This window comes from Podarcis melisellensis (genome assembly GCF_964234715.1).
Source record: "Podarcis melisellensis genome assembly, chromosome: 8".
In the NCBI taxonomy this organism is placed as follows: Eukaryota; Metazoa; Chordata; class Lepidosauria; order Squamata; family Lacertidae; genus Podarcis; species Podarcis melisellensis.
This window is the reverse complement of record NC_138540.1, coordinates 70,726,118-70,956,498: the sequence shown is the minus strand read 5'-3', so window position 1 is coordinate 70,956,498 and position 230,381 is coordinate 70,726,118. Positions and strand designations below refer to the sequence as shown.

General features: G+C 45.1%; 3 protein-coding genes and 4 long non-coding RNA genes across 11 annotated transcripts; 3 read left to right on the top strand and 4 right to left on the bottom strand.

Annotated features, from left to right (window-relative positions):
• Nucleotides 1-4,458: 4,458 nt before the first annotated feature.
• PPP1R8 (protein phosphatase 1 regulatory subunit 8) lies at nt 4,459-19,998 on the bottom strand. 3 transcript variants are annotated; one of them, XR_014170973.1, is made up of 8 exons: nt 19,860-19,998; nt 15,296-15,356; nt 13,908-14,061; nt 9,582-9,802; nt 8,944-9,088; nt 8,680-8,744; nt 6,327-6,953; nt 4,459-6,266 (listed from the first exon to the last, which is right to left on the bottom strand). XR_014170973.1 is itself a non-coding variant. In XM_081921420.1 (7 exons), exons 1-7 carry the CDS (start codon nt 19,946-19,948, stop codon nt 6,600-6,602), a joined length of 1,089 nt encoding a protein of 362 aa, XP_081777546.1. In that variant the 5' UTR covers nt 19,949-19,998; the 3' UTR covers nt 4,459-6,599. The 3 variants fall into 3 exon arrangements, 2 of the variants coding, with proteins under 2 accessions (XP_081777546.1, XP_081777547.1); XM_081921420.1 differs by having other exon boundaries at nt 4,459-6,953; XM_081921421.1 differs by lacking the exon at nt 19,860-19,998 and adding an exon at nt 17,684-19,827 and having other exon boundaries at nt 4,459-6,953.
• An 835-nt stretch (nt 19,999-20,833) lies between these two features.
• On the bottom strand, nt 20,834-35,669 carry STX12 (syntaxin 12). Its single transcript, XM_081920907.1, has 9 exons — nt 35,423-35,669; nt 31,026-31,095; nt 30,231-30,330; nt 27,976-28,113; nt 26,767-26,810; nt 25,664-25,769; nt 24,363-24,435; nt 23,277-23,359; nt 20,834-22,299 (listed from the first exon to the last, which is right to left on the bottom strand). Exons 1-9 carry the CDS (start codon nt 35,529-35,531, stop codon nt 22,207-22,209), a joined length of 816 nt encoding a protein of 271 aa, XP_081777033.1. The 5' UTR covers nt 35,532-35,669; the 3' UTR covers nt 20,834-22,206.
• On the top strand, nt 22,262-32,142 carry LOC309375398. 2 transcript variants are annotated; one of them, XR_014170905.1, is made up of 3 exons: nt 22,262-22,348; nt 26,702-26,846; nt 31,379-32,142. It is a non-coding gene; the product is annotated as an uncharacterized lncRNA (long non-coding RNA). The 2 variants fall into 2 exon arrangements; XR_014170906.1 differs by lacking the exon at nt 31,379-32,142 and adding an exon at nt 30,900-31,010.
• A 130-nt stretch (nt 35,670-35,799) lies between the features above and the next one.
• LOC309375385 lies at nt 35,800-46,610 on the top strand. Its single transcript, XR_014170891.1, has 3 exons — nt 35,800-36,288; nt 45,026-45,112; nt 46,301-46,610. It is a non-coding gene; the product is annotated as an uncharacterized lncRNA (long non-coding RNA).
• On the bottom strand, nt 44,344-56,123 carry LOC309375381. The gene is made up of 3 exons (XR_014170883.1): nt 55,617-56,123; nt 49,339-49,483; nt 44,344-44,450 (listed from the first exon to the last, which is right to left on the bottom strand). It is a non-coding gene; the product is annotated as an uncharacterized lncRNA (long non-coding RNA).
• Nucleotides 56,124-64,931: 8,808 nt separating this feature from the next.
• On the bottom strand, nt 64,932-70,515 carry CITED4 (Cbp/p300 interacting transactivator with Glu/Asp rich carboxy-terminal domain 4). The gene is made up of 2 exons (XM_081922742.1): nt 70,182-70,515; nt 64,932-67,058 (listed from the first exon to the last, which is right to left on the bottom strand). Exon 2 carries the CDS (start codon nt 67,043-67,045, stop codon nt 66,368-66,370), a length of 678 nt encoding a protein of 225 aa, XP_081778868.1. The 5' UTR covers nt 67,046-67,058; nt 70,182-70,515; the 3' UTR covers nt 64,932-66,367.
• Nucleotides 70,516-78,131: 7,616 nt separating this feature from the next.
• On the top strand, nt 78,132-171,862 carry LOC309375402. Of its 2 annotated transcripts, none has more exons than XR_014170909.1 (3): nt 78,132-78,175; nt 113,937-114,056; nt 171,589-171,862. It is a non-coding gene; the product is annotated as an uncharacterized lncRNA (long non-coding RNA). The 2 variants fall into 2 exon arrangements; XR_014170910.1 differs by lacking the exon at nt 78,132-78,175 and adding an exon at nt 102,121-102,203.
• Nucleotides 171,863-230,381: the final 58,519 nt, after the last annotated feature.

Here is a 230,381-nt window from a genome sequence, read left to right as displayed (position 1 = left end):
ACCTGAAGGAAATACAGTATTAAGGAAAAACCATCTTCCGCAGAAACAGCTGCTTGCCTTCTATCACTGTGCCATTGAGAGCGTGCTCACTTATGGCTTATGTGTGTGGTACGGAAGCTGTACTACCCAGGACAGGATGGGGTTGTGCAGTTGTTAAGGCAGCAGAGAGCATTGTTGGCTGCCCACTCTCCACCTTAGAGCAGATTTATGCCACAAGGTGCCATAGGAAGGCACTGGACATAGTAAAAGATCCATCGCATCCTGGTCACTGTCTCTCTGAGCTCCTGCCGTCGGGACGGAGATACAGGACGATGAAGACAAGAACGAGCCGTCTTAAGAACAGCTTCTTCTCCAGAGCGATCTCAGCCCTGAATGGGAAGCCTGGACTTTGAAAGTCATCTAATCTTCCTTGCTGTATTATACTGTATTGTTTTAATTAGTGTTTCTATAGTTGTTTTGATTTTGTGTGGAGTGCCCTACCTGGGTGGATGGAGCAGCCAAGTAATTTCGTGGTCCCCGAGAGGGGGCAATGACAATAAATATATTATTATTATTATTAATCAGTTGGAATCTTTAACTTTAAAATCAAAACACAATACTGATACAATATGCAGTCAAGCAAGTAGCATCTCATAGATACACCCACTGAAGTTGGATAGAGAAACGATAAACAGAGGTGGTTTTTTTAATGGAAAAAAATGATGAGTTGATTTAAAAACCCCCACTGATGTGCAATTTTTAAAGTTTCAGCTTCAGTTTCTCTTTCAAAGAATAGCCTGGTTGAAAATGAAAGCTAAATTTGATGCAAATGCATAATTTGTTGGAATTTCTCTATGAACCTCTTATGAAGTGATGAAGCTTTTGCTTCCATTCTTTTATTCATTTATTTTTTAAAGAGAACTTTGTGGAAAATGCTATTCCGACAATGCCTTGGCCCCCAACATCAATTATCTGCTGAAAATTCAGCAGGATCCTAGCTTTAAATGTTTGTTTAAAGAAGGTATTCCCTGAAGTGCGGCCTACTCGTTTATTAATTTATTAATTGTACATCTATAGAATTGGTTTTATTGCTTTTAGAGTTTGTATGAATGGTTTCAATTGTTTCTAGAACTTTTCCGGGGGTATTTTATCTCGTTTTTATCTTGCTGGGCACAGCTTTGATGGCTTCTGGCTGCGAGTCAGTTTCTAAATTTCTAAGTAACTAGAAGAATACATTACATACGGGAAGCCTGTTCTTCTCCAGAGTCCAGTCACTGATGACTATTGACATCTATTTCCTGGAAGTCTCACTTTACACATGTACGCATTTCAGATCTTCTTTTTGAAACTCGTTTTCCCCTCCCCCCCCCAACACACCTATTTTCATGCATCACCAGGCAGAATCACACACATTCATGACCAACCTTTGTAAACTCAATATTGGCTTTAAAACAAACAAAAAAAGTTAGTCTGTTTTGGTCACCATAGTTACAAGATAGAGGTTCAGTGGTATGACTGGCTATCCATGGTACTTGGGGCTATAATTTTGCTGTGGTCTAAACCACAGAGCCTAGGACATGCCCATCAGAAGGTCGGCGGTTCGAATCCCCGCAAAGGGGTGAGCTCCCATTGCTCGGTCCATGCTCCTGCCAACCTAGCAGTTCGAAAGCCCATCAAAGTGCATGTAGATAAATAGGTACCACTCTGGCGGGAAGGTAAACGGCATTTCTGTGTGCTGCTCTGGTTTGCCAGAAGTGGCTTAGTCATGCTGGCCACATGACCCGGAGGCTGTCTGCAGACAAACACCAGCTCCCTCGGCCAGTAAAGCGAGATGAACACCACAACCCCAGAGTATTCTGCGACTGGACCTAACGGTCAGGGGTCCCTTTACCTAAAGCAGTGATATAGGGTAGTTTGCTGGCGTCCACAAGGTGGGGGCTAGTATTCCCCCCCCAGTGGACTGGGCAGCCCACATGGAGGGTGAACAGAGTAGTGGCCTAACACATTTATTTGCAACCACCAAAGGGGTTAATTAGGAAGCTTATTGCACTTATTCACAACACCAGCTCAATGTGCTTTATGCCACGGCCAGAGTTCTAAAGACCCCGCAAAACTCAGAATACAGTGGTACCTCGGGCTACAGACGCTTCAGGTTACAGACTCCGCTAAGCCAGAAATAGTACCTCGGGTTAAGAACTTTACCTCAGGATGAGAACAGAAATCGTGCTCTGGCGGCCCCATTAGCTAAAGTGGTGCTTCAGGTTAAGAACAGTTTCAGGTTAAGAATGGACCTCCAGAACGAATAAAATTATTAACCCGAGGTACCACTGTAATAGAATTGTGCAGTTGGAAGGGACCCCAAGGATAGTCTTAGTTCAATCCCCTGCAATTCAGGGAATTCTTAACATACTTGGCTTTACAAATGTGCTAGCAGTTTTCTTTCACTATGTATCAAGAGCCAGTGTACTATAGTGGCTAGAGTGCTGGACACCCCCCCCCCAACTTGACCACAAAGCTCGCTGGGTGACCTTGGGCCACTCACTATCTCTCAGCCTAACCTATTTCACAAGGTTGTTGTGAGGATAAAATGGGGAGAACCATGTTCACCATCTTGAGCTCTTTGGAGAAGATGTGGTATAAAATGTATAATAATAATAATAATAATAATAATAATAATAATAATAATAATAATAAAAACAACTTGGAAGTCCCAATTAATACAGGAGCATACATATACAGTGCAGGATGTAAAATTAAGGTTTCTTTCTGAAATGCTATAGTTTGTATACAAAGTGTGTGTTGGTTTTTTCCTTTAATTTCCTGTAAGATTCTCAATTTACCAATCAGGAGGTAGTACCTTTTCAGTTCCTGATAAAAGATCAGGAATCATTTCTTTTGCAGGGGTAGGGAGTAGAAATCTATTAAAAACTTGCACAACAAAATATAGTACAAAAATAAATAGCCCTCAGCCACCCTTTAAATCAGGTTTAGCCACAATCACAAATCCCCTCCCAAAAAAACCCACCCCAATTTGTTTTCAGCATCACCCTATGCATCAAGTTCAGTGGTGCTTACTCCCAGGTAAAAAGGAGATTGCAGCCCCATTTGGCTTTATAATGAAATATGCAACCTGACTATGCGCCTTTATTTTCAGAGATGGAAAACTCTACATTTGAGTAAGGCTTCTGAGGGGAAGCAAGCAAGGAGGACCAGGGGCTGGAAAATTTCAAAAGATAGGTGGTTTTCAGACCTTTATCCATAGGGGCTGAAGCTCTGGCTCTCTCCTTCAGCAGGGTGTGATGGAGCCGCAAAACCTGAGCACCCCTTCTTTACTTGTGAAACAAAATGTACTAGATTTGCCCCCTGCATCATCAACAGCCTTATAACAGGCTGAAATTCTACAGATGAAGAGTTCCTACCATTGCACCTCCATAGTGGGAAAGGCTGCACACACCTGTTTAATTTCATCCTGCCACCCAGTTTTTAACGCACCAACATCCTGCAGTTTCCTGCACTTTGGTGGTCATAGAGTATAGTCTTCCAAGGCATGTAGAGTGGCCTTGGTGCAAGCATGGTGGCCAAAAACACAGCAAACCAAGAGTCAGGTTTCAAGGAATGAGTGGGAATTAAAGCAGCCTGCTTCTAGAGGCCCACTCTCATAAAAGAAAAAACAGGGTTTCCTGGTTCTCCTTTCCATTGAAGCTACACAGCCCCAGCAGGAACCCGGACCATCTGATACATCAGTCATGCAAGCCCAGCAATATGGCAGTTCACCATTCTAACTGGAATTTGTCAGAATGAACATGCTCTGCTTGTGCGGAAAGAGCTATACAGGTTTTCAGTATGTTTCTGGATGCACTTTAAAGTGCTGGGTTTGATCCATGAAGTGTTGAAACAGCCTGGGTCCACTGTATTCATATATTGTATTCTATGAACCTGCCTGCTTACTTAGATCAGGAGAAGGGAAACTGTTGTCCTCCAGATGCGTCTGGGCTCCCAACTTCCATCATTCCTGACCACTGGTTATGCTGGCTGGACCTGATGGGAGCTCGACATCTGGGTGGCCCCAGCTTGCTTGCTTCCAATTTTGATCCTGGCTGGTGGACCTGATCTGGGTACCCCTCCCCTTCCAAGGTCAGATGGATGACAACATGAGAAAGGACTTCTTCTGCAAGCACATGTTTAGAACACCATGCTTTGTGCCAAAGCTTCTGTCATTTAGGTGCCATTTTATATTCCTAGGCTTTTTAAAAATTTCTTTATTGGACTCTTGCTTATTGCTGTTTTTATTATTTTCTGTTAGCTTGTTCACGGATTGATGTTCTTCCTGATTTTCTAAATACACGATAAGCTGCTTCAGAAAATACTGTATGCTGGTTTGGGAAAAGAAATATTTAAAACAAATAGACCAGAAATGGCAAAGGATCATTTCCTGGCCGACTGCGCTGTTAAGATTTGGGACACACATTGAACTCTCAATTTGGCAAAACAGTCATTTAATTTACAGTGTAGTAAAGGTTACAGGTAAAAAGCTCAACAGAGTGTGAAAAGGCCTATTACACAAATGTACAAACTTCTGTACAGAGCCCCACACCTTTCACTCATCCTCCCCCATGCTCAACGTTGGCCAGAACTGGCTTCCAAGAAATTTAAATTTTGAAATTAAAAGTCTGCACCATCCCATGGAGGTGAGGGGCCAAGACCAGCAATCAGTAAAATCCCAAGGGACACATCTTGCAAAACAAGTCACTTTAAAAAAAAATCATTTAAAATCCAGCAAGGGAAACCTTAACTGCTTTAAACTGGTCACATATCCTGAAGAGCTGCCTTCCATACCAGAAGACTGCTTACTAGCCGGGTAAAAGTTAACTAAAAATATCCCAGAGATGAGAGGTTGCAAGTGAGGCTACAGAAGATTTGGAGTATGGAATCCTACAGCTCACAAGCCATTTCATCACAACCTAGATTATGATGTTATATAACTACACAATATAGACACAACTTCATCTTCACAAAAGGGTCCTATGTACACCGTCAGATGAAACAGAGAAAAGCAGATTGTGTAGAAGTGAAGTGACTTCAAGACATTCCATTCAGACTCCCCCCATGATAGAATACGTTGTCTCATTTTTTAAAGCAGCAGCAGATATTCTGAATTATTTGGCCCCAAATCTCTGTCCTGCTCAATACTTTAGGTGGTAAATGGAACCTTGGATAGTTGTAATGTTTCTGCAATAACAGACACTATCTAGCTTTTTAAAATCTCACTTGGTTCACTTGGAGGACTTAAGAATGTGGTTAACTCCCCACCCCTCTGGGGAAAAACAAAACCAAACAGGATGTGCCTGACTCTGGCTGAGCTTTGACCACTGTTCTGCCATGTTGTACTACAGGGAACAGTAAACCCCTGGAGATGCTAACCATCTAAGTACACAGAACCAAGAAGAGACCCATCAAGCAGTGTGATTAAGAGCCTGCCCAGTGCCAAGAGCCTGGATAATAAGACTCTCAAACAAAGACAATACAACTCTGCTTCCATAGTTACTTTAGTGTGTAGAATATACACATCTCAATCATGTCTTTTGATTCCAAACATCTGGAACTAGAGCCTTAGAGCTACTTTTGGTTCAACGAAAAACTGAAGTCAATAGGTCAAACTGCACAATGGTGGAGCTGAGATCTGGAAACTATTTTAGCTCACGCAATATCCCCATTTGACAGAACTGCAGTCATTATGCACTTAAGAAACTGGATAACCTTTCATGGGCTTTGGAATTAGTTAAAAAAAAAAGAGAACTGTGTGACAAATTCTGCTTGTGTATAGGAAACCAACCCACACGGAGTGTTATGCAAGTACACTGCGTTTTCTCTGGAAGGGCCGCTGTTAAAAGTACCTTAAGAGCTCTCATTTGATATTCCTTTCCTTCTTGGTGCATTCAATCTAGAATGCTAAGCAGCAAACAATCTGCTTGATTTTTATTTCTTACCATTTCCCTGTGCTTCCAGCCTTCAAGATGATATTCACTTACAAGGCAAGCACAACGGGGTGTACCTAGACTAAAGCACTTCATGATCCGCATGTTTAAAAGCAAGCTATGGTTATCTGACTTACATGAGTACTACTTATACCCAAAGCAGGTGCTTCTTTAGAAAACTGATCAGGTCCACGAACACTTCTGAGGATGAATATTCACCTGAGACCAGCTGGTTAAGCTGAACTCTGCAAGACAGAGTTGTTAATTTTGACTCTGCATTACCTGACAGTGCCCCTTAAATTCATGAATAACCTTAGGATAAAAATAACCATTGTGCCCCTTAAATTTGTGCCCCTTAAATTCATGAATAACCTTAGGATAAAAATAACCAGGGTTGAGTAAAAGAAGAAAAGGCTGTTAGGCAGTGTGGTTCCGCAGATGGGGGGGGGAGAACACCTCTCTTTTCTAGATGCCTGTAGAGTTCTTCCAGAGGTTGGTTTTGTAGGGGAGCTTACCCCTGTAACCTGGCTATGACACACAGTTAGGACCCGATTCTGAAAGCTGTGGGTGCTGCACTTGGAAGAGTTTTTTGTCCACTCTGGCTGGTTGTGCTCCTGTCTCCCAGGACAGATCAAGCTCTGCTCCTCAGATCAAGAGAGAAGGGGTAGGCTTCTTGCCCGGCCAAGCTTCTTTTGCATACTTCTTCTTCTTGGGCTCATTCACAACTTCGGGATTAAAGACAGCAGGGTTTGGAGCTGGGTTCATGGTGACCGTTGAGGGTGCAACCGGAGTCAAGTCCACATCCGGGGCAAGATTAGGATAGGGCATTGGCAGGCCTCCAATGAGCGCAGTGCCGTGAATGCTATGGGCCTGGGCGCCTGTCTCGTTGTGAGTGGGAGGCAAGCCGCCGTACAATCCTCCGCTATAGGGAAAGTTCTGCATGCGCCGCGTGGCTGACTCATCCGCGCTCAGGGAACCGGAGTTGTCCATCCGCTTTTTCTGCAGTAGAAAAGACAACTATTTAATTTTTGAAACAACCTCCCAATGCAAACCACTGCAGAGGAATCTGTGCTTCCCTCTTTCCAAATATTCATCGGTATATATTAAATCTTCATAATTTATATGGTGTATGAAGAATTAAGTGTTTGAACCGGCTTGGTTTTCATGTTCGATGTGGCCCTCAGGTGGATGCAATGAGTTGCTTAATGCAACTACTTTGTAGCATCAAGCCCATTCCTGTCAGTTCCAGGCTGGAGGCCCAGCCAAATGGGCGGGGTATAAATAATAAATTATTATTATTATTATTATTATTATTATTATTATTATTATTATCATCATCATCATCATCATCATCATCATCACTTTCATTAAGTACTTGCTGGAATGAACCTGGCAAGGAGTAATACCCTCAGGGAATTGGTTGCTTAGTCACAGCACAGTAAGAGGTTCCAAGGATGTTATCTGTTTTATCTGGTTTAACCTAACAAATCTCCTTCCTACCAAAACATAATGTCACTTGGCATGGACAAAAAGCAGAGAACAGTGGGAAACATATTATAGCCACCTAGGAAGCTGCACAGAATACAACTGCATTATAGAGCAGCAGGAAGTGGTATTAACAACATATTACTTTTTTGACAATCCAAATCTTTCCTGAGTTCATGAATTCCAAGGCACAAGCCTAGGTATACCTGAAGGAGCGTCTCCACCCCATCATTCTGCCCGGACGCTGAGGTCCAGTGCCGAGGGCCTTCTGGTGGTTCCCTCATTGTGAGAAGAAAAGCTACAGGGAACCAGGCAGAGGGCCTTCTTGGTAGTGGAGCCTGCCCTGTGGAACGCCCTCCCATCAGATGTCAAAGTGAGAAACAACTACCTGACATTCAGAGGACATCTTAAGGCAGCCCTGTTCAGGGAAGTTTTTAATGTGTGACATTTTAGTGTATTTTTGGTCTCTGTGGAAGCCGCCCAGAATGGCTGGGGAAACCCAGCCAGATGGGTGGGGTACAAATAATAAATTATTATTATTATTATTATTATTATTATTATTATTATTATTATTATTATTAAGTAAGGCTGTCACTTGCAACTGTGACTGGCTTGAGGTGGCTGCCTTTTGTGTTTTCTTTTTAAGTACAGTGGTCCCTTGGGTTATACACGGGTCAGGTTACAGACTCTACTAACCCAGAAATTAGTACCTCAGGTTAAAAACTTTGCTTCAGGATGAGAACAGAAATTGTGCAGCGGTGGCGCAGCAGCAGCAGGAGGCCCCATTAGCTAAAGTGGTGCTTCAGGTTAAGAACAGTTTCAGATTAAGAACGGACCTCTGGAACGAATTAAGTACTTAACCCGAGGTACCACTGTAATGGAAACAACTCATTGATCGAGGAAGGAGCACTGCACGAGCTTGCCATAAGCCTTTTCGTTGCATTAAAAAAAATGACTACTTATAACTTAATCATGTCTTTCCAAATAAAAATTAAATAAAAAAGGTTAAACGGCAATCCACAGTACAATGCAAAGGTACTTAACTTAAGTGTAAAATGTCATTAGGACACGGCTGCAAGTCTTATTTACACGTCTTACCTATAAACATATTTCTACTGGTCTAGCAATAAAAACAACCGAACATCTGGATCTAATATCATCCTGGCTACAACTATCCCTATCTAAGACAGCAGTTTTCACAGGCTATGTTAACAGGCTGTTTTCTGATTTAGAAGCATACCTTCACTGGGACAACTGCAGTCTGTACCATGTTTCTGAAGCGTCCAACAGAAGGGTCCACATCCTCTGTATGGGTGAATCAGATTGAAATACCGTGGTTAGTTTTAAAATGGATTTTGAAGAGTGTATTCAGCACCAAAGGGGGTTTAATGCCAGCTTTTGCAAAGTGAAAGGTTATCACCAGCAAAACCTCTATACACTAATGCTCACGGAACAGACAGCAATATGCAGCGAGGCCTACATAGAACACATCCACAGTGCTCACCTGGATTGATGATTTCGTCGTCATCACTGAATGTTACTCTGGAATTCTTTCGTTTTCTTTTTGGTCTCTGGATATCCAAATTTCCTTCTTCTATAGTTAACGTGGAGATCCTCTTATTATGGGCTGTGTTGAATTCTGTCAGGTTCTAAAAAACCAACAAAGAATAAAGATTAAACTCCCCATCTCCTGCCCCCATGAGCATTTAGGACTGGACAGGCTTCAAGGTGCCCACAATATTATAGGAGCAAGCCAACAGCAAGTCAGCTGGTAGCCTGCCTGAACAGTCACCTGTTTTAGCTGGGGGAGAATGGGAATTTGGTCTAATGGTCTGAAATAGCACAAGACTCACGGTTGTGGGTTGGAGCCCCACTTTGTGCAAAATGTTCCTGCCTTGCAAGGGGTTGGACTAGATGACATTCACAGACCCTCCAACTCTACAATTCTACGAAAAGGTTTGGCCATACTTGACAGACCATGGGGGGCTGCAAAAGTAGGTATGTCACACACAAGCACAGACTAACATTTGCAAGGTCAGAAGACTTTTGTTCTGGTCCTGTTGCTTATGCCATGCTTCCAGCCAAGGAACCCCGTGCTCCCTCCACAAGGAAAAAAGGGTGTCATGCTGTGGGTGAACTCACATCTAATTCTGTCTCCTCTTCTGGAAGTCCAAGCAAACCCTTGAGCTCGTCGTCCTCACTGGTCATCTTCTCATCTCCTTTTACTGCAGAGGGCAACGTCTGAGGTTTTTCCCTCAGAGTATAGGCCCTTGTGGAGGCACCAAAGGAAACCGTAGAGTCAATGGGAATCTGCTGTGGCTTATGAGGCTCCAAACGAATATGACCCAAAAACGTGCCATGTGCTGGGAATATTGGAATAAAAAAAGAAGAAACTGTCCATTAGCTGTCAGTTTATTCAAAGCTAGATGTGGGGCCCCACTGAAAGTATATGAAATTATTTCACTGGAAAATTATTTCCAGGAAAATCTGAATTAGTTGATTAAATGAAACATTTGCAACCCAATTCTCCAAGGCTTTTGAAACAGCTTCCAAGAGACAAGCAGCACTAAACAGCCAGTGTTCTGCAATTTTGCTCGCTATGGCAAACGATCCATTGGCCTCTGGTATGAATCAGAAGGAATTTGGGTGGTTAGAGTAATTCTTCAGCTTGAAGACGTTAGTTTTGTGATTTTCGTGGACGCGGAGAAAGCCTTTGACAACATTTGCTGGAGTTTTATGAAGAAGAATCTCCAAGGGATGGGGGTAGGCCAAGGTTTTGAAAACGGTATAGGTGCAATATACTCTAAACAAAAAGCTAAGTTAATAGTAAACAACAGGGATGCCCAATATCCCCTCTGCTTTTTATATCAGTCCTGGAGGTTTTGTTAAATATGGTTAGAAGGGACCAGTTGGTTAAAGGTATTCAGGTCGGAGTCAAAAATTACAAGTTAAGAGCATTTGCAGATGACCTAGTGTTAACTTTGCAACAGCCAGACACTAGTACCAAAAGAGTATTAGAACTAATTGAGATATTTGGTCAAGTAGCAGGATTTAAACTGAACAAACAGAAAACGAAAGTGTTGGAAAAAAACTTAACAATGGAAGAAAGAGAGAGATTTCAGAGTGAAACAGGGTTGGAATTAACAAAAAAAGTGAAATAACCTGGGGTGAACTTAACATCTAAGAATGTGAATTTATTTAAAGACAATTATGAAAAGTGCTGGACAGAAGTTAAGAAAGATTTAGAAATATGGTCTAGACTGAGACTTTCCTTGTTAGGCCGAATTGCTGTTATTAAGATGAATGTATTGCCTAGAATGTTATTTTTGTTTCAGACGTTACAGATTTTAGACAAGATGGACTGTTTCAAGAAGTGGCAGAAAGACATATCCAAATTTGTCTGGCAGGGCAAAAAGCCCAGAATAAAATTTAAGATTTTAACTGATGCAAAAGACAGAGGGGGCTTTGCCCTGCCGGACTTAAGACTCTATTATGAATCAGCAGCTTTTTGCTGGTTGAAACATTGGCTGCTTCTTGAAGATACAGACATTTTGGATTTGGAAGGGTATGATAATAACTTCGGTTGGCATGCATATTTATGGTATGACAAGGCAAAGGTGTATAAAAGTTTCAAAAACCATATTGTTAGGAAAGCACTATATAATGTTTGGATACGATATAAAGACTTGTTGGAAAGTAAAACTCCCAGGTGGTTGTCACCAATGGAAGCTAAGGCGGTGAAAAAACTTAATATGGATTCTAAATGGCCAAAATACTGTGAAATCCTAGAACAAGATGGTGAGAAGTTTAAACTTCAGAGTTTTGAGAGACTAAAGTTTAAAGTTCGAGACTGGTTACATTACCGTCAGATAAACGAGACATTTAAGCAGGACAGGAAAATAGGATTTCAGAAGGAGAGATCAAAGTTAGAAACAGAACTGTTAGAACCCAATACTAAGAACTTGTCTAGAATGTACAATTTGCTGTTAAAATGGAATACACAGGATGAAACGGTGAAATCAGCTATGATTAAATGGGCACAGGATATCGGCCATGACATTATGTTTGCTGATTGGGAACAGTTATGGACCACTGGTGTTAAATTTACGGCATGTAATGCCTTAAAAGAAAACATAATGAAAATGATCTACAGGTGGTACATGACCCCAGTCAAGCTTGCAAAAATTTACCATTTGCCCAATAACAAATGCTGGAAATGTAATGAGTCTGAAGGTACCTTTTACCACCTTTGGTGGACCTGCCCAAAGATTAAAGCCTTTTGGGAGATGATTTATAATGAAATTAAGAAGGTCCTTAAGTGGACTTTTCCTAAGAAACCTGAGACTTTTCTCCTGGGCATGGTTGGCCAACTGGTGCCAAAGAAGGATAGGACTTTTTTCATGTATGCTACTACAGCAGCAAGAATTCTTCTGGCAAAGTATTGGAAGATGCAAGAACTACCTACTCTGGAAGAATGGCAGACAAAGGTGACAGACTTCATGGGACTAGCAGAGATGACCGGCAGAATCCGAGATCAGGGGAAAGAGACAGTGGAAGAGGACTGGAAGAAGTTTAAACTATATCTTAAAAACTGTTGTAAAATTGAGGAGTGTTGAGATGTCAAGGGGAAAGAAGTAGAGAAATACAGCTGTAATTATTAAGTCTAAAAAATTTTTTTAATGAAAGGGAATCAATAGATAAACTGATCAAAGGGTTGCTAAAGAACTTTGGAATAAGGATGCAGCGAAAGGGAGGTATGGGGAAGTCGGTATATGTTTAATGTTGTGTATGTTTTTGTTTTGTGATGTGTTTGTCTTTTATTATGTGTTTGAAAAATCAATAAAAAATTTATATAAAAAAAAGCTTGAAGACGTTAGTTTTGTTTGTTTGTTTTCATACATTTCTGTTCTACCTTTCTTCCGTTACAGAACTCAATGTGGTGTATTGGCATGGCGTTTTTTCCCTTACAATCAAGCGGTATATACATATGAAATAAAGTACATAGGTGTTCCCTGGTGTTCACCCATCCAGACACTGATCAGACTAAATCTGCTTAGTTCAGTAAAGTGGCAGGCTCATGTGCCTTCAGACCACAGCTGAGCTATGCTTCCAGGAAGAGCTGCAGTTCTAGGGCTGGCTGTGTTGGCACATGTCGTGGCAGCAGCAGCACTTTGCTGCCTGCCCAGTGCTCCCAAAGCAAAGGATGAGGCTGGCTGTTTTGGTGCTGAAGACATTCAAAAGGGCCTCAGCATCGCATTACCAAAATACTCTCCTCCTCCCAACTCCAAATTCGGAGTTAGGGAAGGGGCTGGAGATTGTTCCTGAAGTTGCTCTTGGTTTCCACAACTATGGGGTTGGCCCCAACCGCTCCAGCTCCAAACGTAAGAGCTGGGGAGGAGGGGAAGTGAATGTCCTTGACAAACATGTAAGCTTGTAATTGGGGGAGGATTCTGGCACCCTCAAATTTTGGCTTTGGGACGAAGGCCAGCTAAAATCTGTGAACCCTTAAAACAGCAATGAACACAAGTCAATAAAATACAAATTGACAGTGGCAACACAAGACCACGGCGTCCCTTTCTGAGTGTGAGCTGAGTGCAGCAACTTATCTGAAAAAGCCACAAGAACAGACTAGGGATAAACCTCACTAGGGAGGCCATTCTAAAGCCTTGGAGCAATTGCAGTGAAGGCCCTGTAATGATAGTAATAATAATATAGCTATGGGGAAGAAAGATGACTTGAGAATGTTGCTCAGAGAAGTACTGTTTCAACAGCACCTTCTCCAATTTCCAGCACCCACTGCCATGGGAATCTTAAAACTATAGTGGAAACCACTAAGGCATCCTTTTTGGAAATGACACCATCAGGGTTTGAAATTAGCAGGGCACCAGGTGCATTTTGCACCTAAAGATTCTCTATTTGCGAGCACCTCAAAAAGCCCAGGTGCCATTTTTTGCACCTGGCTGACACTCAAGGATTACTGAAATGTAAGTGCTTTGAAGCCTCGAAGTATTTAAGGACAGACAATATGTTAAGGAGTTTAACAATAAAGAGTAGAGTGTTTTGAAAACTGTAGTATGGTACCAATATTTTTATTGTAAACACCAAATTAAACATGTATTAACAATTTCTGCTAAAAATGTGATATTAACAATGTGTCACTTATATGAATTGCGTATTAGTTCATGCTTTTCAAAATAATAAATAAAAAGTTTTGCCAACCCCCCCTCCCCAGTGGGGACTAGGCATTCTGTTTTGGTGCCCACAACCCAGGTCCCAGAAGCCATTTGGCTCCTAGCTTTTCTATCCCAGTTTCTAACACTGGCCACCATGGTTCCTATAATGAAGCCTTATTCTACTTCAGCTAAATGTAAGGATAAACAAATCCAGATCTCTTGAAAGTTCACCCCAAGCATTCCTTCTGCACCATCCACCCCTGTATATTACTTGATTAAATATCAATCAACTTACTGCTGTTGAGATCTATAAGAAAAACCCTCTTCAGATGTTTGTGGTAGACTAAGGCAGCATGGACCCGAGAGCATGACTGGTGATCAATGGTGAAGTCGCACAGGTCAGGGTTTCTCCCAAAGAGATAGTATTTCTTTTCATCAATGATCAGTTTCTATGATAAGACATCAGACAGACAGCAACATAAGGTCACCAAAAGAAGACATTTCCATCATGACTGCTGCTGCTACAGAAGACTATGAGCTATCAGCAACAGAGGGAAGGGCTTATCCATTTTTTATCAGTGCTGCTAGACCAGGCACTCCCAAACTCAGCCCTCCAGCTGTTTTCGGACTACAATTCCCATCATCCCTGACCACTGGTCCTGTTAGCTAGGGATGATGGGAGTTGTAGTCCCAAAACCAGGTTTGGGGATGCCTGTGCCAGGGGAGTGGCCACATTCAGTTACAAATTAAAAATGATGTTCCATGCAGCAATTATGTTTCTTGGTATTGCTATTGGTAAAGATAGAAACAGCTTTTACAAGCTGAAATGGGAACAAAGGATCAGCTTCACTGCTGCTGAAGCCACAAGATGGTTAAAAACTCATTTGTGCCTCTGAGTTATAACCCAGTGTGATCCTCCACACACTGAGCTTGATTACTTCATGGCTTGTTTTGATGTTGCACTTTTTAGACCTAGCCGATCACTAGTTATACCTTTGAACTCGAAACGAGAACAAAGGTAAAGATGGCTTGGTTAGTATCAAGTGCTTAAAAAACCTGTGTGAATTGAACAACATGTGTACATTGCAACTGACAATTTACAGTGTTGCTGCTTTCAGCTTTGTGGGGCTTGAAAGGTATTCCATCCTAGGGGATGCTTACAGTTCAAACAGACAGGAGCTTAGTTTGGAGGTAAATAGCTCATGTTAATAAGCAGAGATATGGGCAATTCTTGTGTCAACACAGTCCATTCCATCCTTGGCATGCTACAACAGAACTTGGACCTGGGAGCCCTCCAGCATATCACTTCGTCATACTTGTCTGTAAAATGGAAATATCTGGGATTCAGTTACTGTGAAAACTAACACAACCACCTCAGAACAGCAAAAAATAGGTTTGCCCTTCTAGTTCTGAACTGTCACTGTTAAAAGGTGATGCCAGAAGGAAGCACTGGGTACCAACACCTGCTTCTAAGGTATTTTGGAATACTTGGATGCATAGTGGGTATTCAAGCAAAATGGGAAGCAACTCGGGGAGCTTGCTGAAAGTGCTCATCAGACATTGCAGGAGTGAAAGGGGAAAGGATGCAAGAGATTTTATTGCTGTGCTTGATGCTTGGGATTATTTCTATAGCTACCCAGTACTAGGAGTGTATTCCTGGTCCAGGATAATTTGTTTTCATACCTCAATAAGTTTGTCTCCTTTGACTACATCCAGGTGCAACCCGGGTGGAGGCTTTCCTGCCCTAGGAAACAAAAACAGAAATATGTTTTGTTTTGGAATAAAGTCACATTTAGAACCCCTATAGCTACCCATTGATCTGAAGTCACCATAAAAACAAAATCCAACTCTCATACTTTCTTTCTTAAGCAATACAGTGGTACCTCGGGTTAAGTATTTAATTTGTTCCAGAGGTCCATTCTTAACCTGAAACTGTTCTTAACCTGAAGCACCACTTTAGCTAATGAGGCCTCCTGCTGCCGCCATGCCACTGGAGCACGATTTCTGTTCTCATCCTGAAGCAAAGTTCTTAACCCGAGGTACTATTTTTGGGTTAGCGGAGTCTGTAACCTGAAGTGCATGTAACCTGAAGTGCATGTAACCTGAGGTACCACTGTACGTTAACCATAAATGCTGCAACACATTGAAATTAGATAGATGGAAAACCTGGACTTTAACACAGGAAATTGGTGCAAAAAGTATGAGCTGAAGTGAAATTAATAGTCAGGACCTTTAGGACACTGCCATGTACATGGGTCTTCAGACAATGTATAGTATGGCACCACCATAAGATGAGATGCTGGTCACTAGCTTACATGGCTCTAAAGTGGAATAGATTGGGCCAGGCCTACTCATGACTATTGGCAACAATAGTGACCAGAATCTGCATTAAGAGAAGAGCCATAGCTCAGTGGCAGAGCACACACATTGCATGCAAAAGGGCCCAGGCTCAATTCCCAGCATCTCCAGGTAGGGCTGGAAAAACTCCTGTCTGAAAGCATGGAGAGCTAAAGCCGGTGAAAGCAAACCAGGGATGGGGAACCAGTGCACTCTAGGCATTGTTGAACCTAAATTCTCATCATTCTGGATCACTGGCCATGGTAGGTGGGGCTGATGGGTATCCAACCGTATCTGGTGGTTCTCTATCCCTGAGGTGGGTGGAGCACTGGTCTCAGTGTAAGGCAGCTTGCTTTGATATTGCATACTAGCTGGCCTTTTGCCTGATCCAGTTGGGCTTTGCGCAGACCTTCAGTGAAGTAAGACCTACGGGCACACCCCTTTTGATAAGAACTCCTCTACAGTAATGGATATCTCATTTAAGCAATTTAGTATGGAGGAAAACAAAAACAGTGTTTGCAAACACTTAAGGTTTTCTGTGTTATTCAGAAGTCATTATACTTCATTTAGAGGGGCTTGTTTGTAATATAGTGGTACCTCAGGTTAAGAACTTAATTTGTTCTGGAGGTCTGTTCTTAACCTGAATAACCACTTTAGCTAATGGGGCCTCCTGCTGCCGCTGCACGATTTCTGTTCTTATCCTGAAGCAAAGTTCTTAACCTGAAGCGAATGTAACCCGAGGTACCACTGTAGTGGCCTAAGAGAGTGAGCTACAAATTGCGAGTTCCCCATTCAAATATGCTATGAAGTCACTAGGTGCTTCCGCCTAGTGTCTCACACCATCTACAACATAGGGATAATATTCACTTTAAAACAGGAGTGAGGAATTGGGTCTGGCCAGTGGGCCGAATTCTTATTTCTTCCAAACATTGCCAGCAGACTTTGGCAGGTGGGTGCAGCTGCCCACCTGCCAAAGTTCAAAGGGGCTCACTTTGACCACCATTACAGTGGAGCCCTTTTGAAGTCCATTTGTGGGCATCGTATGAATTCAAATGGCACCTGCACTTGGACAAAGTGGGGCTCGCGGATCAAGGAGCCCCATTTGCATGGCAACAACTGGGAGCTCACATCAAGTTCTCAACTGTTCCTTGGTAGCCACATCTTTACCTGTCTCACACTTGACATCACACACATTGACAGGTGTGGGGCAGGTGGATGTAGTTTGGGGGAAACGGCTTTGTTAGGCTTACCGTAATTAGTTCCATGAGCTGGAGGTTCTTTGCCCCTTGCTTTATAGGGTATTTGTAAGGATAACAAGATAATGTATATGAAGTGCTTTGAACACTCAAAACAATACAAGGTCTTATTAATTTAATTTTTTCAGAGTCCATTACTTAGGTTTTCTCCATTAGAAAGATGAAGCTCACTTAGTGCATGTCACAATGCCTTAGGAACACCAGGGGTTGTCTTATACTGAGTCAAACTATTGGTCCATTTAGCTCAATATTGTTAACACTGGCTGGCAGTGATTCTCCAGCTTCAGGCAGGGGGTTCTCCCAGTGTATTTGGAGATTCCAGGGATTGCACCTGGGACATTCTGCATTCAAAGCATTTCTTGCCCAATCTGTGCCAAATATGTACAAGAACTCACTGCTAAATAGTTAACTGCTGGAGAACAATACCCAGGGGCACTGTTCCTCTGTGTGGCCGAGAGAAGCAACCATATGAACTTACCTGAGCCCCAAGGTTAGCATCAGAGGCCCTCCTGTCATTAGTTAAAATTCAGGTTGGTGGGTAGAGAAAGGTCCTTCTTGGTGGTGGTGACATGATTGTGCAGCTCTCTTCCTAGGGAAATCCTACAAGCCCACTCCCTTCCCATTTTTAGATGGTCTTTTAGAATTTGTTTTTATTGTCAGGCTTTTTAGGACTGGTTGGTTTTTTGCTGATTAGATTTTTATACTGCTGTTTTTGCTGTGTGAAACTGTAATTTTTATTTATTTATATTTCCTGTTTTGTGAGCTGCTTTGGAAAAATAGTTTTTAAAGACAGAAGAAAAAGCATCTAACAACAAGGGTGGGGAAATATTACAATATCCTTCCACAGAAAAAGATAAATTGGAACTTGATTATATTTAAAATATGTCATCTATCTTCCACTCACTATAATTCTTCCTTCTGTCATTAAAAAAGAGTGACACAGTGGATAGCTCCAGCTATAATTAGCACAGAAGGTAAAACTTTGCTAAGTCACAACCCAAAGAGCTCTTCTGATGATTTAGCAGCCCCGTCATCATAAAGGAAGATGTGTTCATTAGACTCTCAAAGGATATTAATTATATAATTCATTGTTTAACCAAAAGCTGAAACATGACATCTGTACCAAAAGATAAACCTTTGTGGGCAGTTACCAAAATCCTTTCACTGTGAACATATATGACATACTTCCAGTCCTGTCATCAAAACCTGTCCTTCCAAGACCAGTTTTGGCAAAGTGGGTTGCAGACCACATTACACTACACCTTCTGTTTTGGAGGGAGGAAGAAACTTAACCTCTAAGTCACTTTTGTATGTATGTATATATTAGGATGAAAAGGGCATATTCTATAACTCAAATGCATTCCAATGTGTTATACTACAAAAACTCATCCTTTCCCTTCAGTCCTTCAGCATAGTTTCAGACAGCTGGGGCAAGCACATGGGTAGACTTGGGGGTAATCTGTAGCAACTGCTCCAAGTGAAGGGTCATCAGTTTGGCCAGAGGGGCTCATTATGACCATAGTGACCACTGCTTTTTGTCATAAAAATTCTTACTCAAAAACAAATTCCCAGAAAACACAAGTGCAGTAACTCCTAGAATTGGCACAGAAGAAAATTGTTTCTGTATGAAGAAGAAACTGCAGGACACACACGCTTAGTAGGCTCAACACCCATTGAAGCAGAATACCGAACAAGCAAAATGAATGATCCATTTCCAGCAGGGAGTAATCCCCCAAAGACACATTTTCTTTTGCTTCTCCATCCCACAATACTAACACTTTTTTAAAAAAAGTTTTATGAATTTTAGACATACTTGCATGACCTAGTTCTCAAATAAAACAAAGAATTTTCCTAGACACCTAGGTGCAATTAGCATGTAAACACCTCAACAAAGACAGAATTCACAGTGCTGGCCAGTACCTGACAGCGAAAAGCACACATAGGCAATACTGAGAATATATCCCTTAGATGCAGGTCACTGTGTACATCTTTCAACACAACTCCAGAGAGCCCCAGGTTTCAAGTTTTGCTTAACTGCCCCAGCCATAAACATGACCTGCTACTCAGACCTTAACAAACCGTCATTCCTCTTTGCAATAAGGTTCTCTCCTCCAAAGCATCGCAGCTACGGGATTAAAATGTGCCTCTGCGCAGGGGCACACAGCCACAAATGCTTAACGTGCAGATCAAACATGACTAGAAGCACTCACTCCCATATTTCCGAGTTTAGCAGTACTGAATGAAATTGTTTTAGTAGACAGCCACGCTCAGTGATAAAACGGGTCGTTTCCCCCTTGCCTTCCAGGCGCAGAAATACCCTCCCTTCACTGAGAGACAGGCACTCTGCTCATGTTCAGAGACGCCCTTTTAACTCCACACAGCAGTGTAAGAAATACGTTCTCTGTCCATGCTCAGAAGCACCCTCCGTGGGTTTTAAAAAATTGATTTTTTTAATATATATTAAATATATATAGGTGCATAACATTCCAGGGCTCGTAGTACTTTCGGGGTCCTTCCCCCGCTTGCAGGGGCTGCTGCACCCAGGCCCACTCCCCGCTTCATGATGCCGCTCCCGTCTCCCCGGGGGAAATATAGGCCCTTCTGCACGGCGGGACCCTTTCCCGCTCTCCAGCGCCACAGACCCCCGCCCTCACCAGGTCGGGCAGTCAAAAAGTGGGATGATCCCGCCACCGCCACTGCCGCCGCCGCCGCCACCACCGGCAGAGTTCGCGTTCGCCGCCATCTTGTGACTGCCCCCATTCAGCTGGGCGCGGGGCACGCCGGGAAGCTGGAAGACCCGGCGGGCGGGAGGCGATCCCGGGATGCACCGCGGCGAGGCGGGGGTGTGTAGGAAGGAGAAGCGCTGGTCCCGTCTGGTCTGGCTCGAGCGCGGCGTTGCGTAGCGACGTCAAGGCGGCGGTACGAAAAGCGCGGGAACCTGGCTGCGCCTTTAGGCTTCGGCTCCGATGTCTGTCAGTCGCGTGGGATGCCGCGGCGGCAGCGGCCATGTTGACGGCAGAAGTCCAAACGGCCCAATGCGGAGCGCTGAGCTTCGTCTCATTTCCCCACTCGGCCCGCTCCTTAACTGCAATGTGCAGGCTTCACTCTCATTTTCCTCCCCTTCACCTATTTTTTGATGTGTAATTCATTTCTTACTGTATTACAAATGGTATAAGCACATTACACATTAAAGAAGCGTCGTGATGCACGTTATCAATCATTGTATTAAATTATCTAACTTTTTGTAACACTGGCATCTCCTGAGCAAGATTTTGATAAAACTATTAGCTCTAATCCATTGGTTCCCAATTGCTGATGACCCTGTGCATATTATCCACTTTCACTTTTTTTTTAAAAAAAAAACCCTCACAGAAAAATCCCATACACTATATTTATCATATGATGCAAACTTCCAGACACAAATTCACGTCAGAAGCATTAACTATAAAATTTATTAAATTATATTATGTGCTTCCTCCCAAAGGAGTCCAGTATAGCAAAAACTAGCAGCTTAATAAATTATCGGAATGTCAAAGACTTTACCCAAAGACAGTTGTTTTCTCCAGGCATTGAAAGTGATTTGAACCTTGCATTTAGGTCTGAGCTGAAGAAAATACACAATGTCAAAACACTTTTAAAAAATGTTTATTGACAGTTAAATGGATGTAATGATGGAGCAATAGTGCAAAGAAAGATGTGCAACTGAGGGCATCAATCTTCTCCAGCGCCAACTTTCACAGTTTAGTAATTTCAATAAGTAAAATGTGAAAAAGAATAAATAGTGAGTGTGTCAATAAAAAGATTTACAATTCTACCCAAGAAATTGCTACAAGTCTATAAACAAGTCAACTTTTCAGCCTTTTTTTACATCAGTTATCCTGCAGGAGTGGAATAGACCTAAGAGCTCTACCCAGCAATTCAGAGCAGACAAAAGTCTAGGTCAGATCACTCAGCCAAAGAAGATAAGTAACATTCCTAGCCTGCAAAGGTGAAAATCTTCTCTTGGAAAGACAGATTTGCCTTAGTTGCTCACAAAATGTATAACTGTTTTTCTATGCCCCCTCCATTGTTTACCCATAACAGACTCTGTGCTGTATTTTTTACGTGCTGCAAATGTATAATATATGGGCTTAGAGGTACAAGTTGGGAAGACAAGAGTAAAGCAGCCCACCATCAAATACAGCTTCATTAGGCAACAATATATTTGGACACACTGCTAAATGATTCATTGTCACCACAAAAATGGATCAAGGAGAAAACTTCTTACTGAATACTAGATATCTCTAGCTCAGAAAAGTAATCACGGAGTACATTCTCGGTTCCAAATGCAAGTGACCAAAACATTTTTCATGGTATACCATTAAAAAAGATGGGAGATGTTTAAAGTTCTCTTGAGAAGTTTAAAACAAAGGCTACTGTGTAGCTTGGACTTTTAATCACAAGACTACCATGCTGCAATGATGAGCAACTTCTGGAAGTTTCAGAAGTGGTATAACAAGGCAGCAGAGGAACTGAAAAAGAGTTGCAGCTCACCGCACACTCTTAAAGCAAATCTCTGGATCACAGCAACAAATTCATTGGAGAGTTGCTTAGTTAGTGAAATTCTGGCGTTCTCAGAAGTTATTCCTATGCAAGTTGCTTATAAAAGCAGTATGTATTTTTTAAAAGTTAAATTTGTAGTGTATGTTGTCAATTAACAGGTTACCAATCACACTCTCCAACACTTTATATTCAGGACAGCAATAGTATAGTAAACAAAAAAAACCCCACAAGTTTTATTACATAAAATAATTTTACATTAACTGATAAATACTGTCTTCATGGTTCACTAAATCCAATAACTAGTTATCTTCATGTTAGTTTCTATATATTATAATTACTAGAGGAAAACCAGTTTGTGTTTCATCTCCTCTCAATTCATTCCACAGGGTTTGTCTACTTGTTTTCCCTTTGGGGAGGAAAACAACAACTCTGCAATTAATTCAGTTCCACATAAGGGCTTCATTTTGATGCCTGCCAGATAATAAGTCCCAGGATTAGAACAGCCACAGACAGACCAAGAATCAGGATACAGATCTTCTTACGAGATTTCTTCTGTTAAAAGAAAACAAATAGGGAAAAATCCATTTACCCCGGGAAGATGGTAAGAAAACAACATTCAGATCAGGGAAATTTTCTGAAATGATGTAAATGGCTACCAGAGCCTTTTCAGTCTTGGTGCTTCAGTTATGAAATGCTTGCTAGACACCACTCTTTCATAACTCCAGTGCCAAGCAAAGATATCATTTTCTTAAGTCTTTTAAACTCAAGTGTCCCATGGCAGGCTTCCCCCCTTGTTTTATTCTACTTGAGATTTATAGTTTAGTTGTTTTTATAGTTATTTCTGTCATTTTAATTACGGAATATTATGCTAAACCACATGCAAAATTTTATTAAAGCGCGGTGCATAGCTACCTGTAATAAATATGTCATTGGCCCATGTATCATTTGCACTTTTCATGTAGCTTTAACATTAATATTTTAAGATTGTGCCACACAGTCCAGGAGACAGAAATAGAATGTGTTAGAAATTCAAGAGAAGAAAGGACACAGCCAATTGGGTAGGATGCTGATGTACACAAGGTCCTGGGTTCAACAATGGGCAATTCTAGCTTTCCACCACTCTGTTACAGGTCCTCATATATAGACTTCAGTTGTGCTTACTGCTTCTAGATTGTGCAAAGGGTAAATTCACTGGGACGAATCTCTCCATTAAAAGCTATGCATTTTTCCATCAGTTTGAATTTCAAAGTGTCACAAGGAATTGAAAAAGAAAAGTATGTAGATACCATTTTCCTTTCGTTTTAGAAGAACCATGGGTGGTATCCAATATTAAAGCCAGCTCACTGAAATTAATGGGCAAGACTAACTTAGATCCATTAATTTCAAAGGGTCTGCTCTGAACAGAACTTGGCTGGAATCCAATCCGTCGGCTTCAAGAGGCTTTGCTTTCTCTTTTCTGAAGAAACCTAGCAAGACTGATTCCGCTCCTACCTCCCTTCCTTTTAAAGTGGTTGTGCACACATTGTTACCTGATAATAAGCGGCTCTTTGTAACTGGTCATTGGCACTTTCCACGTGGACTTCTGCATTTTCTACATTTGCTTCTATACTATCTATAGGGAAGAAGAGCACACACAGATGTACAATTCTCTTACAACAGCCTGTATATATAACAACAACAGCCTGTATATCAATGATTGGGAATCTTGTTCTGTCGAGGGCTCCATTCCTGCAGGAGTAACCTATGAAGTGGTGGTGGGTGGGGCCAGAGCTAAACTCTGAATCTTATGAAATAAAATTTATTAATTAACTAACTTGGATGGGGTCACTTGCTTCTCTTCCCATCACCCTTCCTGCCTGCTTGGTGGGCTGGGGGGGGGGGCAGGGAATGATCACTTTTGCCAGAGGTCAGGCAATGCTGGCAAAGAACTCCTCACCCGACCCTTCCATTTGCTCCATCTGTTTTCAATTTTTTTTTGCACCATTTTGATCTTCCCCACCTTTCTATTCTCCCTCCACCCACATGAAATAAGACCAAGGAACACAGCTTTCCCACCCCTTAACATTGCTATAATTAGGGTTTCCATACGTCCAGAATTTCCTGGACATACCGCAGTCAGAAGCAGTGTCCAGGTGGAAATTGGGGAAATTTCGGGAAAATACGGATGTATGGCAACCCCAACAACTTTTGTGTCCTGGTTTTCACATTTTGTAATAAAGCCTGCTTAGTCAGTATATAAAATGGTTTTATCATAAAAATCACAGGTGCTGTGAGCCCTGATATACTGTGTCTCATAATCCACTGACAAACTACTACCAGCTCATTTTCAAAAGGTATAGTGTGAACAAGTACTTACGGCCCCACCTTCTGAAGTGGTAAAAAATGCCTCTATTTTGCCCAGTTTTAAAAATATATATATATTTGATAAAAAAATGATATATTTAGAGCACACTGCCTGGCACAAAGAACACTCAATTTGTTTCAAAGATCTCCAATATGAATTCTCAGCTAGTAACACACCATAGGCTGAACGTATAACCATAAGCATCCATAAAAAGTTGCACAATCAGCAATTTGGAGGGAAACTGTCATAGCAAACACAGGTATCATCTTACCAATCATGTCTCCCTGATCATGGATCATCATAGCCAAATCTTTAAATATCTGGTTCACATCCAGGATATCTGCCTGAAAGGAAGAAGGTCATGCATGTTTACAGAACCCATTTGAAAAAGTAACACAAATGGACATCCACTCTACCATGGTTTAGATCTAAATAGCAATACCCACATGATGAGGCTTTCCTGCCCACTTTTCTGCTATAGTAGTTTGATCCCCTGAAAAGTGAACCCTGGGAAACTGTCTTAGTATTATTTACAAACCTTTGAGATGACATAGTTTATAGGGTGTATAAAAATGCCAAAAATTAAAATTACATTTTTATTTTTGGATCAGAGTCCTCACATCCCTTTGAAATGAAACATTTACAAGCACATTTTCCAGAATTTATGAAGAGGTCTCTGTCTTCAAAACTTGGATGAGTTTCTACAACTTATCCCCCGTTCAACACCAAAGAAACATCATTGGCTCCATCTGTCTGGTTCCTATATTCCAAAGTGTGGCTTCTTGTCCACCTGACCTGCTTATACCTCCTTCAAGCAGATCTCCTTCATTTTCCTAATAGCTCCTACATTTGTTTCCAGCCTGGGATAGCCACATCCTTCACTCCTCCCTTTCAGCAACTTCAAGAGAGTCACAGTCTATGTTTTCTGAACACTTGCCCCAATCTTTGATTGTGTTTATACTAGGGGTGTGTGATAAATTTGTGATAAGTATTTCTACAAGGCAATACTGTATACCGGTGAAGAAAAGGTTGAGACTTGACAGCTTCCCAGGGGGTAGCTCAGCTAAACTGATAATTTACAGATACTTTGCCCCAACTGTCAGGACAGTGCAGTACAGGGTTGTTTGAAAAGCAGCGGGGGACTGCTTGCAAAGGGGCTTTCAAAGCTCACCCCACCCAATTGATCTTTAAACCTGTAGCTTTCAGAGGTTCAAAAAGCAGCATGGAACTCTTCTGCTTTGGTTGTATTCACCCATTCCCAACGGGGTACTGGAGCATACAGTTAATGCAGAATCAAACACCACCACGCCGCATATCCGATGATTGGCATGTGGGCATGGTTTCCAAAAAAATGGCCCCATGAGCCAAATTTTACCCCCTGGCAGGTCAAGATTCCTGTGGGTCAGAGGTTCCCCACTGCTGAGTTACAGCATATCCCAGTATACAATTAAACAAAATACAGATGGGACCAGTGTGGTTCAAAAGAACCTTGAAGTCCTCGCTCAGACCTATTTAAATACAACAAAGCGATTTTTAAAACTTTGCATCTGGTTCAAGTCCTAATCCACTCACCTCCAACTGCCTAATGGCAGTTTCTCTCTCCTTAATTAGTTCAAGATCTTGTTCTGTTATTGCTACGTCTTCCTCTTGAGACTGCATCTGATTCCACTCTTCATTGCTGCAGGGAGAATGCTACATTACAGTCTGCTATTCCAATTATTACTGAATACGCACTTGGATTTTCACCTAAATACCTGATTTGTATTAAAGGAGGGAGAGTGCTCTCCAAATAATGAATCACTTACCTATTTCACAATTTATTGCAAAAATATTTGTCTGTTTTTATTCGTTTCTCCAATGAAAATTCCTATGCTCAGATCATGAGTCTGCTACTCCAGAAAAATCTGAAGCTGTTTTTATAGGTATTTTATTGATGTATTTTTGCCACCTAGGTTTCAAAAGCTTGCAGACATCATCCAAAAGTGAATTAAAATACATATACTGGCAACCGTATGCATGCTAATAGTTCATTGGGACTGAAAGTACCAAGTAAATAATTTGAAATGTCCTATGACATAGAGAGTCAGAGTTTTCTTGCAACTCTGCCCCCAACAGTCAAATGTAAAAATAATGTTGGTAAAAGTCAGGATCTGTATTTATACTTAAGTGCAACAGGTCTGACTGAGATGTTACAGCTCAGTCATAGTTTGACAATCAGAGCTGTGTCCAAGACTGGCATACTCCCTCCTAACCCTCCCAAATTACCTCTCTCTCCTCCTGGTTTGCGTTAACAATTACTTGCTCAAACCAGATGCCACGAACAAGTGCTCACAAACCAGTTTGCTTCTAAGCCAGAATTCAAGCCATGGTTCAAACTCAATTTCCAAAGCCTGGATACGAACCATGGTTCAGGTCTTGGCCGTCATTGATGCAAACTGGGGAGTAACTGAGGGAATCAGAGAGCATATCAAGGGAGCACACCGGCCTGACATCTGAAATGGGCCATTTTTGTTCTGATTCAAGAGTAAGAAGCTTATGTACTATTGGAACACAATGTTAATTCACCAATGCCTGCGTTTTCTTCCTTTTCCCCACCCATTTTCCCCCAAGTCAAGAGATATGATTGCATTTGAAGAGATAAAAATGATTTGTCACTTTAAAGAAGGAAACATTACCTGTCAAATGAGACCAGCTGTTCTTCCCTGGACCTGTCATCTCCCTGGAAAAAAGAATTTAGTTCTCATCAGTCAACAGGGTAAGGTTTGTACTAAGTAGGCTGGAGGATGTGATGAAACACTGAAGCATTATAATGCCTGATCACTATCAGTATTGTCTTCATGTCCTGCTGATTTCAATGGGCAGGACAAAGAACGATAGATTAAAACGCTTTGTGATAGTCAAGAGAAGATAACTTATTTTTAACTAAAAGATTTTAAGGTTGCCTTTCAAACTAAGCTTCCAAGGTGGCTAATAAAACAGTACAGGAAGTTGGGTGTTTTTTGTTTCTAAAAAACACCAATAACTTAAACAGAGCAAAACTAAATAGGAAGGGATAATGATCTCATCAGTCAAGCTCTCTGTTGCATGGCATGATCACTCACTCGCCCAACTCCTATAATTAATCCTCTTAATCCTGTGTGTGCCACAAGTGTGTGCAAGGGAAACATATGCAATCCAGGGTCACTACTCACATGACTAGGAGTATTGCTTCCTGTCCTTAAATATGGGAATTAGTCAGACTCCTATCTACTCACCCAACTTGGCCAATGCTGTCCTCAATGCTGAAGGAGGGAGAAACTCCCCAATGCAGGGGAGAAACCATTTTAATGCAGTGTTTCGGAAGAGTTTTAGTGGGAGCAGGAACCTTACTCAACATTAAAAAAATACAGATAGGAGAATTCGCCTAATTACTGTGGTCCATGGGGTGGCTTTGACTCACAGTCCCAGGAAGTAACTGTCTCTCAGCAAAGCACTTACCCTGGTAGGCTTCCCAGATCAATACAACACATCAGAAGTCTGTTCTTGGTAGGATGACCTACCAAGGTAAGATGCCCTTGGCTGATTAAACAATCTCTGACCTTTAAAATTTGTTTGTGGCAGGGGGTGTTGTTGTTGTTGTTATATGTATTGCCTCCAAGTGGGAATCATGGTGTATTCTGAACACACTTCAACTATATTTTGGTACTGTGTTTGCTGAAAGAGTAATCTCAACCTCACAGAATAGGCAGAGTATAGGATCTGTTATGAACCCTAGCTAAAACCAGGGTCAAGAACTGTCATGTTTACAGGATACAATGCAAAACATTTAAATGCTTAAAAAGAAACATTTGAACGGAGCCTGTAACAGCCTTCTTCTTTAGGAGAGGCTTGGCTGACAAACTTACAGAAAGACGAGAACCAGCTCTTGCCCGGGCAACAGTCTCCTTTTCTTTTTCAGACACTCTTCTTTGCACTGCTTGAAAGTTATTTAAGGCTGCGGAAAAGTCATTCATTAAACGTTCCTTCTGAAGTTTCTGCTGGCGCTAGAAAACATAAATTATGTCCATGGCTTATTGTGTAGAACAGCAAAAAGGAGCATCCAATAACAAAGAGAATGTATATGCCTTATTTCTACCTTTTATGGATTCTGTTTGTAACAGTAATCCAACAGGATTCCCAAGGTGGAAATAACACCTTGTTCCACAGATCAAAGTACAGCTTCACAAACTGTGAGGGAGGAGACACACAAACCACAGCATTTCCAGTACATGTTTCTGGGTCTATACTGTAGTTTATAGGTATCTGACAACAGAAGTGCAACTGAGCAAAGTGGATTAAGGCTACAATCCTAACCTCTGGCTTAATCAGCCCGATTGCTCATACCAGCTCAATAGCTCTGGTCTAACGTTTGGGCAGATGTGTGCATTGAGGTGCTCCTCACCAAGAGAACTCCCTTGCTGATGTTGGAGCTTCTCTCCTAGACAAAGCTGGTGAAGCCCAGCAGGGCAGGGTGGAAGGAGACCTCCGCTTCATCCAAACCCCCTCCAGCACAGCACATCAAGGGCTTGGATTCCTTTGCCCAGCCTCCATTCCATCTTCCTTTGAAGTTAATGGGAAACATATTTATTTAACTTTTTTTGCCGCTCCATAGACAACTTGTCTTTTGTTTGCTGGTGCAGCAGTGAGCAAAAAGGCAAACTACTTAAGAAGGTTCTACAGAAGCTGTAGGCAGGAATGGGGCAGGGAAGTGAAAGAGGAGTTTCAGCTGACCATCATCGCAATGCTACTTGGGCAAGAATCTCTCTTATTGTTTATTGGCATTACACACTGAAATAGAAGCCCCTCACTTTCAGCTGTGCTACCATTTGATATGACATGGGGAAGTTCATCAATAGGTCATAGTTAAGGAGAAGTGATTCCCCCCCCCATTTAACCTCTTCCTCCCTTCCTCCAGGGTTTGCAAAGCAAAATAATACAGAAGTGGATAAAGCCTTGTTACACACAAGCAGAGGTACACAGGCAATGCACAGGCAGTCTTAAAAGCTGGCCTCTTAACTTTAGTATTAGCCCATGTGCTGAATCTTCCTATTATCATTTCAAACACTTCTCTGCACTGTGTCTTGCCCACAGCTAGTCACCTCATCTGCTTGTCAGGTGTTGAGGAGAGCGGCAGATCTTGCTAGTTATTAGATACCCAGAGCATCTCATATCTGCTGTAGGCAAATAAAAGGTAAAGGTAAAGGTACCCCTGCCTGTACGGGCCAGTCTTGACAGACTCTGGGGTTGTGCGCCCATCTCACTTAAGAGGCCAGGGGCCAGCGCTGTCCAGAGACACTTCTGGGTCACATGGCCAGTGTGACATCGCTGCTCTGGCGAGCCAGAGCCGCACACGGAAACGCCGTTTACCTTCCCGCTGGTAAGCGGTCCCTATTTATCTACTTGCACCCGGAGGTGCTTTCGAACTGCTAGGTTGGCAGGCGCTGGGACCGAGCAGCGGGAGCGCACCCCGCCGCAGGGATTCGAACCGCCGACCTTTCGATCAGCAAGTCCTAGGCGCTGAGGCTTTAACCCACAGCGCCACCTGTGTCCCTGCTGTAGGCAAATACCAGTCTGCATTTATGGCTCGATATATGAGCATTAGCAGCCTGGGAAGGGAAAAGAACTGGCCTAGATAACATCCAGCTTTAGATTAACATTTAGAGTCCTAAAATTGAGTGTTTACATCCATTTCATGCACTAGCAGATACTGAAAGATTCCCTTGCCTCCAACCATCTGTTGTTTCCTCACTCACTACAGCAGATGGAAATGAGGGATTAACCCTCTTCCCCAGAATACTAATTAAATTCCAATGGAAAAACCACCATGTGCCAGTAAATTGCAGATATAAAGAGTTCAGCCTTTAAATTAGGGATGGGAAACCTGTGGGCCTCCCCATGTTGGTGCATTACAATCTCCATCATTCCTGACCGTTGCCTATGCTGGTGGCTGAGATCCACAGGTTCACCATCCCTGCTCTAAATGGACCTCACTCACCTTTTCACAGTATCCTACACATCCCATCAAAACAATGATGTTGGTATTCCATTAAAAACATCACTAATATCGCCATTATTAAGAAAGAAGCTTTCCTTCCAATCTATCAGCACAGGACTCAGATACCTGTTCCGATGCAGATAAGGGGAGTGGCAGGGAGCCCAGCTCCTTCAGGTATTCATTGGTCTCTTTGGCAAGCCGGTTTGCTGTGTTCTGCAACTGCTGTCTATGAAAAAAGAATGCATTCTTCAGCTTTCATTTCTAAACTCTTCAAAACGGAAGCTTGAGCACATAAACAGGAACTATGATACCCACAAATCTAATTTTTCATTCACTTGGTTATGTAGCAATTTAGGACAGCCACATGATTCTTGTTGGGTGCCCCCCAATATTAAAATTTCATTTCCCCCAGAAGTGAATAGACATTCCTTCCACATAAGCATTTCTAGTCTCTTTGGTACTGTATTAACAAGTTGTACAGCAGTTTGTTACTGTGTCCAATGGCCTACAAATCTCGATGTAGAATGGGCATTTTTTTAGACTGCAGGTGGAGAATCACATTCATGAATGTTCTGCTACATTAGCCATGCTGGCAGAAGCTGATGGGACTAACAGTCCAACAGCATCTGTAGATTCCCCATCCCTGCCCTATATGAACTTACCCAAAGTAGTGTACTAGCACAACAGGCAGCAGTCTGGGCTAGAACCCCTCTCCTTAAAATACTATAGCTATTTTATTTTGTGGGATACATGAGCAGGAGAGAGTATTAAAAAATGCTATGCCTCCCCTTGCAGACTTAAGTGGCATTATCTCTTCAACCAACCACATTCTACTGCCCATGCAGGATATTCAAAATTTATCCAGGTATTTGGGTTTGCCATTGTAATGTGCACTTTAAGAACTGCTCAGGTCATACGTACAGGTTTTCCTGCAGTTTGCTGGAGTCCTGCTTAGTTCCCAGCTGACTCATCAAGTTCTTTATCTGAGAAGCTGTGGAAGCAAAGTTGATTGTGCGTTATCATTGAGCATAAAAGTTCTCCTCTAAGGAGGTATTGCCAGGGGAAAAAACCATTGCTCAAATCATAGCCTGATCCTAACTATAATTACTTAAGGATAGGTTACATCCATTTCAGTGGTGTGTTTAGCCTAAAGCTTCAAAAGGAATTTAAAGGGGATTTCACTATTTTCAGAAGGAGACATTCTTTGGGGCAACACAAAGTTGTCTTTCAATGAATTAATTAAAAAAACTAACAGACTCTTGTTATGACTGTAGAGAGTACTGGAAGAAAACTTCAATCGATTAAAAAATTACTTCTGAAATCACTACATGTCAGCAATAAGTGACAAAGTGCAAAGCAGCGATAAGGCAAGTAAGTGACAGTGCAAAGGTTAAATCTAAAATACAAAGGGAGGGAGGTTGGGGAGAAGAAGACAGGCGCACTTACTTGGGAGGCCCCATTGTAGCCTTCACTGACCTAGTGCTCTCTAGGTACCCTGGGGTACAACTCATATCAGCCCCAACCAGCACAGCCAACAACCATGTTCAGCCAACATGGCCAATGGGTGTTGTAGACCCAAATAACTGGTGAGCATCGGATTAATAAATGATATCCCATTGAATTCAATGGACTGACTTCTCGTAAATTTCCGTAGGAATGGGCAGGAAGTCTTTCTTTGGAACTTAATATTAATATATATTTCAGTGACTTCCTTCCTTTTTTATTGTACAAATTAGCAACTTTTTGAAAGACGAATTGAGATGAGGTAGAGACAGGTCCAAAGACAGAGACAGGAAGAGAACTATTCTGCATTCACATTTCAAAACTGTTCAGTCCCAGGTTGATGCTTATTTTGGCCATATGTCGGTAAACCACAGAACAGATAATTAAATCAGACATAATAAACACCTTCTGAGAGTTATAAGCAAAACAGTATATATAGTCCTAACACTCACGGCTTGCTTGTGCTAGGTTGTGAACATGATGAGATAAAGCTAGTCTGTAACAATGCTCAAATAAAGCCCGAAAATATCAAAAATCTTGCAATTGTGAATTACTTGTGCAGAATCACAGAACAATTGTCTTGAATATTAGTCTGGCAGAGCATGCACATTTGACTGTGTTTCAGCATAACACTAAATCCTGGTTTAGTGTTAGGTGGACAAATCTCTATGAACCCAAGAAAGTGTCATGCTCGCATGCTGCTGCTCCTCATCTTGTGGCTACATGGGGTGAGAAGCATGCAAGCCTAACACTTTCTTTGTGCTCACAGAGGCTCATCAAACCACAGTTTAGCATTATGTGCAAACTGGGCCACAGCTTCCTAATCAATCAATTAGCTTCAGAGTGTGGCTGCAGTTCAGCTACAAGTCTGCTCAGAAGATGTGGATTATCTAGGCCCATTTCATTCCAGCTTCGAGTCCAGCTATAACACCTAAAGTGCACTGGACACCTAGGTGGCAGAGGGGCAGGAGGACGACAACCCCGCTGGTTCTCTTACTCTCAGCAGCTTTTGATACCATCAACCACAGTAAACTCCATGAGTGATTCGGTGAGTGGGAAGTAGACAATACCATGTTACAGTGGGTCTGCTCCTAGTACTGGGACTGTTTCCTGGGAACAGCATCAGGCAATTGTTGCTCAATGCCATAGAAGTTGACCTGTGGTTTCCTACAGGGTTCAGTTTTGTGCCCCTTGCTGTTTGACACCAAATGGAGCCACCCAGTGTTCGAAACTCCCATTGTTCTAGGCACATTTTGCGCCAGGGAATTTCATTAGCCTGGGTAGTTTCTGAGCTCTGGGCGCAATACTGCGCCTAAGATTTCAGATTAAAAATGCAGAGTGGAAGGAAAGGAGGACCTTTTTCTGCCTAACGCTGAACACCTTAACCTGATCTTATATAGTTTTGTTGTGATATATTGCTTGGTTTTTGTGTGCCTTGGTAATAGCTGCTTCGGGCATTTTTTGATAGAAAGATGAGAAACATATGTAACAAATAAGTTATTTACTAAAATATTTATACACCATTATTTATATTAAAAACTCAGAGTGGTTTACAATATTAAAAAATAAAACATGGGACGCATCTGGGGAAAGGGCGTTTGCCTTTTTTTAGCATACTTCTCATGCTCCCAGTCACGAACTACAGAGGCAAAACGTAACCTCTGAAGGTTGTTTTATATATATACCTACCAATATCAAAGCAGACACAAATGTTACTAAGGGTAGCTAATTCTTGAAACTAACTGCTTATGCAAATTGTCTACTCCCCCCAGCCTTTATTTAGCTCCACAGCACCTGAGATTAGGACTAGTGGAAAGGCTGCAGTGCAGTAGAGTGGGAGCTGCAAGATTTTTTTCCCCAGCCACAAAAGTAGTACAGTGGACGCTCGGGTTGTGAATGTGATCCGTGCGAGATGCATGTTCGCAACCCGCAGCATTTGCAACCTGCGTCTGCGCATGTTGCGATTTGGCGCTTCTGCGCATAGCACGATTTAGTGCTTCTGCGCATGCGCGACTGCCGAAACCCGGAAGTAATCCGTTCCGGTACTTCCAGGTTTCGGCAGTCCGCAACCCGAAAAAACGCAATCTGAAGTGGCTGTAACCCGAGGTATGACTGTACAGTAGCTGTGTTCCTCTTTACATTTGCACTTCAGATGTTAATTTATACATAAAAATTGGAAAGTCTGTCAAAGCTCAAGAAGTCTGTCCTTTCTTCCTTCTGTAGCATTTGTAAACGGGAGCAGAAGAATGGGAACAGACAGGTAACTATGTATATTTTCTAGGCACTGTTGTCAGACTTAAGACTGGGTGAGTTCTAGGCGTAAATAAAAGTCAAAGAGACGACATGGCAAATAGGTCTCTTAAGGCCCATCCTGATTTGCCCACAAAATCCTTGTTTTACATAAGGGCTTTATCCTCTTGCAATCTATACTTGAGCAGTTTATATTCTGATGTGATTTTAAACCCAGAGTTTTGGCATCCATTCTCCCTGTTTTCCACTATATACTGTTTCAAGCAACCCCACCTCTGAAGAAGTTGCTTCACACTAAAAAAAAAAGAAAAGAGAGAGAGAGAACCAAAGATGCCCCAAGCTGACAGGGACACTTTTAAAAGGAAGCATATGTCCTTTTTGGATTTTTGAAGGAGAGGGAAACTTCAGATTTAGGAAGGAGAAAGTTTGGGACAGCAGCTCTCTCTGGTGATGATTGTATAGATGAGGGGGAATTAAAGGGTACATATTCCATATTAAGATGAGGTTGGATGGGCCCTTACTAACTAGACTCAAGACAATTTCAGAGACTGTTCTTGCCTTCCTCAAAAGCACTTTTGTGTAGCTGGAAACAATATATAGAGACTGTTACGCAGTGATCACATGCAAGTGTATTTTGCTACATGTACACATAGGGAAACCAGAAGAGATGTCAATGGTTTGGTAGAATTAAGAAACACAATGAAATACATAACCACAGGGCCATTATATTCTATATGCAGGTCACACCTCTTGACTACAATGAAGTGATTGCCTTTTAGTCAACAAAGAACACATGAAGTGGCCTCAGTAATACTTATAATTGTTAGGAAGCTATTAGGTGAAGCATGGGCAAGGTAGCAATGAGTAGAGATTGACTCATCCCTTTGCAATAATTCTCCCACTCATAAAGAATATGAATAATGAGACTGCCTGTGGCTTTAACTTCTTTTTTTATAAATACAGATTTGGCTTCCTCTTGTTTGTTGGTCTATTTTACTGTATTTTTTGAAAGCAATACTTTATGATGCAGACCAAACCAAATAAATAAAATAATCCTTAGGACAGAAACACGGAGGAAAGGCGGGGTGTGGGTTGTAGATAAGGGGGGACGGACCTATTGGGGGAAAAGTGGGCCTTTAAAAAAAAAGAGAAAGCCATGGGGGTGAGGGATTATAATGGCTTTCTATCGGTTTAAAATATTGTCTTTAATAGACCATCGGGGTAGAGAGCGGGCAGTCCCTGCGGATTAAAGTTCGCTAAATGGGGGCCCTTGGAACTGCCTGCCACTGCAGCTAAAGGAATCAAGTGTACAGAAGGTCGAAAAATTGCCTTAGGGAGCTGTGAGCCGCCTTGAACGTATTGTAAACGGAAAGGCGGGATCTTAAAAGAAAAAAAAAGACGAATCTAAGGAGGATAAGGCGGTGTTGGGAGGTGGAACACATGACAGGGGGGCGGTAACAGAGATTGTTTAGGCGGTCGGGGGACAGAATTCAGGAGGCCTGAGGGGACAAGACTTAAGACACAGTGGGTCGTGTGGGGAAGGGGAGGAAGCGGTTTTCACTCACTGCATTGTGCCAGGCGCTGTACATTGGTGCTGCAGGTCTGGATAATGGCGCTGAAGTCCCGGGGCGGAAGCCCCCCGGGCCGGTACGTCTCTAACGGGCCGTACGACATGGCCGAGCCTGAAACCCGGACAGAAAACGAAAGAAGGGGAAACACACGATAAACAACACAGGATCTGTGTCACGGTCAGCCGAATCTGACTAGCGCCGCTTCCGCCGCCTTCACGAAGACGCACGCGCAAAGGACAAGGCCCTGCCTTCTTTTCCCCTGCTCCGCGCAGGCGCGGGGAAGAAATGCGCGCACCCGCCCCGCAAGTGACAGCCTGCGACGTGACCTGCCCTCGGCTTCCCCTTTCCTAGGCGGGTTCTGCGCGTGCGTCGCGTCCCCCTCCTCGCCCCGCCCACCGAGACGCGCGCGGCCTGAAAAAATGGAGGCTGGGCGTCATGGCAACGGGATGCGGCTCGGAGATGTCGCTGCTTTGGGGCAGGCCGCAACCGCGGGCGACGCCTTTGTAGTGAATGTACTGTACGTCCAAGGGCGGATGTAGCACGTCCAGCACCCGTTAATATGCAGAAATACACATTGCCCCTTCTGCGCCCCGTCGTTCACTATTTTTTCTGGTACCCTTACAGATTATGCGGGCGGCCCTTGGCTACAGCTGCGCCTTGCCAGGCATCTTGTGATAAGGTTCCTCTCCCGGTCAAAAGCACGATTATCCGTATGGTATATTTTCCTGGGGGTAACTGTCGGTGTATGCAGTGAGCCTTGCTTCCAGATCAACGTGCACCGGATTGCATCTCTGCCACGAAATTCTGTGCATGCTCCTTGAGAGGCAAGTTTCACTGTGCTCAGAGGAATTTGCTCCCAGGTAAATGTACATAGGATTGCATCGGCGCAAGAATCCTCTGCAAATTTACTGAGAAACAAGATTGTTTATTCCAAGAACTGACATGCGTTAGCAGCGAGTTCAGCAAGACTCCATCGGAAGCAGGCTTGGGCAGGATAGCAGCCCATTCAACACATTTCATTATAAGTTTAATTAATTGGAAATCCCACTGTATTCAGGATGGTGTGCATTGGATTGCTGCCTTGGGTGTAATATTGCACTATTAGTTGTTGCTGTAGAAGCAATAGTCCATAGTACCTTTAATAGACTTACTGTGGCATCAGAAGTTTTTGTAAGCTAGTGTCAAATCATATTCATGAAGTGGCAGATATATGCTTCCATGGGGAGTTGTAAAACTGAGCCAAAAAGGTCATAAAATGTGAGAGGTGCAGTCATTACTCATGCAAATTGGAAGGCATAGAAGTCCTCGTTTCCATTTGGCTCCACCTGTTCATCATTTATGTATTTATATATCTGTCAACTGACTGCATCTGGTGTGGTGGACTCTGGTCCATGAAAGCTTATGCTGCAATAAATCTGTTGAGTCTTTAAAATGCCCCCAAATTCCTTGTTAACTGGTTGTATCGCAAGGCTTAATTTATAGCAGCACTTAGCCCTAGAATCTCTTCTTAGGGATCACGTCTATGATAAGTGATATAATAAAAAAATGAGAGTATAGAGATGGGAAACCTGCTGGATTCCAAATCCCATCAGCCACAGCCAGCGTGGTCAACTGTCAGGGAAAATGAGAATTGTACTCCAGCAACATCTGGATTGCCACAGTAACTGCACTGGCCCGACAGCACTGGCTGCCAATTAGTTTCTGGGCCCAATTTAAAGTGCTGGTTTTGACCTATAAAGCCATAACCGACTCAGGACTCTAATACCTCAAGGACCGCCTCTCCGCATATGAACCAGCCCTGCAAGCCTCATCTGTGTCTCCTCCAGGAGAGGTCCAGAGGGTGGCAACATGAGAACAGGCCTTTTCTGCAGTGGGTGCCCCTTTGTGGAGACTCATCTGGAACCTTCGTTATATATTTTTCAGCATCAAGCAAAAACACTTTTTCTCCCAGGCCTTTGGCCAATTAAGCAATCTGGGCTTTTAAATAGGTGTATGTTTGTTACTCTGTTATGTATTTTTGTGTTTTTTATGTTATAACTGCTCTGTGATCCTTGGATGAAGGACGGTATAGAAATTTAATACATAGTAAAGTAATAATTCAATTGAGTACTTTTCTTTCATCAGACTGGGATTCTCAAGCACTGGCAGACCTGATTTATAAACACACAATGAAGTTGTGTTCAAACAATCACATCTCAGCGTAATTAGCCAAGAGGATCTGCTTGATTCTGAGCTGGTCTCAGTGCTGTCATGTGGTGGCATCAGCACCCATTTTGAGCTGTATACCAATTTGGTACAAATTGAGCTTAGTCATTCTGCTACCACCACCCCCACCCCCGTGAAGAAGCAGCCACAGCTGTGTCACTCTCCAGCGTGTGGGATGGGTTGGGTAGGATTGCATGCTAACTGTGCAAGCCTTATTTTGAACTGTTTGTATGATTCCTTTTAATTGATTTTATCCACTCTATGCTTTTTTGTAATCTTTATGTGCACCACTTATAAACATTGGTGACTAAGCAGTATATAAACAGCTTAAATTAATAAACTGGGTCCAGCTTTAAAAGCCTGAATGTTTTTGAGGGCCAGGCAGCATGGGTTTGCACACATCACTAGAAATCACAGCAAGATATGAAAATGACATTGAAGTTGTTTGATTGAAGGACACATCCAGTCTTCTGAAAGGGCTTCATTTCAGCATTGTATATTATTGATGAAATTCAACTTCCTTTCCTTTTCCTGAAGCTTAATGACTTGACAAAAAAAGGATCTTTTTGTTGCCTTCTGCTTTGCATACTGAGGGATTTGATGAGGTGACAATCAGAAAGCCCCCTGTGAGACTAGCCTGCTTTATTGTGCAAATTTTCCAGCCTTGATAATTTTCTGCATTGTTGTCTGACTTGGAAGAAGGAGCCTTGTGTCTGGATGCCTCTGTAGTCCTTGTGAGTTCACAGTGAGGGATGCTGTGCTGTGACTGGATCTCCTGAGGCAATTTTCATCTTCTAAAAGTAGATACAAGGGGCTCAGTTTAGATCAGGGCCACAGCATAGGCAGGAGAGGGGATTGAATTCATATCCTTCCCAGCCAGGCGGACAGGTGCAGTACAGGTGCCTGTATATATATTTTCTCTTCACAGATAACAGCAGCTTTGATGTATGTGTGTGTGCTTTGGATCTGGGTCACGGCATGGGAGAAAGTATTAGATCTCTTTCCTCTCATCATGGAACATCTAGTTTGACACTCAGAAACATAACTCACATACGTTCTGCATATGATAATTCAAAATAGCATTATTTGCTATTGTTAGCTGTTCTAATTAATGGGCCACACTTGTCAGATTGAATATAATCTTCAATTATATTCAAGCCAATAAGTCTTTCTGTAGTAACATCCTTTTTAACAAAGACTAAAAGTGCAACCCTATTATTATTATTATTATTATTATTATTATTATTATTAAAATTTATATTCTACCCTTCCTTCCAAAGGAGTCCAGGGTGGCAAACATCAAAATGTTAAAATAATGCAATTTAAAGAACATTACAAACATTTGAAAGTGATCACGTGCCCCACTGTTACTAATGTTAAGGTATCTTTTAGACATCAAATGCCTCAGTAGACATTTTAGAACATTTTAAAATTTATCCTGAAATTTCCTTGGGGTAGGGGAGCACCTGCTTTGCATTTTAAAATTCTCAGGTTCAATCCTCAGCATCTCCATTTAGGGCTGGGAGAGACCCCAGTCTGAAATGCTAGAAGAGATCTGCTGCCAGTTTACTGTAGACAATATTTAGCTAGATGAACCAATGGTCTGGCTCAGTATAAGGCAGCTTCCTATATACCTAATAATGAGTGAGACAGATGCACCTATACGTTTCTACTCAGAATTCAGTCCCTGTTAAGTTTAACAAGGTGGACTCACAGGTTAGCAGCAACCTACAACAAATTCTGAACAGAAGGAACTCTGTTTTGAGCAATTTGCTATGCATCAATAAGGCTGCCTGGATAGGGGTATTGTTAGGTGGTCGCCCAGGTCCTATGGGCTTAGCTATCCTGCCCCCTTCCTTCCCTTTTGAAACACTGAGCACACTGCAAAATGCAGTGCTGAGACCCCAGCCTCCTACCCCAGCTCTATACATACCATACATTTAAAGCACATGACTTCCTCCAGAGAATCCTGGGAACTGTAGTTTATACCTCACTTAGCAAGTACAGTTGCAAGGATTCTTTGTCATGTACTTAAAACATATGATGTGTGCACAGCTTATTTTTATTGACCCCAAATATTTGTGCAAATTTGTGGCAGGCCTGAGTGCTCTGAGCACCTGGTGACACTCCTGTGCATGCTGCAGCTGCTTTAAATTTCATTTTTTAACAAATAAACTTGGGAAGGTGGGAGTTTCCAGTTGTGTTTGTTTGGGTCCATGGGTGCATTTGCTGAGGATCACCATGTTAACAAAGCACAATGGCTTTAGGGCAATTCCCTTCAACTCTCTGTCAGATCCCAGAAGGAAAATAATTGTTAGCCTTGATAACAGAGAGGACAACAATAGAAACAGGTCACACAGGATAAGTATTAACCTTTGGACACAGTATAGTCAATGCACTAAAAGTTGGGGTGGGGTGTACGGACAAACCTTTGAAATATTCTTTGGCTGACTTGGCTTTTATGATAAGTAAAATATTGATACCTAGAAAGAAAGTTTTGGGGGAGCTGTTTCAGATCATACGCAGGAAGTCTAGTTGGCACAAACCCTCTGGGAAAGGGGTCTCTGCTCTTTCGGTGCCTGTGGACGCATTTGCAAGCCAGAGAAACTGCAGTGATGACTACACACATACCGCAACCTGTTTTATTGGCTACAGAGGAATGCTTTTTACAAGCCTTATTTCAGCAGGGGGATGGGCACATTCTGCGAGTGCCAGGGAAGACTCCTCCCTGTAGGAGCATGCTGGTGACCCATGATCTGGAATTGCTGCCAGAGAATTGCATTTTGGAAGAAAACAGGCAGCAGGGGGCAGCAGCATCCCGTGAAAGCTTTTCAGTGGCGCACATACGACTTGATAAGCGGAGCTCAGAACTGCTAAGTGTTATGATGAAACGGCAAGCTTCCTTTCTTTGTTTATTTGCTTTTGCTGGCTAAGTTTCAGAATAGCAGGAGCTGGTTCTCAGGGCATGTGTCAGTGACACATTTGCTCTTGAAAGCCACTACGCTCCCCACCACAAGAGAGACCTTCAAAGTAAGCAGGGCTTGTTGTTATCCTGCAAAGCTTTTAATAACACAGATGCCAGAGACCACTGCCTCCTTTATGCCCCATTGCGGTGTTCATTCTCAGCCTGAAATATCTTCTGCTTAGGATCCATCTTGTCTGTGTGCAGAGTTCATATAGGGAAGACACTTTCTAAATATATAAATAGACAAGGTATCTTCTGGGCCTTTAACAGTTATACAGTTATAACTTGCTACATGAAGCTTTCCCCAGCAGGGACTGAAAAAAGCTTCACCTGTTGATTTCAGCCCAGTGGCGTAGCGTGGGTTGTCAGCACCCGGGGCAAGGCAAGTAAATTGCGCCCCCTAACCCGTGGATTTGCGCCCCCTAACCCTAACCCTCAGATGTTGCGCCCGGTGCGGCCCCCCCCTGCACCCCCACGCTACGCCACTGTTTCAGCCTACCCTTCAGCTGTTAAAATCACATGGTCTCTGTCCATAAAACAATGTGACAACCCTAGAGAGATGTGGCCTCTTGATAGCTGTCTCACCTGTAGAACTTGCTTCTCCTAGCTAGATGCTTACTAAAGTCTGCAATTGCTATTGAGCTCTCTGAGTGGGCTGGCTTTGGAAAGATGAGGTTGAACATCAAGCTGTCTTAAGTTGTGCACTCGTATTTTAACCATGTCTTATTTATCTGGGCTCTCAGGGTGGTTAGAAAGGTAACGAGATCAGGGCTGCCACCTGAATAAAGGCATCTTAGTCAATTCATCCTATGAGCTGGATCAAGAAATCCTATAGTCTAGTTACATCTGTGTGAGGGGATATGCTGCCATATCCTACGGCTGGCATAACTTGAGCATAGGATTGCACCCTCAGCTAATTAAATTTGCAAATTAAAAAAATTCTGCAATACTTCATTCGTCTTTTAAGTGCTACACATGTGTGTTGTAGCAGTTATCATCTCCAGCGTGTGGCAAGAGGGTGCCTGCCACCTGCATTTTTTATGAGTATTAAAAATGATAGGCATGTTTTTTAAAAAAAATTGCCACCAAATTAGGGATACCTTTGAAGCCTTAAAAAAAAAAGATCTCTGATTGCTTGCTTTAAAAGTTGCTGTGCTAAAATTAGTATGTAACACCAGCAATGTTAGAGAAGTAGCATATTTCTATTTATTTGTTGGCATTATTTTGGCACTCAGGTGTCTCACAGTGACACATTAAAAATAGAATTAGCAAAGACATTAAAATCAGATATAAAAACAACAGTAAACGAAAGCTAAAATACCCATCTGAAAATATACTTAAAAGGAACAAGTCCTATATACCCCACTTCAGAGATGAGCAGAACTAAGACCACTGACCTATCTAACTACCCTCCCAATTAAAAACCCAAAGAGTAGGTAAATAAGTACATTTTTCTCTGGCACCTAAAGACAAACAACAATAGTGCCAGGCATGCTTCCTTGTGGAGAGCATTCCAGAAGTGTCAGTCATTAAAAAGGTCCATTCTTGTGGCGCCACCTTCCACTCTTCCCACAGAGAGACGGCACATGAAGAAGGGCCTCAGATGACAAATGTAGTGTCCAGATTAGTTCATGTGGGGAGAGGCAGTCCTCAAAATACAGGGGGTCCAGAGCTGCAGAAGATTTATAGCTCAAAACCAGTACTTTGTATTAAGCCCAGAAACTAAGCATACCTTAATAAAAGATCAACAAATTGGACACTTCATATTGAGAAGTAGCACTCATCCACTCCTTCCTTCCTTCCTTCCTTCCTTCCTTCCTTCCTTCCTTCCTTCCTTCCTTCCTTCCTTCTTTCTTTCCCTCCCTCCCTCCCTCGCTCCCTTCCTTCCTTCCTTCCCCTCTCCCCCTTTGCTCTTTTCTGAGAGCCTAGTCGTTACAATGCCCAGGACCTGGGAGACCCGGGTTCAAATTCCCACTCAGCTTTGAAGCTCACAGGATGGCCTTGGGCCAGTCACTATCTCTCAGCCTAACCTACCTCACAGGACTGCTGTGAGACTAAAATACAGGGTAAATGGTGGGGGGCGGGCACACACGACAACCATTGAGGAAAAGTGGGACATAAATATAATAAATTTTAAAAATTATTTCCAGAGGAGTAGCTGTGTTACTCTGTTGCTGCAAGAGCAAAGAATCATGTGATACCTTAAAGACACATTTAGGCCCCCTCCAGATGTTTCTTTATTTCATTCATACAAATTTGTGCTTTTGATGGCGTTGGGGTGGTAATACATGCTTTCAAAGCTGCTTGTGGCTGCAACATTTTTGGGGGGCAGGAATACTGCTTTGTTTTCAAACAGTGCTTGTCCTTTGGTTTCCTGATGAAACCCCGTAACTTTTCATACTGCAAATATTCTTGGTTTTTGTTCCACTTTTGTTGCATTATAGGTCTGGAGTGCCACTCTAGACTACAGTGATGCCATAACATTGATAATAATAATAATAATAATAATAATAATAATAATAATAATAATAATAATAATACATAATTTATTTATACCCCGCCCATCTGGCTGGGTTTCCCCAGCCACTCTGGGAAGCATTGCAGAACGACTAATAAAGAAGAATGATGTATGATGGTCCAGTATAGTATAAAGGTAAAGGTGACCATTAGGTCCAGTCACGGCTGACTCTGGGGTTGCGGCGCTCATCTCACTTTATTGGCCAAGGGAGCCAGCGTACAGCTTCCGGGTCATGTGGCCAGCATGACTAAGCCGCTTCTGGCAAACCAGAGCAGGGCATGGAAATGCCATTTACCTTCCTGCTGGAGTGGTACCTATTTATCTACTTGCACTTTGACGTGCTTTCGAACTGCTAGGTTGGCAGGAACAGGGACTGAGAAACGGGAGCTCACCCTGTCGCGGGGATTCAAACCGCCGACCTTCAGATAATGCATCTGTAAAAACAAAACAACAAAACCAGGCTGGAGGGGCTCTTAATATGAGTTTCTGGGCACCAGAGTCCACTTCATCACATGCATGGAATGCTATTATCAGCTGGCCGTAGGGTGGCAGTAAGGTCAGAAAGAAACCAAATGCAGAATATGCAGATTGTGATAATTGCATTGAAGCTTACATGTGAAAAATAAAAAAATCAGTGACCATTCAGAAGCTGTGCTAATGATAACATCCTGGCATTTGTAAGCCAGGTTTGTTGCTATTGCTGAATAAATGGCACCACTTGTTCCTCATACCTGGTTTATATTCAACTGTTGTGATCCACACATCTGTGACTATGAACTTTGACAAGTGCTAGTGCCAAAACAAATGTTTGAAGAACTGCTGAGAGCACGACATGTGTGAGTATTTAACCTCTGGGGAAGATTGCATCTGATTTGCACATCTCAGTCCCCTGTGCCTCTACTCAGATGTAAGCCCTGTCGAGTTCAGTGGTGTTTTCTCCCACATAAGTGATCACAGAATTGCAGACACAGTGTTGGGTTTATAACCAGCTACCCAAAGAAAGCTATTTTCCATCTTTTAGGCTGCAAATGGCTAAGACAGGTGTACATGCATCAGACAAGCCAATACTTTTTTTCCCTTGGGAGAGGATGGAGTAGCATTGGGACTTTCATGGCCTTACCTGCAAGGGTAGCTTATAAAACCAGTCCAGAATGGGATCAGAACCAATGGAAGAAAAATGCAAACAGGGGAGTAGGGAGCTAAGTTCAGCCCACCTCCCAATGTTCTGGCAGCAGAACATTGAAAGTGGTGGATAATCACACTTAGGACTGCATCATAGTTGTATTTTCCAAGGATTGTGTCCAGTGCTAGTCCTCCTCACAGCATCAGACCCACTGAAATAAATGAACATGAGTAAGTTAGGTCCGTTAATTCCAACTGTACCACTCTGAGTAAAGCTTAGATTCTCAAATGTCTAAACAAACATTGATACCTTTTTGAAGCAAGAACAGGTTTGCAACATTTGGGAAGCATGGAAGGTAGTAGAAAATTCCCTTAGGTACACTCATCAAGAAGGTGCAGATCAGATCAGTCAGCACCACGATTTGCAGAGGTAAAATTCCTCAAGCATCTCTGGGTTGAACTAAGAATCATTGCTTCTCTTCAATACTTGAATTAAAGTGGGAGGGGGTCTGTTTCTGTGATGGCCCCTGTAGCTGCTGTCTTCAGAAGGCTTTTGAGGGAGGAAGGCATGGAGTGACTAAAATAATAATAATAATAATAATAATAATAATAATAATAATTTATTTATACCCCACCCATCTCTCGGACAGCTCTACCTATCTTTGAACAATTTCTATAACAATTGGTCATTATTAGAACTACTCTGTATCTTTAACAATTGGTGTCCAAGTTGCCTCCCTCGGCTTCCATCTCCAATCCTTTTTCCTTTTGTGTCCTGTCTTTTTAGATTGTCAGCCCCTGAGCAGAGGCTGGGGGTGGGAAAGACTTCTGTGACCAGAGCTTCATCTCCTCTCCACCCTGAGACCAAACTTAGGTAAAGGTAAACGTACCCGTGACCATTAGGTCCAGTCGTGGACGACTTTGGGGTTGCACGCTCATCTCGCTCTATAGGCCGAGGGAGCCGGCGTTTGTCCGCAGACAGCTTCCGGGTCATGTGGCCAGCATGACTAAGCCGCTTCTGGTGAACCTGAGCAGCGCACAGAAATGCTGTTTACCTTCTCGCCACAGCGGTACCTATTTATCTACTTGCACATGCTTTCGAACTGCTAGGTTGGCAGGAGCTGGGACTGAGCAATGGGAGCTCACTCCATTGCTGGGATTCGAACTCCGACCTTCTGATCAGCAAGCCCTAGGCTTTGTGGTTTAGACTACAGTGCTACGCGCGTCCCCAGAGACCAACTTTAACCCACCTGCAAATCACATGCCATCAGGTGATTGAGAGGTGGCTGGCCTTCCGCATCTGTCAAAGTTGGTCTGCAAGGCGGGGCGAAAAAGATAGTGAAAAAAGCAGGATTGAACTCCCCATCCATCAGCTGATAGGTGGGGAATTCAACACTGCTTTTTGCCCAGACCAGCTGCATTAGCATTTCTATCTGACATCTCATATATGACATCAGGTATGGGGCTGGAGGGTGTGGTTTGGGAGGGAGCAGCCTGGTGTGACAAATGCAGATGGCTGGTGGGCCAAATTTGACCCATGGGTCAGATGTTTCCCACCTCTGCTTTAACTGATCGGTGTAAGCTGTTCAGGGAGCCATTTGTCCTGAGAAGGGGATTAGAAATGCTCTTAAGAAATTAGGGGAGTCAGAAGTTGTGAAATTCAGTAAGGGCTCCTCTACCTTTCCTTCCATAATTTGAGCACTGCTGCTTCCCTGAAAGAAACCAGGCATCCCCTTCAGCTGTGTGTGTGTGTGTGTGTGTGTGTGTGTGTGTGTGTGAAGAACAGACTGGCATCTGAAATGGGTGAAGCCAGGTGGGTATGAATGAAGTCCAGCCATTGTCAAAGTGCACCAGATGCAATGCTTTCAAACCGAAAGGATAAGGCGGCCCTTTTTCAGCTCAAAAAGCTGTTGATTCACACTGTGTTCTTCTGACAGCCAAGCGGAAAGTGCCTTTTCCTGAACCTGGTTATTTATATACAAGAACTTGCTGGTGCTCATGCTAGGGGCCAGCATGCTTGCTTGCAAAGTTATTCTCTCTCCCTGCTTTCTATTCACTCAAGGATGTTTCAGATCTGGGTGGAAGAAAATAGAGCTTGATTATGATCTACTGCAGGCATTCAACAGAACAAAGGCATTCATGTCCTTGTTTGGGAGTTTAATAAAGTCCAATGAATATCTAATTAAGTTTCAAATATCTCTGCCTCGCAGTCAGCATGGTTTCCAAAAACACAAACATTTGTGCAGGGCTTGTGTGTGTGCATGTGTTTTCCTCTCTGCTGTGATGACTGATTGCCTCTTAGCTATTCCCCCCCTTAAAATGGTACTGAAACGTATCAACGCTGAATTTCAAAAAAATGGAGATGGGGAAGCTGGGACCAATTGGATGTTGTGTTCCCTGCCTGTTGGCTGCACTGGCTGCCTGGGGCTGATGGGAGCTGAAATCCAACAACATCTGGAGGACCTTCGCTCAGGTCGTGCTGGCCACTGTGAGAACAGGGTGCTGGACTAGGTGAGCCACTGGCTTGATCCAGTAGGCTCTTCTTATGTTATTATGTCACTGCTTCCCTATCCCTCTTCTTGCAGGGAGTCCACAGCAGCCACACCCTCTGACCCCCAGCTATGTGAGTACTTTGGTCATTTGCTTTTTCATCACATTTATATCCCACCTTTCCTCCACAGAGCTCAAGTTGGCAGCTGTGGAGATTCACTACAGTGGTACCTCTGGTTAAGAACTTAATTCGTTCCGGAGGTCCGGTCTTAACCTGAAACTGTTCTTAACCTGAGGTACCTCTTTAGCTAATGGGGCCTCCTGCTGCCGCCGCACGATTTCTGTTCTCACCCTGAAGCAAAGTTCTTAACCCGAGGTACTATTTCTGTGTTAGCAGAGTCTGTAACCTAAAGCGTCTGTAACCCGAGGTACCACTGTACTTTTATCCTCACGACAATCCTGTGAGGTAGGTGCGACCGAGATGTAGAGACTGGCCCAAGGTCACCCAGCTTCTTGCCTGGGTGAGGAGTTATACCTGTATCTCCCCTGTCTTCATATTTAACCATTTACACTATTTGTGATTACTTTGATTGTTTATGCACATGGCACTTTGCAAGGAACAGTTCCGATAAGTCACTATCTCCCAAGGGACTCACACCTGAGTGCTGGCAATTACATATGTTCCATTTGGCCCTATTTACTAGGGCTGGTCCCTATTTTGTGGACATTACAGCCCCTGTTTTTGCGATGGTCATCTAATCTAGCCTCCAACCTAGTGCACTGACAGATGTCTATCCAGTCTCTGCTTAAATGCTGCCAGGGAAGGACAGCCTACCTCCAGTGACAGAAGGCTGGTAAAAATGTTGTTGGTTTGAGTTCCTAGAGATGCCATTCTCCTGCGTCCGGCTCTTACCCTGCCTTTTGAACTGTTGATAGCAGATTGTCAGACAGGGCTTGTGTAACCTGTTGCACTCCAGATGTTCTTGCACTCCAAATCCCATCAGCTCTAGCCAGCATTGCCAATGGTCAGAGTTCCCTATCCTTGCTGTAGGACAAACCCAGGGGTCAGCAATTTTTTTCAGCAGGGGTCCGGTCCAATGTCCCTCAGACCTTGTGGGGGGCTGGACTATATTTTGAAGGGAAAAAAAGAACAAATTCCTATGCCCTACAAATAACACAGAAATGCATTTTAAATACAAGGACACATTCTACTCATGTAAAAACATGCTGATTCCCGGACCATCTGCGGGCAGGATTTAGAAGGCGATTGCGCTGGATCTGCCCCCCCCCCCGGGCCTCAGTTTGCCTACCCCTGGACAAACCTCTCCCCTCTCCAACACATATTTAACCAAAGGACTGCACACTTTATTGACTTTTAAAATAGCACAGGACCTGCTGTTGCAGAGTAAATGATCACATCATGAAAGCAGATGTGTAAATGGCCCTGGAGAGGCTTGGGCAAGTAGCCCTTGGTGTAGGTGTTGAGGGTGTTAAAAGCTTGTTTCTATCTTTAGCTGTGAAATGTTGGAAGGGATGTAGTTGTTTGGTGAAAAGGGGAAAGTTCTCTGCACTCGGAGGCGTTCTCTCTTTATGCCTGCGTTTTCAGGCTAAACCCAGCACTGAAAACAGGGTCTATGGTTGAACCCTGTTTTGCCCAGGCTCAAAATGAAGCTCATTCCTTGGAATCCAACAATTTGGTTGGAAGAGGCAGGGGTTGGTGGTTACCATCTGTTATTGCATTGTGATATTTGAAGCCGTCTGTTTAACGGTCTGCGGCGTTAGTCTTCAGCTGCATTTGATGTTGCAACTAATATGTGCAATAAGGTGGGGGGGGGAGGTCAGGGTGGTGGTGGAGAGAGTCTATTGACTGTGGCACAACAGTGAGCTTTTACTTCCACCTCACTCCCCCGTGCGTTGCAGATCTGTGATCTCTCCCCCACTTTCCCTGTCTGTTATGCCCATTGTTGACTGCAAGCCTTCTGGGAAGGTGTTGTGGCACTTTGTCACATTCTCCTGCACAGTGCCTAGCAAGTTGTTAGCACTATAGGAATATAGCAGAACAGGTGAGCACCAAGGTAGCACTCTTGGGCACAACCTGAGGGTGTGGTGCCCCCACAGCATCAGCTCAAAAATCCAATTTATTTTGGCCCACAAGTCTACAAAGGTTGGCACAGTCTTGGGTGCAAGATCTGTATCACTGGAGGGCTGCAAAGTGCATACACAGCAATATATCGTGCCTTGAAATGGTCTGGTGTTCCATCTGAGCTTATAGATGAGTGCCTGAGGGCTTCTTCAAACACCTTTGCAAAATTGATTGCAAACTCCGGAATGGAGATGCTAAGGTTGTAAATTAATTCTAATTAAAATACACTGCCTGACTCTTTTTCAATGATTATAGGGCTCTTCCCTCAACACACACACCAGATGGATATTCTCTGCCTATCCTCCACATTTAGATGGAGCGAATGTCTGCAGCTACCACCAGTGTGGATTTGATGCATTTGTAATGCGCATCTGATTTGCATCTTATCTCTGTTGTCTGCTCTGAGAAGATATGGGAGCCGGCATGCCTGCAATACAGTGATGTGTGGCTGTGTTGAAAACTGCTACCTTGAAGAGGTCACCTTGCCAGACTGCAAAAACCAAGGTGACAAGGATCTTGTGAATCAAGATCTTCTGTAGTTTGCTGTACTTTGAAGTGTTTTAATTGTTTTGCATACTGTGCATCGCCTAGAAGTTTATCGCCAGGAGTAACCTATAAAGATAATAAATAAATAAATGTCAGTTTTTCTTCCTTTATCCATCTTGTCTGGTACAAGAAATGTCTGATGATGATGTATTTCATTATCCTGGTCTTTTCACAGTTGCACCAGTTCAGCATTAGTGGTCTCCTTTGATGAAGAACGAAAGAGAAGCATGTATGATTGCTACTGTGCCAAGGCACAGGAACCAGTATTTGAAATTGGCACCCATGAATCTGGGTGGGAAAAGGCACTGCTGCTCCCCACTTGTATTAGCTGTTTCCAGTTCATACTGTGGTCCCTGTGAGATAACCAGCTTCATATAACTAATGTGCTTAAGTCTAAGTATAGAATCATAGAATCATAGAGTTGGAAGAGACCACAAGGGCCATCGAGTCCAACCCCCTGCCAAGCAGGAAACACCATCAGAGCACTCCTGACATATGGTTGTCAAGCCTCTGCTTAAAGACCTCCAAAGAAGGAGACTCCACCACACTCCTTGGCAGCAAATTCATGAAGTAATGCATGAAGTAATGCATGAAGGGGTTAATACCATAGAGTAAGCTGTCCTACCAGGCTTAGCTATGTCCCCCTGCACCTTGGGAGGAACTAGATAGTCAAGCATTTGTTTTCCTCCAGTCTACCTGAGAAGCTCCCTGTGTCAACAGGTTTGAGTTGTTTGCTCCTGCTCAGACTGCATGGCTATCACCAGCCACCAATAATTTAGGAACTTTGATCACTTTGTAACATCTAAGTTTTACTGCTAACACAACTTTTTTTTTACTGATGTATGGAAAAACACATGAACCAGACCTTTGAAGAGTTTGTAAGTGAACCAATTTCAACTTACCAAATGTGTGAATTTTTTCTGTGCTTTGGGAATTGGGAAACTAAGGAAAGAGAACTTTTAAAGTACTATTATTGTCTTAATACATTGTCAGTGAAGCTCAGATGCTGACAGGAGAAGAAGGAGTAGGTATAGGGAGAGAACAGTTAGCAGCAGAAAGCAGAGAGGAGAGCAGCTATGATCTGAGCTCTGACCAAAGGGACAGACAGATGTGTGAGAACTACGATAGTGGGCAAGATGTTGGAATGCAGGAAATACGCTCTGCCAAATCTCGTAGGATTTCAAAAGTGGCAGAGATGTGTGAAAGATACCGGAAGAGAAGGTGGGGGCTTCTGTGCTGGGGAAGGAGCTCAGTCCGGACAACTCCATCTTCTGGGGAGGATAGATGAGTAGAGGAGCTCCATCTTAGTTTGTTGTTTTAGCGATAAATCTGAAATAATTAACAGCCAGAGTCGTCTCACGTTTGTGGGAGAGACCAAGCTGTAACATAATAATAAATTAATAATAATAATAATAATAATAATAATAATAATAATAATAATAATAATTTATATCCCGTCCATCTGGCTGGGCTTCCCTAGCTACTCTGGGTGGTTTCCAACAAAATATTAAAATACAGTAATGCATCAAACATTAAAAGCTTCCATAAACAGAGCTGCCTTCAGATGTCTTCTAAAAGTCTGGTAGTTGTTGTTCTCTTTGACATCTGATGGGAGGGCGTTCCACAGGGCGGGCGCCACTACCAAGAAGGCCCTCTGCCTGGTTCCCTGTAACTTGGCTTCTCGCAGGGAGGGAACCGCCAGAAGGCCCTTGGCTTTGGACCTCAGTGTCCGGGGAGAATGATGGGGGTGGAGACACTCCTTCAGGTATACTGGACCGAGGCTGTTTAGGGCTTTAAAGGTCAACACCAACACTTTGAATTAGGCTCAGAAATGTAGTGGGAGCAAATATACATATATGATTATCAATAACATACTATATTCTGTATAAACTCATTCCAATTGCACGGGTTGTTTTGGACCTGGAAGAGGGAGGAATGGGGGCGGAATGGGGCAGGGCAGGCTTAAGCATGTTCTGCTAATGTGTGCTTTAACCCAGAACGCAACCCCTGCAGAAATGGGGAGTTGCCTGGTACTAAATTAGATGTGGCAATGGTCTGGCTTAGTATAAGAGCAGATTCCTATTTTCCCTATGTTCCTATGTTGAACAGCTTTTAAAGAAGATTAGAGAAATTCATAGACTCATAGAGTTGGAAGGGACCTTGAGAATCATCTAGTCCAAAACCCTGCAGTGCAGGAATGCTTTGGATTTCCTGGATGATGAGCCTATCAGTGGCTACTACTCATGAGAGTTATCTATTGGAGTCTAGTATCAGAGGGCAGGATGACAGAGGCAGGTGCAAGAAGCTGGGGCTCAGTAACAGGAGTGCTGTTTTGCTCATGCCCTGGTTAGCCTGCATGAGAATACAAGACTAGATGGGTGTATGCTACAACAGCAGCAAGAATACTCATCGCAAAGTACTGGAAGACACAGGATCTACCCACTCTGGAAGAATGGCAGATGAAGGTTATGGACTATATGGGACTGGCAGAAATGACTGGCAGAATCCGAGACCAGGGAGAAGAGTCGGCGGAAGAAGATTGGAAGAAATTCAAAGACTATTTACAGAAATATTGCAAAATCAATGAATGTTAGAACGATGTTGGATAGAAATTAAGTGGTTTCCAGCTGTAATGTTTAAGAGAATATGGAAAAAAGGTTTAGAAGTAGGTTAAAGCTTATTGATAAGGATTTGCTGAACTAACAATTTGAATTGGAATACAAAAAAGGGAGGTACAGTATGAGGAAGTCTGGGAAATAAGTTAAAGGAAAATAAGTTATGGGAAATTTGTGTGTTTTTAATTATTTTTATTTTTATTTTGTATTTTTGTTATCTTTTTCTTTTTTCTTTTTGACTTTTATTGTATTAAAATTGAAAACTCTAATAAATATCTTTTTTTAAAAAAAGAGAATACAAGACTAGATGGGTCCCTGGCTTGAGCGAACAGATATTCTTGACTATATTGCAAATCCTGGCTGCGCAATGTGCTACCACAGGGAAGATGACAAAAGACCTTTGGATTTTGTCATCCAAGCCAAACAGTCAAGTCAAACAAACACACCCACCCATGCAGCAGATCCACAAAGCTGCATTCATCTTTCGGAACAGAAAACAGAGCAATGCCTTTTACACAAAGGGTACTCAATTCAGAGTTGAGTTGCCGCATTCATACAGTAAGAAACACTGGAGTACCAAAGCGCAACTCTGTGAAGAAGCCCATCCTGGCCCTTTGAGGGGAGGACCAGGGCCAAGGTCAAATTTAATTTTTTTGCTGCACCTTGAGTGAAGTGCAAAAGCGCTACTGATTTAAGCTGCTTACACTAATCCTCTCCTTCCTGGGTCACTTCCAAGCTCTACTTTGCACCCTCCTTGGTGCTTTTGCCTGGCTAGAAATGTGTCCTTGCCTGGGTGGAGGACCGAGATGTGTGTGTCAGTGTGTGAAGAAACTAACCTGCTGTAAAATGCACACAGGGCCGTCTTAAGCATATGTGGCGCCGGGGTGCAAAGATCCGCCCAGCACCCCTAGGTTGCCCAGAGTTGTTGACCATTTTTTAGGGGGGGACACCCCAAAGTTGTTGTCCTTTTGACCTTTTTTAGGGATAGAACCCCAAAGTTGTTGACCTTTTAAAAGTAAATAGTTATTTACCTTTAGGGACTCACAGTGCCAACCAACGGGGGTGCCAGCACCCCCCACACAGGGGCTTATGAAGGTGGGTGTGGGTTCCATGCTGGGGGGGGCACAGCTGCCCGCTGCCTCACCCCACAGCTCGGCCCCTGACTCTCAGCCTGGTGCCCTTGAGAGCCTGGCGCCCTGGTGGCATGCACCCCTAGCGTCAATGGTTAAGACGGCCCTGAATGCACATGTATTGTCCTGTCCACCATTGCCTCTTTCCCTGCCACCAATCACATGTGGCTCTCAGAACATTGCCCAGAAGAGAATGTGGCCCTCAGGCTGGAAAAGTTCCCCCACCCCTGACTGACAAGGATCCCTTCCCCTGAGTACGTAAAGACTCCTGGTAGGATCAGCAAGCCCTCCTGCCCCCAGCCACTCAGAGAGCTGAGCTCAGCAGCCCAATGCCCTTTCTGGCTGCACAATTGACCCTTGTGCTGTGGAAACTCTGCTGTCCACCCACCTCCAGGTTTAACCCCTCTCACCCCCCACTGGCTTCTGAGTAGCGTGTGCCCTCAGAGTCCCTTGCCATCCAAGGTCTCTCCCTTTGGATGATGAAGCATGGCATGGAGAAAGTAGACAGAGGAAAGTTTTCTCCCTCTCTCCTAACACTGGATATCTGATGAAGCTGAATGTTGGGAGATTCAGGACAGATAATAAAAGAAAGTACTTTTTCACACAGAGCGTAGCAGCTTCTCCAAGTGTCCCTATTTTCCAGGGATGTCCCTGATTTAGAGACGCCGTTGCGGTTTCTGGATTTCTTCCCACTTTTCCTTAGGATGTCCCAGTTTTTATTGGAAAAATGTTGGAGGGTATGAAGTTATCCAACCCCTGAGCCATCCGAAGGCAAACCTGTATAGGGAAGTGTAATGGTTCTAGGGGTTGCTCGTGTGTAAATCGACGCCACACCTGGCTGGGTTACCTGGATGAACCCTTTCTGTCCGGACAGCCACTCACCTGTGGCTGTCTCAATCGCTGGCAAAATCCGTCAGTGGGCGTTTCTTTAACATCTTCCAGCAAAGAAGCTCTTTGACGCCTAGTCGCCGCCTACTCTCCCTGCGCGGAAGCCTTCTGCGCAGGGAGGGTGTGGGCAGCGGAGGACCCGTGTTCTCCCCGCTGGTCTCCGGCGAGGAGTCATGGAGCCACCTCGCCGATTCCCCCATCTGCCCCCCTTCTCCACTGGTGCTACGCTGAATTCCTTCCCCAGAAGATGGGCTGCTTCTCTCCCTCCCGGGACGCTCTCCGGAACCCCTCTGGAGCCCTCCCTCTCCCTCTGGCTCCGATGGCAGTTCCCTGACAGGAAGGTTTGTTTTTTTTAAAAAAAGTCTAATGTTTTATGTTTTCATAAGCTGCCCAGAGTGGCTGCAGCAACCCAGTAAGATGTGTGGGGTACAAATAGTAAAATTATCATTATGGAATGGGACGTCCCTATTTTCATCGGAGGTTATGGCATAGTTAAAACTATGGAACTTGTGCTGATAGGAGGCAGTGATGGCCACCAACTTGGATGCTTTTAAAAAAGATGGAAGTGAGGTCTCTCGAAGGCTGCTAGCCGCAGTGGCTACGCTCTGCCCTCCACAGTTGGAGGCAGCAGTGCTTTTGAATATCACTTGCTGGAAACTGCAAGAGGGGAGAGTGCTCTTCTGCACGAAACCTGATCACAAGTTTCCCACAGTGATCTGCTGGGCCACCGTGAAAGCAGGACACTGATCCAGCAAGCTCTCCCTATGCTCTTATGGATACCGACAAGCTGTTTTGGGCTCGATTTAACGGCTTGCAACTCCGCTTGGATTTTGCAACAGAGACAGGAAATGAAGAGCTGTCAGTTTTTTCTTGCTGGCTTGCCTGTGAGGCAACCCAACGGAGAACCATTCACAACATTTCTGTGTTTTGAAACGCATCTTCCTCCATTTTGCAGTAGTGGCATCAAAACAAAACCAAGCCAACTTTGTGGGATGAAGAAGGCAGCATGTGGGGTTTGAGTAGTCCAATTATGCACAGCTATTCCATCCTCTTCTATAGGTACTTTATGGGGGAAATGCCCTATGTGTAGCCTTTCCTGACCTGTTGTAGCCTCCAGCATTTGGGGTCAAAAGAAAGTGATTTAAAACAACTGTTTTTGAGATATTTCATTCCAAATCTGCTGGACAGATCCAGACAGAGGATGATGACAGGTGGGCTGGCTGCCCCCCACAACATAAATCCTGGCTACACCCATGGCAGAGAAAGTAGCCTACCATAACAAAGTACAGTGGTACCTCGGGTTACATACGCTTCAGGTTACATACGCTTCAGGTTACAGACTCCAGAAATAATGCTTCAGGTTAAGAACTTTGCTTCAGGATAAGAACAGAAATCTTGCTCCGGCGGCGTGGCAGCAGCAGGAGGCCCCATTAGCTAAAATGGTGCTTCAGGTTAAGGACAGTTTCAGGTTAAGAACGGACCTCTGGAACGAATTAAGTACTTAACCCGAGGTACCACTGTATAACAGTCATGCATTGTTCCTCCTATTTTTGCCTGCAGCCTCACCCACCACCGGGATGCTGCTCTCAGAAGATTCTCCAGAAGAACCTTAATATCTGATGAAAAGGGAATGAAATAGGTCCCCGCCCCTGCCCTAGGGCATTGTGGGGAATAAATACGGTGGCTCCCAGCACTTTTTAAAGCAACCACCCAAGAATGCTGCCTGTTCCCCTTACAGAGATTGCAGGACATTCAAGTAGGCGACCATATCACTTCCATTCTGTAAGCCGCTCAGCACGCAGCTGTATCGACATATGTTCGTTTATTTTGTTATACGTTAATTTGTATAGTCACCCATCAGTAAATATTCCCTGGATGGCTTCCATAAAAAGGAAGGGAAGGAGGGGAAAGAAAATATTGACAATATAAGATACAATAATTAAAATTAACAATAAACAATAAAATACAACTGTATGAGAGTGTGTAAACCTTTGCTGCAGCAAGGACAGTGCTATACACAGTTTACAACTTGGGTTAGGGGAACAACAAACGAAGTTTCCTACAAGCAACAGAGTTTCCTACAAAGTTTAAAAGCCTGGGTCTTTGCCTCAAATTGAAACCACTGCAAAGTCATCAGATGAACCTCTCTGAGGAGTCTTTTCTGCAGCTGGGGTGCCACTACCAAAAAGGCTCTCTCCTTGGGAGGCCCCTTTTTCACTTCACTTGGCAGTGGCAGCAGAGGGTGTGGTTTGACCGACAAGCATCTGAGGGCATGGAGCTTAGCAGTGCGTACCTTTAACTCGAGACATTTCCCTCCCCTTTCATGTCATCCTGAACAACAACATAGCATAGCTGCATGGGAAGGAGCTGAGCTTTAATATGGCACCTGAACCAATTGCCTCTGAAAAACACTGCTTGCACTCTGCTGCCCCATTCTTACCCTGGCACATTACTCGACTGCAGTGGTAGATGGTGCCCATTGGAACTGGAAGGGCAGAAAGCAAGGAGTCTGTTATGTACTGAGTTGAATAGGATCCAAAATGCAGCAGTCTGATTGGTCCTAGAACAATAGGATCCAAAATGCAGAAGTCTGATTGGTCCTAGAACAATAGGATTGGTCCTAGAACAATGCAGCAGTATGATTGGTCTGCAGGAGCCACCCAATCCGGCTCCAGATGGAAGTGAATCCACAACCTGATTGGCCTACAGGAGAATTCCGGAATTAGCCAATCATGTGCAACCCATTGTGTAAATAATGTATATAAAGCAGATACTTTGAGGGGACTTTCATTCTTCCTCACCACTATGAGCTGAATAAAGAGCATGAAATCCACTCTCGACTTTGAGTATATTTCAGAGTCCAATCGCAGGGGGAGCCAGAGCCAATTGCAGGCAGAGGCAACAAATTTTAATTTCGACCCCATCCTCCTCCCTGCTGTGTTCTACAAAGGCAAGGCTGAGTCTACGGAGGGGGAAGGTGGCAGCCAGGACAAACCCCATGGACTGGTTCTAAGGCAGGCAGGTGGGTAAAGGCTGACTGAAGGCAGGCCATGGCTTTTGGGACAATGGCCCCTTGGCCCTACGGAACAACTTCCATTGCTCAAATGTACTGTGAAAACTGCAGACCTACTTTCTAGCTAAAGCTGTCAGGATTCTGTTCCAAAGGACCAAGGAAATCTGAAATCTGGGTCACCTATTAAAAATGCAAATGAATCCAAAGTGCATATATCTTATTACTTTGCCTAATACGTTCATCATAGGGAGGGGTAAGGAGCTCAGGAGGAGTATCCCCTGGTCTCTGGAAGTCCTCTTTCTGGTTCTGAAACCTCACCAGGTATTTACTCACGCGTTTCCAAGCAGAAGGGGCTAGGAGCTTGCTTTTTAAAAGCAAACAAATTAAAAACAGCGTTCTCAGCATGCTAAGTTTCGTGCCCGCTGCTGAAGCCTGTACAAACAATACAAAACAACAATAACAATAGCAGCGTTGTGTATTTGAGCGCTGCCTAGGGTTGTGCAGCTGTGGCTTGTGTCATAAGAATTTTAAGGTATCAAACATAGAATAATGGAGATGGCCACTTAACCTACAGACAGTTGTTTTTGGCAATGCAGTTCCTATTATCGCCCTGCGTTTCCTAGTTTAGGGATGATTTCTGGGCTTGCCACTTTGCAGCTTGTTAAACCCCCGTTTGAGAGAACCTAATGCACTTTGATGGCTCTAGCCTGAAACATAGCTGACAATCAGTGTAGCTCCTTTAGTGACTATCTGAACAAATTGCCCAGCTCCATTGTTCATTCAGAACCTTGCCACCCTGTTCAGGAACCAGCTGTATCCCTGCTGATCCCCCGTTCAATTTGTATAGTAATCGGTTCTTGTTTTATTACGGATGTTAAGCACTTTCATTGACGTGTTGATTTGCACTTTCTGTTTTATTTCTGTGCTGTATTGTCTGTAAACCGCTTTGAGAGTTACCGTACTGAGTGGGAAAGAAGAAGAGGAGGAGGAAGAGTTTTGACTTGATATCCCACCTTTCACTCCCCTTAAAGGTAAAGGTAAAGGGACCCCTGACCATTAGGTCCAGTCGTGACAGACTCTGGGGTTGTGGCACTCATCTTGCTTTATTGGCCAAGGGAGCCAGCGTACAGCTTTCTGGTCATGTGGCCAGCATGACTAAGCTGCTTCTGGCGAACCAGAGCAGCGCACAGAAACGCCGTTTACCTTCCCACCTATTTACTTGCACTTTGCCATGCTTTTGAACTGCTAGGTTGGCAGGAGCAGGTACTGAGCAATGGGAGCTCACCCCGTTGCGGGGATTTGAACCGCCAACCTTCTGATCGGCAAGCCCTAGGCTCTGAGGTTTAACCCATAGCACCACCCGCATCCCTTTACTCCCCTTAAGGAGTCTCAAAGCGGCTAACAATCTCCTTTTCCCTTCCTCCCTCACAACAAACACTCTGTGAGGTGAGTGAGGCTGAGAGACCTCAGAGAAGTGTGACTGGCCCAAGGTCACCCAGCAGCTGCATGTGGAGGAGCGGGGAAGCGAACCCAGTTCACCAGATTACGAGTCCACCGCTCTTTACCACTACACCACGCTGCCAGAGTGCTGGACTAGAATGTGGGAGACCCGTGTTCAAATCCCCACTCAGCCAGGAAGCTTGTTAGTAACTTTGGGCTAGACACCTCCCTTGCAGGGTTGTTGTGATGTGAAAATAGGAAGGGGAAAACTATGGGTGCCACTTTCAGCTCCTTGGAGAAAACACGGGATATAAATGTGAATAAATAGTTTAATTTATCATTATTATGAATATTACGGCCATACTCCCAGTCTCCTTTCTCTGCATCCCTGTCCTGTCAGAAGATTATGCATGGATCTGAGCAGAATGACAATTTCCAATTTCCAAAAGTGTAGCTATGAAGGTCTGTTGCACCAAAATTAACAAAAAGCCTTTTAGCATCTTAAGGACTTGAAGGACTTTCTGCGCTGAGGCAGCATATCAAAGCTCTAGCAACAAAACAAAAGGAAGCATGCCCCAAGATGGCAGCATAGTCTTAAAACAACAACACACAATGTCTAATGCTAATTATGCAACTCACGAGACTTAAAAAAAAATGTTTAGTGGTATGACAAGCAAGTTAATTCCTGGCAGTCCAATTATTCTGTTTACTCCAGGCACTGTGTGTCAATATGCACATGCAGCTAGGTGTGTGCATGCATGTGAACACATGTGCCACACATGAGCCTTGGAGCAAAAGGAAGAAAGCAAAAGAAAACAGGGCACAAGAACAGGCTGGTAGTGCACACAGGCTGTACACAGTGTAAAAATAATATAAAATTGTGCAATCTTGCAGAGCGGACAGAACCCTAGCCCTCTGGATTTATTTTTCAATAGGGTAGAAGCTCTTTTTTCCTGTCCCTGTGGATTGGCATTAAGAGTTCTCTGGAGATGTTCAGCTTTGCTGGCTCTTGGAGATCAGGGAAGAAATCGGGATAGCATGACTTAAGAACCCTGTAAGAGGCAAAAGGTCCATGTTGCTCAGTTTCATGTTTCACTCAAGTACCAACGAGAGGCTTCCAGGAAACAATATATAGCCCTCCCCTCTTGTTCTCAGAATAAATACACTGGGTCATACCTGTCTCCCCCTATGTCATATCCAGAACTGTAGCCACATTTTTTGCCTGGGGTGAAGCCTCCAGAGGAGCGCCATTGAGGCTCCCAGCCTGTGTGTGCGCACAAATGTGCATGGGGTGTGCCAAACTGGGTCTTTGACCGAGGTGAAATAAAGCCTAGTTTTGCCCCTGCCATATCAGGCTGTCAGTCTTGGCCAACAGCGTCTGCTCTGGCTGCCCCCATCATTTGCTGCCTGGTCCTTTGAACTAGAGATGCTAGGCAGGGACTGAACCTGGGACCTTTTGCATGTGCTGTATTGTGATCCGCCACTCAAACGCACAAGTTGGATTGCTGATATCCTGCCCTACTCTGATTTGCTTCAGTTCTCGAATCTCCCCACTGGCAAAGAACGTGGGTTTCACACCTTCGTAGAAGCCTCTTCTTGGACCCTGATAGTCTGTCACAGGACTAGCCTAGATAGTACCAGCATAGCTGGATATTACCAGCATAGCAGAGATCCAGACAAGAGGAGGAATTAATCCACCTCCTTCCTCAGCATATGATGAGCTGTTGTGGTTAAACTGTTAAACTGCTGTTGCTGTTAAACTATGTTAAACTGGGGGGCAGGGGATGTGTCTCATCTCTGCAGACGTTTGGGAGGGATGTCAGTGGAAGAAGTGGGATACAGGTTGCATACACACCATACATTGATATCATGTTTTTTTTATTATTGTTATTATTATTACTAGTGCTTTTTTCTAAAAAAATGTTCAGGGGTACTCTCATTTTCCTACTCATATTGAAATACTGCCCCTCAATGAGGCCAAACGTAGATTCACAAAATGTTTAGGGGTATGCGTCCCCCCAGAAAAAGCACTGATTGTTGTTAATAATAATAACAACAATAATAACAATAATATACCGCTCTATACCCAGGGGTCTCAGAGTGGTTCACATAATAAAATCAAGATATAAAACCACAAAATACATAATAAAAATTAAAACAAGTTGTAGCATAAAGCTTCTCCCCATTAATCCTGAGAACTGTACTTTCCCCTTCACAACGCTATAGTTCCCAGCACCCTTAAGTAACCATAGTTCCCCAGATTCTTTGGGGAAGTCATGTGCTTTAAATGTGTGCTGAGCGCCCAGTCACAGAGATCATGGCAACAAGCTGAGAGCAAGCTGTTAAGAGCTGGAGAGAAGCTCCAGTTCACAATACCTGGCAATAACTAGAGCAAGCCAAATGCTGTTTGGAGAAGTAGTCTCTTCATGTGAGAGGAGCAGAGAATAATCCCATCAATGAACAATTGTTCCAGGCCAAGAAGCGCATGAAGTGGCCCTTTGTCATGAGCGTTTCCTGTTGTTGCGCAGCAGGCTGGGGGTTTGTGTATGTTGACCGCTAGTCAGCCGCAGAGAGAAGGTGACCGGCTCAGAACGATCCATGATGCAATTGAAAGGAGGAGGCAGCTCGGGAGTCATAACATTTGTTCACAGCTCTGCCAGGGGTGTTAATAAGCCAGGATTCAGTGCTGGCATCTGTTCTGTGATGCTATGGCTTCTTAAAACATGCCAAGACACAACATCGGAAACTGCCTTCTAGCAAGTCAGGTCATCATCATCTGAGTACAGAAGGGCCTTGCGAAATCAGGCCCATCTAGTCTCACAATGGGTCTCCAGATGCTTATGAGAAGCCCCCCAAGAAGGACCCATGAGCAAAAGCACCCTCCCTTCCTGTGGTTTCTAGCTCCTAGCATTTGGAAGCATACAGACCCCAACCATGGAGGCAGAGCACAGCCATCATAGCTAGTAACCATGGGTAGCCCTATCCCACCCCCTAATTTGTCGAATTCTCTTTTAAAGGCAACCCAATTGGCGGCCATTGCTGCCTCTCGTGGGAGTTAATTCCATAGTCTAACTATGTGCTGTGTGAATACTTTGTAAAATCTGCCCTGAACGTTTCCACGTTCAGCTTCATCGGAAACCCACGGGTTCTAAAGTTACAAGCAGTGCTATTTTTCTAGAAAAAGAGGTGCTCCGGAACTCACCATGAACGCCTCCCTCGTTCTCTTGGAATGGCGCCCACCTGAGAGGAGCCAGAACTGGGTTTTATTCTTTTGTTTAAAGAATCAGTTTTGCAAGCCATTTGAAACTCCTCCCTCCCTCCTTCCCTGGAGTTGGCTAGATAGAGAAATGGTCTCATCTGACAGAGGGAAGATGCCATATATCAAAGTAAAATATGACAAAAATTGGAAGTTACAGTGGTACCTCGGGTTAAGTACTTAATTCGTTCCAGAGGTCCGTTCTTAACATGAAACTGTTCTTAACCTGAAGCACTTTAGCTATTGGGCCTCCTGCTGCCGCCACGCCGCCGGAGCACGATTTCTGTTCTTATCTTGAAGCGAAGTTCTTAACCTGAAGCACTATTTCTGGGTTAGTGGAGACTGTAACCTGAAATGTATGTAACCCGAGGTACCACTGTATTTCTCTCTCTCTCTCTCTCTCTCTCTCTCTCTCTCTCTCTCTCTCTCACACACACACACACACACACACACACAAAAATAAAAAACAGTGTCTCCTCTACAACAACTGTAGATTTCCTGAAAATGTGAATATATCCCTTTGGTGGTCGTTTTCCAATTCCTCTTTCAGGTGTTGTTCATCTGTAGGTATTAAGAGGTCCAACTGCTCATTACCAGAGACCCTTGCTACTTCTTCTTGACAGCCCATTTTCCACTTTTCGCTGTGCCGTGTACACAGGATCACGTAATACTTTACATCTAGGAACCAAGAATTATTTCTTTGTTGCCTCCTATCCAAACCCTGAGCCGTCCCAGAGCTGATTACTTTCAAGAACTTCGCATCACATTCCTGCAGACCATCCTTCCCCTATTGGTGCCCTCCAGAAGTTTTGGATGGCATCGGGTTGGAGAAAGTTGCTTCAGTCATAGCCTGAGACCAAGCTGTTGTTTTACAGCTCCAGTGCAAGCATGTAATAGGGTAACTGCATCTGAACAATAATTATTGATTGCATTTATATGCGATCAGGCAGAATGCCTTCTTGGTAGTGGCACCCTCCCTGTGGAACGCCCTCCCATGAGATGTCAAGGAGATAAAGAACCACACAACTTTTAGAATACATTTGAAAGCAGCAGAAAGTATCGTGAAGTTTTTAATATTTTACATTCTATTAAGCTTTTATGTGTGTTGGAAGCCGCCCAGAGTGGCTGGGACAACCCAGCAGATGGGCTGGTTACAAATAATAATAATAGAAGTAATTTTATTATTACCCCACCTTTTCCTCTAAGGAGCTCAAGGTGGCGTACATCGTTTTCACCCCCCTCATTTAATCCCCACAACAACCTTGTGAGGTAGGTTAGGCTGGGAGGTGATGTCTGACCCGAAGCGGGAATTTAAACACTGGTCTCCCAGGTCCTAGGCCTGACACTCTAACCGCTACATAAAGGTAAAGGTACCCCTGACAGCTATGTCCAGTCGCGGACGACTCTGGGGTTGCGGCGCTTATTTCGCTTTACTGGCCGAGGGAGTCGGCGTACAGCTTCCGGGTCATGTGGCCAGCATGACTAAGCCGCTTCTGGCGAACCAGAGCAGCGCACGGAAACAGTACATAACACTGGCCAATATCAGGAGCCAATAGCATTTTTTACTGGAACTTCCAGGAAAACTTGTTTTATCTCCTGCTTGACCGCAGACCTATCCACTTTTAAAGAAACACAAACTTGTATTGTTTAATCACAGGTACACTGCGTAAAATCAGCAGTTTTGGACTATACATTAGAAGCTGTGTTCATTTTCATATGTTGCTTCATCTTTTTAGCACAGCTGTTTTTATTTTAATAAATGCTAGGCTTTTTAACATCTGCTTTCATTGGTTATTTTATGCAACCACTTGGAGGTTTTCATCAATAAATTAAATACATTTCACACACGCACAAAATATAGCTGTGCTGGCCCACAAGAGAGGGGGATGAATCCAAAATCTGAGTTTTGTGAGGATAATGTGGAGAGGGGCAGAGAGCCACCTTAAGTACCTCAGAGGGAAGGAGGGATATAAATGGAATTAAAACTATGCTCCTAGGAAAATACTTCATCAGAGGTCACCACTAGAGACACATGGAGTGTCCAGTTTTTGAGAAGTTGCAATAAGATCAAATTTTACAAGCATGGCAAAATGGCAGCACAGACAGGGGTACAGACAGGTCAGGATAAATTTTTAATTTGCAGTTCAATGTGAACGACCTAAAATCTACCCTGTTTCGCTCTGCTCTGAATTCTACATCTCTGCCCCATCTGCTTCTCCAGAAACTCTTCACCACAAAGTATTAAGGCAGCCATTTAACAAGGGCTTTGTAATCCAGGGCATATAGACACACAGGAATCAGCAAACCTGCTGAGGTAAGCAAGTCAACTCCTCACTAAACCATTATCACAGGAAGAAACTAAAATGCTAAATTTAATCAACAATTAGGTGGGTTTTATGGAGGGGCAGGTGGTACAACAGTAGGAATAAAGAACCGGCGCTGGATCGAGTTACTAGTTGTGTACATTGGCAAACCATGCAGGAACGCAGTTAACTGCTAGTTTATCTCCGTTTCCCTTTTACTCGAGGCACACCAACAAAACCTAAATTTAGTCTGGCCGCAAACGCCAAAATGTTGTTGACTCATCTTATTTAGATCAGAGAGACTACCCTGCCAGTTCTATATAGAAGACACACATTTGAAGCTGACAGCGGGAGGTATAAAGGTAATTTCAAAAGGCATCTTTAATATAACCCCCCGCCTTGCAACTCATGTGAAGTCATTGAATGTACTGGAAGCTGTCTTATACAAAGCCAGGACATTAGTCCACTGAGCCCAGCATTGTGTACACGGACTGGCAGCAGCTCTCCAGGCCAGCAGGCAGAGGTTCTTCCCAGCACCTGCTCCTTAGAGATCCTTCTTTAATGGGATCTGCCGTAACTGAACCTAGGATTTTCTGTGTATGCAAGTGAGGTGCTGAGCACACAGCCCCTCCTCTCGTTTCCAGACAAGAAACTCTCGCTTAGCTTTGCACATGTGCTGGTTGTCCGTTTCGTAGAGAAAATGGGACGACCCGGGGTTGTCCAAGAGACACATAAGCTCACCCAAGTCACTTTTTAGAAAAAAAGGCAGGAAACCCAGAGACTTTCAACCACTTCCAGGACCCACGCTGCATTTTCTAAACAGGGAGGTTTAAAAAGCAAGAGGCACGACCCAAACAAAACAGGTTGCATGTTGAGGTTTTAGCTTTTATTTTGGAAAAAAAAATCACCTGTACATTCTCACTTCATCGATCAACAATGATGTGCTACCATGTGCTTGCGACAAGAGGGGACAGTAGAAGCTCCAGAGGCCTGCCAACCTGAGCAGCAAACTTTCCAAAAGCCTTTGGAAACGAGACCGAGAAAGGAAACAAGCTGCTCAGCCGCAAACTTATTTTCCTCTTTTCCGAGAAACACAATTAAGAACTAAGAATTTACATTTGAGCCCCAGGAGGGAGGGAGATAGATAGATAGGGTGCTGGTTTTTGTTTTTTTTTCAGCCTTGCTCTCAGTTACTGATAGCAGAACAAAAACCCCATGGAAGTGTTGGAGGGGCGTGCATTCCCCAGCCTTTATTGTTAGCCCTTCCCAATAATCTCAGAAGGCAAATAAATCCGAGCCCTTCCAAATAAATAGGGACTAGAAACACACAAGTGATAAATAAGATTTTTTTTTTAAAAAAAGAATCAGTAATATACACAATTACAAGGATTTTATTTGGTTTCAGAGGCAGAGAAAGAAGAGCTCCGATGGCATCTTAAAAGCCCATGTTTGTAGTAGCTGGAAAAGGAAGTCAAAGGATCTTATAACCGATTGGTTAATCCCACTCTCCCCTGCACCGAACCCCAAAATGTCATCCGCTGAAGTTTCGCTTTCAAAACAAAACCAAAACAAGATGGAAGTAAAAAAGAACACAGAACAAAACACAACCTGAGGGCACTGATCTCTTCAAGTCAAGGAGAGAGACTGGTTGCTAATTCCACAGTACTGAGGAGCAATATAGAGATTGAGGCTTACAAGGAAGAGCAAGCCATTTAATTTTTAATTTTTTTACCTCCTGCCCACTCTTTCAGCGAAAGAATCGCTTAAAAATAAAAACCAGACACTGAATGTAGAGGGGCTTGCTAGACTTTCTTGACAAAGCCAAGAGCGGAGTGGATTCTCAGCAACTTGCCCCCCTTTGTAGTCCAAACTCAAGACGGTAGTTTTTTTTTTTGTTTTTGTTTTTTGCAGGGTGGGGGGAGAGAGAAGGCCAAGCAGGTGAAAAAAAAAGGCCATTTTGTTTTTCTTGAAATTCTGTAGCTGCCATAGGCACAACCCGAGGACACGACTCCATCTCTGCGCCTGCCGTCTCGTCTGCAAAAAACAACAACACAGACACCTTTCCGATTCCTCCCCCCTCCCCCTACACAAGAGGAGCACAACAGTGCAAAGCAAAAAAGAGGGGGGGGGAGGGGAAGCCTCCAAATGATTGTCCATTGTTACTTCCAGGAGGTGGGGGCAAGGGCAACCTGGGAAAGCCTGTAGATCTGTGCAGGGGGAAGATCAGGAAGTAGGGGTGTGTGGTGGTGGTGGTGGTGGAGATCAAGCCACAAAGAGAAGCGCCAGCTCCCACAGCAGAGCCACCTCAACAGCTGATGGCGCTGGTCTGCTGTTTGCTGACAAAGTCCGAGATGAAGTCAAACTCGTTCTGTCCCAGAAAGAGTTCGGGCAGCTCCTGAACCCGGTCCAAGCCGAGCTCCATGACCAGAGACGTCAAGACCTCTTCGTCGATGGGATCTGTGTCCATAACATTCAAGGTCAGGGCCGGAGAGGGCAGGTGCTGCATCCCCAGGTGCTGCCCGGGTCCCATCCTGTATTGCGGCACCCCTGCCCCAATGGGCCCGTTGCTCATGCCCATGAGGGGGTGGCCCTGGTATTGCGTGTTCAGTTTCTGCAAGTGCATGCTAGCCATGAGCTGCTGAGTGCCCACCGGTCCCAAATATTGTTGCTGTTGCTGCTGCTGCTGTTGTTGCTGCTGCTGCTGGTGTTGTTGTTGTTGTTGTTGCTGCTGCTGGCTCGGATTGCTGAACATCATGGCGCCTGGGACCTGGTGGTGCCCCATCTGTCCATTGATGCTGGGCCTCTGCCTCATGCCTCCGTCCAGGGCAGGGCCTCCGTACTGCATCATCTGGTGGTTGGCTGGGAGTGTCCTTAGCACGTGCTGCTGCTGCTGCGGAGGGCCTTGCATCCCGTTCATGCCTATCCGGTAGCCCTGCATCCCGTTCACCCCGTGGCTCATCGACATCATCATGTGGTCAGCCATCGTAAGCTGGGCACTGGAAGACAAAAGGAGGAGGGTCATGTACAAGGCAGCACAGGGTCCCGCCCCCCCCCAAAAACCATGCAGTGTTTGAAATTAGCCAGGCACATTTTGCAGCCTGGCCAACATCCGCTTGCAACCAAGTAAAGATGCTTGGAGCCAGGGCAGAGTCTGATATCTCTGCCACCTGGAAAGGTGCGTGCCCAGGGATCATACGACCACACGCTAACACGACATTCTGTAGGATTCTCTCAGTTGTTATCTTTTAAACCTGCCCAACTGGAATGAATTTCAGGAACCCCAAATGCTTTTTCTGTGCAGCCTGAGCAACAGCAATCACCGTTAAGAAAAAGAGGTCGGAATAGGCCGATATATGTGGACTGTCCCTGGATCAAGTGACTTTTCTTCTTCAAGTTCTCCAAATTATTAACCTAGCTCAAGGTTGTCCTCTGAACTAGCCAGATGTTCAACTGAGAATCAATCGCAGTCAGCCAGCCCATCATTTGAAAATTAAGACTTTAGAGCCGCCTCCCCAAAAATGGCGACTAGACATTCTGTTTTGGCGACTGTAACTGTGGTTTAAGGGGCCATTTGGCACCTAGCTTATATACCTGAATTTCTAACACTGCTGCCACGACATATGCAAGCCTGCTCCTGGGATAACAACACATAAGTCCAGAGTGGGATGGTCAAGGGCTTTTTTTGGCAGCCCCCAGCCTTGGTGCTTCCTTCCCAAAGCTGGTAAGCAAGGAAGTGGGCTTTGGAAAGGCGGTGTGAGGCTCTGACAGAGTCCCAGAGTATTCCCACCTCCTTCCCAAAGCCTCCTTAGCACTTTCCCACATTTGGGAAGGAGAGGGACCTTGCCAGAGCCTCGCACCGTACTCTTGCAGCCACTTGGTGTGAAAAGTTGGGCTGCCCCATTCTAGAGGGTATGGGGCTCCCAAGTGCTCCCTTCCCCTGCTCCAGAAGATATATTTTGTATACATCTTTTCGACAAGGTGTTTCATAGTGACACACACACACGGCTTCTGCACCATTCATCCTCTCAACCACCTTGCAAGGTAGGCTAGGCCAAGAACTCAGCGGAGAGGCAAACCTGGTTTGCGAGTTAACAGGTGCACATTGTTTCTCTAAAACAGTGTTTCCTAAACTTGGGTCGCTAGCCGTTTTCCCCCAAACTACAATTCCCATAATCCAGATTCACTGGTCTTACTAGCTCGGGATGATGGGAGTTGTAGTCCAAAAACAGATGGAGACTCAAGTTTGGGAAACACTGTTCTAAAGCCAGGGTGGAAAATGTGTGGCCCTCCCTGTATTCCTGCCCCCAAATTCTAAATCAGCCTCAGTCAGTATGGCCCAATGTCTAGGGCGATGGGAGCATTAAGTGTGGCAACATCCAGCTGGACGCAGGTTGTGCCCATCATGGCTAGGGCAACGGCCTAGAGCCAATGCACTGAAGGAAACTGTGCTTTGTGTGTGCGCGCATGCACATATAGAATTACAACCTCTCTCTTATCTACAGTGGCAGATGGCAGGGACTCCCCCTTCCCTAACAGGTCATGTGGTAGAGAGGCTTTGGGGGTGGAGGAAAAGTTTATAATGGGAGGCAGCTATAGTGTCCACTAAGGCAGAACTGTCCAACAGCCATGGCCAGCTGAGAAGGGGACACACATCCAAGGACACAAGAGACCACAAAGCCCTTCCTGGGCCAGGACAAATGCAACAGCCCATTTGTCACAACAGCCAACCAAATGCCTCCAAAAAGGCTGTTAAACACAGCCTGTTTAACACAACCCTCTCCTTGCTGCTGCTGCTCCCAAGGAACTGGCAGTTCTGAGATTCTGAACATGGAGGTTCCATATGGGTTGGAGTGGGGAACTGCAACATGATGTTGCAGCGTACGGTCCCCACCCAGCAAATAGTCACTGGGCACCACAGTCACCCTGGAGCAAAGGTTATGTAGTTCTGCCTAGGCCTCCCAGGGGGAGGAAAAGGAAAAGAAAGGTGTGGGGGGGGGGGGAACTCTTCTTCCCATGGCTTTTCCCCGCAAGGCTATCTAGTGCTTCAGGGACAATGGTGCTTAATAATGGGTGCTTAAGCTCACAGCATGCATCCCTTCTCCTTTCAATCCACAACTCTTAGGCTGAGGTTTTAAAATTCTGTTCTTCAAGTATGTAGAAACAAGTATCTTTATCTCTCTCCACCGATGCCCCCCCTTTACTTCCCAGCTGACATGCACTCAGCCAACAGGATCTGATTATCAGGATGCACTGCCCTATCCTAACAGACTGGCCAGGCATGCACTCATCCAACCCCCTTTTAAAAACAGATCTAAGCTGGTGGCCCTCTTAACCCAAGCCGAGGCTCCACGGCGCCCCCTAGAGGAGCGACAGGGGAACGACAATACTGCCCCCTAGCGCACGGGAGGATGAAGATCCGCCTAAGGACGCAGTAGGCAATGAAATCGAGGTTGGTTACCTCGCCACCTTCCCTAAGTCACCGATTTGTCATTCCTGCCCAACCCCGGGACACCTTAAGCAGCTTGCAAATACGAAAGCAGGCCGCTGGCAGCGAACAGAGCATTTATGCAGTGGGTTTTACATCCCGGATAAACGAAGGCGACCTTGTGCATGGAAATAAGAAGTCTGTTGCAACCTCCCCAACGCCGTCGGATCGCAGAACCCGGCGCTGGTAATACGCCCCGCAGAATGCAAGCAGCAGCGCGCCCGTTCCCTAACCCGCTTCCCACGGCCAACCCCCCTCCCCGCTTCCCTCTCTTTTTCTCTCCCTCCTCCTCCTCCCCTTTGCCGGCTCCAGGCAGCTCCCGCCCCGGCACATTCCGCCAGCACAAAGATCAGCACTTTGAACACAGAAGTTTAACCCTTCCCTGCCTGCTCCCGAGCAAAAGACAATGCCGCCGAAGGAGCGCTCCGCGCAAATGAGGACTCGGGCTGGTGCTGGGCTGGAAAGGAGAAGGAAAAAGCCCGTTTTCCTGGCTACCCCGACGAACGGCAGGCAATGCAAAATAAATAACAATAATAGTTTTCAGATCGTGGCCGTCTCTGCGGAGCCTCTCGAAGCCCAATGTCACCCTCCTTTCCCCGCCGTGGTTTCCTCGACTCCCTCCTCGGCTACATACCCCAAAGGCGGCGATCCGAAGGGAAGGCTGCAAACTCGCAAATGGCCCGGCTGAGAAAGTCAGCTCGGCAGGAGGAGGAAAGCGGCGGCGGCGGCGGCGGCTCCTCTTTCTTCCCTTCCTTACACGCGGCTGCTATTCCCACGAGCGAGCTGGCCAGCCTGCCCGCCGCGCTTGCAAAGGCACCTCCAGCCCGGCCGCATCAATTCCAAGCGGCGGGTCCTTCCTCCGGCGGCGGCGGCTGCTGCGGCTGCTCCTCCGCCTCCTCTTTCTCCGGCTCCCAGCCGAACCCTCGCAGGCGCCGCTGTGTGTATTTGCAAGTAGGTTAAACTTCAGCGTTTTTTAATATATATACATACACACAGAGAGAGGGAGAAGCCGGAGGGGGGCGGAGCCAAAGTCCCCGCCCCTGTGCCTCTGATTGGTCCAGCTCTCCCAAATGGCTCTTCTCCCCCCTCCCCAGCCTGGATGCTTTTTCCAAAGCGGCGAAGAGGGGGCCGAGGTGAAGAATCGCAGGGTCCCGCCTACCTGTTTTTGTTTCATCTCCGAAGAAGGAGGGATTGCAACACAATGGCGGGAGTTTGCAGCATATGCAAAGGCAGGAGGAGGAAAGGACGGGTGGGGGGGAAGCGTTGCCTGCCTGCCTGCCTGCCTGATTGCTTGCTTCCATCTGTCCATCTCTCCTCCTTCCCTCTCCAAACCGGCTCGCCTAACAACCCTCTTTGCCGGCGCTCATCTTGCACACGATGGCGTGCGCGCACGTAACGTGTGTATGCATGCAAACAAACACGAGGACAGAGGGAGAGAGTGGAAAGCGGGGGGTGGCAAGGAGAGAATCCTTGCAGCCTTTGCTCTCCCCTGGCGATTGGCGAAGCGTGAGCGGGTGAGAGGGCGCAGAGGATGGCTGCCGGCCAAGATATTGCGAGGCGCATTGTTTATTATCAACTCCCGGGCCCCGGTGGGGAGCGCATTCCTCGCCCTGACCTGCCTTTTGTTATGCAAATACAGAGGGGATGTTAATCGGCTGCCACGCGGTTGGAAAGAGGTGGCCCTCGCGAATGGCTCAATTAACCACAGGGCGCTGGACGGGGAGGAGAGGGTGGCGCAATACGGCGCGTTCCCGCTGGTCGCGCGCGCGGTGCCTTCCTCCTCCTCCTGCTGCTGCTAATTTCCCAAGCGTTTTCCAAGAAAAGCGAGGGAACTTTTTTGTTTTTAATGGCATCTGAGTGACTCGTCCCCTGAATTGCTGTTTGGGGTTTTTTTGCGCACCCCACTTTGCTTTTCATTCTTACGCGTCAACTCTGTTAACACCTGAAAGGATAACAAAGGAACTTCAAAGGGAATCTGCAGTGAGAAGCTGCTGCCCGAGAACTTATCAAGAAATTCAATTCCTTTCGTTTGGGCCTGAATACAGACAATGGTTTCCCACCTTAGATGCTGATTGACTCAGCATTTCTGAAGGTGTAAAGGGCCATTGCATATTTTGCATACATTCAAACTCTAATTGAATTGTTCCAGCTTGCCCCCCCCCCATTCCAATTGCCATATAACTTCTACCATTTCCTCCTTATATTGCTCTTGTTGTGCCTATCACCAGGGCCTGCTTGTTAGAAGTGGGTCACGCCCCTACTGGTTGCCTTATGCATTCGTTCGATTGGACATAGTGGAAAGACACACCTACTCCTTATCTGTTCCATTGCTTGACCTTTTGGCTTCACTTTCCAAAGCCCGCCTCCAGTTTTGTGTCTCTTTGCTCAGGGCATATGTACCTGACACACTTAATCGACTACTTACTGAAGCAACAAATGAGACTTTGGCCTACATGTTTGTGTGATGAAAACAGCCTAATCTCAGAATGGTTGCAGTATCAATTTGCTAGATCTCGAAGAGTAGGATTTCTCTCTCTTACCTAGGGTTGGAATATCTGGAGGGGGTTTCCCTTTGGGGCAAAATCCAGGACAAAATTCACCTTTCAAAAACTAGGCTAAAACCAAGGATTCTTATGGTATCACTGTACATTTGTTTGGTTGGAGTTTGTATTCATTTTACCTTTTCATATTGCTAAGACAAAGCTAATCCTACGAATTGCATTACTAGAACATCTAGGACCAGGGTAAAACTGTTCAAAATTATTATTTTTGCTGCTGCTACTGCCAGAAGTGCGATGTTTACATTAACAATATTGAAGTGTACATTTACAATATTGAAATGTTGTTTTCTACACTGTGTTGTTTGTTGCTTTTTTGCTGCTACTACTATTTTGCTACCACTGTTACGAAATAGTGCTTTACAAAATATTTCTATTGAGAAATATAGTGTAACTGAACCACTGCATTGTTGTAAGGCTCTTTAAACTGCTCCCAGATTTTGGAATTCCCTTCCTAGAGAGGCTAGACCGGCTCCTTCCTTGCTGTCCTTCTGCTGGCAGGTGAAGACTATTTTATTCTGAAAAGCTTTTGGGAACTTTTTTTTTAAAGGAAAATGCTTTGAATAGTGCTTTGCTGTTTTTACTGTCTGTATTTTAATAGATTTGGTTTTATAATTTTTATATAGTTTAATTACTATTACCTTACAAGAAAGGAGATTCTGACTAAACACAAGAAATAACTTTCTGAGTGTAAGAGCTGTTTGACAGTGGCATGGACTCTCTCCGAAGGTGGGGACTCCCCCTTTATTGGGGGATTTTAAGCAGCGGTTGGGTAGCCATCAGTCATGGATGCTTTAGTTCAGTGGTGTCCAAACTTTTTTCAAAGACGGCCAGATTTGATGACGTGAAGAGCTGTGGGGGCCGACCAAAGGGCCAACCAAAGTTGTTGACCTATTTTAGGGTTGGAGTTGTTGAGCATCTTTTAGGATTGAAGTTATTGAGGGTTTTTTAAAGGGTTTTACCTCAGGAAATAAACTGCCACAGGGGCCGGATTAAATCGACCGGCGAGCCGGATTAGGCCCCCGAAACAGACTTTAGATATGCCTGCTTTAGCTGAAATCCCTGCATTGTTGTCCCTCAGTGTCCCTCTCTCAACTCTACAATTCTAAGATTCTATGATCCTGTATATGGTTTTTAGCTTTCTGTATGTTATCCGTGTTGTTTTTATTTCTGTAAGCTGCCTTGAGTCCTGGTGTGAGAAAAAGGCTGGTTATAAATAAACACAATAATAATGATACTTTCTTGAGGAAAGGCTGCATACAAATAAACACAATGATGATGCTATGGTTGGGAAGCACTGAGAAGTATGCCTTTCCCATCCTTGTGCAAAAGACCTCCACTTTTAGACGTGAGGCCTCTGCTTTTGGGTAGCAGGGAAATGGAGCAGATGAGAATCTTCTGTTCCTCTTTCTCAGGTATACAAAAATAGCATGTGATGCGGACCTGCTGCCACTTCCTTGGAGTTAAGTGGCTTGGGAAAGCACACACCAAAGATTGACTTCAATTCTGCTCTGTTTGGCCCAGGAACTTTGTTCTAGCAGTTGGCCTCTTCCTCCTGCTGTTTTCAGGCCTGGTGCCACACAGCACAGCATCCTTGAGCAGCTACCAGCTCCAGCGCTGTGGCACGGCCCAATGCTGATGTCTGATTGGTGCTGGCTGGGTGGCCGGCTCCACTTCCCACAATGCACCATTGTTCTGGGGGCATTGTGGGAAATTAAAATGGCTGCCCACCACCCATTGTGGGGTTGGCAGTTATCATTTATGTTTCCCATAATGCCCCTGATGTGGCATGGCTCCAGGGCATTATGGGAAATTTAGATAGCCCCTTGCTGTCTGCCATTGATGAGAATGCTGTCACCGCAAGGTGAACCCACTGATGTAGAAGAGGACCCACTTTTCCAAAGGTCTACTTCAAACTTGGAGCCAGCCTGGATTATACTTCTTATTGGGTCTCTTTTACCTACCTCACAAGGTTGTTGTGAGGATAAAATGGAGGGGAACCATCTTGAGGTCCATAGTGATAGGCTCAGTGAAAAATACATCAATAAATACACCATGCCCCCCCCAATCCTGGGATTTGAAGTTTACCCCTCACAGAGCTACAGTTCCCAGGAGTCTTAGCAAATTGGAGTTATTGGGGGACGCGTCACTTGATTTAAATATGCTTTAAATGTATTGTATGGATGTAACCATAGATGGTGCTTGAATTCCCCCAAAGAATCCTGGGAACTGTCATTTGTTAAGGGTGCAGGGAATTGTAACTTTGTGGGTGGCAAATCGTAGTTCCCAGGGCTTTTTGAGAGAAGCCGTGTGCTTTCTTTCGGTGTATGATGTGAACGCAGCCAATAACTGATGGATAAAAGTGGTATGTCCCTGGAAAAACAAACCACACATCTCCACCTTTACTTGACAGAACAGAGGGATTGGACCCACCCTTTAAAACAAAAATGGTTAAAACAAAATTGATAGGGGATCATGGGAGAATTTCATAGGGGCTGGTGAAAATGAGAAGTCTTGATTTGATCCCTGTTCATGTTGCATACAAATAACCTTGTGAGCAATGAGGGGTCTTATCCAACTCAGCCAAAAGTGGGTGCTTTATATCCAAAATACAAAATGTTTCATTTTATTTACACCTCTTCTTTGCATTGTGGATTTATTCGTGGGGCAGAACAAGTTTGACTTCATCTCAGATTTTGGCACCAGGACGGCTGGCAAAGGAAAGGGAATTTGCGCAATGCAATTAGAAATGAGACGCGGGCTCTGTTGTGATGAGGCAATGTGCAGAAGTGATGAAGGTTGGGAAAAATAATCCCAACTTCCCCTGTGGATGCAGAGATTGCTGGAGTCTTAATGGCTGCTACCACTCAGGGAATAGATTCTGGAGTCATTGTGGATTCACTCACTGGAAAACAAACAGCAGTGCAACGTAAACAGAAGGTTAGGAATGATTCATAGTTCAGTATGCTGTTGTCTGATGATTTCAGTGAATGAGGGCCCTTTCGGACGCAATGCTTCTCATATCTGGAAGCCTTCAGTCCAGGGATGGGAATTCTGTAGCTCTCCAGATATTCTTCAACTCCATCTCCCATTAGCCCCGGCCAGCATGGTCAACAGTCCAGGATGATGGGAGTTGTAGTCCAGCAACACCTTCGTTGCCACAGATTCCCCCACCCCTGCTTTAGCCAGTTTATTGCAATACGTTGAATGTTGGACTTAGAGCAGGGAGACATGGGTTCAAGTCCCCACTTATCCTAGAAGTGCCCTCGATAAACTTGGGTCTGTCAGTATCGTTCAACATATCCTACTAATAATATGTAATCATACCTGATTGCTCATTCATGTGTAGATAAATAAGTTGAAGCGCAGGGCTGGAAGATTCTTGCTTTCACTAACTAACTAACTCAGAGGAGCTGAGTTCCAGATGGAGGTATGTCTGATCACAATATGCCAGTCAGCCATGTAGCTCACTGGGTGATCTTGGGCCAGCCTAACCTACCTCCCAGGGTTGTTGGGAGCATAAAATGGGGGGGGGGATGTAATAATCAATTTATTAATCAGGCAGTTTCTGTTCCATTGCAAATAGCTCTTACTGTTAGGATGTTTTGCCTAATGTTTAGCAGAAACCCGCTTCCCTGGAATTTCCTCTCATCAGTACTTTGCCTTCTGGAAAAACAGGGAACAAATCTCCTTCATCAGCCTTCTGTGTGTAGCAGGCATGCATGGGGGAAGGAACATATGGTAGCTTAGTGGCAGAGTAGCTGCCTTGCAAGCGGAAAGTCTCAGTTTCAATCCTGGTATCTCCAGGTTGGGTCAGGAATTCACCTGCCTGAAACCCTGGAAAACCCCATCCGCTCCACTCCCCATCACGGAGCACTTGAAAATTGCTGACAGTCTTGGAGGACCACCAAATGGTTTTCTTGCCTGTTGTCGCAATTGTTCTGTGCTGTGTTAGATGCTACATGGTTTCTAAGAATATTTGTATTGTTTCTTCCGTTGCACATATAACACTACAACTGAATTTTAGGGAACATAAATTGTAATGCAATAAAGCACGCTATCTAGCTCAAATATTTCTTTATTGTGATTGAATAAAATGCATGCACCCCTTTTAAATCTCGGTACGCCAAAGAGCAAGAGATTTACTATTCCAAAAGGTGAACATTCCACAAAAGTGGCCCAGTATTTTCCTACAGGCAGTGGGGATGGGCAGCTACAGCTACAGCCCCTGCCCTGACCTCACAATATTTCAGCCCTTGCCATTTTTCTAAAACAGTGTTGCTGCTCTCATGGCCAGGGATTTTTTTTACAAGGCATCCCTTCATGGCCTCAGCCCTCCATCGTTCTTCTACCCTCTTATTTACCCCTCATTTCCTTGTGTTTACAGTGTGTGATATATTTCAACACTCCCTGTGGACCAGTTACAATGCTACTTTCCCCATGTTTCACCCACAGGGAACGTGGTTGCATGAGTAGAGTATGAGGTCACATTCCACCCCCAGGGGATATATATTTATAGATTAGTTTCTGGGCCATGTGGTTTCCTCCCCTCTCTCTCCCCCCCCCCCCAGCTCCAAAATCAGCAGGTTCTTGCTTCAGCCTTTCTTCTTCACCGCCAAGGCAAACTCTCTTTCTTCTCTACATCCCTAGTACTGTTTAACACAGGATCTCTTTCCTGAACGAGTACAAGGGGGAAAAGCCACACTCATGCAGCCTTCTTACTTGTGAACATCACGCATGGGTCCATTCAGCCATGTCTTCGTAGAAACTGATTTAATAACAAACAAGAGCTGATACCTACCCCTTTGCTAGCATTGCTGGGGATACGGAGTGGGACAAATGAAGATGGATGGGATAAAGTATTGATTCTGTATTTATCGTTAGCTGCCGGGTGCCAATTGTTAAGAAGGTGGAAATATTTATGGGGACAAATAAGGATTTATGGTATAGTCAAAATGGCCTATAACTGTTGCTCAGAAATCAAGGTGTAGTAAGTCACACTTAGAAAAAAACCCCCACTGAAATCCATGGGAAATTACCATGATTAACTCAGTCAACTGATTTCGCCAGGTCTACTGTTTTTTGTAGGGTTTTGCTGCGGCAGAAAGTTCCCCTGAAGAATTCATTGGCAGGATTGAACTCCCTGCCCATCAGCTGGTGGGTGGCAGGTTCAATCCTGCATTTTGCAGGGTTTGGCTGCACCAGTGACTTCCCCACAGGGAACAAAGGGAGCCAAACAGGATTGAACCCCCCAGCCAAATGCTGATGGACACAGAGTTTATTCCTGTTTTCTCACTGATTGGCTGTGCAACTCACATCTCTATCTGCTCCTAAAGCTAATATCAGGTGTGGGGAAGGTGGGCATGGGGTTCCTCACCCCTGCTCTGCTCTACACTTGGCCTGGATCCAATTTTATGTGCTACAACATGCTAGATTTTGGCGAATTTCCTTAAAAATAGCTCCAAAACTGTAAGAAAAGCTCAACAACTTTGGTATAAAAATACCAAAACACCACCCAATTTTGAGGCAACTGATGAACACAGCTATGTTACCATATATTTATTTAAAATATTTGTAGGCTATGTTTAGGAGCATACCCTTTCAAGATGGCTTCCAATAAAAATCACCGATGTACACTATATTCACAAATAAAATGATAACAAACTAGGATCTAATAAGACAGACAGCTGCCCCAAGGATGCCTGGCCAAAAGTCCCTTCAGAATGTGACCAAGCTCAATAGCAGCAGAGTCCAAATAAAGAAATGCTTTTAGGAAAAAGCTAGTGGAAACAGGAGAGTTTTCAGATCTTTCCCCCCCGAATGCAATAAGTAACAAAATAAAATAAAGATTGGGGATCCAGTACTGAGCAGGAGGTTGGACCAGGTGTCATCCAGAGTATGCTTCCAAGCAGGCAGCTGCCATTTCTCCATAGTCAATTAACAATTAACTTCTTTAAAACCATTCCGCTTGGAATGTAAACATGTCAGGTGATTTATACTTAGGTTTTTACTGTTTTGTGCATTGACTTAATGATCGCCCTGCAGTGTATTTTTGCGTGTTTACTCAGAGGTAAGACAACTCCCTGACAAGTATGCTTTGAATTGTAGGCTCCATCATCCTAGTGTTTTTGACTGTAGGCCTAAGTCAAGAGACAGTTTGGGGGAACGGACTCCATAGTAGCCGCCCATTATCAGCCACAAGAAAAGGGCAGTGGGGATGTCTTTCCACTTGGATTAGATCCTGCACAACTCTCAGGAGCTAGAGACTGCTGACCTTCAACACATTTGGGAGGATTCCTTCTGTTTACACAGGGCCTGCCCCAGCAGGCGGTTGGGTTGGGTGCTCAGGGGCTGTGCTCAGAAGGAGGGGTTTTGGCTTTTCAAACAGGCGATGACTAAGTCAATTAATTGTTTAATTATGTAATGATTGTTTGTAACTTTGGAACTGTCAGCGTGCACTTGCCAAATCCAGCGTGTGCAGCTCTGTTATGTATACTGCGGAGGGAGTACATGTGCGCACACACCCATGGATGCAAATCCATGCACGCCCCTGACCATGGAAGTGATAGAGATTGCGCAGCTGAGCTTACTTCTGCACATTGAATCGGCCCCATAGGCGCCGACTCCATGGGGCCTGAGGGGGCCCGAGCCCCCTCAAAAATTCGTTTGGGGAGGCTCCGCCCCCCCCAATAATTTAAGAAAATTATTAGTTATATTATGCTTTGTAAAATCACAAAATTATGTTGGTATTTTTTATTTTCCTTGTTTGACGATAGTTACCTTTTAAAATACATTCAGTAATGAGTTAAAACAAAGCCACTCCCGAGCTAGAGAGGGGGTGGGGTTGCGGGCTCTCGACCCATCAACAATCTCGCGGGGCTGGCGTCAACCCCGCAAGAAGCGGGGATTCCCCCTAGCTCATTAATATTCACCGCCCATCGGCTGCCGCAAAGGGCGGGCCCTCACAGGTTCACTTAAGGTCGGGGCAGCCCGGGGCTCGCCCCTTTCGTTCCCCCAGCAGCAGCGGTTTGGAGGTCTTGGGCCCCCCAATATTTTTTATAAGTCGGTATGGGCCCCCGCCCCCCCAATATTTTTTATAAGTCGGCGCCCCTGATCGGCCCTGCAAAGCTGTGTCTTTGGCCCCATTTGCACTATGTATTTAAAACAGTAACATACTACTTTAAACAACTATAGCAGGGGTCAGCAAACTTTTTCAGCAGGGGGCCGGTCCACTGTCCCTCAGACCTTGTGGGGGGGGGCTGGACTATATTTTGAAAAATTAAATAAATAAATGAACAAATTCCTATGCCCCACAAATAACCCAGAGATGCATTTTAAATAAAAGCACAAATTCTACTCATGTAAATACATGCTGATTCCTGGACCGTTCATGGGCTGGATTTAAAAGGTGATTGGGCAGGATCCGGCCCCTGGGCCTTAATTTGCCTCCCCATGAACTATACTATAGCATCTCTCAAAGAATATAATCCTGGGAACTGCTGTTTGTTAAGGGTGCTGAGAGCTGTTGGGAGAACCCTATTCCCCCCAAGGAACGGTTTAACAGCCAATCTTTCTTCCCAGGGAACTCTGGGAATCGCAGCTCTATGAGAAGGATAGAGTTCTCTCAATAACTCTCAAGATACAGTGCCCAGGATTCTTTGGGGGAAAGCCAAGTGGTATGGTGCCATTTTAAATGTGTAGTGTAGATGGGGTCTTAACAAGAGACTTACTTCTTTTGCAAGAGATGCTTAAAAGTCAAAATGAGTGTGCCGTGTTGCATCTGTCCTGGAAGAGTATTCCACGGCATGGGACTGGCATGATATTAGGTGCCTGACTTGTAGTTGAGGCCAGCTGGGCCTCTGTAACTGGTGGCAGTTCCTCCTCAGACTGAGCTGGAAGGTATCCTGGACCCAAGTGATTCAGGGAATTGTGAACAAAAACAAGAGCTGTGAACCTAGCCAGTTCAGATGCTCTAGCAGAGGCAGAGCCATAGCTAGGTGATCTTGCGCCCCTGGCAGAACCGTCCAGATTGCGCCCCCTTGCCACGGACAAATTAGCTCTTCTTTCCACCTCTCCTCCAACCCCTCCTCCACCCATTCAATTCACCCTCTATTTAAAACCATTTCCCATGAGGCAATAATCAATATTTATATTTATGGACATATTTTTAGCTGATTTTGTGCCTGATTTTTGATTTTTGGCAGGGGGCTGATTTTTGGCAGGGGCCCACCTCATCACCCCCTAACTATGGCCCTGAGCAGAGGTGTCATATGCTATATGTTTCCGAGTACAATTCAAAGTATTGGTGCTGACCCTTAAAGCACTAAACGGCCTCGGCCCAGTATACTTGAAGGAGCGTCTCCACCCCCATTGTTCTGCCCGTACACTGAGGTCCAGCGCCGAGGGCCTTCTGGCGGTTCCCTCATTGCAAGAAGCAAAGCTACAGAGAACCAGTCAGAGGGCCTTCTCGGTAGTGGCGCCCGCCCTGTGGAACGCCCTCCCATCAGATGCCAAAGCGATCAACAACTACCTGACATTCAGAAGACATCTTAAGGCAGCCCTGTTCCGGGAAGTTTTTAATGTGTGATTTTAGTGTATTTTTGGTTTCTGTGGAAGCCACCCAGAGTGGCTGGGGAAACCCAGCCAGATGGGCGGGGTACAAATAAATTATTATTATTATTATTATTATTATTATTATTATTATTATTATTAACAACTGTACCCAGCACCAGTCTAGCTGCTACTTTCTGCTCACGCTAGAGCTTCCAGACGAGGCCCAAGGGCAGCCTCACATAATAATCCAGTCCTGAGGTGACCAGTAGCTGGACTATGGTGGGCAAGTAACCTTATACAGTGCTACCTTGGGTTAAGTACTTAATTCGTCCTGGAGGTCCGTTTGTAACCTGAAACTGTTCTTAATCTGAAGCACCACTTTAGCTAATGGAACCTCCTGCTGTTGCCGCGCCGCCAGAGCACGATTTCTGTTCTCATCCTGAAGCAAAGATCTTAACCCGAGGTACTATTTCTGGGTTAGCGGAGTCTGTAACTTGAAGCGTATGTAATCTGAAGTGTATGTAACCTGAGGGACCACTGTACAGATATGCCCATAGCTGACATACCAGGCCAAGTTGGTAAAAGGCACTCATAGCCACAGAGACCACATTTTGATGCTAACAGTGTTGTTCGGATGCTGCGAAAAACTTGCAGGCCTAAGGAGCACCTAGCCAGTAAAAAGTTTGTGAACCAAGAGGCCTCCTCTTTCTTGCTGCTGCTGCCTGCTCACCTGTCCTCTTTGAGCATGCAAGCAGTGAATAGCATGAGGAGATGAAGGAGCACGGACCATTTCCCTGTCTGGAGGTTGGCCGTGGGCTCCCTTGCTGAGGTGTGGGCCTGCTCGAGCCGAATCACGGAGCACACATAGCCCTAGTCATAGCACAAACAAACGATCTATCTAGGCAGTTCTGAGAGAGCCATATAATCATGACAGGAACAAGCTCCACACTTTCATGGGCGGGTAGGATGTCCTTGGCTTGCCCTGAACCAAAGTCACCTTGTCTGTACTGAGTCACAATGAAATGAGCGACTTGCCCCAAGAAGTCACATGTGAGAAAGTTGGTGGAGAGGACCAGCTTCATTGCTCTTGCTGCTCAGCAAATGGCCTTTGCTAGAAGCTGTTCCTAAAATAATGTTATGAGTTTTCTATCAGATTTCTGTGAATGCCCACCCCCCCGTCAATGTAGGTTACCTGAGGCATGCTTGGCCAGAGATTTAGATTTATTAATAGTTCTGGCAAAGTTGCCAAGTGCCTTGTATTTTTGTTTCAGGAAGATTGGATGATTATAACTGATGGTTGGGAAAGGCTGGAGAATCTTTCTACCCTCCCAGCTGAGGAATGTTGAAATCTAATCAGTGGATGGATGAATGGTTAAGAAAGAATCGAGATATCTTTACTTTTATTCATTGCTTACATTTTAATCCCACCCTTCTTTCAAAATAGCTCAGGGTGTTGTTGTTCATATCCCACCACCAGTTTTATCTCCACAAAAATCCGGTGAGGTAGTTGATATATAACGACTGACCTAAGGTTACCTATTCTGAGAGGGGTTGTGGTGTTGGTCTGTTGCAACAAAAAACCAACCAAGCAAACAAACAAAACAAAGAATCCCGAAAGACCAACATATTAACACATAAACGTAAGGCAGCTTCTAGACTGTCTTGACCGTCAAATTCAAAGTACGCAGTAGAAGTCACTTTGGCATTCTTTGCACAACAAACCCACTTCCAAATGGAGCTTTTCTGTGAGCAAGAAAATGGTAGGAAAACGTACAACAATTGCTTGGCGTCACTTGAGGCCCCCACTTGCATTATACATTTTTATGTTATTTCATTTAATTTATTTAATAAAATTTATACCCTGCTTCGCTGTAAAAAACAAACAAAACCGAAGCAGTTTACAATACATTTAAAGCAGTATCATACTACTTTAAACAGTCATGGCTTCCCCCAAGGATTCTTGGGAGTGCTAACAGTTGTTAGAAGACCCCTATTTCCATCAGAGAGCTAAAATTTCCAGAGTTTCCTGGGAGGAGGGAATGACTGTTAAACCGCTCTGAGATTATCAATAGAAGTCGAAATTAAAAACAATGGTTTTTTTGTTTTGTTTTTAAACAGAATATAAAGAAAATTGTCAAAATGCATTATAAGCTAAAATTACAGATTAAAACACATTTCAGCTTTACATGTCTGGGTAGGTTTGCCTAAACAATAAAGTTTTTAGCAGGTGATGAAAAAGAGTACAGTGAAGGTACCTTCCTAATGTCAAGAGGCAGGGAGTTCCACAGTGTAGAAGCTGCCGCACTAAAAGATCAATTCCTTACAAATACGTAAAAGGCACCATGCTCCACTTTTAAAAGTGCAAGTTCTGCAGACTGAAGCACTTCAGTAGGCATACGTGAAGCAAATATGAATCCATTTTGTAAAAATGAACGAAAAGTGATGCCAGCCACACACCGTGCAAATTCCCCTCTATACATTTATGAAACATTTATGTTTGAGTTGTTGCCGAGGGCGTAGGAAAAGCACTCCGTGGCCTCATCCCACTTGTTCCAGACTTAAAAGTAGCAAAATAAAAGTGCAAACTTCCTGAATTGTTCTCTTGTATTTACTTTTCCTCTTGGCCTTTGGAGGCTGGCTTTCCTGCTACGCTTCCCACTCTCTTGCCTTGGTGTTTGCTTTTAATTAAAAGCAAAAGAGGCAGCTGAGGGGAGACCCGAGTCAATTTAGCTCCGTTTATTGGAGAGCAGCCATTTTGGAGGCTTGCTCCACTTCCCCCAACATTGCTCACAACTTAGAGCGCTATTCGTAATTAGCTGGTCTTTGCTCATCATCCTTGGTCTTTGCTTTGACATAAACATGCACAGCAAGTTCCTACATGGTCTAATTAAACACCTCTCCCCCATGAGGAGGATGTGAAAGGCTTGTAATACCTGCTGGAATAAGAGAGCGCGGACAGGGTGCAGCTGAGGTCTACTCCTGTTGGTAGTTTCAACAGGAGCCGAGCCAGAAGATGGGCTCGTTTCACCTCTCCTGCCCTCAGCAAAGGGCTTCAGAACCAGCTCTTCACAGGGCTTGGCATCTGAAGCCTGTTTTAAGTGCCAGGGATCTGGCCTGGGAGCATGTGGTGCACTGTGTCAATACGAGAGAGAGAGAGAGAGTGTTTGTGGGCATGTGAAGACTACAGTGGTACCTTGGGTTAAGTACTTAATTCATTCTGGAGGTCCGTTCTTAACCTGAAACAGGTATGTATCCTGAAGCATATGTAACCCAAGGTACCACTGTGTGGTACCTCGGGTTACATACCCTTCAGGTTACATATGCTTCAGGTTACAGACTCCGCTAACCCAGAAATAGTACCTCAGGTTAAGAACTTTGCTTCAGGATGAGAACAGAAATCGTGCTCTGGCAGCGCAGTGGCAGCAGGAGGCCCCATTAGCTAAAGTGGTGCTTCAGGTTAAGAACAGTTTCAGGTTAAGAACAGACCTCCGGAACGAATTAAGTACTTAACCCAAGGTACCACTGTATGTTTTTTTCTTTTAAAATCATGCTAAAAAGTGGGGGTCGTCTTATACTGTACATGTGTAGTGCATAGGGTAGACGTTTGATTGGTTGCCCAACAACTCTGTGCCATCTCCCCGCATTTTGTTAAATTTGAGTCCCCCAAAATAGGGGGCGTCCTATACATGTCTTATAAACAGAAAAGTATGGTATTTGTTTTTTTAAAAATGAAAAGTGAAAATCTCTAACCATTTTAATTGTGCAGGGCAAGCATCGACATAGGTTACTGAGCACCATTCACTAAGAACCAAACTTGACCCCCCCCCAGGGCTGCTTCTAGGTTGCATCCACACACAACTCCCGTCATGGTTGGTCATGCTTGTTGGGCTGATACGAGTTCTAGTTCTGCGACATCTGGAGACAAAACCAAAGGTTCTCCACACCTGGCCTATGTGATGCAGTTAAATAATTTTTAAATACAGTGGTGCCTCAGTTGTCAAACGTAATCTTTTCTGGAAGACCGTTTGGCTTCCAAAACGTTCGAAAACCGAGGTGCGGCTTCCCATTGGTTGCAAGAGCTTCTTGCAGTCAGCGGAAGCTGCGTCGCACAATTGAGTTCCAAAGAGCGTTCGAAAATGGAAAAATTTACTTCCAGGTTTTCGGCGTTTGAGAACCGAAACGTTTGACAATGGAGGCATTTGGGAACTGAGGTACCACAGTATATGACTCTGCCTATTTCTGCGTTCTGGATTTTTGGTAAAGATTCGAAGCACTGAGCTTTGTGAACTCAGGCTGGCATCATCTTTGATTATATTTTGGCGCTTCCTTAAAACACGTTTATTTAAGAAGGCCTTTGCAGCTGTGCCATTCCGTTTCTGCTTCTTCGCCGCTGCAGCTGCGTTTTATTCTGAATATTGTTCGCGCTTTTTCTTTTTTGTACATTGTTGTGTCTTTATTATAGCGGCTTCAGTGAAGAGGCAGCATATGTTTGAAATATTACAGCTAAGGAGGTTCCTCATCCCCTTTAGGCCCCAGACAACAAAATTTACAGCTACAGGCCTGCCAGGAAGTACCACTGTGGGAAGGAGCATTTGTCAAGTTAAGCCGAGATTAACTTTACATGGTTAACCTTATTCTGGAAGGGAAAGCTCTGCAGCCCCACCCAGTGAACTGCCTGCCTTCAATCCATGTGTGGAGTGGGATGCAACTGCATGCTTCAGCTGAATCTGTGAACAGAAACCTCCCAACTTGTTTCATGCGCTCGCTCTGTTCATCTGGGGACCCTGCTTTTTGCAGTGTTCCTGATCATGTATTCAGATGCGGGTGGCGCTGTGGTCTAAACCAGTAAGCCTCTTAGACATGCCAATCAAAAGGTTGGCGGTTCGAATCCCCGCAACTGTTGCTCTGTCCCATCTCCTGCCAACCTAGCAGTTCAAAAGCATGCCAGTGCAAGTAGATAAATAGGTACCACTGCAGCGGGAAGGTAAATAGTGTAAATAGGTAAATAGTGTTTCCGTGTGCTCTGGCACTCCTCACGGTGTCCCGCTGCACCAGAAGTGGTTTAGTCCTCCTGGCCACATGACCCGGAAAGCTGTCTGTGGACAAACAACAGCTCCCTTGGCCTGAAAGCGAGATGAGCGCCGCAACCCCATAGTTGCCTTTGACTGGACTTAACTGTCCACGGGTCCTTTACCTTTTACCTATTCAGAATTTATGTGGGTGCGGCAATATCTGAAAAACCACCTCCATCTCGACAGACTGGTTTTAAGACTGGCAGAGGAGTCTCTCTGGATAGTTCCACCACTTTCAATAATGTGAGGAATGGGAACTGTTTTTATGGAAGCTCCTAAATTGTGTTACTCCCTCCTCACAGATCTAGCACCACCATTATTCAATTTCTGCCATATGCTGAAGGCACACCTCTTTATCCTGACCTACCAGCAGTGAAAGTTTTTTTGCTGGGACCCATCTCTTTTGCTGAATCGATATCCTTCTAATCTGGTTTTACTTGTTTTAATGATTGCAACTGTTTTATTTGTTTTTATAACTATATATTATGTTGTAGCTTGCCCTTGGGCCTTATGGCGAAAGGCGGGTGAGAAATCTTATAAATAAATAAAAATCAACACCAGTGGTTCCCAAACTTTCCCCCCTCACAGACCACTTGAAAATTGCTTGGCAGACCACTTAAGGGTTGTTGTTTTTTGCCTGCTCTAGTAATTTTAATGTGCTGTGCTAGACGCTGTATGATTTGTTACTGTATTTTTGTCAAACACACTGTGGAACACAGGAACAAAGCTAAGGAAAAACACTTAGAATCATTGTGTTGGAGGGTCCTTGCGGGTCATGCCATCTTCTGTGCAGTGCTATGTATGATATTTTAGATTTTATTGAGCAAAAGCTCAATATCCTTAAGAACAAAGGGACTTGCATCTCTGAAATGCCAGGTAATGTACACGTGTCGTATCTATTTATCTGTTCCTAATTTTTAGACAAAACAACATTGTGGAAGAGATTTTGCTGGCGTCAATGGACTCTTAGAGTTCTGCATTTTGGCAGCTGTTGTCAAAAGGAGTTCTGCTTCTATTACGACCCTGGCATAATTAGTCACACTCACTACTACACATTCACTGTTGTGTCATGGGCAGAATCCTTTTTCCTTCTCCCATTCACCCCTTGGGAACAGGCGGGTGGCCAACCACCGATGTTCTAGCAGGCCATTATTATTGTTTATTATATAGACCTGATTTATGCCACCCCTCACTGGGTGGAGATGTCCGCTTTGGGTGAGACATATAACATGTGAGCCAGTGTGAGCTCATGGATGCTGGGCACAGGTCATTTGGGCTTGTCTTGGGCTGGGTTGCTCCCTTGGTTCATCTGGTTTGGCTTTGGTGTGGCGGGAGGGGAATGTGGAAGAGGACAGTGTCAAGACTCCCCCATGCCCCCACCCTGGCAGCAGCAGGAGCAAATGACATTATCTGTTGGAGCACCTCAACTCAAGGTGGCATCTATGAGTGTGAGGCGCCCTGATTTAGCCTCATAATCATCTCATAATAAGGTGGGCACAGGTCGTAACAGCAACGGGCCCAGTGAACTTCGTGGCTGGTCAGGGATGTGGATCCCAGGCTTACCAGTCAATATGATGGGGGAAGGGCTACAGCGCTTTTTGCTTTTGCATGCAGAAGATCTCAATTTCCCAGTCCATCTCCAGATTAGGGCTGTGAACATCAACAGCTTGAAACCAGGGAGGGCTTCTGCTAGTCAGCACTGATCGTATTCTGCCAGAGGGACCCTTGCTACTTTACTATTCTACAACTGTCAGCTGATCCCAATAAATTTGGCTATTATGCTATGAACTATAATGCTCTTTGGGATATATGCATGTATACAATACATCAACACAGGGGCCTGCATTTTTGGTCTGCACTTGTGGGTGTGGCTTTGAGGACCACTACGACAAGCTTCTACTGCACTTTACCACCACCACTCTGTGATCTCGCATGGGTCACATGACTCACACCAGAGCATGGCCGGGAAGATTTGTGGCCTGGTTTTGGGAGTTAATATGTTGCAGAGTATACCAGGCTGCTTTTTTGTTTACAACAAGGAGCCCAAGGGCTTGCACTGCCTGTCAGCTTCCTCCTTCTTGGTCTGGCCTTGCAGAACTCAGCAGGGAGCAGGGATAAGGACAAATCTACACAGAGTTGGCTCTGCCGGTTATGGTCTGTGACTCTACCTACTACGGGGCTCGCTGCCCTCCACCCCACCAGCCCCAGTGGTCACCCACCACCCCGGCTATCTTTACAAATTTACAAGGGGGTGGGGCAGAGCCTAAACACAGTGTGTGAATCGGCTTTTGTTTGCACTGCAGAACCTCCCCTGTTTCACAAGACCTAGCCTTTAGCTTCTTTCACAATTGGCTGTGAACTAAGCAGCAGTGCAATTGTTCTCCATAATTGGCAACACTGGAAATCAAAGCTCATTGCAGGAACTTCCAAAGAATACAAACAGCACCAGCAGACACATCTTCCACTAGCATGGATGCAAACGTGTGTGCATGTGCTTGAGGGATTTGGCAGCGTTCCCATTCCCCACAGTGCTCTGCTTAAGGCTAGTCTCTCTAGATCAGCATTTCACAGTGTTCCGAACTGGAGGGGCTCCCACATCTGTGTTTATTGTTGGATTGGTGTTCCTCGTGCACAAACATTTTTGCAACACCCACCAGTGCTGGATTAACCAATAATAAGACTAAGCATGTGCTTAGGGCGCTAACAAAGCAGGGACAAAAAAAGAGAGGTTCTTGATGTTGTTAAAAGCATTTGAGATTTGATTTTTCAAAGGAGGCATCTCCAAAGGTCTTATTCTGGCCTTGAAGTCCACACAGTGTTGTTGGCGGCGGAGGAAGACATGTCAGTCCATGCTTTTTCTCAAGTTAAGGATTTACCCTGTCCAGGAGAAACCCAATAAGAGTAAAAACAAAATATCCCAATGGCCCATTTGCAAATTATGCCCCCTTTTGGAAGCACCCTCTGCCTCTCAGCATAAGAAGAAGAAGAAGAGTTTGGATTTGATATCCCGCTTTATCACTACCCCAAGGAATCTCAAAGTGGCTAACAAACTCCTTTCCCTTCCTCCCCGAGGCTGAGAGACTTCAGAGAAGTGTGACTAGCCCAAGGTCACCCAGCAGCTGCATGTGGAGGAGCGGAGACGCGAACCCCGTTCACTAGATTACGAGTCCACTGCTCTTAACCACTAGGAGTAAACCCTACACAAATCTGCAGTGGACTCCCTAAGATGGTTGGATGGCACCATGTACGCCTACAGTCCTCCTGGCACTCCTGAAGCCAAGCTGGTGCCAAATGTGTGGCTCTGCTTTCCTTTGGACCACAACAGCACGGCCAAGAGGAGGGTTTTGTTGTCTGAGCAGCCAAAGACCTCCATGCGCACTGCCCAGTCGTGCGCCCCGGGGGAGGTCATTTTGGTGCTGCTAATGCAGCGATTTGACTTCAATCCATTGTCTCTCGAGACAGTCAGATGCCAACAAAATAGATATATAAAGGCTACGCCTCTGATCACTCCTGGTCATTGGCCATGCTGGCAGAGTCTGATGGGAGCTGGAGTCCAGCAATGTCTCCCACATTGGTTACCCCCAACCCAGGCCACTTAGGAGTTTCAAGGTGATTACCAAGTCTTTGAATTGCTCTGGAAACTGGTGGAGGTACTGCAGGATAGGCATGATATTGTCTCACGAGGCCAGCACACATCACATTCCTTGCTACTGCCTTCTGGGCCAGCTGAAGGTTCCAAAGGCAGCCCCCCCCCATGCAGGGTGCAATGCAGTAATCCAGTCTAGACGTCACTAAGGCATGAGTTGCCGTCGCCCCACCTGACCTCAGGAGCAGGAGCAGCTGGTGCACCCATCTAAATTGGATAAAAGATGCACATAGCTGCTACATGGGCATGAAGGTACAAGGCCAAATCAAGAAGAAAACCAGACGCCTGATTCTTCAAGTACCACCCCACCCCAAACAGGGCTGAATTCTTTTCTTTGCCATTTGTGACCCTGGCAGTCCTCCTCTCCTGGGGCAGGTTTTTAAGCCCGCCTGGTAGCGCCTGCTAGACCTGGAGTGGGTAAGTTGTATATGTGACTCACGGCCAGCTGGAGCTGTTCCATCAAGAGGTCACAGAGACCTGTTTTACAGGTTCCTCTTTTCTTTTTTTAGTTATTCCTAAGCACCCGAGAAACGACTGAGGTGTATGAAATCTGCTGTCATTGAAGGGAAAAGCAACAACAAGCCCGCTGAGTTGATAAAAGTCCTTGTGCCCTAAGCAAGGTGATTCCCTCACCTTTACACCTTTACATTTTGGCCTTGAATGGGCAGCAGCTGCCTCCATGTTCCACCCCTGCTTTGTGGCATGTGGCAAGCATACCTGGCTTCACCCGTCTGCCACGTGCGCACACACCTTGTTGCTAGAAACCTCTTGCGCTGAGCACAAGGGCAGGAGAGCAGAGTCCACCGTTCTTGTTTAACCATTTGCTACGCAAGAACACATGGAGATGACGCGTTAAGCCCAGGTCTTCCCAATCGTGTGTTTTTCCTGCTTTTAAAAGGCCAACCATGCCTTTCCTTGTCGAACCAGATGAATAAGATACTTTTGTCCCCTTCCTGTCCTGCACAGGCCGATGGTGCAAATCTGCATAAAATTTGTATATGCTGATAGACATACATAGATGCAAGATTAGGCTGAATTTTTGGGTTGGGGAAAAGAGGGACACAAACTCCAGCTGCCAGCTTATTTTGAGCTATGGGGTGCTAACAGGGTTTCCTGGGCCCAGTGTACAGTACAGTGGTACCTCGGGTTACATACGCTTCAGGTTACAGACTCCGCTAACCCAGAAATAATACCTCAGGTTAAGAACTTTGCTTCAGGATGAGAACAGAAATTGTGCGGCTGCGGCACAGCAGCAGTGGGAGGCCCCATTAACTAAAGTGGTGTTTCAGGTTAAGAACAGTTTCAGGTTAAGAACAGACCTGTGGAACGAATTAAGTACGTAACCAGAGGTACCACTGTATGTGGATTGGGCCCTCTTTTGCCTCACGCGCAGTTTATTAGCAAGAACGGTTGCTTATGTACATATGAATGCCAGAGTTTAGAAAGTTCATTTTAAAAAGGAACGAGTCCTGGTTCAAGTTCCACTAACTGCAGTTCACATTAACTTGCGGTGCTGGGTTCAAATCATGCAGTACTATGGGAAGTTTCCCTAAGTATCCAAGCTGGGAAATTAGTCACCTTCTTTGGTCTTATACGTTCTACTGTATAATCACGAGATCCGGAAATCTGCGTGGATGTGGTTGCCCAGAAGCAGGCAGCTGTCTTTCCCCCATACACAAATAACAGAATCTGAAAATATATGCCCAGCGTCTGCTAAACTAGAAACTAGAAAGGGTCTGCACAGACTTTCTAAGGCTATTTGTTAAATTTGCTGCTGTTCGCTGGGTTCCTCTGCCTCTGCGTACTTAATTCAACCAGCTGTCCTCCTCACTGAAATCAGTGGGGGCAGCCCCTCTTCCCTCAGGGTATTTGAAGCGCCAAGGAGCCGTGACTCAGTAATAATAACTAAAAAGCCTTCTTCCTGCACTTTTACATGTGCCAGCTCTATTCTAAGCGCAGCTCCAGCCAGCATGGCTAATGGTCAGGGACGGAGGGAGCCCAACAGCACCGAGTGTGCTGCTCTGGTTCTGTGATTACTGGCTTTGGGGACCAGGCCCGTTGGCAAGCCAACTCTCATACCCTGCAATATGAAGCGGCCCCAAACTGGAACACCATCTTCTGGGTGAGTCACATGTGTGAGTCACATGGCCTGCATGAGATTGCGGACTCCCAAAAACGCTTTTGGGGCACAGTGCCCCAAAATGCATGTTTTGGGGCACTGCATAATATCACCGCCTTGATAAAAGACCCTTCTGGGGGCGAGAGTGCGACAAGAGATTGCAGTGGCCATTGGGACCACTGTTCTCTCACAAGAAAATACAGGACTGTTCCATTTCCCCCCTGGGACAGTTGACGGATATGAGCTCTGTGTTACAAATATGTCTGCGAATGTGACGTGAATGCTGGCAACATTAAACCTGCCGTGTCGTGTGGGAATCCCTCACAGACAACCGCAGGGCCTGGAGACAGACAATCAGGTTGTGTATCCATAGCAGTGGCCAGAGGAGAAATGACCACTGGGTGGAGCGCAGAGCGGAGAAACGCCATGGTGCATCTGTAGCAACGCAACCAAACGCCTGCATCTGCCCCAGCTGCAACAAAACATGTCCTTCCTGCATCAATCTCTACAGCCACAGCTGGCGTTGCAACTGTCCAACACTTGGACTTCACTTGCGAAGGCATACTCCTCCATTGTTTCCAGAGACAGACGGATGCCAACAATAACAATCTCTCAACCATACACTCACACTCATTTTGTTGTTGTTGTGAACAATTCCTTATTGTTCTTCAGCCAACATGATTCCCAGAGTGCTTTGCAGAGAAAATATAGAAGCAATCAGATCAGTGCAATGAAATAGAATACATAATCCTTTATTTATTTATTTATTTATTTATTTATTTATTTATTTGCTTGCTTGCTTGCTTGCTTGCTTGCTTGCTTGCTTGCTTGCTTGTTTCAAAAGACGCAGTTATATAACAAGGTCAAAGCCTGGAGATAAAAATGTACAAAGCCTCTGGGAATAACAAAGAAAGGTCTTTGTTTGGCATCGAAGGCTGTGTACACACGATATATTTAAAGCACAATGGGGCAGTGGCGTAGCGTGGGTTGTCAGCACCCAGGCAAGGCAAGTAATTTGCGCCCCCTAACCTGTGGATTTGCGCCCCCTAACCCTAACCCCCAGATGTTGCGCCCAGTGCGGCCGGCCCCCCTGCACCCCCCACGCTACGCCACTGCAATGGGGTCATTCCATATCAAGTGATCCAGCTTTTTTTACTTAATGTCATCCAATTTTCTTAACATTTTGTACACTTGTTGAATGATCAAAACTAAGTTGAAATCTATTTTTTTTAATCTCATCCCGTTTTTGAGTTATGAGGGTTTGGAATTAAAAAAACACAGACAATTTTGGCCTTGCCGGACTACACAAAAACCTTAAAAGCTCAGCCCAGAACTGAGATACATCAAAACTAAAAATACAAATCTCTTTAGAACTTCATGGGCTTCAATATGATATGTCACATGATAGAGTTACTTTGAATTTTAAATTTAAGTTACAAAATTTAAAATTTTAAAATAATAATGTGATACAACATTTTTTTAAAAAATGCATTGATTATTTAATATTTCTAAGAGCTACCTGCAAAATTTCATCTTGGGATCTCAATGGGATCACATTAAAACTATATATATACCTGTATATATTGTACATACAAAATATACAAAAGAATTATGGCCGCTGTGGTTTATCCTTCACAAGACAGAATTTCTGGCAATCCTTAACAAGCCACAGTTCCAGTGTTCCCTGAGAAGAAGGATTGATTGTTAAACCACAGGGAATTGTAGCTCTGTGACGAAAATAGGGGTCTCTCAGCCCCCTTAAAAAACGACCACGTCCAGGATTCTTTAGGGGAAGCCATGACTGTTTAAAATAGTATGATACTGTTTTAAATACATACCCTCTAGTCTAGTATAAAGCAGCCCCAAACTGGGGTGCCATCTGCTGGGGCCTGTGTGAGTCATGTGACCCATGTGAGATCGCACCCCCCACAAACGCACTTTTTCAGACATGGCGCCAAAAAATGTGCGTTTTGGGATGCCATGCAAGGTCACTTCCCTGAAAAAGTGCTTCCCTCCCCCAGGGCGAGAGTATGGCCTGAAATTGCACAAAATTGCGGTGGCCATTTTGGCCGCCATCTTCTCACAAGAATAAATAGGATGCCATTTTTTCCCCCAGGACAGTTGGCAGATATGTAAATATATAATGTAGATGGGGCCTTAAAAGTTCAGGTCTGGCAGGTGGGTCAACAGGAAAAAACCTCTTTTTGCAGTGGTGGCATGCTGAATTTGGAATGCCCTCCCCAGAGAAGTGCACCCGCTACCAAAAACAACGTCGTTTTATCACTTTGTGAAAACTTTTCATTCAGCATCTTTTATGGTGGGGTTTACCAAAATGGCTGCCCCAATTTTCCACCTTCATTTGGAGGTGAAGATTTGAGCATCGGTTTCAGTATATTTGGGGGACCCTCAGTACTGAAACCCTGCAATGGCTTGAGGATGTGGGCAGATAATGGTTTTTGTTTTGTTTCATAGCTTTGCTGGATTATTTTAGTATTGTTGGGGTTTTTTGGGCTGTGGTTTCCAAGGGTAGTTTTGTTTTCATTTTTGTGCTTTTTATTAAGCTGTGTGCTACCTAAGAGTCCTGTTACTGGTTTACAGCAAAGTCCCAGATTCAATCCCAGGCATCTCCAAGTTGAGCGGGACAAAGACTTCTGCATGAAACCCCAGAGAGTCGCTGCCAATCAGTGTTGACAATATGGAGCTATTTATCCATTTATCAAAATTTATATAAGGCTTGATTGCAATAAAACCTTAAGTGGATTGCAATGAATTAAAATGAGCAATAAAATGGGCAAAAACAAGTAGTTTAAACACTTAAAGACAATTTAAATTAGCAGTAAACTCAAAAGAGATTAAAAAAGCTGGATGGACCAATGGTAGGAATTGCTCCAAGGCATATTCCTAAGCTCTTAAACTTTGTGTGTGTGCATGTGTGTAAATCAACATATCAAAATATGAAATGTGAAATATGAGGATGAACTAGTTATTGTTGCATCATACTATAGGGACGCCTGAGACTCCCTTTGGAAACTTACATGATCTCTGGGGTGGGCAGAGCTCCTGCCCTTTAGTAGTTGTATAGAAGTGGGAATGTTTGCTGAATTATTTATTTTACATACCAGTCAAAAGTGTAGGAGCCCTGTCCTCTTTTGCTTCTGGTCATCCTAGTGGTCGCCCTAAAAACAAAATTGTTCTCCTTCTTCTGCCAGTCCACCGCTTTGAAATAAAAGGAAGTAAATGAAGACAGGGGAGCCTTTGAGATGTAGCTGGGACCTAGGCTAGCTCTGCCTCACAGCTGACAACGTCACCATTCGCAGAACTTCTGGCCACATTTCGTTTTTGAAATGTGGGAAGTAGAAATTTGCCTTTCAGTACAACAACCTTGTTATCTAGACACTGACACTTGCCTACACAGCAGTGATATCACGGTGCTTGTGGCACGTTTGTGGTGTAGGCTGTGTGAGTTTTATCAGGGAAGAGGAGGGTCCTGTCGTTAGACTGAGGAGGACAGAGCAGACGGCATTTGAAAAATAGAACAAAAAATTCTGTTCAGACAATATCTCTGTAAGATAGTGTGGTCCTTTACAGGAAAGGTGGAGCTCACATCATCAAAATGTGAGCGGCAGGTGGGCTGATTTGCTAATGAGACAGGGTGTTTGTAACACAAGAGGAACCACGTTTCACGTGGGCAATCACAACAGCAACAAGTGTGGAACCTTGAGAGAAGAGCCGCGTATTCCAAGAGCAAAATATTATGGTTTGAGTACTGGGGAACTGTGACATCCTCACAACAGTGCTAGCTAATGTGGCAGACTACAGTTTCTTCATCCCTGACCATTGGCCATGCTGGTTGAGACTGATGGGAATTGGAGGGCACCAAGTTGCTCATCCCTTGGATATAAGCAGAGCCTCAAGGACAAGCTATGCAAAACAAATGCCACGTGGATTGTTGAAAAATGCAGAAGGAAACCCTTGCACACAGAGCTAGCTGCCGGTTTTGCAGGTCCTTTGGGCAAGTTGCTCTCAGTGGGATCCTTGTCCTATTGAGAGAGCCTCCGCCACCATCCCATTTGCCCTGGCTTCTGCCTAGACCATGAGAACAGAGGCTCTTATCTGAGAGTAAGGAATCAATCTTTATTGAGGCAAAGAAGGGATACACATTGCATCTTGGCTATGGAGGAAGGACTAGAAGGCTAGAAGCCATTGATAGCTTGATCCTCCATGAGTTGGCCTAAACTTCTTTTGAATACATCCAAGTTGGCACCAATCACTTTGTCTTGAGATTTATAGCAGGGTTGGATAACCTGCAAACCTCCAGAGGTTCAGGATTATAACTCCCATCATCCTTGACCTTTGGCCATGCTGCCTGAAACTAATGAGAGTTGGAGCCTGACAACATTTGTAGGGCTGCAGAAACCTACCATATTTTTCGCTCTATAAGATGCACTTTTCCCCTCCTAAAAAGTAAGGGGAAATGTGTGTGCATCTTATGGAGCGAATGCAGGCGGGAGGCTCTGCTCAGCGCTCCCTTTAAAGAGCCGCGTGGAGCGCACCAAGTTGCTTATCCCAAGAGCCCCCAAGAGCCGCATACACACTCCATGTGCTCTTTAAAGGGAGCGCGGCTCTCCCGGGCAAGGGGAGCCTTCATCCTGCTACCCAGGAGAGGCTGTGCGTGGCTATCCCATAAGCCAGGACAGCTAGCAGGATCGCTGTGCAGTGATCCTGGTTGCTGTCCTGGCTTCTGGGATTCAGAATATATTTTTTCTTGTTTTCCTTTTCCAAAAACTAGGTGCATCTTATGGTCTGGTGTGTCTTACAGAGTGAAAAATACGGTATGTCCCCACTGTGGAAGGATGTGTGGATCCATAATTGGCCTCCACAGTCACTTCCAGACTCGTTGTTAAAACTGTGTTTATGGAAGACTCAATCTTACCAGAAGAGTCCTGGTTTATGGAACAGAAACAGATCAAATGCATCTTACATGTGCCTCAAAGTAGTAGTGAGCCTCCTTTGAACTGTCAAGGCATGGAACCCACTCACAGATGCTTCTCCACCATGTTGCCCCTGGCCTTCCTCCTTCCTGCTCCTTTCCTTTCTTGTAGACACCTCCAGGACTTGGTACGTACAGGGTTAAGCCACTCAACAGTCACGGTGACTCAGGGCTGGGAAATATGATAAAACGAGCCACAGCTACTGCTGCTAATAGATATTGCACTTGTCACCACAAAGAAACCAGAGGACTCGTTTAATGTGGTTCATGCCATCACAACAGCAAGAGGCTGCGATGCGATGGAGCTAGACAGAAGGGGAAGGAAGCGGAGGGTGACTCTCATGGAAACAATCCTGGCTGAGATCCGGGGGGGTGGGGGTGGCGTGCCCATTCACTGAAGAGGGCAGGGGCCAGGGGGCTGGGCTGCAGTCCTGATAGGAGCCAACATTGCAGCAACGATGCACTACTGCACTCTCTATGCAGCGGCTGCCCACGGGGACAGTCTGGGAAATGAAATTGGCCAAGAATGCCAAGCCCAGATTATAGGACCATTGGAAGATGCCTTAGGCCAAGTCTGGTCATTGGCCCACCTAGCTCAGTACTGTCCTTGCGGACTGGCAGTGGTTCTCCAGGGTTTCAGACAGTGGTCTTTCTCAACCCTATCTGGTGATCCCAGGGATCAAACCTGGGAACTTCTGCAGATGGTCTGCAACTGAGCAATTACCCTTCCTCAGATTGTCGTCTGGGGCTGGCAGGAGGCACCATGGCCACATTCATACCATGCTTTTAAAGCGTTGTGATACCACTTTAAACAGCCATGGCTTCCCCCAAAGAATTCTGGGAGCTGTAGTTAAGGGTGCTGAGAGTTGTTAGGAGTTGCCCTGTTGCCCTGGAAGAGCTACAGTCCTACGCTATACTGCTGCTTGCTTTTGTGACTTTGAAACTCTGCTGGGGGCTGTCTCTTGCTGGAGGGTGTGTTTAGCCCCATGCTTTGGGTCTAGGGATCAAGCCAATTCTTTTATCAATTACTCCACACATTGGTGATCTATATATTTCCCTCCCACAAAACCACTCTGTAAATTGTAGCTCCCAGAACAACTCCCAAATTGTAACAACTCCCAGAACAAAACTACAGCTCCCAGGATTCTTTGAGGGAAGCCATGACTGTTTAAAGTGGTATAAAAGGTAAAGGGACCCTTGACCATTAGGTCCAGTTGTGACCAACTCTGGGGTTGCAGCGCTCATCTCGCTTTATTGGCCAAGGGAGCCGGCGTACAGCTTCTGGGTCATGTGGCCAGCATGACTAAGCTGCTTCTGGAGAACCAGAGCAGCGCACGGAAATGCCGTTTACCTTCCCGCTGGAGTGGTACCTATTTATCTACTTGCACTTTGAAGTGCTTTCAAACTGCTAGGTTGGCAGGAGCGGGGACCGAGCAATGGGAGCTCACCCCACCGCGGGCATTCGAACCGCTGACCTTCTGATCAGCAAGTCCTAGGCTCTGTGGTTTAACCCACAGCGCCACCCACGTCCCTTCAAGTGGTATAAGAGTGCTTTAAACGTAAGGTGTAGATGTGGCCTAAATTATGCTGGTTTTAGGCCACCTTCCTTGGCTTCCAGATTGCTTCTGGGTATTCATTTTGGCTGAAATGACCTGGGGGATTCCAGTCCCAGTGACTACTTCACTTTTGTATTCTACCTAATACAAATCTTGAACTTTGTATCGGTTTTGCACCACCAGAGCCCTGTGCCATTAGGAAAGGCACGTTTTTGCTTCCGATTACATGTTATGCTGAAAAAGAAACATACTCATCTTAAAACTGAAAATACCCCGCAAGGAAGTTAAGTGAAACCAGCAGCCAAGTTTCTAGCTCCTTGCTGTCTTCTCTTTAGGCTGCTGTTTGCTCTAGAAAGTGCTGCAGAATGAGACACAGAGGCACGTGGCCCGCAGCCTGAAACCTCAAACGGCTGCAACAAAACTAGAAAAGCAACAATGCTGCATTAGATATGTTGTTGTTGTTTAGTTGTTTAGTCGTGTCCGACTCTTCATGATCCCATGGACCAGAGCACACCAGGCACTCCTGTCTTCCACTGCCTCCCACAGCTTGGTCAAACTCATGTCAAACTCATGTTTGACCTTCGAGAACACTGTCCAGCCATTTCGTCCTCTGTTGTCCCCTTCTCCTTGTGCCCTCAATCTTTCCCAGCATCAGGGTCTTTTCCAGGGAGTCTTCTCTTCTCATGAGGTGGCCAAAGTATTGGAGCCTCAGCTTCAGGATCTGTTCTTCCAGTGAGCACTCAGGGCTGATTTCCTTCAGAATGGATAGGTTTGACCTTCTTGCAGTCCATGAGACTCTCAAGAGTCTCCTCCAGCACCATAATTCAAAAGCAGGCTGCAAGAAAACTAGAAAAGCAACAACGCTGCATTAGATATAGATGGGTCATTTTGGAAGGAACAAGGGGAACATGTGGTTGTTGGCGACTGCAGAGGAGGGATGGGAAACCTGTGGCCCTCCAGATGTTGCTGTGGTACAACTTTCACCAGCCACAGCCAGCATGGTCAAGGCTGAGGGATGATGGGCGTTGTAGTTTAGCAACATCTGAAGGGCCGCAGCTTCCCCATCCCAAATATAGAGCCTGGTCTAACGCCATGCTAACTTTTGCAACTCTGCTAGGCTCTAGCACGGTTTAAAAATAAATCAATCATGAAGTTGTCACATTTTGGGAGCGAGCGAGGCATTGTGTGGCAAGGAAAATGCAGTCAGCGCTCTACATGTGAAAACGTAACTTCTCTGTCATAATGATTTGACATTTCAGCAAAGATATGGTATGGCTTCATTGGAATAGCTTGTTCCTTTGGTAGGGGTTACAGTGCCAGACTAGGACCTTGGGAGATGTGTGTTCAAATCTCTACTCAGCTGTGAATCTCAGTGGGCGACCTTGAGCCAGCCAGCTACTAGTTGAGTGACTAGTTACGCATTGCCAAAAAAAAAAAAAAATCACTTTTAAAAGAAGGCGAAAGATCCCACCAATTTGCATATGGAAATGTATGTGCACATATGCAGATTCAGAAATAATGGCTATCATGTAAAGAGAAATACAAAACAATCCATCTCACCATAATAGAGGCTGGTGCGAAGCGACTTGCATGCCCTCTCCGACTGCTGACTGGGTGATCCTGACTCTTAAGGGGCAACTTCAAGGCTCCACCTCCTGCTCTCCATTTTTATGCATGCTTATCTTTAAACCAGACCTGAATCAGAGAGCCCTCACAGAGCTATGATCCCCCAAATCCTTATCAAACCACAGTTTCCAGGATTATTGGGCTGGGGCTGGAGAGTGATGTGTGTTGGGTGTACAGTGGTACCTCGGGTTAAGTACTTAATTCGTTCCGGAGGTCCGTTCTTAACCTGAAACTGTTCTTAACCCGAAGCACCACTTTAGCTAATGGGGCCTCCTGCTGCCGCTGCACCGCTAGGGCACGATTTCTGCTCTCATCCTGAAGCAAAGTTCCTAACCCGAGGTACTATTTCTGGGTTAGCGGAGTCTGTAACCAAAAGCGTATGTAACCCGAGGTACCACTGTACTTTGTATTATGTAGTTCTATCCCTGGTCCCCAACCCTGATTTAATTCAGGGAACCAATTTTCCTCTGACAAAAGCGAGCCTGGGACAAGGAGACTGTCCCCACATTTTAAGACGCCTTGACCATTTTCAGTGAAATCTTACACATGTTCACCTGAGAGTTTTACACATGTTCATCTGAGAAGCCCCATTTGAGTTTAATGGGGCTTACTCCCAGCTAAGAGAGTGTAGGATTGCAGCAAGGTCTGCCATTATAACTAAGCTTCTAGTCTGGCCAGTACTTCATGTTCGGGTCTGCTGAGAGGCTGCTAGATTCTCTGGGCAGATTTCGTAGTTTCTGATGTCTCCATTTCCCCCTCTGTGTCTGTGCTCCATCCTGAAAACAGAAACCACGATGGGTTTCTCAACTTCTCTGTTTGTATCATAAAACAACTAACACCAGCGCCTTCTGAATCTTACTGATTTTTCCCCCCTCACAAAGTTGTTATTCTTTCTGAGTAGCTCTGCTCCCATTTTGCAATTGGAATTCAGTTGCGTCAGATCTTAAAGCTCAACGTGGAGTTGCTCATGAAGACGACTCAGAAACTGCAATTGGTCCAAAATGTGGCAGCCAGATTTTGGGGTAGGGTTCCCTTTAGACCTCATATAACCACTGCTTTAAAAAGAGTTCAATTGGTTGCCGTTCATTTCTGGGCCCAATTCAAGGTGCTTACATAAGTGTTTAAAACCCTAAATAACTTGGGTCCCAAGTATCCGAAATACCATCTATATGCCCACTTTGTTGCTAAGATTGGCAGAGGAAGCCCTCTTTCTAGTACCTGCCCCCCAGAGGCTCAGGTGGCGGCAGCCCCAAAGATGTCAAATTCTCTCCCCACAGAGGTATGTCTGGCACCTTCATACAACTTCCACTGAAGACGCACCTCTGTACCCTGGCTTTTGACACTTGAGGTGTACATATTTCAGACCTGATTTATTTTTGTGATTGTAAGTTATTTTAAACTGTTTTTAATATTGTGTTTTAATGTTGTAAGCTGCCCTGGGACCTTTGGCTGAAGGGTGGTAATATAATAATAATAATAATAATAATAATAATAATAATAATAATAATAGTGGTCTATCAGCAGAAAAACGAAGATAATGGTTGCTAGGAATTTGCACGTACCACTAAACCATGGTTTATCGGACTATCGTTGACTGAACAATAGCTTACTGCTATGTGTGAACCCTGCTCAGTGTCTTAACTTTGATTTGCTTACTCCCAATAAACCATAATCACCTGAAGCCATGGTTTGTTGTTGACTTACCAATAAAGCATAATCACCTGAAGCCATGGTTTGTTGTTGACTTATAAATCCTGCTTTGTTTTAAGTATAGCATGGTGTTATGTATGAACCCAGCAGCCTTCCTTAACTGTGGTTTGTTCCTGGACAACTCCACCCCAGACTCTCACCAAGCTACAAAAACACAAGGCAGGAGCAGTTGGCAGACAAACCTCCTACAGAACTTGGGAGCAGGGGCTGCCATATGGATAATTACTGCTATAATTGCCCAGTCTCCCTGCCAGACAACCAGTTATGTATTGGGGACCTTGCCAGAGTGTTATGTGGGCTGTCCACTTCTAGGAAATGGATGTTGAGTGAACCGTAGTTTTTTAAAAAAGAGATAGACTGGGTGGGTAGGCCAGAACCATACCATTGCACCATTTCCCATGTTAATATTCCACATTGCCCATCCTGCGGCTGCAGTAAAATTAGGTGCTGCAATAGCAGCCAGTAGACTTTACCGTTGTACCTTGGATCCCAGAGGCCTTGTGAGTCGAATGTTTTGGCTCCCAAAGCCCGCAAAATGAGTGTTCTGGTTTGCGAACGTTCTTTGGAACCCGAACATCCGTCATGACTTCCACAGCTTCCGAATGGCTGCAGGAGAATGGCTTGGTTTCCGAATGTTTTGGAAGTCGAACGGACTTCTGAGGTACCACTGTCTTGTCTTGCATTGATCCTGCCTCCCTTCTGTTGTAGAACCCATAGTGGCATAGGAACTGACCAGACCCAGACCTGCTTAGCTGCAACAAGATGTTGGCTTCATGACCCTTCAGACCAATCCCTTCAAAAACCTCTTCCCCTGCTCCCTGTGCAGGTAGGTCACAGGCACAAGCAAATCTGTGCATTAAATCACTGTGCAATTTATTTTCTTCTTCTTTTTGAACAAACATCTCTGCACACAAATGCAGCAAGAACATCTCCCCCACCAACATGAATTCTGCCACTCTGCTTTATTTATTTGTTCATTTATTTACTTAAAGGAGATTGTACACCTCACTTCTCCCCTACAGAACAGATGTCCAAAGCAACTAACAACAAATATGCTATCATATTTGCTTAGTTTCTACATGAACTGAGGCTTTGTCATAGTTTCTGTGCGACGCTGTTCCAAATCAGATAGACACCTACAATTCTTTATCGCCTGGTTATTATTTTTTCTTGTTTTGCCTAGTAGGGAATTAATTTTATCCAGTGTTGGTCATTTGTTCTGTATTGTATGATATCCTAATGATTTGTTCCCTGCTATGCTTTTTTTTTAACCAATTGGTTTCTAAATATACTTATAAATCAGAGATGAGGAATCTGTGGCCCTCAAGATGTTGCTGGACTACAACTCCCATCATCCTTGAGCACTGACCATGCTGGCTAGGGGTGATGGGAGTTGCAGTCCAGGAACATCTGGAGGGTCACAAGTTCCTTATCCCTATTATAAAAGAATAAAATATAAAGTGCTATCTGACGTCAATCAGAATAGACCCATTAAAATAGAGTTTCCACCCAATATAGTTGGATATCATCCATAATCATCAAATATTTTTGATTAAGAATGAGATTATCAAAAAACAGAAATACACAGAAGAATCAATAAAATATGATGGCCAGATTAAAACAATAAAAGCTAAGCAGCCAAGAAATCAAAAGTTGGAGTGGACAGTTTCATCAGAATGCCGGCAACAAAAGAGATACTCTAACCTTCCATGGCATGGATTCCCCAACTTTGGGGATTTCTTGAAAGACCCACAATCTCCTGGTGCCTTCTGGGTGCTGTAGAACCATTACAACTGCAGCTCTTGTTCCAAGCTACAGTATAGTGTTTGTAAAAAAACCTGGAGCATTATTTTCCTTTTTCTGCTCATGCACTTAAGTGCACTAAAAAAGGAAATTTAAATTATCTACTTTCTGCTAGGGATTGGTGTAGTAGTAGTAGTGCATATAGCATTTTTTTGAAGGTGTTGAGTAAGCAACAGCATAAGAGGACACCTTGCAGAACAGGTCATGGCAGTGTACAGGCGGGCAATTCAGACAGGCAGGGCATCACAGCATTACTGAGCGCGTCACCAACCACGTCGCAGATCACTCTTTACCGGGTGACACAATTGCTCTTTGCTAGTCTATGCATGCAGGGCTTGGGCTGCGGGGTTTTTGTTGGAAGCCAAAGGCATCAGTGAAAACCTGCACATGAAAGAGAGGGAAAGGAGGGGGCAAGTGGGGGGGGGGAACGAACAACTGGGAAAACACTTCAGTGAAACAGCTGGGGGTGCGTGAGAACAAATGGTGTCAATAACAGAGGAAAAGGCTAGTTGTGGAGGGCAGCCAGTGGGATACTTCAAGCTCAGGTTCCTAATTCTTTTTAATGGTATAACGATGTGCTCAGAATAGATCAACCGGCTACATAGCTATGATGCCTATGACAACGATGTCTCATGCTGAATGTAACTGACATGTAGAACAGACTCTGTCAATTGAAAGGTTAAGGTAAAGGGACCCCTGACGGTTAGGTCCAGTCGCGGACGACTCTGGGGTTGCGGTGCTCATCTCGCTTTACTGGCCGAGGGAGCCGGCGTCATGTGGCCAGCATGACTAAGCTGCTTCTGGCTAACCAGAGCAGCGCACAGAAACACCGTTTACCTTCCCGCCAGAGCGGTAGCTATTTATCTATTTGCACTTTGACGTGCTTTCGAATTGCTAGGTTGGCAAGAGCTGGGACCAAGCAACGGGAGCTCACCCTGTCGCAGGGATTCGAACCGCCGACCTTCTGATCGTTTAACCGACAGTGCCACCCGCGTCCCATTAATTGAAAACAAAGACATTATATGCACCTTTCGTGGAAATATAACCATCACCACCACCAACTTCATAGCTTTGAATCTGCAAGTACAATGGGTGATTTTCTTTCCTGTATTTTCAGAAGCTTAACCTGGCCAAGATCCATTTGCATTTTCTTTGATGAATTTCTTCATCATCATTATTAATATTAAAATTAATATTGTTGTTGCTCTTGCTGCTATCTATTAATGCCAAAATGGTGTTCTCATGCCCTCCAATGGTGTTCTCGTACCTCACCCATCTGACTGGTTGCCACTCTGGGCAGATTCAAACATATATAAACACGCAACAAAATATTAAACATCAAAAAAGCTTCCCTACATAGGGCTGCCTTCAGATGGCTCGGGGTGGGTGGGTTTGGATAACTCCATATCCTCCAACATTTCCCCCATGAAAATAGGGACATCCTACCATACCCTCCAACATTTCTCTGAAGAAAATTGAGACGTCCTAAGGAAAAGAGGGACATTCTGAGATCAAATTGGAAAGTAAGATGGCTTCTGTAAGTCCAGGACTGTCCCTGGAAAATAGAAACACTTGGAGGGTCTGTGTTCTATAAGTTTACAAAGTATAAAACCCAAGTTACACTCATCATTAAAATATAAACAGTTAAAATCACCACTTGGAGACTGTATACCATTGAGAGATTTTTAAAATATTAAGTAGTAGATACATCTTTTAACATAAACAAACATCCCCAATTAAAATACAAATAAAACAGTACCATTAAAACAATACAGCACTTAAAAGCAGGGGACAGAATCAAGAAAGTGCCTGTGTAAATGCGCCTCATGGTCATAGACTTCCAGCAGCTGGTTCTTGGCCTGCAAAGACTCTCCCACCCCTGGTCAAATGTGACATTTCCTCTCCTTTCCTCATCCTTTGGTGAAGTCTCCCCCCCCCCCCCAAGCTTCTCTGGCTCTGGGATTTCCTCCTTCCCTAAGCACAGCAGAAAGGTAGATTGGCACTGCAGACTGCCACCTGCTCAATTTAGTAATTGGAAGAACTATTAAAAAATGTTTTTATTTTGGCTCCAGTTCTATTGCACCTAATCCAGGTGGCCAACAATTAAGGCAAGAGCGGACTGCGCTCAGTTAAAATGCTTTTTTAAAAAAAAAATGCTACTATGCCTACTGAGCCTTTTCCTGCTCTGTGCTTTATGGAATTGGATGATACCCAACTCTGGAAAGCAGCTTGTCAAGATGTTGTAGACTATTATTATTTTCCAGAACTAAGCTCTGCTTTGACCTTGAATAAATGTCAACTAAGGGATGGACTCTTCTGGATAGAATTCAGAAGGGACTTGCAACTGATTAGAAACAACAAATTCCCCCCTTGGTAGCCACTTTTGAGAACAGAGCATTTTAGAGCTCGTTATCTGACCAAACTCTCACCAGCTGCCTTAAGAAATGCCTTTACTGAGCTGTGTTTCCAAGCGATGCCCACTGCAGTTTCGGACGGCTGCAACAAGAGACTTTGTATTTGTGGTCAAGCTCAGGTAGAAGTCATCACTCATTATCTATTAGCCCGCCCATTATAGAGACCCAAGAGATTGCTTTCTGAAACCTTTGTTCACACAAGCAAGTACAGTGGTACCTCGGGTTACATACGCTTCAGGTTACAGACTCCGCTAATTGAGAAATAGTGCTTCAGGTTAAGAACTTTGCTTCAGGATGAGAACAGAAATTGTGCTCCGGTGGTGTGGCGGCAGCGGGAGGCCCCATTAGCTGAAGTGGTGCTTCAGGTTAAGAACAGTTTCAGGTTAAGAACGGACCTCCGGAACGAATTAAGTACTTAACCCGAGGTACCACTGTAGGTACACCCTAGCAGAAATGGTTTAGTTTCTTTTAAGTGACAATAATAGGTGGTTGGAATACCTCTGGAGGGGCCAGGGCCTGGTTTGTTTCCCTGGTTTGAGAAACATTTCCTCCACTCCCCAGCAAAAGCAGGTCTAGCACTGTTTCTATCAATGAGAATGATCCAAAAAAAGCTGTAGACCAACCCTTTGCTATTTCAAGTCCTGACAGCTCTAAATCCTCCCGTATCAGTTGGGAGGAAGGGAAGCACACAGCAAAGTCATGTACAGGGCGGAGCAGCAGCTGCTGACTCAACAAATTCCCTGCTAAATTATCTTTTTTTTTAAAAAAACACCCATATACACATGTTGAAACAGTGCAGCGTGAGTAACAACTTGGCTGAAGCCCAAAGAGTTGTGCTTTGTTCCCACCAATTCCCTTGGTAAGAACTTGTGATTCCTAGTTGCCAGTATACTAGATGGCATTCTGTCTCCAATAGTGGAGGCAGAACTCTCTGCACATACATAATTTTACTTGCATGCCACCTTTCTACGCTTCAAAGCATGCTCGAGGCGGCTTGCAATATGGGAAAGATACATAACTACAACATAACAAAAGTAGTTGTAAACTTCCCCACCCTTCAAAAATATATATGCATGAGTTTTTACATGCATGAGTTTTACAAGGAAGAGGTGGAAATGGTTAAGTCGAACTTTGCTTACCAGCGCTCTCACCCAGCGGTATCGATCTGAGCAATGATGTTCCTGTTGCCAGTTGTGCAAGGCAGATATGAAAGATCATGCAAAGGAAAGTCAGTGTGAAAATGGGGTTGATGGAGACATTAGGTGAAGCCATTAATGCAATGCAAACGGCCTTTATGAATCCCATTCATTCTCATTTCTTTTTGAACCTGGTGTACATCTGCATCAGAGGGAGCTGGCAAGATCTTGAGGTGGTAGAATGAACTATATTCTTTTGGACTTGGGTGATAATGTTTTTTAATGTCCCATCTTTTTCTTTAATTGAAAAAAATTCCCTGGGTTTTTTTTTTTTAAGCTAGCACATCAGGAAGGAAAAAAACAGCAGCCTTATGCCTGTTGTGCTGATTTTCGACCTGCAAGGATTAAATATATACAGTATATATATATATATATTAAGGGAAACATTTCTAAAAGAGTGGCTGGGGAAACCCAGCCAGATGGGCGGAGTATAAATAATAAATTATTATTATTATTATTATTATTATTATTATTATTATTATTATTATTATTACAGTCATACCTTGGGTTAAATATGCTTCGAGTTGAGCGCATTCGAGTTATGCTCCTCGGCAACCTGGAAGTAATGGAGTGTGTTACTTCCGGGTTTTGCCGCTTGCGCAGACGCTCAAAATGACATCATGCGCATGCACAGAAGCAGCGAAAAGCAGATGTGCCGTCGCTAGTTATGTTTACCTCTAGGTGTGAATGGGGCTCCGGAATGGATCCCATTCGTATCTAGAGGTACCACATTATTATTATTATTATTATTATTATTATTATTAATGTGATTCCAAACCTGCAGTCTGAAGTGGCACAGTCCATTCTATCACTTGAGGGCTTTGCCAAATCATTTTGATTCCTTTGTAGAGCAGTCCATTGCTATACTTGCAGGCATGAGGAATATTCACAGCTTGGGACACAGCAATGTTCTTGCTGCTGCTTTGACAGGCACCACAGCAGAACCACTGCTGGTCAGCGTAGACAATATTGATGGGCCAAAGGGAGCTTCATGTGTCCCTGCTCCTGTGACTACCTTGGCCGCCTTGCCATTGACGTCCTTGACTTCCATGAATTTGCCTAATCCCCTTCTAAGGCCATCCAAGTTGGTGGCCATCACTGACTCCTGTGGGATCGAATGCCATAGCTTTAACGATGAGCTGTGGTACTTCTTCAAGTCATAAATAAAGTCCAACCAGTCAGCCAGGAAGTGGCATGGAAGTGGAAAGAATCCGCATGCCAGTCTGCATGAACTAAAGCCCCAGGCATGCCACTGCCGGCTTTCAGCCAAATGCTACCTCTCTTCTCATGCTAATAAATCTTGTGTTTTAAGAAGTTTTAAGAAGTGGCTCTGCCACAGTCAACTTGCAAATGAAATAAATATGAATGTCTGGAGGCGGTTGGAGGATGGATGGTGGCTAACAGATTGAGGTTGAATCCTGACAAGACAGAAGTACTGTTTTTGGGGACAGGAGGTGGGCAGGTGTGGAGGACTCCCTGGTCCTGAATGGGGTAACTGTGCCCCCTGAAGGATCAGGTGCGCAGCCTGGGAGTCATTTTGGACTCACATCTGTCCATGGAGGCACAGGTCAATTCTGTGTCTAGGGCAGCTGTTTACCAGCTCCATCTGGTACGTAGGCTGAGACCCTATCTGCCCACAGACTGTCTCGCCAGAGTGGTGCATGCTCTGGTTATCTCCCGCTTAGACTACTGCAATGCTACCTTTGAAGGTGACCCGGAATGCGGCAGCTAGACTGGTGACTAATCCAGAATGCGGCAGCTAGACTGGTGACTGGGAGCGGCCGCTGAGACCATATAACACCGGTCTTGAAAGACCTACACTGGCTCCCAGTACGTTTCTGAGCACAATTCAAGGTGTTGGTGCTGACCTTTGAAGCCCTAAACGGCCTCGGCCCAGTATACCTGAAGGAGCATCTCCACCCCCATTGTTCTGCCCGGACACTGAGGTCCAGTGCTGAGGGCCTTCTGGTGGTTCCCTCGCTGCGAGAAGCCAAGTTACAGGGAACCAGGCAGAGGGCCTTCTCGGTAGTGGCGCCCGCCCTGTGGAACGCCCTCCCACCAGATGTCAAAGAGAACAACAACTACCAGACTTTTAGAAGACATCTGAAGGCATCTCTGTTTAGGGAAGCTTTTAATGTTTAATAGGTTATTGTATCTTAATATTCTGTTGGAAGCTGCCCAGAGTGGGTATAAATCATTATCATCATCATCATCATCCTGCCTTTCCTCCAAAAAATCTCAAGGTGGGGTGCATGGTTTTCCCTCCCTCCCTCCCCAAATTTTATCCTCCAACAATCCTGAGGTTAGGCAGATGGGCCCAAAGTTGTCCAAAGAGACCTTCAAGGCTGAATGATGATTTGAACTGTCTGGCACTCCAACCCAGGTAAGGGAAACCTTTGGACTGCCAGACATTTGCTGAACGAACTACAAATTCCCTCACCCCTGGCCATTGGCCATGCTAGCTGGGGCTGATGGGAGTTGTAGTTCAGCAATTTCTCAAGGGCCAAAGGGTCTCCACACCTGTTCTTACCAGGCGCAGAACACCAGATCTTGCAGAATTCCTTCTTTGTGGTATCTTTGTCCTAGCCTACATATGTGATCTGAGTCACTTCAGACTGCAGGTGGGTGATACAGCTCGCAGCTACACCACAATGTACATTTAAAGCAGTGCTACACTACATGGAAACAGTATACATGGAAATATACTTTGCGAGGGGTGCTGGGAAGTGTAGCTCTGTGAGCTCAGCACACACGACAAACTAAGGTTCCCAGGATTCTTTGTGGGAAGTCATAGTGTTAGTTGTTGAAGAGTGCTTTAAATCTATGGTATGGATGCTCCCATAATTTTTCAATATTCTCCCATTTTTAAAAAAGAACAACAACAAAAAAACCCTACAGGTAAAAAAGCACACCAAGCGAGCATATCAGAACAAACAGTCCCAGCTTTCACCTTGTGCATTTTTTCTCCTTGCAGTGAGTTTTCCCACAGGCAAGCATTTAAAATACAAGAAAACAATCCTCCATCTGCAATCTGAATCGGCACAATCTATTCTGCCTTCTCATCACTCTGCTGCACGGGTAGATGCAAGCTTTGAGTAGACACATTCCTCCATCCTTGCTAGAAGTATTCCAGTTTAATTGCAGGCCAGCCCATCCCAGGCTTTATACTGGACTAACAGGACAGAAGACATTCTGGGGAGGAGAGCTAGGCAAGAGTAGTTTCGCTATATGCACGTGTAGGACTGAGCCACAACACTGCTTGTGTCCATTGCCCTTTGTAAGAACCAATTTCCTACCTCCTTCCTGCCCTAACAAGGAACTCCAAGGTAGTTTACAAAACAGGAAAGAAAAAGAAAGCACAAAAAATCAATTTAAACCAGACTTCTCCAAGCTGGTGCTGCCCAGATACTTTGGACTACAACACCCATCAGTCTTAGCCGGCATGCCCAATGACCAGGGACAATGATTCAGAACATTTAGAGGGTGCTGGGTTAGGGAAGGCTGGTTTTAACCTGTAACAGAACGCAAAGCATTAAAAGTCAATAAGGGTGGAGTTCAAAACCTTCAATGTCAACTTTATTATTTACTGAAACATTCTTATAACCCACTTTTCCAAATGTGATCAAGCTTTAAAGACATATATCAGGCTTGTGCAATTGTGATCTACTCCAGCTATAAAAAAGCTGGCAGTGATCCACCCACTGGATTGACCAAAGTTGTTGGGCTTTTTTTTTGAAAGTTAAAGTTGTTGAGCTTTTATTTTGGGAAATCAAAGTTGTTGAGCTTTGAGAGGAAAGTCAGATTTGTTGAGCTTTTTCGGAGAAGTCAAAGCTGTTGAACTTTTTTTGGGAGCTCAAAGTTGTTTTCTGGGGGTGGTGGAAGGGGTCCCACAATCTACCACAATCTACCACAGGCACCCCACAATCTACCAGTAGATCGCGATCTACCTGTTGGCCATCCCTGACATATACTTCCCCCACATTCATTCTCCCTCACCACCTTTCCCTCCTTCTTTTCCTCCCTCCCACTCCCATTCCCTTTTTGTTGCGGGTGGAAACTGAAAGCTAGTTTGGTGTGGTGGTTAAGGTGTGAGATTAGGACTTGGGAGACCTTCAAATCCCTACTTGGCCAAGAAGCTAGGGTTGCCATATTTCATAAAGTGAAAATGTGGTCAGAAAATTTCAGAAAGTGAAAATGTGGTCAGAAAACATACGCCCAAATTTGACTGACAAATCAAGGACATTTTCAGGAAATTCCGGACATATAGCAGCCCTGAAGAGGCTCACAGGGTGATCTTGGGCAGATGATCGCCTCTCAGCCTAAGCTGAGGATATTGAGGAGCGGGAGAGCCCTTCACATCGCCTGGAGCACCTTAGAGGAAAAGGTGGTGTATAAATGTAAGAAACTGGTCAATAAGAAATCAGCTGTGGGGAAGCAGATTTTGGCTAAATGTTAGGACAGGGCTGAGGAATCTTTGGCCCTCCAGATGCTGCTGAACTACATCATCCCACACCATTCACCGTTCGGCCTGCAGCTGATGGGAATTGTAGTCCAACAACATCCAGAGGTTTCCCATCCTTGCTGTAGCTGGAAGCTCCCTGCATTTTACTGGGAGTCAGATTAGAAGACCGCCAAGGCCCCAACTCTAAAATGTGATGATCTTAAGATTTGTTTGATCATTGTGGCAGGGACCTATCTGTCTTACCCATGGAACTCTGTCATGTATCCTATGCCAATGGTGACTGGATGGATGGTTAAATAGGCAAATAGATTTATGGGCACTGGCTAAGAAAGAGATGGTGTGATGTACTGCTTTTCACAGAGGGTCCCATCATCTGAAAAGGGTGTCACATTGGGAGGCTGTAATGGGAAGGTGATCTTGGTGGAAGGAATGTGCTTCGGAAAACACACAGCTGGAGATCTTAGCTGAGCATCCAAGCACATTCCTGTTGCCTTCAGCAGCCCTCTGTTATTTTGCAAATCACTAGGAAATGCAATCACCCAGGGCCCCAACATAGCTGAGAATGTTAAGTGTTTGAAAGGCTGCCTTGTCTTCTGCATTGAGATTTCAAAACAATGTATTCCCCAATAACTTTTCTATTCTGGGCACACCTTGGTAGCTCTAACATTTTTGTGGGTACGTGCCAGAGATTCTGATCCCAAAGCTTGCCAGTCCATGCTAAAGTCTGCAAACTCCACACTGACTTCCTATGGTGTGTTCGCTGGTATATCAAGGCAAAAGGTCGCTTTCTTGTAATGAGCACTTGGTTGTGTGATGCAGTGCCCAGCTGAGATCACAGGAAGCTGCCATTGGGATGTGTACACACACAGCAATTTGTTATAAAGCTGCCTTCGTTCTGAGTCAGACCACTGATGGCATCTCCTGTGCCTTGCAATACAGATCTGTAGAAAGTAAATCAGCAAACCCGCTGCTGGAGTTGGACATAGGGACAGAATTTCTCCACCTGGGTCACTATTGTCTGCTCTGACTGCCAGGTACTCTGCAAAGTTTCAGGCATGGCTCCATCCCTGTGGTACTGCTGGAAATAATTTAACTGGAGATATGTGATTTGACTCTGCGAGTTTCTGCAATGTGTTGTCATGGGTTCTGAGGTGTGGGGAGCTGGCCGGGATAGGACAGAGGAGTGCCTGACAGATAACAACAGCAGCAGCAGCAGCAGCAGCAACAACAACAGCAACAACAGCAGCAGCAGCAGCAGCAGCAGCAGCAACAACAACAACAACTTTATTATTTATACCCCGCCCATCTGGCTGAGTTTCCCTAACCACTCTGGGCAGCTCCCAACAGAATATTAAAAACACGGTAAAACATCAAACATTAAAAACTTCCCTAAACAGGGCTGCCTTCAGATGTCTTCTAAAAGTCAGACAGTTGTTTATTTCCTTGACTTCTGATGGGAGGGTGTTCCACAGGGTGGGTGCCACTACCGAGAAGGCCCTCTGCCTGGTTCCCTGTAACCTCACTTCTTGCAGTGAGGGAACAGCCAGAAGGCCCTCGGCGTTGGACCTCAGTGTCCGGGCAGAACGATGGGGGTGAAGACGCTCCTTCAGGTATATTGGGCCAAGGTTGTAGTTTCCAAGTCACCTTCAAAGGCAGCCCCATGTAGATGACTCTGAGGAGAGATCCAGTGGGCTGCCACCTCTAGAGGGGTCAGAAACCACGTCCAGTCCTGCCTCTCCAGGGTGTGTGTTGTTACCCTGCCTTCCTCCATTGCCTAGGTCATGCAGATGCCAATGAAGGCATGAACAGACAAGGCTGGTCCAGCCTTCTCAGAGAAGTGCTAGGTTGGTTTCCCAGGCTCAGGATGAGAACCACTTGCCATCTTAAGCTGTGCCAGCTCCTTTCCCTATTTTATAATGGGTTTGTAGGGTTGTTGTTGTTATATCATTGTTTTTGCTTGCATAGCCATATGTAGCACCTGCTGTGCCTTTGAACTGTGTTTTGCCTATGTATTGCACTGATCTGATTGAGCATTAAATATATGGGAGGAAACTGCAATCCAAGTTCTTCGTCTAGTGCAGGGACGTCCAACTCCCAATAGACTGCAATCTATTCACAGTATAAAAAACTGGCAGTGATCTACCCACTGTCGTAAAAAGACTGCCAGTGATCTACACAAAATTGTTGAGCTTTTTTTAGGAAAACCAAAGTTGGTTGTTTTTATTTATTTATTGTAAGGGGATCGCTGAGGGACCAGACATCTACCAGGATCACCCCCAATCTACCAGTAGATCGCAATCTACCTGTTGGACATGCCTGGTCTAGTGGGAGCCAGGACAAGCATGCGCTCAGGCACTTTGCCACTCTCCATGCATCTCCCTGAGACACGCATACATCCAGAAATTTGTATATGAAAACAAATTAATAAGTTTGGTTCAGGCAGGTTGGGCTCAAATGACAATAACAGTCTCCTGTTCCAAAACAAGTGTTAATGACTATAGTAAAACTGAGATGACTGTGTTATGGCTGCTTGCCAGGTCAAAACCCATTTATCCACCAAGGCATTTTAAAGTTGATTAGTATTTAGACTGTTCTGCTGGTTTGACCTGTCTCCTTTTGTTCTTCACTATGATAATGTTGTTTTTATTGCTAATTGTATTGTGCTTTGATTGTTTTCGTTTCAGTTTTTGTTCACCGCCCTGGTACCTTTGTGGAGGAAGGGTGGTTTACAAATGGTTTTGCAGCACAACCCTAGACATGTCTACACAGAACTAAGTCCCATTGTGTTCGATGGGGCTTCTCAGGTGAGTGTATATAGGATTGAAGCCTCAATGCAGAATTAAAATAAATAAATACATCAATAATCAATCACTGCTGTTGTGAATAGTTGGATTATATTAACATACACAGAGCTGTTATTGACTGTACTACTGTACTTGCATTTCATTGCCACTAGATTACATCCTAACCCCCAAACCCCTATAATATATCCTGCCAATTAAGGATTAAAACTTCATGCATCTATCTAGTGAACTGGGCTGCAGTCAAGGAAAGAATATGCTACAATTAACCTATTATTTGTTATTAAAGCAATGCAAACCCTGCTGTTGTTTTTGTATGTGAAGGCAAACATAATTCTACTTCTACCTATGTTAGCTTCTCTGAAGCACAGTGAATGCTTACGCCAGTGAACACTGCAACAGTCTCCCAACATTTTACTAGTGGTAGTTAGAGAGCTTGACCACCATAGCTCTCTGTTAGTGACATATTTTATGCTGCCGGGTATTTTCTCCAGAGATGGAGCTGACCTAGCAGACTGAACTTTTGGTTATTTATTCTTGTCTTTGTCAATGAAATCTGATTGTTTGAAATGGCTGTACGCTGCTTTGATACGTGGAACTATAGAATTGTAGAGTTGGAACGGACATCTGGTCCAAGCCCTTGCAATGCAGGAATCTTGGCTAAATCAGTGTTTCCCAACCGGTGTTCCGCGGCACACTAGTGTGCCGCCGGACGTTGCCTAGTGTGCCGTGGGAGGGAGGCGGGCGAGTCGGGCTAATCCTCCGACGAGCTCCACCTCCAGACCCATTGCTCAAATCCTTTAACCCAGGAGGGCGGGGAGGGGGGGGGGAGAAAGAGAAAAAAGAAAGGGTGGGAAAAAAGAAGGGGAAGAGAAAATATTTTTTTAAAAAAAGGAAAGAGAGGGAAAAAAGCGAGGGATGGAGGAAGGGGAATAAACAGAAGGGGAGGACAATGAAGAGGGGCGGGGCTTGGCAGGCAGCAGATAACTGGGGAGGGGGGCGCGGCTGGCGGCGGCTCAAGGCAGGAAGGGAGGAGCTGCCTCGCGGAGAGTCTTGGGCTGCAGAGATTTCCCGTTCAGGAGCGCGGGAGGCCACGCCGTGGATGGGAATCTCCTCCTCCTCCAGGAGAGAGGGTGGTCCGCCCCACCGAGTCGGGCGTGCTCAAGCGTGGGAGCCTATAGTTAGAGCTCAGCTCCTTTTCTTGCCTTCCCCGCCCCCCCCCACGGAGCACATTTTCCTCGCCCCCCCAACCCCCGCATGTAGAATAGAAGCCCTCCAGCCTCCACGGTGCACAAACTCTCCCCTCTGCAACGAAGCGCTTTGTTGCATATCTTTGGTGAGGTTTTTAGGCAGTCTTGGTGCACCTTAAATCAGCGCTAATTGCGCCTGGACGCAGTATTTACTTCCGAGTAGGTCCCCTCCCCTCCCCCCGGTAGCACCTGACGTTGCTATTCGTATCATCAGGTTTGTTTGTTGATAATTTAATTGTTTTAAAAGCATCATGCTAAAGAGCTCTCTCCCACCCCCAGACCCTTGGGCAAAACAGAAACACACACATACACAAACACAGAGATTGAGCCCTGCAGGTTTTATGAAATGAATGGATTCTGAATGCCTGTTTCAGTGGCTTGTCTGCCTTAGGCTGCTGGGCCAGACACCTGTTACACGGTGCAGTCCGTAAGCTGTGAGCGCTGCTACCTGCCGCCGAGACCACGTAACGACAGTCTTGAAAGACCTACATTGGCTCCCAGTACCTTTCCGAGCACAATTCAAAGTGTTGGTGCTGACCTTTAAAGCCCTAAGCGGTTTCGGCCCAGTATACCTGAAGTAGCGTCTCCGCCACCATCGTTCAGCCCAGACACTGAGATCCAGTGCCAAGGGCCTTCTGGCAATTCCCTCACTGTGAAAAGTGAGGTTACAGGGAACCAGGCAGAGGGCCTTCTCAGTAGTGGCGCCCGCCCTGTGGAATGCCCTCCCATCAGACATCAAAGAGATAACCATTACCTTCTATGCTGTTACTATTTTTTTATTTTTTTTTACATAAGTAAAAAGTGACCTTTCCCCATCTGGCATGGTGGTGTGCCTCGAGATTTTTTTCATGAAACAAGTGTGCCTTTGCCCAAAAAAGGTTGGGAAACACTGGGCTAAATCATCCATGACTGATGGCCATCCAACCTCTGCTTAAAAACTTCCAATGAAGGAGAGTCCACAACCGCCCAAGAGAGACCGTTCGACTGTTGAAGACTGTTGAAAGTTCTTCCTGAGGTTTAGTCAAAATCTCCTTTCTTGTAACTAGGATCCAGTGGTACGGGTCCTACCCTGATTTGTCGTGCCTAGTTGTTAGCGAGGACAACAAAATACAGTGGTACCTCTGGTTGCGAACAGGATCCATTCCGGAGGCCCGTTTGTAACATGAAAAGAGCGCAACATGCAGTGGCACGTCTGCGCACGCGCGGGTTGCGATTTGCCACTTCTGCACATGCGCATGACATCATTTTGCACTTCTGTGCATGCGCGAGCAGTGAAACCCGGAAGTAACCCTTTCCAGTAATTCTGGGTCGCCGTGGGACGTAACCTGAAAGAACGTAACATGAGGTATGACTGTAGCCTGTTTTTTTGTTGGAGGGCTGATAAAGGGACGGTGACCTCTGGGCACGTTCTTCAGGTGAACTATTGGCAAGTTGCAAGAATGAATCAGGATTCCATTGACTGGGTTTCCTGTCCAAATTCCCCTCCTTTCCTTCAAAAAGCCTCTGCCCTACCAGGAAAATGCTCTTAACTCACGCTAGAAACAAGTTAGAGATTAAGCAACGCAAGCCAGTGAAGGTGACACCATCGCCTTTTCACTATTTAAGTCATACTTTTGACCCTGACATCCTGTACCTTTGCTCCACCACGAGCTCTCATTTTGCAAGGCCTAACATGGCTATAATAAACACTCCAGGGTTAAGATCCCTGGCTCAGCCATGAAGCTTACTCGGAGGCCATGGATCAGTCACCATCTCTTGGCCCTCACAGGGTTGTTGTGAACATAAAAGGGAGAAGAGCATATGTCCTGCCATGAGCTCTTTGGAGGAAGGGTAGGATAAAAAAAGCACAACAAAGCAGATGAAACATTCAGACAGGTCTCTTCCATCACTAGGAACATCAGATTAAGGTTTCAGAATTAAGGCTTGTTTCACAAGCATAGCTTCTTCAAGCAATTGTTGCATTTATATATCCAACCTTTTCTTCCATTGTGGAACCCAAGGCAGCATATGTGTGATTTCCACATAGCTATTCATTCCATCCCTGACCAGATCCATTCCAGGTGAGCTTTAACAAGGTGCCTTTAGACCAGGTGTGGGTAACCTTTGGCTCTCCAAATGTTGTTGAACTACATGCAATACATGGCCCATGGCGCTCAGATGCCAGGTTGCAGTAGAAAGATTTGTTCTACGTTTTAAATTCTGTGTTGCAGCTGAAGATGAAGCAGCCACAGAGGGGCAATTAATCATAGAAGTTGCCTACCTGTTGTCTAATGTACTGCAGCCCACTTGTTTTACCCCCCCTGACATCCTTTTCTTTGTGCATTCATGATGATTTATGCTCATGATGCTATTGGGGTGGTCCTGCACGGTCCTGCTTTCAATACTGTTGGTGCTGCAAAAGTTTTGGGCTGGTCACACTACTTTCAATCAGTGCGTAACCTGTAACTCCTTGCTGAAATCCTGTAACTTTTAATACCGCAAACATTCTAGTTTATTTTTGTCCTGCTTTCATTGTTCTCTATCCCCTCCAGACAGCAATTATGCGGTAGCATTGGGGGAGCGTCACAGAGCAAACTAAAGCAGAATAAATCTGCCACTAATGTACAGTGGTACCTCAGGTTAAGTACTTAATTCGTTCCGGAAGTCCGTACTTAACCTGAAACTGTTCTTAACCCGAAGCACCACTTTAGCTAATGGGGCATCCAGCTGCTGCTGTGCCACTGGAGCCCAATTTCTGTTCTCATCCTGAAGCAAAGTTCTTAACCTGAAGCACTATTTCTGGGTTAGCGGAGTCTGTAACCTGAAGCGTATGTAACCTGAGGTACCACTGTACTAGCATTGTGTCAGGCAGAACTTTTTGCAGAGCACACATGCAATAAAACGGCAGTCTGGAGGGACCCCAAATCAGCCTTCCCTCAAGTGGTGTCCTCTAGATGTTTTATGTTGAAATCCCATCAGCTCCACCCAGCTTGCCTAATGGTTAGGGCTGCTGGGAGTTGTAGTCTGACAACATTAGGAGGGCACCAGGTAAGGGAAGCTTGGTGTCAATTGTAGACTGATACCTTTCCAGAAACCTATCAGTTTCCAGATTATAACCTAACAGTCCGAGTGAGATCTTGCTAGAGTCCTTAGCACAGGCATCACCAAACTCGGCCCTCCAGATGTTTTGGGACTACAACTCCTATCATCCCTGACCACTGGTCTTGTTAGCTAGGGATGGTGGGAGTTGTAGTCCCAAAACATCTGGAGGGCCAAGTTTGGGGGTGCCTGCCTTAGCATATCAGACCACAAACATATGGGATGTGGGAGATCTGTGATTGAACCTCCCACAATTTCTTTGCATTTTAAAGTAGCTACTGAACAGGTGAAGCCTGTCCAAACAACAGAGAAACTCCATTGAAATATACTCAGAGTCCTGTAGTGATTTCATGCTCTTTATTGCAGCTTGTAAAACAGTGACTGAATTGCCCCCCCCCCCAAACCTCAGGCTTTTATATACATTATTTACACAATGAGTCCCATCTGATTGACTGATTCTGCTTCCCTCCTGAAGCCTGATTAGTCTTTTCCTGCAGGCCAGTCAGTTGTTGCATTCTACAATCCTACCAGCCTAATAGGCTGATTAACTTCTTCCTGGAGCCTGATTGATTTTCTCCTGCAAGCCAATCAGTTGTTGCATTCTAGGATCCTACTTGCTTATTGTTCTAGGATCCAAGGTTAGTACCTAACATCCGCCAATGTGACCAAAGCAAAGAAGTATAAATTTACAATCTTTGCACATATAATGTAGGGGGAGATTTGAGCAAATAATTGGGGTACATTACTAATTGGCCTTCTGAGCATCCCATCAACAGCAGATGCATGGCTAACTGGGATGGAAGAGGTCAAATTAGTTGCAAATAAAACACACACAATAGTACTGTTTCAGGTACCTAAAAGTGCTATATTGGAAAGTATGAGCTGTCCCTGATATGATTAAAAATTGAGTGTGAATTCAGTTCACTACACTGAGGCTTTTTGTGAGAAAAGTGGTGGCTGAGGCATAAGAAGGTAAGAAGAGCTCAGCTGGATCAGATCAAAGATCCATGTAATCCAGGATCTTCTTTCCCACAGCAGCTAATCAGATGCCTCTGGGAAGCCCATAAGTGGGGCACAAAGGCAACAGACTGCACTTGCTCCTGTTCCCCAACAACTGGCCTAGAATGAAGTTCTGCCTCTGAAAATGAAGGTCGCATTTAGCTTTTGTGGGTCATGGCGTGTGATGCACACTGACCTGAGGTGCCCAGCCAACATTCTGTTTCTATTGGTGGGGGTTTCCCTCCAGTTCGTGGGAATTTTTTTTAGGGATGCCTCAGGAATGGGGTCTTTGCAAATTCCGATGTGAAATGTCCCACTCCACACCTTTGGAGCCAGGGTGAGGACTGAAATTTAGGTTACATGCACACCATAGATTTAAAACAACCTAGTTCCGCTTGAACAGACGTGGCTTCCCACCAAAATATCTTGGGAACTGTGGCTTGCTAAGGATGCTAGGAACTGTAGCTCTGTGAGAGGTAAACTGCATTTCCCAGGAAATCATGGCACTTAAAGGGTATAAATGTCATTTAAATGTAAAGGACTCCTGGATGGTTAAGTCCAGTCAAAGGTGACTATGGGGTTGTGGTGCTCGTCTCGCTTCAGGCCGAGGAAGGTGGCGTTTGTCCACACACAGCTTTCTGGGTCATGTGGCCAGCATGACTAAACAGCTTCTGGCTCAACAGGACATTGTGATGAATGCCAAAGCGCACGGAAACACCATTTATGGAAGCTTTTAATGTCTGATGTATTACAGTATTTTAATATTTTTTTGGAAGCCACCCAGAGTGGCTGGGGAAGCCCAGCCAGATGGGCGGGGTATAAATAAATAAATAATTATTATTATTATTTACCTTCCCGCCACAGCAGTACCTATTTATCTACTTGCATTGGTATGCTTTCAAACTGCTAGGTTGGCAGGAGCAGGGACCGAGTAATGGGAGCTCACCCCGTCAGGTGGATTTGAACCGCCAACCTTCCGATTGGCAAGCCCAAGAGGCTCAGTGGTTTAGAGCCACCCACTCCTGCATTTTACAGTGTGGAGAAGGACTTGCTTATCTCCTAGTTTTCACATTCCCTGTATCACTGCCTGGAGGAGCATCACTTCTCTCAAAGTTGTGGCACAGTTCCTGGTGGTTTGAATGCATCAAAGGCAAAGAACACTCGTTTCAATATGTAATTTGAGATAAGATATGCATAAAAAAAATGATTCATGCAGAAATGGAACAGGATTGTGGGTGAAATTATTGTGGAAATAAACTGGTTTATCCATCTGTAGACAAAGATATAAACAGTGCCCATTCCACAAAAACCTGCCTGTGTGTGTGATTGCTATCGGATCCATGCCCTCAAATGTATCATCTTCTCTGACATAAACAAACTGCACATGCCAATCATGTATCCAAGGTGTGAAATGGATTACGATTGCAACATTTAAAAAGGTAATCAAAGATTAAAATAGTGGAGGGGTGACCATTGAAGATTCTTCATGCCCAGGACAACAGAGTGACCAGAGGGGGTGGCATCAGGGCAAGGCTTTGGGGCAGGCACCTGGGGGGTCCACTCAGCAGAATGAGCAGGAAGCCCCCCTCTAATAAAACAGGGCTGGCTTAGCACCTCTTCAGGTGAAGTAATACACTTCATTGTCTAACCCTGTGCCTTGCCCATCACTCCTCGCTCCTATCCTTAAATCTAGAGAGTCAAACATTACCTAACAGCACCTCTGGGTATTTGAAGAAGACCATGGTGTAAAAGGGCCTGTCTGAACAGCTTTCCTAAGAAAGCTGCCGATCCTCACCTTCTTGTTTAGGTCCAAAGGTTGAATTCGGCTCTGTCATGCCACAAATATTTCAGGCCTCAGGGAGACAGGCAGGCATCATTACTGGGATGGCGTTGAGCAAAGGCGGCGGTTTGGATCCCTGACAGAAAGTCATACGGACCCTGCAATTACAGTCAAACGCGCCCATCCTGTGAGAAATATTCTTCCCAATCCTGTCTCTCCACAAATCACCTTGAAGAAAAACGGGAAGGGAAGGCCCACGTTCAGCGATTGCACACGTTCTCTCTCATGATAAACGTGAGGGTCAGAAAGTGGTTTGACCACACGTGTTTTCGTTACGAGTGGGATGAGTTTGATGGCTATTCCAGAAAGTATCCACTTCTGATTTCATTCAAAGGAAACTTCTATGAGACTCTGTATCGTCACCCGATGGCAGTCTGTCAGGCCAGTTGCCTCGGTGTGGATCAGCGGAAGGGATTCTTAATAAGAACTCTCTGGTACTTTGGGCTCTAGCAGTGTAGACAGGGGTGGCCTGTCCTATTTCACTGCCTGAGGCAAAATGGGAAGGTGCTGTCCTATACATGGTTACTGACGTCTTGGGAAGGTCATGCAAGGCCTCTGTGTAATTTCGGGGCTCTCACAAGATATTGCCTGAACCTGCCACTGCTGCTTCTCTGTAGGCCACCTGCAGGAGCATCCCTTGGATTTCACCACTGGAAACAGCTGCCTCAGTCTGCCTCATGCACAGGCCGGCCCTGCCTCTACCAGACCCTCCAAGTGTCCCTATTCTCCAGGGACGTCCCTGATTTAGAGAAGCCATCCCAGTTTCTGATTTGATCCCGGAATGTCCCACTTTTCCTTAGAATGTCCCTATTTTCATTGGAGAGATGTTGGATGGTAGGGAGTTATCTGACCACCGTGCTGTCTGAAGGCAATCCTGTACAGTGGAACCTCGTGTTACTAGCAGTTTTGGCTTACAAATGGACCTCTGGAACGGATTAAGTTCGTAACCGGAGATATCACTATATAGGGAAGGTTTTTTTTTTTTTAAAAAAAAATGTTTAATGTTTTATTATGTATTTATATATGTTGGAAGCAGCCCAGAGTGGCTGGGGCAACCCAGTAAGATGTACGGAGTATAAATAGTAAACTTATCATTATGGAAATGGACATCCCTATTAATAAAATTTGAGGGTGGTTTGAGGTGGGCAGAGTATACAGTTAAGAACAGCACAGGTGGGAATGCCACAGTTGTGAACCTCCAGAGCATTGCTGGAGCAGAAGTGGAGCTCTAGGTTGGGTGTTTGTGTAATAAGAATTTTAATCTCTTGGGTATATAATAAATGTTCATAAATGTACCAAGCAAACATGTACATAAATATATAATCCACATGTCTGAAGCAGCACAGGAAGACAGTCCTGAAACCATTTTGACTCCCAAGCTGACCTAATATTTCTCTGCAAGGAGGGAGGAGGTGAAAAAAACCTTCCTTGTTACTGGCATTTAGTAATCACCATTTCAAAGGAATGGCCAGACTACCAGGAAAGGCAATCAGATAAGGCATTATCAGAAAACCTGGCAGACAGGAAAAACAACAACATTCAAATTTCTGTTGTAGACCACCTTTTCTGTGAAGTAAGTATGATGTTTGTGGGGGGTGGTCTTGGGTTACACCCCTTCTGTGATGTATGTATGGAGGGGTGGTCTTGAGCTCCAGGGCAGGGAATTTAAAATGTCTCTATAAGGGCAGGCACACCTTTGTTCTGGGTCCGACTCCATCCTCCTGCGTGTCAGGGGAGCACCCTGTTGCAACTGCTTTAATAAAGATCAGGCTTACTAGCTGCTTTGCTTCTCAATATTCTCTGGTTGGCCTCTGTTATTTTCTCCTACCAATAGGGAGCCCACGTAAGGACTCTATACGGGCTCTTGGATAAGGGGAAAAGGGCAGATTTTGTTTACAACATTTGACAGTTGCAAAATGAATTCTGCAACACTTTTCTCTGTGAGATTTCTTTTTTTAAAGTACAGGCATACCTCGGTTGCAAACATGATCCGTGTGGGAGGCACGTTCGCAACCCGCAGTGGCATGTTTGTGCACGCGCGTGACGCGATTCGGTGCTTCTGTGCATGCATGCGACATCATTTTGTATTTCTGCGCATGCGCGAGCGCCAAAACCCAGAAGTAACCTGTTCCAGTACTTCCAGGTTTGGTGTGGCCCATAACCCAAAAACATGCAACCCGCAGTGTTCGCAACCTGAGGTATGACTGTATGAGCTAGGAAGGTAGGATGGGGTGGGGGTGGGGAATTGCATTCAAAGTTTTGTGGACACCGAATAGCTTTCCTCTCTGCTGTGCAAACAGAGGGTTTGTTCAGCAGAGCAGATAGCCAGATTCAAAGGTGGTTTATTGTAGCCTGTGGAAATCAGCAACACATAACCAGCCTGGACAAAAGCAAACTGGTGTGTGTAAGTGTGGACGACTCAAAAGAGTCTGTTTGTCAATTCCTGTCCCACTGTTGTACTGAGTCATCTGAACAAGATCAGCATGGGTCTTGGTCAATTATTCTGTGTGTTTAATGGCAGGTTTTCTCTTACGTACGTAATGTATAGAAGAGAGACCCCCATACCCTCCAACATTTCTCCGATGAAAATAGGGACTTCCTATTCAATAATAATAATAATAATAACAATATTTATACCCTGTACATCTGACTGGGTTGCCCCAGCCATTGTGGGTGGCTTCCAACATATATGAAAATATAATAAAACACTGAAAACTTCCCAATACAGGGGTGCCTTCAGATGTCCTCCAAAAGTTGTATAGTTACTTATCTCCTTGGCTCGGGGCTTGCATCACTCCATGCCCTCCCAACATTTCTCTGGTGAAAATAGGGACGTCCCAAGGAAAAGCAGGACATTACAGGATTAAATCAGACTCCGGGACGGCTTCTGTAAATCCAGGGCTGTCTCTGGAAATTAGGGGCACTTGGAGGGTCTGGACCCTTCCTGCAGACTGCGGAATGTTCTCTGCTGCCTATTTTATTACTGTAATGCCCGTCTGCACCATGTATTTATAGAAATATCATGCCACTTAAAAAAGTCATGGATTCTCCCAAAGAATCCTGGGGAATGTTGTTTGTTAAGAGTGCCAACATTGGCTTGGAGACCCCTGTTCTCTTCCCAGTAGCAGGACTGTGTGGTTTCACCCAGTTGTTGATTGGGTCACAGATAATGGTATCCACATAAGATTGACTGCATTGCTGCCCACTCAAAAGTGGTCTTGCCCTTTTAAAACCAAAAAATAAAATAAAAAATGGAAGTCAGTGATATCAAGTTTGGCCACACCTCAGAAATCCTGGTGAACCCCAGACCAGGTTCATCCCCAAATAATGATAAGCCAGAGGTTCCAGCTGGTGTGCTATAGCGGTTAGAATGTTGGACTAGGATTTGGGAGGCCAGTGTTCAAATCTCCACTCGGCTTTGAAACTCAGAGAGTGACCTTGGGCCAGTCACTGTCTCTGATCTACCTCACAGGGTTGTGGTGAGGATAAAACGAAGGGGAGAACCTTGAGGTCCTCAGAGGAAAGGCAAGAGAGAAATGTAATAAGTCCATAAGCTTCATTGAACTGTCTGCTCCCTTCGATGACGTTTCGTGGAGGCTGATTTGACTCACAGCTGAGAGCTAATTGCAGTTCATTCTGGAAGCTGTGATATGACTAGAAGCAGCGCGATCTACGGACAGATGAACTTCTCCAAAGCAGTGAATCACCTCCAGGAAGCAGCAGCTTCCCCTTTCACCGCTCCAATTCATCTTATTCATTCTCAGGCACCAAAATGTCTTTGACTAGCCCTGCCTGAATCAGCCTCCCATTATTATGAAACTAAAATTAGATTAAAGCTTCTTGCCTTGTCCTCAGTAGATTGGGTGATCTATTGTTCCAGCTCTTTCACTCTTTCCTGTATTCAATGTTCTTCTAATATTGTCGTTAGGATTTATTTGGTGTGGGGTTTTTTGTTTGTTTGTTTTCATTGTACTGGTCTTTGTTTTTGGCCTTTAGGATAGGAGAAGATAAAAATAAGATGAGCAGAAAATCTTACATGCTAGCTTTTCCCAACCTGGTGCCCTCCAGGTGTTTTTGACTACAACTCCCATCAGCCACTGCCAACATGATTATCATAATTACCGGTATGTTTCTTTCTTCACAAAAGTGACCAAAAGCCACTTACAAAAACAGTGAGACACTAAAACAAAGTATAAAGCAACCAATCACAATTTAAAAACAGCTATACAGTTAAAAGGCAGCTTTTTACAGATCATGCCACATTAAAAGAGGCTACAAATACCTGAAACCCTCCAAATTGAGGGCCAAAAGCCCAAGGGGAAAGGGAAGTTTTTGCTTCACATTTTAAAATAGATAAAGATGGTGCCTAGTTTGCTTCCATGGAGAGAGCATTCCACGAGTGGAGAGCCACCATTGAAAAACTCTGTTCTTGTGTTGCCACTTTCCAGAACTTCCATGGAAGGGGCACATGGACAAGAGCCTCAGATGACAATTGCATGGCCACCTGGAGTCCAAATTGTCTGGGGTGTGTTAGGTTGGCCTAAGCTCCTCTACACTGAATCTGATACGCCACATTTGTAAGAATTCAAATGTGGCAGCACCCAGTGCCGGATTTACATATAAGCTAAACAAGCTATAATTTAGGGCCCCACTCTCTTGGGGGCCCAAAAAAAATTGAAAACAAAACAAAACTGGATCTACATTTCCAAAATATAAGATAAAAAACACACAAATAAAATAAAACCGACATACAGCAACACTGGCAAATGGCTTTAGATACCTATTAGGTCCATAAATTACCATATAGCATATATTCAACACACAAAAAAGTGACAAATTGTTGTTGTCAAAGGACAGCTGGACATATAAAGGGCCCCATTACCTTCAGTAGCTTAGGGCCTCATCAAACCTAAATCTGGCCCTGGCAGCACCCACATTTTGGAATTCCCTTCAGACTGGTGTCTTCACTGTGTACTTTTCGGAGCCAGCTAAAAACGTTTCTGTTTAAACAAGCCTCTCCAGATGTGTAGAATGTTTAAATATATTTTTAGCTTAGCAATGGTTTTTTTTTTAATTTTTTAATAACTGTTTTAAATGGTTTTTACTGATAATAATAAATATGAATGTTAATCAATGAAAAATATAATATAATTACATCGGTTGGGCATGGGTGGGGGAGATAAGCAGTTGGAATGACGGTTGCATCCAATGTGTGATTAACCTGGAAAGGGGAGAAGGAAAACCCCAAACAGAACATATAAAAGCTGCATACATGTCCACAGCATCCCTGAAAAGACCACCAAGCCGATCAATCACGTATTTGGCCAGTGAAGCCACATGCTGCCTATACACAGAGGGAGCCAATGAACTACTGAGGACAGGACTCTTGATAATAATGAAGACTCTCAGGGTTAAGAACAACCATTCATAGCATAGTACAGCAGGGAGGCTGTGTGTCCGTTACATAGGACAGTCCTCTTTTTGAAGGCATCCTTTATTTAAGGCCAGCTGAAACTTTAAAAACCCCAAGAAGGCAAAGTGGGGGCCTAAAATGTGCCTGTCAGCAATGAGCACATGGACAGCAGATTCAGCAGGTATATGGGTCACAATTTCCCCTAATATAGTGAGATGCCTTGGATTTCTATTTAAAGCACAGTACGGTAATGATTTCTAAATTTATATCTATGCATACGGATTGGCATACTGTATGCAACTTCTATGCAGATCGCCGTCCTCCTTTTTGACAATGTGTAAGCGGTCTCCTTACCTTGAGGCGCAACTAATTTTACTCTAGGAAGTCTCTTTAGCGATGGAGCAAAGGACTAGATGAAAGCATGGCAAGCGAGCCCTCTTAAAAGCTAGGGAAGGAAACACTGCAGCAAGTCCCCACGAATATATATTAACATGAAGCTGGGTCATTTGATGTTTGCCCGGCTAGGAAATCCACTTCTACTTATGCAAAGTTTAAAACAATATTTGCCTATCCTTTCCAAGGCCTCCCAAAGGGCTTGCAAGAAAGGCGCCGAGATGAATGTATTCATTTATCCAGAAGCACAGAGCGCCTTGCTGGCAGCACCGGGATGGGGGGAAAGGAGTGAAGTCCTTTGTAGCTGCCTCCTTGAGCTGAAATAGGCATTGCTTTAGAGTCGCTGCCAGGCACTTAGAGCACAGGAGGTTATGGAAAACCTTTAGAACAATAGCTTCCTCGCTTCATTTCTCTTCGTTCTCAGGCAAGAAGGCACACAGCTGAATGTACTATGTACACTACAAACACTTCAGGGATGGGAAAACTGTTTCTCAGTTGAGGGCGGTATTCCATTGAAGCTAATCTTTTGGGGTCCCACATATTGGCGGTGGGCAGGGCCTAAGTCAAAAGTGGGTGGAGACAGAACCGAAGGTGGGTGGGGCCAACTCCTCTTCGCTCTTTCTGCCACCCCTTCGCTCTTTCTGCCTACGCCAGTGTGCTGTAGTGGTTAAGAGCGGTGGACTCGTAATCTGGTGAACCGGGTTCAATTCCCCGCTCCTCCACATGCAGCTGCTGGGTGACCTTGGGCTAGTCATACTTCGTAGAAGTCTCTCAGCCCCACTCACCTCACAGTGTGTTTGTTGTGGGGAAGGAAGGGAAAGGAGATTGTTAGCCGCTTTGAGACTCCTCAGGGTAGTCATAAAGCGGGATATCAAATCCAAACTACTACTACTACTACTACTACTACTACTACTACTACTACTCCTCTTCTTCTTCTTCTTCTTCTTCTTCTTCTTCTTCTTCTTCTTCTTCTTCTTCTTCTTCTTCTTCTTCTTCTTCTTCTTCTTCTCTTCCTCCTCCTCCTCCTCCTCCTCCTCCTCCTCCTCCTCCTTCTCTCTCTCTCTCTCTCTCTCTCTCTCTCTCTCTCTCTCTCTCTCTCTCTTTCTCTTTCTCTCTCCCTCTCTCCCTCCTTTTCAGCCACCCCTTCCATCTGGTCCCCCCCTTTTCCAATCACATGAAATATTATTACATTTGTATCTTTTCTCTAGGCTGAGAGTTGGTGACTGGCCCAAGGTGACCCAATGAGTTTCATGGCCGAGTAGTATTTTAAACCCTGGTCTCCCAGGTCCTAGTCTGACATTCTAACTAACCACTACACCCCACAGTATGGAACCACTGAGCCTCTTGGGCTTGCCAATCAGAAGATCGGCAGTTCGAATCTGTGCAACGGGATGAGCTCCTATTGCTTTGTTCTAACTTCTGTCAACCTAGCAATTTGAAAGCATACCAGTGCAAGCAGATAAATAGGTATCACTGCAGTGGGAAGGTAAATGGCATTTCTCTGTGCTCTGGCTTCCGTCACGGTGTTCCGTTGCTCCAGAAGCGACGGACACACAACCCGGAAAGCTGTCTGTGGACAAACGCTGGCTTCCTCGGCCTGAAAGCGAGGTGAGCGCCAGAACCCCATAGTTGCCTTTGACTAGACTTAGCCAACCAGGGGTCCTTTACCTTTTTTTTACCTAGAACTGCACAGAATTCTTCTGCAGATCCATTGGTCTTTAAGATACCACAATACACCTTTTTTGGTTTGTGTTACAAATCAGGGCCAGTGGAAACTGCGGGCTATATTTTACTAAATATTCTCTTTCCATACTCATGCATGCCCACATCTCTGTACAATGCATTCAGACTTCCCTTCCTACAGGGATTACTGAGCAAAATCTTGGATGTCTAAAAACAAAATCCAGGCTTACAAGCAACATCTTGAAGGCCTAAAACATACACACACACCCAGATGCATCCCCCAAGCTGTGAAACACACGTTCTTTAAAGAATCAATAAGTGTGTATGCAGATTCCCAGCACATGAATATTTCATGGTTCTCAGTACAAAGACACAGCATAGGTCTGATTATGCTGTTGTTTTAAATAAGCAAACTTAGTTGTTAATGAGACCCCTATGCATATTTAGGGAAGCTGAATAATTTATGAAGAGTCAAGAAAGGCAGGCTGGGTAAAGAAGATGAAGACCAATCAGTTTGGGTGAGATTTTATATCATAATTGAGCATGGGTGCGGAGGGTGAGCAGATCATCCCCTCAGTGACCAAAACAAACCTTCTAGGAGGCAGGAACATAGGAGGTGGTCTTAAACGGAGCGAGACCATTGGTCCATTTAACTCAGGATTGTCAATGTATTGTCAAATTAAGCTGCAGGCTTCACTCCTGGCGGTGCCCTTCTGTCCTTTACTGCAACACGTCATATGCACAGCTGCTTGTGAAGACTGTTTGGAAACTTCAGCTGCTGCAGAATTTGGTGACCAGGTTGCTCAATGGGGCCAAAGAGTGTGAGCACATTAACACTAATCCTGGCCCAACTGCACTGGCTACTAATTAGTTTCCAGGCCCAATTCAAAGTGCTGGTTTTAATTTATAAAGTCTTAAAATGACACAGGACAGCAATACCCCAAGGACCACCTTTTCCCTAATGACCCGGACCCTGCAATCAATATCTGAGCGCTTCTTAGTGTGTCTCCTCCACAAGAGGTCTGGAGGGCAGCAACATGAGAACAGGGCCTTTTCTGCAGTGGCTCCCCATTTGTGGAATGCTCTCCCCAGGGAGGCTTGCCTGGCACCTTCGTTACATATCTTCAGGCACAAGGCAAAAACATTCCTTTTCTCCCAGGCCTTTGGCTAATTAAACAATCTATGGCCTTTTAAACTGGGGGTAGGGGAATTGTTTTTGCTTGTTACTATGGTATGTAATAATAATATAATATAATATAATATAATATAATATAATATAATATAAATAACATATTTTACATTTGTTTTACAATATGAAAACAAACTGCCTTGTGATTCTCGGCTAAAGGGTGGTATAGAAATTTAATTAATAATCCAAATACAAATACTGACTGGCGGGACCTCGGACCTTCTGCATGCAAAGCAATTGCCTTTCCCCTTTTCAAATTAAGAAAAAAATGACATGCATGAAACAGGGTTCTGGTAAAATCAGCTTGTGTACACACTATACATTTAAACACACGGGTTCCCCCAAAGAATACTGGGAACTGTAATTTACCCTTCACACAGTTACAGTTCCTAGTACTTGTTACAATCTACAGTTCCCAGGGCTGTCCCAAGACATTTTGGTGCTTGAGGCAAACCAAATGTCACCCCCTCCCTCCCATCAGGGAAGAAGGAGTGAGTGAAGATCTACATCAGGAACGGGGTGGGGTGGGGATAAAGATCTACGTGGGGAACAATGGTGGAAGGAGACCAGCAGCACCCCCTATTCGCCATGGGGGGAGCTGCCAAGGAGGTGGCAAAACCAGACTCCCAAAGAGTGTGTCACAATTGCTGCTATCACCTTTCCTGACACCTTGGAGGCCAGATCTGCTGCACCTGTGGACCCTGCCGCCTGAGGCAGCCATCTCACCACGCCTCATGGGTGGGCCGGTCCTGGGTCCCAGGATTGCTTGGGAGAATATATGGTGCATACACAGCCTTGGACTCAGAGTCCAGTTGAATTAAGGTTGTTGAACTGAGCCAATTTAGTTCTGTTGAGGGAGTGCAACAGCAATTAGCAATGCAACTCCCAGGATGATATTTGACAACAAAGGATATTTCATTAAGGCGGGTGTGTGTGTGTGTGTTCCACAGCATGTGATCCTCCTATGTGATCCCCGTTAATATCATGTGATGGTAAAGAGCTGCAGTCCTACACACAACTCATTAAGAAGCAAGTCTTATTAGCATCAGCAGGGCTTAACATCTGTGTCAACATGAGCAAGGCTACACTGTAAACAGTGAAGTCTTGATAGAGGGAAAGATTTATTTCCCATTGGATGAAAGGGCGGTTGTGCATGTTACACTCTCCACAGGGAGGAAGAGTGAGGGGGAAAAGAGCCTTTCTGTCCTAAGTCCATGCATGTAACTAAAACCACAGACCAAGTCAATGGGACATGTGCACAAGCGAGGAAATAACAGATGTTACATGAATTGCAATAGCAATAAAATATGTAGTCACATATAGGGAAGTTTATAATGTTTGGTGTTTTATTGCATTTTTAATCTTTTATTGGGAGCTCCCCAGAGTGGCTGGGGCAAGTCAGATGGGTGGCTAATAATAATAATAATAATAATAATAATAATAATAATAATAATAATAATAATAGACTAAGGCATCTTGAGGGCTTTTGTTGTGATCTATGCTCTGCTTGTTTTATTGATCAGGGGTGGCATCCGACAACATCAGCCCAACTCATCCATTGAAATTAATGGGCTAACCATTACTTTCAATGTCCTTACTCTGAGAACTTTCGTCGTTGTTTAGTCGTTTAGTCGTGTCTGACTCTTCGTGACCCCATGGACCAGAGCACGCCAGGCACTCCTGTTTTCCTGAGAACTTTAGGCTGTGACAAAAAACCCCCACAAAACTCTTTTGGGTCATGCTAAATGTAGCTGGCCACTTTTACGCTTCGCACGGGGGGAAGGAAAAGTGCAGTATAAACTGGGGAGAAAAACACACAAAACACGGGGCGAGTTGTAAAACAGCCGAAAGGTGTGTTGCGGCGAGGGGGCATGTGTCCCTAGTGATATCTGTATCGATATCTCTTATCTGTGGGAAGAGGGTGATCTCTTGGGATAACTGGCGCCCGCAGATGTCCGAACAAACGTCTGCCAGGAGACAAGAGGCCCTGTTATTGCGAAGGCCCTGTTATCTCTGAGGATGCTGGGCTAAGCTTGCAGGCCAAGTGGGACAAATGCTGGTCTGTTCTGTTCCAAGGCGGGTTGGCAGAGAAGGGTGTTAGGTGTCTCTGATGGGCTCAAGATGCAGAAGGAGGGCGGGGGGGGGGGAGAGACATGGTGTTGTTTCAGAGAGGAGGAATGAAAGACCGGGGACGAAATTGATTTCCATAAATATTTGAGCAAGGCTGAATTATTTATGACCCTTCAGTGATACAATGGAGGTGGCAGCGGCAATGGGGGGGGGGTGAATTGGGCAGGGGTGGCGGCTGCGAAGACACCCAGGGGAGACAGCTGAGGATTTTTGCCTGGATTTCATTTCTAAATGTTGCTGGTGGTTCTTTATGTTGCCTGGCCCCCATCACTAGCCTGGGCTGGTCCTGGGCATGAATTTACCCCAGCACAGAGCCAAGGGGACTCTTGCACAGATCTCCCCCTGGTGCCCCCACCCTTTCCCTCTCTCTCTCTCTCTCTCTTCACCCCCTCTTTTTATCTGTCTTAATCTGCCAGCCGCCTAAGTGAGCGGCAGGCCTTGCCGTTTGATTCCCCGGGAGGACTGTAATTGGAAGCCTTTGTCATTCAGATGAAGGCAAAAGAAAGGAAAGAGGGAGAAAGAAAAGGGAGAAAGGAGACGGAACAAGATCTCTTTGTCTGGGGTGCAGCTTACAGCACATGGCGGAGCGAGATGATGCCCCTGATGATCCGAGCCGCTCCCGTTGCAAGGGAGGGTTGTGAGGGCTTTGCACGCTGCCACCGAAGAAATCTAGGAAACAAGGGGGGGGGGCTATAACAAAATGTTGCAGCATGGAGTGACCCCTGTTCAGGATTCCAGCCATTCCACTCTGTTGCCGCACAACAACAAAAAAGCCCAGCATTCAGCATTCCATCCCCTCCAACATTTCCCCGATGAAAATAGGCACGTACCTTTCCATGACGATCATTTTACTATTTATACCCTACACATCTGGGCAGCTTCCAACATATATAAAAACATAATAAAACATTAAACTTTTTTTTCAAAGAAACTTCCCTATACAGGATTGCCTTCACACAGCTTGGCGGGTCGGATAACTCCATGCCCTCCAACATATCTCCAAGGAAAATAGGGGTATCTTAAGGAAAAGCGGGAGGGACGCAGATGGCGCTGTGGGTTAAACCACAGAGCCTAGGACTTGCCGATCAGAAGGTCAGCGGTTCAAATCCCCGCGACGGGGTGAGCTCCCGTTGCTTAGTTCCTGCTCCTGCCAACCTAGCAGTTCAAAAGCACGTCAAAGTGCAAGTAGATAAATAGGTACCGCTCCGGCGGGAAGGTAAACGGCGTTTCCGTGCCCTGCTCTGGATCGCCAGAAGTGGCTTAGTCATGCTGGCCACGTGACCCGGAAGCTGTACGCCGGCTCCCTCGGCCAATAAAGCGAGATGAGCGCCGCAACCCCAGAGTCGGCCACGACTGGACCTAATGGTCAGGGGTCCCTTTACCTTTTACTTTAACAATCAATCCCTCCTTCTGTGCAAGAGGGAAATGCAGCAGAGAAGGAAGAGATCTGGGCTAGAAATTTTCTCCCTGCCAGGCCAATTTCTTTAGCTGCAGGGAGAAGTTTTTTTTAAAAAAATAAAAATAAGGGGAAACCATCAAATTAGGGTCCATTACTAGCAGTTTTGTAGGCAACAACCTCTGGTACAGAAAGCATACCCAAGAGGTGGCAGATTAATATAAAGACGCTGGCTTGAAGTACAGGGGGAGGGAGGGAATAAGTTTACAAGGCGAGATAGCAGAGAATGCATCTGGATGGAGCACATCTCGATAGCATGAGACATGGATGCATTGCGCAATTTGAGCACAATTGGCATTTGAAAGAGCATGAAAACAGTTCACGTTGCACAGTTCCTGGTGCTTGGGAAAGGGAGGAGACTTCTGTTACTGAACTGCCATCATCCTTATTTGACCTGTAAGATACAATTACCAGTTACAGACGGGCATCGATGTAGGGAAGGAAAACAAGAGGGAAGCCAGTTGGTGCTGTCAGGGCAGGACTTTGGAGTAGCAGCCAGAGGTTCAAGCACCAGAAAGAATAGGAGGAAGCCCAGACGCAGCACAGCTGGCTTGTCACATGCTGGTCAGGTGACCACGGCCACATCCACACCCTACTTTTAAAGCACTCTCGTTCCACGTTAACAGTCACAGCTTCCCTCCCAACAAGCCAGGGAACTGCAGTTTGTTATGGGTGCTGAGAGTTTTCAGGGGGCCTCTATTCCCCACACCAAGCTACAATTTTCAGAGTCAGTCCCTCCTTCCAGGGAACTATGGAAACTGCAGCTCCCTAAGGGGAAAAAGAGTTCTCCTAACAACTCTCAGCACCCTTAACAAACGACAGCTCCCAGAATTCTTTGGGGGAAGCTATGACCGCTTAAAGTGGAATAAGAGTGCTTTTCATGTATGGCACAGATGCGCCCTGCTCATGTGCCCTGCTCTACAGACGGAAATCCTCTATTGGAATGTCAGTCAGAGAGCAATCCTCTGTTTCTAGTTCTGAGAAAATATGTTTAGTGGGCTGGGTTTTGTGGCTTGCATAGCTCTGTGCCCTGCAAAAAGCAGCAAAAATGAATAAATTATAGAAAATAAGGGCAGGCATGAAGAATTACCATATTTTCCCGTGTATAAGACTATGTTCCCCCCATATTTTTTATGTTTAAAATTGGGGGTCGTTTTATACACGGAATGTTTAAAATATTTATTTCTTAATTTTAGGCTCAGAAAATAGAGGTTATCTTGTACATGGGGCGGGGAGGCAGGTGGTGCTTTGGGTTAAACCACAGAGCCTAGGGCTTGCCGATCAGAAGGTCGGTGGTTTGAATCCCCACGATGGGGTGAGCTCCCATTGCTCGGTCCCTGCTCTTGCCAACCTAGCAGTTTGAATGTACGTCAAAAGTGCAAGTAGATAAATAGGTACCGCTCCAGCGGGAAGGTAAAATGGCGTTGCTGTGCGTTGCTCTGGTTTGCCAGAAGCAGCTTAGTCATGCTGGCCACATGACCAGGAAGCTGTACGCTGGCTCCCTTGGCCAATAAAGCGAGATGAGTGCCGCAACCCCAGAGTCGGCCACGATTGGACCTAATGGTCAGGGGTCCCTTTACCTTTACTTTATACATGGGGGCATCTTATAGATGGAAAAATATGGCATTTGATTGGCATTATTTATCTGGGACATAGAATTCAGCTTCCTTTGGTACACATTTTGACAGAGCTGTCCATCCTACAGCAAACTTTCTCAGTCTGTGGCCTCTGGTGGTCCATAAAGTCTGGGCAGGTGGTCTGTGAGTCTAGCACCATCCTTGTTCAGTTTTCTACATATGCTGAAGACACACCTTTTTACCCTGACCTTTGACACCCGAGGCATATATTTTTAAGACCCACCCTATTCTTGTGATTGTCATTTGTGATGTTGTGATGCTCCAGCTGTATGCAAGTAGTCTGTGGAAAGGTTGCAGAACAGTTGAGCATATTTGTTTTTGGCCCTCCATCTGAGTTTTTTTTCCTTCTTCAAAAGATGGATATCAAGGCTGTTTTGACCAGGGCTGCTTTTTATCAACAAAACAACCAAGCTCTGGTATGGGGCCTAATGCAGTTTGGTGCAGGCTGCTATTTTTCCCTTTTAAAAGTACCAGTCAAAGAGGCCCTTCTCAGCAGCTGGTCCAAGGCCTGTGATTTTCACAATACTGGGCTTCTTGATCACGCTGAGTGGGAAGCATATTAAAATATGAGACATGTATGTGCTTTGATTTGCAGAACAAAAATTAAGTTTATTAAATGATCTGCAGAGAACTCCGAAAGGGGTCCGTGAAAAAAGGAAGTTTGCAAACGACTGCTATGGAAGATTAGCCCCAGGGTTTTTGGCTACCCTTGGCGACTTAAAATATACTCTGCCTCCACCTTAGTGCATGCTGAGCAGCGTAACAATAGCTTATGAAGTGATCAGGATTTGACAACATGTTTACCGCAGTGCATAACGTTTTGGGGTGGGGGTGGGGCAATTGACCTTATTAATGGAGCCATTCAATCCTTTCAGATTTATTTCCCAAGGATCAAGCTAATCTTCGCCAAAAAGACCTTATCATTCCCTTCCTTGCAGCTTGCCAGAGCAGTGATAGGATTGTCCTGGAAAGAACAGTTGCAGCCCATTTAATGAATTGTAGAGCCTTCCCATCATCACCGGGGACGCAGGTGGCGCTGTGGGTTAAAGCCTCAGCGCCTAGGACTTGCCGATCGAAAGGTCGGCGGTTCGAATCCCTGCGGCGGGGTGCGCTCCCGCTGCTCGGTCCCAGCGCCTGCCAACCTAGCAGTTCGAAAGCACCTCCGGGTGCAAGTAGATAAATAGGGACCGCTTACCAGCGGGAAGGTAAACGGCGTTTCCGTGTGCAGCTCTGGCTCGCCAGAGCAGCGATGTCACACTGGCCATGTGACCCGGAAGTGTCTCCGGACAGCGGTGGCCCCTGGCCTCTTAAGTGAGATGGGCGCACAACCCCAGAGTCTGTCAAGACTGGCCCGTACGGGCAGGGGTACCTTTACCTTTACCTTTACCCATCATCACCACTGCCTCCTTCAATATAGCCCCCTCTCCAGTGTTGAGATCAGCAGAAAGGACTTTATTGGTAGTTCCACTGCCCTTCTCTGTGGCAGCCCCTAAGTCATGGAATTCCCTCTCTGCAGAGGAGCATCTGGCACCACCATATGTTGAAGACACATCTTTTGATCCTGGCTTTTGACACGGGGGGTGTACATATTTTAGGACCCACCCTGTTCTTGAGATCGTAATTTGTTTTAAAATGGGTTTTAATACTTGCTTGTTTTCCTAAATATTGTGGCCTGTCCCGAGAGGCAGGTAACAAGTCAAAATAATAAAACTAGGGTGGTCATGTGTCCTCCTTTGTAGGGCTGGCAGGGGACAGTGCTCTGTTTGAAAGAGTCCTCGATCCGAAGGGCTGTCTGGTCCAAATTTCTTTTTAAAGTTAAAGTGCGATAATTAGGGAGGGCAGGAGGATGGTGGCTGTGGAGTTGCCTGGACAGGAGGCAGAGCAGACACAACAGGTCACTTGTTCACAGTCACCCCTGCCATAGTTAGATAGGTCATATTTCTTTTTTATTGGACAGTAATTATTTCTGTGAGAGATTTTACTTTCTTGGGCTCAATGATCACTGCAGATGGTGACAGCAGCCACGAAATTAAAAGACGCCTGCTTCTTGGGAGAAGGGCAATGACAGGTCTAGACAGCATCTTGAGAAGTAGAGACATCACCTTGCCAACAAAGGTTTGTATAGTTAAAGCTATGGTTTTCCCAGTAGTGATGTATGGAAGTGGGAGCTGGACCATAAAGAATTGATGCTTTTGAATTATGGTGCTGGAGGACTCTTGAGAGTCCCATGGACTGCAAGAAGATCAAACCTCTCCATACTGAAGGAAATCAACCCTGAGTGCTCACTGGAAAGACAGATTGTGAAGCTGAGGCTCCAGTACTTTGGCCAGCTCATGAGATGAGAAGACTCCCTGGAGAAGACCCTGATGTTGGGAAAGATGGAGGGCACAAGGAGAAGGGGGCGACAGAGGACGAGATGGTTGGATAGTGTTTTCGAGGCTACCAGCATGAGTTTGACCAAACTGCGGGAGGCAGTGGAGGACAGAGGTGCCTGGCGTTCTCTGGTCCATGGGGTCACGAAGAGTCGGACACGACTAAACAACAACAACAACAACAACAATTATTTCTCAATGTGCATCTATACCTGCAAATCACCACATGTGAATTTGATGCAAATCTGTGTCCTCTTCTTTACTGATGCATTTCTTCTTCTTCTTCTTCTTCTTCTTCTTCTTCTTCTTCTTCTTCTTCTTCTTCTTCTTCTTCTTCTTCTTCTTCTTTGAAATTGTCATGCAAAATGAAAACGACCAAGTGGCTGAAAAAATAGAAGCTGTTTGCAACCTTTGTGGAAGGTGCAGAGTTCAAGCTACATCCATGTTATGTTAAATATGTTTGGCATCGAGTGATTCTCAAAACTTTAAATAGTAGCTGTGTCTGTCTGTGACCAGATTGGAACCACGGCAAGGCTTTCTTCATTGTGACACCCCATTAGTTAATTAATTAATTCTTACATATTATATATCAATTTTATAACACTCTGCCTACCCCAAATATAGTTGATTGGTACCTACTTTATTGTCCTTTCAGCAAAGACCTTTAATTTTCATGAGCTTTTAAGCTTTTAAGATGCGGTTTTATGCTGCTTTTACAATGTTGTGGCTTTTAGCTCTATCATTTTAATAATACTAATACTAATAACAATTTTTAATGATTTCATTATTTATGTAAACCTGCCTGGTGTTATGAAGAGAGGTAGATGAATACTAGTAACAAACAAACACACACAACAAAGAGTAGAGACTAGATGCCGTGATATGGTCTTCTCATAGGTTAGTTTGGTTTAAGATCTCTTTGAATCAGCAGAAGTTGGTGCCATCCCATAATATTCTGACTTCCAGTTGAACTGGAATGCTCTGTGTGTTGTCAGGAGTGCTGCTCTCGAGAAGTTAAAAAAAGCAGTATTTTCTCAGTTCCCAGACCTGTGAGTTGTTATCCTAAGAAGGTGAGATTAGACTGCTGGTGACATGGAAGGTAAAAATAAACCACAGACATGCCAGTTTGGGAAATGAAGGCATTTGGCACTCACTGGTAATAAAGATTTAAAACAGAAGACAAATATTTTTGGGGAAAATGTGACAATGAATTTGGATGAACGAAGGAAGTAAAGGAAGTAATGGTATACCTCCATCTTGCTCAGATGATTGGAAGATACACATACAGCTCTCACTATGGTTTTCGCTTTTTAACTTCAAACTGCCTGTGAATTTTGACTGGACCAGGAGATGGGTGGGTTTTCTGGATTTAAACAATCATTTGAAGCTGCTATGAGGTAGCCAAAGTATTGGAGCCTCAGCTTCATGATCTGTGCTTCCAGTGAGCACTCAGGGCTGATTTCCTTAAGAATGGAGAGGTTTGATCTTCTTGCAGTCCATGGGACTCTCAAGAGTCTCCTCCAGCACCATAATTCAAAAGCATCAATTCTTTGGCGATCAGCCTTCTTTATGGTCCAGCTCTCAGTTCCATACATCACTACTGGGCAAACCATAGCTTGAACTATACGGACCTTTGTCGGCAAGGTGATGTCTCTACTTTTTAAGACGCTGTCTAGGTTTGTCATTGCTTTTCTCCCAAGAAGCAGGCGTCTTTTAATTTCGTGCAAGAGTATAAAAAGGAAAGGGGGGGAAGGCTCCCCTTTTCACTTACTCAGTGCTTCTTGCCTGCTGGGACCAACCTGGCTACAACAAAGCCTTTAATCTGAAAAGCATTTGAGCAGCTCAGTGCAAAACACACAAAACATGCTTGTGTCATCCTGGGTGAATGCATTACAAAGCTCTTCCATAAGGTGTTAAAACTCAGCTGGGCATTTCCTTCCCTGCAGATTATGCAACAGGGTTAAACCTCATTTCAAACTGCCTGCAGTGTGAAGGCGCTGTGAGAGGTTTGTCCTTTTCCCTCCACAATAAAACACAACACAACACACCATGAATTGTGTTACATGTGGAATCCAGCTTCTTGGTCTAGAGCAGGGGTGGGGAAACCTCCTGCCCGCGAGCCAAATTAGGCTGTCAAGTGGTGAATACCAACAAGATGTTTAATTTTGTAGACCTTTTATTATTTTAGGACAGTGCTTTGAAGGCTACCCATCTCTATTTCAAAAACATGCACAGATTTTGTCTGAAAGAATGAACTGGAACACAGCAAGGCTAGCTCACCATTTATGCAGCAAGAGAAATGAATGCTACTGGTGGCAAATCTACACTCATAAGGTGCAGAGCCGGCCCTAACATTAGGCAGTGACACAAGGCAGACCTGCAAAATACATTTAAAGCACATACAACACAGATTTAAAGCACGTGACTCCCCCCAAAGAATCCCATTGTTGGCTAGGGTGTGGGTGAGGGGAGGTGCCATTTGCCTCATCGCCTCAGGCAGCAAAATGTCTTAGGCTGGCCCGGACCATGAGATCACACAAACAGTAGGTTGGCTTCCAGAAAGGTCCTTGAGGTGCAAACCGCACCTGTGTAAGCAATGCAGGGAAGGTTGTTTTGACGACGAGTCCTTGAACAACAAGTTTTGCACGGGCTAATCATTACCCTGGTGAATTGTATTGGAGGCTGACTACTATTGCACAGGCCACCTGCCTGACTTTAGGGCACTCCCCCAGCCGAAGAGCTGTCCAGTCCAAGGGTCTGCTTTAAAGATAAAGAACCCTAGGAAAGGAAGAACAGCACGGGCCTTGAAGCTGCCCATATACTGCAGTTGGTACTTGAACAGCAGATTGAGCAGCCACCCAGGAAACCTGCTCACAGTCTTTCTCACCATGGTGAAATGTGTTGCATATAAACCTAAGTTGTTGTTATTATGGATACTGTTTTGGGGATTTTGGAAATTTACAGCAACCTGCATAGCGGGGGCGGGGCAGGGGGAAGTAAGATTGCATGAACATAGTGATAGTAACAGCTTCCCTAATGCAGGGCTTCCCAAACGGAGGTCCAGTGGTCTGTGACTTCTTCCCATTCAACCGTCCTGATTTAAGCGGGACATTCCAGAATTACAGAAGCCACCCGGCTTCTGAAAAGATCCCAGAATGCCCCACTTTTCGGTCCACCACTGTGGGGCGAGTTAGCTGGCCACCAAGAGAGCGTGGGACAAAACAAACAAACAAACACAAAAACAAACAAGCGTCCTGATTTGGATCACACGGATGTCTGAGTGCATGTGAGCTTCATTCAGCTGGTCCATGGCATGTCAAAGTCTAATGATACTCGGTCTCTCTCCATGTTCCTTGGCCTTATTCTGTGGGTAGACACCACCCAATCGGCTCCTCCAGATATATATGGTTTTTGTGCCAGCAGATAGGTTGGAGGTTCAGATGTCATTGTGTTAAAAAAACAAACACCTACCCCATCTTCTGGAAAGGCACGACTCAGCTTTCTACAGAATTCAAGGAGATAGTATGACTAAGATGTTAGCTGAGGCCTATAAGATGTTAGCTGAGGCCTTCATAAAAAACCAACCAACCATTTGGTGGTATCAGGAGAGCCAACTTGGGCACCAGTTTATGGGTGCCCAATGCACGTGATGTCCTCACGTCACGTTGCCACATGTCATCATGACGTCACACGTGCCCCTCCAGCCTTGGAACCTGACTTCCAGTGCCAACAGAAGTCAGGTTCCGAGGTCTTGAAAGGCCTCAGACAGCGTCTCCAAGGCCTTGTGAGGCCTCAGACATGACCTCTGGTGCTTTGTGAGGCACTGGAAGTTGCATCGGGGCTCCTGCAGTGTGGGTGCTAAGCACCCACCACAAAAGTTTTGTGGGTCCTCAGGCACCCAGATCCCCCTATAGTTGGCACCCCTGGGTGGTATGTTGTTTCTTTCCTGATCTTTTTATCCCAGCTCTCCTTTTGATGGTTTCGTACTGCAAGACTTGAGCTTTGATGCCAGTTATAATAAACGGGTGCATCTTGTCGGTATTTTAAGCAAAACGGCCTGATGCTGGCGTGTAAGTGACCCCTGGCGATATTAACTCACTACTCAGCAGCACAGTCCTGAGATTATTAGCAGGCCTAGTTGTAGTTATAATCAACAATGGCACATTGAGTTCAGGAGGGAGGCCATCCAGAGGGCAGTGCCAGGGATTATGCGGTGCCTTGGCAAGACTCAGGTTCAAGGCCCTATGCCAGACAACAGGCTATTCCTCCTGCAAACTGTAGTGGCTGAATTTTGCAGGTGTATTTAGTCATCCCATCCCTTCAAGCAAGGTCCCAATGCCTTCTTTGTTAATTACAGTTTTGCCTTACCCGCTATAAGCTAATCATATTTCTGGAAGAAGAAGAAAAGCCTCTGGAGAAAGGGAGATATTGAGCAAAAGGTTGCAAAGCCAACTTTTTAATATAACATGATCAGACTGATTAAAGCAGGCGGGGGGGGGGGGGAGGCAATCTGGCACTTTTAAATCCTTTTGATTTCAATGGGGGGGGGGGAGTTAAGTATAGGCAGGTGTCCTCTTGCTAAATCCAACCCTATGCCCCTCCCCAAAGTGATGTGCTTTAATTTTCCCCATGGGCTGAATGGCAGCTGTTCACTGACTTTTATACAAGAGAAAGGAAACGGATGTACTCAGGGACACCAGAGGGGTAAGAGATAAAACTACATTTTTTATTGGACACCCGCATCTCCTGGGTACCGCAGATTTTGTCCAACAGTCGGGCCCACTGCAAGATCTTTGCTCTGTGCTATAGGACTCAGGCTGCGTACTTGCAGCATTATATTCCAGAACAGTGGCGTAGCATGGTTTGCCAGTGCCCGGGGTGTGTGCAAGCTCCGGGGGATGGGACGCAGAGGATGAATGGAGCCTCCCCCCCCATGCCAGCTCAGCCCTTGCCATTGACGGAGCGACACCAGCCCCAAGCCACTTTACAAGGCTGGGATCATCCTAGCCTTGCAAAGTGGTGCAGGGCTTGCAGTGTGGCGTGAGCAGCACCCCCCCCCCACCCCATGGACCCGGGCGCTTGTCCTGGCAGCCCTCCGTGCTACACCTCTGTTCCAGAATAAATGGCAACCACACACTTGTTTTTTCTACATGTTCTGCACACAATCTGTTGCCTCTTTCTTGCCCCTGAAAAACACTTATTGGGAAATGGGTTTCATCCTGAAAACAAAAGCTCATCGCAAATTGATTTTTGCATTACTCTGCAGTGTGTCCACTTGAAAACGGATGAAAACAGTTGTAGGTAGTCCCAGCAGTGTGTTTGTGTGTGTGTATCCATACCTGTCCAACAGTGTTGTGGGTGATCATATACCAATATCACATTCACCACTTCCTTCTTCCCTCACCCGGGGCATGTGCAGGGATGAAGATATGTGGATAATACATCTACCCTCTGGGATTTGAACCACTAAGCAGCATTATAATTCCTACTGATAAAAAGGATTCTCCATCTCTAATCAATGGAAGGGTTTTCAAATGCATCTCAAGTAACCATACCTACTTTGTGAATCTTATATGACTTTTGTTGTTATAGTGCAGTTTAGATTTTTCTTAGTTGTTTAGTGTTGTATAGATCGTAATTTTTTTTTACTGATTATTTGTTAATTATTCTATATGATGCTATATTTGTGATGTTCTGTTATGTTCTTGTTATTTATTGTTTGTAAACCACTTTGTGATTTATGTGGATGAAAAGCAGCATAGAATTACTGTACAATACAATACAATACAATATGGCAGTGGGAGATGGGTTGGGGGACTAGGTATTGTTCTATCCAGCAAGACTCTTCTTAGATTATTGTGTATGAGAGGGAGATGTATGTCCTATTCCCATTATGTGCGCATATTCTCCATTTCATGATATGAAACCACTTAGTGTGATTATACATTTTGTTCAGTAACTGGACCCCATTTTAAGCCATTTCTCCATGTTTCTCCATATAATGCAATTCTTACAAATTGCAGCATGTTGACAGAGGTTCATGTCTATTTTCTGAAAAGGAGACCCCGATCTCTCCACTTAATGCAGCTGATTTGAAAAGGTTATTCAGCAAACATACACCAACCCTGTGAGATTACTTGTTCTGAGAGGTGGTGACTGATGCAAGGTCACCCAGTAGAGATTTGAACCCAGATCTCTCCAATTCTAGTCTTTGGTGTAAGCCGGGCAGGTTAGACGATGTCAAAGCAAGTTTCATCCAGTACTTTCCAGGGCATTTCCTCAGTCCAATCTTTTGGGAAGAAGCTAGTTTGTTGCCCCAGATCTTCTGGTCAACTATAATTGCGCAACCTGAATTTGCCGATATGCGATTGCATCACACCCAGCGCAGTGGCAGGCTGGAAGTGCAGCAAGGCTAAACCAAGTTATTACCGATGAAGTTCTCATAGGACAGGAAAGCCTGCTACGTTCTGTAAACAGAATAAAGTTCACAAAGCCCACTGCTCCCTGGGAAAAGAAACAAGGCAATAAGAAGCAAAATGTGGAACAAGGCCATAGAGATCTTGTGGTGTGTACACAGCATCAGGGAAGGGTGTTTATGAAACTGATTCTTATAGTTGTTTGTGCCTACATCAAGTTGTTTCTACAACAGGACCCTTTTGTGCTGGTGTGGGCAGCCACATACACATCTCCCCCTGCCCCCCAAAGGACATTGATTTGCATAAATTTTGCACCTGCTTAATTATACTGATAGGTACGGATTTGGAGAGAATTATTATCCAACCCCATGGGACACGGGTGGCGCTGTGGGTTAAACCACAGAGCCTAGGACTTGCCAATCAGAAGGTCGGCGGCTCGAATCCCCGCAACAGAGTGAGCTCCCGTTGTTTGGTCCCAGTTCCTGCCAACCTAGCAGTTCGAAAGCACGTCAAAGTGCAAGTAGATAAATAGGTACCGCTCCGGCGGGAAGGTAAACGGCGTTTCCGTGCACTGCTCTGGTTTACCAGAAGCGGCTTAGTCATGCTGGCCACATGACCCGGAAGCTGTACGCTGGCTCCCTCAGCCAATAAAGCGAGATGAGCGCCGCAACCCCAGAGTCGGTCACGACTGGACCTAATGGTCAGGGGTCCCTTTACTTTTACTATTATCCAACCCCAGGGCATCTCACCACAGTGAGGAAGACTGTGACAAGAGGATTCTCCCTTCTTAGGGTTCTTCAGTCTGACTTGACTGGGCAGCCCTTCAGATAGAAGACCGTCCTGCATAAAATACAGGCCCAAAGGCAGGAAGTTTACATTCCAAATATAGGTCTGTGAAATGCCCCCCACCCCATATTTAACTACTACTTGTGAAAACGGCCCCTGAGATACCCCTTTCCATCTCCTGCCTTGGGAAAAGAAAAGGCTGCGCAAATCTTGAGTGAAGTCCCCAAGATGGTTGGGTGGTGTCTTGTATACTTCCTTCCAACAACTCCTACAGCCAAGCTAGTGTATTGCTCTGCTCTGCTTTCCTTGTCATCTGGCCAGCCCAGGACCTCCATACGCACTGCCTAGGCTTTTATCCCAGAGAGGTCACTTTGTTGCTACTAACGCAGGAAAAACAACGTGAGAGGCAGCAGTTATGAGTTACCAGTCTCTGCAGCCACAGCGGGCGCTGTGATTCTCCAGCAGTTTGATTTTGCCCTCCAGAAGCTCACTCCAATGTCTCTTGAGAGACAGACGGCTAACCAACAAAGACATCCCTTTCAAGAAGCATTTTAAAGAGCGGGAGTAAAAGAAGGAGACAATGGGAACCTTGTTGGCCAATTTCTCCTCTGATTTCTAGGATGGCTTTTCAGTCCAAGGTGCTGGCTTTGAGCCTTAATAGTTTGGCGTCAGGATACCGGAAAGATCACCTTCTTTCACATATACATATCCTGAGACCCTCTTCAGAGGCCCTGCTCTGGGCACCCCTGCCAATCAAAACGAGATGGGTGGAGATCAGTTGGAAGTGGCACCATGGCTATGGAAGGCCTTTCCTAGACAGACTCGCTGATTGTAATGCCAGCTTCCGGGCCTTTAACAAATCTGTGGCTTTAGTGTTTTGAGCCACAGACGACGATAATATAGCAGTAATATTTCAGCCGCAGTTCTCAGGGTGGTATACAAAAAGTGCAGTAAAATACAATGTAAAACCCACAACAAAATTATCCAACTCAGAACTCGGTTACTAAATAGCAACAAAACAAGAAAATAGCCTGTGTACTTTTAGTAATATGGTAAAATTGGCTTTATTTTTTCTCTCCGGTGAGTTTCGCTCTACCGCCTCCCATGCTGACATTTATTTTTGTCCTGCAATTTGGTTTTGTTTGTTTGTTTGAAACAAAACAGTATCATATTTTTATTACTTGAAGTTGCGAGCCACTCAAGAGACTAACCATGTCATCGGGCGGCCTGGAGAGATTCTGCAAGCAAATACGTAAATAGAGAAATAAAAGCTAAGGAGGAAACAGGTGGGTTGGCGGGGATTCCCCGCTAATGAAAAGTCACAGTATTGCACAATCAGCCTCCTGTACAAAGTCCAGTATTGTTGGCCTCAGCAGTTTAGCATCTCCCGTCTGCTAGAGCCCTGGGGGTGTAACTCTGCACAAGAGGGAGGGGGTGGGTAGCAGAGGGGGACGCTTCAGATATGAACTACATCTCTATCCAAAACATTTTTTTTATTTTAAAAAATCCAATTTTTTAATCCTTTCTTATCATAGGCATACATCGAATAACACCAAACATTAGCATGTATATATTCCAATGTAAAATTTTTCCAATTATTTTGTGTGTCGTAACTGTAAGCTGTAAAATATAGCATCTGTGGTTATCAAGAAGTTGCCGTGAGTCAGTGGTGGTCCTTTTATGCCTTATTTTCTTTGCTATTGCTATTGTTATTGTTATTTTATTATTTATTTATAAAATAATATTCATATGTCACAAAAATAAAAAAGTGGTTTATATACCTAAAACATATAATAAAGACCATATTAAAAAAAAGGTAAAAGCAGACGTCAGTGGAAAGATGTATTCATAATTGCCTGCGAAGTTCTGGCCGAAACAGAAAAGCTTTCAGCGAGTGTTTAAAAGTTGACACAGAAGATATACTATTTGTCTACAAAGTCATCTTTGCTTGTTTCTTTTCTGGACCCTCTAAACTGTTTTGCTAACTTTTTTTCTGATCGTGACATGTTTCAACCAAAAACTTATTTTTTTAAAAAAAATAAAATCCTCTGAGCTGGGAAAAATGTTTTGGAATAAGACCCCCCCCCCCCGTTTTCTCCTCCCCCATGTTCCCCTTGAAAGGGCTGCAGAGGAGCAGACAGAATTCAATTGCTGAACTGTCTGCTTGCCATGTGCTTGCTCCATCTCTAATGTTAAAGAGAGGTCTGTCTGCGAGACATGGGACCCCCAGCAGGGAGACAGATGGCATTTTACTGCCTGGCTGGAAGTCAGATTTCTTTTCTGTTTCCTTCCTTTTCATTTTCTAGGAGACTGTTAGCAAGCAGTTGGGGGTTGTTGTTGTTTTGACCCGCTACCCAATGAGAGCAAAACCAACTCCTTACCTGGTCACCTGTGGTGACTGAAAGCATCCTCCTGGTGACCAACCAAGAAGGTGTTTGTGAATTAGAAAAGAGATAGCTATCTATTCTTACAGACCCTCCAAGTGTCCCTATTTTCCAGGGACATCCCTGATTTAGAGATGCTGTCCTGGTTTCTCATTTCATCCTGGACATCCCTATTTTCATTGGAGAAATACTGGAGGGTATGCTGGGTGTCCCTATTTTCTTTGCAGAAATGTTGAAGGATATGGAGTTATCTAGCCCTCCCCCTTGAGCTGTCCGAAGGCAATCCTGTACAGGGAAGTTTTTAAAATGTTTAATATTTTAATATGTTTTCATATATTTTGGAAGCTGCCCAGAGTGGCTGGGGCAACCCTGTAAGATGTGTGGGACATCTCTATTTTCATTGGAGAAATGTTGGAAGGTATGTTCTTAACCTTCCCTCCAGGCTGAGGATGTGCCACAAATTATTAAGAAGTAGCTGGGCTGCTGCAGAATCGGGCCACGATCTCTCCTTTAATGAAAGCTGCCTTGAAGAAGAAACATTGCATGGCCTTTTGCTGCATCCAGACAGGACTTGGCTACAAATAGGGCAACGAGCTGAAATCGATCAGGGATGGTTCACAGGGAAGAAGAGAACCAAGTTCTGTACAGAGAACTGATATAGCTAAGTACCTGAGTGAACCGCAATCCAGGAAGTCACTGAATCTTGCCTCTGCCAATTTAACTGAGTAGGTGACTTTTGGCGAGCTGCAAGCTTTCAGCCTCAGTCATTTCATCCTGGACATCTGTAATATGGGGATAAGGGGTACATAAGAAGCACCCTGCCAACTCAGGACAGAAATCCAGCATCCTGTTTCCACAGTGGCCAGCCATCTGCTTCAGACACTGCTAACCTTTTTGGCTGGCCAAAAACCCTCTACAGCTCTGCTTCCCTCAGTGAGTCTGCCTCCTCACCATCATTGCCACCAACCAAGGCCGGATTAAGGGCTCACCCATCTTGTCGTTTAATATAGATCTCCTGCATCTCCATTAATTCTCCGTTGTCCACATGATGTTCTCCAAATCACTGTCTTCCCCCACCCAAATCTTGATTTTCCTCACATCAGGGATACTCTGAAAAGTAGAGGGTGAGCCCTAAGAGGCCATAAACCGCGTCTCAGAGACACCATAATATTCTGGAGGTGGGGAAACGCATATCATTTTAACAGAAAGGCCAATGAAAACAGAAATAACAAACTCTTAAATTTGCATATATCCTGGTACGTAGGCAAGGATGCAACTAAAGCAATCCAACAATTTAACCAAAATGTGTATCTTGGAATAAGTCTATTTGTCTAGGAAATGCCTTTAAATGAAAACATTTATGATTTCTTACTTAGCATCTATGAAAACTGTTTGTGTACAGCGAAACAAGGGAAGTTGCCCAATTTAGCACTTACTAAACGGAAAAGACAACTCGCCTGCCACTAGTGCTGTTTGACAGCTTAGTTATAAACGGTAAATGAGTGATATGTCATTTCGATAGAAATTATAGCTATTGCTGCACAGGTATGAAAAACGATGGTTTAGCCATTAAGTGCATCCGTAAGATAATGTCTGTTTCTGGGTCTGTTTCCCTCCCTCCCCTGTGCTTTTTAAATTCAATCGGCATTTAATTACTTTTAATTATGATCTTTTCTCTGTTTATAGCTTTTTCTGTTTTATCTGGAGTTTTTTGTATTTTTATTTGTGAGCCACCTTGAGTCCTTGTCTGGGAAAAAGGCCGGATAATAATAATAATAATAATAATAATAATAATAATAATAATAATAAACCTCAGCAACTGATATTCAGAGGCTTTCTGTCACTGAACATGGAACATCTGTTTGGGCATCATGTGTACTCATCATGGATAGCCTTATCCTCCCATGAATTTGTATTTTAAAGCCGTCCAAAGCCAGTGGCCATCGCTGTATTTTGCAGCAGGAAATCCCGTTCAGTTAATTATGCTCTGGTGAAGAAGATGGCCTGCAGGGTTCTTCCCAGCCCTAACTCTCTATGATTCTGCAACTTCCATCAGGTTGACAGTCGAGCAAGAATTTCAACTTGGCTATCCCACCTCTTAGCTCCTTCAACAATCTATCCAGCAGCTACTCTTTCTTCTGAACAATTAATCCAATATTCAGTGCTTCTTTCTGGGGGATGCAGGGGTACGCATACCCCTAAACATTTTGTGAATCTAAGTTTGGCTTCACTGAGGGGCAGTATTTCAATATGAGCAGGAAAATGAGAATACCTCTAAACATTTTTTTAAAGAAAAAAAAGCACTGCCAATATTGATTCTAAATCTGCTGACTCTAGGTTTGTTCATGACCTGTGGGGCTTACCAGAATACTGATGAGAGTGAAACACACTATCTAACCCACCCACCCACACAGACAGACATCCTGCTTTTACTGTGGCTACTACAACCCAATCTTGTCTTGGGGCTAGTCTGAGTGGCACTTGATTCCTTTAATCTGAGATACCAGCATTTTAAGACACATAAACTCTCGCCAGATGTTCTTCCATAGGGCTCATTCTGAGTTCAGATGTGAGTTCCTATCCTGCCTATACAGTGGTACCTCGGGTTAAGTACTTAATTCATTCCGGAGGTCCATTCTTAACCTGAAACTGTTCTTAACCTGAAGCACCACTTTAGCTAATGGGGCCTCCTGCTGCTGCCGCGCCGCCGGAGCACGATTTCCGTTCTCCTCCTGAAGCAAAGTTCTTAACCTGAGGTAATATTTCTGGGTTAGCGGAATGTAACCTGAAGCGTATGTAACCCGAGGTGCCACTGTATCTCACTTTGTCTTGCTGCAGATGGCTGCCAGAGTCAAAGCTATGGTCACCACAGAATTATAGAATCACAGAATTGTAGAGGTGGAAGGGTTCCCGAGGGTCATCTAGTCCAACCCCCTGCAACACAGGAATCTCAGCTTGTGCATTCTTAGGCTGCATATGCACCATACATTTAAAGCACATGACTTCCCCTAGAGGCTCATGGGAGTTGTAGTTCATTAAGAGGGCTGGGAATTCTGGGAAAGTCATAATGACCTGATGCAGGGTTCTAGCAGTTCCAAGGGGCAAGGATATCACTATTTAAGCCACTTTAAGTCTACTTTGCACACGGCACCGACTTCCCTGACACCTCACCCCTCCTTGTAAGCAGCCGTGATTCCCCTGCCAGAAAGCCAGGACCTTCCGCACTAGCTGTTCTTGCCGATTTCATATATGTACAATGGGAATATTTATAGGGCCACTACACAGAGTTGTTAAAGAAGAAAATAAAATACAAAATAAAGTAAAATAATAAAATAAAATAATAAAAACTAGAGGGTGCTCCAGATAGGAGGGCTGCCCTTCCGGAATTGCTTATCCCAACCTAACCGCTATGCAGCTGAACTGACCCTAATGCAGGAAGCAGATTTAGAAGCTCCACCCATTGGCACGTACTGCAGGAAACGCCCCTTCATGGGCTGATTCCAGAGCAAAGGTGTATTGGAATCTGAGCAGAGCCACAAAAACATACTGACTCCGGACTTTGCTCTTTCTGCCTGCTTAAAAAAGAACAATAATGGTAGAAGTTAAACAAATAATGTTGTTCTTCTTGTCCATGCTCATGGCTTAGATACTTTGGGATGGCCCTTGCAAGCACGTCCCAGGAGGCTGTGCACCACAGCTGTGTGGCAGGCAGCAATCCAACAGGGGAATCCAATTCCAAGAGAGAAAGAGGCAGTAATCAGGAAGCCTCCATCTTTCACACGAGAGCCCTTCAGAGATGTGAAGGTATAGCTTTAGACACTTCTGTCGTGTCTCCAGCTCTCATCCTCCTCCCCTAAACTTAAAAATCCCCAAACATTACAACCTTTCATTATAGCCTAATTACTCCAGCCCCTCTGTAAGGGATTATTTCATACGGCTCTTCCATTGAATCTGATGCTCAGCCTCTCGGAGGCCTGGATATCATGGGCAGCCTTTGAGGACAGGGAATCTGATTTGCCTCTGTTGTTAAAAAACAACAACAGCCAGCCCCTTCCTTCAGCCCTCCTTTCTGCCTCTCCCAAATCTCTTCGGTTCACAATTACCATATCTCTTTGTTTGGAGCCACACTTCTGTCTGTCTGCCTGAGCAGCTGAGGCAGGATCCATGTGTTGTCCCTATTCAGGCTCTTAGTCTGGGCTTGCTTTGTGCCTCCTGAAAAGAATGCCAGCGTCGTTTGCATAAAAATGTGCTTAAAACCGATAATGTGCCCTGCGCATGGAGTGTGTGTGTGTGTGCATGTGTGAGAGAGGGCCGGCTGGGCAGGGGGTAAGGAGGGCCTTCCTTTGCACTCATTAATCAGGGACAGAGTAGCAGGTGCCTGCTCTGACAGCAGCGGGCTCTGACTTCCTGGCTTCTCCGCATTCAGAAACAAAAAAACGACAGCCAGCCGGCGGCCCTGAGGCCTGGACTTGCTCTTGGCACAGAGATTTGATGTCCTAATCTGTGAATTCCAAGGTTTGCTCCCAAGAGGATGATGGTTCGTGCAGCACCATCCATGCACAGAGCATCCACAGAACTCTAGAATTGGAGGGACACCCAGGGTCATCTAGCAATGCAGGAATCACTTGGAGAGGCAGGTCCTTGAGGAGGTCACCATCTGAAACGGGCAATTCAAACAACAGGTGGAGTTGACATGGGCAGGAAAGGAAGAAATCGAGCAAGCATACTCTACTTACAGGGATGCGGGTGGCGCTGTGATCTAAACCACAGAGCCTAGGGCTTGCCGATCAGGAGGTCAGCGGTTCGAATCCCCGTGACGGGGTGAGCTCCTGTTGCTCAGTCCGTGCTCCTGCCAACCTAGCAGTTCGAAAGCACGTCCAAGTGCAAGTAGATAAATAGGTACCACTGTGGTGGGAAGGTAAATGGCGCTTCTGTGCGCTGTTCTGGTTTCAGAAGCGGCTTAGTCATGCTGGCCACATGACCCGGAAGCTGTACACCGGCTCTCTCGGCCAGTAAAGTAAGATGAGCGCTGCAACCCCAGAGTTGTTCGTGACTGGGCCTAACAGTCAGGGGTCCCTTTACCTTTACTCCACTTACATGTAGTGGTGGTGGGTGGAGAGGCACGACATTTGACATTGAGCAACACCCAGGGGAGTTGGTTCCCACATTTAGTCAAACACAGAGTAGATCCACTGGAAGGACTAACTTGGGTCCATTGGTTTCAATCAGTTTACTCTGAGTGGACCTCAGCTGGGCCTTCTGCAACTCAGCAGTGTTCAGAGGCAGTCCACCCATTTATCAACAATTCCAGAACTGGCAATCAGTAGACGCTGTTGCTTGAGCTGCCACGAGGGTTTGTCGGGCTGGCACTGACCCTTGGGAGGGATTTCTTGGTAGGTGCCCCCCATTTGTGGAATACCCTCTTTATTGGCTTTTAGGAGGAATTTAAAAACCTAGCAATCTTTACCCAAACCTTCTCCTTGCCACTCATTTCCACCCCCTCACCCTGTTTTTCTGTCTACTCCACTCCAAGAGTCACGCAGCATGTCATGACTGCTGAGCAAGCTCACTGGGCTGTTTTGGGAGCCCTCCCCCTTGAGTTCAAATATTAATATAATTTTATTTGATTCTAGAACAAATCAGCTTCACTGTTATAAAATCTCCTTCCAAACTGTCTTAGGGGTTTTCCCCTAAGTATTGTTTTTGTACTTCTGCAAGTGTTGGGGTTTCCCAGAACATGCTGATACCTTCTTCCTGTGTACGGTTGTTGCCCTCTTGGCTACACAAGCATTGACACTCACACTTGAACATCAGGAATAGAAGAAATGAAAGCACTTTGGTGGCCAAGGAATGAGGAGCCCCTGTTTGCATCCACATTCAACCTTGAAACTAACTGGGTGTCTTTGGACTTCTTCTTCTTCTTCTTCTTCTTCTTCTTCTTCTTCTTCTTCTTCTTCTTCTCCTTCTCCTCCTCCTCCTCCTCCTCCTCCTCCTCCTCCTCCTCCTCCTCCTCCTCCTCCTCCTCCTCCTCTGCCTAACCTACCTCACAGGATTGTTTTGAGGACAATGTAAGTAGCTAAGTAAATTTTTATTTATACCCTCCCCTCCCCGGCCAAGACCAGGCTCAGGGCGGCTAACATCAAATATCAAATACACAATCAAACAACTGATTAAAATACAGCTTAAAAATTAGAATCAGGATAAAATGCCTATGAATTACAACCATGGGGGTCAGGAACCTCAAGTATTCACCATGGCCAGCTATCTATGTTGGTCCCACATGAGCCGATAAAAGGACCAAAGAGGTAACTTACTGGGTCCCATAAAGGTAAAAGGACCCCCTGACCATTAGGTCCAGTCGTGGCCGACTCTGGGGTTGCGGCGCTCATCTCGCTTTATTGGCCAAGGGAGCCAGCATACAGCTTCCGGGTCATGCGGCCAGCATGACTAAGCCGCTTCTAGCGAACCAGAGCGGTCACGGAAATGCCATTTACCTTCCCGCTGGAGCAGTACCTATTTATCTACTTGCACTGTGACGTGCTTTCGAACTGCTAGGTTGGCAGGAGGAGGGACCGAGCAACGGGATTCAAACTGCCGACCTTCTGATCGGCAACTCCTAGGTTCTGTGGTTTATCCCACAGTGCCACCCGCATCCTATAGAGGGGGGTCAAACTGTGCCCAGACCAAAGGCCAAGCAGAACAGCTCCATCTTGCAGGACCTGTGGAAGGATGTCAAGTCCCGCAGGGCCCTGGTCTCCTGCGATAGAGTGTTCCACCGGGTTGGGGCCAAAGCCGAAAAGGCCTTGGCCCTGGTTGAGGGGAGGGAGAAGAACTCATTGGAGTAAGGGTAGGAATAAAATGCAACAAATAACAGAAGATTCCAAATTTGCAGCTCCATATATGTGCAACTTTCCCCCTGGCATCACACCTTTTGGGGTGTCTTAGTTTTGACTTTTGAAGTGGGGCAACCCTATCACAGCTGTGCAACATTGTCAAAAAAAGAGAGAAAATACATCAGCAAAAAAAAGGGGTGGTGGTGATGATGATGCAGATTTGAATAACATTTGCATGTGCTTGTTTATGCGTACCAGTGCAGATTTGGCGAAACTTATGATTTAGATAAAAATACAATACAGCATAGTGAGGTAAACTTGAGACCAAGGTAGCCATGAATGTCTGGAGGATCTTTCCACTGAGGGGGAAGGTAAAGTAAATACTATAAAAAGGTGGGAGCAGTCTGGCTTCTTACAAAAGAAATGCACATTTTGCCTCATATCTCATGTTCTACAAATGCGAGAAACTTGCTTTCTCTTTTAAAATGAAACCTAGGAATCGGGGTTATGGCTCATGGGTGAGGGGAAATGTCCCTTTGTCCCCCACGCCCTGTGGATGCCAATATTTGGCTCTGCAAACTCTGCTGTCCAGGGGCTGGGAATGAGGCGGGATAATAATAATAGATGGGCAATGACTGAGAAAGCTGTGCAAAGTAAGGCATATGACCCTCTCATGAGCTGTTTGCTCCGTCTTTAAATTGTTCTAACCTTCTGGAAGCTGTCTGGTTAAATTATTTTTAATGCTGGTCTGTATTTTTTGTTGTTTTCAAAAAAATCTCTTCAGTTTCAGTATAGTTTCACTGTTATTTTATTATGGTTAAAATAGCCTTCCTTTAGTGTTGACAGTTGCCTCAGCCGAGGAAAGGTGCGGTATCAATGCTTTAAATAACAGCAGCAGACGGAGCAACAACAACAACGAGAAATGCGCAGGCCTCTGCCCAAGATCGCCTGGCACTTCCGATATAAACAGCTCCAGTCTTTGCTTCCTTAGAGTTGGCTGTGGGTCACGTTGCCACATCACGAGTTCGGGACGCTACACACTATCTGCTTAATCCTGCACACTGTTTACTTGGAAGTCCATCCCACTGAAACCGGTAGGAATCTGGAGCAAACATGGGCTAGGTTAGAAAAGCTGGACTCGTAGTTCCTCTTTGTGCGGCTTCGGCTTCGCTAGTTCCCTTCGCTGCCAGCCTCAGGCATTTCCTGCTGTTTTGTTCCTGGGAACTCATTTACATTCAATGTAGCCAGAGTGGGGAGAGCACACATTTGCATGCGGAAGATCCTAAATTCAGTCCCTGGGATCTCCAAGGATCCTTGCGGGGAAAGCTCCCTGTGTTGACAGACACTGTTAGCCGGTGTATACAAACATGAGCTAGATGGACTAATGGCCAGATTCAGTACAGTGGTACCTTGGGTTAAGAACTTAATTCATTCTGGAGGTCTGTTCTTAACCTGAAACTGTTTTTAACCAGAAGCACCACTTTAGCTAATGGGGCCTCCTGCTGCTGCCACCACGCGATTTCTATTCTTATCCTGAAGCAAAGTTCTTAACCCGAGGTACTATTTCTGGGTTAGCGGAGTCTGTAACCTGAAGCATCTGTAACCTGAAGTGTATGTAACCTGAAGCATCTGTAACCCAAGGTACCACTGTATAAAGCAGCTTCTTATGCATTGGCACAGGTCCTTCTCAGAGCTTTTGAGGACCCTACCCATAATAATCTGGGTTGCTAGATCCCCAGGTTTGGCCTGAAGTTTCCAGGTTTGCCTGGTCCTCTACAGGCGGCACGCAGAGGGCTTGAATCTCCAGGTGAGTGAGAGTGTCAATTGTCCATCATCATCATCATCATCATCATCATCATCATCATCATCCGTGCATGTAGCTTACAAGTTTCAGCTCAGCAAGAGCTGCCTGCAAAATACAGTGGTACCTCAGGTTAAGAACTTAATTCGTTCTGGAGGTCCATTCTTAACCTGAGGTACCACTTTAGCTAATGGGGCTTCCTGCTGCCACCGCCGCCGTACAATTTCTGTTCTCATCCTGAAGCAAAGTTCTTAACCCGAGGTACTATTTCTGGGTTAGCCGAGTCTGTAACCTGAAGCGTCTGTAACCTGAAGCGTCTGTTACCCGAGGTACCACTGTATAGCATAGACTGGGGGGAAGGGCAGCTTTTTCCACTACCCTCTACCAATTAACCTCAATCTCCAGGGTCTGCCGGTGTGACAATGCCAGGGCTCTGAAATCTCAGGGTCTGGGATGCTTCTGACCTCAGAAACAACAATAGTAATAGTAAGAGCAACAACAATGCCACAAAATAAAATAAGGCACCAAAAAGAAAAAGAGTTACACTTAAAACAACAATAACACATAAAAAACAAACCCACAAAAACAAAATAAAGCACCGAAAAAGAAAGAGGAATATATAATTTGAATATTTTTGTATTTAACAAATAATTTTCTAGCCCTTTTCTGCGCAAATTCACTAATTATCAAGGGTGAAGGTATGTATTTTACCAAATCACATCTCTTGTTTGCTTAGATTTACAGCTTTAAGCTGAGAGAGAGTGTCGCACTTTGATCCGACGCATATGAAAACAAGGTGTGAAACTTTTCAAATGTCAAAAAACGAACAAGTGTCTAAATCTGAGGTTCCAGTTGAGCTTGGGTTCCAGGCCAATTAGCCCTCATGCACCCTCCCCCTCTTAAAAAATGGCCTTAAATGTTACTTGATGGAGATAAGTGGTGTGCATGCTTGAATGCGGTGCATGACAAACCCATAATTTGTTGATTTATTACATTCAAAGTGTTGGTGTTGACCTTTAAAGCCCTAAACGGCCTCAGCCCAGTATACCTGAAGGAGCGTCTCCACCCCCATTGTTCTGCCCGGACGCTGAGGTCCAGTGCCGAGGGCCTTCTGGCGGTTCCCTCATTGCGAGAAGCAAAGCTACAGGGAACTAGGCAGAGGGCCTTTTCGGTAGTGGCGCCCGCCCTGTGGAACGCCCTCCCATCAGATGTCAAAACGATAAACAACTACTTGACATTCAGTTGACATCTTAAGGCAGCCCTGTTCAGGGAAGTTTTTAATGTATGATATTTTAGTGTTTTCTGGTTTCTATGGAAGCCGCCCAGAGTGGCTGGGGAAACCCAGCCAGATGGGCGGGGTACAAATAATAAATTATTATTATATATTATTATTCATATTCCACTTTTCCCTCCAAGGAGCTCATAGTGGTGTATATGATTCTCCCCTCCCTATTTTATCCTCAAAACAGTCCCATGATATAGGTTAGGCTGAGAGATAATGACTGGCCAAAGGTCACCTAGTGAGCTTCATGGCTTCGTGGGGATTCGAACCCTGGTCTCCCAGGTCATAGTCCAACATTTAACCATTACACCACACAGACTCTCCTAGGTAAATTTGATTTGTAGTCTGTTCTGACGGATGCCCATTCACATAGAATGTGTTTGGACAAAAGTTATCGGCTCCATGAAGAATCTCATCTTCCAAAAGTGTTTTATGTGTCCTAAAAGACTTAGACAACTCAGGAAGTCAGACAAGAACTTTATTGACCTTCTCCTACAAGAACACAACAGACACAGGAAATGCTAGACTCCACCCAGATGCAATTAAGGTCAATGCCACCTGGTGACGAAAGCTATTGCACTATATAATTTAGATGATATACTTTCTCCATGCCATGTGAAAGTAAATCAACCCAGACGAATGAAGCTATGGCTCCCTTCAGCTGGTTCTTCCCTAAAATATTCTCTTGACTGCCTCTAGTGATCCTTTACATCTTGCTAGCCCAAATTGTGTGTGTATATATTGAGCCTATTGCAATTGTACGATTAAATCATTTCTTAACGAGCAATTGGGTAGAATGCTTCCTGTATACTTGCCCTTATTTATCCATGGTTGCCAAAGATTCCTCTTTCTCTTCTTTTTTAAAACAAAAGCTGAACTTTTGGGGAGGGCCCTGGAATGCACACGAGGGGAGCAAGTCTTCACAGCCCATCCCCAAATACTGATCCTTCTTGAAACCACTGACTTTCCTAGGTTGTTCCAAACCCACACACTCATAGGAATTCTAGCCTGGGATTTATTAATGACACAGTAATGCCCATTACTTGTGTCCCCATAGGGATGCAGGTGGCGCTGTGGATTAAACCACAGAGCCTAGGACTTGCTGATCAGAAGGTCGGCGGTTCGAATCCCCACGACGGGGTGAGCTCCCGTTGCTCGGTCCCTGCTCCTGCCAACCTAGCAGCTCGAAAGCACATCCAAGTGCAAGTAGATAAATAGGTACCACTCCAGCGGGAAGGTAAACGGCATTTCCGTGCGCTGCTCTGGTTCACCAGAAGCGGCTTAGTCATGCTGGCCACATGACCCGGAAGCTGTACGCCGGCTCCCTCGGCCATTAAAGCGAGATGAGTGCTGCAACCCCAGAGTCGGCCACAACTGGACCTAATGGTCAGGGGCCCCTTTACCTTTACCTAATGCTCATTAATGCAGGTCCCATTCACTTCACTGGGGCTTGCGAACTTAGGCAGCTGCCTGCCGCCGACTCAGACTACTGTTCCTTCTTGCTCAGTACTGTAAACAGTGATTGGCAGTGGCTTGCCAGGGTTTCAGATGACTTTCTCCCAGTCCTACCTGGAGAAGCTGGGGATTAAACTTGGGTGGACCTTGTGCACGCAAATACTCCACCACTGAGCCACAGCCCTTCCCCGAGTGTTGCAGCCGCAACCTATTTATTTCATTATGCATTTGATGTTCTCATTTTGTATTTTTCTGTTGTGAACTGCCCTGGGATCTTCGAATGAAGGACAGTGTATTTGATTTTAATAATAATAATAATAATAATATAATAATAATAATAATAATTTGATGCTGACCCAGCAAATAAAAAATGCAGGAGCAGAAGGTGCCCTCTGCACCAGCCTAATGGAAACAAAGAGACCAGGGGCGTGTAACCAATAAGGATCCATAGGATTCTCTGGTTAATTCCCTGATCGCCTGATTAAGATGTGCAACATGCATGTGGGGCCTTTGCCTTCAGTTGTGAAAGCTTTGGAAAGAGCAGCTCAGAAGTTTGCACAACCTTGCTGAGTGGTGGGCGGCCGTGTGTGCTTGCGCAGAAGGGTGATGCATGCAGCTAGATAAGGAATTCAACCCCAAAACAATTGCACAACTCCGCATTGCTCAAACCGAAGCTTTGTTTTTAGCCTGGTGTTTCCTATTCATCATCAACGTGATTAATTTCTCTCTCTATTCCTTGTCCCCCCATCCCAGTAAAAAAACCCCCCACACACTGAACCCATCAGTCACTTCGTTGACGTGCCTCATGATGAAATTTTGTCTAGCAGAATTTCCACGTTCAAAACAGAGGCCACAGTCCTAAATGCAGTAGCAAGGCCACGTACCCTACTTCAGTGTTTCCCAACCTTGTGCCTCCAGCTGTTTTTGAACTACAACTCCCATCATCCCTGACTAGCAAGACCAGTGGCAAGGGATGATGGGAATTGTAGTCCAAAAACAGCTGGAGGCACAAGGTTGGGAAACACTGCGCCTACTTTACAGAGAACAGCCCTCTGTTTCAAAGAGCTGTCAGAGTAGAGTCCTTTTTGAGTACCGTCCAAGTCTGATTTAAAGATAAGGAATCATAAGAAAGTACGTGAAGGAGCCCTGAGTTTGCTCAGCAACTCCTGGTCACTTCCAGATTACCCGTTTATTGAGAATTCATCCAGATTTGTTTGCAGGGAGATTAGACAATGTTGCATCAAGGAAGTGTTATCCCCAACTTTCTAGTGTGTCATCCTATCACTTTGTCTGTGTTACTTCCATCAATTTATTAAATTTTTATGCACATCCCCCCCAATATATACATTGGTTGCTGTACTGCCCAGCAAAATTGGGATAAGTGTGAATTCTGAAGGATATCTGTGAATGGTTCGCACAGTGCTTTGGTTCTGGAGATTGTGAATTTGATAGATTCAGCTTCAAATGAAATCTGGATCCAATTTCTATTCCATCCCTAGTGATAACCAGTAGCTGTTGCTGCTGTAATCGTTTTTGCGCTGTACAAATTGTTGTATGTTGCTGCTGTTATTAATCATTTCATTATTAAGTCATGGACGCTACCAAAAAGCCAGCACTGAAACAACAACAGAGATGTACCATCAGTGCTTAGAGGTTTACAAGGTAATGCCTAGCAATAGTTTCTGTATTCATTCTTTGTTTCTCTTCCTATGCTGAGCATCACCTCTGTACCGTTCAGGTCTGCGGTGCACAGATAGGCAGCTACTCTTCAAGATTGATGACCACAGCTATTCATAATTTAGCCTTTCTTCCACAGCTGAAGAGAGGGGTCAGAAAGGTGTCGGTAGTCCTCCTTTTCATTTGTGCAGGTTATGAAGTCATGCCATATAGTGTGGGAATCTCAATTGCCTGCCACTCCCTTGACTGGGCGAATCTTGGATGTCAATTCCCCTTGCAATTGCTCCTTGCCACAATTCCTGATCCCAGCCAGCCAGGGTTAAGCAGTTGACAGCATTCCAATTATGCTAAGGATAATGCTAATAATAATAAGATGTCAATATGTCCTATATTACTGAAGCCAGTCCACTATATGAAGAGGGCTGTCAGAGGACAAAAAAACCCCAACAAACCCCTGGGATAAGCCTAGAGCTCTTGGAACATCTCATTGCTTGGAGAAGTGGACAAATTGACCATGTGCCCTACATTAACGGAGGCTAGTTCTTTATTTGAATGGCTAGCAGAGACATCACCTTGCCAACAAAGCTATGGTTTTCCCAGTAGTGATGTATGGAAGTGAGAGCTGGACCATAAAGAAGGCTGATTGCTGAAGAATCAATGCTTTTGAATTATGGTGCGGGAGGAGACGCTTGAGAGTCCCATGGACTGCAAGAAGATCAAACCTTTCCATTCTTAAGGAAATCAGCCCTGAGTGCTCACTGGAAGGACAGATCCTGAAGGTGAGGCTCCAATACTTTGGCCACCTCATGAGAAGAGAAGACTCCCTGGAAAAGACCCTGATGTTGGGAAAGATTGAGGGCACAAAGAGAAGGGGACGACCGAGGACGAGATGGTTGGACAGTGCTGTCGAAGCTACCAGTCAACTAAACGACTAAACAACAACATCTGGTTTAAAGATCATCATAGGAAGGGAGAGGAAGGGGGCCTTGAAGTTAGCACATCTTCCCCATTCCCCATTCCACCGTCTTCCCCATTCAGGTGTGATGCACTGTATTTCTGTTTAGTTTTTAGTCATTATTTCCAAGGTTTGCAGATTTTCGGCCAATCCGTGTCCTCATTTGCCCTCATTTTTTGTGATGCATTTCCCCTTTTGGGCAAGGTGGAAGTCACCACCTTGTCCAAAAATGTAAGTAATAATAATCAACAGGATCTCCATTGGGTGCCTGTGCACAAAAAATCCTTTGTCCAACACACACATTCCGACTCTCCTAAGAACTGGCATTTTGCTGGTGTAGATATGATGCAGAGGATTAAACAGGCACAATCTCCCCTCTTCTTGGTAGACCACCCCATCCCTTTTCCTCCCTTCCCTCCCCACCCCACCCCCAAAAAAGAAATATGTGTTTGCGCAACGAGAATAGTCTGAAATCCCTGGTTTAAAATTCTACCTTAGAACCGAGTGAATAATTCCCAATGAATAATGTAATCATTCACAATGAATCTGACATGTTTCTTTTGCTGTTTGAGAGCCTTCAACAACAGATGCCAATTTCACATTAACATGGTTTTTTTTTTTGAGGGGGCTGTTCCTTCCTGCACTTGTATAGAGTGCTGTTCACTATACTATGTGTTTATGGGATGCTTGTCATTCAAGTTGGGTTCCTGGGCATGATTGGCTAGCTGTGACATGCCCGTTGTCGCCGTTGGATGATTGGACGGGCAGGTGAGCGCTTCTATCACAAATACCTGCGCGTGTGCGCTTAAAATTCCGTTTCCATGGCTACTCATTCATGCCGCTTTGAAATTCACTTTCCATCAACGCCGGTGCCAATAAAACTCAATCACTTCAGTGTTTGTAGAAAGCAGGCAGAAAAAGGGACAGGAGGGTACATTTGCAAGCTCTGATACGTTTGTGACTTCTGAGTTTTGCTTGGCAAAATCCGGCGTGGTTCCCATTTGCGGGCTTTCTGCCCACTTCTCTTATGAACAGTACTGGCAGGTTTATTTTCCTCAGAGCTATTAGCCTGCCTGTACAGGGACGCAATGGCGCTGTGGGTTAAACCACAGAGCCTAGGGCTTGCTGATCAGAAGGTTGGCGGTTCGAATCCCCGCGACGGGGTGAGCTCCTGTTGCTTGGTCCCAGCTCCTGCCCACCTAGCAGTTTGAAAGCACGTCAAGTGCAAGTAGATAAATAGGTACTGCTCAAGCGGGAAGGTAAACGGTGTTTCCGTGTGCTGCTCTGGTTCGCCAGAAGCGGCTTAGTCATGCTGGCCATATGACCCGGAAGCTGTACGCCGGCTCCCAGGGCCAATAAAGTGAGATGAGCGCTGCAACCCCAGAGTCAGTCACGACTGGACCTAATGGTCAAGGGTCCCTTTACCTTTACTTTACAGCTGGAGTTGATAGGTTGCAGGGCTTACAGAAGAATCACCTCCTTCCTTTTTGTTACATGCATTCCAAGGTCCACCAACTGGAGCAAGATGCAAAATTTTGTCAGTGAAGCAAAATGGCCGCTTGTGGGTGGAGTCAATTATTAATTAATTACATTTGTATCCCACCCTTCCTCCCAAATGAGCCCAGGAAACAAACAAACAAAAGACAAAACAATTAAAAAATACTTTAAAAATAATTTCAGTACGGATGCAGACTGGGGAAAATCTCTAGGCTTGTTGAAAGAGGAAGGTCTTCAGTAAGTGCCAAAAAGGCAACAGAGAGAGTGGAGTATAAATAATAAAATTATTATTATTAATAATAATATTCAAGAGGAGGGAATTCCAAAGAGTAGTACCACAACACTAGAGGCCCAAGTCCACTATTGTGCAGAATGGAATTATTATTATAGTAACTATTACTATTATTATTTAGATTTATATATTGTGCTTCATCAAAAGATCTCAGGGCAGTTCAGCTGATAGTGTCTCCATGAGGCTCTCACCTGTCATCAGTTGGGTATATAAGAGGTAAGACAATTTTAAAAAAGATATTCTGGTCCCAAGCTGTTTAAGAGTTTCCACGCCAGAACCAGCACCTTGAATTTAGCCTGGTAGCTAATTGGAAGCCAGTGCCATTCTTTCAGCAGTGGGACAACATATCGGCGCTATCCTGCCCCAATGAGCCGTTGAGGCGTCACATTTTGCACCAGCGGCAGCTTCTGGACCAACCACATAGAGTGCATTGCAGCCATCCAGCTTGGGGGTTACTAATGCATGGATGACAGTGGTCAGTCTACCCTGGTCCAGAAATGGCTGTAGCTGTGTTACCAGCTGAAGCTGGTAGGAGCTAGCCGCCGAGGTCACCAGGACCTCTATTGACAAAGATGGATCCAGGTGGACCTCCAGACTACAAACCTGCTCTTTCAGGGGGAGAATGAGCCCAAGGCAGACAGTTGTCCAATTGTCTAAAATAGGACACACCGCCACTCTACTGGCCAGAGGAACAATGGCTGCTCGGTCAGTTTCAGCTCCTTTGTCCAAGCAAGACCAGCAACAAGAGAAGATCAGCATTGTCAGACTAGACCTTCCCCTTCTACTCTCCCCTCCCCTCCTATTTTGTCTCTTGACTTTTGACATAGTAAGTCATAGGGCCTGAGGGCCTACGTCTCATTTTTTGACTGACGTGAGATGCACTGGGAACGTCTGAAAAAGTGGATTTTTAATCTATCTATCTCTTATCTATCTATGCAGTTACAACAGTGTGCGGGAAGTGCAACAGCAGGGATCATTCAGTTTGCAACTGAAGGGTTAATTTCATTAACATCCGCTAGACAAAAGGGGGGTGGGTGGAGGTGCTGCTTAGCAACCAAGCAGAGTGACCTGTTGTTTGCTGAGGTAGCAGATGCCTTGATAAGCTGCGTAGTTCTGAGGGAGTTTTTCTCCTGTATGTTTGGTTATAATATGATGAGAACAAGGATTGACAAGAAAGACAAAATGTTGCTGTTCATTCCTCCTCTGACTATACCGTTTCCCTTCAGTTTTGTTCAGTAGAGTGTTGTCAAGACTTTTCTCTCTGGACTTTGTGTATTTAAGGGACTTTGCTAAACATGTCACAAATACCTTCGTTTTTATTCAACCCCACCCTGTTTTTCTATTGTCTCTTTCTCTCTTCCACCTGACTAGGGTTACTGGGCATTCTCAGTCCTCATCGGACTGGGCTTTTTTGCCAAATTGGGTTGCATTTTTAATTTTTTGGGGTACATCTGCAAATTTCAGGGGTATGGTTTTCAGTACTGTAGCTTGGTATTGTTGGCACCCAAATACTTGGCGTTTGCTTTTAGGAGGAGCTAGGCTGGCACTGAGAAGGGAAGCTGGTTCTTTTTTTCCATTTCTTTGCATCTGCATGATTAAAAGAAAGGTTTGTGTGTGTGTTTTTGTGTGTGTGTAGTCCTTTTGTTCTTAGTGGAGCAGGGAAAGTGGCAAAAAAGGATTAGTAAGAGTGGGAGACCGTAACTTATTTAGAGGCGCAGCAAACAGGAATAACAAAGTTGATTCTGTTTGGAAAGTGAGCAAACAAGCTGCCCTAGTCAGAAAGCGAAGCCAGCTGGGCTTGAGGTCATGATCCAGGACTGTTCGCCTGCACAGAAACATGTAGCTACTGATAACAACACTTAACTGATTACAGTTACCTAAATATATCTCCTTATCGTGGAACTGGTTTAACAGTGCAAATATTTTTAAGCTGTTTTTAAAAATTGTTTGTAGGTATATTCAGTTTTGTTTTATTTTGTTTCCTTAATTCTGGGTCAAACAGGTGCCTAGCAGAATGCTTGTTTTGACAACAGACATAGAGAAGAAGAAAGTGCCACAGTAGATTATTTTTTTAAAAAGATAAATGTCTGCCAACAAAATTAGTGTTATGCTCCATCTGCACTATATATTTAAACCAGTATCATACCACTTTAAACAGTCATGGCTTCCCCCAAAGAATCCTGGGAGATGTAGTTTGTTAAGGGGGCTGAGAGCCATTAAGAGACCCCTATTGCCTCCCCAGAGTTACAATTCCTTGAGTGGTTTAGCAATCAGGTCTTCTACTTAGGAAACTCTGGGAACTGCAGCTCCACGAGGGGGGAGTGATCTGGAGACACTCAATGCAATTGTGGGCAGCATCTCTCCCTGTTCCTGGCACTAAAACAGCAACAATAAATTAAATAACTAACAATTTGCTGCTGTCCTTTCATGACACTCCAGACCAGCTGCCTGAGGTGATTTCTTCCCTGTGCCTAACAGTAGGGCCAGCATTGTCTGAATAACCTAATGCAGGGGTCAGCAAACTTTTTCAGCAGGGGTTGATCCACTGTCCCTCAGACCTTGTGGGGGCCGGACTATATTGTGAAGGGAAAAAAGAACAAATTCCTATGCCCCACAAATAACCCAGAGATGCATTTTAACTAAAAGGACACATTCTTCTCATGTAAAAACATGCTAATTCCCAGACTGTCCGTGGGCCGGATTGAGAAGGCAATTGGGCTGCATCCAGCCCCCAGGCCTTAGGTTGCCTACCCATGACCTAATGTGTCATTTGGCCATCTCTGGGAGCTGTGGCCTAGTGGGCAGAGGCTGAGAGTTAGCACCAAGGAAGAGCAAGAAGAATTTCTGGAAACCATGATTCTGGCACCACATGAATACCACATCCTTTCCGTCCCTGATCGGACTTGAAGGAGATTTGATTGTGAGGCTCCTTATATTGCAGTGCAACAACTAGAGCACAGCATTGCATTGTAGTCACTGGAGCGCAAGTGGGGAACCTGTGGCTAATGGTCAGGGATAGCAGAAGCTTTCTCTCTACCCCCTTTTCAGCCTGAGGGCCAAATTCCTTCCTAGGCATCCTTCTGTGGGCCACATGCAAGTGGTAGGCGGAGCCAGAAGGAAAAGTGGGTGGGGCAAAGTCTGCTCACTTGCAGAGTAGGGCTGTAAAACCGGATGGAGGTATCCTAAGGAACTCTGAAATACATATCAGCCACTCGCTACCCTGGGATCTGCCTGCTGAGGGGCAGATGCCTCACTCCACCTCGCGCAAAGGCTAAGCAACATCTCTGCCTGCATCTGGGGTTCCCTGCCCTGCCCTGGATGACTTGGAGGAGGCGGGAGAGGAGGGAGGTTGAGAAACAATAGCTGCAAAGTGCTCCCTTTGTCTGGCGCAGTCCCTGGCAGGCTGTGTGTGCTTCTTTTTGTCCTTCATTCCTTTGTCTGGGAGGGGAGGACAGAGGAGGATGGCTGCCCTTTGAGCAGATGGCTGCTTGCCGCTCTTTGATGATTTTCTTTTTTTTGTGGGGGGAACTCCAGACATTCCTAGAAGGGCCTGTTATGGAGAGGGGTAGAATTGACAGTGTGTGTATGTAATGTGCATCAATGGCTGTTCCTTCTCTTGTTCTTTTGTGTCAATACTGGTCTCCTGGCTGAGAGAAGGAGGGCTGGCTTTTCTTTCTTTCTTACTCTGCACATGTTCAGTTTCTAAATGAGCTGCACTGGGGAATTGCATAGACCAGGGGTAGGCAACCTGAGGCCCGTGGGCCCGATGCGGCCCAATCACCTTCTCAATCCGGCCCACGGACGGTCCGGGAATCAGTGTGTTTTTACATGAGTAGAACGTGTCATTTCCGTCAACATTTTTTTCTTAACGCTGAATTCTAATGTTTGAATTTGTTTGCTGGTTTTTCTTGCACTCTAATTTTTATTGAATTTTAATGCTTTGCCATTTTGGAAGCCACCCAGAGGACACTACCATTGGGTGGCATAGAGATGCTATTAATCAAAATCAAGAAATTAATAATAATAATAATAATAATAATAATAATAATAATAGTAGTAGTAGTAAATGCATAGAGTTGCATCTTTGGATAATCTGCACACAACTGCGTTTTGTCTTTGAAAGTGAGAGAACTTGTGCTCATGAAATACAGCCCTGTTTTAATTCCAACATTACTGAGAACAGTATACCCCACTGCAGCCCGGCTATATGACTGCAACTAGAGACCAATTATCCCTTCTCACCCAGGAAAGTCAAGAAGGCTTGTTGTTGTTGTTGTTTGGTCACAAAGTGACTAATCTACTCCTCCCTCTCTTTTTAAGTATTCAGTTGCCTATGCTAAGAGTCAGTTGGCCCTCCAAGAATGCCTGGTTTCTGGGGGCAAGAATGCGGCTAATCTTCTGATAGATAATAGGGTTCTTAGTAGGAGCAGAAAATAGCTTCAGGCTGGGAAACTTGGCTTCCTTTGTTAGCAAGGCTGGGCACTTCAGTGTATCTGATACCACACACTCCCAGAGGGGTCACTGAATTGGTCTATTTTGCAGCAGAACTAGCAAGGTGGCACCTTAAAAGACCTAACGAATTCAATACAGCGCAAGCTTTCATGTACGAGAGACCGTGTCATTCAACGTACCCTCCGACATTTCTCCAATGAAAATAGGGACGTTCCATTCCATAATGATAATTGTACTCTTTATATCCCACACATCTTATTGGGTTGCCCCAGGACTCTGAGCAGCTTCCATCATATGTAAAAACATAATAAAACATTAAACATTAAAAAAAAAAACACCTTCCCCATATGGAATTGCCTTTGGACGGCTCGGGGATTGGATCCATAGCCTCCAACAATTCTTCAATGAAAATAGGGACATCCTAAGGAAAAATGGAAGGACAGTTCCTGAAGCTGAGGCTCCAATACTCTGGCCACCTCATGAGAAGAGAAGACTCCCTGGAAAAGACCCTGATGTTGGGAAAGATGGAGGGCACAAGGAGAAGGGGGCGACAGAGGACGAAATGGTTGGACAGTGTTCTCGAAGCTACCAACATGAGTTTGACCAAGCTGCGGGAGGCAGTGGAAGACAGGAGTGCCTGGCGTGCTCTGGTCCATGGGGTCACGAAGAGTCGGACACGACTAAACGACTAAACAACAACAGCAAGCGAAAATGGGGCATTCTGGGATCAAAGCAGAAACCGGCACATCTTCTCTAAATCAGGGATGTCTGGAAAATAGGGACAGTTGGAGGGTTTGCATCAAGTGCTGCAAGACTCCTTGTAGATTTTGGAATCAGGCCTTCTCCACTTCACGCAAACCTCCCAGGTGCTTTTTATAGGGATCACAGAATTGTAGAGCTGGAACCTGCAATCCTAGCTAAAGCATTCATGGCCGACAGCCATCCAACCTCTGCTTAAAAACCTCCCAAGGAATGAGGAAGGATAAGCTATAAATGACACAAGCAGCAACACCTGCACTCCTCTGGTGAGGAAACTCCAAGGGATATTTTGGATTCCTCCCTTCAAGTTCAAAACAAATATTTGGGTAGGTATTTTGCATTGCTGTTGCAGCTCCAATGGTTGTTAATGGTTAAAAGAAAATAACAGGGAAATAGTCTCCTGCACACACATGGATTAAGTATATTTTAGATAGCCAGTCCTGATGAGGAGGTTTTTTCTACACTCATTTGTACGTTGTTGCCGTCCATCAGCCTTGGGAGACAATGGAGGAGTGTGCCTTTGGGTGTAAAGTCAAACCGTTGGAAGTTTACAGCGCTTGCTGCGGCTGTAGAGACTGATATGAGAGAGACATATTTTGTCGCAGTCCGAGTGATATCTCGCCGATTGCAGGCACCGATTTTGGGTGAGATCTCACCGATTTGGGGTGCGATCTCATGCGCTCAGCAAGATCTCACCTTATTTGGTGAAATCTTGCCGGAAATCTCCTCCACTGGCAGTGGAGGTGACCGGGCAAGAGGAACACCTAATGGTTGGGCTGGCCCTGTTCCTCTGTGAAGTATGTTACAGGCCTATCTGATCCACTTGTCTTAGCAGTGCTTTAACAATCAATCCTTCTTCACAGGGGATTCTGGCAACGGTAGCTCTGTGAGGGGAATAGGGGTCACCTAACAACCCCCAGCCCCCTTAACAAACAACAGCTTTCAGAATTCTTGGGGGGGATTCTGAATTCATGACTGTTTGAAGTGGACGGTGCGAATGTGGCCTAAGTCAGATTTTCGGTCCATCTAGCTCAGTATTTTCTTTTGACGGTGGCTCTCCAGGATTTCAGACAGGAGCCTTTCACAGTCCCACCTGGAGATGCTGTGGATTTCACCTGGGACGTTATGCATGCAAAACTAGGGTTGCCATATTTCAAAAAGCAAAAACCCAGACACCCCGAAACTCCACCCCTCCCGCAATTTTCCAGTTGACTTGCCTAAGATCCAGGACAAAGCGTCACCTTTTGGAAATTTCCCCTGGACATCAATTCTGCCTTTGAAATGCCAGCAATAACTGGGGAAGTCCAGGCATATGGCGACTGTATGTAAAACTGCTGCTCTGCCACTGAGCTCCACTGTTTCATGTCCCTTCCAGCTACACCCCGGGTCAAGTTTAGCTGCAGGAGTCGATTTGCAGGCCTGGCAGGGCCTTGATCTTTGAGGTTGTTTGTGTCAATGATGTTGATAAGACTGCTATTGGCTTCTTGTTTCATGGGGCAAAATTTCCAGGAAACCGGTATCTGGGTTTCTGATGGACTGTATCTCACCAGGGGAGATATAAATAGCTCTCTTCCTGGTTTGAGTGTTGTTTTGCAGTTTAAGATGTACCAGAAAAAGAGAGAGAGAGACGCAAATTGACTCACACAGCTGGGATTTTCACAGAAACATTTCTAGGTAGTGCAAAGGAACTTAAGACTGTACTGGCATGCACCCAAAACAGATCTACGAACAGAAAAACATAATAGAAACCTTGTGACCAAGGAGCCATCTGTCTCAGCGTGACAAGGTGTCCTGTTTTGCAGGGGACGGTCCTCTGTTTGAGTGGCCACCTGGTCCTATTCCAGCCTAGATATAACAAAGCATAAGTGAAGTCAGATCAAGATGGTTAAGGGCTCTGGTGCAGTTCTTAGAATTGCTCCCCTTCTCCTCCAGAAAGGACTAGAAAATAAATATTTTGGTATATTAAAGACTGATATATTTACAGTATTATGGCGTAAGTTCTCTTGGTCTGCAAAAATACTGTGGAGACTGTGGGGTTTCATAACTCTCAGCAAAGCACACATATTTTTTTTCTTTTTTGCCAACCTTGATAAATGAAAGAAACTACTCTGATAGCTAACATGATTTTTACATGTTTATAGAAATTTATAGAATAATTTTTGTTTTATTAAGAATAATTTAATTGTGTTAAATTTATTATTTGACTTTGCATTCCTGTACCCACTTACCTGGGAGCAAGCCCCCTTCACTGCGGACCCTTTTGTCTAAGCAGACATGTATACTTTTCTACTGTCAGTTATACAGTGAAATCTTAATGACTACCTGAACTTCAGCTGTGCAACAAAGGAGACATGCCTAAGCTGCCTCTACAAGTTTTCAGATTTTTCACTTGCCATTTTGGGTGGAGTGGGTGGAATCTCTAACATCTCTTTGCCCTTGTTCTGTAGTGGCAGAAAATAGCTTGTAGAGAGTACAGTACCCGGTCTCTGATAAGCCCACAACAGGAAAGATGCTAGAAAGATAGGAAGAGGAAAGTATAGAAATTCCAAGGGCTAGAAAATCAGTGAGAAGCAGGAAGGCATTCAAGGGGAAGGAGAAAACAGAAGCTGTTTATGATCCCAGGGATTCCTAATGTCTGGTGCCCAAGCACCTTACTCATCAGTCACAGCTCTGACTTCACTCATTAGCTAAAACCACTGAAAGACATGAGCAGCAAGGATGGCCTGTGTCACACTTAGAAGGTTGCCTGCACATTTTGCTTCATAACTTTCTGCACAGGATGGCTAGAGACCCCTATCTCCTTCCTTCACTCTCCTTTTAAAATTAAAACTCAATAGTCTAGGCCCCTGCTAGTAGGGTTCCTAGTGCAGTTGCTCCAGTTGCACCACTATAGAAGGGACGCGGGTGGCGATGTGGGTTAAACCACAGAGCCTAGGACTTGCCAATCAGAAGATTGGCAGTTCGAATCCCCACGATGGGGTGAGCTCCCGTTGCTCGGTCCCAGCTCCTGCCAATCTAGCAGTTTGAAAGCACATCAAAGTGCAAGTAGATAAATAGGTACCGCTCTGGCTGGAAGGTAAACGGCGTTTCCGTGCACTGCTCTGGTTCACCAGAAGTGGCTTAGTCATGCTGGCCACATGACCCGGAAGCTGTACGCCGGCTCCCTTGGCCAATAAAGCGAGCTTAGCGCTGCAACCCCAGAGTCGGCCATGATTGGACCTAATGGTTAGGGGTCCCTTTACCTTTACCTTTTTATGGCCCTAAGAAGGAAGGACAGGGACCCTGAAGTTGCCACCAGTACTTTGTACCTGGTAGGAAGAAAGACTAATTTGGGACTTTCCCTAATACTAGGCAGTTGTATCAGTCTGCCCACCTCGATTTGTCATCAGAACCTAACCAACAAGTTCCACGTGCAGCAGATATTTTTCTGAAAGCAAGGGAGGGTTGTATCCATTGCATAATACACCATGATCCACAACCGTCACGTTTCTTCTTTTCTCAACCAGGATTACGTAAGCATGGCAAGGGATTTGGTGGCTGCTGTCGAAAGAAATCTTCTAAAGGATGCTTCCAGGTGTTGGCTTTCTCCGGTGACTGGAATGCTCGTGTGACTAACCAGCAATGCTCGCATGTCGACGTGCTGGACACCCACAAGGAAGATGCCATTGGTGCCGTTTCCGGTGGTGACAGCTGTCTGCAAGCACAATCACCAGAGGAGTGGCAAACCAGCTATGGTAGCTTCGTCCCTCCCAGCCCCATTCCATGGGGTACCTGCTGGATTTGTTGGGGTGACTGCCGAGTGCAAATATTTTAAACAAACAAATAAAACAACCACATCAGATTGGAGAAGTTCCCTGACAGAGTTGTGCAAGAAGTGGCAGACCTAGCTTTTGGGGCCCCCGAAGCTTGAACTGTGATGGAGGCCCCTTCACAACCAGCAATGAGGTCTTCAATAGGGTTGTTCCACAACAAGTCACCACATATTTTTTTATAAATCAACTACCATGTCTCAGATTTTGATTAAATTTGCTGTACAGTGGTACCTCAGGTTAAGTACTTAATTCGTTCCGGAGGTCCGTACTTAACCTGAAACTTTTCTTAACCTGAGGCACCACTTTAGCTAATGGGGTCTCCTGCTGCCACCGCGCCGCCGGACCCCGATTTCTGTTCTTATCCTGAAGCAAAGTTCTTAACCTGAAGCACTATTTCTAGGTTAGCAGAGTGTGTAACCTGAAGCGTATGTAACCTGAAACGTATGTAACCCGAGGTACCACTGTACTGAGTTATCTCACATGTCAAAGTCACTGGTCTGAATAAAAAAATCCTATGCCTTATAGTGTTCAAGTTATGAGTGAAGGATGAGAATTAGGGAATTGCTGTATAGATGCATGACTTCTAGGGCTCCTCTGGGATTAGGAGCCCTGCAGCTTAAGCTTCCTTGGTTTCATAGTAGATCTGCCCCTGCATGCAAGTAAACATAAGACGGGTGTACAAGTAGCTAACTTTAATGGGAACTTAAATCCTAAGGTGCTCCCAGGTGACCTGTTTACTGAGCATTCATCCTGATTTCTTTGCGGGGAGATCAGATGATGTTGGCTGTTGAACTAGCATCCGTTCTGGTTTGTCTGCAGGGAGGTTAGATGATGTTGCATCATGCAAGTGTTATCCCATACTTGCCAGTGCACTTTCATGCCACTTATTGCAAAAAGCTGTTTTTTTGTGTTTTTTTTGCAGAAGTGGGCTTCTTGTGCAATAGCTCCGCATACAGTATGATTGCACACCCTGAATTTACCTGTATGTGATTGTATCCTACCTGCAAATAGCAATGGCCTGAAGTACTCCTAAGGAAATCTCCAGGATTTTGAAATAGTTTTTGTTCCCCCCTGTGGCGTTTGCCTCCTAGGTGGGTCATAAGGAAAGGCTTAAAATGAATGTGATGTGATTGGCCAGTGGAAACTGATAGGAGGAGTTAGAATTAGAGTGGGAGCTGTGTGGAAGTCAGTTCAGCGTTGGGAGTTGGAGAAGGAAGAGGGAGGAATAGTCTGTGGGTTGGTCGAGTTGTGTTGTGAGAGAGTGAGAGGAATTGTTAGGTGGAGTCAGATAGTTGCAATAATCAGTTTGAAGTTGTTAGGAACGAATAGGACAGTTAAGGAAATAAGATTAAGAAACTGACTAGAAAAATTAACTGAAACCATAAGCTTGTTTATGCCTATAAATAAACTTGATTATTTGTTAATGTTAACAACTGACTGGACTCCGTGTGTACCCGTGAGAAACAGGTTGGTGGCAGCGAAGAAAGCAATCACAGTGGTGGCACAGGGTCAATAAACTGTCAAACGTCTGGGCAACCTGTGTGATCGCCACACCCCCCCTCCCAATTTGAACAACCCTCCCCACTAATTTCAGTTCCTGGGGAAAACACTGATGGCTACATAGTTGTAGCGCAGGAATAGAGGGCATTTTTCAGCTCAATAGGCACATTCCCTCATGTATGGTGTCAATGTGATGTAAATCAGTTAACGTTAGCATAAACTTGCGTGTGAGCAGAAAGAATTCTGAAAAAAAAACAAAAACAAAAAATCTTTGTTTTTAGATGACACATTTGTGTTTCGCAACAGAAATGATCTCAGAAGAGGTGTTTAGCGTTTCCAGACTATCTTCAGGTGGGATTCAACCACAGACAGGCAAATCCAGGTTGTGTCATTATAGCCTATTGGGAAGTCTTGTGGAACAAACCTGCTTCACCCCCAAAAGATTGATTTTTTTGCAGTAAGGAAAGTGGCAAGAAATTGCACTGGAAGCTGTGGGACAACACATGCTTTGATACGTCATCTAACCTCCAAATCAGAATGAATGCTCATTCTGGATGAATTCTCTGAAGCATTTCAACTAGAATTAACTGTTGACTTGTGTGTGAGAGCAAACCAACAATCATGCTTCTTCGAAGACGATGCAGCCCTTTTTTAAACAAATCCAGTATTTTGGCTGAAAAGAAATCTGCCTCTATTTATTTTTTTTGAACCATGCTAGCATTGGCTTTAAAATATAGGTGGTCATTTTCTTTAATTTCCTTAAATAAGACACACCCCCAGAAGTAAATATATAGCACTCCTCCTTAAACCCCTGAAACTTTCCACAAAAGTATTTTTGTGGCACTGTCGTGTGGTAGATTGAATTAGTGGATTTCCAAGCACAGGGAAGAAATTTTGCAGCCAGTTCATCGTGAAATTCTCTTGCAGTTAACCACCAATTGTTTTTTCTCTCACACACCCATGCTGTTTTGACGGAATGGTTTGTTTTTTCACGTCTGTCAGCTGGGAAATCCGCACCCTCCTTTTCTTCAAAAAGAGAACTTTTCCTCAGAATTTTCAAATGGAAGAAGCTCGCTTGTTTTCAGGATGTCACGATGAATGACTCATGGGCTTTGGACTGATACTTCGGTGCGATGAGGAAATTCGAGAGTTGACAAGAGGAAAGAGGCAGCTTTGGATTTGCTAGGGCATATTTCCTTGTCTAATTGGAATGCTTATTACAATTTGCTGTTCCTCCAATGGGGATTTCTCCCGACTCTCTGATTTCAGTATCGGCTTCATAATTGCATTCAGTTGCATTCTCCGGAGGTAAACAAGAACTGATACCGTTTTCAAGAAAATGTAATGCAAAGTTAGACTAGCGACTGCAGAGTTTGAACCAACCCCCCAACCACCATTAGCTGACGTGATTATTACATCAGCACTCCTTTTCCTCAGCTGCTGTTCGGGAGAAATCCCCATTGGGACGCTGGTGGGCGGAGGACTTTAATGTGTGGAGGGGATGTGTTTCAGCACTCGAAGGCTCCTGTCTCACTGCCTCCACTTTCAGTTTTTAGTCCTAAGAGGTCAGTAGTGATGGGAGGAAAACAGAGGCCCACCAAAAATGATATATGAAGCCATCCTTAGATCACAAGTGACTCAAAATGCATCAGTGACCCTAATGGGACTTCTGAATGTTACACGTGTCCTTCCAAAGTCAGGAGCATCCGAAGTAAGAATTTGTGTACCTCTCCAAACCACAGAGCCCAGGGCTTGCCAATCAGAAGGTCAGCGGTTCGAATCCCCGTGATGGGGTGAGCTCCCATTGTTCGGTCCCAGCTCCTGCCAACCTAGCGGTTTGAAAGCATTTCAAAGTGCAAGTAGATGAATAGGTACCACTCTGGCGGGAAGGTAAACAGCGTTTCCGTGTGCTGCTCTGGTTCACCAGAAGCGGCTTGGTCATGCTGGCCACATGACCCGGAAGCTGTCTGCGGACAAACACCAGCTCCCTTGGCCTATAGAGTGAGATGAGTGCCGCAACCCCAGAGTTGTCTGCGACTGGACCTAATGGTCAGGGGTACCTTTACCTTTACCAAACCTTTGAGGATGAGATACCCCAGCACTTGGGGTTTTGACTCTGTATCAGAGAATCTGCTTTGCATGCAGAAGGCCCCGGGTTCAATCCCTGGCATCTCCAGGTAGGGCTGGGAATACCTCCTCTCTGAAAATCCAGAGAGCATCTGCCTGTCAGTGTTGTCAGTGCTGAGCTAGATGGATCAATGGTCTGAGTCAGCAGCTTCCTGTGCAAAACACAAACGAGCGGTGTGTGGCTGCCCCGTGTGGTGAACCACTGAACTGCAGTTGGCAGTGTTCTTCATGCACTGGGACTATGTGGTCCACCCAGGCTGGTCATTGGATATCCCTGGGAAGGAAGTACACTGATCTGCTCACTGAGTGAAACCAAAATCAACACATTAGCCTGCCTCAACCACAAGAGCTGCCTAACTTAGCACTCCTCAAGTTAGCCCTCAAGGGCAGTGGAAGACGTTGCTCATTGTCAGTGTCAAAGTGAGATTCAGCTGCAAGTCTGCTTGGCTTTTGTACACACAAGGGGAGAGAGGTTCATTTTGTCTTTTGCCTCAGGTTGCAAAAGGTCTTGAGTCGGCCAGGGCAAACAACAACCAAAATGATCAAGGGGATGGGGCAAGTCACCTGTGAAGAAATATTTCAGTGCTGGGGACTTTTAGGTTTAGAGAAAAGGCGAATAAGAGGTTGTCAGTTTTCATTTCTTAGTACAGTGGTGCCCCGCTAGACGAATGCCTCGCAAGACGAAAAACCCGCAAGACGAAAGGGTTTTTCGGTTTTTGCGACGCTTCGCTAGACGATTTTCCCTATGGGCTTGCATCGCAAGACGAAAGCCCATAGGGAAATCTCGGGGACCTTTTTTTAAATGCTGGCGGTGGGGAGCAAAGCCTTCCCCCCCCTCCGGACTTCAGAAGAGGTCCAGGAAGGCCGGCGGGGGCGAAAGGCTTTGCTCCCCACCGCCAGCATTTTAAAAGCGGTCCGGGATAGCAGGGAAGCGCTTCCCGCTATCCCGGACGGCTTTTGAAGGCAGGCAGGGGGGGCAAAGACTTTTGCCCCCCCTGCCTGCCTAACCGGGGGCTTTTAAATCGCCCCGGGACTGTCCGGGGCGATTTAAAAGCCCCCGGACAGCTTTTGAAGCCTCCCCCCGCCGCCCGGCTTCGGGGCATCGTCCCGATGCCGGGCGGTGGGGCAGGAACGCCTCCCCCAGCCGCCCGGCATCGGAACGATGTCCCGAAGCCGGGCGGCCGGGCGGGAAAGCCTCCCCCCGCCGCCCGGCTTCGGGGCATCGTCCCGATGCCGGGAAGTGGGGCAGGAACGCCTCCCCCAGCCGCCCGGCTTCGGGGCATCGTCCCGATGCCGGGCGGTGGGGCAGGAACGCCTCCCCCCGCCGCCCGGCATCGGGGCATCGTCCCGATGCCGGGCGGTGGGGCAGGAACGCCTCCCCCAGCCGCCCGGCTTGGGGCATCGTCCCGATGCCGGGCGGTGGGGCAGGAACGCCTCCCCCAGCCGCCCGGCATCGGAACGATGTCCCGAAGCCGGGCGGCCGGGCGGGAAAGCCTCCCCCAGCCGCCCGGCTTCGGGGCATCGTCCCGATGCCGGGCGGTGGGGCAGGAACGCCTCCCCCCGCCGCCCGGCATCGGGGCATCGTCCCGATGCCGGGCAGTGGGGCAGGAACGCCTCCCCCAGCCGCCCGGCTTCGGGGCATCGTCCCGATGCAGGGCGGTGGGGCAGGAACGCCTCCCCCAGCCGCCCGGCTTCGGGGCATCGTCCCGATGCCGGGCAGTGGGGCAGGAACGCCTCCCCCAGCCGCCCGGCATCGGAACGATGTCCCGAAGCCGGGCGGCCGGGCGAGAAAGCCTCCCCCCGCCGCCCGGCATCGGAACGATGTCCCGAAGCCGAGCGGCGGGGCGAGAAAGCCTTTGTCCCCCCTGCCTGCCTTCCCAGGGGCTTTTAAATCGCCCCGGACAGCGGAGAAGTCCTCCGCTGTCCCGGGCGATTTTAAAATGCCGCCCGCCAGAAGAGGTCGGGGGAAGGCGTTTTCCATAGGAACGCATTAATTGATTTTCAATGCATTCCTATGGAAAACCGTGCATCGCAAGACGAAAAACTCGCAAGACGAAGAGACGTGCGGAACGAATTAATTTCGTCTTGCGAGGCACCACTGTACAGAAAGTATTGATCTGATGTGTAGAGATATTTCCTATTCTAATTAATTCATGAGGGTTCTGGAAGCTTCTCTGTGTGAAAGAAATGAGCAGAAGGTTCATGATGGTTATTATTATGGTGCCTCTCCCAATATGTAACCCAAAGTAAAAACAATATTAAACCATAAAATGAAAATTTTAAAACAAAACATAACATAGATTTATTGCGACACATGACAGGATCTGATTTTCCTTACATTATTAATATAGTGTCCAGATCAAGGAAAGTAATATTGCCACTCTGTTCTGCCTTGGTCACCAGCCCAGTGAGGACTGAGCATGCTGAATGACTGTTGAGGGTGGGGGAATGGAATATCCTGGAAAAGGGTAAAGCGGGATGGAACCTTGAGCAAGGCAACAGAATATCCCAGAAAAGGTCATGGCTGACTGGAACCCTGAGCAACGCTTTCTTTTGCAGGTATGACTTGTTTTATTTTCAACAAAATTTATCACCCACATTCCCCTCTCTGAACAGAGATGTTCAAAGCTGCTTGGAAAAGCACACAAAAGAAGAAAAAAGCTCGGTTCATTTAAAATGCAGTAAATATAACAAAATTGCACCTTTTGTGTTGAAGTGCTGCCTGTCATGACTCAAATGTTTCGGTACAGGGTAATTTATGCGCTAAATCAAGGAAGGCTTCCCAATGGGAGGAGCCGGTGTTTCACTTTTGCGAGCTGCTGTTTAAGCAGGAGGCAGAGAATGGGAGAAGGGGATGCTGGGAGAAGCCAAGGGTGATAGCGGCACATGCATTTTGTATGCTGCTTCTGTGGCGAAAAAATCTATACCTCTGTAAAGAACAGTATGAGAGCACTGCCCAGCAACTGTACGTGTTTTTCACAATACATTTGTACCATCTGTTAGAGCCAGCATGGTGTAGGGGTTAAGAGCGGTGGACTCGTAATCTGGTGAACCGGGTTCGCTTCCCCGCTCCTCCACATGCAGCTGCTGGGTGACCTTGGGCTAGTCACACTTCTCTGAAGTCTCTCAGCCTCACTCACCTCACAGAGTGTTTGTTGTGAGGGAGGAGGGGAAAGGAGATTGTTAGCCGCTTTGAGACTCCTTAGGTAGTGATAAAGCGAGATATCAAGTCCAAACTCCTCCTCCTTTTCTTCTTCTTCTTCTTCTTCTTCTTCTTCTTCTTCTTCTTCTTCTTCTTCTTCTTCTTCTTCTTCTTCCCCTCAGAAAAGGAGGGGCAATCAGCCCGCCATAGAAATCATCGAACTCTAAAAAGGAATATACTTCCCACCCACTCCACCAAATAAAATCTGGGCAAGTCATAAGAGAAATTATGTTAGCAAGTTTTTTTTATTGCTACTATGAGGTCTAACAACTTTATATACAGTGGTACCTCGGGATGCGAATGGGATCTGTTCCAGAGCCCCGTTCACATCCTGAAGATGACGTAAGACGCGACAGCGCATCTGCACGTGTGTGAGTTGCGTTTCATCGCTTCCACACATGCGCATGATGTCAATTTGACCGTCTGTGCATGCGCGAGTGGCAAAACCCGCTGCGTTACTTCCGGGTCGCCGCGGAGCGCAACCCGAACACGCTCAACTTGAAGCGTATTTATCCCGAGGTATGACTGGATATATAAATACCCACACGCTGAATTCTGAAATGCTACAGGGCACTTTGTTTATGTAAGGATTGGCACTCAAAATTGAACTCAGAATCAGTTTGTTATTAGTTGTTGGCATCCGTCTGCCTCAAGAGGAAATGGAGCGTGCTTCCGGGGGTGAAGTCAAACTGCTGTGTTAGAAGCACTGCAGTGACCTCCCTGGGGCACATGCCAGGGCAGTTTGTAAGGAGGTCCTGGGCTGCCCAGATAACAAGACCCCCTCTCAGCCTCGCTGATGTGGCCCAAAGGAAAGCAGAGCAATATGTTTGACACCAGCTGGACTGCAAGATTTGCCAGAAGCAGGCATGCAAGGTGCCATCCAACCATCTTCAAGACTCCACTCTGGATTTGTGTAGGCTGTCCTTCTTAGCCTTTTCTTTTCCCGAAGATGTCACACAAGGCCGCAGAGGTTTAGGATCAGAGTTTTCCTTCTCCTGGATGGGCTACTTCCCAGATTGACAAGCTCCATCTGCTGTTCGTAGGGCTGGGGAACTGTGGTGCTCTAGATATTGACAGACTCCAACTCCCAACAGTCTCAGCCATAATGGCCAATGGTCAGAGATAATGGGAGTTGGGAGTCCCTCAGCGTCTGGTGGGCTACAGGTTCCTTGCCCATGGCTTATAGTATAAATAAATGTGCAGGCCAAAAGCAAGGTACCAATGTGTACGTGCTGTTGTCTAGGGCCACGTTACTCATATACAACAAACTTATTTTTATTGCAGGGCAATAAGTACACTGGTTTATTGCTGGAAAGTACACTGAACAGAAACTGAAAGAAAATGAGAAGGGAAAGTTCAAGGGTAGAGTTGGAGCTCAGCCCATTATACCACGAGGTTATAGTTAACTCTATAATGTTCAGTATAGTTAAAGCTATGGTTTTCCCAGTAGTGATGTATGGAAGTGAGAGCTGGACCATAAAGAAGGCTGATCACCGAAGAATCAATGCTTTTGAATTATGGTGCTGGAGAAGACTCTTGAGAGTCCCATGGACTGCAAGAAGATCAAACGTCTCCATTCTGAAGGAAATCAGCCCTGAGTGCTCCCTGGAAGGACAGATCCTGAAGCTGAGGCTCCAATACTTTGGCCACCTCATGAGTAGAGAAGACTCCCTGGAAAAGACCCTGATGTTGGGAAAGATGGAGGGCACAAGGAGAAGTGGACGACAGAGGACGAGATGGTTGGACAGTGTTCTCGAAGCTACCAGCATGAGTTTGACCAAACTGCAGGAGGCAGTGGAAGACAGGAGTGCCTGGCGTGCTCTGGTCCATGGGGTCACGAAGAGTCAGACACGACTAAACAACTAAACAACAACAACAACAAAGTGTTGTCACATTGCAGGTTCACTCTAAATTCGAAAGTTTGGGCCTGTATGAAGTTTTAATTCCAGCCAAACAGAACAACTTTTCTTGTATCAGAGAATCCAGACTGCAGACATTCTGACATGTGTATTCGCTGACAACTTGGAATGTTCATGAACATTCTGTGGCTCAGCCAACCAGTGTGAAAGGTTTCAAGACCACATGTGCAGTACAGTCTAGTGTTCATGCTTCAGAGCACTACCATAGCCGTTCAAGCTTCTATTCTCAGCCCAGCCTATGTTCCTGCTATTCTTAGCATAGTAAGAATGCAGTAAGCACACAGAGCTTTTTCACATCTTGCTCCAATAGTTTAAACAGAGGTGAGAGTTTTGACTTGGCCAAAGCATTACTAGGGGAATTAGGGGCACAGCATCTCAACCTTCTTCCGAAATGTTAGCGCCAAGAAGCCAGAGGGCCTGTCATGTGACTGGGAGAATTGTTGGAGAATTCTGGCAAAAAAGTGTTTGCTGTTGCTGCTTTTGGTCTGCAAAAGATACGTAACTGATTATGTTTTTCTTATCATGGAGGCCTAATTAGGGACTGTTTCTGCCCTGAACCCCAACACAGCAATCAGAAAGTGAAGGACGAGGTGGCTTCTCCCTCCAATGTGCCAGCGTGGTGTAGTGGTTAAGAGCAGAAGACTCGTAATCTGGTGAACCGGGTTCGCTTCCCCGCTCCTCCACATGCAGCTGCTAGGTGACCTTGGGTTAGTCACACTTCTCTGAAGTCTCTCAGCCCCACTCACCTCACAGAGTGTTTGTTGTGGGCGAGGAAGGGAAAGGTGAATGTTAGTCGCTTTGAGACTCCTTCGGGTAATGATAAAGCAGGATATCAAATCCAAACTCTTCTTCCTCTTCTTCTTCTCCATTCCAGGATTATCTGGAGGGGAGGCACAGCAATATGCACCTGACCGCCTGGCTGTGGCGTTGTTGCTGCTTACTGGGAGGGAAAGTCAAGGCAGGAGGTCCGTTGACATAGTGTGGGTCACCAGCAGAGTCAATCTGGGCTTCTTCTAGTATGCCCATAGAATGGCTACTTCTCCACTGCTTTGACCCTGATTCCAAGCTGGGAAGCAGCAGTGCTATCACAGACAGGAGACTAGATGTGTGACGTTGCCCTTCCTTCCGGCTGCTCCTGCTCTTTCTGCAAAAGCCAACTGGACGGGTGGATCCTCAATCGCACCTGAAGGCTAGCTTACGGAGGCACAAAGCAGATGGTGTGGCACACACAGCTCTGTTCATAATCACCTGCCCCATCTGCCGCCTGAGGCAGCTGTCCCATCTGCCTAACGGTAGGGTCAGACCTGCTTCAGATCTTTCCATATTCAGTCATATGAAAGACTTGGTGGACTCACACACAGCTTCGGCGCCATACTCTGCTTGTGGTGTTTGCTCGGGTCCCACAACGGGGAAGGAAGGTCTGGCTTAGGGCCTCCCTCCACTGCAATTTACCTGGGGACCGTCAACTGCTTGGTGTCTCTGTCTCTGTGGCAACAGCCACCTCTTCCTCTGTTCGTGCTAAAACTGAATTCTAGGAATGAACAGAAAGCCCCGTCGCACTTCTGCTTTGCAGACATTCTCTCTCACATTTTCCATTGCACGGAGAAAGCAGAACTAGACTCGCAGCACCATTCCCAAGATGATATCGCATAGCCTTCAGAAGAAAAGGTTGTTCCCAACGTCACTCATTGTTGCTTTTCTTTTTAGGGCAGGAAATTCTCATAGCTGGCCTCTTTCACCCACCTAATTCCACACACATATCTTTTTTCTTGGAAGGGGAGGTAAGTAGTTCCCGCTTCAGATTTTGCAGGGCCTTCTCTGAGTGGCCCCCCTTCATCACCACTCTCCATCTGCTTACCAGCAACCAGGTGAGGCGCCTCTCTGCTCTTTTGCCTTACTCTGGTCACTGGTCACACAAGAACCCTACTTTATGTAAACCGAGTTTGCGCAATTGCCAGGAGTGTCTGGGAAAAACAAAACAAAACAAAGCATGGTGTATAAACGTGAGCGGAATGGCTTGCTAGAGGAGGGCATGGCTGGATCCTTTCAGGCCTTTTGGGAAGTGAAAACACACTGCAAACTTTTCATTCCAGGTTCCAATTAAATGACCTTTATTAGGGTTTTTTTTTGCCCTGGGGCACATTAGGAAATCTAAGCAACCAAGAAATAGTCAGGGACACCACCAAACACCCATTTCACAGAATCTCCCCCCCCAGCAATGCTCAGAATTCTACCACAGAGAAACAACAGGCAGAACATCTATATCCCCACTAACAAAACACAGAATAAAAGCAGGCCACCCCACAAAAAAGAGCAGGTAGAAAAAACAAAACGAAACCCGAACCCTCTCAATTATTAAAAAAAATATATATGAGAATTTGGATGGGCGAAGGACCTTTGTGGGTGTCTAAGGGCATTACGGACATCACATTGGGGACCCCAGATTTATACAGACATACAGTGGAACCTAAGGGACACGGGAGGCACTGTGGTCTAAACCACAGAGCCTAGGGCTTGCCAATCGGAAGGTCAGCAGTTTGACTTCCCGCGACGGGGTGAGCTCCCGTTGCTTGGTCCCTGCTCCTGCCCACCTAGCAGTTCAAAAGCATGTCAAGTGCAAGTAGATAAATAGGTACCGCTCCGGCGGGAAGGTAAACGACGTTTCCCTGTGCTGCTCTGGTTCACCAGAAGCGGCTTAGTCATGCTGGCCACATGACCCGGAAGCTGTCTGCGGACAAACACTGGCTCCCTCGGCCTATAGAGCGAGATGAGCGCGCAACCCCAGAGTCATCCACGACTGGACCTAACGGTCAGGGATACCTTTACCTTTACAGTGGAACCTCTACTTGGCACCATAATCTGTTCCAGTGGCCCGTCCTTTAGGCAAAACAGGTTGCTGGTAGAAGCGTTGTTGTGTGCTTGTGCAGATGGTGGCAGCTGCTTCTGTGCGTGCGCGGATCGCGGCAAACCTGGTATTTACTTCTGGGTTTGCCACGTTTGTGACCAAGTAGAGGCGGTCGTAAGTAGAGGTTCTACTGTATTTCTAATGCCTGACCTCAAGTTGCACCTTTTAGTGCTTCTAGTTTGTTCTAAATGTAACTTAATGGCCACAGGTTCAGTCCTTGGCTCGGTTAGGTCTGGGAGAGAACCCCGATGAAATCCTGGCAAGCCACTGAGTGGACAATATTGAGCAAGTTACAGATAGGTAGCCGTGTTGGTCTGCCATAGTCAAAACAAAAAAAAAATTCTTTCCAGTAGCACCTTAAAGACCAACTAAGTTAGTTCTTGGTATGAGCTTTCACACGAAAGCTCATACCAAGAACTAACTTAGTTGGTCTTTAAGGTGCTACTGGAAAGAATTTTTTTTTGTTTTGAATATTGAGCAAGTTGGACCAATGGTGCGATTCGGTCTAAGGCAGCTTCCTGTGTTAATTTGATGCTGTCGTCCCACTCCTGATGTTCTGACCACCCCTCTGAGGACCGCTTTGTCTTCCGTGCCATGTCATGTTTGTACGAGAGAAAAGCACAGGGGCAGCAGACACAACTACTACATGGTGCACTCAGCAGGGGAAAGCTCTGCAACACTGCAATACCTTAATCTCCACCCGGTTTTGATTTTAGCCCCATCCACTTTTGCTGCTGGCTATTGCTGGCATGCATCCCTCAATGGGATGACCTGCAAGGGAATGTGACCATCAGCAGGACAAAGGAACGACTCCTTAAAAAAACAACCCACTGTATTTGGCAGAGAATGATGGATTTAGTTTTTAAGAGATTAGGAGTGCTGACTTTCATATGGTTGTTTAAATAAATGGCATTTTAAATCAAGGACCACCACCTGGTTTAAGAAATCTTTGCTGATTAGTTGTATGAGTTTTAATCAATTCATCATGAATAATTTTGCAAATGAATGTTAATTCTGAAGGGAAAATGTACTTTGGTTTTTGATGCTAGGTGCTTCACAGCAAACATTATTTTAGATGAAATGTTCTTTTTAATGCCTGCCAACTCGGTTTTTGCAAGTGCGCTTTTTTTTTTAAGGAACATTTTTCTTTTAGACATCTGCTGCCTGATTTATCAGAAGCACCTTTTTAATCCATCAAATGCTTGAAGTTGATTGATCAAAAGGTTTTAAGTTGATTAATCTGATTCTTCAGTTAAACTTTGCAGCCTTATTTTTTTTTAACCAGTTCCCTTTACGACCATCCAAATAGTTTGTTAGAGTGAGATATGATAAATACGATTTCTTTTTAAAATCTAATGTAAAATAAAAAAATCTGTTTTTCATTTTTAACGCCCCCTCCATCAGTTTTGTTCATCCTGGTGAAGTTGCTCTCATCCCTCTTTTCTGGTAGGTCCTCTCTGTTGATTACAGGCATAAAGGAATGTAATAACAACCAATAATATTAGTAGAAAGAATGCCTAGTTTAAAGTTTTCTACTTCACTACCTCTCCGGGCTTTACATGTTGAATTGCTACCTGCCTTGCAGTTGTAGAGCCCTCCCATATAAAAGCTGGCTTCCTGATTTGTCTTGAAAGATCTGAATGTGGAGAAAAAAAATAAAGAAATAGGGAAGAGTGTGTTGCAACATTGCTACTAGTTTCCCTCTGCTAGCATCTCTCCCACTCTCATTGGAACCTCCTCCCCACCCTCTACTAATTTCCATCTCCTCTATAATTCTCTTTCATTCATAACCAGCTGCTGTTTATGACCGCTGGTTGTGTTATTTTTAGCTGCAGAGACAGGCTAAACACAAAGGAAGCACATGCAGATTAATAAGCAGGATGGGACTGAGGCCCAGCTAGCACCTAACACAGCAGATTGCAAGGCCTGCTTAGCACCCAGTATTTGAGCCTTCCCTTGGGTTGCCAATGGTTCTCACTGGCCCAGCTTCCTTGCCTTTTAACTGCAGTCTGACACGCAGATAGGTTAGCAAGTTAGAAGCTTCTCTTGGCATGGAGATGAAGTAAGGAGCAAGGCGTGTGTCAGGGAACTGCCATCGGAGCCAGAGGTGGAGGGAAGGCTCCAGAGTGATGCCGGAGAGGGTCCCAGCAGGGAGAGAGGCAGCCCATCTGCTGGGGAAGGAAATCAGCGTGACACCAGGGGTGAAGGGGGGCAGATGGGGGAATCGGAGAGAAGGCTCCAGGACTCTTCACCAGAGACCAGTGGGGAGAGCACGGGTACTCCGCTGCCCACACCCTCCCTGCGCAGAAGACTTCCGCGCAGGGAGAGTAGGAGGAGACTTGGCGTCAAAGAACTTCTTTGCTGGAAGAAGTTCAAGAAACGCCTACTGACGGATTCTGCCAGCGACTGAGACAGCCATGAAGTGAAAGGCTGTCCAGTCAGAAAGGGTTCAACCAGGTAATCTAGCCAGGAGTGGCGGCAACTTACGCACGAGCAACCCCTAGAACCATTACAGCGTGGATCTGCCAAACTTCTCTGACTGTGCAGTTGCTAAAAGCACAGGAGCAGGACCAAAAAGAAGTTGGCAACCCAAGCTTTTATTCTAACGTATCCTCTAACAGTCTCAAAAATTTGGAGATGCTCGTAACATCTCAATGTTCAGACCAGCGGCCACTGCCTGAACATCCCCTCTCACTATTACCACACACTGCTGAAGTTTGCCTTCTGAGGATGACTGATCCAAGATGTAATTTATAAAGCAAGCATGGGCAAACTCCAGTCTTGTGGGATGTATTATGGTGATTTTACTAGAACTCTGCCATCCATCAACCAAAGTCAAGTTCAAAATGGTGGTTTGGGGTCTGAGCCAATCCCTTACTTCACCTGGTGGGCTATATACTGGGATAGTCTGCGTATACAAGTACAAATCCCCATCTCCACCACTGCACAGCAGGGATTCCAACACAAGCCCTCAGACTAGTCAGCAAAGATGCCCAAAGACCTGGAGAAAGGCAGCCAGTTGGGTGGACAGTGTCATTATACAGTTTCGTCACCAGGTGGCAGTGGACCTAGTTCTAGGTCAGTCGTTTCCTGTTCCGTTTTTCTTGGAAAGAGACAATAAAGTTTTTGACTTGCTTCCTGATTAGTGTGTCCTGTAAGTATTCCAGAAAAATTGCTTATAATATTTAACACCTGAAGAATATAGTGAAGTTAAACGCACTTAGCATGATTTTTTTTTAAAAAAAGAATGACTATTGTTAATAACATGAAATCCTTGACTGACTTAATAAAAAACACCAGTAGTTATTAACTAAACTTTATTCCTTCACAGTTCTGCAGACTCTGGAGAGGGAAGTCCGTCAGGGTTTTTCTTTCTTGAAAGAATTCAATAATTTAAATTTAGACATCTACACAAATATATGAATACACATACATATCTTACTATATAATATTTTTTGTAAGTCATCATGCTGCAGTTCTCCTGGCTGCCAATAGGTGGCCAAGCCAACTGCAGCATGAAGATAGAACAGCAGGCAGGGATATGCAGGCAGGCAGGAGAGAGAGCCACTTGGATGGCAAGTGACCCAGATGAGCCACAGAGGAACAGTCAGGACAGGCAAGCAACTGTCTTACACTACTGCTACTGTGCACTTGACACTTAGGTTGCCATTTTGGCCTCAGCAGCATCAGAGACCAAGGTGGAAGAAAATGGCAGGAAAGCAGGACAGCTGCTGGAGAGCAACCTCCTCTTCTTTCCCCTCTCCCCCATGAGCAGCAGTGGCCCATCTCCATCTCCCACAGCTCGCCCCAACTCCACCCTCCTTCACAGTTTGCCCCTATCCCAATATGCCCCTTCTCTCTCCCCTGAGGGCGGAGGCAGCAACTGGGATCCTGGGATTGGGACAAACTGTAAGGGAGGGAGAGGGGAGTTTGGGGCATGAGGTGGAATTTGGAAAAGGTGTAGGTAGGTTCAGATGGGGAGGTTGAAGGAACTGCGAGGGGACAGGGAGTTTGAAGGGGATGGGGTGTAAATGGAAGGGGTTGGCAAGGGGGTGAAGTGGGGGTTTGGCAGGTAGGCAGGGTTGACGAGTGATGTGAGCACGGGTAGCAGCTCCTAGTAATAGTATATGATCTTTTTTTAAAAAAAAAGGTATGACAAGTCTATCATTATCAATGTTAACAAGTGTTAACTATTTGTTAAATCACATGGGGGGAATTGCACTCCTCAATATTTACCTTGTAATTGTTTTTAACAGATTAAATTAATGAAGCAATTTGCCTCTTTAAAAAGCCTACCCTATCTTGATTGGACGAAACGTGTAAGATGATGCTTCTCGCCTACCTTCCAAATTTTACTTAGCTGTCGGTGGTGGTAACCTATTCTTTCTGTGCCACTAACACGAAGCGGCCAGAGAATATTAAAGCCCACAAAAACTCTTTACACTAGATTTGTTCCCTCAAATGTCCTCAGAATATCAGTGGGGCATCATCTAAAGGTGTAGGATAATGGTTTGTCCAAGGAGTTACAGTCGTACCTCGGAAGTCGAACGGAATCTGCTCCGGAAGTCCGTTCTACTTCCAAAACATTCGGAAACCAAGGTGCGGCTTCCGATTGGCTGCAGGTAGCCCCTGCAGCCAATCAGAAGTCGCGGAAGCCCTGTCGGACGTTCAGGTTCCAAAGAAAGTTTGCAAACTGGAACACACACTGCCGGGGTTGCTGTGTTCGATGTGGAGCACTCCCATGCCATGGATACACCTGTGGCTTGCCAAACAGAAGAGGTTTTAACTGCTGTTTTTCCATTGTATAGAATTCAGATGCGGAAGCCGAGCTGCCTCTCTTCAGATCTTCCTCGCACAGTTGACAGTAATGAGCCGCACTGAAACAGTTTCCTCGCAACTGTGCAAATAGAATTAGTGCATCTAAACAGGAAATGGTGGTGCAGTCGGTTGGCTGAAACAACATCCTGGAGCTTCACCAAACTGCCACATACTAGTTACAGCTTTCGTTGTAGGGACTAAAGAAAGCCCATGGGGGAGAGAGAGGGAGGGAGGGAGGGAGGGAGGGAGAGAGAGAGAGAGAGAGAGAGAGAGTGTCGTCGCTGCTGAAATGGATTTTTTTTTTGCGGGTGAGTGGGTAAAGGAAAGGGGTTTCAATTCGGAGAAAATTCGTACCAAGGAAATGTGGGCACAATTCGCTTTGCTGACTTTCTGCTTGAGTCAGGTTCCCTGACAGGACTGGCTTGCCACGCTAATCCTAAAATGGCGATAGGGTTCGCCCTTGTGCATTGCCAAAAATGGGGCAAAAGAGGATGCAGATTTGCCTAAACTTTGCATATGATGATTTGTATCAAAAGAGGCAATCATAGAAATAAATACCATGATTTAAAAACATCTCACGGGAATGGTGACCAGGGAGCCATAAACAAACTTTTGGCATCATAGTGGGGTACTTATGGGAGAAGTGGGGGTGCAGGGTTTTTAAAAAGGGCAACAGAATCACACCAAACTGCACCCTTCATGTTTTGTAAATTATTCCAGAAGGGGGCTGAATGTTGCAAATGGGTCATTCATATAGCTTAAACAGGTAATTGGCAACAGCTTTAAAAATGTCTTGGATTTTCCCCTGAAATGACAAATCTAGATTGAAAGGGGGGTGTTGGCATTGGATTATGAAACAATATGCAAACCGAAACGTAGTAAGCCTTTCCTGAATTTCATAATGCAGTACTGCAAACACATAACATACACAAAGGCTTATATTAGAGAAAAGTGTGCATAGGAATGCACTTATTAGTGATAACATTTAAAATGCACTGTGTTAGAGGAAATTGCTCGCAAAAAATGAGTTTTCAGGTGGACTTACTTTTTTCGGAAAAAATTGCATGCTGATGCATGAAACACAGAGAACTGAACTTTAGAGTGGAAGACCGAGAAACCAGAATTGACAGGTGTGCCCATCCCTAGCAGATGCTGCAAAAAACTGTGCATGCACGAGGAGCATAGTTCCTGCAGTAAACACCTGTCTGGAGGAAGCACCTTCAGAACTGATCAAACAACAGCCTGAAACTAAACAAGCAGCAGCCTTTAAAAACAAAACCAAACCACCACAGTGAGAGCAAGCAGGAGATGTTGTTGGAGAGTAGCTGAATTCTACATAAGATAAATAGTTACAGGAAAGAGAACCCAGGCGCTAAAAGGTAGAAAGATTTTTGTTTTGTTTACAAGTCTCAGCATAATATGACTCCTCCTCTCCCCTCCCTCTCTCTGGGTCTGGGCATGGCATCTTGCTTAGAATGACCTGGCATGTACTTTCTGGCACTCATTTACACATAAGACACATATTGCTGGGATATGAATCAGAGGTCGCTTCCAGGTGACCTGTCAATTGAGCATCCATCCTGATCAATTTGCACAAAGTTTGCAGGGTGATGCCGGCGATTTGTTGAGCATGGATTCCGATTAGTTTTCCCATCAAGCAGTTGTTATCCCACACTTTACAGCACATTTTCCTGTTACTTCCCTTTCTGGAAAAAAGTCTGGTTTTGCAGGTTGTTGAACCTGCACAACATGATTGTATGGAAGCATTGGTCTCCCAAGATCATTGAACACAACACACCTTTCCCCAACCTAATGTTTTCCAGATGTTTCTGACTGCAACTCTATGACATGTTGGTTGTGGTTGATGAGAATTGCAGTACTCCTGCAGACAACCTGTTTATGGAGCAGTCATCCTGATTTGCTTGCACAGAGTTGGCAATGAGGTTATACAATGTCCAGCCTTTGCTTGGCATTTGTTCCAATTTGCTTGCATGTAGGTTACACATGGGGACGTGGGTGGCACTGTGGGTTAAACCACAGAACCTAGGACTTGCCGATCAGAAGGTCGGCGGTTCGAATCCCCGTTGCTCGGTCCCTGCTCTTGCCAACCTAGCAGTTTAAATGCACGTCAAAAGTGCAAGTAGATAAATAGGTACCGCTCCGGCGGGAAGGTAAACAGCATTTCCATGTGCTGCTCTGGTTCCCCAGAAGCGGCTTGGTCATGCTGGCCACATGACCCGGAAGCTGTACGCCGGCTCCCTCAGCCAATAAAGCGAGATGAGCACCGCAACCCCAGAGTCGGTCACGACTGGACCTAATGGTCAGGGGTCCCTTTGCCTTTACCTTTACTTAGGTTACACATCTTCCAATCAATCTATAATTATCCACACATTTGAGTGCATTTTCCCCATCACTTTCCTAACTGCAAAAAGCCCTTTAAAAAATCTGTTGCACCAGAGTCCCAGAGCACTTTAATCCACTTTAATTGTGCCAACATAATTTCCCTGCATGTGATCAGATCCCTCCTGTAGGTAATCTGTAATTCAAAACATCTGGATGACATCAGATTAGAAAATGGTAGAGATGGAGGAGAAACTCAACTCCATTCTCATTTAAAGGCAGGTCTATTCAGCTCACACTTTCCAAATCATTAGAGAGCCAGTGTGGTGTAGTGGTTAAGAGTGGTGGACTTGTAATCTGGTGAACCGGGTTCGATTCCCCACTCCTCCACATGCAGCTGCTGGGTGACCTTGGGCCAGTCACACTTCTCTGAAGTCTCTCAGCCCCACTCACCTCACAGAGTGTTTGTTGTGAGGGAGGAAGGGAAAGGAGAATGTTAGCCGCTTTGAGACTCCTTTGGGTAGTGATAAAGCGGGGTATCAAATCCAAACTCTTCTTCTTCTTCTTCTTACACAGACCAGAACATAGTCATCTTTTGAAATCTGCATTTCTCTGAATTTTCCCTTGCAGTTCTTCTGTCAAGTAATGTTTGCAAAAATGCATATACTAGTGGCATAAAAATGCATATGCTAGAGAAAATGGCATTGCATTATAGGACAATGTTTTGCAAAAAGGTGTACATTAAGGGAAATTGCATGCAAACATATTGATATTAGGGAAAAATTCACACTCAAGGCTGATGAATTTTCGTGAGGACTTCGAACAAACAAAATTGCAAGCTGATGTGGAAATGCAGAGAACCAGATTTAAGACTGAAAAGAAAATGAGAAAAAGAGAGAAATGGAAATGGATGGATTCGCCCGTCCCTAGGGAATGGCGCCGTGACTGCATGGAGAAATCTGTGTCAGCACAAGCATACCCGACCTGCAAATAGTGAGAACCTGCTCTCCCAAGAGCAGCGGCTCAATAAATCCCTGCCCTCCTGTTCTCTCGCTTTCACTCAGGAAAGGTTGTGTTTGGCTTGGGGGCAGTGCTTAACACCGATGTCCCTTTCGTGTTCCCTAATAACAAACAGAGCAGCATTCCGCGCAGCAGGCAGGCAGAATTCTGTGAATCCCAGGGAGCCTGGGGTGCTGTTGCAGCTTCCCAAGCAGCTGGGGAAGGAGGAGGCCATTCTGCTGTCAGCTTTTATTAAGAACGTGCACTTTGACTTTGCCCTTTTCATTTAATGCCAGCATTATCCTGCCTCCCTCTCTTATTTTGCATCCTGCCCAGGAAGATTTCTAAAGGACAACATGGAGTGTACAATCAATGTACAGAGAGTGGCCGGGGCGGGGGGAAGGGGGAACAGAATTGAACCACTGGGCCTGCTCCTGATCTCTGCACATGCACCAGAACTCCTGAATGACGCCTGCGTATGAACACACATAGTTATGGGATCTGCACCCTGCGAAGGTATAGCTTATGTGTTGCAAAGGGATAGAGGTTATGCACTCAAAGGGATTGGTGCTCCTCATGCATGCAAGTTTTGTGCAGTGTCCAAATGCCAGCAAGTCTCCTTGCTCAATTTAATTTGGATCTGTCTTTTCTGCAGAAAATCTGATTAGTTTTTTTAAAAAAACCACACAAAAACACTGTTGACAAAGAGGTATTTGTGATACTGAATGACCTGTTTGCAATATTAAACCCCTTCTGGAAGCAATCACAAAAACGTCAGGGCTGCACTGTGGACTTCTGCTGTCCCTTTTAAAAAGGTGTATTCACACATATGCCTTTTGAAGATGACTTCTTTCGAGTCAAACCATTGGTGCATCAAGCCTAAAGGTAAAGGTAAAGGTAAAGGGACCCCTGACCATTAGGTCCAGTCTTGGCTGACTCTGGGGTTGCGGCGCTCATCTCACTTTACTGGCCGAGGGAGCCGCGTACAGCTTCCGGGTCATGTGGCCAGCATGACTAAGCCACTTCTGGCGAACCAGAGCAGCGCACAGAAACGCCGTTTGCCTTCCCACTGTAGTGGTACCTATTTATCTACTTGCACTTTGACGTGCTTTCGAACTGCTAGGTTGGCAGGAGCAGGGGCTGAGCAACGGGAGCTCACCCCATCGTGGGGATTCGAACTGCCAACCTTCTGATCGGCAAGCCCTAGGCTCTGTGGTTTAACCCACAGCGCCACCCGTGTCCCTGTCACATCTAGCCTAGTAGATGCTAATTGCAGCTCTCCAGGACTTCATACAGGGCCTTTCCCAGCTCTATCTAGAGATATAGCACTCAGAAAATGTTTAATTTGGGAATCTGTCACTTGGAACACTGTTCATGGGAAACCATTGACCATGGTCTCTTTCTGGGTCACCTTGCTGGTTTGGAATACAGAGCAGAGATGGGGAAGGTTTTTTGTTTTAGATCACATATAAAGGTAAATATTTCTAACTTGCACTTTGCAAAACATGAACAGGAACACGGCAATCCTTTGAAATTTCTTTTCTCTGAATTTTGAAACGCCATTCTCCAGCCAAGTAGCTAAAACAGGGATAGAGCTTGCATAAAATGCATATATCAGTGAAAATAACATACAAATGTGCAATTTAGGAAGACTACTTTGCAAAATGTATTTTTGGTAAAAATGCATACAAACACAACCAAATGCTGAAGGATTTTCATGAGATTTTTAAAACAATAATAAAAATAAAAAGCACACTGCTGTGGAACTATGGAGAACTTAAGGCTGGAAATATGAGAAATGGAAAGAAATGGAAATTGTCCATCCCCAGAATCAAAGAATCATATAATTGTAGAGTTGGAAGGGACCTCGAGGGTCATCTGGTCCAACCCTCTGCAATGCAGGAGTCTTTTGCCCAATGAGGGACTCCAACCCATGACCCTGGTGCAGAAACATTGTCTTGCTGTGATCCCAGCCCTTCCACTAGTGTGCAAAAAATGGCCGGCTGGTAGGAATCAGGATCTGGAGAGCCACAGATTCCTCATCCCTGCTCGTTCATGTTTTGGATGACTATTCATAAGTCTTTCCTAGATATCAGCAGATCTCTGGATTTGCTGAACACCCACAACTTTCTGAAGGGTGGCAGAGAGGTGCATGGCACCCTGTCACATTTTTGAGTTTTGAGTTTTGGATTTGATATCCCGCTTTATCACTACCCGAAGGAGTCTCAAAGCGGCTAACATTCTCCTTTCCCTTCCTCCCCCACAACAAACACTCTGTGAGGTGAGTGGGGCTGAGAGACTTCAAAGAAGTGTGACTAGCCCAAGGTCACCCAGTAGCTGCATGTGGAGGAGCGGGGAAGCGAACCCCATTCACCAGATTACGAGTCCACCGCTCTTAACCACTACACCACACTGGCTCTCCAGTGTGGAGTAGTGGTTATTTGTTGCAATTAATAACAAATAACACTGTGTCGTGAAAACCTGCTCATCAGACCTGTAATAGCTCTAATGCAGAATAGCATGAACTAAATAGATGCTGGAGTTACTGCCCCAGACAGGGGTATCTGTCTTTTCCTCTTTTCAAGGCTGCTTTCACGATCACAATGAACGGTTAGCTAGTGTTCTGTTGAAAAAAGGTGGGCAATTGTCCAAGGCACCAGAAAGCGATGCCAACCTCCCAAATACACCTGGGAACATGGTGAGAGTTTGTTTCCTTCTGCTCTGATATGCTGGGACACTTTGTTCTTTCATTGTGACACAAGGGTTGGGTGGCTTAGGAAAAATATCATAATTGATGCCATCCTTCTCCCTGGACAGCAACCTGGAGCACATTGCTGAAATAAAGCGTTATATGCATTGCTGGGATGGTGGTTCCTTTCTGCTGAAAAGGGGAAACACTGTTCCCTAAAAGTAAGGGAATGGAGTTGTAGAGATGGAAGGGGCACTAACAGTTCAAACTCCTTCAATGCAGGAATCACACCTACACAATCCCCAACAGATGGACACCCCCAACCTCTGTTTGCAAACCTCTGATGAAGGAGATCCCTGATGAAGGGGCATCTGTTCCACGGTCAAATAGCTCAGAAACTTCTTCCTATTATTTAGTCGGATTTCACGAAATTAAAAGATACCTGCTTCTTGGGAGAAAAGCAATGACAAACCTAGACAGCATCTTAAAAAGCAGAGACATCACTTTGCCAACAAAGGTCTGTATAGTTAAAGCTATGGTTTGCCCAGTAGTAATGTATGGAAGTGAGAGCTGGACCATAAAGAAGGCTGATCGCCGAAGAATCAATGCTTTTGAATTATGGTGCTGGAGGAGACTCTTGAGAGTCCCATGGACTGCAAGAAGATCAAACCTATCCATTCTTAAGGAAATCAGCCCTGAGTGCTCACCGGAAGGACAGATCCTGAAGCTGAGGCTCCAATACTTTGGCCACCTCATGAGAAGAGAAGACTCCCTGGAAAGACCCTGATGTTGGGAAAGATGGAGGGCACAAGGAGAAGGGGACGACAGAGGACGAGATGGTTGGACAGTGTTCTCGAAGCTACCAGTATGAGTTTGACCAAACTGCGGGAGGCAGTGGAAGACAGGAGTGCCTGGTGTGCTCTGGTCCATGGGGTCACGAAGAGTCGGACATGACTAAACGACTAAACAACAACAACAACAACAACAATTTGAATTCATCGGTTCGGGTCCTACCATCTGGAGCAGCAGAAATCAAGCTTGCTCCATCTTCCATGTGGCAGTCCTTCAAATATATGATGATGGCCGCCTGATCATCTCAGAGTCTTCTCCAAGCTAAACATACTCAATTCCCTCAACTGTTCCTCATAGTTTCCGGCCCCTTTATCACCTTGGTTGCCCTCCTCTGCACATGCTGCATCTTGTCAATATCCTTCTTAAATATGGCACTATTTAGGTCTGTAATCTAACTTGAAGCCTCAAGAAGTAAGGTTTATAAACAAATCCTAAATTATAGGATTATAGCCCTAATAAGTGGCGGTGACATTTCTGTCAGGAGGGTGGCGGTGAAAGCCCCATTGAACTCAGACTTCCTTCTGAGTCAAACTGCCTAAAATAGTACTGTAGATCAGGCTAGGGCAGAGATAGCCAGCACAGTGCCCTCAAGATGCTGTTAGGCTCCCATCAGCCCTAGCCAGCATGGCCCATGCTTAGGGATTATGGGAAATGTAGTCCAACACGATCTAGAAGGCACCATGTTAGCTATGCCTGCACAGTGCCATCTGCCTCTGACTAGTTCTTAACAGGAAGGTGTTTGCTGCCCATCCTTTAAAAGGAAGCTGGTCTGCCAGCAGTTTCTGCAGGCCCTCCTGCCGTTGATAGAAAAACCAGTCATAAATCAAGCATTTGTTTTGTTCATAGCAATCCATTCCCACCAAAAACTGTACTAAGAGGATCTAATTACACATAATCCCAGTGGTGTGCAATTGTTAAAACACATCCTGACATTAATTTGTGGTTTCAGTTTAAATTCAGCCGTATGGGCAAGGCCTGAAACTGAAGCTGTTGTTGTGAACAGTAACACAATTCTTTGATTAAAAGAATTATTATTGAACTGTTCGGGATACTCATTTCCAGGCCAAGCCCAACCTGCAGGAAAATGGAACCCATCCGCCTTGAGCTCCAGTTCCTTTCATGGTCTAGTAGAAGCCAAATATGCGCAACTCTGCCCACTGGATACCAGATCATAGCATGATCTTGGGACCATGTGGACCACACAGCCTCACTTCACTGTCAGGAAATGTGGTGATAGGTGTGCAGCTGCCTCATGTGGTGATTCACAGAACTGCAGTTGGTGCAGCCCCACCATCCCATCTGCTCACCTGACAACCCCCTCCAGCTCCCTCCAGCAGATAATAATAGAATCATAGAATTGTAGAGTTGGAAGGGACCCCAAGGGTCATCTAGTCCAACCCCCTGCCATGCAGGATCTCAACTAAAGCATCCATGACCAATAGCCATCCCAACTTCTGCTTAAACTCCTCCACCAATGAAGGAGAGTCCACCACTTCCTGAGGGAGACTTTTCCACTGTCAGACAGCTCTTACCATCAGAGGTTCTTCCTGATGTTTTAGTCAGAGTCTCCTTTCTTGTAACTTGAAGCCATTGGTTCTGGTCCTACCCTCCAGAGCAGGAGAAAATAAACTTGCTCCATCTTCCATGGGATTGCCCTTTAGATATTTGAAGATGGCTATCATGTCTCTTCTTATCCAGGCTCAACATACTCAACTCCCAAACCTGTTCCTCATAAGGCATGGTTTCCAGACCCTTGATCATCTTGGTTGCCCTCCTCTGCACACATTTCAGCTTGTCAACATCCTTCTTAAATTGTGGTGCCCAGAACTGGACATAATATTCCAGGTGTGTAGTCCAAGTTCCACTATCATGTAGGTTTCATAATTTGGGGAAGCATGCTTGTATTTTTACTTGTCCTTGTGAATGCACTTAGGCATATTAATGAGGCTGAGGCTCTTTGAAGGGGGTATATAGTTTGAGCCATCTGGTATTGCCCTTACTTTTGCTCCCCTAATCTGTTCGGGGCAGAGATTTTCACCTGTCAATTAAACCTGCCTTACCATATTGATCATGATCACATGTTATTATTCGATCAGTGCATTGTTGTTCTATTAGGACAAGACATTTGCTCCACAAAGCACATGTTGGTTCAAATATATACAGTGGTACCTCAGGTTAAGTACTTAATTCGTTCCGGAGGTCCGTTCTTAACCTGAAACTGTTCTTAACCTGAAGCACCATTTTAGCTAATGGGGCCTCCCGCTGCCGCTGCGCCGCTGCAGCCCGGTTTCTGTTCTTATCCCGAAGCAAAGTTCTTAACCTGAAGCACTATTTCTGGGTTAGCAGAGTGTGTAACCTGAAGCGTATGTAACCTGAAGCATATGTAACCTGAGGTACCACTGTATAGCTTTTGATTGCTTTATCAGATTAAATAAAAAAAAAACTAATAGCACACTCCGTTCTCTGAGTGTTTTTGTTTATGTAGCCCAAACAGCACCATCCATGGGCAGGTGGGAATTATCAGCGCAGCAGGGGAAATTTGCAGATTTCTTTCTACACGAGGAAAAGTCCCGAAAAGATTCCATTTAAGACTGAGCTAGGCATTGGTCCATGACTAAAAATTGCACCAATATAGGGAATGTGTCTGGATGAATTAAGATGTAGTAATTAATTTTCATTTATATTCCACTTTGTCTCTCAGGGGCTCAAGGTGGCAAACATGCTTCTTCCCCTTCCCTCATTTTATCTTCACAACTGGAGATGGGGGGGGGGGAGAGAAATTCGATTCAGTTCACATTGAAAGGTGAACCTACTTCATCCACACTTTCCCAAAGCAATATGCAAAACGCAACTTAACCACTCTTTGAAATTCGCTCGTATTCTCCAGGGCACTTCTCTAGCCATTTGGACAAAAATGCACACATTAGAGTCAAGTGTGCATAAAAATGCTTATAGCAGTGATGAAAAATAACATTTAAAATGATTTTGGAGAAATTGGTTTGCAAAGTAGTGCATATTTGGGACAATTGCATATAAAAACTTTTGTGACTAAAATGGTGGTGAATTTTCATGGGGATTTTATTTTTTTATAATCAGAAACTGATGTGGAAATGTGGGGAACTGTAGGCCAGAAAAATGAGAAACGGAAAGAAACATAAATTGACAGACTTCCTCTTCACAATAAACCTGTGAAGTAGGTTAGGCTGGGAGATGGTGACTGGCCCAAAGTCACCGCGTGAGCTTCATGGCAGAGTACGAACCTGCTCCTGGAATGAAATTGGAGTAACTGGAAACCAGACCGAAAGCACTCTAATGCTGCAACATTACAGTGGTACCTCGGGTTAAGTACGTAATTCGTTCTGGAGGTCCGTTCTTAACCTGAAACTGTTCTTAACCTGAAGCACCACTTTAGCTAATGGGGCCTCCTGCTGCCGCCGCGCTGCCGGAGCACGATTTCTGTTCTTATCCTGAAGCAAAGTTCTTAACCCGAGGTACTATTTCTGGGTCAGCGGAGTCTGTAACCTGAAGCATATGTAACCTGAAGCGTATGTAACCTGAAGCGTATGTAACCCGAGGTACCACTGTATTATTTTTTTGCAGGTCCAACTTCTCATCAAATAAAATTCATTTCCACAGATTCTTCTACTGCCACATTTCATTCTGCTTGCGGAGAATTTGCAGGAATTAAGACCCCCTCCACACACTCCCTTCCAGGAAGCAACAAAAATTCTTAACCCTCTCCTCCCTGATGAAACAAGACCCCCTACTCATTGTGAAACTAAAGGGCATGATGATACATACAAGGGAATAAAGCTGGCTGCCTTTTTGCTGCCGAGCCAAAAATGTGCGATGTGTTCTGCTGAGCTGGCAGAAATAGCCGGGCTCCCTGAATGAGCAGCTAATGAGAAATGTTTCGAGCAAGAATCAGCACTCTTGGAGATTAAGCCTCGGAGAATGAAAGGGACTGATTCCCACTGAAGTGTAGGTGGGTTCAGGCATGACCCAAGACCGAGATTCAGTTCAAAAAGGATTTATTGGAACATCAGGAACAAGAATGACAAACAGGGGCGCATGGCCCAGTATATATACACCTAAAGCCGGCCCAGGCAAAACAAACACACCACCTGTGATAGGTCGGCTTAATGCTCCAATTAGCGAATCACAACACTAGCCCTATCTCAGCAGGGATTGGCTGCCTGCCAGCTACTAACAAGGTCATTGGAGGGTATTAGAATCCTCTCTGTCTTTTGTTATGCAGGTGAAGCTCCTGAGCTCCAGGAGGAAGGCCAAATGCCTTGGCTTCCTGAGTCAAGTGCATTGCATATTCCATCAGAACATATAAAGAGCTCTGCTGGATCAAGCCAATGGCCCATCTAGACCACCATTCTGTGAGCAAGGGATCGTTTACACTTCCACTGGCCCTGTGACTTGAAGGATGAGTTTGAGTGGTTTTCCCAATCCTTTAGTGCTAAATCGGAGCAAACATCAATCTAGAGAAGACTCAAATTGCCATTTGCTCCCGAATTACCATTTCCTTTGACTGAGTCCTAAAGAGCATGGATAAGCCCTAAGATTCAGCTGTCCTGTAGGGATAGGTGCACCTGTCCATTTCAGTTTCTTTTAGTATCTCCTTTCTCCAGTTTTAAGTTCAGTCTTCCACGTTACTACACCAGTTTCGGAATTATTATTTTTCTTTCATGTCCTCATGAAAATTCACCAGCATTTTAGGGCAAATCCCTCCTCGTATGCACATAAATAATAAATTGTTATTATTATTTGTGTATGCAATTATTGCTCAATCTACGCATTTATGCAAAGCTGTTTCCCCTAATGCATACTATTTCCACTAACATGCACACATCACCCCAGTATATGCATTTTCGTGCACGTCGCTTGGCTGCAGAACAAGGGCGAAAGTCAAAGGATTCCCGTCTTTCCATTTGTGCATTGTTCTGGAAAGTGCAAATCAGATTGGTTCGCCTTTAAATGCAAAACCGACTCAAATTTCTCCTGATCCCTAACTGCCAGTTTAGGAATATTCTGCACAGGTGGATACGGAGGAGGTGCCATCTTGCCCTTTGCCTCAGGCAGCAAAATGTCCAGGACTGGCCCTGTCTGGGTCAAATCCTCTTCACAGGAACCGAAAAAGAGTCCTGCCAGATCAGACCAGTGGCCTATCTAGTCCAGCGTCCTGTTCTCACGGTGGCCAACCAAGATATCCGTGGGAAACCTGTGTGCTACAGCTGTGATTCCTAGCACTGACTATTCAAATGCTTGCTTCCTCCAACAGTGGCGACAACAACATAGCCATTCCCCCACAAAGTTTGCATAGATTCTTGTATTACCAAATCCTGTGTGTGCACAAACAAGTTTAGCTGCGTTGGGCTCCACCTCTGCTTCCCTTTTCCTGGAGGGCAGGAGACATAACTTATCCCTGTCAGCTAAATCTCATTACGCCCGGGAGCATGCTGTTCAGCTTTTGCCGAAGATGGGCAAGAATAAATAAATACCTCCCTCCACCCCACCTTCACCAGCTGAGTGTTGGCAGGGAGTCTTCTGCCGCCTTGCCTCTCTTAGTCGTCTCACCCTTCTCTGGAAGGAGGGCAAGAGCAGGCATGACTGCTCATCCTGACAGCAGAAATTATATACCAGTTTACAAAGCAAGGCTAATGAATGGGAAACGAAACTCCTTTGGTTGCCTGCACTGACATCACTAATGAGGCAGAAGGAAACACACAAACTCATGCACTTCGTGAATGCCAGCGAAAGGCCAATACTCTGGAAACTGCTTGTTTTCATAATATGTCAGAGCAGGGCAATCCTAGACGGATTGATTTGTCAGTCATCGGCACCCCTCTTACGCTCTGCGATGTTGAGTCCATCGCCACCTGCAAACCCTACAAGCGTCATGGTATCTGACAGCTTAAACATTTTAAAAGAAAAAACCTATAACATGCATAATGGCATGTGTTGGAAAAGTGGCTTACAACCAGCAATTTTTAAGCCTATCACACTGGTTGTGCCCAAATATTTAAGTGTCCTGGAAACAGGTCGGAAGAGATATTCAGAGAATAAGTAGGTGTGATTTAACTTTTCACCCTAAAACAATGTACCGTTGGAAGCATTTCATTATTGTGTGTAAAACGATCATGATAAATCAGCCAATGATCTCTCTAACCTACGAACAGCAGCAAAGTCTGATCATCGCAAAGAACTGGGAAATGCCAAGGTTATTACATGTAGATAAATAAGGCTTGATGCTTAGCACAAGTCTTAACAAATGAGGCAGTAAGAACCCCAGATTTGTAGTCTTCTTTGTTGACGATTGGGAAATACCGTATTTTTTGCTCTATAAGACTCACTTTTTCTCTCCTAAAAAGTAAGGGGAAATGTGTGTGCATCTTATGGAGCGAATGCAGGCTGCACAGCTATCCTAGAAGCCAGAACAGCAAGAGGGATTGCTTCTTTCACTGCGCAGTGATCCCTCTTGCTGTTCTGGCTTCTGAGATTCAGAATATTTTTTTTCTTGTTTTCCTCCTCCAAAAACTAGGTGCGTCTTGTGGTCAGGTGCGTCTTATAGAGCGAAAAATACGGGTAAGCAGTGATGGGGAGATTAATGTTATTCATCTTGCAATATTGCAGAGTTAACAATTTTATAAGGGACTTTGATATTGATATAAAATTATTAAAATGAATTGTATAATCTGCTGTATATTTTCTTCGCTATGAATTGGACACCAAATTGCAACCAAATATTGTAACCAAATTTTGCATGATGGTTCTTGAGATCAAGGAACAGGTTTTTGTCTGTTTGGACACAATTAGACACCACTTTGAATCAAGAAGGCAAACTGAACCTTTCAAAACTACACTGATTTTAACAACTGATTTCAAAATACTGGAGTAATTGGGTGAACAATGTTTCTGTAGGCTCATTCATACTTCTGCTTGACGCATATTTTATCATATTGTGTATGGATTAATTCCCTCTGGTCCAAGATCCTTTCTTGTTGTGCCGCTGCTGTGCCTTGCGAAATTCCGATCTTACCTGCTGAACTGAACCTCAGTTAAGCAAAATCTCTCTTTGGATCTTCCACACATTTGATAAGATCTGATTCAGCAGGTAAGATCAGATTTTCACAAGGCACAGCTGTGGAACACTGAGAAAAGCTCTCAGACCTGGGGAAATTAATCAGAACAAAATACGAACAAAATATGTGTGAAGCGAAAGTGTGTATGAGCTTACAGACACATCATCCACCCAATTATGCCACTATTTTGAAATTAGTTGTTTTGAAAGGTTTGCTTTGCCATGACGAGAAAAGCCTGTTGGACCTCACAAATCCAGAGCCTGCCTCTCCTGGAAGGGACAAGGTGCACAAATGGCCAGTGGTACCTGTGACTTTGGGCATCTCTGCAAAGTAAGGCGGAGTGTGTGTGATGTGGCATCAGTGGCATAGCGTGGGGGGTGCAGGGGGGGCCGGCCGCGCAACATCTGGGGGCGCGCGCTCGCACTCGCAGCTCTCTATCCCTACCTGGCTCACTCACTCTCTCTCACTGCAGTGCTGGGTGTGCGAATCCGATCCGAGCCACCGGGTCGTCGCCCACTGTGGAGGGGGTGGGTGCCAGGCGTGCGGTGCAGAGAGAGAGCGAGGGACTATCTGGGGAAGGGACTGTGCAGCGGCCGCCCAGTGCAGCACTGAGCGCGGGAGAGAACCACACCAGACCAGACCAGGCAGCAGCAAGAAGAAGCTGGCAGCGGCGGCAGGTTAGGGGTTAGGGGGCGCAAATTACTTGCCTTGCCCCGGGTGCTGACAACCCACGCTACGCCGCTGTGTGGCATCATTGGGGCAGTGTATCCTTCCCTGGCTTTGGGACTCAACAAATACTCAACTTTGCTGCTTTTTGCAGGTGGTGATGATGGTTGCATGCACACTACACATTCAAAGCACGTGGCTTCCCCGAAAGAATCCTGGCTATTCTGCAGTTTACAAAACTACAATTCCATGCACCCTTAACAAACTAGTTTCTAGGATTTCTTGGGGACAGCTACGTGTTTTAACAGTCTCACTGAAGAGCCACTGTGGTGTAGTGGTTAAGAGTGGTGGACTCGTAATCTGGGGAACCGGGTTCGCTTCCCCGCTCCTCCACATGCAGCTGCTGGGTGACCTTGGGCCAGTCACTCTTCTTTGAAGTCTGTCAGCCTCACTCACCTCACAGAGTGTTTGTTGTGGGGGAGGAAGGGAAAGGAGACCAGGGGAAAGAGACAGTGGAAGAGGACTGGAAGAAGTTTAAATTATATCTTAAAAACTGTTGTAAAATAGAGGAGTGTTGAGATGTCAAGGGGTAAGAAGTAGAGAAATACAGCGGTAATTATTAAGTTTAAAGAAATTTAATGAAAGGGAAACAGTAGATAAACTGATTAAAGGGTTGCTAAAGAACTTCGGAATAAGGATGCAGCGAAAGGGAGGTATGGGGAAGTCGGTATATGTTTAATGTTGGGTATGTTTTTGTTTTGTAATGTGTATGTCTTTTACTATGTGTTTGGAAAATCAATAAAAAAATTTATAAAAAAAAAGAAAGGAGATTGGGAGATTGTTAGCCGCTTTGAGACTTCTTAGGGTAGTGATAAAGCGGGATATCAAATCCAAACTCCTCCTCCTCCTCTTCTTCTTCTTCTTCTTCTTCTTCTTCTTCTTCTTCTTCTTCTTCTTCTTCTTCTTCTATGTGTCATGTGTAGGCAGCCAGTGACATTCACACCCTTCTGTTCCTCCAAGAATCTCAAGGTTCTCCCTCTCTCAATGTTATCTTTACAACAACCCTGTGCTAGGCAGGAAAACAGCGACTGGCCCTAGGTTTCCAAGTGTGCTTCATGGCTGAGCGGGGATCTGAACCCTTGGTCTTCAAGGTCCTCATCCAGCACTCTAAGCACTGCATCACAATGGGTGTGCTTCTTCCTGCCTTTGCAGTATATTATTAACTTGCACATCCAACAGTACAGGATGCCCTGGGAGCGCCCTACTCTGGCAGAGTTGAAGAGAATTTTCTGGAAAGGAAGACGTCTCCAGGAGCAACACTTGTGGCTTTTTTCTCACCACGACTTGGGAAAGTCAGATTTCTGTATTAGGAGTCAGCCTCAATGCAGAGGTCATTTGATGAATCACCGGAACATAGGAATACTTATCACTAGTCAGAAAATGGGTCCATCTCTCTAGCTCAGCATTTTCTACTCTGACTGGCTGCAACTCTCCAAAGTTTCAGGCAAGGGAATTCCCAGCCCTACCAGGAGATGCTGGGGGTTGAATCAAGAACTTCCTGCATTATTATTATTATTCATTAAATTTGTTTATAACCTTTCATCTGAAGATCCCAATAATAAATGAGCTATTTCATTTTTGTAACTCATGTGATTTGGCGGTTATGTGCCAGCCAGATGCTCTACTACTGAGCTATGATGCTTCCACACAAGACATAGAATTATAAAATCATAGAATCTGTTATGTACTGAGTTGAATAGGATCCAAATTGCAGCAGTCTGATTGGTCCTAGAACAATAGGATTCAGAATGCAGCAGTTTGATTGGTCCTAGAACAATAGGATTCAGAATGCAGCAGTCAGATTGGTCCTAGAACAATAGGACCCAGAACGCAGCAGTCTGATTGGTCTGCAGAAGCCACCCAATCCAACTCGAGGTGGAAGTGAATCCGCAACTTGATTGGCCTACAGGAGAATCCCGGAATTAGCCAATCACATGGGGCCCATTGTGTAAATAATGTATATAAAGCAGACATTTCGGGGGAACTTCCATTCCTCCTCACTACTATGAGCCGAATAAAGAGCATAAAATCCACACTTGACTCTGAGTATATTTCAGAATCATTCCTGCACTACAGGAATCTCAGCTAATGCATCCATGACCAATAGCCATCCAACTTTTGCTTTAAAACCTCCAAGGATGGAGAGTTCACAATCTCCTGAGGGAGACTGTTTCACTGTCAAACAGCTTTCACTGTTTTTCTGAATGTTTTGTCGGAAACCCCTTTCTTGTAACTTGAAACCTGTTTCCACCACATATATGGTTAAATGGCTGCAACTGTTTACATTAAGTCCTGTAGTCAGAATAGTGTCTTGGTCCTCCACAAGTCATAGAGATTACAAATATTTCCCCCTTTTTTACCATTTTATTTTGCAGGGAATTCTTATTATAGCAAGCGGGAGTGGGGTTTTTTTTGGCCAGTGGTGGCTGGTTCCGTAAGTCACGGGTGTGTCTGCTGAGGTCAAATTACATGTGACTTAAGAATATAAGAACCACCTTGCTGGGTCAGAACAAACAGGATGCTGGAGCCAGTCCAGTATCCTGTTTCTCACAGGAGCCAACTAGACTCACATTTACGCATTATAATTTATTAACAGCCTTTCTGTGTGTCACCCAAGAAGAGGGTTCTCAGTGCAGCCAAGATGACTGCAGAATCAAAAACAATAAAATTCCAGCGTTAAATAATGTCAGAAGCCACAGAGAGGAAAAGAACACAGAGTAATTGAGGGTGCCACGAAAACTATTCAGCAGATCTTAAAATTGAAAACTTCATGGTTCAAAAGCCTAGGCAAAGGAAAAAGGATTTTCACTGGGTATCAAAAATTTCTGTTCTGGATGGGCTTGCATTCTCTCTCTCTCTGAAGTTTGGGGTTGCTCCGGGATCCATCTTTGTTGCTGTGGCTATGAGTGCTGTTTAATTGGCTAAGGCAGGTGTGCTAACTGCGGCTGTGTTTAGACAGTGGGTGGATCTACACACAGGAAAACAAACGCTACAAATAAGTCAGAAATCAAATCGTTATAAACAAAAGGAGGGAAAACACTATGGAAAATCACACAGATTTTTTTTTTGCTCTCCAGCGCCATCTGATGTGGATTCGAAAAACTGTTTTTTGACTAATGTAGCTGAATCCAGGGACAGTCTGACCATGGTAATTCATGCATTGATAATTGCAATACTTGTTTAATGCAATGCACTCTATGTGGAGCTGCCCTTGGGCCTGGTCTGGAAGCTCCAGCTGGTGCAAAACAGTCCCCTGGACCTGTGCACATTTAAAAAAAAGAAATTCCCATTTAGTCCAGTGGGGCACATGCTTATAGCACCTTTGTAAAAGCTTGCCTCTAAAACCAGGGCCCCTTTTTACCCATTTGTAAAATGTGGCAGGGAACTTTATTTAAATACACTCACTTTTCTTTAGAGAAATAATCCCACAATGTTGCATTGCTCTTTGACCAGAACCTTCCATTACTGTCCATTATGAGACAATTTATGGAATTTGATATCTGCTTCTTTCTCTGAAGAGTGCCTAGAAATGAGGTGGAACAATCCCTTATCACACACTAGGTCTTCTTTACTAATGGCTATTGGAAGAAGAATTTTCAATTTTGTTGTTCTGTATAATAATAATAATAATATCTTTATTGTCATTGCCCCCTCTCAGGGACAACGAAATTACTTGGCTGCTCCATCCACCCAGGTAGGGCACTCCACACAAAATCAAAACAACTATAAAAATCCTAATTAAAACAATACAGTATAATACAGCAAGGAAGATTAGATGACTTTCAAAGTCCAGGTTTCCCATTCAGGGCCGAGATCGCTCTGGAGAAGAAGCTGTTCTTGAGACGGCTCGTTCTTGTCATCATCGTCCTGTATCTCCGTCCCGACGGCAGGAGCTCAAAGAGACAGTGACCAGGATGCGATGGATCTTTTACTATGTCCAGTGCCTTCCTATGGCACCTTGTGGCATAAATCTGTTCTAAGGTGGGACAATGACAATAAAGAGTATCGTATCCTAAGAAGTACACCATGTTAAGTCTAGTTTTTGAGTAGGTCATCTTCCTCTTCAAATGACAAGTCATTTACTTTTTGGGGGCAGGCATTATATTATTATTATTATTTTATTTATTAAATTTGTATACCGCCCTATACCCACAGGTCTTGGGGCGGTCACAACATAAACTCACAATAAATAACACTAAATGCACAATAAAAATAAAAACAAAACAATTCAATAACCCTGCCCTCCCCAACACATTTTAAAAGGGCATTGGATGCCAGTCAGCCAAAGGCCTGGTTAAAAAGGAACCATTTTGCCTGGTGCCTATAGGCGGATAATGAAGGCATCATACAAACCTCTCAGGGGACAGCATTCCACAAATGGGGAGCCACTGCAGAAAAGGCCGCTTCTCGTGTTGCCACCCTCCAGACCTCTTGTGGAGGAGACACATGAAGAAGAGCCTCAGACGGTGATCTCAGGGTTCAGGTAAGTAATAATTCTGGGTGGCTTCCAGCAAAACATTAAAATACAATAATTCATCAAATATTAAAAGCTTCCCTAAACATGGCTGCCTTCAGATGTCTTCTAAAAGTCAGATAGTTGTTTATTTCCTTGACATCGGATGGGAGGGCGTTCCACAGGGAGGGTGCCACCACCAAGAAGGCCCTCTGCCTGGTTCCCTGTAACTTCACTTCTCGCAGGGAAGGAACCACCAGAAGACCCTTGGTGCTGGACCTCAGTGTCCGGGCTGAATGATGGGGGTGGAGACGCTCCTTCAGGTATACTGGGCTAAGGCCGTTTAGGGCTTTAAAGGTCAGCACCAACACTTTGAATTGTGCTTGGAAACATACTGGGAGCCAAGGCAGATCTCTCAGGACCGGTTATATGGTCTCGGCGGCCACTCCCAGTCACCAATCTAGCTGCTGCATTCTGGATTAATTGCAGTTTCTGGGTCACCTTCAAAGGTAGTCCCATGTAGAGCGCGTTGCAGTAGTTAATGGAGTCAAGTTCATATGGAGAGAGGCCGTATTGCAGTCCTGAGCCGTTTAAGGCTTTATAGGTCAAAACCAGCACTTATACAGATCATGTTTGTGTAACTGGAGGTGCTGGTGACAATTTAAGCTGCAAAGATGTGCTTTCAGATGGCTACGATGGCACTCATCCCATTAGCAGCTTTAACACAAAATAGGGATGCCGGATTGAGCATTCCAGAATGAGAGTTCATTTATCTGTGTGGAAGCAATTTGTTGCATATATTTGCATGCCATCAACTTCCTTTCATTCAAGCTATTTCCCCCCTCTCCCCCCTCCCCATTTTTAATTGCAGTGTGCTAAAACCTACAAGGATGGCTGCATAGGCAAAGCTGTGGCCACAAAAGGCTTCCTATGTACAGCATCTGGAAATGCCGCTCGTGCAAAGTTCTTTGCAGATCAAAAATAGAAGGGAGAGAGCAGCTTTTCCTAGGGAGCAAGGCGAATCTCAGCTTTAGCACTATTTGAATGAGTGCCGCACCGCCACTTTAATTTGCTTTTGAAGTACGTGGCAAGGACAAAGCCCAATTAATTGCGTGTCTTGTTCTTGCGAAAACAATGCAGACAAGAGAGAGCTTGCATGTGTGTGAATAGAAATCATGTTCCATTCACGTGCTCTATGGGCTGCAAACAGGGATCTCAGCAGGTCTTGCTTCAGGCTGAGATGCTCCATTTCAGCCAATGAAGAGTTAACGCCACTCTAATTCTGTTCATAGGAGAGAAAACAAAGCAGCTAATCATCTAGAGGACATACACACAGTATATGGAAGCTCAAATCACGAGACGGATAAGTGTTCTTTAACCCTTCCCCTTTCTAGTGTGGTGTAGTGGTTAAGAGCAGTGGACTCGTAATCTGGTGAACCGGGTTTGAGTCCCCGCTCCTCCACATGCAGCTGCTGGGTGACCTTGGGCCAGTCACACTTCTCTGAAGTCTCTCAGCCTCACTCTCCTCACAGAGTGTTTGTTGTGGGGGAGGAAGGGAAAAGGAGATTGTTAGCCGCTTTGAGACTCCTGAAGGGGAGTGAAAGGCGGGATATCAAATCCAAACTACTCTTCTTCTTCTTCTTCTTCTTCTTCTTCTTGAAGAAAAGGGCAAACCTTGAAAAGGTTTGCCCATCCTGAGTGAGAGCAATATTTCCTGCCATTGCTCTGAATAGGCTATGTAATACGATCATAAAGGTAGAAGTACCCCTGACTGTTAGGTCCAGTTGTGGACGACCCTGGGGTTGCGGCGCTCATCTCGCTCTATAGGCCGAGGGAGCGGGCGTTTGTCCACAGACAGCTTCCGGGTCATGTGGCCAGCATGACTAAGCTGCTTCTGGTGAACCAGAGCATGATCATGTCATACGATTATGTCAATGCTCAAATCATGGTGTGTATGTGGGAAGGAAGGGAAAATGTACAATCCCCACCCCTGATTCTTCTAAAAATTCTAGCCAAATTATGGCCACCGTAGCCGTCTCAAAATAATAACTAGGAAGAAAAGCATGGGGGGGCGGCGTGTGGACCTTCTGTGGCCTTCTGGTAATTCAAGGAATGATGTGTCACGGCGACATCTACCACATTTGCAGTAGGATCCCTAATCACATCCCTAGCAAGAAGTTTGCAGGAGGTTTCAGTGAAGCAGAAACCAGGAAGGGTATGGTAAATATGTGTTTAAAAAGTGACCATGGGGAAACGGAGGAATGTTTTGGGTTCCTTGGAAAACCCATCTCCCACAAAAAGGTTAGCTTTTGAACTTGCAATACACCTGCTTCTTAGACCATTTTTGTGCATGATGCTCAAAAACACACAGGCATTTCTCTCACATGACTTGAGCCATGCATCAACATGGTTAACGTGGAATTCACACCACGTTGCATTTCCTCCTCCTCCTGTGTTTGGCTTCCTTTCATAGCCCGATCTCTCCATATAATTTTCTTTCGCTGTTAAGCTTCCCTCCCTCCATATGTGTTCTCCCTCCGCTGGATTTTGGTTTCTCAATTGCAAAACGCAAACACTTCAGTGAAAAGCGTGAAGTGCAACTGAGAACAGGAGGAGAGCGATTCTGAACGAGCGTGTACACATTGTAGAGAATGTAGGTTTCACATTTGCATTGCCAACTGATTTAAGCATAGAAATTCACAAAATCCAGTGTGTGTGTGTGTGTGTGTGTGTGTGTGTGTGTGTGTGATGTCTGGTTTAGAAAAAATTAACAACAGGAGTCAGATCTGTCTGGGGGAGCTGTGAAGATCTACTAAATATTTTGGAAAGTTGTTTGTCTGTTTGCTAGACATTCGGAAACAAATTTTGCACAATACAGTGGTACCTTGGGTTAAGTACTTAATTCGTTCCGGAGGTTCGTACTTAACCTGAAACTGTTCTTAACCTGAAGCATCACTTTAGCTAATGGGGCCTCCTGCTGCCGCCGTGCTGCCGGAGCACAATTTCCGTTCTCATCCTGAAGCAAAGTTCTTAACCTGAAGCACTATTTCTGGGTTAGTGGAGTCTGTAACCTGAAGCGTATGTAACCCGAGGTACCACTGTAGTTCCTGAGATCGAGGAGCAGGTTTTCATCTATGTTTGGGTACAATTGAATTTGATGCACCATTTGGGGTTTCCAGTCTGGGGAAAAGGTGGGATTTAATAATAATAATAATAATAATAATAATAATAATAATAATAATAATAATTAAAAAAAAAAATAATAATATTGAATCAAGATGGTGGACCAAACTTATCAAAACTACACTGATTTTAATCACTAACTTTTGGTTTTTTTTAAATTCCTGAGCAGCTCCAGACTCCAGGCTGTGAGCTATTCAATAAAGGGAGGCTGAGGAAAGGGCAATCTTTTCTTCCTGGGAAGACCCTTTCACAGCCCGTGCAAGCGGTGGCTTTTGCATTCAGCTGAATTCCTGCCTGGGAACAATGAGAGAACAGATAAGGGCTGCAAATGATACAAAGTGAAAGCCTCCAGCAGAGCAACTGTCCTTGTGTTTGAAAAAGCTGCAGCCAGATCGTGACCCCTGGGAGATGTTCCCTTCTTTGCAGCCAGAGTTTTCTCTTGTTCTGCGTTTACTAAGCGGCAGCTGCTGGAAGCCATGACACCAAACGCCTCTCTTTCAACTGACTTGCATTGTAGGGAGAAAAGAATGAACTGAGAGAGCCCCCGGCGATGCATTTCAATCTTTTGAAAATTATCTTCTACGTATAGATTTTGGGAAGTGGTTTGTTCATCTATCTGCCTGTCCATCTGTCTGTCTGTCTGTCTGTCTGTCTGTCTGTCTGTGCTCTATAGGTTCGGATGCCTCTCAAGATATTCTTGCCATGAGGGTTCCTGAGGTGGGGGGTGGCAGCATTTGCTGACGTTGGAATGCCAAGCAGGAATTTGGTGTGAACTTGGCTGTTTTGTGCATGTGAGGGTCTTGGGAGGTCGCTGCATGATTCAGGGGCGCCTAATGCTGTGGGTCCCGGGGACAGTCCAAGTGTGTGTGTGTGTGTGTGTGTGTGTGTGTGTGTGTGTGTGAGGGGGTTTCTCTCCACCTGCTCTCACACCTCTCCGGTCACCATGGCGAGAGCTGAGAACCCCACCTTCCTCTCCATGGTTGTCGGAGGCCATCTCTGATGCTTCCAGTGTGGAAGAGAGCCAGTGTGGTGTAGTGGTTAAAAGCAGTAGTCTTGTAATCTGGGGAACCGGGTTCGTGTCTCTGCTCCTCCACATGCAGCTGCTGGGTGACCTTGGGCTAGTCACACTTCTCTGAAGTCTCTCAGCCTCAACTTTGCTGCTTTTTGCAGGTGGTGATGATGGTTGCATGCACACCACACATTCAAACCCCATTTCCTTATAGCAGAATTGTATGGGCATGCCATTGTTGGATCAACATCTTCACTTGAATAGCCAGTGAGCCTTTGCACATCTGGGTTTACTTTGAGTTGAACGTAGGTGGCTACAACCCTGAGGCTTAGAGAACACTGTGTGGCTTACGTCAATGTAGAAAATGACCCAGAGTTGGTAGGGCTTACACCCCACAAAATAAATAAGCTTAAGTGCATCTAATGGAATTAGCCGCACCATGATCACAATTTAGGCATGCGTAACATGTGCGATTTGAACTTCATGCAATTGAAGACTGGCCAGTTGAAATCACACAAATTAAAATCACAGGAGGTAGAGAGCTTAATAATAATAATAATAATAATAATAATAATAATTTTTTATTACTTATACCCCACCTATCTGGCCAGGCTTCCGCAGCCATTCTGCGTGGCTTCCAACAGAATATTTTTTATAAAAAAAACAATAAAACACCAAACATTAAAAACTTCCCTAAACAGGGCTGCCTTCAGATGTCTTCTAAAAGTCAGGTAGTTGTTTATTTCCTTGACATCTGATGGGAGGGCGTTTCACAGGGCGGGTGCCACTACCGAGAAGGCTCTCTGCCTGCTTCCCTGTAACCTCACTTCCTGCGGTGAGGGAACTGCCAGGGTTTTCCTGGCATGGAAAGAGCTTTTAAGCTCTCCACCTTTCTTAGCGATCACGAGATCATGCAGGAACTCGGACAGCGCCATGAGATCGAATGGAAACATCCCAACGCCCTGTGGGAGAGCTGATTCATTGCTTACCTGGGAATTAACTGGGGCTTTCTGGCTCATGGTTTGCCCTGTTCAGGACAAGAACATAAGAAAAGCCCCATAGCAGTTACGAAGCTGCTTTATTGGCCCATCTAGCTCAGTATTGTTTCTACAGGATTACAGGTCGGGTTCTTTCCCAACCCTACCTGGAGATGCTGGGGATTGAACCTAGGACCTTGTGCAGGCAAGGCAGATGTGCTACCGCTGAGCTATGACTCTTCCTTGTTGGAATGTTGCCTTCAGCTGACTGTAGCATAGCAGTGTCTGAGTGGCACTGAAGGGTCACAGTATGGAGGGAACCTCCCTAACCTTTTGGCTGTCATATTGTATGTGGAAGGCATGCATTGGGCAAAAACTGTATCTTTTCAGGGAAGGAGGGTGGTAACGGAATGGGATGTCAAAGTTCACCAGCAACAGAACAATGGAACGTGAAAAAATGCAAATTAATCTCTGATTGCACCAACTTTCTGATTGTGTCCCGATAGTGTTTTTGTTTTATTTCCCCCCTCTCTTGTGTGTCTCTCAAGTAAAACAAGAACAATTTGAATCAGGTCTTTTTCCTGAAGTGCTGATGCCTCCAATAATTAAAACAATCGCTTGGTTAATCTGAAACTGACAAAAGCCAGATTGTCTGGTGCTTGCGAATAAAGTCTGTAAAGGAAATGTCACAGATTTAGCAAATCTCATTTTAAGCAAGCGAAAGAAAGAGGTGGCACTGTTTATGAAACCGGAGCCAGGAAAATACAATAATCAAGGGTGGGGGAGGGGGTTAGTGGAGAAACAGGTCATATGGAAAACCATATCTAAGTTGACAATCTTTCACGAAGATATGAGTTCACATTCATTATGCATTATATTTTCATACAAAAGCTTTCTTGTTAGCCTTTGTGCATCATCATTAAAAAAAATTAAAGAGAGATGGGAATGCTTTCAAAAGGAGTATTTCATGTAAAAAAAAAAAGTCAACCAGGAGAACACAGATGTATTTCATCAGACTCTGTTTGATATAAAGGTTGAATGGCGCTGCAGGGAAGGGAAACTACATTTAATTATTTTATAATTTTGCCATAAATGGGAATCCTTGAAAGCCACTGGCTGGAAGGTTTGCAGAGCGAGAAGGCGTAGGGGCTGATCATGCAACTCGGAGCGGCCGTTTATTATTGTTTAAAAGCCACCACAGCTCTATCCAAGCACACGTGTGTTTGGAGGACAGGGCTTTAGATAAGTTGTGGCTTGGAGGGCATCATATTAAAGGATGGGTTCGCCTACTTTTCAAACAAGTATTTGAAAATATAGTGTACACTGTGGTACATATAGCACGCAGAGTTTATTAGCAGCAGTGATTGTGGCAGCAGTAATTTTTTATTGCAGACTTTGTGCAAACAAATCAGGAAGAGTGCCGAGTAAACATGTGGTCTGGAAGTGACCTTCCCTCAATCCTGCCTTCTCGTTTGCCCTTTAGTCTTGGGGAAGAGCTATAGCTCAGTGAGAGAACACCTGCTTTGCATGCAGAAGGTCCCAAGTTTGAGCCCCAGAATCTCCTGGGTGGGCTGAGAATGTCCCTACCTAAAATACTGGAGAGTGTAGACAATACTACATTGGCCAATGGTCTGACTCAGTATAAGACAGCTTCCTATGTTCCTATGTTTATATGAACACTTTATTGCCCAGGGGTAGGGATGAGCGAGTCTGTCAATTTTGGTTTCTCTGAGTTTCTCATTTTTCCAGTCCTAAGTTCAGTTTCCCACATTTCTACATCAGTTTCTGATTTCTAATTAAAAGTTCCTCATTAAAAACCAGCATTTTGCTTTAATTCCTCCTATGTGTTTTTTCTATGCAGGATTGTCTAATATACAGATTTTGGCAAAGCAATTTCCTGCAATATAATGCGTTATTGTATGTTATTTTCACAAATGTATGCATTCATATGCAGACTTTAGCATATTGTATGTATTTTTGCACCTGCTGGAGAACCGCATTGCAAAATTCAGAGAAGCGTGAATTTTCAAGGTATGGCAAATGCGAATTGGGTAACTTTCAAATGCAAATTGAATGTAATTTCTCCCCTGTCCCTCACCAGGGGTCACTCTGACTTGTAACTCTGATGACCTGCCACTAGGGGCAACAGTGGCAGACAAATCCAGTGGTTCCCAATGCACATATTCTATGCCCCAACCCTGGATTCCCAGGCTGACTTTGGAACCATGAGGCCAGGACTGGAGCACCTTGAGTCTGCCTCAGATGGGAGAGTCTGTGACTGCTGTCTTGCAAAGGGAACTTTCCAAAGGAAGATGTGCATTCATGCTGCTCGTTGGGGGGGCAAGTAAAAATAACTTGGTGCGGAATGGCTGGTTCCTCCAAGTTCCTTTCCTCCTTGCATGTAAATGATTAATGGAGGATATTGTGGAAGCAGATGTACTGTTGCCACAGTAACCGAGGTGAATAGCGAGAAAGGCACAAGCTGAATACTGAGGTGGTGTTCCTACCGTGCGGCACAGCTATTTTAGCCATCCCGAGATCCTGGTTAATTATTAACACCTAGCAAGTCCTTGCCTAGAAAAGCATCGATAAGCAAGGCCAATTATATAAACACCACAACAGTATCTTTTGCAGTTTGGTTCTCAGATCCTCCCGCACCACTATGGAATCGGATACGGTCCTTTAATCCCATCTAGTCCGCACTCACCTCACGGTTAGTTGCGGTAACCTGCCCATGCCTTTGCTGTTTCAAAGAATGATAACAAAAGGTAGAAGACAGGGTGCTTTGTCATTCTTCACTGTCTAAATGGGGAGGGCCAGCCCCAGTGAGCAGGAGATGCCTGTAACAACAACAACAGCAACAACAACAACAACAACGCCCTGCCCATCTGGCTGGGTTGCCGCAGCCACTCTGAGCAGCTTCCAACACACATAAAAACTTAATAAAATGTCAAACATTAAAAACTTCCCAATACAGGGCTGCCTTCAGTTGTCTTCTAAAAGTTGTGGAGTTCTGTATCTCCTTGACATCTGATGGGAAGGCGTTCCACAGGGCGGGCACCACTGCCGAGAAGGCCCTCTGCCTGTAATTCCCTGTAATTTCGCTTCTCGCAGTGAGGGAACTGTCAGAAGGCCCTCGGAGCTGGACCTCAGTGTCTGGACTGAATAAATTCTGAGTTAAATTCTTTCAAGAGGTGACTGGTGCATGAAGCAGGTATTAAGTGAGTCGAGCCAAGAATCATTGGGTTGAAAGGACAGCTTACTCTGCTGAGAGGTGAACTTTTGTCAAGCAGATGCTTTGCCCTGATTTAGTTCTTCTTGACAGAGATTTTAAAAAAGGTCTTGGTCTTCTTAAATCCATTGAGTGGGCGGGGAAGAAGTGTAGCTTATTTGATTTTCTCATCAGCCACCCAGCTTTCTTCTGGTCTACCACTGGAGAATTGCAGGGTAATCTGCTATTCCTGAGACTTTTTGCTTTGAATTGGCCCTGCTGTTTTAAATTAAAAGTAAAGGGACCTCTGACCATTAGGTCCAGTCGTGGATGACTCTGGGGTTGCAGCGCTCATCTCGCTGTATAGGCCAAGGGAGCCGACGTACAGCTTCTGGGTCATGTGGCCAGCATGACTAAGCCACTTCTGGCAAACCAGAGCAGCGCATGGAAACACCGTTTACCTTCCCGCCGGAGTGGTACCTATTTATCTACTTGCACTTTGACGTGCTTTCAAACTGCTAGGTTGGCAGGAGCAGGGACTGAGCAACGGGAGCTCACCCTGTTGCAGGGATTCGAACCGCCGACCTTCTGATCAGCAAGTCCTAGATTATTTGTATGCTTTATTTGTGATATTTCTATCCTGCTTTTCAACCCCATGTGGGTTCACAGAGCGTCTTACAGGAATAAAAACCTACAATTGGGAATGAGCCGTATTAGAATGAAAAATTTCTAAGCCCAGGAATTTATTTTGTGTACCAGAACCAAACTGATTTCACAGCCTTCCCACACTAAAACCCACATTGAGTTGACTATCACCACTACATCTTTTCAACATTGTGTGTGTATGTGTGTGTTGGGAGGGGGAAAATCATTTTATCATTGAAACTGTTAAGTAATTAGCAATCACAAATTCTTGATGATATACCTGAAAAATTCAGAGATCTACCAGAAGACACTCATCAGCTTTCTGCCCACCCCGGCCTATGTTCCTAATCATATCCACAAAACTCAATAAAGTCTAAGCTATAGCAAAAAAAAGGTAAACAGTCACAAATTCATGCAGAACCAGTGCTATTGTTAGGCATTGTGAGGTTGCTGCCTCAGGCGGTAGATGCTGGGGGCAGACAATGACACTGAGGTGTGGAAAGACAGAGATGTGAATGTCACACAGGGTGTCTTGTGCCCCTTAAATTAGCCTGTTGCTCTCAATGCTGGGTGGAGAACTTTGTGGATGCATTCAATAGGTTCCTTCCTTCCTTTCTAGTTTATAACCCCATCAATCCTCTTACTGGGCCCATCAGTGGTGTAGAGATATCCACTAGCCATAGGCTCCTGTATAAAGGCAGAAGGGAGCCAATTACTCTATTTTGTCCTGTTGCTACTGCAAGGTAATCCCTGTCAGTGACTTACAAGGAACTGCTTTGCCTCAGGGCTGCTGCAGGTGAGATCTTACAGCCTGCAGCTGAGTCGTCAGATTCTTTTTATTATTATTAAAAAGCCATTCTCTGTAAACTCTGCTAATGAAGCTCCAGGTACCCCTCTACCTGCCAATCCAATGTCCCAGCATACCGTATCCAGACGGCAACACTGTTTTTTGAGCCACAAAGGGAACACAATAGCACAGCAGGTGCAAATGTTTATTGCTAATGAATTCTTGGGGTGTTCATATTCACCTTGCGGCAGACTGGACACGATGTGTTACTGGCACATGTCCCTGGAAACCTTCTGGGTGTTGACCTAGTATTCTGTCCTGCCTGAGATTCAGGGCAAGAAGCTGCCATGTACATACAAACATAGAATCGTAAAGTTGAAAGGTACCCAAGGGCCAACTAGTCCAACCCCCTGCAATGCAGGAATCTCAGCTAAAGCATCCAAGACAGATGGCCATCCAACCTCTGCTTCGAAACCTCCAAGGACTGGACTGGCAGCTGAATTTTATTCCACCTGAAGCTTTGGGAGAGCAGGCCAGCTTCCAGAGTTGTATGCAGAACTTGAGGGGGCTCAGAAGGACCAGTTGGGCGGCTGATGTTTGTGTCCTCCAGCATCTGCCACCTGAGGCAGTTGCCTCACTCTGGCATTGCTTGCTTGCTTGTTTATTTAATTAGCTGGTATACTGCTGTTTGTCAGAAGTGAGCTCAAAGTGGCTCACACTTACAGTGGTGGTGCAGTACTTAGAGGGTTGGACTAGGACCTGGGAGACCAGGGTTTGATTCCCCACTCGGCCATGAAGCTCATTGGGTGACCTTGGGCCAGTCACTGCCTCTCAGCCTAACCTTCCTCACAGGAGATTAAATGAGGAGCAGGAGAACAATGTGAGACACCTTTGAGATGCATGGAGGAAAAGCTGAGATATAACTGCAACAAATACAAAGGAATTAATAAATACAAGTTAGCAAATCACATCATTTCAAATGGTAGAATGTAGTTGCAATATCAGTAAAATACAAGCAATGTCAGCATCAATCATAAAATAACAAAAACAGACTCAAGCATAGGCGCTAAGTCTATAGGGCTTCAGCCCCCCCCCGAAGTCTCTTGGGATGGGGCTGAGTCCCTCTAGTCTTGAGGGGTTGGGCCTCATGGCGGTGGGCCTCACAGGGCCTTGTGATGCGTGTCGCGATGTGCGTGATGTCAAATGTGTGCCTCTTGTATGTGATGTCATGTGCGTGTGATGCCCTCCCCATGTTGGTTGGAACTTCGTGCCTATGGACTCAAGGGTCAAAAAAGCTAAGAAGCAGCACACATAGAGACAAGGAAATATCCATTAAACTCCCAAAAAACTCATGGCCTTCTGTGCCTCCAGAAGGAAGGTATTCCGTCGCTATCATTCTAGAGGCAATTGGTCCCTCCTCTCCTCCATCTCCATTCACACCATGTCTGGATTGATGCTCTGCTAATGTCCTCTCCAATCTTATTTTCCAATTGCATGTCTTTGGCTCATGCCCTTGCCAAGCACCAGCTTTATGTAATACCTTTACTTCTTTCACAAATATGAGGGAATAACAGGTCTCACCCTGGCAAAATTAAGAAACACTGGAACAGCTAAGGCAACGGACAAGTCATCTTCTACAGTGCCAGAAAGTTGGAACGGTGTCCAGGTAGCTAATGGTAGGTTGGCCCTGTACACCTGTTGTCTTAACTTATAGCATACCTGAAAGAGCGTCTCCACCCCCATCGTTCAGCCCAGACACTGAGGTCCAGCACTGAGGGCCTTCTGGCGGTTCCCTCCCTGCGAGAAGCGAAGTTACAGGGAACCAGGCAGAGGGCCTTCTCTGTGGTGGCACCCACCCTGTGGAATGCCCTCCCATCAGATGTCAAGGAAATAAACAAGTACCTGACTTTTAGAAGACATTTGAAGGCAGCCCTGTTTAGGGAAGTTTTTAATGTTTGATGTTTTATCATGGTTTTAATATTCTGGTGGGAGCAACCCATGGTGGCTGGGGAAACCCAGCCAGATAGGCAGTGTATAAATAATAAATTGTTGTTGTTGTTGTTGTTGTATAGAACTGGGCTAGCCCATTTGGCACCCTCCCGATTTTGTGAACTTCATTTCCCATCATCCCTGTCTGTTGGCCATGCTGGCTGGTGCTGATGGGAATTGTCCTCAACAATACCTGGAGGGCATCATGCTGGCCAGTCCCATTGTAGAAGATGGCTCCTAGTGGTACCTATCGGAACAATCAAGAAGCTTCAAAGTCCAACTTGTTACAAACCATCTGGAGAATGTACTTGCACCTCCCACCCCAATTCATGTGTTTTTGTAAATATTGTTTGGTTGGAGAACTGCATAGCAAGATTCAGATACGTGTGGATTTCAAAGGATAGCCACGTTCTGGTTCTCGCATTGTTTTGGAAAGCGTGGATTTGAGAGAGAAATGCAAACAGAATCGAATTTCACCCCCATCCCTAGTGACTCAAAAAGGAAGCCATCATTGAGCTGTGATGCTGGTGGTGGAATATACCACAGTCCGCCTTTTTTCAAAACAGTACTATTATGACTCCAGAAAACTCTTGGAGCTGCCAGCGAAAAGAAGGTCAGTGAAGAGAAAACAACGGTAGGGAAATGGCAAAGTTCAAGAGTGTGTTTGAGCCAGAGTTCCTTCCCAAAAGAAGGAAGCGAATTGTAGCAACATTAGCACAAGGAAGTGCATCAGGCGTGATTTATTGTAAAGGGGAATTATGATGGCATCGAAAGAACAAACATACAGCAGCATAAAATTCACCAGAACTGCTATATTATCAAAGTCAGGAAGGCACCAGTGGGTGGGGGCTGAAGGCTAGCCTGCTTTTAACAATGGAAGAGAAAAAGGCACTGCTGACAAAGCAACCCATTTCTTGGCATCATCTTCAGCTGGGGAAATGTATCCACCAAGCCTGCTGTTTTCTAGCAGCAAGACTGCATTTCTATCAGAAACGGAGGTTCCCAATGAGGCATTATGGAACAAGAGTATCACTGCAGTGGGATAGGTCTCTGCTGGGACTAGCCAGATGCAGAGTGTGAAAGCAGATGAATCGCAGAATGGGGAATCGGGATAGGCATCCCTTCTATTTCCAGTGTTCAGAATTGAGTGTCAGTGCTTGTGGAACCAAAACAGCAGCATCCACAGAGACCGCAGCAGAGATTGGGGAAACCCACAATTTGCAGAAGCACACCCTGTCCCCATATAGATAAAGAGATGGAGAGATAGCTATAGATATACATCCTTTAAAAAGCCCTCATTGAAAAGTTAACACACAATTTATGACAGGCAAGAGAAACAAAACATAAGGACACTTTTCTGGAGAGTGGCGGAACTTGATTGTCTTTACAAGTACACCAGAAGATGAATCCCTAGGATTTATACTTACTTATGGATTTCATGGACTTTAAAGAGGCCAGCCCCATACCATCCAACATTTCTCCTCCGAAAATAAGGGACATCCTAAAGAAAAGCGGGACATTCCGCGTTAAAATCAGAAACCAAGATTGCTTCTATAAATCTGGGATTGTCCCTTAAAAATAGGGACCTTGGAGAGTCTGCAGTCTTCTATTTGACAGAGCCTTCTGTTTGGAGGGCTGTCTGGTCCAGACCCAGTTTAAAGACAAAGACTCCTAAGAAAGCAGAGGGGGAGCCTTGAAGTTACCCATCCGCAGTTAGCACCAGTACAAACCGGCACAGAAGCTAGGGTTGCCATACGTCTGGGTTTTCCCAGACATGTCCTCTTTTGGGAGCCAGCATGCCACAGCAGTCAGATTTCAGTTCCACTGAAATGAGGCTGCATTTTAATGCATTTTAATGTTTTATTGTTGTATTTTAATTTTGTTTTTAAGCTGTATTCTAATCAATTGTTTTTATATTTGGTATTAGCCTGTTGGTTTCTGCTTTCTTCTCTGTGCAGCGAAGTGCTTGTCACGAGACAGGTTGTTTACATTCCACAGTAAATGCACTGTTGGGTTTCTCACGGGAACGGAGACTGGATGTGACGTACACTGGTTTCCTGTTTATCACTGTTCTTTGCAGTTTCAGTTTGAGATTCTCTCCGTGCTTTAGAGGAGAGAGGATGCCTTTCTCTGCTCCGGCAGAGGGAAGATGTTTTTCTGTAACTTACCAGCTTTGAAATGTAAATAAAGCAATATAGAGTATGTTGGCACGTACTCCTCATCATTCCGCTGTGCACGGGACACTGCTTATCTCCAACATTTGGTTATGGGCCCAGAAAAACGCAGTGTTTTGAGAATGGACTCCAGAAGTCGGGCTCCTGGCAAAGGAACAAAGGAGCAAAGAAACGGAGTGCCGGCAGAGGATTGGAACAGCGGCAGAGGGACGGATCGCACGGTATCTGCTCTGCGCGTCAAAATGATTGATGTGAGGTATGTGCTACTGCTCCGGGCAGCCTGCCAGCTTCTAATTAATGGCTTTATGGCTGGACTTTGAACTTTTATAGCCGGTTTTGCCGAGGCACAGGCAAATGGCTAAAAGCAACACTTTCCTATGCTGGGGGAAATCGAAAGTAACTTTTAGAAATGCTATTGGAGTAAAGCAGCTGCAGAGAGTAGTGACGCAGCGGAATTAAGGCAGCATAGACAAAGCACTTGAGAACTTTCGCTTATGAACTTGCCTTTGGAATGAGGTTTCAAGCAGCTGCAGATAAGCAAGTGGCTCAGGCTCACAAGCAGAGGCTGTTTTGAATTTGCCTTTGGATTAAAGCAGCTTGATTTAAAGCAGCAGAGATGACGCAGGAGGCTAATGCCAGAGTCATGATGGCTAGCTGCAGAAGGCTGGATGAGGCAGGTGGGGAATTTGATACCACTGATCAGCCAAATGCTCAACTCACAGTAGCCTGTGATACTGCCATGATTCAGAATGAAGCAGATCGCCGGGGTGCTGGCTGCATGGGAAAGGGGGAGTCTTCACAGACGTCATCCCATAGTGCAGTGGAACCACCAGATGGCGCCAAAGCTTTGAAGGCAGTGAAATGCTACTCGTGTGGACGTCTAGGCCATATGAAGAGGGAATGCAAATATCCCAGGGCCAAAACAGAGCAGCGCAGCGAAAGCTCATCGCGTGGAAAAGGCCAGAGCAAAGGCAAAGGTCCGGTGTCCAGGACAACGCAGCACAAGGCAATGGTCTCACGCTACACTCCAAAGGTTGCAGAGGTCCAGAAGACGTCTAGATCTTTCTTCGTTGTTGATTCAGCGGCAACGCATCACATGTGCAACGATAAGCGACTGTTCGTGTCTTTTACACCGCAGGAAGGTGCGATTCACCAGGCGGATGACCACACAATTCCCAGTAAAGGCTACGGAACTGTTGTTCTTCACAGTTTGGACTTATCGATACAGAATGTTCTTTATGTGCCGGATGCCAAACATAATCTGCTCAGCGTTGGACAGCTGAATGAGCGGAACATTGACGTTTCCTTCAAGAACAAGAAGTGCACCATCACAAAGAAAAACGATTATGTATTGCATGCCGAATATGTTGATCGTTTGTATGTTTTGTATTATGATGATGTTGTGCAGGATGACACTTGTTGCATTGCAGGTTCTAACAAAAGTTTGCATGCAGAATGTATTCATGATTTTCATCAAAAATTTGGTCATTTGCATTTTGAAGCAGTATCTAAAATGCCTGCCTTGGTTCAAGGTATGACTATTAAACCCTGCAGGTACCACATGAAGTGCAAGGCATGCGCAGCAAACAAGGTGAAAATGGCTGCGAAAGGTAAGGTGTCTAGTAGGCAAGCTACAGAACCATACCAAGTTATGCATGCTGATTTGGTTGGACCACTAGCGCTCTCTTTGGGTGGAAATAGGTACTTCATGGTTCTCATTGATGCATTTTCCAGGTATATTTATGTGTACAATCTCAAGCAGAAATCAGAGGCTTTTCCTAGGTTCAAGGAATTCTGTGCTTGGTTGGAAAATGTGCATGGTAAGAAGATAAAGACTCTTTTCTCTGATCGCGGGGGAGAATTCACTTCTCAGCAGTTTGAAGCTTTTCTGACTGAGAAAGGAATTCAACACGATTTGTCTAGTCCTCGCTCGCCATGGCAGAATGGACTTGCGGAACGAGCAAATCAGACATTGCTTCAAGGGTTAAAAACCTTGCTGCATGATGCAAATCTTCCAGAGAGTTATTGGGCCGAAGCTCTCTCATGTTTCATTTACAGTTATAATCGCAGGTTATCTTCAGCGATTGGTTGTACCCCCTATGAGAAGATGTTTGGCAAGAAGCCATACATCAAACACATGAAAATTTTTGGTTCTGACATGTGGGTTCACTCACCACAAAGCTCCAAATTAGACAAGCGTGGATTGCATGGTATCTTTCTAGGTTATCAGAAAGGGTCTTACAGAATAATGATGACTGACTCTAAGACAATTAAGCTCACAAGAAGTGTTGAGTACAATGCCAAGTGGGGGGAGAATGTGGGAATTTTCCAATGTTATCCTGATGACAGTGATGAGACTGAGGATAGTCAAAAGCAACCGCAACAACCCACACCCACTGATGAAGGTTCTAATTCTGAGTCTGAAACTGAATCGGGTGATTCAGAGGATTTCAAGAGTGCGAAAGCCTCTATGCGACCCTCTGAAAGCTCTGATCAAGAATTGGAAGAACCATTGTTCACAATAGGTCATTTTTCTCCTAAGAAGGAAGAGGAAAGTGTTGAAGACTTAAGGCTAATTCGTAGGTCACAGAGAGCCACAAAAGGTAGACCTCCAAAGAGATTTGCTGATGAGTTTGCTAAGATAGCAGTAACAGCTGTCAAAAGCTCCAAGAAGGTTTTTGAACCTTCAAGTTTCCAAGAAATCCAGGATTTGGAATCAAAGGAAGCTGAGCCATGGTTAAATGCCATGAAGGCTGAGCTTGATTCCTTGGAAAGGAACAAAACATGGGACCTAGTTCCAGTAGTTCCAGGAATGAAACTGCTTGGAAGCAAATGGGTCTTCAAAGCCAAGACTGATCAAAATGGTAAGATAGTCAGACACAAAGCCAGATTGGTAGCCAGAGGTTTTGCACAGGTACCAGGTGAAGATTATCACGAGACCTACTCACCCACAGTGAGGTATGAAAGCATTAGGCTGATGCTCAAGCTAGCTGCAGAGGAGAATCTACACATTAGTCACCATGATGTGAATACAGCTTTTCTGTACGGATCTCTAGATGAATCACTTTATATGCTTCCACCTGATGGCGTACAGGTAAAACAGGGATTTGTTTGTGCTCTGAAGAAGTCCCTTTATGGTCTCAAACAAAGTGCACGGTGTTGGCACACAAAACTCACTGAAGTATTGTTTTCTCTAGGTTTTCAGCAAGGGAAAGCTGATCCATGTGTGTTTGTCAAAGAGGAGGGGCAAAAGAAACTGTATTGTTTGTTTTATGTTGATGATCTTTTATTCTTTTGGAAAGATGTCACAGTGTACAATAACGCCCTAGCTCAACTGAAAGAGCACTTTGACATGAAAGATCTTGGTGAGGTAAACAACTACCTATCTCTGGAAATAGAGAGAGATCAAGATGGTAACATTCTAGTACACCAGTCACGGAAAATTGCTGATGTGTTAAGCAAACTAAACCTGATGGATGCTAACCCTGTGGACACACCGATGATAACAGGTTATCAGGTAGATGACACTGAAGAAGCATTTTCTGACACTACACTGTACAGAAGTGTGCTAGGCAAACTAAACTTCATTGCCAGATGTTCAAGACCAGACATTGCTGTTAGCTGTAATTTGCTAAGCAGACAAGTCAACAATCCTACTGTTAAGGATTGGAAAGCTCTGAAACGCATAGCGCGGTATTTGAAAGGCACTATGCATTACAGACTGAGATTTAACAATCAGAAGTCTGGTGGTCTTGAGATATTTGCAGATGCAAGTTTTGGAAGTGACACTACAGACAGGAAAAGTACGTCTGGAGTTTGCTATAAGTACAATCAGGGTCTATTTGATTGGTCATGCAAGAAGCAAACAACAGTTAGCTTAAGTACTTGTGAAGCTGAACTGAATGCACTGTCTTATTCACTTAAGGATTGTGAATGGTTGTTACAATTGTGCAAAGACATGAAAATTCCTGTCAAATGTCCAATCCAGGTTTACCAGGACAACAAAGCATGTTTGGCTTTGCTGAATTCTGAAGGTAGTAAGCAAAGCACGAAGCACTTGCAATTGAAGTTGCAACATGCTAGGGAATGTATTCAGAAGGGACTCGTAACGGTGTCCTATATGCCAGGTAATGAAATTCCTGCTGATGTATTGTCCAAGATTGTATCAAGGGATCAACACTGTACCTATGTGCAGAAGTTGGGTTTGTACTGATATTGTACGAACACGCTGCCCAGAGATGTTCACAGAAAGGGGGAGGATGTTGGTTTCTGCTTTCTTCTCTGTGCAGCGAAGTGCTTGTCACGAGACAGGTTGTTTACATTCCACAGTAAATGCACTGTTGGGTTTCTCACGGGAACGGAGACTGGATGTGACGTACACTGGTTTCCTGTTTATCACTGTTCTTTGCAGTTTCAGTTTGAGATTCTCTCCGTGCTTTAGAGGAGAGAGGATGCCTTTCTCTGCTCCGGCAGAGGGAAGATGTTTTTCTGTAACTTACCAGCTTTGAAATGTAAATAAAGCAATATAGAGTATGTTGGCACGTACTCCTCATCATTCCGCTGTGCACGGGACACTGCTTATCTCCAACATAGCCACCCTGAGCCTGGTCTTGGCTGGGGAGGGCGGGGTATAAATATTATAATAATAATAATAATAATAATAATAATAATAATAATAATAATAATAATAATAATATTTATACCCCGCCCATCTGGCTGAGTCTCCCCAGCCACTCTGGGCGGCTCCCAATCAAATGTTATGATTATGATTATTATGCATTTTACATTAAATGTTTGGGTTTGGGGTTTTTTGGGGGGGGCATGCTAGAGCCGTGCTCGGCCTTGTGCTGTTTCCAGTGGCTGCCAGGTCTTCCACGGCCCTCTCTGGGCCACTTGGCCTCGCATCATCCGGAGAGGCAGCGTCTCATAAGAAGGAAGCCAAAGACAGCAAAGGTAAGAGAGAGGGGGGAAGGAGAGGGTGAGAAAGGGTCAGCGGCAGGGAGGGGGCAAGTGACAGAAATGTGGGGTGTTGTGTGTGTGTGTGTGTCCAGGTTTTGCGCTTTGGAATATGGCAACCCTACCGAAGCCACCTGGCCAAAGACTTCCCTAGTACAGTGGTACCTCGGTTTACAGATGCTTTAGGTTACAGACGCTTCGGGTTGCAAACTCCACTAACCTGGTTGCTCCAGGTTAAGAACTTTCCCCCAGAATAAGAACGGAAATTGAGCGCCAGCGGTGCAGCGGCAGCAGGAGGTCCCATTTGCAAAAGCACACTTCAGGTTAAGAACCATTTCAGGTTAAGAACGGACCTCTCGAACGAATTAAGTTCTTAACCCGAGGTACCACTGTACAGGTGAGATGCATTTCTATTGAAATGATAGTGATTATTTTTAAATTTGCATCTATACATACAAAATCAGCAGATGCACATTTCATGCAAATCTGCGTTCCCTTTTGTCCTTCTTTCTGGCAATGCAGAAGTGACTACCCCACCTGCCATTGGAGAACAAAAGCCAGTTTGGGGTGGGCGGGCTTTATTTTGCTTTGTCTTGCAGCTTAGATCATACATTAGAAACAGTCTTACACCACTTAAACAGTCATGGGGAATCCTGGGAACTATAGCTTGCCAATGGTGCTGGGAACTGCAGGTGTGTGAGGCCACCGTCCTTAACAAACTGCAGTTCCCAAGAGTCTCTGGGGGGAAGACATGGCTGTTAGAGTGGTCAAGTGAGCTTTAAGTATATGGCCTGAGAGAGCAGCCCCTGACTTTCTGTAAGCTTAAGAAGGTGCAAGTCATGGCATTCTGGAAAGATATGATGAACCCAGAATGTCAACATCTGAAACAGGATACTTTTTGCCCTAAGAATGTAAGAGGCCTCCTTAGATGAAACTGAAAGTAAGGATGGGCGAATCTTTCAGCTTCAGTTTCTCTCAGTTTATCATTTTCCCACTCTTCAATTGAGTTCTCCGTTTCTACATCAGTTTATGATTTAAAAATAAAAAAGGCCTTTGTGAAAATTCACCAGCGTTTTAGTGCAAAATTCTCTTAATGTACCTCAAGTTTATATGCAATGTTGCCTAATGTACAAGCTGTTTGTGAAGAACACGACTTAGGCATCACCGTAAATAAGCAAATGCACCAGCCCAAAAGAGGACAAAAACACAGCATGGATTTGCACAAAATTGGCACAGATGCAAATGGGGAAATTGCCTCTATCGTTTAAATAGAAATACATCTCACTGTAGCGGGGATACTGTGACCACGTGGGCTATGGACCTGCTCAGTCTACTCTCTCATGGACATCTTCAAGGCACTTCAAGAAAAGACAATCCTTCAAATAGATGCCAATCAACTGTACATAAGGATCTGTGGATGCTCTATGTGCATCAGAATGAAGTGGGAATGAATTGATGGAATCTTGAGTGATTATTTTTGCTGGGTGGGGTCCTCCCCCAAACCTAACTTGGTACCTTATCTTAACAAGAACCTAGTCTGATCGCTTGGTTAAAAAAATGCCATTGCATTTAATTTTGATTACTGATTCCAGTAGAATTGGGAGTGGGTGTGCGAATGTTGAAGCGCATTCGCCTAGAGAGCCAGTGTGGTGTAGTGGTTAAGAGCGGTAGTCTCGTAATCTGGGGAACCGGGTTCGCGTCTCCGCTCCTCCACATGCAGCTCCTAGGTGACCTTGGGCCAGTCACACTTCGCTGAAGTCTCTCAGCCCCACTCACCTCACAGAGTGTTTGTTGTGGGGGAGAAAGGGAAAGGAGAATGTTAGCCGCTTTGAGACTCCTTAAGGGGAGTGAAAGGCGGGATATCAAATCCAAACTCTTCTTCTTCTCTTCTAGATGTTACAGTGGTCACACACAATAAACATTCCAAATCACCAAGTTGATCACGGAAGTGCTTATTTGATTATGAAAATATGGCTTGGAGGCAGTAAACAAACGAGATTATGCAAATGCCCTTGAAAACCCACCGCTCCCAGGATAGGAATTCATCTTGCAAAGGTGCTTGGTAATATCATCTGCCTGTTCAAAATACACCTTCGCAAGGCTCCTGATAGTTCTTGAATCTGTTTTTAATCACCTGTTGGCTTGCTATAATACAACAAGGTTTTCAAAGGGATTTATAAAATCCTTTTCAACAAGGATTTATAAAATGGATGCGCTGTGTGAAGAAGGCAGATAGAGAGGTTTTCTCCCCTCTCAGCACCCGGAACAAGCACCCGGAACAAGTTACAATTTATTTTATGACAGAGGTAGGGAACTTCTAGCACAGTGTTCCCCAAACTTGGGTCTTCAGCTGTTTTTATTAGAATAATATTAGAGTGTCGGACAGTGAACTGGGAGGCCAGGGTTCAAATCCCCACTCACTGGGTGACCTGGGGCCAGTCACCATCTCTTAGCCTAACCTACCTCACAGGGTTGCTGTGAGCATAAAATGGGGAGAAGGGAGAAACATGAACACCACCTTGAGGTCCTTGGAATATAAAGGTGGTCTATAAGCATAATAAGTAAGTATATGCCTTATAAAGTAAGTAAAAGGAGGATTTACAGCAGGCAACAAAGGGGGATTTTGTGAGCCCTTATTGTTGCAGGGACACGGGTGGCGCTGTGGGTTAAACCACAGAGCCTAGGGTTTGCCGATCAGAAGGTCAGCGGTTCGAATCCCCGTGACAGGGTGAGCTCCCGTTGCTCGGTCCCTGCTCCTGCCAACCTAGCAGTTCGAAAGCACGCAGTGCAAGTAGATAAATAGGTACCGCTCCGGGAAGGTAAACGGCGTTTCTGTGTGCTGCTCCGATTCACCAGAAGCGGCTTAGTCATGCTGACCGCATGACCTGGAAGCTGTACGCCGGCTCCCTCGGCCAGTAAAGTGAGATGAGTGCCGCAACCCCAGAGTCGTCCGTGACTGGACCTAATGGTCAGGGGTCCCCTTTACCTTTATCTTTTATTGTTGCTAACCGCCTTATAAAGGCCTATAGTTCAATGGTCTTTGGACCTCGCTGCCCTAGCTGCATTTGAACACATTTCTTATAAATGTTTCTTAAATTACAGTGGGTGTCTTGACGGTTATTGTGTCCTCAAAGTAACCTGATGTCCCTCCCCCTTTCCCCCCTTTCCCCCATTTTTCTTTCTTTGCAACGTTTATTACAAAACAATTAATTTTAAAAAATTACAAGAGATGGAAAATGTTTCCTCGGCCCTGCAAACAGTAAGCGGCCTCTTTGTAAAAGCAGGCAAATGAAGTTCGTAAAACTGACAGATGAGTAAAGATGTCATGATAAAACGGCAGGGAGTCAGATGCAAGAGTTTATAATGGCAGCTGGTGGCTCACACTGGCTTCCTGACAGTGGGTATAAATTTGATTTGCTGCTCGGCATAATTGAAAGCATGATGAGGCTCCCATTCATTTTAATGGATTGGTGTCGAGAGCATTGAGATGGATATTTCCAACGTGTCGTTACTCCAAGGGCAGGGGTGGAGCAGAGGCAGCCATGCTGAATCCAAAGCTGCTCCATTCCCCCTGAGAGGAAAAGAAAGCTCCACCTTCCACCCTGGCTGGCGTGAGTGACAGCGCTTAGGATACAGTGGTCAATCTACCGCTCTGCCCCACTTTGCGCCAATGCTCCCTGGCCAGGTTAGGAATGCTGTGAAAGTAAAAGGTAAGGGTAAAATGACCCCTGACCATTAGGTCCAGTTGTGACCGACTCTGGGGTTGCGGCGCTCATCTCACTTTATTGGCCAAGGGAGTCAGCGTACAGCTTCTGGGTCATGTGGCCAGCATGACTAAGCCGCTTCTGGCGAACCAGAGCAGCGCACGGAAACGCCATTTACCTTCCTGCTGGAGCGGTACCTATTTATCTACTTGCACTTTTACGTGCTTTCGA

Excerpts from the sequence above, each read along its gene's own strand:
- STX12 (XM_081920907.1), bottom strand. The coding sequence starts at position 35,531 with ATGTCGTACGGCCCGTTAGAGACGTACCGGCCCGGGGGGCTTCCGCCC. Across the intron at positions 28,114-30,230 it reads CCTTATCTGCATCGGAACAG|CGCCAGCAGAAACTTCAGAA; the intron begins GTATCTGAGTCC and ends TATGTTTTCTAG. Across the intron at positions 25,770-26,766 it reads CAGCTGGTCTCATTTGACAG|CAATGAAGAGTGGAATCAGA; the intron begins GTAATGTTTCCT and ends TTCTCCCTGCAG.
- PPP1R8 (XM_081921420.1), bottom strand. The coding sequence starts at position 19,948 with ATGGCGGCGAACGCGAACTCTGCCGGTGGTGGCGGCGGCGGCGGCAGT. Across the intron at positions 9,803-13,907 it reads TCTTATAGATCTCAACAGCA|CACATGGCACGTTTTTGGGT; the intron begins GTAAGTTGATTG and ends CAATATTCCCAG. Across the intron at positions 9,089-9,581 it reads AAGAGGAGACAGAATTAGAT|AACCTGACAGAATTCAACAC; the intron begins GTGAGTTCACCC and ends TTGGTTTTTTAG.
- CITED4 (XM_081922742.1), bottom strand. The coding sequence starts at position 67,045 with ATGGCTGACCACATGATGATGTCGATGAGCCACGGGGTGAACGGGATG.